The sequence below is a fragment of the Blastomyces gilchristii genome (assembly GCF_000003855.2).
Source record: "Blastomyces gilchristii SLH14081 genomic scaffold supercont1.5, whole genome shotgun sequence".
Lineage (NCBI taxonomy): Eukaryota > Fungi > Ascomycota > Eurotiomycetes > Onygenales > Ajellomycetaceae > Blastomyces > Blastomyces gilchristii.
In genome coordinates this window covers 2718349-2977633 of record NW_003101678.1, presented here as the reverse complement: position 1 = coordinate 2977633, position 259285 = coordinate 2718349, and the positions used below count along the sequence as shown (strand labels likewise).

Sequence of the window (259285 nt, the reverse complement as noted above, 5' to 3'; positions counted from 1 at the left end):
ATGACAGAGAAATTCTTGATAGAGATACTGAGTATTCAAATATGAACAGTTGTAGACAAAGAATATCATGAACTTAGATATGTTATTTATTAAATAATCAGTCATACATTTATAATCTTTATATTCAGATTCAGAGAAGTAAATTATCTAACAGTCTGATAGATAAATAAATAACATCTTAACAGATGAAAACTTCTGATGTATATGAAACACAAATATACATTATACAGTCTCAGTTAAGCTGATATAACATCTATGCAGTTGAATATTAATCTCATCATTGAAGTCAATGATATGAAGAGTAGTGTGATTCAGGCTCTTATAGATGTATTTATTGATATATTTAATAACTTCAATAGAGATACAGATCTCAACATTTATATAAGCTTTATATATACAGATAAGATAGAGATTGTATGAAATAACTCATCAGTTGTCAATTATAATCTCACTGTTATTAATAGTATGTTTAAAGAAGATGGATGAATTATACTACTGTCTATATAGAGAATAGTTATTCTCTTCAATAGCTGTAGCACTCTGAAAAGTTTTGAAGAAATATTTTATACATCTGTCATTCTTGTAACAGAGACTCATCTTATCAGTATTACATAAATTATGAATTATAAATTTACAGATTAATTCACTCAATCTGTCTGTATTCTCAGCAGTGCTTAACAGCTCTGCAGATATAATCTTATCAATTATCTCAGACTGTAAAAACTGCTCAGAGTTCTCTAGTCAGATTAATAGATGTATATGAGACAGTTCACATTTTTGATATTTAATTATTCATACTCTGATTAACATCAGCTCAAACAGCTGTTCAGATTTGAGAATATTAAGAAAATGAAAAATCTTCATTATAAAAACATATATAATCAAATCTAGACAGTTCACTGCAGTCTGATTAGAGAGTAACTTACAGATAACCTTCTTTTATTCAGAATTAACTGTGAATATAATGAAAAGAATTAAGTATCTATAGTTGAAAATAATCATCATAGAATTCTGAAATAGTTTATATATAAAATATTCACTGTCTATATAAGAAGCAGATAATATCATATAGTGATTAAGCTACTCATAGTCTGTATTATCTGTCTGTATAGTATCACACAGATTACTATATTAATCTGCATAGATTTCTGATTAATAAGTGCAGACTTAATTCAGCTGCTGTTCATTAATATTCATATAGATATCAATTAAATACTGCTGAAATAAACATTCAGCCTAGAAAAGAGAAGCATCAACATCATCTTATTGAAAAAGATTATATATATACTACATACACAGAGTCAGGCTATAGCTATCACACTTATCTTCATTCTCAACAGCATTATTAATATCATCATTATCAGAGCTGTTATAAGTAGATAAGAGATGTGTAAGTATGTTCATATTAATATATTAGCTGTGATCTCTCAAAGAAAAAAGTAGAATGTAATGTAGTGAAAGATATAATAAACTGCAAGAGTCAATACATATGAGACTTAAGTCAGTATCAGATTATCATAGTATCTGTAAGAGGCCTATACTGAATAGATTGATATGATATTGATAGATCTTATATAATAAAGAGAAAAATGTTAGAGAAGAAAAAGAAAGAGAAAGTGTGAGAATCAGCAATTGAAGTGAATATTTATATGTGTATGTGATAATGTATGCAGTGAAGCTTCAGAGCGGAAGAATCTATACATGTTCATAATAGTCAAGAATCAGCGATTGAGAATGACTGAGAATCAGAGCATACATGTTCAAGAATAAAGCAATTGAAATCTGTGAAGTGTAACAGAATAGTCTATATAATTGATCAGATGCAGCTTATCACATTAGTCTCTTCTTTTCAGAAGCAGTTCTCATCAGTCAAGAGCTGCTGTTTCAGATAATACAGAACTCAGAGTTCAGATTAGACAATCATACTTAATTCATTTCATGAGATATTGTCAGTCACAGCTGCAGAGTCTCTTATCAAGAATATTCTCAATCTCTCACTCAAGCTCATTATCTTCTTCTATGATGCCTGGTGACTGTCACTCAGAAGTCAGTTGAGAAGAGAATAGATCAGTGACAGTATAATAGAGCAAGCTTGTATAAAAGACATCATGAATCTCTGATAATATATTAAGACAGTAGTTATAACTATCTAGAACTTCTATCACTTTATACTTTGTATAATGATAATTCAGTATGTAAGATGAGTATATAATTCATATATTCTTAAGATTCAATTATATTAGATCTTCTATCTTATATTGTTCAGTGAGATCTCAGTGAATATTAATTCAATCTTCTTAATTCTGTTTAGTGCTTATTATAAAGACTTCTATCTAATCACAGATATCTCAGAGTTTTATTACTATATTATCAGTAATCTGAATTGAACTGCAGAGATTCAGTGTGAACTGTATAATCTCTAGAAGATTTAACACTTTCATGTAATAATCATATATAAGAAAGAATGAGCTTATATCTGTTAAAACAGCATCTCAATCATTGATAGCAATCTCTGTGTGTAGAAGAAGATCATATCAATTATCTTATAAGTAATTGCAGAACTTATAAAGATAATTCTTTACAGTCTGAATTATTCATTCTAATGTATTATCAATCTCAGAGTAATAGACAGTTAACAAACAGTATATAATCTTAAGAACTTGACAGATTCTTGTTCAGAGAGTGCTCATGAATTAACAGTCTTAATTCAATACTATAGATCTCAGTAATTCATGTATTTAATAGAATAAGCTTCTTAGAAAAGCTTCAGTGACTTGTTCAGTATTCATCTTATTACAGAGTTTCAATATTACACTCTTACTTAATCAGTTTATAATAATCAGAACATTTCTACAGTTCTTACTCTCAGAGAGATCAACAGTGAAGTCAATTATCACATCTTATCAGATTCTATCAGAGATATTAAGCAGTTTCAGCAGACCTTTTCTACAGTTCTTTCATAAGATGATAGAGAAACAACAGTTACAGTTTCTGATAAAATATCTAATACTGTTTAATATCTCAGATCAGTAGAACTTCTGAGAGATTATTTAATATAGTTATTTATAATCTGAATAACTAGTTATATATAAATCATGCATCTCTTGCATTATCTGAGTGTATAAGAGTTCAGAGTGAGAGACTTAACATTATTTATAAAACTATAGAGTATTATTGTCATTGATTGAGTATTCAGAGATGTTGATTCTTATATATAGTTCTGAGAGAAATCAGAGTGCTTCTTGACATACTGCTTCAGTGAGTACTTGAAGAAGTTCATCAGTTTAAGCTGTTATATGTCATAATTCATTCAGTGTAGATTTGAGAGAAGTCAAGATATCAGTGTCAGTATCAGTGTCAGTGTCAGTGTTAATAACAGTTCAGAGAGAGAGTGTTCTAATCAGAGAAGTATGTATAGTATTATGAGTTATTTCATCTTAATCAACTAATATCTTCAGATCTAGAAGTCAGTGTTCTCAGTTCATTCAACAGATGTCTGTTACATTGAAAGGCATATCTTACTCTCATCATGAGAGAGTATATATCATCAAGTTCTAACTGCTGAGATGATAGTGTATTGTAAAATGAAAGCAGCTTAAGAACTCAGATCATTATATCTGTCATTCAGTGAGTTTACAGATTGTTATAAAGTATTTAAAATTCTTATAATCTGTGATTATCTCAAATTCAGAGACACTTCAGAGTTCAGAGTCTCATTCTTCTAGACAGTGTACAATCACAAGAAGTTTCTTGTCATAGATCTCATAATTGCATTCAGTGAGACTCAGTTTCTTAGATATGAAAATACATGATCATAGAACATCTTCATCATTATATTACAATATCACTTCTTCTGTTATGTAGCTGGAGAAATCAGCTTCAATAACTATCATATAATCAGAGTTAAATATCATTAGCAGAGAGATATTGATGAACATCTTCTTCATCTATGTAAATGCAGCTTCAGTATTCACTGATCACTGAAATACTGAGTTCTTCTTGATAAGTTCTGTAAGTAATCTCATGATATCTGAGAAGTTTTATATAAATCACTGATAGAAGTTAGTAAATCTAATGAAGCTTCATACATCTTTCACAGTATGCAGAGCTTCTCATTCAAGAATGACAGAGACTTTCTCAGAATTCATTTAAATTCTCTTATCAGCTTGTATAATAAAACTCAGATATTTAATACTCTTGACTTTAAAATCATACTTATCAATATCTATTAATAGTTCTGCTTCTTATAGTCATTGTAATATCTTCTGTATATATTCTTAATATTTTTTTCTGAACTCATCAGTGAAGATGAGAATGTCATTAAGATATACAGATATAAATTTATCAAGAAAATCTCAGAGTGCTTAGTTAATATACTTCTGAAATATACTGAGAGTATTAGTCAGTCTGAAGAGAGTAACTATTTATTCAAAGAAATTATATTATGTTCAGAATACTGTAAGTTACTTATCTTCTTCAGTGATGTGAATCTTATGAAATATGATAATAATATCTAATTTTATAAATCATTGAGCTTGTTCAATGTAAGCTAGAGTTTCATTAATAAGAGATAACAGATAGTAATCTTTCTTTATTATTCTGTTCAGTTCTTAATAGTTCACACAGAATCAGAGTTCTTTATCTGATTTCTTTGCAAAGAGAATAGAAGCTGCAGTGAAAGAATTACTAATATATATAAATTCTTTATTCAATAGATCATTGAGTATCTTTTGAAGAAGAAGAAGTTCATCTCAGAACATGTTGTAAAGAGAATCTCATGATAATTTCAGAGTTCTAATTATTCTTCTTCTCTAACTTAATACTGTGATTCACTTCAGAACCTCATAAGAAGAGTATATTTATAATATTATCTTATCAGAAGATATCTAGATATTCATAATATTATTAAGAAAGTTTCATACAAGAATCTGTTATTATAATACAGAATAACTTTTCTAGAGCCTTTTTAATATTAGTCAGACTGACAGAATAGATTGTTATATAATTCTGCTATCAGTGACTTCTTTTTCAGAGTATTTTATACACATTGACAGAGATCTGTGTCAAATTCATGATCTTGTAAATGTCATCTTCATGAATTCTATTATTATTAGAGAATATCAAGCTTCTGTTTCAAGTGTTTAACAAGATGTCTTATTCAGATAGTCAGATAAGTTCTAACATAAGATTATAATCAAGATTATCAACTTCATATATATAGGTATCTTCACATTGATGTTCTCTTATATCTATAATCAACTTTATCATGTAACAGATACAAATGTCTTTTGAATCATCAAATTCTGCAAGAAGTTGAGGTTTTAATAAGAGAATACACTGAAGATTATAACATCTTATAACTGAAGATTTTATCATTATATAGTGACATAGACCACTGTCTGTCATGACTTTTATACTATATATATTATTAATCATAGTAGATATAAGAATCACATTCATTGTCATTTTCTCTTTAAATTATTATCATCTGACCTCTTCAAGCTTCTGTTTATGAATTTGAATAGAAGCTAATCTTTTCTCTATTTTATCAGAGTATTCTCATAGTTATCTTTTAAATCTTTCTTTAATGTAACATGATTGATATGAACAGATGCTGATTTATTCTTTGAATAAAAAGACATGTAGACTGATTAACAGTTGAAAGTAATATACTCTGATTGATTACAGTTAATACACACTTCTCATTGATATTAATCAGCAACTTCTTCAGAAGTAATTTCAGAGACTCAGAAGCCTGTTTGAACAGCAGAGACTCTTGCTTATGTATAGACATTCAAGTCTACTTAGTTCATAGCATCTGCATCATTGTTGTTATTTCTTAGTGCAGATGTATGAGTGACTGAGTTATTTCTCAACACAGATATATGAATGTAACATCTTCTATCACTGTTCTGTATACTCTTGAGCTTGATAAGACAGTTATTCAATGTTCAGAGCTGTGTGTAGAAATCTTCATAAGTCTGATCTTCATCTACACTTATAAGAATCTGTAAGAGTTCAAAAGTTAATATCTTCTTAAATATACTAATCTTTATTCAATTCTTTCAAGATTGATCACCTGCTTCTAGAATCTTGATATCAAAGTCAGAAATGAATATTGTAAGAGAAGTGTTTCTCTGTTAGATACTCTGTAATCAATCTAAAACTTTCTGTTGCATGGCAGTGTCTCAGAACAGAATATCAAGATATTTGATAATATTATTAGATATTTACAGCACTGATTCACATGCTTTTATTCATAAATGAAACTTCTGTTTTATGTGATTCTTTCAATTATTCATTAATATATTAATCTTGATTGATTAATGAACTGATGACATCTTCATCTACACTCAGTTTTATAAGCATTTTCATTCTTCATGATAAGTAGAGAGTGAGATTAAAGTATTAAATATATAAGAGTATCTAAGCATTCTTTCAGTACTTTTATATTCAATTCTGTAAATATTGAAATTGCATGAGTTTCTTGTTATAATAATCATTGAATCTCTTTATATTAACATTATTAAGTTGCATGCATATCAGCTATTTATTGTTATTGTAATTTCAACATTACTTAAAGCTACTGTGATATTACATCTATGCTTGCATTTGAGAGTTCTTTCATATTATCATTAAACATGGTTATATCATTTATCAGATGTGTGATATCTATGAAATCTGAAGAAGTGTAATTATATGAATATCTTATATATCTGAAATATCAGAACTCTCAGATCTTTCACTAATATTCTCTTATAAAATCTTACTCTCTTTGTAAGATCTTGTTACAGAGTCAGAGTAACTGATGAGCAAGCTTCTATTTAAGAACTCAGTGTCTGCTTAACTGTTTAACTGTTTCTCTATTTCTTACATATTGTTACACATTCAGATATCTTAATGAATAATCATTTCTAATAAGAAGACAATGAATGTTTTTCTAGTGTAAGAGGTCTATACTGAATAGATCAGTATGATATTGATAGGTCTTATATAACAAAGAGAAAAATGTTAGAGAAGAAAAAGAAAGAGAAAGTGTGAGAATCAGCAATTGAAGTGAATATTTATACATGTATATAATGATGTACACAGTGGAGCTTCGGGGTGGAAGAATCTATACGCGTTTGTGGTAGCCGAGGATCGGTGATTGAGAATGGCCGAGAATCGGAGCGTACGCGTTCGAGAATGAAGCGGTTGGAATCTGTGGAGTGTAACGGAATAGTCTATATGATTGATCGGGCGCAGCCCGCCACAGTATCAGAAGAATGGCACAGAGATGACAGATATCACTAGAAGTATTCTGTATAATAACTGCAATCTCTGAGATAGTAGACAGATTCTCACAGTAGCAGTTATTATCTGCCTTCAGCTATATAACAGAGTTTAAACTGATATATATAGCAGAGCTACTCTGTAGTATCTCTTATACAGACTGATAAAGCTGAATAAAAGAATTAATCTTAGAAATATTAGCAGTCAACAATATAATAGAAGAATATGAAAAAGCAAATGAATGAATAGTAAGCAATATAATACAGATATAATTAAATATACTAGAATATATAACAGAGTCTGTATTATTTATAATATCTGTATCAAACTGCAGATTGTGAATTTATATTTATATAAAACAGATATCATCATCTGACTCAGACTTTAATAATTCTTACAGATAATAGAGTTCTCTCTGTATTTAAAATAACACTGAGCTGTCAGTAGTCAGACAACTCAGATATGAATTCTGCTTATACTTAAGAGATATAAATGTCAGAGCAGAGTTATAGTTTTAAATATACTTACAGAAATACTTTATATCAGCTGTATTATTATTAAACAGCTCATGTAGCTCTGATAAGAGTTCTCTGACAGATGACAGTCTTACAGCATCTCTTACACAGCATGTGAAAAACACTGAGAGAGTCTTTGATAACTCATGTATATATTTATCAATTTAATGCTTAGCTCTGCAGATAGAGCAGCAGATATTTATTCAGTCAAAATTAAGTGATTAACAGTGATAGATGTAGAAGTAGAAGCTGCAGAGAACAGATTAGCAGTTATAAGTAATTGAAGAATTAACAGCTGATTCAGAGATAGTTAAGCTAGTTCAAGTATTAAGATTATTAAGAGTCAGCTGCTTCAGTGAATCTATATATATATAATTAGCAGACTCATCTGCTGCAGTAACTGCTACAGCAGCTGTCAAATAACAGCATTTGATATCACAGATATGTTTATGATTAAGAGTCTAACAGTCATTGCAGTTCTTGAAGACACAATTAATAGTATAGAACAGGTGAGATAAACAGTCTTCACAGTATATATTACAGTGTGACAGCTCAACTTACTGTGAGTTGAGTATAAAAGTGACTACATCTCTCAATGACAGATGAGAGATTTGAACTGAATATGACTAGCATGTGTGATGTTGAGCTTGACAGCATGTAGAGTATGTACAGAATAATGCATTGAATTGAAACTGTTCAAATACACTGAGAGAATGAGAATTCTCACATATCAAGCAGCAGCGCATGAAATGAGTATATTAATGAATGTATAGATTGAAATAAATGTAGAGAAGAGTATAAAGAATGTAAATACAGTAGAGAATATCTGTAAAGAAAAGAATGAAGATTAATATCAGAGCTGTACAGGCTGCAGAGCTGGCTGTTCAGATAAATTCATTTTGATGAGATGCATGTGATATCATGTGAGGTCATGTTACAGAGCATTTTACTCGGAAAAGTTGGTTTTTCTATAATATATAGAGAGATAATATAGTACAATACATACATAATACATAATGTTTGATTCTCTTGATAATAATGAACTATTTCTCTCAGCCCAGCCTACGCATGTATTAAAATAAATACCGCAACTCACTCAAACTATCAATAAACTACAAAGTTATGAATTGATTGGTGTATGTATATTTATTCCTTTTAAATAGTATTTTCAAAAAAAAAATTATATACATATATATATTTCATTTTTTTCATTTTATGTATTTTTTTTTTATCAAATCTCATTCATATACAATTTCATATCTTTCTGAGAAAAGAGGAAGAAGAAGAAGAAGATGATGAAGATGAAGATGAAGATGAGAAGAGAAGGGAAGAGAAATACCTGAGGAAAGAAATAAGGTGATAAAAAAAATGATTGTTGCCTTAGATAGAGTAAGTAGGGTAAGGTATACCTAGATAGTATGCAAGAAACAGCAGAACTTTGAGATGAGCTAGATAGATAGAGCCACGATAAGAGTAAATAACAAAATTAAAAGAAAAATTAAAGGAAATGGCAAGAGTAAATAAAAGACACCAGGTAGAAGTAGAAGATAAAAAAAAAAAAAAAAAAAAAAAAAAAAAAAAAAAAGGAACAATTAGCCCACATACCCGGGGGTCCCAGGTATGTACATTACAATGGCCTGCCGTGCTTTTTTTTCCCTCTCTTTTCGTCCAGTCCCCTCTCTCCCCATTCTCCCCATCTCTTCTCTCCAGATACAAGGCCTTCAAAATTGCAAATAATGTAGATAAGAAACAGAAATTTGCCAATTTGCGATTATCATTGTGACGTGTGTGGGAGAGGGTGTGCGCGTTTGCCGGGTATGATGTATACATATATATATATAGTGCGATGGAATATCCTCCACCACAAACGAGCGGGCGGGAGTAGGAGAGGCAAGGGGTTGGATAAGCAGGGGTAAAAAAAATAACACAGACCAACAAATAGGACAGGACACTAGGAAACTGATAACTGATAGGAACAGAGCAAAGAAAATAAAGGCAAGGGAGGAAGAAAGGGGGGGGGGGGGGAATATATGAACAGTTAAAACAGCGAGGGGAAGGGAAGAATACATGGCATGTGTGTGAAGAGAGAAAAAAAAAAATTGAACGAAGGAAACGGGGGGTGTTGGGGGAGGTGTGAAACACTGGAGTATATTTGAGATAAATAAAATGAAATAAAATGACAAGTAGATAAAAAGATAAAAGAAAGAGGAAGGAAGAAAGAAGGAAGGAGGTGGTATCTGACAGATTGGTTGTTAAGTTAAAAAATATAGAATGAAAAGCCGCGTAAGATGCAAAGATGCGAGATGGGTGTGGTAGAGGAGAGGGGAATAAAAGGCTAGCCGAGAGATCCGGATAGATTTGGGTTCGGATGGATTTGAGGGGGTTTGATCGATCTTGGGTTGATAAAGATACATATCATATCACCTTGGAAAGTTCAAAGGTGGCTTTTATAAATGATGTGGTGGTTGTTTCGAGTCGAGATAACGATTTCCGTCGGTAGTACCGGAGAAGGAAGCTGGAGAAGCGATTTCTGTGCCCATAATCGAACGACGTTTTGGGTCATTTCCCTCTCTTATTCATTCCCCATCCATAGAACCCCCTCCCTCAATAGAGCAAACTACCAACCCCCCCCCCCCTTTTTTTTTACTCAAGAAGAGGACACACCTCCGCCCGCCTAGGAACCAAATCCAAATCGCGCGGAATATTAACCTCCTTCCCCTTCGAATTCGCCGACGCGCGGTGCTTCCACACCGTCCGCCCATCCGCCCGCCGGTACATCATCACCTCGTCGTCAGACCCGCCAGATGTCTCGCTGAGTTCGCCGCTGCCCCTTTCGTCGCCGGACATGACAGGCCGCTGGCCGTTGCGCAGGGGCTGGTGGTCGTGCTCGGAGGTGTCGCGGGTGCGCTTTGCGGGGCCGGGCTTCTCGTCCAGGACCCAGCCGCGGCGGGTGCGCGTGGCGCTGAAGATTGTGTCGTCGGCTTCGGCGGCGGGGTCGATTTCGACGGAGAGGCAGGATGGGGTTGGTGGGAGGATTGTTGGTTTGGCGGGAGTTCGGTGCGGGGTGGTTTGTGCTACTGCTGCTGAGGATGGGGGTGGTTGATGTTGATGTTGATGTTGATGTTGTTGTTGTTGAGGAGGAGGAGGAGGAGGAGCGTGGTGGAGTTGAGATGGTGGGTTATAAAGTTTTGGATCTGCGAGGCGTTGGTCGTAGGACATTTGCTGGTAGGGGGGGTGATCCATTGATGGGTTCATGGGCATAGAAGGCTTCGATTGGTCGTATACATCCGAGTGAGGGCTGGTAGGTGGGTACTGGGAATACTTTTGCCCGAGGGGGTCGTACTCTGAACCGCCAGAGATTTGTCGGGTATGTACGTAACCAAGATGGGGAGAAGGATAGGCAGTGGATGGTGCAGCGGGGTGTGCGGCGGCGGCGTGTAGTGGCGGGGGAGGAACGTGATATTGTGCATGGGCGCCAAAGGATAGAAGTAAGTGCGGAGCTGCGGTAGGGACAGGAGAGGGTTGCTGATGAGATGGATGATGGTAGCCGTACTCGGGACTCGGTTGGACCTGTGGTGGTGCTGTGGGGTATCTGTAAGGGTCGTCGATGGAGGCGTTGCTCGTCGAGCGCGGACGTTCGATAGGAGTTCCCGGGTATGGATCTGGGGTGGCCCTATGCCTGTCGTCGTAGGCACCATAGTCCTTGTTGGGTTTCGGTTCGCGACGACGCATACGAACATCGCGGCGGATCCGGACACGGCAACCTTGCTCTGCCACGATGCGACTCAACGTGGTACTCTCGGCCAGGCCAGGGAACTTCTTCGCGCTGTAAACGGTGAACGGGACGGATTTGACAACCAAACGGAAGTGGAGGAACTGATGCGGTGAACGGGGTTTCGACGGCGTGGACGGCACCAGATGGTTCTGCGGGTGGTGTGGTACTAGTCCACCTTTATCGGCATGCTTGGGTTCCTTCATTTCCTCATACAAGTTGAAGTTTAACCGGTACAGGCCCTCGTGACGGACGGAAAGATCAGGGAAGATGAAGTATCCCGCCTGGGTTGGTCGATCCAGATATGCAATGCCCGCAACGGGCACGCCTGTCAGCACGGGACAGGAAGGGGTCTGCGTCTGGACTCTGCCATGGGCAATTGGTCGTGCCCACTCGAGGGTCGCAAACAGAAAGAAGTTGGCATTGTAGCTAAAAGTGACATCTGTTTTGTGCTGATCATTTAGGTCTGATTCGTACACGCGCAATTCGACCACTGGCGGCGGGTCAACAGGTCGGCGGTCCGCAGAGGCTGGTGGAGATAGTCAGCATCCAACCGTTAATATTTTCGCAACATCTTTGACGACTCACATTTCGCTCCAGCACCACATGCTCTGGCGCGCTCAGGCTGCTGAATGACCTTGAGGTGGTAGGTGAGTTTTTTGCCCTCCTGGGTGACGCGAGACATGGTATGCTCGGTCTCGTTTGGAGGGTGTAGGATAGACGCCTTTGTAGCCATGACGGGCAAAAAGGAGTCTGCTATATATCAAACGAAAATATCCTATATGACCTGATTAGTTCTCTGACTTCCACAGACGAATGGTATAGAAATGAAGAATTGAAAAATCAATAAATGGACTTTTTTTTTGACAAAATAATCATAATAATAATTGTCGATCCGATAATGAAGTATTCAAAGTGAAGATCGAGTACCAACCACTACCACATCCGCCAGAAAAGCAGCTGAACGATAAGTAGATTATCGATAGATGATAAAGACCGATTCAATGCGCTATCGGCTGTGAAGTGTTGTGCTATAATTGTCACAACGCCGACAGGGTCTGGATACAAGCAAGTAGAATTCAGGAGCGATGCAAACAGCGCATACGAAAGACGTTTGGGCGAGAACTTGAATGTGGTTGAATGTGGGGATGGCGGACAATAAGGAAATAGGGAGAACGAACGGATAACGGTCGGAATAGGATTTGGGATGTTTTATTTTATTTTTTTCTCCTTTTATTTTTCTTCTTTTCAATTATATTTTCCCGGCCCTTTTAATTCTCGAGCATGGTTTTTTTGTCGAGAGAGAGAGAGAGAGAGAGGGAGGGAGGGAGGTATAGAATCAGATGATCATTTGCATCAGCGCGCACAACAACAACTCGGGGTGGCTATGTTACGCTGTTGTTTGAATAGATTTCGTAGGAGTAGGAGTAGTTGTTAGTTGTAGTTTGTGTATTGTCGCTTGTGTTTTGGTCGTTGTTGTTGGATGTTCAAGAGACAGGATTGCCTGACATGGAGAAAAAGAAGGAGGTAGAAGAAAGTCTTCGGAACAAAAGAGAATGAATTGAAAAGAAGAAGAAGAAGAAGAAGAATCAGAAGAAGAATACGACGACGACGAAGAAGCGACGGCGGCCCTGTCCTGTAAGTTACTGGGTGTGTACTGTACCCGCCAGAATTGAGGGCGAACGAACAGGCCTACACAGTAGTCCGTGCAAGCCTCCTGCTAGCTAGGTTCTAACTAGCCCCGGTCTCCCCTAGTAATAAAGCGCCGGCGCCGTAATAAGTTTACGGGTTTACGCGTAAAGTGTCTAAAAAAGAGGAGAGAAGGAAGAGGAGAGAGGAGAGAGGAGGAGAGGAGAGAGGAGGAGGAGAGGAGAGGAGAGGAGAGGAGAGGCGAAAGAAAGGGTCCAAGAGGGCTGGGATTCGCCTCTCGAATGCAGCTAAATCATGTCCGGCTGGAATGGAATACACCTAGTATCAAGCACTTTTATATATAACTAAGTTTCATCTCAGCCTGTCTGGTCGATTCGATGCAAGGGGGAAACAGAAGAAGGAAGCGGAAGAGAGCTCGGCAGCTGCTGATATTTTCAGAATAATTAATTCCTCATCATTTTTGTTGTTATCTTCTTGTATAGCTTGTCCTGCCTGCCTGTACACAGTGACTACTCCATATGATGATAATATTCTGATTCTCCCATTTAATATCACTTTAATATCACGGGGTGATAATATTAATTAACATGATAAAAGATACTGTACTCCCTCCGTAGTTACCTGTATTAGAGTAGTAACAAAAAGAAGCGAACTAACAACATAAATTACAGGGACTTTATCCAAACCCAAATGTGAGACGTCGTCGCTTCCATCAATCAAACCACGTTTCTCATTTATTTAATATTATTCATATAGTTAACTACGGACTCCGTACACACTTATTTTTCATAGCGTAGTTACATCTCGGTAAAGTATTCACGGTTCGGTTCCAAGCAAGTGGAGCTGGGGCATTCCAGATTCCAGCAACCCTTGTTTTTTTTCCTGTTTTTCCTTTTTTCTTTTCTTTTTCCCTTTTTTCCTTTTTTTTTTTTTTTTTTTTTTTTGCTCCGTCCCAAGGCCCCGGGTCCAACTTGTGCCACCGGCCGGTGCAACCTGTCCGACCGCGAACCAAAATCAACCGAACCATTCGTCACAATCAAAATCAAAAATCAAAATCAGCTTATTATTAATTATTTAGACTTCTTGTCCCGATTGCGCATACCATACCATACCACCTCGCCTCGCCTGCAGGAAGCCCGGTCGGCGTTCCACTATGCCGTTTCTGTGCAACTACGCCGTAACTGGTCGCCGAATCGTCTATTTTATATTTCATTCGTTCGTTGTTTTTGATTTCGCTGTTGGACCATTATAATGATCACGGGGAAAAGAAGATGGGAAGACATTGGGATTTCTGTACATATATATTTAATATTATTATTGATATTATTTGATTAGACTGTACATATATATTTAATATTATTATTGATATTATTTGATTAGAGAAAGAGAATACACAGAATATCCTCATCTTCCTCCTCCTTCTCTCCTTAGCAGAGCGAGTATAACGGTAATAATAATGCTGATACGGTATATGGTATATGCATGGCCACCCCCCCCCCCCTCCCTCCCTAGCCCGGACTGGACTGGACTCCGGAACCCACCACCCGCCAACCCGTCCAACCCCCAACCCGTCCAACCCGTCCAACCCGTCCAGTCCGCATCCGCCTTTCTCCTGACAATTATTATTAAGTCTGTCACTGCTGGGGACTGGGCGCCGCCACACTGGGCCATACTGGACCACACGGGGACCACATCGGGCCACCACATCGGGCCACACCGGACATCTCTCCTTCCATGATTCGCCATGGTTCGCCATGTCAGGTTATTACAACTTACAGCCACCGACGACACACTAGTGGTAGTAGTAAGTAAGTACCTACTACTGCGTAACTACGGAGTACTAGCTAGCATGGCTAACCCGACCTTACTCCGCACACATTCCCCCCCGCCGTCACAAGGAATCAATTATATCAATATTAATAACTATCGGTCTAATCATGCGATTCTTTTCTCGCCCAACCCTGGCCTGGCGCTAACCAACCGCGCCCCGTGCGTCTGCCCACCACCCCGGGGGTAGGTAGGTATGGGGTAGGGATGGGTAGGTGGTATGGGGGAAAGCGGATGAAGTTGAACGTTGCTTTATCTGACAAACTATTTTCTCCACACCCCACCCACCTAAAGTAAGGCTCTATTTATTATTGGATTTCTCCAGTGGGCTCTTCATTTCGAGAAGATCTCATACATATCGTCATTTATTATTATTGGTGTTACACATCAAAGATCGGAGGGTAGGGAAAAAAAAAAAAAAAATTTCAACCACCCCAATACACGCAGGATACGATATCCCACGGATCTCCCATTTAATAAATTTTACTACGGAGTAGTTAGTTAACTACAGCAACTCCAAGATTATTATTCTTGCTCACTCACAATCACTTTGTTTCCAGCCCTGTCAGCATTACAAAGAAAGTACTATGTATTAATATTGTTATGTATTTATTACGCAGTACTGTATTCCCTAGCTTCCTGTTCTTTTGTGGTTTTCTTTGTTCCCTTCCCATCCCATCCCATCTTTTGCATTTTGCATTATCAGGGCTTGAATAAACTCTATCCTCTGCCGCTACAATTACGCTTGTATTAATATTTATTATTATTCCCCAGACACTACTGATAGGCAGAGAGCAACAATAATAAGATCCCATCACTCATTCATGCAGTGGCTTGTTTGATTCACCATGCTGCTGGGATGATGGGGGTTCATTGGGGGTAACTTAATCTTTTTCATTTTTTATTGTTTTATTTTCGGTGCTGTGCTTCTTATACCATACCATACCATACCATACCATACCTACGGAGTTATCTATCCTTCCACTCCACTCCCCGCCTTGTCGAACGGTAAGGCAAGGTTACTACTGTAAGTAGGAGATATTAATTATTCTTCTTCTTCTTTCCCCCTCCAGAGAAACATATATTTCTATTCTTCTCTTCTCTTCTCTTCTCTTCTCGTTTATCTGATTCGAAACCGTCCGTGTGGACTCTCTCTGTACCTACCTTACCTGCACTTACTTACCTAGCCTGTTTCGCTCATTGCAACTTGTGGGAACCTGGGGGGGGGGGGTATCATATGTTCTCCTTACCTAGGTATTGCATGCGCAATAATATTCTAATAATATTCTGTAGTTTATGTATGCACGTGTGCAGGGTGCCACATTCCTCACAAATGTTATGGAGGAGAAGCTGAGCCAGCCTTTATTCTTGAATCTTGAAGAAGGCCATATATATATATGTATTTACAGATACCGCCCCCTCCCCCCCCCCGCTTAGGGTTCCTTAACCGCGCGGGAAAAGTCGGTTGGAATGAGGATTTTTAAAAAAGGAAAAAAGGAAAAAAGAAGAATAGCAGAAGCAGGCAGGGAAGAGAGAGTATCTCTCTCTCTCTCTCTCTCTCTCTCTCTTTCTCTCTCTGTGTGTGTGTGTGTCCTTCCTCCCAACATGAAGTCAAAATTAGACAAATCTCCCACCTCTTCTCCTCCAACAAGGATCAAGGATCCGAAGCCAAGACGGCTCCACCTCACCTACGTTCTTGAAACTCCTCAGCACATAACTATGTAGTTTTCCATTATTATTATTATTATTATTCTTGTTTCTGATATGACATGGACCCCCCACCACCATCAAAAGCTGTACCGTACGTACCGTGCAATGGCCCTTCTTTCGCGTTCTAGACTTAGAGCTAGGTCTTGGAGAACGGGAGAAACTGGAGAATTCCTTTTGTCTTTCTTGGCTTTAATTCTCATGTCAAGCTTGATTTGATGATTGATTGATTGATATATGTTGCCTGTTTTCACCTGGGTCTTTTGAACAGTGGAACCTGTTAAGAAGAGAGTGCCAGAAGAGATTTTAGAGAGAAAAGAGAGAGAGAGATCAGAGCCATGAACAGTAACTAATCATTATCAGAATTTATTAGTTTATTCAGCACATGCAATATATACATATGCAGACAGATAATTCTATTTTCCAATTGATGTGATAAATCATCAGAGATATATCTTTATATTATGTTATTCTGAATCTGCTTCTGATGAGTGATTTATTTATTTTCTTTTCTCTTTTATCTCTAGATACTATCAGTAACAAGAGAACAAACAGGTGCTTGTCAATGTAAATTAATCTCGCACATTATATTACATTAATTCAAAATTCATGTCTTCTGTCATCTTTACTCATTTTCATGTTTTTATATCACTAGTTGAATTTTTGATCAGAGTCTTGTAAACTTCTATATGCTCTTCTCACTCATCATGCACCTCTCAGATTCAGTGCAGGAATTTACATCAAAAATTGTGTGTTCAGCAATCACTCTGAAGAAGTTGTCTGGATGATATGAGATATAGCTGAATCTGTGTAGATTGTGCTGCAAGCTGTGCATAACTATCATATATGTTAAAAAATAATCAGAGCATGATTCTGAGCAATCAATTTTGTCAAGTTACTGGTTTTCTCTGTATTGTTTGTTTCTTTCCTACATTGCACCATTGCTGAAATTGTCTGTGTGCTGCTGCCTGCTGCCTGCTGCAAAAACCCATTGAACCCCAAATTAGTGCTGAATTATAAGCTAGAGAAACTCCGCTCTGCTCTCCTGTTATTGTCGTCCATGTTATATCTATAATACTATGTGTATATGTATGCACATGTATGTACATGTAACATCATGTAACATGTTTGTCATAACCGCGATCCGCACCCCCACTGCTCTGTTTTTAGGTCCGCGCTCTATCCAAGCTGGCGGGTAAGTATGCAGCTTTGTGACGTCTGTTATTAGCACGGCTATGGAGTATACTCTGGCATAGGTGTGCTTTTATCTCGCGCAGAGAGAGAGAGAGAGAGAGAGAGAAAATGGAACAGGATATAGAGATGGGTTGGTAGAACCTTTTCATGTCAACCCAACCCGTACCTCGCACAAAGGAGGCAGATAGATAATCGGGCCATAGCGGGCCGCTTCCGTCCCGCTGGGGAACGATTTGATTTGGTGTCATCATTACCGATGGATGGCCAAGCAAATACTCCGTACATCCATGTAATTATTATGTATACACAGTATGTTGGCAACCGCCTGTCCGAGTTTGGTTTGGATTGAAACGCACAGTTTGAGCCTGAGTGTTGGGTCCTTTTTGTAGGTTGCAAATGATGTGGCACGTTGCGATGTAGCTTCTTTCCTGAGCAATGCCTACAGCATCCGAGAGTTGCTGCCATGAGCAATTGATTGTAGCGGAGAACAAAAGGTGTTTTGTTTCTAGCGCGGTGATCGAAGCCAATGCCACTGGATTGGGATCTTTATCATCCCGAGAAACGTTGTCTCGGGAAAGGGATCCTGGCAAGATAGAACAAAATTTCAAATAAAACCGGGCCCCCCCCCCCAGTAGTAGCCAGGACTGAACCAACCTCCTGGGATTTATTTTTTATTTCGCATAACACTAACCGCATCCACACCATATCTATATCGCCTTGATTCCGGCATTTATTCTGCTCAGTTAAAAGAGAGAAAGCAGAAGGAGGAACAGAAATGTACATCTTGCAGCAGCTCATGAATGCTTCATGAAGCCTCTCTATCCATGGGAATTTTCCTGCCTTGCGGGCGGGTGGAGTGGTTTTGGCCTCCGCTTCAACACAAAAGTTACCCAGCGAACTGGTGTTTTCTCACCTGCTTATTTTTCCTTTCTTTTCCTTTCTTTTCTTTTTTTTTGTCGCCTGGACACTCAAAAATGAGGCATGCATGCGCCGTATCACAGCCGAATATTTTAGCCACAGTGTGTGTGGCCTTGATGAGAGTGATTGGCTCAAGCAGACCAAGGCAGACAACAACATCAAAAATCCGTGCTTCAAGGAGAGACTTGGGCCAATTTTTCTCCTACAATGAATCAACATTATTACTACTGGACACTCTCCGCAAAATCGGCCGTGCCAAACAGGATCGCAGCAACAGGCTTGGGATGGATTGAGCTATGTATTGTCCCATTATCGGCTCTACACAATATATTGATATAACTACATGTTTCTATGAATTTAACAATTTTTCCCCGCTGATGTTTTGCCATACGACATGAGGAACCTTGCACGCCAACCTGGAAAATATGTAGACTACCTACTGCAGACTGTACTCCGTAGGCCGGCCTATGTCGTTCCCATGGAATGCTCCTACCCGCCCCCCGCCAAGCAGTCAAAAATCCGTTGAACTCAGCCTGTCGGAGGAAGAGATATCAAAATGGAGAGAAAATCGCCCTTGGCTGGCGGTTTATTTGGTGGGAATGCCATTGGCAAGCCGGCAGCGGTTGTGCCAGACCAGACCAGCCAGTGTGCTCTGTCTCATCTTATCTCTTTTCTCTCTGCCTACCAACACTTTTTTTTTTTTGGGTGGGGGGGGAAGGTGACCATGGAGACATCCCTTCAATTGGTGCTACATTGGATATTTATTGGAATATTTATTGCAAAAGAGTTCAGCACCTGTTGATATCAAGCAGTAAATCCACCCCCATTCATCAGAACCCGATGGTCCGAATCGAAATCTGTTGATGATGATCTCGTCCTACCCCATCCTTCAAAGTCTCACGGCCATTAGTCCAAACAACAATCTACACAGGAAAAGAGCAGAGCTCATAACAATGTTTTGGACATCTCTTGGATGAACCTTAAAAGTAGCAGGCGGATCCAATCGAGCTCCGTGTTGCGCCACAAGACATCGGAGAAACGCAGATCTAACGGCCTTTTGCTAAAGGACATATGTGTGGACGTTTCCCACAGATTTTCGTTTTCTTATTAAAATTAATGTGTCCATTCGTTAATGAGGCAAATTAATATATTTTTTTGTTGTCCTGCTCGCTGTGCTTTTTGAAAACTACATAATCCGTCCGGGGAAACCTCGGATATTGGAGAGCAAAATATCGCGGCCTCCTTATATTGATCTATCCGCGTTCCCAACCCCACAGGAACTGGATATTCCATGCAGATTAACCTCTACTACTGAGGCGATACCATTGAATTTAAATCCCCGGTTCAAAATAAGGCATCGAAGAAGCGACCACATCCCAAGGGCCGTTTCCGCAGTCCACGGAATCCACGGAGTCCGCGGTCGCCCGGGAACAGATAGGGGGAGACTGCAACTATCAGCCCAAAGGCGCATGAACAAATAAATACCCGCGAATCAGGATATATATTTATCTATCTAGTCGTTTTTGCAGTGTCGGCGCATTCTTTTCCTTTTGCTTCTGGCGCGCAATTTGAAGAGAAAAATTAAGAATGGCGGTTCAGGAGGCCAAGAGGTACGTACTGCACAACTACGCGTTTAGCAGTACCCCCGTAATTACTTACTCGCATCTATACCCATCTCCCCATCTACAGAACACTTTGCTTTCCAATAATTACGAGTTATCAAGTGTATGTATGCTAATGTTGAATTGGCAAAACTTAGTGAGCTTCACCAGGGCAAGAAGGAAACCAATGGCCTCCAGCCGGATAGCACGACAAAAGACGCAGGGACATGCGCGAGCAAACTCGATGATGAAGCCGAGTTTGAATTTGGAGGTGTGTTGGGTGCGTGCGTCATAATGATTGGATCCCCCTTGATCATGTACTACATGTACATCGGGGCAACGTTCTACGACGGCCAATTTCCCTCCCGCGCAGAAGGTCAGAGCTTCATGGAGTTCCTCGCACACCTCGTGGATCTCGTGTACACCCATGCGTTCCCGCATCGCAAAGCTTGGACGATATACTGGACATTGATGGTGCTGGAAGGCGCGGGTTATCTTCTGCTCCCTGGTGTGTATGGCAAGGGAAAGCGGCTGCCGCACTTGGGCGGCAAACAGCTTGACTATTACTGCTCAGCTATCTCGGCGTGGTACTTGACAATTGCAGTCGCTGTGGGTTTGCATGTATCAGGAACCTTCAAGCTGTATACTCTCATCGATGAATTCGGACCGATAATGAGCGTAGCGATCTGCTCTGGGATTCTGTTATCATTTGTTGCGTACTTCTCGGCCATCGCGAGAGGTGTGCAACATCGCATGACCGGATCTTTCTTTTACGATCTCTTCATGGGAGCAGAGCTCAATCCACGTTTGTTTGGACTGTTGGATATCAAAATGTTTCTCGAAGTCCGGATCCCGTGGTACTTCCTCTTCCTTTTTACCCTTGGGGCGGCTTTAAGGCAGTATGAACAGCTCGGATATGTGTCTGGAGAGGTCGGGTTCCTCCTCATGGCCCATTTCCTTTATGCAAATGCATGCGCAAAGGGTGAAGAACTCATCATCACCAGCTGGTATGTTCTCATCTGCGTTCCTTGACATTATTATGTCGCTTTATGTCAGCTAATGCATCTGGTTAGGGACATGTACCATGAGAAGCTTGGCTTCCTGCTGATCTTCTGGAATATGGCCGGCGTCCCAATGACGTACTGCCACTGCACAATATACCTCGCGCAAAACAATCCGTCAGACTACAACTGGGGGCCTTGGGCCTTGGCATTCCTCTATGCTTCGTATCTCTTTGTATATTGGGTGTGGGATACAGCTAATAGCCAGAAGAACGGATTCCGGGCGCGGGAACATGGTGTCGTGGTGAATCGCAAAACATTCCCGCAACTCCCATGGAAATTTGCCAAAAACCCACAATGTATCCGCACCAAGACAGGAGATTCTCTTTTATGCAGTGGATGGTGTAAGTGCCTTTTTCCTTCCCCCCCCCTTTTTTCCCCCCCAATCAGCTGCACATGCAATTTCAACTCACACGCGAATTTCTCAATAGTCGGACTGGCCCGCAAGTTGCATTACACCTGTGACTTCTATTTTGCTTTTTGCTGGGGCTTAATTACCGGGTTTAACTCGCCTTTCCCTTGGTTCTATCCGGTATTTTTCACCGTGATGATCATCCATCGGGCTCGAAGGAATATCCATCGCTGCCGCGCAAAATATGGCGCAGCTTGGGAGGAGTATGAACGCCGCGTTCCGTATCTATTTATTCCGGTAAGTAATCCAAAAACTCTGTTGGTGACATTAACTGAAGCTAATTTTTGGGCAAAGTATGTCATCTAAATGGCGGTATACACCCGGCTCAGAGCGAAGGTGAAGAATGGTATTCCATGGATGTTTTCAGCTGGCTTTACGTTGTTGTGGAAACCACGCGCAGGGAGGAGAACTGACAGCATTTGATGATTGTATCTTGCCTTCGCTTTGAGTTGTTCATTTCATGTACTGTATGGAGGAAATGTTAATTAAATAATTCTATTAAAAGCGGTACACATACCGTTGATGGTTTTGAAAATGTCTCGAGAAGGGAAAGGGAATTGTAAACTATAGTGATACATTGGAGGCGATTTATATATCGTTATACGCAGAAATTGAATCCAGGGTTTTTAGGCCATTGGCCCGACGTAAGAACTCGGTAGGTAGATTTGACATTCTGGTCCAATCCGGGGCACGCAGCAACACCTCATGGTTTGCCTGCAGCCATATCCCTTGAGCCCCCGGGGACCCCGGGGGGGGGGGGTAATGGAACTTTGAGACCGCTACGCGGTTACGTAAGGTTCAAGCTGAGCATATCTGTCCCGGGCCTGTTCGTACCAAGGAAATCATTCAAAAAGACAGAAATATCAGCACTGTCCATGTTAAAATCGTGCATATCTTCTGGCCAGGGGATATCCGGGAAAGTGATCTGGGTCTGGCCATCCGTCATAAAAGGTAGTACAAGCGAGCCGTCGTCTTGGTGTTCGAGGCCGTTCAGGGTTAGTTGAGAATCAATCAAGGACTGGGCAATGGTGAGGAATGCTTTGCATATCTCGTAGAGATGTTGGGAGCCGCGGGAAAGATCCTTAACCAGTTCGAGCGAGCCGACGGTTTCTTTGAGTAGGGAGAGCTCCTCTAAGTCTCCGGCGGCAATTGCGTGGGTGAAGACGATGACGAACGGGGTGAAGGAAGGGTAGAGAAGGATCCTAGTTACAGTTAATGGTCGTTTTTAGTACCTTGTATCTGGAAATTCAATTAAGGGCGGCTAACCAGGTTACGTATTCAGCCTGCTTGTGGCTTTTGCGTTCACTGAAGTAGGAAAAGCACTTTAGGTGACTCTGTAGACCGAGCTTGGCTGCCTCTAAACACTTGGAACTTATAGACATAGCATTCGGCGACATCTGGGCGCGGTATATGACGGTTAAAACTGAATAGGTGATGAATTCAGCGCAGGCCGCCATTCCCTGCAATGAATCCGCATAATAGCCACCACTGACGTCGATCTATAAATGTTATCAATAGGGAGCTACGGAGGACAGATGAGAGAGCGTAAGCTTGCATACCCTGAGGAGTTCATTTCGCACTTCAATCAGCTCGATAGACAACTGTTCCATCACCCGCATTTTTTCCTCCGGTGACGATTGCGATGCTGAAACAGAATATAGCCTGTCATACACTCGGCCCTGAATAGCTGAAAATTTAATGATCACATGAGCCATTAGATCCCAAGGGCTTTGATGGGGGTCAGTTGACGGTATGAATACTCCGCAATCGATATCATGGTCTTGAAAATGTGATGTGCGGCCAAGGTTAAGAGAGAGGTTTTTGTCGATCATGTACAATCTCCAGAAAACGTGTCGCTTCTCCTCCGCAACGGGGAAAGGATCGTTTTTCAATTCCGAATTGCTGTGATATCCCATGCTTTGACACATATCAAATGCGATTGACAGATATGTCCAGCAAAGCGGGTGATTTGATTCATCCTGACACTTAATAACCTGTTTTGACGAGCGAACAATTAGCCAGGGCCTGGCAGCAAGGGAGTGTGAATGGGAACTTACCCCAATGAGCAGAGCCTGGACCTTTTCAAGGGTCGGGCCGACAAACATTTCGTAAGATTTCAAACCCTGCACAAAGCTTTTCTCACAAATGTCTGCATATAGGGTGCAATCAGATTGAGACAGCGAACTGTCCCCACTGTGCATGTAGTCCCGAATGATGAAATAAAGCAAACCATGCATAAGGGTAATTGACCCTGCGGTGATCGGTTCAGAAGGAAAGTAAACTTTCTGACATAGTTTTTCGATCTGGAGGTAATCTCTCCAAGAGTTGTTCACAAGAAAGAACGGCGGTTGCTCTGGATGTCATATTAGCTGCTCAAATTTTCTCTCCGGCGAGGTTTTAGGCTTCGTTCAAACCTTTGACTCTCCTGATGAGAGAAATTACGAAGGCCACCGGAGGCAGATTTAGATTCGATGCGGCTGTGCTTGCAGTTTCCGTCGATTCAGAAGAACGCGGAGATGGATGGTGCTTATCTAGGTTACTTTTTAGCGAGAGGAGGGCTCTATAGACGTTCTCGTCGAGTTTGCTCCCGGGGACTCTTGCAACGGATATATCTGCAGCCTTCTTGGCTAGCAACGTTGCACTACCAAAGGACGATTGTCCTTCAAATGCAGCTGTCGTTATCTCCAACGACGACTGGGTGGATATGGAGGGTGAATGATGGTCTAACGAATTCACAGAACCGGGGGCAGAACGATGTGACAACTCTTGAATGCTCTTTTCGACCGCAGAAAGGCGGTCTTCTATCAGCTCCCAGTTTCTCTCGCTGGCTTGGTTAATGCCGGAAGCCCCTGAAGCGGCATTCTGATGGCTGGCATGCTGGTTGGTTGGAGGAGCGCGAGGCCGTTCTGTTAGCCTTGAAGATGCGGCCTGGCAGGGGATGCCGAGTGTGCCGCAGCTGGAACATGGAATGGCTTTGTCACATTTGATCTGAATGAAAATGTTAGACCGACTCCAATTAGAACTCACTCCATTAGCTCCTTTGAAGGGAAGTTGGGTTCCCTCAACCTCATACGACCCTTGCGGTAAGACGCGTACTGAAATTAGAAATATCGCACCTTTCTCAGCCGACAATTTTCGCACTAAAACACAGAAGTTAGCAAATGTACAGCAGCCTCAAACATGAGTAACCAAAGGCCAATATTACCGCGCGGGCACGAAAGGAGCGCGAAGCTGAATTGGCTCCGTGTGACATTTCCAAAGCTTAGTATTGCCAAGATCCGATCGAGGCGGAGGGCAAAAAGTGATCGCTCGAGAGCTCGAGTTCGATGCTCAGGACGGATCTGTCTAGACTTTTACAAGAATAAAACGCATATGGCTAAATTTGTTATGCATAGTAGATATATGTAGATAATTTAAGCATGCGCGATTGAAATGTTGAAATATCCCCGGTCAACGCTAGGGACGACGTTGGGGCTTACCTCACGTGAACATGGCCGTTAGGGCAGCCACAGCGCATCAACTCAAGCGGCTAAGGTTGGTTCAGGGCCGTTATATGTAAGTTACTGTACATGTACGGAGTACAAAGCCTGTAGCAAATATAATGAGCCTCCTGTTTACTGTAACAAAACCCCAAAATCAAGGGTACAGTACATCTCCTTAAACCCCTCTACGAAACATTGAATTTATCATGAAACAGGGCTAGAATGCTCCAATCCCCGGTCATTCAAAGATATATATAATCTGCATAAATACGCTATATATATATCCGCTCAAAACCACCCAGAATCTTCAGTTTCCTCTGCCTCCCTTCTTTTGAGACTTATCAACAATCTCTATCCACTGAGACTTCACCCCCCGATTAGCCAGCGCAGCTTCCACAAGTTTCCGATGATCGCCCTGAACCAACACACTCATCACCCCCTTCGCCGCTCCCACGGCCTGCGAAACGCTCGTGCTACTCGAGCACTTCTTCTGCAGCTCATCCGCCAACAGCTGCGGCGTGGCACCGAAAGGTTCTAAGCCGGTAATCTTGGTAACCACCTTTGAGCCCGTGCGCCGCTCGATGGTCACTGTGACTTTGGGGCCAGGGCCTGCCTTTGGCTTCACGTCGTGGAGCGTCTGGCCGGGCTTCAGCATGGCGTGATAAGGGGCGCAGAGCGAAGGGTCTTCGAGGAGGCGCCGGAGGATGGCATCACGTTGGACGGTGCCGCGTTTGAGAATTGCGAGATCATCGGCGGAGGAGGAGAGGATGGTGTTGCTGATGAATGGGTTGAGGGATATAATGCGTGGGTTCGTGGGGGAGATTATGGGAGGGTCTTGGGCTGTGAGATAATCGTTGAGTCGTTTTGAAACGTCAGCGGTCGTGTAGTAGTTATTCACATCGCTGTTCGACAACGGCGGGAATAAGACGGGGGTAAGTTTTCCGCTTGGTCGATATAGTGTTTTCACGGTGAATGACTGCCCCGTTGAAGAATCTTTGTCATTTCCTCCCAACGAAATAGATTTGGCAGCACTTTCTGAGCTATTCTTTTTGGGAAGTTTATATGGAACGAAATTGACAACTCGGGTGTCATCAAAATCCACATCCAAAATTATCGTCTCGCCGCCGCTGCGGTCTTTAGCTTTAACCAGCTTTTCCTTGTCAAGATGCTTGATGAATTTCTTCACATTCTTCCACGATGTCTTTTTAATATTATAAAATTGAGCTTGATGAGGTGAGAATATTGGTAGGAATGGCGTTATCAGGTTAGATATCAAGAAAGACGCTTGGATAGGTAATGCAATTCCATGGTGGGGTGTGGATGGGTTGTCAATTTTATGTTGGTAAAGGCAATAGAGGAATGCGTTGTGAAATACCGCCTCAATTTCTGCATAGCAGTTAGATTTCCATATCCGTATACCCGTGCAACAAAGCTGAGGGAAAAAAAAAAAAAAAAAAAAAAAAAAAAAAACCATACCTTTGGTAGTCGGTTCCTGCAATTGTTCCTCTGGGATCGCGTTGTTTTCCTCCGCTTTATCCCCACCCAGCGATACACCGCCTTCTTCCTCACCGTCGACATCAACATCACCTTTCTCATCTTCCAACCTCAATTCTTCGAAATCCTTTTCCACTCTGGTGCCATCATCCAGCCAACCATCAATATGCTCCGGCGACGGCTGACCGGGTCTTCCCAGAGTACCCCAACTCCACAGCTCATCCCCTTCCCACGTCACCCCTTTAACAGCATGTCCCTTCGCCCCCTGCACCTGGCCTAGCCCAGCCACGTCGATTTCGCACACACCCACGAACGTCGGCACACTAGGCTTCGCCAAGCTCGCGACCGCGACTATTTCCCCCTTGACTGCCCGCTCAGGAAACGGTGGCCCATTGGCTAAGCCTGGAGTCATCAGATCTGCGCCCCCGTATAGCTTATCCATCACTAGGCTTGGGGTATGCAATAAAGGGACGAGGTGCGGGTGGTGCCATAGTGTATAGACCGTAGGATATAGACGTCCATCAGTGCCTGCACCTTGCTCCGGGCGTACCCAGAGAATTCGCTCGTCGCCACCGTCAGCATGTGAACCGACATAGACCGTGCCCTGGACAGGAGTCAGATCGGGTCCTGCGGTAGTCACAAACCGCGCGGACATGGTATTCTCTGGGAGAAGGGATTTGCGGAGCGCCGTAAGGCTGGTTGCGGCATCATTTTGCGGGACCTCAGGGTGTTCCTCTTTCGAAGGGGCAGCGGGGGTGGTGGGTATTTCGATTTTGAATTGTTGGATAATCTGGTCTGCTATCTTCCGCCGGTCAGAAGAGCGGAGAGGGGAGAGTGGTTTGAACTGTAGTTTTTCTATGTTAGCAAGGAAGACGTTCGGTGGTGCGGGCCAGAGCGTGATAATGGATGACCATGAGGGGTAGGCTTGAACAACTTACAGTGGGTTTCTTCTTGAACATGGCGAAAGGAAGGCTTTGTGTTCCGTTTTCATGTGGTTTGGGAGAGATGAGGGGAAATGAGAACGTTCAAACCGCGTTATAATTTCCCAAGCTTGACTATGCAAGCTGGTGAATTGTACTTCCTAGCAGCTATGGGCAGGGTTCACAAACAAAAACATTGATGCTCTAGCGGGGGGGAAGGAAGCTTCCAAACAACAGAGTAGGGATGCTGACTCATGGGCGTCGTGGCTAGTAATGTAGCTGGCCGAAACTCCCCACTAGAAAGACTGAATCGAATGCAAAGAAATAACGGCAACGGGGAATTGATTGATTCTATTACTCAATGGAGCTGATTTGAAGAGATATATTCGAACAATAATTCTCGTTGTCGTATTCCCGTTATTACTCTAGCACCCGTTTCGATAACTACTACATCTACTTACAGATTACACGGGGATTAGGGTCTGGTTCCACACTCCACTATGATATAAGACGAAGTTGAGGGCTGAATCGGACCTGAATCAGACAGGGTAGCATAATGAAAATAGTTCTAGCTATATGCAGAAAGGCAAAACTCCAGCTAGTAAAAAGAATGGAAATCGTCGAAACACATTTAGATTCCGGCAAACACCTGTCAGCGACGACGGTTAAATTCGCGAGGATGAGGTCTTTGCAATCGTTTATTGTACCGCGCTGAACACCGTCCGGTGACTGTGGGTATGGCAGGCGCACTACTCGGGACGCTAGGAGTCGCATCGGGAGATAGTGTGACTATTGGCGTGATTGGCGTGACATCTGCCGTGGCAGTAGGGGAAGCTGACGGACTGGGAACTGGGGCTGAAGGCTCGCTTGGACCTGGGCCTTGATCATTTCCAGACTCTCCGCCATTGAACAGGGCTGGACCAGGGATTTCATAACCGTTCAACGGATTGTAGATATTAATTTTGATACCAGGGTCGGTCGATTTGTAGAGGGTGGTTGCACGTTTTCCCTGCGGGTTGGCGGTTCCACTACCTGTGATTTTCAGATTGAAACATTGGGGGTAATTTTGGGCGCCATTATCTTCGTGTGCAGAATGAAGGGCAATGATCTCATGTCGGAGAACGTAATTTCCCGGGGCGATGGTCGAGGGAATAGTGAGTCTCCAAGTGTTGTTGTTCGCAATTAGATCGTCGGATGCCCATTTACCCGGAGTTTTGCTTCCGTCGACTAGGCCAGCTTCTTGGATTTTAAAGAATTCCAGGGAGGTTTTGTCAACCTTTGAGCAGTCCCCGTTGCAGTTGGCCAAGTAGTCAAGAACGGGGCCATGGTGGCTTTCTGGCCACTCCGTCCATTGCAATTCAATAGTGCTCCCCGCAGATACTTCCGCAGTTGCAGCTCCTGGCTGGGCGTCACGGTGGCAAATGATATTAGGGCTAGTATATGAACTTCCATCCACGAATCCATTGTCGGTTGCGGTAGTGGACCAGCCGGCAACGGCCGGTGGGTTTGGTATGTAAGGGTACTTGCCAATTAGGTAGCCTCCAATGCTAGAGAGGGTTAATATTTTTCTTTGAAGAGGATAAATCCGAAATCACATACTAGTTGCCATCAGCAAGAATTCCTGTAACCGTTCCATGGGCGTCAACAAGAGCGAGGGACGCAAGAGCCCAAAGAAGGGCAGCAGGTTTGAAGATTGACATGATGTCAAGAGGGTGCTTGGGGCAGATGTAAAACGATTGACGTAAAACAAGTAAGAATCGAAAGATGGTGTGAGAGAGGAACTTAAAGCTTCAGTCAATGAGGCTTGTGAAGATCTAGATGCCAACCTGGGCGTGAAAAGAGTGTGGTAAAAAACGAAGAAAGTAAACACAGTTAATTGGAACGAAAAATTGAAACCTCTAAGATGAGCGGAAATAGGAGCTTTATATATCAGTAGATGGAGCAAACATCCGCCATCACGGGTTTTTGAATGGATCCGATACGGCATAAACCGTATCAAGAGTAAAAAAAAAGCCGAAGAAATGGCATTCACAAACGGCTATAGCGGGAGTCAGAACATCCAATTGGTGCACTGGGAGTTTTCAGAGACGTCGTTTGGGTAAGCCCTCGGAGGATTGTGGTCAAAAACCCTGGGATGGGGATTTCCCCCTCCAACCACGATGCCTGTTACTCCGTACATACATATCCCGAGCAGTTGGCGCCATCATTGACCGTTGGGAGAAAGTAAGAGGTCCCACATCAGCATGTTATGGGCCAGTGACAAGATACGGCCATCGATGTATCTGGACCACATCAAAAGAAACATAACATGAAACACTCGGAAACAGTTTACTCCGTACTAATGGGGTAGCTCATCCACATCGGACGGAGCTTCTTGAAACAGGGACCACGCTTTAAATCCCCATTGACTCGAAGAATAGGAGGAACGTGGGCGGCTTAGTGTTTCACGCCAACATGACTCGGCTTGCCCAGTGAAGAGGGAGAAGGAGGAATTAGCTGTTGCGCTTGCCGCTGGGCTGAGAAAATGGATCGTACTGGAGTTCCAGTCCTCCTTAACGATGTACGGAGTAAGTTACAGCACGTTGAAATTCAGGGGTGGAGTGGATGAAGGAGGCTGAAACCAGCTGGTGTTCGGCCCGACCAATGATCCGCACATCGGCAAAGGCAATCCAATCCGTTATCGACAATAGGATACTCTACTCTATACTCATACCATGAAAAAGCGCATAGCTGTTCTACATCAAAATAACTCAGCCGTTGAGCTGGTTTAATTACCGCCGGTACAGACAGCTAACTTACTGGATTCCTCCAACTGTTTAAGGACGTGCCGTGCGGGTTCTAGGCTTATTAACAGTTGAGCCAACACTTGAGCATGCTCGCTCAACTAATCAACCGGGTCTTTTCAGGTTCAGCGCTTGCTGACGACAAGTCAGTGTTGTGGGTTTATTTGGATGCCGCACAGTTTGAAGCTGAGTTGAAGTCAACAAGCACGGAGATATAGCCTTTATCACCTGGCGCCTACCGAAACACAACATCCTCAGAAACTGCTCTGGTGTTAGCTGATACTACTTCTATTCTTCTTCATTTCTTCATTTCTCGCTTCTTTCAATTCTCTAGATGCAATTTGGCTATGGCGTTCCATTGGAATTACCTTGAGCATCTCTGAGCGAGATGGCTCACATAGATAATAATATTTCTGTGTGAACAAGGCGGGCAAGCGTGACAGAGGTGCACTACTTCCAAACTGCTGCGGCCGCCGTGCCTATTCTGTTGTTATGTTGTTCTGAAGTGCGATGATGCTCTCATTACATATCATGAGAATCATATATCAATTGGACCGTTGGGCACACATCCTGTAGGCGACCCTCTGTTTGAAGCCTCCCGATTCAATCATTTGATATGAGGGTTCCACATATCAATAGTCTCTGATGGCTGACCGTTCCCTTACTATTTCTATGAGCATAAAATGCGTTTATTTCATTCAGTTACTCGATTCGTCTTTCACTTCATTATCATTACCTCTGTCACAGCCGTGCCTCTTTTCAAAGACAGCAGGAAGCTCTGCGGGGGACCTTCTAGCATTCCCAACCTAGATTCCGAAGAATTGATACAAATTGATTTAGACCATGTTGCGAGCTCTTCGTTTTGGAATACCGGCAATCACAAGCCAGATAGCACCCTAGATGCAGATTCTGGGGGCACGCCTGGATACAGTCCGATTCAGGCGCACCTGGGCGAAGCTTTTCCTCCTCCAATAATCCCCTGGACCGCAGAAAATGCTGATAGGCTTTCGAAAGCCAACTCTAACAATACGGGACTCTACTATCGCGACCAAGTTGTAAATCTCACGACCTATCCATGGAGCACGATCGGCCGGGTTTCCTTCCAGCGCTTCAAAACCGATACGGGAGGGTGGTGTACGGGTTCCCTCGTGGGGAGGAATCTCATACTCACTGCCAGCCACTGCTTTCCGTGGGGGTATGGTCGAGATCGATGGATGAGATTTTCACCAGGGTATGGCAATGGCTCTGAGCCATATGGAAGCTCCTACATATCGCGATGCCGCGGGGTGAAAAATACATTCAACGTCACCGGAATTGACTATATCGTCTGCCAGCTGTGTGAAGCGCTTGGGGACCGGGCTGGTTGGATGGGTACAAGGTGGTGGAAGGATGCGGATTTCTACATGGATCGGTCATGGAGGAGTTCCGGATACCCGGCTGATGCGTTTCAGGGGGATGAGCAGATGCTTTTGGCGGATATTAGGCTTCTCGACGTTGATTTCCATGGGCGTCTTGGGAAGGAATTGGAGGCTAGAACGTTTGCCTCACCCGGCTGGTCTGGTGGACCGATGTGGGAGTATATTGATGGGCAGCCGACAATTGTGGGTGTTTGCAGTGGGGGAGAGAAGGATTGTAGTGAGGAGGTTGGCAGTTGTAATGGTATGGAAGACTCAAGTTCTTACCATGATGTCTCTGCAGGAGGGAAGCTTATGACCGATCTTGTCGCCTATGGTTTGGCCCATTGGGATTCTGCAGGCTATATGGAATGATCTCCTGCCGTGACTTACATACACTGCCGGTCCGGGTTAATGGCATCGGTTATGTTTCATGACTCAGTATAGTCATTGTTACTTAGCAAGGGTCAACTGTACTTACATCCCCGGTTTCCTAATTGGAACGTTTGTCCCTAGATTCCTTCGGCTTCTAACAATGAATTCGATTTTATTCTTTTTTGCCTTTTGCCTCTTTCTTCTCTACGCAAAGCAACCAACCAGTTTATGTAGTTTGTTTGGGCGTAGACGTGCCGTAGAGGGAAAGCTTCAAATCATTTTGCAAATTAGGTGTTTCTCTATGGTTAATAGATAATTAAAGATAAGATTTTATCAAGCATTAATCCCCAAGGTAAAATGGGAACTGCTCATCAGAACCTCGCAATAGCAAAAACATCACCCTTGCAGTGCCTGCTTCCCACTATCCTTCCTTCCCACCCTCAACTCACGGATGAGGATGCTGGATAGCAATCCCAACGCACTGAGGACGGTGATAACAATCCACACAGTCCTTATGACGCGTTCATACACACCAGTAATCGCCCTCCTTTCATCAACCACAAGCTCCAAATTCTTTAGTGAAGGGATAAAATTCACCGCTGCACTCCCATCACTAAGCGAGGAAAGCGCCTCGGGCAGAGGTAAAAGCCTCGCAACATCAACCGAGAACGCGTTCGAAAACACGCGTGAACCGAGCGAAACGCCCACGACTGCTCCGAGCTGGCGGGCGAAAATAAAATTGCCCATCGTGGCTTCGGTTTGTTGTTCGCCATCTGTTCGTTCTTGTAACGGGATACCTAGGGCAGGGAGCAGGATACCTAAGCCCATGGCGCCAAGGACTTGCAGACCAAGCCGGCTGGCCGTATTGGTTTTGCCATCGAGGAGGATTAGGATGCCGATGCCCAGCGTAGTGAGGAACCAGCCGGTCCATATGAAATAGTCATAATGGTGATGCAAATGCCTACTTGCGAAGGTAGTGGCCAATGCCATTACGGGGACGAGAACGGAGAGAGGTAGCATGTTGGTAGCTGCAGCGACGGGATTAAGCTGGACGGTGGCTTGGAGGTAAATCGGGATGAAGAAACTAGTTGAATACAAGACTGCGCCGTGCATGAAGGCTCCGAATAGACTGACAAATCCGCTCCTAGTAGTGAGGAGCCAATAGGGGAATATAGGTGTGCGGGCATAGCCTTCTCGGATGATAAATATGACTAGGAACAGGATGCCGAGGGCTAGGAGGACGACAGTTGCGATCGAGTCCCATTGGTCCTGTGAGCCAGTCCAGGTCACCCCCACGGTGAGAAGGCTGAGAGATGGTATAAAGAGGGCTATCGCGGGCCAATCGATTTGGCCAAGCTGGGACCGGAGGGGACATTTGATCGGTTTGAGTATGCGAAATATGAGGACAAGCATGATAGGGATTGCTAGGAGTGGTATGTTGATCCAGGGAATCCAACGCCAATCTACATATTCTGCAAAGGTAGCCCCGATCAAGGGACCTGATGCGAAGCCCGCTGCCCAGATAAAGCCGAAGATAGTTAAGTAGCGGCAGTGTTCTTCTGGCGTTGTGAAGTCTCCCAGAATGACCTCAGACAGTGTTTCTAGACTACCCGCGCCAAACCCTTGCAAAGCTCGACCAACGATAAGGACATATATGCTTTTAGAGAAGCCGGCTATGACGGAGCCAATAGAGGAGTATAGGAGGCACAGGTAAAGAATCTCCTTCCTCCCAAAAATACCGGATAGTCCCGTGTGAATTGGTTGGGATAATACGACCGTGAGGAGAAAAGATATTCCTACCCAGAATGACTGGCTGGTGCTGGCATTAAATTCTCGCGCAATAGTCTGAAAGGAAGAAGAGAATTAGAATTTCATGCTGTTCCCAGAGCGTAGTTTGTATGAGTATTATTTTATACGTACTGGAAGAGCAATAGGTAGACTAGTCGCATCCAGCGCACCGACAAAAGCCACTATTGCCAGAGTAAAAAATAAAAGTATAGATTCCCACTCATTTTTGCCCAGCTGCTGAGTTTCATCTAACGTTGACGGAGGAACATTACTCGGTATCGATGACAGAGGCGCAGGCGGTGCTAACTGCTGAGTAGGGTCATGCAGAGCAGGAAGCGGCGGAGTGATATTCCAACTAATTAGCTCCTGCGAGCATAACGACTCTTGAGACCTATTTGGAAGGGGGAAATCCTCAGGTCGGATCAACTCGTCTGTGCTCTCGTCCATGTCTTGCCGTACATATGTCGATACTTTTCAAGTTCTTATGAGAACTGGCGAGCGACATTCGATAGGATATATAAAAGTACATGAAGGGTGAAAGTGGAGCATTAGAATGTTGTGTCAAGCTCTTATTCAAGCTTTTTCTTCAAAGAGAGCTTGTAGGTAATGAAGGGACTAAAAATAAATTGGCAAACAGCCGTTCATCATTTGACTCGTTTGGTATATCTCTTTCTGATGTCGTAGACACTGTCCTGTTCGGCGCCTGTCATAGCAATTCCCGGCTGTGACACCACACTGGGAGCGTTCTCACAATCCCAGGATCGACTGGTGGAAACGCTCTTATCATAGTGTAGCTCAAAGACAGGGGAGGTCTTCGCTTGGGAGAACTTAAAGCCTTCGATTCGATCCACCCGAGCCTGCGTAATGCGCGTATATATGCGATGCAGCCCGGGATAAGCTAAACAAGCATAGCTTCTTTCTCCTGCTGTACTTACTGCTGGTTGCCGAAATAACGGCCACCTAGTCGCCATTGCGTGTGAAATGAGATAATCTCGGAGCCGCTAGGTCTATATCCGCAGCTATGCATATGTTTCAAAACATTGTGGCTTGTTGTCTTCCTACCTTCGATTGATTTTGCACCTTTCCCGATAATGGATAGCAAGCTTCTGCGTGTGAAGGCCCTGCTCTTCTGAAGCCTGGAGAACCAGGCGCCTCAAGTTCCGTTGCTGCACGCGCCGTAGAATGCGCATCGCCTCGTGGCAGACGGCAGACGGCAGGGAAACACAAGACGCAAACTAGTTTTAGACATGTCGGAATTTTTTTTCTAGTATGTAGCTTAGCTTTTGGTTGTGAAGCTGGGCCCCGGTAACTAGCTGGAGATAGCAGTCCCTGAAAAGAAAGCCCTCTTTTGCCTTGCCCCCTACTCGTTGACACTCCTAGTAGCCAAGGCAGTAACATACTGAGGGCTGTTAATAGCCTGAGTATGCTAAGGGTTAATTGCTGTCAGGCTCCAGTTCGAAATTCCTAGAACTGGAAGTCTGATGTCAACATATCATGTTGAGCGATATAGAGGCAGGTTGAGCTGACCGACATTTTTTGAGCTAAATGACTAAAGCCCATCCTTCGAGAAACGGGAGAAAAACGTGGCAAGCTTGCAATTTGCAACCTCTTATCGCGCCTGAGTCAGAGTGTTCTATGTTGAAACGGCTCCTGGCTGCTATTAATTTCCTTGATGTTAAGGAACTGGGCGTCGATAGAGCTGGTTTCGAACTCACCATGGTTCCTTAAACTTAGGACCTCGGGTTCCTGGGTTTAGTTAACTGAACCGAGGCGAACATATTGGATCTACCTCGAAAAAAGGAAGAAAGAAAAGACTGGAAACGTCCTCCTTTCCAAGAGACAGCAGTTGGGAAATGTAAGGTATCCTCACATGTTTAACAGCAGATTAGTAGCTTCACTCCACTATGTGCCTCCATAAAGGTTTGTAGAGTACAGTATATCCTAGCCCACGTTGCAGGATTGAACACAGTTCTGGATACCCGCAAATCGATATCGAAGGAATCCACACCTGCCAGACATGAAAGAGATTCCGTGGCCAGGGCTATCAGGTTCAACATCATAGTTCAGAGCATGGCATTCGCGCGATCAGGGGGTTAATCGTGCCAACCTAGTTGGCTTTGGGTGTTGTGACGGGGGCCAGGTTTCGACTTTCTTTTCTGATACGGAGTACTTATATCCATATCACTCTATAGATTTCGGGAAAGGTTTTTTCTACGGCTAGCTCATGCTCACAATTTTGAACTGAATGTTGGGGTATTTTTCTGCTTCTGTATCCCGTACTGTACACACAACGTGCGCCGCACAACGATTAGTTGGAATCCCCTCAATAGCAATGGAGAAACCACCACTTCCACAGGTAATACGAACTGAATCCTGGCTCGAAACAACGTAGCAGATTATCTCCGGCACTGATTAATCTGTATGGGTTCATGAGATGAAAACACAACGAACTAGGTAGTTCGGTTCTTGCATCGTGGGATTGGGCCAGCGCTGCATGGTAGCTTCGAGATTTTGTTTTCTTTCTGGTTGGCTGGCCATCTGACAGGTCGCATTGGTTGGCTGCTGGTTGGTTCTTCAATCCCAGTGGTTGTGGGTTTATTTAATGGCGCTTGGGAGTTTGTTGGCGGCTGGTTGCCGTGGCATCGCTAGGGTTGCAGCGGTGGGGGAGAAGCCGAAGTGGTTTCTTGCGGATTTGCGATCGGTTTGAATCATGTTTCCTTCTTTTTTCTTTTTTTTTTTCGGTTAATTTACTCAAAATACCTTGAAGGATCCGGAATAGGTTAACGACGTTTGCTTGATAATAATAAATGAGATTGCTGTAGATCGGGTTGAATAAACAACATTTCAGCGGAGTCTGAGCCCATCTGGCGACAAACAACCGCTCTCTTGAGTAACTACTTGGTAACTATGCCCGCTCCTTGTCACTATGTCTAACTATGGATAATAATATCATCCATCATGAGGCATTGCATCGATCGCATCCATCTATTTCCTATCTCATCGATCCCTACCATGATTACATTGCCTTTCCAGGCGATCCTCAACAGAAGCATGTATACTCCGTATATGTTTACGAGCTGACAGAACGCAAAGTCATCCATGCGAAGCCGAAGCGTATATCACCACCACTTTATACCCCAATCGATATCCCATTCGTACCCGATATAATATAAATCAATCGCTCCATCCCCGCGGGGTCCTTACCCGCCGATTCACGACGAAGAAGCAATGCGACTACAAACCCTCTCACTCCTCCCGCTGCTGCTCCTGACCCCAGCCGGCGCCGATAATACCAATTCAGACACCTTTCCCTTCTATCAACCGCAATTCAACGATAATACTAATACTAATACTAATACTAATAATAATAATAATAATAATAACAATGCAAACCTCATCCTCCTCGATAGCCGCAGGGCGAAGGAGGCCGCAGCACTGGCAAAGCGACAGGGGACTTGTCCAGCTGGATTCAACAGCTGTGCCCTCCTCGGTGCGCCGGAGGCATGCTGTCATCCCAAGGCTGTCTGCTCGCGCGACGATGCGAATATCATCGCCTGCTGTCCTAGCGGGGCGGCGTGTACGGGCCGTTTGTCGGGTGCGTATATACATACCACCCCCCCCCCCCCAGGACCACCCCCCCCCCCCCCCAGCATCTCCACTCCCCTCCATTCTATACCTGACAATCCATATACAAACCACAACAGACTCCGCCCAAACCTCCTCCTCTGGCTTCATGTTCCCCCAACCCGGCACCTCAGCAACCACCACGCCCCCAACAGACCCCACCAGCACCCGCCCAGTAGTGCCCAACGCCCTCTTCCCCTTCCCCATCATCCCCACCACCTTCTCAAACCAGGACGCCTGCGTCTCCGCCTACACAGACTGCCAGGTGCAGTACTCCAGCTGCACGGCGTCGCTGGGCGGAGTGAATGGCGTGACGATTGGGGGTGAGGGCGGTATAACTGTACCAGGCGTGCAGCCGACGGCCGGGAATCCGGTATCCGTGTGCTCTAGTTTGAGCACGGAGGCGTGTCATGGGTTGCAGGTGGGGTATTGTACGGCGTTTAGGGATGGGGTGGGATCTGGGGGTGTTGCGGCGAGGGGCGGTGGTGGGTTGTTGTATGATATTGTGGTTGGGGTTGCGGTCGCGATTGCCGGGATGGTTGTTTAATATTTTTCTTTCTATATTTTGCTTTACATGACGATGGGTTTTGTTTATAGTTTTGTTCCTGATTATTTTAGCTTTTTTTTATTTTCAGTTTTTTTTCCCCAAGTCCGATTTGATCATATTAAAGCAAATGGCATTTCCTCTGTGTTCTGCTCTTTTACTCCTTCTTTTCATTATTGTCTCTTTCTCATCAGTGCTGAGAGCTAAGGATATATTACCATGGCTCCTGACGACAATTGTATATGTGAATATTTTATAGCTTCCAAGTGGAAATTCTTCAGTACTTACTGCCTTTGGCTACTTTCTATTTCCAACCTTTTGAATATCAGATAGTCCCAGTCCCAGTCAAATCATCCATATAAAATATATGTCCGGCTCTACCCAGTTCCTCCTGTTGTTTTGTATATGGACTCCGTATGTACATTACATATAACATTCATAGTTGGGCGCAGGAGGAGGTAACAAGGCCAGCCAGAAGATTCCTGCGTGCGGTAGGTTCCCTCTGCGGCCCGTGCTCCCGCGAAGTTTCCACAGCGCCCAGTCAGTCAGAGACTCAGAGTTTGCTGTTTACGCCAGGTTAGTTACATGTCAACCGTCAACCTTACCTTGGAACAAGACTTCTTGGAGGATAACGTTCTTATGTGATAGATTACACACAATATCCTCCAAGAATAATGTGGCACACGTGACTGCAGTTGCCGGAGCAATCATCAACAATGTCACCAACCTCACTTCATCAATATAGTTAGTAGCGTTGAAGTCAATGAAGGGAGGAGGGAGACATTCTCCTATATTCTATGTACTCTACTCCGTACAGCCCACTTGCTTGCTGTCTCTGCCCTGGCATGTTCCCAGTGGCCATCTTTTTAGCTCCGACTGTCTCCAGGCCCTGGCAGGGTCCTATCAAGTTGACAATGCAAGTTCGCTTTCCCCGCCCGCCAGATGGCGCACCAGCAATTGACACAACACACAACCTCCACCGCCGGCGCATAGAACGAACGGTTGCGTCCGCAATCATCTAATTTCCCCTGTCATTTATCGCTCTTTTATTTATTTTCATTATTATGATAATCTCACTCCACTAATTATATAGGTTACTGGGGTTGGCTGTTGGTTTGAAAAAATCCGGGTGGTTGGGTTGGGTTAGCTACCACTACGCAGTAACTAAGCTTGGACGATGTGAAGGAAGAAATGGTGGCTGGGAGCGGACGAAAAGAAAAGGGCTGGGTCTTAGACAGGACAAGACAAGACAAGACAACTGATATCGCCCATCACTTTTTTATTTTTTTGTCTTCTGTATTGTTCCTTGATCTTGTTTTCTCTCTGTCTCTTTTTCTTTTCTTGTTTATATTTTCCTGGCTTCTATTGTTCGTTCTATTTGAACTGGTGTGTCCAGACTCAACCAAAGCGCATTGACAGCGAGAACTGAGGGAAACTGGATATCGATAAAACACCCCACCTCACCAATTATTTACCTTCACGATCTTCCTATAGCAGTTTGCCGCAGGAATTCTGTTCAGAAAGGCCCAGTTGGGTTGCTGGTTCTCTAAACCCAAGCTGTACTTGTACAGTGCTTGGTGAGAGAGACGACCATCATCTCATACTTTTTGCGCTTGCCTATACTTCTCGCAGATCCGGCCGCCAGCAGCAATGCGCCGCCTCAGGATATCTTCAGCGGCCTTAGCTATACTATCAATCCTCTCGCAATCACCTTCATTAACGACACACGCATTCCCATTCCCCCTACATTTCAACACCGGCCTAGCCAGTCGCGATTGCAAGCCCTGCGGCTTCTACGGCCAAGAGTGCTGCACCACTTCGCAAATCTGCACCACAAACGCCAACAACCAAGCCATCTGCATCGACTTCACCTCTGTCGGAAAACCCCGCGCTACGGAGGGTCAATGGGAAACATTCACAACCACATTCGTCCGCACAGACCTAGTCACCGTGACATCGGTGGGCAGCAGATTCATTGCCGCCCCGACCTCCAGCAGCCAGATCCAATGCCAACTCGAACTTGGTGAATCCGCCTGCGGCACCATCTGCTGCACGGCCGCTCAGGCATGCAAATCTGAAGGCCAATGCGTCGAGGCAGGAAGCTCCCCCTTCGATCCCACCGTAGGGCCTTCCCCCACCCCTCCCTCCAGACCAACCAGCTCGGGCGACGCAACCATCACCACCATGCCGACCGCAACCGTCCCCTTCCTCCCTCCAGTTGGCACAGACGGCAACCCGCTGCCACCGCCAGCAGCCTCGACGGGCGGCGGGGGACTCAGCGGTGGCGCCATCGCAGGCATCGTCATCGGTGTCATTTTCGGCGTCCTCCTCTTATTTCTCATCTGCTTGTCCGCGTGCGCCAAAGGCGCCATCGCGGCGATTCTGGCACTGCTGGGGCTGGGCAAGAAGAAAAGAGAGAGCGGCTCCAGTACGACACATTCGTTCTCCGATGGCGACGGGCGACCTGGCCGTACCTGGTTTGGGTACCGCCCATCCCGCCCGCCTCCAGCGCGGTACTCGAACTCGTACTCGTCTTACACTGAGAAGTCGAAGAAGTCCGGCCTGTTTGGTCTGGGGAAGTGGACGAGTATAGGGCTTGTTCTGGGCGCTCTGGCAATTTGTCTGGGGCTGCGGAGTAAGAAGAAGCAACAATCGCCCAGTTCAGGTTATTCCGATTCGTACTATTACTATGATTATAGTAGCAGCAGCAGCAGTAAGTGCCAATCTCTCACACTTGTTTAATCTGTTTATGTGTTTTATAGAGTTCCCCTTGATCCATGTGCTCACTGCTGTTGGTCTCCCTTTTTTTAGGTAGCTCACCACCGCCCAGATCAAAGCGGTCGAAGGTTCCTTCTTCAAGATCGAGGTCGAGGTCAACGAGGCATTGATGTTGCTCTCTCTCGCCACCTCTTTTCTACTCTCCCCCTTTCTCCGATTCTGAAGCTTTGCCCTGGATGAGAAACCTGTCCACCCCACCGCTGATCAAGTCGAGGTCCCTATAAATCTTCCCAAATAACCTCATGTGGAGATCCTTTGTCCCCTATTTCGTCTGTCTTTTTTCCTTCTCTTTCTATCTATTTCTTATGTTTGCCAAGGGAACGGAGTTTAGGCTTTCTTTGTTCCTCAATGATACAATGGGAGACGAATCACTATTAAATGTTATTTTTTATGAAACGACCTGTTCCGAATTTGATGTATATAATGTTGGGAACCCTCTTCTCTTGTTTCGTACTTTTTCTGCTGTTATGGAGGAGATCCTTTAAGGAGATAATGGATTATAGATATACGCCAGTTAATGGATTTGACGGTTTTATGGATCTATGGGATATGGGATGCTTGAGGATATGGGAAATAGGATTATGTATGTAACTATGGAGCTGGGATGGAGTAAATATATACGAGGTGTGAAATGATGCTGTATTGAAATCCTCCTAGTATACGGAGTATAATAATCGCATATAGCTCTGAAACCCCTAGCTAGGCGAAGGTTCAGGCGCTACTCGGATCATTAGTCATCCCGAGCCGAGTCAGCGCCGAGCTAGCCGCCGTGAGCCTCCCTGACCGTCACCGTCACCGTCACCGTCACCGTCAGCATACGCTTCTTCACACCCAGCTTGCTGCTTCCCTAGCTTACACACCTCCAACCGACACCTATATATCCTTCGTCTACTTGCCATCCCAATCATCTCCCTTCCTCCCTTCACCCCCTGTCACCCCTAGGAGCGTCTCCTAAAAGCTACTCACTCGGGGACAAGCTCCCCAGGGTGGTGATATTTTCCCCCCTGCCCCGTTTTCGCAATGCTACAGGCTCAGTCCCAGCACGTCTTCTCGCACCAGCACGGACAGTATCCCCACACCGCCGCCGCCGCCGTCGCCACGGACGCTTCGTGGATCCAGCAACAACAGCAGCAGCAGCAGGCCTCCCACTATCAGCAACAGCAGCAACAGCAACAGCAACAACAGGCGCAGTCCCAGCAGCCCCATCCCCAATCATCCCTTGCTGCGCAGCAGCATGCTCAAGCGCAGGCCGCAGTTGCCGCTGCCGCTGTCGCCCAACACCAACATTACAGTCGTATAGCTCTAAATAATAGCAACAACAACAACGGCAGTAGCAGTAGTAGCAATAACCCTGCCGCTGGTGCAAATAATAGCCAGGTTACGCCGTCGTCAGGTGCGGATAGTGCAAGTGCTGCCGCCGGGGGTGCTGCAGGAAACATGGATGGCGGTATCAGCGAAGAGAACCGGAGGGTGCTCGTGTGGGTGGCAGAGCTTATGGATCCGGCTCGACGGGAGACGGCCCTGATGGAGTTGAGCAAGAAGCGGGAACAGGTGCCTGAGTTGGCGTTGATAATATGGCATTCGTTTGGTATGTATTTTTTTAAAATATATTCATGGATGGCGATTGATATTGTTTTGCTGCCTGTCTGGCTCGTTTGGTTATGTCTAATTCTATTTGGTTGAAAGTATACTGATTCGGGCTTTTCTTTTTTTCCGGCGTGTTTGGAACAGGTGTCATGACGTCTCTGCTACAGGAGATCATATCCGTCTACCCGCTATTAAATCCATCGCAGTTGACTGCTGCGGCTTCGAATAGGGTCTGCAATGCCCTTGCTCTCCTACAATGTGTGGCGTCGCACAATGAGACACGCACGCTTTTCTTGAATGGTACCAAATATCTTTCTTCTTCCCCTTTCCCACTCAAATAAAGACATCGTGAGAACCGCTTGCTGACTGGGCATATTCGAAATAGCCCATATCCCTCTCTTCCTCTATCCATTCCTCAACACGACCTCGAAATCCCGCCCCTTCGAATATCTCCGTCTAACCTCCCTTGGCGTGATTGGCGCCCTCGTGAAAAATGATTCGTCAGATGTTATAAACTTCCTCCTCACCACCGAAATCATCCCCCTCTGTCTCCGTATCATGGAGACAGGTTCGGAACTCAGCAAAACCGTTGCCATTTTCATTGTACAAAAGATCTTACTAGATGATATCGGCCTTGCATATATTTGTGCCACTTATGAACGTTTTTACGCTGTCGGGACTGTCCTCAGTAATATGGTCACCCAACTTGTCGAGCAGCAGACCGTTCGGTTACTCAAGCATGTTGTTCGTTGTTTTCTTCGGTATGTCGTTACCACCATCCTTTTTGTCATTTCCCCCCCGTTTCACCCGCGCTTCTTGCACCCAATAATGGTTTTGCCGGTCTAACTCTAATATCCACTAGTCTGAGCGATAATAACCGCGCCCGCGAGGCCCTCCGCCAATGTCTTCCAGAACCACTTCGTGACGCAACTTTCTCATCAGTCCTTCGGGACGACGCAGCCACCAAACGTTGTCTAGCGCAACTTCTGATTAACCTATCTGATAATGTTGTCGACGGCGGCGCAACCGGGGCTACCATGTAAAATATCAAATATCAATATCTAAGGGAAAGCGAAAAAAGAAAGAACAGGACAAAAATTAATAAGAAAGGGTTTTTTTTTTTTCTATTCTTTCTCGATGTTTTTATATTCTTTTCTTTTTATATTCTAACTTTTTTTTTGTGCCGTTTCATTTCCGCCGCTGATGGTAGTGAACGATACATAACTCCTGATCTGATAATACTTACCTGCGGAACGAGAAAGACAGACGAAGGGGGCCAAAAACGGAAAAGATTGGAGAGGGATTCGAAGTGGTAATTAGGTAGCCCACAACAGACACCTAAAGAAAAACCGAGAGTGAGAGGGAGTTGATTCATTTACATCTCGGCGTAGATTATGCATAACAGGGCCAAGGCGGATGGGATATAAACAACAACAGCAGCAACAGGGCGAAACAGTGAGGGAAGCAAAACACACAAGGAGCAAAATGAGAGAGCGGTGGGGAAAAAGTAACATTGTTTTTACAAGGGAAAACTGCAGAAGCATGCTATTCTATTTTCTTTTATTTTTCTTTTCTTTCTGATTTTATTTTGATTTTTATTTAAGTGAGATTTTTTATTAGTTTTCGATGAGAGATGAGACATTTTTGTAAATAGATATAAATAAGTGAATGCAATATATTTTAACTGAGTTGAAAAAAAGAATAATCTGATTTAACTTAATAATAAAATTTATTAACTACTTTAATCATGCTTTAAAATCATTTATAAACAAATTGTGTTTCACTGTTTTTAATATTGAAAAATTTTCAAACTATCTCTCTATTTATTAACTATAGAAAAACCAACTTTTCCCATGCAAAAAACGCTGTAATAAGACATCACATGCACCTCATCAAAAATATTTGAATGTTGCTCTCCAGCTCATACAGCTCAGATCAATCTTCAAATCTTCATTCTTTTTTTCATTCTGCTCTTTTCATACATTCTCAGTATTTACATTCCTTATACTCTTCTCTATGTTCATTTTTGATCTCTGTGTTCATGGCATGTACTGCTACACTGTGTAAATGCTCTGTAACATCTCATGTGATGTCATGTGCATCTCTTTGAATTCATGGATGGGATTGAACAGCCGGCTCTGCAGCCTGTACAGCTCTGATTAATCTGATAATGGCGATAGAGGTGATACAGGGTGGAAGAGGGTGGTAGGGGTGATAGAGGGAGTGAGGGGTGGAAGGGGTGGTAGGGGTGGTAAGGGGGGGGTCGGGGGGGAGGGTGGAAGTGGTAGGGGGGGCTGCGCAAGCAGCAAAGCGAGCGTAAGCGAGCGTTTGATGCTTGTTGATGTGATTTAAAAATATATAAATTAATTCCACAGCGGATAACTAGTTAACTACATGCTGCTGACCTCAGATATGACTAAGCATGCCCCAGACGCCTCTCGACATCAAAAAAATACGAAAAAAGCTCCGAGGCCGCATCTCGCCTATCCCCATCCCAACTTTTGGGTCTTTCCGTGTTTCTTGTATTTCCCATAGCTTCTATTATACATAGTCTTCTCTTCCATACAATTCCTTAACCAACATTTCTACGGTCCATAGACAAAAAACAGAGCTGGCAAAGGAAGGCAAAAAGTTGCTTGTGTTTCATCTTTCTTTTGTCCCTTTGCTTTATTTAGTTGATCCATTAGCTACCCTGCCCGCCGCGCCAGTTATCGACCACTATATACTCCCTCCCCCTAGCCTATCGATCCGCGCCGTCCTCTCTTCCCCCCCCATATAAGGACGAAACAAGATCGGCATTTCGCGTCAAACCATCTCATCAGTCGTTTGCCACTGCAAATTCCTGCAATGGTCTCGCGAAAACGTGCCAGGGAGGAGGCGGAGGAGCAGCAAAGTACCCGCGTTGACGCTAAAAGGAGCGAGCGGCTGCCGTCTTCGTCGTTGCAAGATGGGCAGGAACCTGGCCTGCTTCACCAACTGCGCAACATGTGGGAGTTCTCGAATCTCATGCAGTATATTTACACCTTTGGGAGGGTGGTGAAGATTACGGATGACATTGATATAGATGTGCGTGACTACATTCTCTCTACTTCGTTTTCAACTATCGATAATTACGGTCCTTTTAGATTCCTTATTTCTACCTCGCGCTCTATAATCCCTAGGTTGTTATTGGCAAGGAGGACACTTTTGCTGACATGTTTTATCTTCTTATATCGCTTTAGGGACTGGAAAACGAGTGTCTCAAGCCTGGGCCTTCAGCGAAACTTCTCGATATCGGCCTAGCTCTGCTGAAATTTGTCTCGTCCCATCGCGGACTCACGTATGGAATTCTCGCCCCTCCCCTCTCCGCTTCGCACAGACCGAAACTAACTAACTTTTCTTTGCTATTCCCGGGACTACAGATTGGAAAACTTCGAAGAGTATACGAGGAGGCAGTACCTAGCGAAAGCACCCTCCCGGAACCCGTTCGGTGACGCGGAACAGCCGATAAAGTTTAATGATCTAGATATTTTCCAGCGGATACGTATCTTGCAGCAATTATCGGTATGGACCTTTTGGAATCCAGATCGCATGCGCGAACGGATGCCGGAGCAGAAGGAAATGGAGCAGGTTCAATGGGTATGTACAAAGATCCTGGTTCCCCCACTCCCTCGCCCGTGAAACAGGCTGCAGGTTCTGAGTGAAGACTGATTGGGTTTTGAAAATAACAGCGCGTGGATGAAATTGGATATGATCGCGACGAGCGACTTTACTACGTGCTGGACGACAATAGACTATATCGTCGAACCGACCCTCCTATTCCCGCAGCGCGAGCCGCGAAACCAAAGGCCAACAGCAAAAGAGGGAGGGCACTAGCACGTGCTGCAAGGAAACGAAAGCTTTCAGGGCTGCAGGATGAGGAAGACGAAGAATCCAAAAATGAAACAAGTGGTGTCGCCAGGCAGGATTCCTCGTCGGGTGGCTATAAATGGGAATGCGTTGCGATCACTCTTGCTCAGTATAACGCCTTCCTGGATACGATTAGAAAGTCGAAAGATCCCAATGAAGAATTCCTTCGTGAACAGCTTATGGAGAATGTCATCCCCGTCATTGAGAAAGTGGAGGAAGCTCACCGGAGGAAAATTGAGCGAAGAGAGAAGGAACTCCTTAACATGCAGCTTATGGCCAATGCTAAGCGCTCTAGCCGAATTGCAGGCAAGCAAGAAAGGGAGCGTCAGGAAATGGAGGCAGCCGAGGCAGCACGCAAACGAGAAGCTGAGCGGATCGCGGAGCTTAAGGAGATAGAGAAACAGAAGAAGATTGAGAAGGAGCGTTTGTATCGAATGATGACGCGTGAACAGCGTCTTAAGGACCGCGAGGAGAAACGGAGACAGCACGAGGAGGAGCTGGCTAAGATAGGCGAGGAAGCGCAGAAGATTGAGAGTGGCGAGTCGAGGATGTCTGAGAGGCAATTGAAAGCTGAGATGGAAAAGCGCAAGAAGGACCTCGAGGCTTTGCAAAATGAGGAGCAGTGGATTTTTGATTGTTCAGGCTGTGGCGTGCATGGGGAGAATCTTGTTAGTTATTCTACTCTGCTGCTTTCATGATGTTTGTCGTTTCTAACATGTGATATACAGGATGATGGCTCCCATATTGTCGCTTGCGAGAAATGCAATGTTTGGCAACATATCAAATGCCTGGGAATCGCGCAGGATGAAGCTGAAAAAGCCGATTTCCATTTCGTATGCCGTGACTGCAAGCGACGCATCGCGGAGGCGAATCTCCCTAAAATCCCACCGCTAAAGTTTCGCGTTGGTGTATCGTCCTCTCCGCCGTCTAGTAGTAAGCCAAAGGCCAATGGCGAGAAACGTAAGAGACAGGATACCTCTACCTCACCTTCAGCCAAGAAAACCAAACGCCCATCTACCTCTCCTGGACAGCTGCCTGCGACTCTGCCTCGGACTCGGATGGATCCCTTAACGAACGGCTATCCTTCCTCTCTCAACCAGGGACCGCTTCTACCACCCCCTCAAGCCAACACTCTACAGCCCGGCCAGCAAGCGTTACCGCCATCCCCACAACGTCCACCTCCGCAATCCATACAGAATGGTTTCTACCGTCTACCGCCTGTTCCTCAGCCGGTTTCAAATCATCTACCTCAATCAAACTCAACATTGGCTCCATCCCCTTTCCCTCCATCTAATATACCGTCAAGTGGCCTACCGCGACACCAACAAGCTCCTGGCCCTGCTCCGCAATTTCTTCATTACCAACCCCCTGGGCAGCATACCGTCTCAAAAACAAGCCCCTTCTCCTCTCAGCATCCCTCATCAACTTCGACCCAGGGAGGCACCGGTCGCTTCATCTCCCCCATCCAGAACCCCCCCACCATATCCCCAACCCAAGGAAACAGAGACGTTGGCCCTCTAGCCGGCTTCCCACCTTCCTCCACGATTCCAAACATCGGCCCTCCACTCCCCGTCGCCGCCTCGCCACATGTGAATAATAACGATTTTCAATCCCACACGCACACTACCTCCACCTCTCCCTACTCCACAACACAACCTGCATCTCGCCCCTCCCACTCCACAGCCACAACCACAAACGCCATCGTCACGCCATCCCGAGACACCTTCACCCATACCTCTCCCCCTCCCCAACACCAATATCACTCCCAAACCGCCCCTCCCACTTCAGGCTTAAGTCCCACAAAACAGCCCCCAGCACATCCGCAACCACCGCTCCCAACCACGACCACGACCACCTCCTCCCCCTTCTCCTCCTTCCGTACCTCCATAAGTACCACCGCTGCCACACCTACACAACCGCCCATCCTACCACCCGTTCAAAGACTCGAACCCAGTCCCAAGCTGATGGGCAGAGCATCGCCCGACGCCCCCATCCGTGCCCCTGTCAAGAGCATGACGCCTGAACAGGAGGATCGGAGGCGGAGGGAGGATGAACTGGCGGCAGCGGCGGTAAGGAACAGTCAGAGTGCTGGGAGTAGTCTGGGGCAGGCCCTGGCTCAGAGAGAGGGAGAGAACCACGTGCCTTCTTCTGAGGTAAAGAGTGAGGCTACAGGCCCTGGGATCCACCCGCAGGGTAGCTTTCTTGGTCCGCAATCTTAGCCCCAACGGGAAAGGTAGGAGGAGCAGCAAGGAGCTGGTTCTGCGGCGATGCAGGCGCAGTCGACGGAAACGGCGGGGGATAATCAGTGAGGTGGGTGGACGGCTGCGTCTGGTAGATATGGATATAAATATATTGATTGATACTGCACTGCACAGAATTCTAGGATAAGATTGGATAGAGGGAATACCGTCTTCTCCCTGTTTTTGTGCGCGAAACACTTTCCCGTTGTTTCCTGCATTTCTGTTGCATCATGTTGTTTCTTTTCCTCTCCCTCCTCCTCTTCCTTGCTATTTACTTTGTCTTGAAGATGGCGCCATCAGTGTGAATTTGAGGCGCTTTTAGTAGAAAAAGGACCCTCCGAGGGGAAATAATTAGTTGATCTTGACTCTTGACCTGAGGGGAATGCGGATTTCTATTTTATTTTGGATTTCTTTTATCTTGCTTTTTCATTTGGTGTCGCATGTCGCGATGGAAGAAACCTTATTTTATTTTATATTTTGGACTAAAAGTTCAATGTAAATCAACCTTTCCCCCACCCTTTTACATTTTCATTCACATGCTGCAGGGCAGAAAAGTGAAAAGTGAAAGCAGCATGCTAGATATGAATACATCCCGATACAGAGAATCTGCCCATCTCTCTTTCGCCGGCTATCTACCCATCGTTCACCCCCCTTTTTGTTGCCGTGAGCGGGGGAGAAACATCGCTCTCAGGGCCATTTATTCACTCACTTCGTGTCTTGATATGATCATCTCATGCAATCGTCTCGTCTCCCTTCCTGCGATTTTTTCCTCCCCATATTCTCTCACTGTTTCCGGGTCCCATTTTTTTTTAAAAAAAATAATTTGGTTTGTTTGGAAATAATATATATCTACTCTCGACATTTCTGGAATGGTTCGGGCCCCTTAATTACCAGCAAAAAAAGGCTGGGAGTGATTGAGCTCTTTTGCCCCAGTGTCCTACATATAAAATGTATACATTACACACACCTCATGTAACGTACAATCAGTCCATTTTTCTAGTAATGTTTATAAAGTGGGATGCAACGAAAAGGAGAGATATTAACTGAAGGGGCGCTTTCATTCTTCGGTCCGTGATATTAACTGTTTGTTTTACCACTCTGTCTAATCTATTAGTTAACTATAAGTTTGCAAAAGGGCGATCCTTTTGAGATATCTATTGACTGCCAAAGGGGGAGTCGCTCTCTTTGCACGCTTCGTAGGTGACGGCTGGGTATCTCACCCACACACTGGGTTTATTTTTTGATACTCTTTGATTCCTTTTTCTTCATATTCATTTTAGCCTCACTCCCTCATCTGTATTTGTCAATATATGATTACTTAGTTTTAGCGGACTTCGCAAGCTAGTTTGTTCATTCTCATTTACTATTCCCACTCAGCTTTCACAAGCAATATAGGACTAGACTCTAGACTAGGTATGTATCGCCTCTTCCGTATTTGTTTGCTACTGAGAAACAGGCGGTGAAAAATGTAATGAAGACAAGGTGGTATAGGCGACAAGAAGGGCCAGGAGCACACATGCCAATGCATGCACATGAAGTTCGAGAGACGAGGCACGAGGAGGAGGTAGGTCTACGCGGAATACATTTTGGGACTATCTTCTCGCTTCATTTTCAGGGATAATATACATCGGCGACGGCATTCGCCGCTTAATGTGAGGCGAGGGGCTTTTCTTCGGCGTGTCCTCTGCGCTCCATTCTCAATTAATTCCCTCTCACCTCCCCCCATCCAACCCCTTCTCCCTACGTCTCGGTCTCCCCGAGCAAAGCTGATGTCCTCTGCTGTCCCTGTCCAAAATGGAAAAGCCCTCAAAAGCAAGATAAAGAGTGGTATGAACTATATATAAAAATCTTGGTTCATGTGAAAAAAAGGAAAACAAGCGCCAACTCCAAAAAGGAAGACGATGCGGACGGTTGGAAACACAGGCACACCATGCAGGTAACACAAGACTCGCTCGGCAAGCAACCGAGGGTTGGGCCTCTTCCCTGACAAATGGGATTGGGTCCGGGGATTTTATATCTGCCGACATCATGGCCGGCCATTAGGTGAAAATTCTATCGACGGCTGTACCACCAACGCGTGCAGGCCGGAAGTCCGAACGAAGCACGAAAGTGGGGAGCGCTCTGCTCTGTTGAGCTGGGCGAGCGGGGTGGCTCTCGGACAGGGAAAAGAGAAAAAAAATAATGTATAGGATAAAACTAGGGAACAGATAAATTTTGCAGCAGGATGAAGGGGAAAGATGAGGCAGAGCGCGAAGGAAAACTAATGCAGGCAACGGGAAAAAGATGCGCCTCGCAGAGCAGGGACAGGGGAACCTACCCAAATCCACAGGGAGGGAGGGGAAAGAAAAGCGTAGATATCGGGTATTTTTATTCTGGGCCTGTGTTACGTGCAGGATTTTGCATCATTCTTTTACCTTTCCCAATTGCCTCGAGAGCAATCGTGCTTCAAAATATGGTCACTTCCCGGGTATGTATTTATGGTTGCCTCGCATTTCCGTTTCTCCTTTTGAGTCACCTCAGAGCTGGGCCCCCTGTTGCGCCATCCACAAGGGGCTCCAACCCTTCTATCAGAGGTAAATGGATTAAAATATAGGAAGGCACCTCAGAGCTAGTTACGCGCGGTACCACCATAGCCAACGAGGTTGAAACACTGGCCATAGCGTGTGTGGGGCGGGGGCAAATATGTTTACCTTCTGTTGGCAGGAGATAACAGGGTGTTTGATAACTGTATAATATGTCTGGCGTCGTAAAATCGACAAGTTGGCTGTTGGTATCTCGGGCCCCAACCTTTGCGAAATAAGCCCAACAAATCCCATCGTTAGCTCGTGCTTTAACATACTCAAAAATATGAGAATAGGTAAATGGGGGGAGCTGAGGAGAGGGACTCTACCTATGTAGGTAAACACTGTGCCTCACTAGGCTCATTATTCCCCCGCAAATCGGTGTGCTACCGTTATAGAAAGCGCTCCCATAGCTCTTGAAAAATAGGCTTAGTTTCGGGCATTCCGCTCCTGAGTGGGTCTCTGTGTAGTTGTTTTTCGTGTTAGGATCTTCAAAATGGTAGTAAAAATCGATACGCAAGGTTGGGAGGGGTGGGGGGTAACAATTGGAAACCCAGAGCGCATCACTGTTTACGAGATTGAAAAGAGAAGGTCACTTTGAGCCCTGTGCTGCGGGGTTCACAAACCGTCAATGACATCAAGAGGAGGACTTCCCCTGTAAGATATAGCTCGCGTCAAGCTATTTTGGCATTATCCCTGGGGGGATAAAAAGAAGGGGACTCGTTGGATATATCCCAACAGCTTCTCAGATCTCCCCTGCTGCGTATCATTTGTCGCCATCAAATGGTCATATGGTATCAATCGCTTTGCCTCAATCAGGTGCCCACACTGCTAGCACTCTATTAGGGTCCGGAGAGTAGTGAGATGGGTTATAATCCATCATAGCTGCGCTGTGATATGGTGTGGACCCTGTCAGCATTGTTGCTCGGGCGCCTCAGCGGGCAAGGCTCAACAAGCCCCGAGATTTAACCGCGGACTCGAAAAATAGATTCGCGACGCTGCCGCACCCAGGTCCGTGATAACCCTGTCACCCAGCTGGACACTAACCACAAGAGGAGACATTTCCTACCCGAAACGCGACTGTGAAGCCCAGGAGCACGCCAATCGGATGGGGCTTCTAGCGACTCGGAGCCAACTCGGGCAGAACTAGGATGTCGAAAAGCCCAGGGCGCGTACACACCTGGTGACTAAACGGACCCTTGAACCTAGTTGAAATGATACCCAACAGTGTTTCTCGACGCAGAGACCGTCGTCTAGTCTGTCTAGTCTGATATGATATTTGAGGAAGGGCCGTTTGGTGTTACTTCTCCCCAGCGCTCCACAGACGCTTGCCGAAGCCTCACCCTGGCTGGATATGTTGTGAACAGTGCTCGCTCACAACTTTCTATTGTGAACGAACACCCACGCGCCCTGGCTGAGGAGGTTGGGGCACAAATCAATCATTTCTTTCATAACGTATCCCTGACTATTGAAGGTTGATATTAGGTAGCTAACGATGCTCTGCTTTCTCTTTGCAGGGGTCTGATATTCCTGGATGATATATTAGCCCTTGCTCTCCATAGTGAGTGATCTGAAATAAAATGCTACCCAGGCCATGCTTATTAGGGCATCCTTGGGCGAGTAAAGCAAGTAAACCTGGAGCAGTTCGATTTCCCAAGGGGAAGGGCGCTTCTCGTCAGCTCAATTGCCTTGGACAAACAGAAAGAGAAAGGGTACAATACAAGTAGCTGACGATATTCTCCCTTCCCTCCGAGTCTCACAATGTAACGACCATCTGGCCTAACTAGTTACTGCGTCACCACAAGTGCGCCCCTCTAAACTGGTGGTACGACATGTCCATATTATTATTATTAATAATGCTTCACCGTCGTTGAGGGATCACTCAAACCAATCAAGTTTTCTCCATTCATCTTCCGCTCTCTCACCGCTTAGAAGGCACCTTTGGAAGGAAAGGCGTCTCTCTCCCCTCCCAGCATGAATCGCCACGTCTATCTATCTGTCCAAATGCATTGACTTGCAATCTTGCCTGCCTACTACATACATTCCAAAAAGCGTAAAGCGTTCAAGGGACGACTCTAGTCCGTCCTCGATCACTTGCATTTTGCCTAACCGTTACACAATCCAGTCGTTTGAGCATTCTCGAATGGAAAGAAAAGAAACGAAAACGAAGCCATAGCCATCGCGGGGATATTCCCGGGGGAGCGTCTTTTGGAATACCACGGAACTGATACATTAATTATTAGTAGTTGGGTTTGGGACTAGCAGCAAATAAAATAATTAGGTCCCGACTGTCTGGCGCAATTCAGGAAAAAAAAAAAAAAAAGGGTTCGCTATTGTCGAGTCCAGGTTGCTGCTATTGTGATGTCGGGGTCGGGGACTCAGAAGGCGGGATGGAAAATCAAACGACGAGTAAATAACGCAGCTAGTTATTTCGCCCCCACCGAACCAGAAGAAACGCATTTTTCTTTCGTCAGAAGGCAGAAGAGAACATGCAAACTTTTTTTTTTTCTGGTCTTAGTTTCGAGTTATCATTATAATCCGATTGTTGAATCAGCGGCACTTTATTGTGACAGAGCCTCGGGATCCCTCTCAAAAATTGAGGGAAAAATATCAAAATAAAAAAAATAAAAAGTAAAAACTCGGCTGTCCCAGTGATGCAGGAGTAGTTAACTACTGGTAAAATGACAGCTTGCGTTTCGATCTGTTATTGCTTCTATAAACAAAGTCTATCAGCAAAAAACGCTGTCTGCTAAGCTTTGTCTCTTACCAAGGATGTACTTTATTTAACTATTCTCCGTGCTCTGGCAAAAGGTGTGACATAATAAAACCAGTGAGTGGTTGCTAAGGTAAAAACTACGAGATTGTAGAATCAAATTAACTATGTACAGTATGTCGCGTCTTCCAGGGACGCGAAAATAGGAAGCAGTTTAAGTATAAGTTGTGCAAGAAGAAATCATTTTTAGTACGGAGCACATGAGGGCGTAATCACGGAGCTTCTTCTTTGCAATGCTATAGTTACTTGTTCTATAATTATTCCTTGACCCTAGATGTGGATATATGAAAAAAAGGAAGAAGCAAACGGCTTATTATTAGCAGAACTTTTGAAGCGCAGTTATATCCCGTCAAGAATCAATAAGCAACGTAGATTCTCATGCCACCACCGCCGGATCTCGAAATCATTTTAGCCCATATTAAAATAAGGGGGAAAATATGCCGACGCCGACAAGGGGGACGATGCCCCTAGCAACCCCGTTGTACCCTAACTACCCCCGTGGAAGGGAGGAAGCCTGCAGTCCGTTTTAAAATCCCCAACCCCGGCTAATTCTTTCTCACATATCCCTACAGACCGTAAAGAGTAACTTACCTCTGTACACTTCTCGCAAATGTCATCTACTCCCAAGTATCATATTTGGAATCTTTCAGGCGACTAATTTTCTCTAGAGTGAAATGTGCAATGTTTTGTATGTGCCGAGTGGGCGGCGAAGAGAGCATCTTGCGCTCTTCAGTGGAGAACAACTTTGGAGGGCCATGGAAAAATAAGCCACGTATAACTAGTGCAGTAGTTACATACATATGGTACTCGACGGGTAGCATGTGCAATGTCTATAAAAAAGAAAACATGTACGGAGTACGCGCGGTTCAGATCCGGGGTTAGAGTGAAAACCAAAGAATTGACCACCTTTCTGTACTTGTTCTTCACCTCATTACGGAGTAGTATCTCCTAAAATTGGATATTTAGGTAGAATTGAGGGAAATCACACAATTTTGATAGGTGCCTACAGATAGATCAAGGATCAAAAATACAAATTTCATTCCTCCGCTGCCAATGAAATGAGAGGAAGTTTTGAGTTCACAAGACTGCGTCGCTTGGCTCGCTACTCAACGCGGTCGGCAATGAAGGAACTTAATAATAAATGAAGAAGGAAAGAAATGAAAAAAAAGAAAGAAAAAAACCGAATCGATCAACAGATAACTACTATGAAAATGATCTATCATCTTTTTCTTCAAATCGCACACCGGTGTCGTTTCCTTTAAAATCCGATATCGGGGTATGTATTCCCGACACCAGAGCCCGCCCCCTCCCTCCCGTTTTCTCCTCAAGTCAATTCGCCAGGGCGATCTGTACGTAGCCGTGACACTCTCATTTAATAATATCTGGAAAAGCAAATAGCGGAGATAGTTACAACCTGGACTCAAGGCCGCGATGTAGGTGGGAACCACAGAAGGCTCGATTAGAGTTGGCCACGCTAACTTAACATGGTAAAGCGCGGCGGGAGCGAGTCCCCGCTGATCCACGAAATCTCATTCGATCGATATTGGGGCGATCGTTTGATGCTTAGCAATGTTTAAATTTGATTTTTAATCTCTCTGTTGGAGGCTTATTAGAGCGCGGGGTGGTGTTGTGTAACATCTATCAGGGTTGTTGTGGTTGTGGTTGTGGTTGTTGTTGTTGTTGTTTTTGTCCCCTCCTACCCTACCTTCTTCTCTTGCAGCGATAACTCTCGCGAAGGGGGTTGAAGTGGTTGGGAAAAGGAAAAGGGAGCCAATGGGGACCAAGCTTTGGTGGCCTAAACATGAGTCAACCGTTGCTGCTGTGTAATTAGAACGAAGAAGTTAGGTGAGTAATTGCAGGAATGCGGAAGGATAAGAGGGCGAATCAGGCTCTGGGTGATGCTGTGTGGATCGGTCTCACAGGGCAGAAGCTAACAGGCCTATTCAAAATACTGTCAATGCGACTGACGTGCATGACACAAGCACACGACTATCCTTAGAATAGTGAGAATAGTGAGGAGCGGCAGGCCGTGGGTCTCCGCTGTGGTCTGCCTGGCAGGGTGCAGACGTCATCTAAGTCGATCTTTGCAGGATGGGAGATTGTTGGATATGGGAGAAACTCGGTAAATCGGAGATCTTGCTGTCAACCAAGGCTGACATTATATTCGGGGTTGGAAGAGGTTGCTAATTTCACGATTGCACCGAGGTTGTTAGGGTGTTAGGGATGTAGTAGTAGAAGGGCATGGATTTTGCAGGCATCTCTATTCAGGTAACCCCAGTGAGTATAGGGAGAGATAATGACATATTCCACGCAATAAGTGCAGGGGCAAGCTTTCGTAGCTTGTTACTCGATACACCATAATAAATCCCTGCATCTGGAAGGGTATCAAGCCGCTTGAGAGCAGTTATACACTAACAGATTTCTTTACTTTTAGTTTGAATTCCGGCGTAGCTGTGATAAGCCCATTGGCTTAGATCAATAGCAAACTGAAAAAGTAGTCACTGAAAATACTAGACCTGTTAACCTTGGTCTAGTAAAGGGGCAAACAATGTAAAGGCGGAATGGTGGAAACAAAAACTAATCCTGTAGAGCGGCGTAGAGCAGCGTTGTCGGAACCCAGAGGCGAATTGGTCAGCCTACATACAGAATGTCATTGCCATGGGGTCACAAGCTTCTTTTCTTGCAATGCATCATGTTTTGTACTTAAATTGCAAGCCAGTGACTGTTCCAGGAAGCCAACGGATGGATGGGATATCCAACACATTGAAACTCTTGTGAAATCATACAAAGTTTGATATTGCACTATTGAGATGAACCAAAGCGTTTCCGATGTGATTCTGCTGTAGTGAAGATGGCGAAAGGATAATATGCTCATCTGTCAAGTATAAAAGTTGCTGCTGTTAAAGTGCATCTCTTTATCGGAGAAGTGCATTGGCTGCCGCCTTGATGCTCCAGCCAAAACTGCGGCGCAGATCAAGGAGCGACGAAGTTCCCACAGGGCGTCTGAGAGAATGGCAAGTGACCAAAGGCGAATCAAACTTCAAGGCAAAAAAAAGCAAAGGAACCCCCCAAGTATAAGCATAAACCGCCACAGCAGGTGGTGGGTTGGTGTGGGTTTGGATCCTCTTGTTAGAGAATCTTAGAGTAGCAGGGCCCGTGGTGTAGATTTCTTTTCTTTTTTCTGCGGGGTGATCTGTGTCAGAACTGAGAGATTTTCGGGAGGCTTAACTACTCTGTAACTTTAGGTACCGATATCCTCCTCCGTACGGAGTACATCCAGCCTGTGTCTCTATTTCTTTGATATTCCAACATCAACGTTCGTGTCTCAACTTGAAACACCCGCAAAATCCTTGTCAAGCTCACGTCTGTGGGACTACTGAGAGGCAACGTAAAACATCTAGAATACAACATGCCCTAGGTTCCGCCCTGATGCGCCTAGCAGAGCATATTCAAATCCCGGATGCTGAGCCGGTAGTTACTGACATAACTACACGTGTTGCTGGGTTCATGGATGTTATTTACTTTAGTTTGCCTGCCCCCCACCGCAGCCGTAAGAACAAGCAAGGATCAGGGGGGGAAATCTGGGATCTCCAACTAACTTCGGCGCGCGTCCAAAAGCCAACACCACCCATGAAGCCATGGGCGATGACGAATTTCTTAGACCCGGAAGAGCTTCTTCACTTTACAAAACCGAAAGGAGAAGTCTGTCTCCCTCCGTGAAAACCCCCGCATTCCTGATGTCTGAACCAGTTCCTCGATTGTTGCTTTTGGTAACTGATGTCCGAGACCTGCACGCTGGGAATCAAATCTTTCCTTGCAGCTGGAGCTATGGCGCCCTGTGTCTACCAGGGGGGGGTTAGGCTAAGAATCTGACAGTTCTATGAAGATAGGAACAACGATGCAGGGTTCCTCGGGCTCACAGCCCTAGTGGCGGATGTGTAGTGGGTAGGCAAATTCTCAACTTCCTGTATGTGCCAGGGATATATATTCATGAAGGGCCGAGAGGAAAGAAGGTTATCATGGTGAAGTTTTTTGAAGCTGCAGATATTCGATGTGCCCCATGCGAACTCACCCTGCCTAGTCGCGAGTCTGCCAACAAAAGTCGTGAGCCGTAAAAACTTATGTCCAAAGATATTGGCTCGGATAAAATAATGGATGATGTTGCAAAGCAGCTGCCGTATACAGTACAGGACATCCATTCTTCCGTTCAGATTTCTAGATATATCATATTACGCCTCCAGCAGCCGCGCGGCCTGTTGGCCTATTCAATACTAAAATAAGAGATAGCCAGTTTCCTAGCTTCTATTTTCCTCTGCGGCGGGACCAATAAATAATCACCAGCTGCTCTGTTGCTCTGTTAGCTGTATGGTTGATCACACCAGTTCCTGTAAGTTACTGGATGGAACTGCATGAGGGAGTTCATACTTGAAGATAAATAACCTTCGATTTTGGATGGAACACTTTCCATGCTTAATTATACTCTTTTTCTTTCCCCTTTCGGTGATATATTACTCACATCCCATTATTTCCTCGAGGGGGAGGAGGCGCCCGTTGGGGTTCTCAGAAAGTCTACTGATTAACAGCTACGAAGTATGTAGAGTGCGTAAATAAGCTATCTAGGTGCCTATATTAACAGGCTAGATGGGAAGTTATCGACAACCGAGCAGGACAAGCTTTAAAGTCAAGGTGTCCCTGCAGGCAGTGCTAAGTATTGGCCGCCACGCTTGAACAGCTGGGGTACTGTAGTGCAACGGCCTTATTGATGTCCTAGTAGGTCATTGGAATCTAGGGAATAAAGTGCTGGAGGCGCTCGAGAAACGTTGGGGAAGCCTGTTCGTGGCTTTATTTATTCTCCCACCTGCTTTAGTTGTACAGTACTATAACCATGTAACATATAGATATATAATCCTCATATAGAACATAGTTCAACGTTATCCATATAAAAAGCAGAATAGTTCGCATACCTCTACCGCGAAGATCATTATCCAGTAGAACTTCTTCATGCTCCCCTGCCTCCTCTATTGATCTGCGGCTATAAATAAATAATACAGCCATTGTCAGGAAATGCAGGGACTGTACATATATTCTAATAATGGCTGTGGATATGATAGGGATGGATAATCATGTAAATCACAATAGTTCATAGTTTTAAAAGAACATATGGCCGTTTCAATTAACTTCAATTAAGACATGGACCCAGATTCTATGGTAGGGATGTTCAATATCTGCAGCAGCAACCGAACTGTCCTTCTTAAAAGCACGGTACTGTACCTGACAACCTTCCACAACATCCGCATCCATACATATAGCTACGTATACATATTTGTGACTATATATGTCTCAGAATGCACTGGGTGTAGTCAAGTGTATGTATGTACGTAATGTACGTACGTAATGTACGTACGTAATGTACGTACGTACATACTTCTCTAACACTTCTTCTATGGGAGAAAGTATTCTCTAAAGTCACATATAGTTACTTGACCACCATATCTGTCTCTTAAAATAGATTTATTTTGTCTCCTGTGCCAGACGTACACAGGTTTTTTAGAATCCAGGGTTCACAAGATAGATAAGGCACCAAGTATTCCATGTGTGCGTGAACTCCTGGTTGTCGCCCACACAGCAATGCATGGACGATACTTTTGGTACCATTATGTATACATGTATACATACAGGCACAGGCATTGATGGGCGAGTATCCATGGATATGCGGCATGGATCATGTGGCCCGGATGTATGTACAGTACACTAATCCGCAGTACGCTGTAGCTACAGATTTTACATTTTGCTAATCTCACAATACACGCTGGCGCTTCCCGGCACTTGCTGAAATGTTGTACGTACATACATACATATACGTGCCACAGCTTTCTGGTATTTCTAACGACGACCCTGACTTTATTATAGCTCTGGCCACAAACTGTAATAATACTTTAGCATAATTAGCATAATGAAGAGTATCATAAAACTCAGAATGGAGCAAACAAGGAAGCGAACTGCAACGTGTACAATGAGTATTCACTATTGTCAGCTTCAGTTGCTGCTACGCCTGTGTTGATTTCTCGAGGACTGCGCAAATATATATCGAAAAAGCAAGGAAGAAAGAAAGAAATTACAGGGAGCTTTTGGGTTCAAGCCGCACAACTGAGAATACCGTAGCGTGGATGCGGGATAATTTCTGGCTTTCCCCTCCCCCTCCCTCCCCCTCTCCCCCTCCCCCGGAAATAGACGCCGGTATCCCTCCTACCTCCCTCAGGTACCTAGCAACAAGCTGACCAGAGGTTGGCTTATCGCCCAGGTCAAGCAGCCGGAATAGATCAAGTCTGAGGTGTTTTCCGAATCAGAGTGTCTCAGATGGCCCATCCGGTGGGTTTCAGTATATCCCGCCGTGGGGATGCAAGGAAGGGGGCGCCTGTAATGTACATGTACATACGTTACATGTACATATTTTCCGCGCAATAGGATAGTAGAATCGGGAGCCAAATGCGGCGGGGGTCCCAGCCAACCTCCTCTGTTACCATGCCGTCTTAGGAGAAGAGAGAGCGAAAAAGTTCGCACAACCCCTAGCCACCTACAAGGGTGCTTAGAAGATATCCATCCATGTGTAGCTCTTCCGCAGAGGCAACCATGGCAAGTGACGTGAATCCGATGTAACCAGCTTGGCGCTGTGGGTAGGGTAGATGGGATGTCGAGTGGGGATATAGGGATGAATACTCCGTACTGAATGACGAAATACTCTCCTCAGTCTTACTTGCATAGCTGAACGCATGTTTGTGGAGTATGCGATTAAACAAATCAAACCCCACCAGCATCAGCGCAAAGATTAACATGACCTGGAGGTTACGATGTGACAGGAGCGTGACTTCTCTTCACAACCTTGCTCCTAGGATGAACTGTACCCTTGTCCAGAGCCCTGTCAAGCAGGGGCTGATTAGGTAGCTCAGACCAAAATTAACTGTTACTTGCTCCGCAGTCATGCGCGCGAATCGCCGCAAGCTCCTTCAGCCGGAAGAGGGAAACCATATAACGAACTAACAGAATGTTCAGTCAAGGATTGTATACGCACAGTACATAACATGGTCGGGGAGGAGCCGGTTCCGGGGGACCTAATTGAGGAGTGCATATTGTTCCGGCCAACGCGCGCTCCCATCTTGATGATGTGATGTCTTCGTTTCAAACGAGGGGAGGTAGTTAGTGTCTGTCCATCGACAATCGCTAACCTTCTAACAAATATCACCAAAAATGCCGACAGGAAAATGACACGGCGCAAGCAAGGAGCCTGTAATCCACGTACCGGGTAACTATCGTCCGTGAGCCACTCCGCCAAGAGGAAGGATGAGGGGTCTTCGTTTGGGAGTTTAGACTCATAAAAACAGCTTTTCGGTGTTTCTTTTGCAGCCAATGGTGGGGATTCATACTGTCCTGTCCGCATTTGTCAAGGGTCCAATAACAAGGGTTTGGGGGCCGCACAGATGAACACATTCTCTATATTTTTCCCGACAACTTCTCACTAAAAAAGAAGGGGAAAAAGGGCGAAAAGAGATAAAATTCGCGCCCAGCCATCATCCCATTAGACTTTGGGCAACTGGTGGGGAATGGCAGCTCACAGGGGTAAAAAATCGCGATGAGGGGTCGATTTTTTCGAGATGGAACCCTCAAAACGGAAAATTAAATAGAGAGGGTTAATCTAGATGAGCCCTGCAGTACATATCCCAGCGAACGGGTAATTGTGTATGTACATGTATGTATATACGTACAATGGCTCCTGAATTTTCATTGCCTATCTAGACAGGACGTTGACCTCGCTTGTCTTGAGTAATGATAGGAGGAAGTACGTTGGCAGTTTGCCTTCACCTCTCCTTTCCTCATCCCCACCCCCCGATACCCCGAAGGAAGAATACAATAGATCCCCTCCCATTTTTAGGATTTTTTTTTTTTTTTTTTTTTTTTTTTTTTTTTTTTTTTTTTTTTTTTTTTCCTTTTTTTTATAACTATAGTTAGTTATATATTTGGTCCGGGAATATAAATTTCTTTCCCATGCACGCCGCAATTAATTTGCAGGAAACTTCGGCGAAGGCGCTCGGAAAATTTTCGCGGTCAGTGGATCTCTTTTCTTCGCCGACATTGAACTAGTCGCACACTTGCTGAGTTGTCAAGAAGACATACTATGCGTAGAAATAACAACAATACATATAAAAGGGCCCAAGAAGGATTAGGGGAAAGCTGTAGGAACTGCGGATTAGCCCGAGTAGGTACTTATGATGGTTAGATGATATATCCAGAGTCTTTGCACCGCCCCCAGCCCCCCTCCCCCAGAATACCTGGATGAGAAGCGGTATAAAAAAATAACAAATCTTGGCAGAGAGCAAAATACACGGTGATAGACGGAGCGTAGCGAAGGCGAGACAATTGGATTATTATTGGGTGTAACCGGACTAGACGACGTGGTGTGTGAAGCAGCTCAAGATACGACGCAGAGCTAATGTAGGCACGGTTCTCGAATTGTCGGCGACCAGGCCTGCCAAGCAACCACAGTCGCCGACATAACAAACAATTTTTAGGACGATGCAGGTGAAATTGGGGACATGGAACAGAAGGACAGGAAGCACAGATTTACGCTGAATTTCCGGGAGGCAGGCCGAGTTATCTGCAGGTCCATGTCCTGAATCCTGATAATCTTTCTCTTTTTTTTTCACCCACGAACGCGATCTATCTTGTAGTTTGAAGAGCTCTCTGATTTATGAATGACTAAGCTGCCAAGTTCTCTGGCGGGGCGGAAGGTTGGACCGTCATTACGCTGCTAGACTCAATGCAGTTTAGCGGGGTGATTGACATTGTCAGCCAATCACATGGCGCGGTTTGACCCGACAGTCTGGTCCAGCGCTCCCACGCCAAAACCGCGCCAAGATGACGAGCCGCAGACGTCACGTCGAGCCAAAAAAAGGCCATTTCGTACGACCAACCACAACGCAACCGCCTCCCACCCAAATACCGGACGAATACACCCCAATACGGGGCCCAGTTATCGACGGGACGGGGCTTTCAAATTAGGGCCAGTTGGAGGTTGCGGGCTTGGGTTGGTTTTTGCAGTCGGCGCCTCTTCGTCACCTGGGCCAATCAGACCCTGTCGTGTGAAGTAAGGTGTCTCCAGTGTGCTTTTATTCGCCAGACGCTGTTCTTCAACATCAGTGCGGGGGCGGCGGTGCGGGACTACAGACTTCTCTTCAGATGCCAGCCAGAGCACGGACGACCGCGGGAGGCGAATGTTTTTTCCCGGCGACTGTTGTTGGGGGTGGCCGGGCTGGTCCTTCAGCTGCTTTGGATCCTGCCTATCCAATTCTTACAGAGGCTACATGTATGTATATGTTGTGTGCACATCTACACCTCCTGCTAAGGATGGTGCAGGGAGGGAGGAACTTCTGCACATATATCTCGATAAGGAACCCCTTCTACAGCAATCGATGAAGCACCGACTACTCCGTACCGCAGTTGTGCGTTTCGAGTCAATAACTCACTAGATGCGCCTTTCGCCTATTCAGTAGTACATCTCCAGCTAACTTGGATATCTACTAAGGAGTCCAGACTTTTTGCACTGGAGCTACCATGTCTTGGCGATGTTCGATGTTCATCAATAGTGTATGATCTGCTACGTCTAGATCCCTTCCAAAAAGCAGGTTTTGTTACTCTGGACACGTTTAAAGTTCTCAACGCTCTGCGACTCCTCATTCGGAACCACTTTTCATTCGAGATAAGCGGCCCAGTTTGAGTCAATCCGCCACGATTCGTATCAGATCATCTCAGTTCCCTTTTCCCAGTGTGAATTTGGCCCGTTGGAAAGCGTGTCAATGGCATATATGTGTATGCCGCTTGGAATAGTTCTCTAATATATGAACCAATGCGCTGCTGGATCCGCTGGTCCGCTTCATTCAGTGCTTCGTCGATTTCTTTGGTGCAATCGATCACATTATGTGAAATTGGTGCTGCAGGGTCAAATGAAGAAAAGGAGCACTTGTCATGACAGGTTGACAGGTTCGGCTATTATTACAGGGGTTCTACACTTCCCGATGTATGCCGGGAGGGAAATAGAAAAAGGAATCAATAAGCAAAGAGCAACCTTCGCAAATTGCTATGACCTAATTCTATTTAACTTTTATCTTCAGTGAAGAGACAATCCATGGACGTTTATAGAGTCGACATCATTAACTATTCCTACCTTACATGATACAACGACCGTGCCGTGCCAAATGTTTGTCGAGTATCTGAGTTGATGCTATCCTTAGATCTCTGGTGCATATCATAAACCTTGCACGAAACCCTGACCCTCGACCAGCTAGCGACCAATAATGGCTCAGCAAGCCCAACAAGTAAGTCTGGTGACTTGGTTTCGCACAACTACGCCACATCGTGATGAAATCCGTGGTGCATTCAACCCCCCAAGAAAACTCCCAGGTACGGGCATCTCTTCTCCAGTCCATGAACGAATGGCTCCTTCCAACTTACCCTAGGGTTGCTAACGCTATTATTATTTCAGGCCTCTGGATGCGGCACAGATCATAATTTGAACCCCGCAAAAATTAAGTTCAATTCGGGCTGGGCTTGTGGTCGCCGTGGATGATCTGATATCCGGTTTGATTTGAGTTCCTAACGGAGAATTCTTCCTTGAATCCCACACTGTCATTGGTGGTGTATTTTCTCCCTCTTGACATTTTCTCTGCTTTTCAGGCGGGCCCTTTTCCCCGTCTTCATGATCAACAAGCCGAAAAAAAAAAAAAAAAAAAAAAAAAAAAAAAAAAAGGAATGTCTCATATCCACCTGCCACCTTCCGTACTGCTTAGTGTAGTTCCCGAGACCCTCTCAGATATATCGCCGTCCAGAATCCCGTTCTAATAAGGTCTAAAATGACAGATGATCGCTCTGCTCCTACCTTCCCTTATTAGGTAGCTAGACACGACCAATTTTCAGATCTCCAGGTTGCAGAACAAGATACGAGAATCGAAGCCCACCCATTCCGCATCACAAAACCACCAGATGGGCAGGGGGGCGGAAACCACTTATACAGCGTAACGCATTTCACGAGGGAGAAACGGCTGATTTATTGAAAACTAAGCTGATAAATATTAATTACCGGACAGCCTGAGATACTAACCCTTACAGCAATGATACACGCTTACATTTGAGATAACCACCTGGCTATCCTGGTTCTATTGGCTTCGTTGGGCTCTCATTTCGCCAGAAAGCACATGACATGCCCAATATTCCTAGAGCTCCTCATGCCGATTCCACGGGCGCACAATGTTATATAGTGATGTACGCGAGTATATACGTGTATGCTTCTATCGCTAAGGATTATCCCTGTGAGAGAAAGCAGAAAACGATCCACGCTGCGAAGACGGAGAAAAATATGACGCGAAAGACGACCAAAACTCGAAAACTACATCGCCGTTGGCAGCTGGGATGTGAGATTGACTCTTCCTCGGGTAGAGTTTACGCTAGGCAAGCCACAAGGCGATCGCCCCAATACAGAACCGGTAAACTAAAAGTGCCCAGGCGCTCTTTTATTTATTTTATTTTCTATTTTACTTTCTGCGTCTCTTCCTTCTGGCTGTTTGCGACTTTGCTGCGAACCTGGCTAGTAAGGACTCTAAGGAGGGGGACAAGGGGAAATCATGGGCCGCCATCATTTGTGAACCATAGTTGAGCTTCCCTCAGCATCTCTGCCGCCGCCGCGGCCAATGCCTGTTGGTTTTAAGCCCCCCGTAAAAAGTTTAGGGGCGTGGCTTTTTGCGGCAAACAATATTCCTGGACCAACAGGAGAGGAGGCCGCTGCGGTTGGAGCAATAATTGTCTCTCCCTGCCTGCCGCTACTGATGCTGCTGCCAGTTGCCCTCCCACTCCTCGCCCACATCTGGGACCTTTCCCATCATCTCCCCACTACCCACAGAAATAAGAAAAATAAAAAATAAGGTCTGATGGAGTTATGGTTCGCCTTATGCTGCATCTGCTGGCCCTGCGTCTGCGGTTAGCATGGGTCAAACTCTGTCGTTAGTATATGGCAGAGCAGAGGGCAGGCGTAAAACTGAAATAAGTACTCTGTATGGGACCCCCCCGGTTGGCTCAACTCGTCTGCTGCTGCACTGTAATGCGAATCAGTGTGGGTGTAAAACCAAGCAGCTCTTGTCGATCTATCTTTCCCATATCAAAACCACTGTGCACCACTTCTTCGCTCCTGATTAATAGCCAAGTACCACCATTCGATAGCCACACACACAACACACGTATGCCTTATATATTCTTAATATATTGCTTCTAGAACTCCAATCTCAAAATACTAATAACACTAAAAGGGTTGCCTCTCCCTTCATATATCCACCCACCCCCCCAACGTCGACGTTTTACCCAACATTTCCCCTCACAAGCTATACTCCCTCTACATCTACCCAAACTTCCCACCAACTGAGTAACAGATCCTATGTGAAACGGCAAGAAACAACAGAGTCATAAAACAAAACCGAAACGAACAGATAATCACAAAGGAGCTATTTCAGTATTCCTCACCTTTCTTGTCTTCAACAACAGAAACCATTTTGCTGCTTCCGTATGGTTAGTACAAAGATGCTTCTTCCTCAGCCCCCTCGATTCTTCCCCCCGCCCCTTCAAAACAAAGAATTGACGGAGGAAACATTTCCTTTCCTAAACCCCCACCAATCCATGCACGCTAGTAGTACCTGCGCTGTTTCCTCTCGCTTTAAATGACAAGGTTCTGATTGCTAAACTTGTTTAAGTCAGCTCCCTAGCCTGTTGCGTGACTCTGAACCATTGCTCTTCCAGAATCTGTCAGATATTGATCTGAGCTGTTCCATACAAGAGCGGGTGACTGCAACAGCTTCATCTATAAGCGGTCTGAAGCTAGCAAGCTCCAATTTCTGTTCAGTATCTCTTCTTGTTCGACATTTGCCCTTTGCATCACTGTGCAAGGAAGGGCATAAAAAGTGGGCTAGAACGAGAGAACATCACAAAAATAACATTATCGCCAACTTTCTTTACCCCAATATAATCCACCTTTTCTAAAACAGCAACAACAAAAAAGACCTCCAGAAAAGCGCCAAAGCTACCGTTCTGGAGAACCGCTACCATACTCTCCTCCGCTTTAACCAACCCCCTACTTGGCTATCCGCATCCGGAAGGATTTTCTGTCGGAGATAGTTGCAGAATTCGTCGCCTCCCTTCTCGCCAATCAGTCCTCCTTGCCCCTCCGTACCAAAAATAATCAGCTCCACGCCACTTCAGGGACCAGGTTTCAGTAAACCGGGACGGCTCGTTCTCTAATTAAGACGGAGCCATAGTCTCGATTCCACTAGAGAGAAAAGGTTGTGTAACGGTTCATCTTTTAAAACCTCAGAGAGCTTGAGTTCTGGGGAATGCAATAACACCGCACGGCTCCACCCCACCAGAATACATAAAACTCCACATACCGGCTGAAAGCTGTTTAGTTAGGAATCTCGTCTCCCAACTTTCGTACCCATCCTACCACAAGCCTTTTGGTTCCTAGCTCTGCACTCTACCTTCAGCACCATTAGCTTGTGCAGTTGCTCATTTTAGCAGGATAGATTGGCCTGCAACGTCGTCGATATAGTTGCCCTGGAAAGCGAAACTGGAACTTCCACTCCATTCAACAGGCAAAGGTATTTCGAGCAAGAAATGTCAAATACCCATCCGCCGTCGCCTCCGCTGTCAATAGACGGAGAATTATCCCGCACCATCGGTGTCTGTTCAATCCAGCAAGCTGGGTTGCCATTCCTCCAAAACAGATTGCAAGTTGACAGCCTATACACGCAAATGACGCCATCTCCAACTTTGCAGTATACCCGTATTGAGGTTGACCCTCATCGAGAACCAATAATTGCTGTAAGTAACTCAATTGCCTCACTTTGGCCAGCAATCTGAAGTACTGCGCGTGTCTAACGATTCTCTAGGGTGATTATGGAGTTCTAGGCCCGTATAGAAACGGAGATGAGGTTGTTTATCCCCAAACGGTAAGCTCTGAGCAGCGGCGCTGAATTTGATTTTGCTTAATGCTAACCAACATGCCATAGGCACCTTTGCGCACACCGGAATCACCCTTGGTTCGCCGAACCGAACTGTTTCGCGTCCTGCCTCTGGCCGCACTAACAAGACGCGCGTGCGGAGGATCGTAAGGATGCGAAAACGAAATGTTGCCAAGCGGGGTGGCCCTGACGAAATTCTTGTGCCGCGGCCGTTAAGTGAATTGACAAAGGGGATGCGAATCCCGGTGCGAAATATGGAGCTCCATGTGATGCGATCCACAGAACAACGCCAAAAGGAGGTGGAGAAGAAAAATGGCAAGATCGCACGGCCGATGAATTCATTTATGTTGTATCGCTCAGCATATGCGGAAGCAACAAAGGAATGGTGTGCTCAGAACAATCATCAGGTAGTCTCGCGAGTAGCTGGTTTGAGTTGGCCGAAGGAGCCCAAGGAAGTAAGAGACTACTACGAGCGACTGGCCAACATTGAACGAGACAACCATGATAAAGCCCACCCGAATTACAAGTTCGCTCCAAACAAAAGTGCGAACACCCCCAAGAAGAAAAAGGCATTGACCATGAAGGAAGAAGAGCATAGCGATGTCAGTGACCATGGTATCACAATGGCTCCATCGTATCAAAATCCAGTGAGACATGTGTCTGGCGCTTCATTCCAAGATGGCAGCTTCCGAAGCCGCACTCCCACTCCCATTGATCGCGACAGCTCATACGACAGCCGTCAGGGAACGCCATTCGAACAAATTGGGGATGTGTATCTGAACGGTGACATGAACCGATCATCATGGCAAATGTCGAACCCTGGCAGGCCGCATCCTGGCATGTTCTCTCCTCCCGAACAACAACATTATTATCAACCATCCATCCACCAAAGCACCCTAGGCCCTAATATCGAAGACGTGACCTTCAAAAAGATGGGCGTTCCAGGCATGCAGTATGACGGACCAGTAGCTTTAGCCGGTCTTCCAGGCAACGCACACCCAGACTTGCTCCAACAGCAGCCGCTCCCACAATCAAGGACACCAGTCTCGCTCAACGTGTTACAAGTCGATCCCCAACTTTTCGAATTCGATGGTCAACCTAATCTGTCCTCCAGCGATGGAACCAGCTACGAGGGTCCGATCGACATGTGGCAAATGCCTAACGTAGAGCAACAATTTGCCCGGAGTGGCCTTCCTAGCCAGGAAGACGAACGATATATTTCACAATCCGGTTTCCATCCCGGTCTACAACAACCCATGGATAGGCGAGAGGTGTGGAATGAAAACCAAGTTGATGCTGGCGGACAATTTGAAGACTGGATCAGTACTGGTCCTCCATTTGAGTACGGTAACAGCCAGCAAAAGCATCTTTGAAAATTGTTTCTCCCTTTTCCGTGCTTTCCCCATATTATATTTTATGGGGTGGCCATGGTAGATGCGGGCAATGTTAATAGATCTCGTGTTTTTCTTCATCCTCGAATCCCCACCTTCCATTCTGCCGATGTACTTGTTTACTGCATTTTTATTCTCCCATCTTTTTTTTCACTTAAGTTTCTCATCAATTCTCGAGGCGCCAATATGGGTCTGGCTTCTCTTCAAGTTCTTGAATATTATGTGGAACCTTCTGGCGTTGAAGAGGTCGTGTCGGCTATTTGATTGATTCCTCCCCTCTTTCTTTCTTTGTCTTCCAACTTCAATTTTGACGCACGTTATGTTCACTGACTGGGCGGATTGACTGTTTGATATTTTATTTTTATTTCGCGGTCTTTATTTCTTCGATGCCGATTTTATTACTTACTGCTTGGGTCCATTTTTCTTAATTACAGGCGGTTGGGCGAGAAACAATTTGGACAGGTCATTATTGGGATCTCAATATCATGCGTAAAAGGCATGTACTGTACTGTAGCTTATTATTAATTAGTGCTAATGCGGTTAATCGAGTATCATAATTCCAAACGTCTAAGCCTGGTAGCACCGCGTCTTTTCTTTCAATGGCAACGCAGTCTTGAGATCTCCTAGTTTTGATAATAGGGGGAACTGGTGCGTGCAACGGACGTTCCTTTTTCCCTTTCCCTGCGATTACACTTCATCAGCCGGCACATTTCAGCAGACATAATATATTTCCCAATAATAGCACACGCTAGAATGAAGGGTTTACCTTTCCTCCTGCTACGTAGCAAGTCAGGGGAAGGACATTTGCCTGCAGTGGGCAGTCGTCATTCAGATAAAGAAGTGTTTGAAACCTGCAACAGGCTACATATGCCATGTTGCAGAAGTGAAGTCAAAATAGAAACATAGAACAAAAGAATGGCAAAGACATGCTAAAAATGATGAATGTAGATAATGATAATAAAATGGGGATAAAGAACGCCCGACTCGACTGACTGGAAACGCAAAGAAGTTGCTTCCATTGTGATTCTTGAATGTGGAGTAGTTACGGAGTAAATAAGTGCGGCTCCCGACTGCTGGCTTTTGGCTGGAGAGGAGGGTCTTGGCACCAGAACCAGGGAATCAACCACCACCGCATCGCAAAACTATGCAGCCCCGAAAAACCCCAGACCACAACCCCAGGATGTCCGTAAGAGCTACGTGAGATATCCCAACAACCTATATACAGCTCCTATTGTTCTACACACTAGAATATAGAAGCATTCCCCTGCAGAAAGCAGGTCGATAGCTGCATAAGTTGCCCGTAGCGGTTCAGGACCCCGAACCATTTTTGGAACCCAAACCCCGAAATACCGAATTTGAGCACAATGTACGGAGACCTGGGTAACAAACTGGTAAGAAAGCCATTCTATGTGCGAAAAGTCATGTAATTTCCCACTATCTGCATATCCAGAGAGAAAGCAGCCCCGCGCTGTATGCTAATTCGATCAAATTCTGAGACTATCAGGTCCAACATGCCAAGCGCATGCAATCCCTCTCCCACCTACCACCATACCAGACAGAAATGGTACGCTCGGTGGCGCGCGAGGTCCGCGAATTGGATAAAGATGTAGCGCGTATCTTGGAGCCCTTCGAAGGCACATTCAACCCGTCCGAGAACCACGCGACCGCCTGCGCTCTGCTCGTGCATCATTTGTCGATGCGACGGAATAAAAGATGCCTGCTTGCCTACCACCGCGCACGTGCGGAGAAACTGGAAGAGTTCTGCTGGCAGGGTCGTGATGTGCTAGATGAGCAGATGCAGCAAGGTGGTACGGGTGCTCAGAGTAGTGGTGGCCATGCAAATTCCCTGAGTCCCGAGGAAATGGAGTACTTTCGCCACTACAGTGATATGCTTGCGGCGTATAAGGGACAATGGATTGATATTGACTTGACGGGTAGCCTGGAGCCGCCAAAGGATCTGTTCATTGACGTGCGCGTGCTTAAGGATGCGGGTGAGATTCAGACTGAGTATGGGTAAGTGCAGCGTCCTTATCATTCCGTACTACTCTGGAGCATGATAATTGCCTCGAGAGAAATTGAATTTTGGGAAGGAGCCCGAGCTGAGGCCTTCGCATTATGCTCTTTTTCCGTTTACTAAAATTTTGGCCTTTGGCAACAGTGCTATTACGTTGACGAAAAACAGCCAGTTCTATGTCCGGCTGGGCGACGTTGAACGGCTCATTGCACAGGGATATCTTCAACGATTGAGTTAACATGTAGGACTGCAAGCTATGCATTCCCGAGGACGCATTATTTTACCTGTCCTTACTACCCTAGAGGTGGATACAAGAACATTCACAAACCTCGCTCGGAGACAAGGCTTACCCCTGGGCACTTATCTGATTTCCCCGGGAAGATCTAACATCCCATTCGGTTCCTGTAGTTCGATTCACGCGCAACTACCTTACGAAGTGGCATTCCGGTGCTGCCGCCCTAGCTACTCCCGCGTCTGTTTAAGGCGGCAGATTTAGAAATGGCATGGGAAGGCATATTTGCAGATTCCTACCAAGCTCTACTACCGAAGCATTCTGCCAATTTTTGAATCATATCATTCTATTAGGAATAAACGTGAAATAAGCAGCGAACCTTTTTGTCGACACAAGAACCAACATTGCTTGCAGGGAAGGCTATGTCAAAGCATGCGGAAAGGAGGTTTAGCCGATTGGGTTCAATCGCATTGAGTTGCGCATGGTTCTAATAACGTTAAAGTGATTCATCTAGTATAGTATACGATTTGATATTAATTTACCCCAAATTGGCCAAAAACCTTATTCCTTCTCTTCACTTCAAAAATTGATTTTGCTCCTGGTAGGTACACGACTCAAACATTTTCGACGGAAATCAGACTAGGCTCTATGAAGTGAAGTAAAGGGTTAGTTCATTCCATACATTATACATATCTCCGCAACGCACGCAATGGAATCGCTTCCCTTCAGGACCCTTGCCTACAACATCTTGCATTTACCAGATATACCTCCTCCCCTTCAGTTCACAGAGCCAAGGTTCGCGAAAATTTCCCGCTCAAGACTTAAGGGAACTAAACAGGCAACAACTTTCCTACACAGGGTTTCTCGCCACCAAAACGGAGAGTGAGGTTAGGTAAAAAAGAAAAGTAAACAAAATGGGGAGCCTCAATGCTGCACAGCTGCGCTCCGGTATACAAAGCTCTGACCACATGGGGGTTTTAAGCTTTTGTGGTTAGTTACAACAATTTAAGCTTAAAAAGTTTATTTAGCTAGGGCCTGCTGTCAGAGATAGATTCACGGAGTATCGCCGTATAACTTAAGTGTTTTAACATTCTCCTCTGAATCAATGATAATGTTTGTCAATTTTTTATCTGAATCCACTTGCTTTCAATGTGATTTGCCTCTCATTTGCAAGACAGGGGTTACTCGCAGTTATGACATCATAGATATGTGAAAACATCACAACCCCATGAACTCATTATGTAGAAACAAAGAACAGGAACTGCTAAAAATTAATGGAGACAGTACTAAATAACTGTCTATCTAAAATTTGCCTTCTCTCAGTATGTAATTAAAGTGGTTCAGTTCATGTTAATCAGAACCTCAAACATTGACTGGCATGTATACATTTACCAAGCGGTTTTGATCTCAAATTCTGTCATAGACATGAGAACATTGAGACATTGGTCTTAGGTAGTTAACAGGGGGTCAAAATTAAGTATTCGCATGCAATGCCATTGCCACGGGATTAGGAAACGCTGAAATAAACTATTTTAGGCCGCGACACATCGGTTCATCACCCCACATTCACCTGTTTTCTTTATTGTTTAAGAAAAAGCAGAAAGGAAAGTAAAGCTTCCCCGTCCCTCAACTAGATTACTTCAAAACACCAAAATAAGGAGACAAAGGCTCTTTCAATATGGGTAGTTAAAACTGAACTATTCTCACGAAGTATTCTGTAAATTCAAACATATTGAAGTGTGAAAAATATGTCAACTTTTAGCTTGCTCGTCTTCTCTGACAGCGGAGAAATAGCCCCTGTCGCATGGCACCCTGCAGCTGCAGGGAGCTAGCTGCCAGGTTTGCCTCTCCAAGATGCACTAGGGCAAAGCAGCTTCTATTTGTAAATAAAGTACTTCATCTGCTGGAGAAAAGCTTATCACAACACGCTGCCTTTTCTGCTGGCCCACATCCGTGGGAATTTTAGAAGGTAGAAGCCATGTAGCAATGACTAAATTTCTACAATAAAGTTCTTTAAAGTATCTGATCTTTTACCAGAAATTTCAAGCAGCAACGGAATGGTTATTTTTTTTGCATTAGCTTTTTCTTTTTTAGTTTGGCGGCGGGGCAAAACCGAGGTGGAGCGGACAGATTCCAGACCAAGATTTACAGCTTTTGCTTTTCGATGACTGACAACACCAATAACAGCAAGATTCTACCTTTCCCACGTCGCGAATTTGTTCGACTCCTTCCAGTTGGCGCAGCCTTGACGACAATCTCCCGTCGGTCGAGCCCCTTGACGACCTCTAAATCTCTAGGAAACTTGTTACGGGTTAACTTTACTACTCCTCCGTGCTCCTACGACACATGTTCCGTCGTTTCTTCCAATCGCACTCGAGGGAAGTAGACTGGTTTCCCAGCCTCACGGATGTATTCGGAGCAAAGTTAAAATAGTGATCAGGTTTTGTGCAATTTATTGTCCGGTTCCTGGATGCCGGAAACGCGCCTGGCGGGGTGAGACCGCAATATGACGTCTGACATTGCGGGAATGCGGCGACGAGCTTCGCAGTCTTCAACCCAACCACATCCACGAGAAGTACAGGAGGGTTTGATGCGTACACAAATAGACGAAAGAAGCGACAATATCCCTGTCTCCACGAATAATCCCCCTAATGGCTCTCAATCAAACCATGGGGAGGAGGGCAACTCTCTTCCCCCGATGTCGTACTCCACATCTTGCAACGAGAGAACACCTCTCCGGTCGTTTTATCACCGATCCTTTCGAGGGTCTTTAGGTGAGCTTCACTCTTTTCTTTACTAACAATCGCTTGTCTCAGATATCGTACTAAACTATTTGGTTTTATGTTGCAGATGCCGGTCAATATTCATCTCATGGCGTTCGAGAAAAAACGGCGGAATTGGCGTCACTGGCGTTATCTCACGGGGAGCGAAATCGTACCAACTCCCCTTACCTAGAGCCACAAATGAGCATGCCAAATAATTTTGACATGTTTGTTGATGGTCAGCGTGATAACAATAGGTCGCCCAGGAACCTATGTCAACCGGGGCGGATCGAAGAAGTCTCTGAACCACAGTCTCCAACAGGGGCTTCTCATCCGTCTCCAAAATATAACACTTCCGCCCTTACTACGATGATCCGTGATGCTCTACCGAGTAGAAGTGATCATGGTGTGAGTGAAGAGCTCATCCCGGAAGATTTCTCGCACTCGGCTCTCACGTTATCGCGCGATTCAACAGTGCCAGATGCAGAACGAACTGCGCTTCTCCTTAATGCATCTCGAACTAAGAGTCGGGATTACGGCACAGCCCCAGCTGATGTTGAAGGCCAAATCACGACACATAAGCCTTTTGATAGATTCCGTGTCATATGCAGAAGGGGAGGTGCCTGGTGCCGTGGTCTGAACCCAAAAGCCTGGGACAGGGAAATAATATGGCAGAAAGCAATAGTTCACCCTACCACGTTTCTCCCGGCCGTATTTCTAGGCCTTCTACTCAATATTCTGGATGCCCTCTCTTACGGAATGATTCTTTTCCCTCTTGGTGAGCCGCTATTCGCTCACCTCGCCCCGGATGGCATTTCTATGTTCTACGTCAGTACGATTGTTTCTCAGCTTGTATACTCATGTGGCGGTTCGATTTTCAAAGGAGGCGTTGGCTCTGAAATGATTGAGGTGGTTCCCTTTTTTCATAAAATGGCGTTTATCATACTCAATAGGGTTGGCAAGGAGAATGAGAAAGCAGTGCTGGCGACGACCATCCTATCCTACGCCATCAGCTCTGTGCTAACAGGATCTATCTTCTTCCTTATGGGAGCATTCAAACTCGGATCATTAATTGGGTTCTTTCCCCGTCATATTTTAATCGGATGCATCGGTGGAGTTGGGTGGTTTCTTGTCGCTACAGGGGTTGAGGTATCTGCACGTCTATCCGGCAGCCTCGAATATAACCTCGACACATTAGGAAGGCTTTTCCAGCTTGATACGATTTTTCTTTGGACACTACCTCTTGTCGGCGCTATTGGTTTGCTTGTGATAAAGCGATTCGTCAAGTCTAATTTTCTTGTCGGTGGTTATTTCGTATCTATCGGTGTTATCTTTTATTTTGCCAAGTTTAGTTTCAACATCCCGTTAGAGACCTTGCGGGACCGTGGCTGGGTTTTCGACGCTCCATCCTCGTCCGAACCGTGGTACCATTTCTATACCCTATATGGTGAGGATAACTACTATTCACCCTCTCGAAGCTCGAAGTCTACCTAGATGATGACGTAGCTAACAATCGTTAAGACTTTTCTGTTGTCAATTGGCCAGCGCTTGCTGAAACTATTCCGGCTATGTTGGCATTGACATTTTTCGGCGTTCTACATGTACCCATCAACGTCCCCGCTCTAGGTATCTCGACTGGCGAAGACAACTTGAACGTTGATAGAGAGCTTGTCGCACACGGTATATCTAACGCAGTGTCAGGCTTCTTTGGCAGCATTCAGGTAAGTGAAGGTGGTGGGCGTGGTCTGGTATACCCCATCGAAGCTTTACTAATTCCATATAGAATTACCTCGTGTATACAAATAGTTTACTCTTTATCGGCAGTGGCGGTAATAGTCGTCTGGCGGGCGTGATGTTGGCCGTCGCCACATTTGGCATCATGCTTGTGGGGCCGGGAATAATTGGATATATCCCGATAGTGGTCGTCGGTGCACTTATCTACATGCTTGGAATAGAACTAATGGAAGAGGCACTGGTGGGGACTTGGGGAAAGCTACACACACTGGAATACATTACTGTAAGTCTGTTTTTCTAGCAATGCTTTTCTACACAGTACGATTCTATGTCGCGTTCGCGTCTATTTACTGATTGGCGTGCGATAGGTGATAATAATAGTTGTTACTATGGGAGCATGGGACTTTGTGATTGGAATAGTCATCGGTATAATCCTCGCCTGTGTAAATTTCGTCCTCCAAACGTCCCAGAAGTCCGCGATAACAGCAACGTATTCCGGCCAGGTAGCCATATCTACTGTGAGGCGGCATCCTTTACATGTCAGGTTCCTCAAGGACGCTGGTAAACAGACTTTTGTTATTAAGCTTGCAGGCTTTCTATTTTTCGGCACAATTGTGAGCGTGGAGAACCGTGTCCGGGGCTTGATCGAGGAGAAGACGTTCAGGGACCAACCTATACGCTTTCTTATTCTTGATCTTAAACGTGTCAATGGATTGGATTTTTCCGCCGCCGAGGCTTTCACGCGATTAAACAGGATCCTCTGGAAACGGAGGGTGCATATGATTATCTGTGGTATTGACGTGGAAGGCGAGGTTGGGAAAAGCTTGCAGAATGTCGGTCTCTTTGGAAAGGAGAACGAGGTGGAGATATTCGAAACCCTAAACTCTGCATTGGAGTATTGTGAAAATGAACTGCTGAAGGTCCTATATCAACGCAACGTCAGTATGACAGGGACTGACGACCGCACTCCTCCTCGATTTTGGGGTAAGTTCATGGAAACTCAAAGGCATAGCTTTAATAGAAAAAATCTATATCTAACATGAACGAAAACCAGAGGTATCCCAGCCTCAACCTCATATACCCCCAGATACACTATTCAACTCTCCCCGAGGCCACTATCTCCACGAAGTAGCAACAACAACCCTCCGCGAAGAAGAAGCCAACCCCCTCTCCGGCCGCACCACCTCCCAAAACTGGTCCTCCTTCCAACAACCCCTCCCCCTCCTCCTCCAAACATTCCACGGCCTAACCCAAAAAAACGAAGACTTCTGGTTCCCCGCCTGCACCTACTTCACACGCGAAGTCTTCCCTGCCGACTCGGTCCTCTACCGCGAAGGCGAGGCAGCAACAAACTTCTACCTCCTTGAATCGGGCATGCTGCGGGCTGAATACGAGACGCCGCAGGGTAACTATTTCGAGCTCATCGTTGCTGGACGGCCGTGTGGCGAGTTACCGTTTTTCGGCGAGACGCGGCGCACGGCTACGGTCAGGGCGGAGAGGGATTGTGCCGTGTGGCGCCTTGGTAGTGAGGGGTGGAGGGTGTTGAGACGGGAGGAGCCGATGTTGGCGCTGGAGTTGATGAAGGTGTGCTTTAAGCTAACGTCGGAGAGGATGGAGAGTATCACTGCGTGAGTCCATTTCTCTCTTTTTTTTTTTTAATTCTGTGGTGTTTTTCGCTTCTACAGCGTGTGTGATTTTTCAGGTTAACGAAGCTAATTGTCCAACCATAGATACGTCCTCACGACTGCCTAGTCAGCCAGCGTCATCCAGGTGTATTTATTTATCGTTTGTATTTTATATGCATAGAGAGGGTAGGTTGCGTCGTGTACCACTCATTGATTTTCTTTTGCTTTCACGGACGTGCTACATGGAAACCCTGCCGGGGCATGTAACTTAATGTATGTACGGAGTACGGATTATGTATTTACAAATTACGAACTGTACACATCTTTAGCAAGTGTATTCTTACCAATGGAATGTGTTTAAATGGAAGGGGGAAGGAAGGTGAGGGAATATCTCTATACCCCCAATGGTAATAGTATCTATAAATCAAATCGGTTAAAGCCCTATTAGATAACCAATGAGTAGTGGTAGGAAGACGGTGAAGCAGAACCAAACGAAAATGATGCCACTGAGTTCTTGATGTTACGTTTATACAGAGAGGCAGGCTTCAGCGATCTTCACACGAATACTTAGTAGTTGTAATCTCTAGAATCATTTAGCAATAAGCAAATAATAAAGGGATCTTGATTTTTCGCTCTTCTCTTAGTTTGCTCTTCTTCGTTTTCGTCTTGATCTCATTTTTCAAATTTATTAAAAAACAAAAAAAAAGGTAATAATAATAATAGATACAATTTAAAAAAAGCATACAGGGAGAAGGGTAAGAAGAGAGAGATAGGGGGAAAGAACAAACTGAAGAAGATAAAAAACCTAAAACCTCCTGTCTGATGCACGCGTGAGATACAAGATGTTTAAGACAGCAACAACCATACCCCCTGGCTTGTGAAGAATTGCAGTACTGAAAAAACAGTGAAATAAGGAACAAGAAAAAGAAGAAAAAACCGTCCAAAGTATCCGATCAAGGGCGCCTGCAAGTGTTATGTTTTGTGTGTCTTTGATTCGTGGATAGCTTTTATAGTAACATTATCATCCCTATGGGGTCGTCGTGAGAATTCCAGCAATCGCACGGGGCTGGGGTAAATAGATGGATATGACAGCATAAGTGAAGCCGAAGAGCAAGAGGGAAAAGGAGGGGTGCAAAAACTCAGATTAAAAAGCATCTCAAAGAGCAGAAAGGATGTTTGACTGTCTGTTCGTCCCAAAGGGCATGGCAACAACGCGTAGCAAGGAGCTGATAATTTTCAGCTTCAAGGGATCTACTCTTCCTCACTTTCTTCCGAGTCATCTTCGTCGTCGCTGGTCTCAGGCATTTCGACGGATTGTACTGTTGAAAAGGATATTGTTAGTAATTAATATTTCTGATGAAAGCGAATAGGAGGATATTAAAGGTAACATACTAGGTTGTGAGTAACCTCCTCTACCGCCACCGCCACCACCCTGGAAGCGGGAGATGGTGCCCTCAATACTATTGATCCGTGCTTCCTGCTCATACTTGCTCATAGGCTTATTCTTCTTGGGCTTCGGTGGAGCCACAACGGGAACAGGTTCGGGTTCCGGCTCATCAATTTCCATAGCCGCTGGTGCATGTTTCTTCACGAATCTTAGAAGCACAAGGAGAACCTCGTTGGGTAGCTCGTCGATATCAAGTTCAATTTCCGCTTCTTTGGTATCCTGAGCATCATCCTCAAAGTCAGTTTATGTTGTAAAGAGCAATTCGAAATGTCAAATAAAGTGCGTACCTTTAATCCAGGGACATTTGACTGAATAATTTTAAGCGCCTCGGTCATTCTCTTTTCAGGCAAGCTGCTAATACCGTGAGAAATAATTTGCTTTTCGCGATACGTAACCCAATGCTGCTTCTCAGGCTTGCTGGATTTCGAAGCGCTCTTCTTATCCCTCTTCCCAGACGAGCCTCCCGTTGTGCCAGAACCCTTCTTACTGTCCTTCTTGCCAGATTTGGATTTGCCCGATTTCTTCGAGCTACTGGGTGGGGTCTTTTTCTTCTTTTGAGTAATTGCCTCTACTTGCTTAGACATCTCCGCAATTTGTTTCTGAAGTTGATTTAATTTCTCCTGGTCATTGTCCTCCTCACTATCCTCACCCTCTGATTCACTACCGTTTTCTGACGTGCCAGCGCTTTGGTGGCCAGAGGATGGTTCATGAGCTTCGATCCATCGACGCTTCTGGCTCCATTTGTTATCGAAGACCTCCTCCAAACTCTTCCCAGCATTGTAGGTCGGATCGCCAGGGATGTTGAACTTGTAGCAATTTTTGAATATTAAACGGATGTCAGCCTCCATCTCCTTGGCATTCTCGTACTGGCCGGTTTGCAGCCTGGTTTGGACAGTTTGTAAATCCATGGGTTTCTTAATTATACTGTGGTATGTCGGAATATTCAAGGCCACTGGGTCAACGGGGTAATAGAACGGAAGGGCGATGGGTTCATGTTTCTTTTTATGGAGCTCGTCTAGTACCTCCTGACAGAACTTCAGTTCCCACTGATATTTCTTCTTCTTGGGCTTTGCGCTGTAGGGTAGATCGCGATTTTTTGGAGGGTGGATAGAACGTTTTGGCCGCCCATCCGCGGTGGTGGAATCGCGGCGGATGAGAGGCAAACCCTCGGGTCCAAGCGCAAACGTTGTTGTGGGTGACGCCGCATTTGTCGGTCGCGCATTGTTTCCAACCGCTCTTGAGTCACGTCGAGCAGGTTGAGTTTTTGTGGGCGCAGTAGCCACTTTCTTGGCCTTCTTTTGAGCAGGGCTTGTTTCCACTTCATCTGGGCCAGGCAGTTTGGCCAAATGGCGCTCGAAGTTCTGCTTGAGTCTCAGGCCTTCCACGCTAACCATATGCTCCGGTCCATTGAAGGTAACGGAGTTGTCAATCATCAAGTCGAAATCAGAAATAACTGCAGCGAGCGAAGCATAGGACCCTGATTTCAATTTCTCTTCAATGGTTCGCAAATCCATGGGCTGTTTAATAATAAGCGGGTAGTTTGGGATATTCAGCTTAACAGGGTCTACCGGTTCACGGAAAAATCGGGAATCATGTACACGCTTCAAACCCTGAATGCATCGGACCAAGAATTTCAACTGTTTTGTGGTGAGAGGGGCTTCTGACCGCAACGAATCACTGCCTGCACCCGCTGGTACCGGTGGCAATTCGGGAACTTTAAACTCTGGCACAGCAGGTGCAGCATCACCTGCAGTATCATCCTTCTTACTTCGCTTTGGGGCCGGTTCCTCATCCATATCCTCATCCCTCTCCCGCGTTACCTTAGTGGGAGACACAGGAGGGGCATCTACCATCTCCTGGTCTGGTTGCAGTTGTGCTGCGACCGGTGCTGGCATGACAGGCTCAGGTTTTGGCTCTTCTGATTTTGGTGCTTGTGATTCAATGGAGCCGGTGGTTGCAGGAGGAGATAGTTGTGAAGTTTGGGAAAGAGATGGCATGTTAGTTTGGGTAGGGGCTGTTTGAGAAGGGATAGTTGCAGTTTCGGGAACAGGGGGAGGGGGAGGGGTGGGAACATCTGAGGAAGCGGGTGCTTCTTCCCTTTGAGCTGGCAGTGACGGTTGCTGTTCATTCGTAGAAGACGGGAGAGATTCATTCGTTGACCCAGCAGCTTCTTTCGACGTTGCGTCTACGGGGAAAGGCTCAGTTTCTACTTGTGATTCTTTCGGTTGGGCACTCGTGGTTGAAGACGCTTGCGCGCTGGCAAGCTCAGAAGAAGCTTGAGGAAGTTCATCCAAATCCATGGATTCCTTCGCAGCAACAGGGGTCGTTTCTGGTTTCAAGGCAGCTGCCTCTTTCTCCGGTTGTGTGGCTGGCAAATCTAAATCTACCTCTGGCGTAGTCTGTGACCCAGGATTTGTCGACACTTGAACGTCTGCTGGTGGAGCTGTAGCTATTTCTTGACTTAGTGGTGATTTGGGGCGGGATGCTTCGAGTGGAGAAAGGGGAGAAGCAGTATCGGCAGCCTCAACTTTAGTGGTGCCCACCACCCCATTACCGTTTACTACCGGCGAAAGAGGTTTGTTTTCATCTGTAGCAGCAGGCTCCTTGACTACCTGGGCTTCAGAAGACATGGTTTCAGAAAGCCTCACGGCAACTGTTTTCGTTTCTAGAGTCGGGTTACCACTATTGTTTTGGTAGGTTACGGCAGTTAGCCTGAATGATCCCGCCACGTCTCTAAAGCATTCATGGCAGCAGTACAAAGAGGTATATACGGGATATATAATAGAATAGATAGATACAAAGCAAAATATAGAAACAGATATAGGTAGAGAGAGAGGGAGAGTACTCACCCAAATAAGTTCGCATCAAGAGAAACCTGATCAACAACGGGAGGTTGCTGGGGCTTGCTCTCCGCGACAGCAGTGTCTGGGGGAGGAGTTGCCATGACCATCAGCGACGATCACGTGAGGCAACACAGGGGGTGATAGATGAAGGGTAAACACGCGCGCGCCCTGGCCCGCCGGGAAATCCGAGCACCAGAGAAAGGAGAGGGCGGGATAGAGTCCGTCTTGGATGAAGAGGATAGACAGGACGTATTAACGCGTCACGGAGCAAATAGAGTAGACCAATTGAGAGAATGCGCGACTCTGGTAAGCTTGGCTGGCTGGGCGGGAAATCTGATATTAATCCCGACTTTTGATCTTGTTGTTTTGTTTTTGGGCCACAAAGCTATGGGTCGATGTCCCCTATCTCTAATCTAAGTCAGAATATTATATTAGACTAGACACGACAGAGTTATGGTCAGAGCCATGCGTGGATAAAAGAGATGTTGTATGTATGAGAAAGCAGCCGGCAGCAGCAAAAGAAAATCAAGTAATATCCACTAGATATTAGTAAACACAGGGTACAATGATTGAGAAAAGAATAATTTCCCACAACAATGTCTGCTTTTCTGTTGCGTGATTTGTTGTTGACAGTGGTTTCAATAGGGGGTGGTTGGCGAGACAGTAGTGCCAAAGAGGGGGGGAAGCAGAAAAGGAAGAAGAAGAAGCAGAGCGAAGGATGCGCAATTTATATTGCCAAGAAAGTTGACGGGAAAGCTTGTGGCCACGTGGAAAGATGACTAAGCAACAGGCAGCGGAACAGAGCAGAGCTGCTGGAGAGCGAGGTAAAAGAGTGCAGGTGATTGGCTAGGAATGAAGGAGGGAAGAGAGGAACACTCCGTGCACTGACAAAAAGCCAGCGGAAAAAAAAGGTGATGCGGAGAATCCCGCTGCTAACCAGAAAAGGACAAGGCAGGAGCGGAAAAAGCTACCTAGGTAACTGGTAGGGGATGTACTGTACATGTACGGAGTACATATCAGATGACAAAGAGACTGGAGAGTACAGGAGGCTAGGAATCATATGGGACGTGCATGTAAGTGTGTGTATGAAGTGTCCAAGTTATACAAAAATTATTATGCCCTAGAATTATTCACGGGGCAGCACTTAGAGGAATACAGTCTCACAACAAGGCAAGTCAGGGTCGGCCTTGCAGCTGGGCAAATAAAAAAATACAGGCCAACTAGGAAGTGGCAATAAGCGGTAGAAGACAAGGGGCAATAATACGAACCGAATTGATAAATCTGACAGTGCAGAAAGGCCGTGCGCGTAAGGATACAAGCCGCGTTTCTAGGGTTGGGCTGGGTTGGTGAGCAGACGAAAGCGTGGCGATAAGGGAGATAAAGTGCGTGACGGGAAGACGCGAGGCGAGGAGGCGAGCAAAAAGAGAGACTGAGGAAACAGAGGGGATGCTAGAATCCTTAAGTACGGGCAGTCCTCTCGCTGCCAGTCCGTGCCAGGGAACCAGAGCAGTCTGTCCCGCTAGCCTCGGATGACGCTACTAAAGGCGGCGATCCTTGTTGATGCCATTCTGCCCGCGTTGATTGGCTGCCACGCGTCATCCTGGTCTTGGCGTATGTTCTCATTGGCTATAGTGCCCTCCCCTTTCCGAATCACACGCCCCACCATCCCTGTTCATATTGTAATTTTGCTCTGCTTTTCGGTATTTTGGTTACATTCTGTTTGCTGCTTCTGGCCTGCTTTCAAGGCTTCAATGCCGAAACCAAACCGCTGATACAAACACAGAACAAAAGTTACCGCCTTGCCACAGCCACAAAATAGATGACTGTATCACTGACTGTTCTCTGTATTGACGTAATAAACATGTCCTGCAAACCCCCCAGTCCAGTCCATGACATGCATCCTTGATACACACATAATATTGTTTTTTTAGGCAGCGCAAAATTGATCAATTTAAGATGTGATACATACACAATATTTAACATTCCATGCATGTTTCTTGTCAGAAATAAACCACAAGGAGGCGACAGGATTGTGCAATCCAGGAAAACCTGGAATTACCTAGGTATTCCCCCCATGCGGAATAATAATAATAGAACAGTCTGCAATTAGGGCTTAGCCGGTACCTTTTTTCCTGCTTTTGATTTCCTAGGGTTTAACCCCGACACTTCTCCGTTTTTGACTACTCCGTATAGAAATAATAATAATGCCGTTGCGGGCAGGTCGCCAAATTCGTATGCCAAGATTTTTGGGGGAAAATCAAGTGCCTGGCCAACCAATGAAATTCGTCCACTGGCTGTTCGCAAACTTCTATGCTTACTTAATACGCGAACTAACAGGAGGCTACCCGCCTTGGAAGCGCGTCCTTCTTCCGCTCTATATCCGCCCGCTGTGCCTGTTGCTTCATCCTTTATTCATCCTCCTCTTGGAGCAAGGCAGACCTTTAACCTGTCCCAGCCTGAAACACTGCTGCAGAAACTGCGTATCATTGGGAGTGGAGAGGCTGATTTATACAGAATATATCAAATCATTCCCGAAATTGTTATCAGAACCTGGGAGGTCAATGAGCAGTACTCAATCCACAACATCTATATATTCAGCGCTCAGATACCGGTGGAACTTGATTTCCAACACTTAAAAATCATTTCACTCTATATGTGAATGAGTAATTTTTGTTCACCTCTCTTCATTTCTCTTTTCTTTCAGAAACAGGCAACCCCTTGCAGATACTCTAGGGTAGTTACACTTGCACTTACACATATACCCAACCTTCACCCACACTTGCCCACACATTCAGTCATGTCACAGTTGATCAACCTGAAAGCCAAAAAAAAAAAAAAGAGAAAAATCCAGCAACAGCATCAATCATGCATCCTGCAATGTCTCCATCCCATCATGGCTGCCACGCTGCAATCTAAATATAGATAACTAGGGATTGATTACATCACCAAATGCAGGTGGTCTGGCCCACTTACCTAGGCACCTAGGTACCCCCAACGGAGCTTTTTGAGCGATGTGTGTGTCTGCGCAGAGAAATCTTTATCCTATGAGGATATCCTTGGAACCTCTGCGTTTGTGTGCGTGTGAGGCCACCTCCTCCTCCCCGCCCCAGCGTCAGGTTTCATGGGCCGTGGGATGCTGATGATAGTTTCAATTTCCCCGAAACTTCCTCTTATATTCTCTTGTCCTGGCAAAAAAAGGATAAATTTATCCTTGGACTGTTTTACCTTGCTCCCCGTGATTAATATACGCTGGAGGTTTACTGGCCCGTCCTTCTAGGTCTGTAAACTTTGTCAACCATTGGCTTTTCAGGGAGTGATTTCGCAGTGTCATTTCACTCGGAGCATGAAATTTGAATGGGTGGTTGATGTTCTTTTTGTTCTTCCTTTCATTCCTTTGTTCAATGAATCCTGAATGAACAAAATTTTACAATTCATATGATACATTATCATCTGTCTTGAAACTAATGGCTTCTGAACATTCACAATCATATCAGATGGGGCGTTTTTCCCCTCTATTCATTTGATTCCTTAGTGAGGATGGAATGAAGGCAACTTGCTGTTGAGCGACAGGAAGGCCAAAGATATTCAGCTTTTTGGAAACATTTTGTTAGGATATCAGGAGATTGATAAGAATTAACAGGATGTCTGTGGCAGGTAATATGAGCGAGAACTGGTTGCTGCACGGATAGGGTGGCCGCCTGAAACAGCGAAAGGTGAGGACGTCGCAGGAGCTAGCATTTACCTGCCCACCTGGCATAACCACAGGAAACAGGAAATGACTAGTATTTAACTCCTGCTTGGCTTCTACTCGCTTATCCTTCTCTCCTTTCCATTCGCGAGGCAAAAGAAGCTTCCACAAAGGCAACAATATCATCAATGCCTTCCGGCTCCCTTATCCGGTGTCCTTCATTATCCGCTCCAGAGTGTTCGACCCAATCCACATGCAGCCCGATTTTGGTTTAAGTTTCGACATGCCTGTCGACCTAGTTCAACATCAATCCACGCATCGTCTGTTCCGTGCAATAATAGAATAGGCGTAGACAACATTCTTTCAACGCTGGGCTGTGTTGATCGCTTGAGTTCCCTCGCATGCAATGATATCAAGAAGGAATTTTGGGACCATACAACCAACTTTCATTCCTCGCTGAGGCAATGGTCGCATCCAGAGGAATTTTCGAAGATAAGTGAACATTAAAGTCATTCGTAGAAGGATAACCTATCATTCAATCACTAATCAGCTTGAGTCAAGACTCCACTTTCTCTCTTGCCATACCAGACACATTCGGCCGGAGAGGAAAAGCTTAGGGTTGGGTACATTGCATAGACATTCGGTCATGAGCACGTATTAAATAGCAGCGACCAACAAGCTTGGTATCATCTAATCAAAGGCACAGTCCAACTTTCCCAGTCATTGATGAGAGCAATGTTGCTAAGGCAAATGTAATGTAGTGTACTTGGTAATTAATCTCTATGAAGGGGTCGGCCTCGGAATAACCTTTCTGTCCCTGGCGGCATTCTGACTAATCTGGTCTATTACTTGGCGCTAACCTCGATCCGGCCAGGCGCGATATTTTTCAGCATCAACTTTTTTTCACACAAGCAAAACATCCAAACGCGGGAAGTACATGTGTTGAGAGAGAGGAATATAAAGAGAGAGAAAGAAAAGAGAGTTTTGCCAGGCGGCCGGATTCAAACATCCCATCCACTCCACCGTATAACCCCGGTACAGCTCCCGACAAATTTGCGGATCTGCACATTCCGCTACTCTCCTCCCCCTCTCCGCCTCCTTCAATCCCTTACCGCATCTCCCCCTCGACATATCTAATATAAAAACCATGGGGACCAAGAAGGGCTCAAGAGGCCCCGTGTCGAAAATCTCCTCGGCCGCAGCTCCATCAGCATCCCCCTCACCTCTCTCTGCAAATAAATCTTCCATCCTCCGCTCCGCATTCTCCCCATCCGAGTATCAACTGGCGCTTTTTGCATCTGTCATCCAGGGCCTTGACTCGCAGCATCTCCGCGTGCATGAGATAGGTTCGGGCCGTCTACATTGCGAGCATGCAGTGAATCCAAGAGAAGCCATCACTTCGCTGGATTGGGGGTACTATGGTGATTCTCATCAGGGCAGAGATCGCGATCAACATACGAAGAAGAAACGCAAGCGCAGCTCATCTGGGGTAAATGGCATTGTCAATGCTGATGGCGATAATGCGAGCAATGTGGCTATTGCCTTTGGTACAAGTTCGTCTGATATTCGAATGTACTCGCCCGCTGAAGATAGGATCGTTGGGACTCTTTCGGGCGGACATGAAAAGGGTATTAGGGATTTTAAGTTCACGGTGAACAATCCGGGGGCTGAAGGGTGGAGTATTGGTGGCGACGGGAAGCTTGTGCAGTGGGATCTAAAAGCTGGCCGGAGTATACGGTATGCTATGACTTCTTTCAATTTCAATTTCCGTTGTTCGTCTCCTGCTGGCAACTGAAAAAATTGCTTTCTCTAACAACGTATGTTTCTTTAGAGTCATTTCTCTGCCGTCAGCTTCTGTCTCTGCGCTTGCGCGGCCCGTTCCATCCAATCCTCCTATCCTATGTGCTTCACAAACGCCGTATCTAATAGGCCTTGAAGGCACTGATGGTGTGGTCTCGTTCAGTGCCATGAAAAACTCCATCCATACACTAATACCGTCTTCCACTGATCTTGGAAATCTCTCAGAGCAATTCCTTGCTTCTGATTCTGACCGTTACATCAACATCTTTGATATCCAGAAAAAGAAAATCGCAAATACTCTAGTGGCTGAGAGCGACATAGATCAATTGGCGTTCTATTCGGCCCCTCAGAAGGGCGGCCAGGGTAAGGATAGTAAGGAATCTACAAGATCAGATCAATTGCAAAGACAGTTTCTTGCTGTAGTTACGCAGAATGGTGTCATCGAATTGTTTTCTAAACCCTTTCACCAACTCCAGTCTGCCGGTTCCGCGCACAGTCTGAAGCCGCGAGGAAAAGCAATGACACGCCGTGCGGAAGCTGTAATTAAGATTGTCAGACCTGATAAATCTCGAACAGTGGTACCTGTCGCTTCGGTTAGCTTCCAGGGACCTGATTTGGTCGTTGCATGGGCTGAAGGCGGTGTTAACCTGGTGTTTGAAAGGATACGTTGGCAAGACGAGGATACAGAAGAACTCGTGTTCCAGGGAGAGAAGGAAATTATGCGCGGCAAGTCCGCATCCATGCTTGGATCCGGAATGATGAATGGAGTCAAGAATGTTGGTAGGACTCAAGTGGATGAGTCCCATGCAGTTGTGGAACAAGGCGGGGTTGCAGAAGGAATCCCCATGGAAGAGGAGGGCGAGAAACAGAGAACCCACATTCCAGTCCCCAGTGATGATGAGGAAGAAGCCTCTGATGAAGAGGATGAAGATGAGGACATGGAGGAAGAAAAAGAAGACCCCGCACAACCCAAACACGCGTCAGAGCCCGCAAAAACACAAGAGCAACAGGAAGATATCGACATGGTGGACGCCGACGCAGAAGAAGGTGGCGAGCCCTCCTTCGGCGAACTTGTCCGCGCCCACGCCGCCGAACCCATCGACGTCGAAGCAGAGCTCGACGACGCAAACGCAGATATAGACGCCCACACCCGCGCCCTTACCTCTACAGCCAACAAGTCCAACACCGCTCTCCAGCTCCCCACCGGCCTCTCTCTCTCCACCGTCCTCTCCCAAGCTCTCACGACGAACGACAACTCCCTTCTGGAATCCTGCTTCCACACCACAGACATGAACATCGTCCGCGCCACGATCCAGCGCATGAATTCGTCGCTCGCTGCCACCCTGCTCCAGAAGCTCGCTGAGCGCCTCTCCAGCCGCCCTGGCCGCTACGGCCACCTGCTCGTCTGGGTGCAGTGGACATGCATTGCGCATGGCGGCTCGATTGCGGGGAGGCCGGAGGTGCTGCGCAAGATTACCGCGCTGTTTAAGGTGATGGATCAGCGGTCGGCGAGTTTGCCGTCTCTTCTGTTGTTGAAGGGGAAGTTGGATATGCTTGATGCGCAGCTGGGTCTTAGGCAGAATCTGCAGCGAGCTGCTGGTCCTGGTGGTCGTGGCCGTGGCGCCGGCACGGTGGGTTCTGAGGAAGATGATGAAGATGATGTTATTTATGTTGAAGGCGAGGAGGATTTGGTGGATAGTGAGGATGAAGATGGAGATGGACTCAGACGCATTAAGGGCACTGCTGCCGCTGGTGGTGTGGCTGCGAAACGAGGCGTGCTCGGTGCGGGTCTCGGCGATGGAGAGGAAGAGGATGATGAGGACATGCCCTTAGCTATTAACGGAGTGGCATCCGATGAGGAGGAGGAGGATGGTGAAGAGGAGGAGAGCGAGGACGAGGAGGTAGAGTTATTTGATGATGAGGCAGAGGAATCTGAGGATGGAGAAGGTGCCGGTGGGGAAGATGATGAGGAAGACGATGAAGACGACGAGGATGAAGGGAGTAGCATGGCGGACTTTATTGCGGGTTCTGAGGAGGATGAGTCTATTGATCTTGCTCCTACTTCGTCGAAAAAAGGGAAGTTAAAACATGGAAAATCGCGAAGATAGATGCATAGAGATTATTTTTTGTACTTTGTTTCTTCCCTGTTGTTACCTCACCCATTTGTTTTCTATTCATCCTGTTTCAGGTATTTTTTTTATTTCTTTGGGCTTTTTATAAACACGGTCCATTAAAATTTGGTTCTTCGTTCAAGTTTTGCTGGCAGTTAACTAGCTCCCACTCTGCATGTACGTAACTGGTCTTTGGCTCCTTAGTATCCTATCGTGCCTCTCTAGGTATGAGATTTTACTTATATAATTTCGAAATAAATATAAACCTAACTCTGATAAATAGTCTGTTTCCAACTCCTTCACAGCGTTTAAAAGTAGGTGGTTCAGTCTAACCCGGAAAATTTGAAGATATATTTATTTTAACCCACACTCTAATTCTCACCCGGTGCTAACTACAAGACAAAAAGAGGGAGAATGAAAACGACCCGAAAATTGATAAGAATAACATTGATTCCATAACCATCTATACCGGAGCCATTAGCCATAGAGAATCTAAGCTAAGAATGCAGAAAATAATAAGTCCACCCAAGAACGCTGAATCTAGGAATGACTAAGGATTAGTCGGCAGGATAGAGAAGGCCCCAACCTAACAAGACACGTTCAAATCCTAGGGCTTCAAAGAAGAAAAAGTGAGCGGAAAAAACAGGGTATGACTTCACAGCGACCCCGCCGTCTAGGGGAACAAACAAAACGCGATATGGGGTATTTATCTAATAACCTCGCTTCCTTCCCGGTCAATCCCCTCCAAACTCTCCAGTATAGGACTCCCGCCCAACTGACCAGTGGCCCCAGCCGTACTCTTCTGTGACCCACTCCAGACCTCATGGAACTTGACGCACTCGTCGCTAGAGGCCACTATGATGCATCCTTCTTCTGCAGTGCGGGACCACCACGTACCGCCTTCCCGATACGCGACACGTGGTCTTGTTATCGGGCTGCTAGCGACTATTGTAGAAGTAGTATTTACGGAAGAGCCAGTAGAATTAGATCGGTTAGAACCATCTCCCGTCGCGGGGTTGTGGGGTGCTGCTATGACTGTAGAGCTCGACGATGAGGTCGAAGGTACACGTTCATCCGCACCAGTGTGGGTCATATCATTGGGACCTCCGGGATAGCTGATCGCCCACAAGGCACGACCACAATCATGCGAGTTGTCAAGGTCCGTGCTACCAGCTCCACCATCAGGAGCTGGGCTCCAGGGGATAGCTACCACTTCCTGACAACTGGGCCATGCGAAAACAGCTACACGGAACGGGTGTTCCGGTTGCGCATATCCAAACGTGGCTGCGATCTCCCGCCGTGTCTTGCTCCAAATGAGGCTTGTCACCTGAGCATGGACGTTGATCGTGGCGAGGCAGGCTCCTGATCCTGTATGGAAGAAATGGATGCAACGATCATTTGACCCACCCCCTGTGGCCAAAAGTGATGGCTGCCAAGGCGCAAAAGCGATTGCCTTCACCGCGGCAGAGTGGTGAAATTTGTATTTCTGTCGGTTGGCTGGTATAAAAATAGTCTGATGCTGCCTAGATCCTAAAAATCCAGCTTGTCTTGGGGCGGAGTCCTGTGCAACTCCAGAGGAAGGCGCACTACTGAGTGCATGGGGTATGGAAAACTGATTGAGCCGGCCCCAGTCGAAGATACGATTTAAATTCGAATGATAAGGGAAACGGGAAAGACTGCCGCGAGCTTGGGGCGATGCTGGTGGATTTGTCGTCTCTACGGAGGAGCTGGGTTGTCCATTTCTGTCACTCTTGCCTAGAATATCCGGAATATCAAACAAGAGGCAAGCGTTATCATTGCCTCCGGTTGCAAGATATTTACCATCAGGGGACCACACCATGCCGCATATTTGCTGGGTGTGCGCAGAGATCTTTGCAATCAACGTTGTCGCTCCGTTCCACCCATGGCGATCTCTTGTTTTCGAATCTGGCCATTCTACAGAATAATACCACACGTTACCTGCATCGTCTCCAACAACCAAATCCTCGGTATCAACAACCAATCCTTGAAACCTGGTTGACTGTCTTTTGGTTGTGACTTGTTTAAATGAGACGCAGGAAACAGCAGTCCGTTGGTAAAATTCAAATCGAACATCAGTATCGAAAGTGCTCCAAAGCGAAACTTGACCACCGTGTCGACCAATAGCCAAAATGCTTTTACCCCCTTGAGGTGAAGAAAAGGAAAGAGAAGTCACATAGTTTGAAGCAAGATGAGGCGCCAATGGTGGGTATTGCACGCCGAGAATCTCTGACCAGAGGTACACACGGCTACTCAGTCCAACGGCCAGCAGGCGAGCAGTATACGAATACGCGAGGGTAGAACAGTAGAAATCGTCACGCAGAAGAGGGGCATCGAGAACCCGGAAAGGCGTCGATGGAACTGCAGATCGTGCTGGTTTGGACGTACTTTTGTGCACTACTATTTTTGTCGAGTTAATGAGAGTCAATTAGAATGCGCCTGTCTCCTCGGATACAATCTTATATTCTTCCATAAATATTTTCGGGAAAATGTGAGATGCGAGATATCAAAAGGGAATGGGATGATGCGACAGGTCCTCCAGGAGACGTATAATATCCGTAAATATGATGCATGTAAGTCGAGCTGTTAAGAGAAAAAAAAAAAAAAAAAAAAAAAAAAAAAAAAGAGGAAATAAAATCAAAAGAATTGGGGATGCCGGTAAGATATTGTGGAAACAGAGGCACACAATACTCACATGTATTGCTATTTGCTCGTATCCAGCTACTATGCTTCCACACGTAAGGAGAGTACTTCTCAAGTTGAGCGGCTTCTGCGAGATATCCCGGATCCATAAACAGGGAAGGGTCCCCAAAATTCAGGACTTTATTTGCCTGGTCGATATCTAAAGCGGTTGCAAGGCGAGATTCGTGACGTTTGAGGTGCTGAATATGCGTGTCCTTGTCCAGAAAGTTTGCAATGTACATCGGGGCATTCGTCCCGGTTGAAATAAGCCCTCCGCGGCCATTGTCGACACCCACGGGTGCACGTCCGGTTGCAGCGGCTGTGCCTCCCACATTCCAAACCGCCCCGGCGCTGATCTGGCGCTGGTTTCCGCGGCCAGCTGGCCTGTCATTCCTTGCGTAAACTGACGTGTCGCTAACATGTCGCGGTAAGTGATGAGGAGTATCTCTACGGTCCGACGATCGACTTGACCTAGAGAGACCAGCACGTCTCCTTGGCTGGTATGGAGCAAACGGGTCTGCTCTAGGGTCTCGTCGCCGTAGCAGTTTCTCTCCTGGAGAAAGCAAACGCGGATTTTTGCTTAAGCGGAATGCAGGTACATCTGTAGCATAAGGCTCACGAGCTGGGATAAAGCGGTCTGGAGACAAGAACCTCTTGCGAGCAACTGGTGATGGACTTCTGATTAAGCTCCGCCTTCTCTCAAGTGTGTTGAGTAAGCCGGAGCGAACTGGGCTGTGATCTACCTCGACACCGTCTGGTTTCTTCCCTTGGCTGAAGTAGCTATCACTTAAAGGGCTAGTGATATTGCGGCTGGATCCAGGACTGGTAATTGATTCTAGAGTGGGCGAAGGAGAGGAGTCTACATTAACCTGAGACGAAGTGGGAGAAGACGAACCCAACGATTGGGCTTCTGGGGAAGACGCTGTGGAGGCTGGCCCAGATATTGTTTGTTCAACAGGAGAATCAGGGACGAGAGTTAAGGAGAGACTGTCGCCATTCCTGCTAGAGCTTAACTCTTCTAGTGACTGGCATCTCGAGAGCATTGCTGCCGCCCAGGCAGAGGGGCGCCGGCTGGCTCCACCATCAAATCACTACGTGAAATGCGATGTGATTGATAATAAAAGCAGCGATGGCGACAAAGAAAGACAATATGTACAGCATTAAAGATGGTGTGATAGTTTCCTGTAGCTAACAATGCTAGTTAGTAGTATGTCTGTGGAATTTGTTGACCTGTGCAGCGTAAAGCGGGAGTAGTTATGGGAGGATATGAGGTGGATCGAGCTGCCAACCGGGCAATGCCCCTTCTGCCATCCGTCTTCTGACAATAGCTTCTTGCGCTTCGTCCTCCATTGTAGCTGCTTGTTACTGCACGGTATTTGCCTTGTTCCTGGTTAGTTCCTGGAATATTTTATGTTGTGTGTTGTTTGTTTGAGGTTGAGATGAGGCTGAAGTTGGACGGCGATGATGAGGGAAGTCGTCGCGGAGGACAGTCACGTGCTGATAGCGAGTTGCGGCTGGCCGATAAGGGAGAGTCAACTGCTGGCAATTTCCTCCTGCTTGTTCCCATCCACTGGATCTATATCTATATAGTATGTCAGGGTTAATATATACAGAATATACCGGATATTAAATTATATATTTATCATGGCAAGTGTAGGTTTTCCCTAATTTTCCTCACCTCGCGTCTTCCAGCTAACCTCGAAATGGTTTTTGACTAGCATGGAGTCCCACGTTATGACACTTCCAGACAAAGGACGGAGGGAGCGCGGCAGAAAGAGCTCCAGAAGATACGGGCATATAATGAACTTGTCCGGATCGTGAATTCACAGGTAAACGCTCACTTGATTGTAGATACGGAAGACAATGCATAACCAAACATACTGACACTGTCAACTAGAGAGCAGAGCGCAATTTCAGTACAGAGGCCTTGAACAAAACTTCAGAACTGCTCACTACCAATCCAGAATATTATACGATATGGAATACGCGGCGCCTAATACTGCAGCATCAGTTTTCTATGGCTACGTCTTCTACAGATGGAGGAAATAGCGATGACCAAATCAGGAACATTATCAAATCCGATCTTCAATTTCTGTTCCCCCTTCTTCGGGGGTATCCCAAGTGCTACTGGATCTGGAATCACCGCCTCTGGGATCTAGAGCAAACCACGCTCCTGCTTCCGGCTTCTGTCTCCCGTAGTTTCTGGCAGGAGGAACTTGCGCTCGTGGGCAAAATGCTCAGCCTGGATAGTAGGAACTTCCACGGTTGGGGATACCGTCGACAAGTCATATCGGCACTCGAAGAGTTGGCTTCCAACGATGATGCAAAAGAAGGTAAAAATGACAGCGCACCGGCACCGAAAAGCATGGTAAAGGCTGAACTCGACTACACAACCAAGATGATTGGTACTAATCTATCCAATTTCTCCGCCTGGCATAATCGAACGCAACTTATTTTACGGCTGCTGGATGAACAGGCAGCTAGCAGTGAGGAACGGCAGAGGATGTTGGATAATGGTAAGCCAATCTACTCATCGAACGAACTGGGTTTATACAATTCATTAGATTGCGTTGATTATTAACACGGGACACCACTCAACCCTTCTTGTGGGACACTTAGAGCTGAAATTGATCCATCGGGCTTTAATCGATCCATATGACCAGTCGCTGTGGTTCTACCACCAGAATCTGATGTGCACTTTTGACCCACCGCTGGCTTCGGGAACGATGGCACCAAATCTTACGGATGCTGAGCGGTTAAAATATCTTGAGAACGAGGTTGAGGCTATTACTGAGATGTTGGACGGAGAGGAAGACTGCAAGTGGATTTATCAGGCTCTCATTAACTGTGGCGCGATTATTTCTCGCGTCGAAGGGGGGATGTCGACGGAAATGAAACAGCGAATTTCTAGATGGGTATGTGAGCTAAAAAGGCTTGACCCACTGAGGCAAGGGAGGTGGCTGGATCTGGAGGCCTCATTGAGCCTGTAAAAGCGGCGATGTTTCATGATACACCAAAACACACAAGGTAACTACTGTACATACATTCCACTGCATCTCCGCTGGATGGAATGCGTGGTATTGGATTTATTTATTTATTTTTTTTTTTAAAAAAAAAGTTTTAGACGTGTGTTTCATGGGCCGAATAAATTGATAATCTGCATCTAGGTGCAATGTATGTCCAGTGTTGAAGATTTAAGTTTCCGGGCCGCCGGATCCAATCAAAACCAAACCAATAGTTAACCAACAGCTTTGGGACACCTCTAGATTGTTGTTATGTGTGCGCATTTGTATACATTCTCCTATTATCCAGACTGGACAATTGTTCGACCTTTGGGGACAAAGAGAGCGGCAACAAGGCCAAACAGATGTACTCGATCTCCAACTGTTGGTAGTGGTTAAGTAAACTCACTCACTCACTCACTCACTCACACAAATACACACACACATGCAGTTGTTTCAATATAATAATAAAATAGGTTAGCCAACATTATCTTGCCGGTTGAGGCTCCGAGGAATCTGATGCATGTTCCCGATCGAGTAAATTGCAGCGTGGGCGCCTTGTGAAAGATACATATATATATATATATATATATACCCGCCCCTGGATAACTACCAGTTTAGAGGTACACACACTTGGGCAATCTGATTTTCGAAAAAACAGACGAAGTAAACGTACAGCATGGGTATATTTTGACAGAGACACAGTTTCAAAACAATAATATATCGCGAGGCGACCAGGACTTCGGCTTCAACAGGTGGCCAATATCGTAAGACCAAGCCTCTCTCAGACTAGGCCATTGTTCCTTAATTGCAGATGTTTCAAGATGCCTCCGTCCCTCGTCGTCACTCTCCCGCCATACGATACGCTGAAGACACAGTAGTAGTAAGTTAGCTAGTAGAACAATGGATGGTTTGACTGCTGCTCTGTCGTAAGTCAAGTCGAGTTGGAGAAAACGCCGCCGCCGCCGCCGCCGCCGCTGCTGCTGCTGCTGCTGCAATGTTCCAACACCCAACATCAACAACTCCTCACCACCACCACCACACAACAGTCTATCTAAATAGTCTAATAACCACGTCGTTCCATTTCAAGCACCGTGCCTGGCGATCTTCGCTTCTTCTGCTGCTTTTCTTTTTTGTGCTCATCCCATTTCTTCTTCTTCTTCTTCTTCTTCTTCTTCTTCTTCTTCTTCTTCTTCTTCTTCTTCTTCTTCTTCTTCTTCTTCTTCTTCTTCTTCTTCTTCTTCCTTTCTGTGTTCACTTCCCTCTTGACTGATCTGATTGATTGATTATTGCTGAAACGCAATTTCTCGAAAGCACCGCCCGCCTTGTGCAGTATTTAAAATAAATAGTACCCGAAGGCTATTTTTTGGGTTGTTCTCATACGCAAACCAACCATTCCATTCCTCCTTAATATACCTGTCCATGTGGAGTTAATTTTAGTTCATCTTTCTTACCCCATCCCATCCGCTGTGCTAAGAATTTAATTTATCCAATCTGGTCGAAACAAAACTGTCTATGGACTCCGCCTTCTCTACTTCTTAGCAAGGCTTAAATATTGTGAACGACCGACATCTGCTACACTACATGCACACGACCAGCCATGGTATCCAGCAGCGCGGAGAATACGGACTATGAAGCTGTGGGCTACAATTCCCCCTCTCTCTCCCTCCCAATTGCCCGTTTATCCGTTTATGCTCCTGTTAAACAACTAAAATAGAATAGAATAATTGCTCATTATAATATTCGTCTGTAGGATGCCTTCGAAGACGCACAAGATACTGCTGCACAACGTCCCGAATCCCCTATTCCCCAAAGCGCTACCCGCTCTCTAACCGACCGTCGACCTTCCAATGGATCTCTGACCACCCCGCGCGCCACCACCCACCCTCCCTTGCCCATACCAGAGATGAAACCGAGTGGCCAGGATGATACGCTCTCACCAGTATCTCCTGTGGGAGGTGACGAGACCCCGAAGAAACAGAAACCTGCAAAATCACCCCTATTAACTGCTCACCGCCTCTCCACAACGTCTCTCGATGAAATCAATTTAGCTGCGCCAAAGGAAGGGGACGAGGACGAGAAAACGCAACAGCCATCCTCAGACTCGTCAACTGGCCCTCCCCCCCTTCCCTCGAGAGACTCCCAGAAGCAAACTGGCCGCCTACAAGGTTTCTCCGCTTCCCTCCCGTCCGTACCGTGGGGACCCCCGCCATCAACCAAACATCAACCACCCACAACCCAATTAGCGAATCCACCCCAACCCTCCCGGAAACTTACTAGTCCGTTTTCCTGGCTTTCGCGGGCTAGTACGGGCGGTAAAGATGTAAAACCCTCCTCCGGATCTGTGGATAGCCGGAGAAACACAGCGGCTTCGATATCGACAGTGGGTAGCAATCCTGAGTTGCTGGCCCGGTTACAGGAAGGCAGTGATGGGGATTCCGCGAGCCTGGATTCGAGGAGGCAATTGCGGAACAGCTTGAGAGACCAATTCAAGCAGCTAAGGATGCGGAACGAGGGTGTTTCTGATGAAGCAGCTAGTGTCACCTCTGGCCAGGATGATGGCCGAACCAGCGTCATTGGGAGTCCAGCAAGCGGATCGGATAGGGGTGAAACTGGGCTTGCTGCTCCATCTGCTTCATCCCCTGTGGCAACATCCCCAGGTCTACCTCCAACCGTCAATCCGAACCTAGCTCCTGGCACCGTCTCTGGTATATCCTCCTCCGCAACCGATGCCTCGGCTCCTGTTGATTGGGAGCTATGGCAACATATCGTCAACCTGGGGCCGGAGGCCCTTAAAGGATCCAATGCCGAAGAGTTGAATGCTGCTATCAAGAGAGGTATTCCGCAAACGATCCGTGGAGTTATTTGGCAAGTTCTTGCGGACAGTAGAAATCCCGAATTGGAGGATGTGTATAGAGAACTCCTAGCACGGGGCACGGAAAAGGATCGAGATCGCTACTGGAGCATCAGCTCTGCCATAACTCTTAACGGCCAAGGGAATGGAGTGTCCAAGGATAAAGAGAAGGAATCACTCGCCTCTTCCCGGTCCTCAGTTGATTCCGGCCGTTCGAGTCCCACAGCTAACTCAACCAATGGCGTCGTCTCTCCCCTTTCAATACCGGAAAAGGATTCGGAAACGGTATTAAAAGCACAGGCAAGTCTCGAAGCCGCTCGGAAGAAAAAATCAAAGGAGGATGCCATCGCTCTTCAGAAACTGGAGAAGGCTATCAGGCGGGACCTGGGGTCGAGGACAAGTTACTCGAAATACTTCTTATCACAGCGCAACCAGGATGGTTTGTTTGGACTCTGCAAAGCCTATGCACTATACGATGAAGGGGTGGGCTATGCTCAAGGGATGAACTTCATTGTTATGCCTTTATTATTTAATGTAAGTGCTCATTGGTTTTCATTCCGGCGAGGTATGATTTGTGACGTATTATCATTCTAACATGGGATAATAACAAAACTAGATGGATGAGGGTGAAGCATTTACTCTTTTGGTTAAGTTAATGAACAAGTACCGCTTACGAGATATGTTCATCCAAGACATGCCAGGGCTTCACATGCGCCTGTACCAGTTCGAGCGCTTACTAGAGGATCTGGAACCTGCCCTGGCTTGTCATCTACGTCGACGTGGAGTTACTCCCCAGCTCTATGCGACGCAGTGGTTTCTGACATTGTTTGCATACCGATTCCCGCTACAACTTGTCCTCCGCATCTATGATTTGATCTTCGAAGAAGGGCTAGAGCCCACAATCCTCAGATTCGCTGTCGCGATCATGCAGCGGAATACCGAGGCATTGCTGGAGATGAACGATATGACTTCGCTGACTAATTTCCTAAAAGAAAAATTATTCGACGTCTATATCGACCAACAACCTTCTGCAAGTTCGATTCTCGAGTCCGGTTTCTTCGGCAGCTCTGGTTCCTCGGACAAAGAGGTCTATCGTGCTGATCTTATGGTCCAAGATGCATGCGCTGTCAAGCTTTCGAATGACATGATCAAAACGTATACTGCAGAGTGGGAAGAGAAGGTCCGCGTGGAAAAGGAACAGGCTGCTGAGCTTGAAGGGTTAAGACACACTGTCGCAACACAGGCTGCTCGCATCCGCTTGCTTGAAGAGCGCGCGGAGAAGTCGGACACAGAACATGTGCAGCTTGCGTCCGAACTAGTTCGCCTCAAGGTGGAGAATGAGGAGCTCAGGGATGCCAATGAAAGTTACAAGGTTGAGGTTCAGGAGCTGAAGATTGTTATTGACCGACAACCTGCCGAGTTGGAAGAAACGCTGAGGACCGAGATGGATCGGATTATGAAGCGGAATATTGAGGTGCAGAACGAGAATAGGGCGATGGAGGAGCAAATGGCTGAGATGGAGAAGGATCTGGTTGATACGAAACTGAAGTGGGCGGAGGTAAGAAATCCCTCTTTTTCCCCCGCCTTTCATTCAATTTTTTTTTCTTTCATTCTTTTACTTTAGTTTCTTGTTCTTCTTTCCTACTAACCAGCTATACACATTTATTGTTGTAGATGTCCGAAGAACATGAAAGCCTCAAGCAAAAGTGGGTTGACCTACGAAAGGCCCTTGGTTAATAACGGGGAAACCGAAAGTCAAATATCTAGTCCCCCTACCCTACCCCTTCCCTCCCTCCTTAGCGATACCACTTGCATTGTACCCAAACTTTCTCATTTTATTACCCTTTGCACATCCACCACGGCTTCATAATTTTGCATCCTATCAACCGTCAACACAAATACATACGTTCATAGATAACAGTAACAAATACCTGCTTCCATCTGCAACACCACCGCGTCACACCAACCACAACAACCATGAGCTACGCAGAATCGCTGACCATTGCACGGTACCGGTACGAATTATTCCAACATGTGTGCATTTCTTCAGAATATTTTTTGAACAATCAATTGTTAAGACTTCCCAGTCTTCTCCGGGTTTTGCTCCTCATTCCTCCTTCTTTCCCATACCATGTTAACACTTTTTTAATGATGTCTTGCAATGCGATCCTTATGCTCTTCCTTCTTGGTTCTTTTATGTTTAAAGCCGAGTCTGGATTTTTTCCTGTCTGCCTTTTGCCGTCTCCAAATAATTACGGAAGTAGCGGGGCCCGTTGGATGCGTTGGATCGATCTACTTACGCACTCGGTACATTACCTTCTCAACTGAACACCCACCACACCCTTACAGGTAGCCCATCAGCGATTTTTATTTTCTTCACTGCCATGTAGTTTTGTATGCTTGTATGTTATTCTACGTTCGTCTATGTCATGTCATCCATCCATCCATCCTGTTTCTACTTCTTCAAGTGCTTTCCTTCTTTCAATTCGACTCTCCTTTTTTTTTTTTTTTTTTTTTTTTTTTTTTGTTATCTACAGTGTCTTGCTTATATCTCCCTACATTCGTTCTCCTCTATGATATTAGTAACTTGCTATTTGAAAGATTTTTGAGACGGAGTATTCATGCCGTATGTTCCTCTTTTATTTTCCTCTTTGTATTTCTCTGTACAGGCGCTTCTCTGCGCTTCTCTGCGCTTGTCCTACGACTTACTGCATGCACTATTCGGCAGCCACGTTCGGTCATGCACACCGTCGTGCATAAGCGGGGATATGGGGCCAGTGTTGCCCTCAATGACACCACCTAGATGCAGATGGAAGAATTGAGAAAAGGGGATTCGAAGAGAGGAGGTTAAATAAACACTTATCGGAGTTGGAAATACAGTACCATGATGCTCTTGCTCTTGTCTCTAGATTTCCAAGACAGCTCGTACATTTATTCCCTACCGATCGTTCCTTCGCAAACCACTCGCTGTTTCTACGGAACCCACAACCAACAAGGACACACACGTGAAAAGCTGAAAATCGAAAATTGACCCTACTCAAAGGTTCCCTCTAGCCGCCTGCTCCCTCTCAAATGCCTCAAACAAGCTCTTAAAATTCCCCGCACCAAACCCATCAAAATTATTCCGCTGAATCACCTCCAAAAACACCGTCGGCCGATCCACCACATGCTTCGTGAATATCTGCAGTAGGTACCCTTGCTCGTCGAAATCTATCAAGATGTTCAGCGCCTGCAGTGAATCTATGCTTTCTTTGATGACTAGGCTTCCCCCTTTATTGCCGTCCGTGTTCCCGGCACCGATGGCAGCGAGGCGAGTGCGCATCGCATCATAATATGTTGTGGGCACGGATAGAAACTCTACGCCCCTTTTGCGCAAATTGGTTACAGTGCTGATGATGTCGTGGGTGCGGAAGGCGATATGTTGCACCCCTGAGCCGTTGTAGTAGTCGACGAATCTGTGGATATTAATATATTGATACTCATTTTTGCCTATGGATGAAATGGATATTGGATATTATTGGGCATGATTTTTTCTTACTCTTCAATTTGTGATTTCTTCTTGCCCACTGCTGGCTCGTTCAGGGGCATTTTGATGACTTCGTTAGGTGATGCGACGACGATGGAGCGCATGGCGGAATAGTCGGAGCACATGGTTTTATCGTCGACGGTCCAGTACCGGTGGAAGTCAAGACAGTCTTCGTAGCTAATATATCCGGTTAGCTGCCGCGTTCTGTCCTTTTCGCTCTCCTCAAAACTAAACTGATATATATTGGGATTTCATCGTACAATTTCACTGCCTTGTCCAGCCCATTCCACGGCTGATTCCCAACACAGTGGTCAATTTCAATAAACTCAACAGCAGGCAAGAGCTCGTTGATCGCGTCCCCCTTTTCCACTTGCACATATCCAGGCATGAAGCATCCCCTATAGCGGTCCCTGTTAACCAGGGTATGTGTCGTGTCCCCATACGATTTGATCGTAGCCAGCTCTATCTTCCCACTCCCGGGCTCCTCGCCCCGGATGATCGTAGGTCTCAGCACAGAAACCGCGCCATGAGCCACAGCCCTCTCCCACTTGGACCTAACGTTCGCATTGACCTGAAAAGCAACATCCTTTACCCCGTCCCCATGCTTTTCCAAATGAGCATGGATTTCATCAAGCAAGACTTTCTCCTCGTCGGAGATCCCAAAGCTGCTTGTTTCATCCTCTGCCAATTTCCCGCAGACGGGAGAGGTCATGACAAAAGTAGCACTGCCATTCGAGATGACATATGAGGCCACGGTGCGCGATCCTGTCTCCGGGCCGCGATATGCGATTTGGTTAAAGCCCAGGCGAGTGATGAAATATGACGCTGCCTGTTTCGCATTCCCCACGTACCAAGTGATATGGTCGAAACCGTAGTACTCCGGACCCAATATGGAGGGAAAAATTTCACCATTTTCGGTGCCTGTGGTATCGAAACTCAGGGAGCGGGTCATTTTTGGGAGAGAATTGTATTTTCAAAAAAGGGTATTTTTATTTTATTTTATTCTTTTTTCTTGATAGAGGTATCTATTGCGGCACAATTGGGAAGATCAATGTCACTAGAACTTCGACCGGATGTGTTCGGGAACACCCCTCGTTTTATGGACGGATTAAAGCGGGCTTTTGGGATGGTAGGTATGATGGCGGGATTGGTGTCAATAGGAACTGCGAAGAACACGAGGCATATCTAGGAATTTTCATTTGAGAAAATGCAGGGGAGGAAACCATGCACATGCCTAATATAGACAGAACATTCATTGAATGTAGGCGCAAGTTTTCTTTTTGGATATTTCGCGAAGCTCAAGCCAGCAAAGCTGCTAAATGAAATGCCGGGGCTGTTGTGAAGACGCTGAGAGAAGGATGCCCGGATCTCTCCTTCAACAAACCTCGTACATGCATATCCAGCCCTGCAAGTTTGAAAATGTTCAGTATATAGTGGTATAGCGATTCCTTCTGTCCTACACTCGCAAACTTTGTTCAAAGGAAGCGAGGTTGACGATTGAGAAAGTCAAAACCTTCGCGCTTACAAACATTCCAGCCAGCTCGGGTGGGCGTTTGTTGCAGCCATCCACGACACATATCAACCAAACAGCCCTGTTTTATGTATGAATAGACCCTCTTGCAAATCTTTTCTTCACCCACTGCAGGACTAGGTTATTCTTCCTGGCCTGAAAGAGCGGTGAGCGGTGAGAATTAGATTGTCGCAAATGAGATTGCATTGCATTCTGGTCCGGACATGAATCTGTTGGGCAGGTTTTATTGGAAAGGAAACAGGTTGAATTGAGGGATTCGGAGAAAAGAACTATATTTGTATATACATACAGGTTGTAGCACACTTAAAAAAAAAAACGAATCGTCATGCATATAAGTAACACTGCACATAAAGATTGCCGCCTGGGGACCGCTATGAATGTAACCTGAGCATCGTAATCATAATCATCACCATCATCTACCCTGAACAAACCCGTCCGCTACCGTAGCCTACTCATCTGAAGAAACCGGCTCCGGCCTTGACGAGAATATGATCTTGTGCCTGATCACATCGACAATCTCCAATTCATCACAGCTATCACATTCCTCATCATCTGAACACTCAGCATCCAATATCCCCTCCGCCCGCAATCTTGCCTTCGTCCTCCTCCCCTTCATGCCGCCTGCCGTGCTCTCCTGACTCGTCTCCTCAACCCGTTGGATAGCCGCCAAGGGCCTCGGAAGTTTCTTGACCTCCCCTGTAAGCCGCTGGTGCCGGCCGACGTATAGATAGACACGCTTCATCCAGGAGCTATCATTTGGATCATTGTCTGCGGCGTCATTGTAGTCCGGGAATATCAGGCGGCCAATGGGTGTCCTATACTGCTTTGGCGAATCGGCGAGTCCGCTGGACTCAAGATCCATGTTGAGGGTATCTGAGTCATTGGCCGCACATGGGTCTGGTAGGTTTATTGTGCCCTGCATCTCTAGTATTGCGAGTCCAGAAGGTGTTTGGAGGAGTTGTGGGAGCGGGTTGTTGGGCTTCTCTGACTTCGCGCCTCGTTCAGATGGCGGATGAAGGCGAACTGTTGGCATGGTGTGTAATTGATATGAGGATATATTGATATGAGGATATACGACACGAAGCCCCGGTTTTATGGAGAAAGAAGTAGAGTAGCTTATTCTGCTGCTGGTATCCTTAGGGATCTTATCTCTCGATATATGACGACGCAGTGTTTTTCTTCTTCCTGTGCTCGAAATGAACAAGATATCTCGGGACTTTTTCGTAGTTTAGATCTATGACGTCGACTTGTGCCAAACTGAAAAGTTTCGGAGATCTGCCAAGACTAACCAACTAACTACCGAGGTAAGATATTCAAGACCGACCTGGGTCGCTTGGAAGGATTATGGAGTACTTATTGCAGAATACACAATTAATTGATATACTTTGAATATACGGAAGTACAATTGCAATAATGGATAGGTAAAGGATCTGATCATACCCTTTGTATTAAAAAATAGTGGACATGTATAAATAAGACAGGCAGTCACAATGAATCTGCCCCGGGAAGCATTGGAAGATTCGCACCTTGAATTGGAGGGACAGGAGTAACTAAAACACCCCAAATCCACTAAGATCATCAAAGCATCTCATAGATAATGTTCTTTAGTTTTAGAAAGACAGCAACCTAAATATAACCTAGCTGCCACAGGAATGAAGAACACCCTCACAGAGAAATCCAGTCAGACAAGTTAACACCCCTTGGTCTGGAGGCGAGAGGTTTTGTAGTCAAGAGAGAGAATATGGATATAGCTCCTTGAACAAAATGCTGCTTACTGAAAATGAATTATGGGTCTATATCACAGAATATTTTTCTTCACTTCAGGTTCCCAGGTCTTTTGTGTCAAAAAAACAGTTGTTCGCCTTTCAAATATCAACAAATGAAAGTCATTCAAATTTAATTCAGTAGTACCCTTCTCTTTCGCTAGACTTTCGTTTTTGGAATTGGAGCCTCCCAGCCCTTGTTTCTTGAGAAGCGGCGGGTCGGTCAGAAAGGGCGAATACAATCTTCAGTGATTAAGCAAGGGTTAGATCAGAAAAACAGCAAACATGGCCCTCCAACCTCTACTACTCTTTAACAGCCGCCTTATGAGCCATCGAAAGGCAGAGCTATCCAAAGAATTCGACTCTGTAAATTTCCTGAACCTTCTTCTATCACGGGCGAGATATGGGCCTTAGGCATCCATTAATAGAACCAGAAGGAAACATCCAGATACAACGCGGCGTTCTTGGATTGAATATCAGACATTGCCTATAAAGTAGGCAAGGCTTTCCTCCCACCTCCCCAATTTTCAAGCTCTGAGCCACGGCTCTTGTGTGCTCGGGAACAGTCAAGTTTAAGGTACGGGGACAGGTCCCATGGGCATTATATCAGGTTGCAGAAGCTAACGGCGAATATTGATATGCAGTTTCCCATAGCCCAGAATTAAATGGGCAGCGTTCGAACCCAACTTAACAACCTCAACACCAACCCTTCGACCGCTGTAAATCGCTCCCATCATCGCCGGACTGAAGACGCCAACGCGGCAATCATGAGCCATACGGCATCTCAAACATGGTTGTCAACCGAAACAAGAGAATTCGAAGCCTGGGTGAGGGTCCGGAATACGATGATGTACGTCGCGCCAAAATCCCCCTTTACGCCAAGGACCTTTGGGGCATGGATTTCCCATAGGCTCGCGTGGATGGAGGAGAAGCATAGTCGTCTTTTATGCCAAGCTCTCAGAAGAGCGATTGAAAGGGGACGGTGCGAGCCGGTCCAAGTGGGTCCGGTCCTTGGAGGAAAGAAGTTACCAGACGGGCTGGCCTTGGTTCTCGCCAGAGAGACCATTTGGGTGCCTCGGAGGGCCTATCCCAGTATTCGTGACTTGGCACCTTGGCCCAGCTACGAGGAGTTCAAGCACGAGGGCGATGACCGGAGCAAATCTGGCTATTGTCGATTTCCTCCATTGCCCCGTGGCCATGGGAACGAGACCGTCAACTGGAAACAGCGCATGCCAGTAAAGCAGCATCGATTCGACGAAGTCGGCCGACCGGCCTTAGGCGCAGGGAGTGTCCGCCTTCAGTATCTTGAAGGTGAGATCCTGAGGCTTGTTGGTAACCCGTTATTGGCCGAACTGGGCTGGTTGAAACGGTCATATTACTACATGGAGGAGATTGACAGTGGAGGGTTCGAATGTTTGTAGGAATGGAGGCAGAAACAGAGAACTTTTCTCAGAGCACAGAATATCTTCCTAACCTGAAGAATATCTCTCACCGCCACTCCAATATTCTGTCCGCGGAATAATAAGGAGTTGCCCTGGAATAGAACGAAAAAGACCGTAAATATCCTGTGCATTTGTTCGTTCGGATGGTGGTTTCACAGTTTGAACCTTAAGGGCCTTTTTTTCAAAACATTTTGTGAGAAGCGTTGGGAAGTTTCGACGATTTCATCTCCATTTTCTCAGCAGGGACGTCGGAAGTTTAGCAGTGTCCAGCCAGGTTTTTTGGTGAAATTTATCATGTTTACTTGCAGTAAATCAACTTATTCCGTGTTACTCCATAGCCTTCCTGGTCAGAGTGGCCTTTCCAAATAGTGTTGAAGCGCTCGACAAAGGGAACCCCATCTCAATACATCCATACCACCTCAATGATTCCACACATCTCGAAACCAAGAAAAGTACAGTGCTGTGGTCGCTGGACTCGTTAATCCTGGCCTGAGCTTCGGTTTGACATGTTCCCTAGAGGGGTCTTGTTCCATATTAATGTGCAATCCAGCCAGCTTTTTGCACGACCCGGGTGAGCCGCACCATAACAAAAATGGCTTTTGGACAAGGGCGTCTCCATTTGAAGGTATCCAAAGGATCAAAAATTCGGAAAGGGTTAATCAACCCTTCCTAGAGGGATTGCAGGCATTCTCAAGTTCCTTCAAGCCTCGAATACCATCGTCAACAGCGTTGGTGGCAACATCAGCAGGCTTGTTGAATTTCCCATAGCGTAGTTCACTTAATTCCCCCACGGTAGAACTAAGTTCTGCGAATATACGCGCAGCTTCGGCATCTGCAGCTTCAATTTCCTGTTCCATCGATGAGCAAGCTTTTCCCATCTCTGGCAGAATGGACGCCAATGTGTGCAAATCTTCGGGGGAAATTGCAGGCTCTCTTTGACCGAAAAGCTGGATATCCATCTCCATTTCTAGTTTATCGGTTTTGTCCATCCCACTTACACCGGTAAGTTGCTTTGCATTTCTCAGTTCTTCTCTTTGTCTCTCGCCTCTCTGAATTTCTCTGTCGATATTTTCCCTGACGAGATCAAGATCCTGAGAGCGGATATGTTGTAATTCTCGATATAGGACCCTTATCTGCGGGTGGGACCGGAGATGCCTGGGGAATAACTCTGTGAATTTGCTCAAAGAGATGAGGGTGGGTAGAGGAGATGGGGAGAGAAGGAAATTTGACAATATTGACACTTCGGAAGGGGCCATGATGGGTGAATGGCGAGGATAATAGTGAAATCCCAGGCAGTTCCCGAACACAACTCCAACGGGGCCGAATTTACTTCCAACTTTTATCCCAACATAAATTGTGCAGTTCAGTTCTTGATAACCAGCAATAGAACAATCCAAACGGGCATAGATCTGAAGCCCAGAAAAGAACAGATAACACCAGTTAGTATTTTATCTTAGGAAAACGTAAGAAAGCCAGTTAAATGCCTTCCTTTGAACAGTGCATTGCGTTGTTGTCTCTCCTCTCTCCTTCGCGCTCTTAGGAAGAACTTGGGGGGGGGTTGTTGGTTTGACGTTTGCTGCGGACGCTGACATAATATCCGAGTCATCAACGCGGTTTAGGGCAAAGTTACAGGGTCGTAACGCCCGATACAGGGTAGGTAACTAATACCGGCGCGCGTTGGCTACGAAAAGATTCTCAAGGGGAGCAGCAAAAGGTGAAAGAAAGGTGTACGGAGTAACTTACTCCGTAGTTATATATAATAATAATAAAGGGTCCGTCTTGTCCGTCTTGTCCTCGTTCGGTTGAATATCCAAATATCCAGACATTTCTCTCTCTGAGCCACCGCAGCAAGAAAGAAGCCACACCTCCGCTGTTGGTTTGATTCTTCCTCTGCCGGCCATCGTTCTCTCACAACAGAACTGTCAATACGAACATTTTGGAATCCTTCTTTTTGGGGTTGCCCTGCTACGTGGTGGTTGCTCCTCTTCCCGTGCTGACGTTTTCCACCCTGTTTCGTAGCTGCTTGTCTATCTGATTGAGGCATTAGTAGCGTTAACTGATCCTGTTTCTGAATTTGCAACAGTGTTTATTATTGCCTTTCATTTGTCCTTTGTCGCAGTGGTTTATTTTTTTGCTTTCGCGAGTGTGGCCAAATACCCCAGCTTGCTACGTACCCCAGTCCTTTCATCCGTTCTCGGGCTGCAGGACCCAGTATAGAAGAGGCTGTTGAGAACTGCAAAACTAGCCACTGAAGCGGGTATACTTTTGTTGCTGTACTACCTACTGTCATGGCGCCAGCAAATCACCCGATTTATCATAAAGATGAGAAGGTTTTCTGCTTCCATCATGAGATTCTCTACGAGGCGAAGATCCTTGAGGTCAGATTGACCGATCCAGATGACAGGAAAAGCCCTTACGAGTATCGGGTCCACTACAAGGGCTGGAAGAATACGTATGCACCCCTGTCTATCTTGTTTTTTTGAGATGAAGGCAGTTTTTTTGTGCCGTCTTGTCTTTCTGGATGCATAGCTAACACGAATGTGACAGGTGGGATGATTGGGTTTTACAAGACCGCTTACGCAAAGCAACTGAAGAGAACAGGGAACTTGCTGCTACGCTCCGTCGTGATGTGGAAGCTTCGATGCGGCAGCGGACTAAACAGTCGTCCGCGAAAAGGCGCCGTGGCTCTGACATGAGCTCGAATCGAAATAGCGAAGAAAGGCATTCATCCACCCCTGCCAGAGGCACCAAGCGATCAAGAGATGCGGAAATTGAAAAGGTATGTAGCCCATCTTTACCTTTCATGCTACTTAAGAGATACTGTTTCGATTTCGCTGTGAAAGTCACCCATATCATATTTTCGGTATTGCCTGGAATCAGCCAAACCAACAATTTATGTGACGTGTTGACTGATGATTTGCCACAGGAGGAACATTTTAATGCGCGCCCATCAATAAGGATAGTGATGCCTGATACTCTGAAGGCACTTCTCGTGGATGATTGGGAAAACATCACGAAGAACATGCAGCTGGTACCGCTTCCTGCAAAAGTCCCAGTGAACAAAATTCTGGATACATATTTTGAAGAGGAAAAAGTCAAGAGAACTTCACAGGCACAAGTGGATGTGCTGGAAGAAGTGTTATCTGGCGTGAGAGAATACTTCGATAAATGCCTTGGCCGACTATTGCTATACAGTTTTGAAAGAGAGCAATATCACATCCTGCAGAAGAAATGGGAATCTGCGGCCGAAGGTTTCGTGGACAAGGGACCTTGCGATGTATATGGAGCGGAACATCTAGCCAGATTATTCGGTAAGACTTTCTGTTCATTTTATCAACTAAGCTAACCCTGCGCCGCTACCAAAATATTCCAATGCTGTTTTCCAGTCTACCTATATATGCAAACTAGAACTGACACGTATTTCATTTCTTTTCACAGCCTCGTTACCTGAGCTTCTCGCGCAGACAAACCTAGGCCAAGAGTCCACAAACCGTCTGCGTGAAGAATTATCCAAGCTCGCGATATGGCTAAGTAGGAACTCTGAAAAAATGTTTGCGACCAAATATAAGAGCCCCGGCAACGAATATATCGACAAAGCAAAGGGCATTTCAAACCCGGATGCTCCCGGAACTGCGACGTCCCGCCTCTTTTAATCCTGTTCCTTATTTTATATATATATTTTTTCATACAATTTGGAATTTGCACGCTATCGCTGCGTTTTTACGGAGAGGGAACTTGCAAGTCGATGCCTCCCTAACAATGGAAGAATGACCCCTAGCATTACTCTCAATATCCTGCGTTCAAATTCCGATATGTTAGCAGGCTTTATGATCGTTTTACTGGGATGGCGAGATATGAAAACCCTAATATGTTGCATCTTGGATGTTTTGCCATTTTGTTTCGAAAGAATCCAAGCAAAGCGCGGGGAATTGTGAAAAGATGGCAGTTCGCCCAGGCACGTGTGATCAAAAGGGCACCGTGAGGCACAATTTCTATCCTTTCTTTCAACGCCCTTTTCCTAGTTTTTCAATCAGGCTTTGCTATTCACTCGATATTTTTATTTAATCCTTTACTTTCCCTTTGCTTTCCCTTCGCGTTCGCTTTGCCTTCGTATTTTTCCCCCGTGGTTTTTATTGGCGTTTTTAGGTTTATATATTATATATTCGATGCAAGATCGAGTTGTGGAAACTTCAGGGTGGCTCATTTTTTCTTTGACAACTCACGGAAGAAAACTCTCCCTCCCCTCCTTCCTTGATTTTATGTTTTTCTGTGCGAATGGACGATTTTCATTACAACAACTTTAAGTTAAATGAACATTGATCTATATTGGTATGATTGGGGCTTCAACACAATCACCCTACACAAACCAAGCGCGTAAGACAGAATTGTAAACCACAAAATAAACCCTGAGTATAACAACCGGCTTCTCATCGCAAACTTGCACATACGAGAAGACAAAATCTTAAAACCGCGAAACACGGAAAATGTAGCACTCAGTGCCAAACATGGATTGGGTGCGCACGAACGTCCCCGGACACAACGACGCAAGTCTTACTTGACTTGCTTACCACCACCACCTCCCCCTCCTCCACCGCCTACACTCGTATCCACAAGGACCGGCGTCTGCTCCGCCTTCGACACAACCACAATTCTCGCATCCTCAACCGCGCAGCGCGCAATCCGCTTCAACTCCGCTTTCCAATCCGCCTCCCTCCACTTCTCCCACAGGTTCAGCCCTTCCTGCGACCGGATGCTCAGCGTATCATACCCTTGCTTGATGATCTGGTGGACTTCGCGCGGACTGAGATTTTTCTTCTTGCCGGTGGCGAGGATTTCGGTGCTGGTGGTTGGGGAGGTGGGTGTTTGTGTTGCTGTTTTTGTGTCCTTGGGTTTATCGGCGAGGAAGAGGAGGGAGTGGAAGTGGGAGGCGACGCTGATGAGGGTGTCTATTGAGGGTGTGGCGGAGTCAGTGGAGGCTGAGAGGGCTGCTGGTGAGGAGGAGGAAAGGGAGCGTTCGTATGTATCTTTGAAGCGGGCGAGGATGGGTCCTGTCTCGACGACCTTGTAAAATAGGTCGTCATAGGACGCCGGGTCTGGGAGGAAGGTGTCGCCAGCGGATATGCAAAAGGCGATTAGATCAATCAGGGAGGTGGCGAGGTTGTGGATTTGAGGGTTTGAGGTGAGGTCCTTGGCGTAAGTCGTCATGAAACGGGTGAGGGTGAGCAGGGTCCGCCAGAGCTCGGACCAGTGATATGCGAGACGTGTTTGGTTTGAGGAGACATAAGTAAGGAGACGGAGAAGGATGGAGATTGTGTGACTGTTCAAGTCAATGAGTTAGTATATAACTGTGTTGTGGCTAAATATCCGAGGCTGGTTGGGATACGCACCAATATAAGGCGACGTCGAGTTCCCTGCGGAGGTTATGGTTAATAGTATCTATCATGATGTCGAAGATGACGGTTGCGAGGATCCTTTCTCCCTGTATCAAGGGAAGGTAAGGTGCTCGTTGGCGACAAAGCCGTATAGGGCGCTTCATCTCCTCGCTACAGATCTGTTTACATAGAAACGGCTCTTCCACGAGTATGCGAAGTGAAAACAAGGTAGTCTCCGCATAAAGAGTAACTCTTGGCGATCGATATGCATGTTGGAGGAGATACGAGGTAAGTGAGAGGAAACTTGAAAACGGTGATTCTTCAGAGCGCTTTTCTGGCATGAATGAGACAAAACTGAAAGCAAACAGCTTATTCGCATTGATGAAATCGTATATCGCAAGTAATATAGTCGCTTCGGGGCAGGGACTTTAGGTTTGTCAGAAAACCCCTGTCCTCGGTAGTACGTGTTGTAGGAGAACCAAAAAAGAATATACTTACAGAACTCCAAAGCGTGCTTTAGCCTCTTCCGGAGTCAACGGCGTCTTAGCTCTGCGACTAGGCGCCAGAACCCCAAGGCCAAAGAAGGCCAAGGTTGAACTCAAGTTCCAACCCTCAGGAAGATCATCCTGGACGGCAACGTACCCGTTCCGCAAGGCAGTGCATGTCGCACCAGCTCCATTGACTATTTTCTGAATGGTTGATTCATTTACAAAGTCATCAAGTCGTAGCTGGTACGGGTTCTGGAATTCAAACTTGTTGTAGTTTGATAGAAGCCCTAGAAGCACAAATGGTTCAAAGATTTGAGTGCGGGTATCTGAATCATGCACAAACTATAAGTAATCTGCAGTCAGCATATATGGATTAGAAGATTTGGAGCCTATATATATAAGAAGCCTTTGTCGAACCTTCATCAGGGCTGGAAAAATATCCCTATGCATAAAATAGGATATAAGACTTGTTTTATACCCGCCGCTGGTCATTGATATCGCGGCTTCAACAGCCTTAATACGGATCTCGGCTATTTCAACGTGAGGTAATCAGCCGGGTTCTTATTATATGATAAAGCATAATGATTGAGTTTTTCGCATGTAATATCATACAGGTGGCTCCATTACGTATGATCCCGTCCAGGGCAGCGACAAAGTCAGCGATAACATGGTCGACTTCGTCAATGCCAGCGAGAACAGTGATGATATCAGAACTCGGGTTGGTGTACTTCTTAGTTAAGACGCCACCTAAGAGAGTTGTCAAGGTCTGTTTTGTGAAGCTCTCAGTAAGTCTTTTTAGGCGGGTCATTCAGAATGCAGCCAGGCTAACCTCTAGAGCCTGTAGATTTGATGGAGATTTTCCAGAAGCTGCCTCCTTTACGGCCCTGGAGAACAGCTGTTGAGTGTGAAACTAGGGGTTATGTTAGTCAAGTCCTCAACGACTATGTACGTGAATATGCAAATAGGCACATACGTGGATTTGCAAGATTTCATCAGGACTGATACCGTCCAGTATCTGGCTCAGGCGGACCCTCTCCGGTGGGAGAAGAAAGAACTCTCTCCAGAAACCTTCTGACGGTTCCGCATATTCAGGATTCTGTAAATCATTTGTCAGCAGATTCGGCTACAGTGGCTATGAATAATAACAGCTGGAACATACAAGAAATAGAGTTTCGTATAGCTTGACGATCTTTGGCTGGAAGGTGTCCGGTCTGGATTGCTGCGTCAGAGGAGAAGCTTCCATGATTTTTGGGGAAGAGGATGCCCGACGGTTGTGTATTGTCAACGTCTATTAATGGTGAACGAATAAGATCCAGGGAATCGAATGGCGTTCATTATCCCCAGGAGCAGAGAATACGGGTAGTCAACGATTTTCCACACATGGATCCCGCTCAACCGCGGAGTTGGTGGTAACAAGCCTCGAAATACCCGCTTTGTCAGCATTAGCCGCGCGATAACCAACTGGCGTCATTTGTGCCACACCACCTCGCCACACACATGCCCCAGCCACCAACCAGAATGCGTTGAAACCCAACCATGCTGATTGGTGGATTTGGGCTGAAGATCATTAGTCACCCGCCCCCGGACCGTCTTATGCCGAGTCCTTCCATGCACTTTTTGTCTGATGCTGCATTTATAAGTTGAACCTAAAACCCCCTTCACTTCCCATCCCAACAAGCTGACCTCCAAGGACACATTTCTACCACAAACCAGGTCTCGTTTTCCATACTCGCTCACTCCCTTGTACCAACATCCCTTTTGGGACTGTATATACCTTATAGACTACTGCCAATTCGTCTTCTACTGCAACCATGTCGTTCTGTTCGAGTCTTCACCCTCCAGTGACATCATCTGGCCTGCTCAGATCAGTCACCACCAAGTTGGCTCGACGACGAGCATGTCTTCTTAGCCTCCGATCGTTCTCCTCGCACGGCTCATCTAATTATTCCTCGAAACGAAAATTACAGACCGCAACCGCCTATCAACCCTACTCTCTTCCAGACTCTTTTCCCCCGCCCGCCCGGAATTCGGGTAGCGCCTCTGAATCCTCAATCACTGTCAAGAATCCTGTGCTCAGCAAATGGCAATCAAAATCAAATAGTCAACCACAGCCACAACAACCTAAGAGCGATGAATCCGTCAAAGAGACGAGTGCAACCAGTTCCTCTGAAACCGAGGCCCAAAAGTCAAAACCAACATCTCCCTCATCACCATCAACCTCCGCCTCCGCCTCCGCAACTGCAACCGCCACTCCTGCAGCGCCTGCGCAATCTGAAACACCCAAAAAACCGCGCCGCGTGAGCAGACTGAAAGCCCGCAAAATCGCCATGCACATCACTCCCGAAGCTATTGTACATTTACGACGTCTAACCGACCAGCCGGATCCGAAGCTAGTTCGAGTTGGCGTAAAGAATAGAGGATGCTCAGGCTTATCTTACCATCTGGAATACGTGGATAAAGCCGCGCCATTTGATGAGGTGGTGGAGCAAGACGGAGTTAGGATCTTGATTGACAGCAAAGCTTTGTTCAGCATAATTGGTAGCGAGATGGACTGGCAGGAGGACAGCCTGGCTAGCCGGTTTGTGTTTAGGAATCCTAATATCAGTAAGTATTCTTGCTCCTCTTTCGTCTCAAGTTTCGATACAAACATGTATGTATATAGAGCCATTTTACTGACAGGTGTTGTTGCGACAGAGGACGAATGCGGCTGCGGTGAATCATTCATGGTGTAAACGCTAGTTGCAACCAAAGATTTCTCTTCTCTTACGTATTGGGATTTTGTTTTACAGGTGCATGCACGGGCGTTATATATATCTCCCGAGTGGATTAATATCCGGAAATTGGATTTGAGATCTTTTCTTTGCTGTTTTAAGTCTTATGATAGCCTTTGATATTTTTGTTTATACATATATGCACTTTTTGAATATACCCGTCTCCACTACCTGCACATCTCGTTCTAGAGAAATTCTTCCGCTCTCCCCCTTCTTATTTCTTTTCTTTATTTATTAATTGAAAGCCAAACTAACATGGTTGAGGTTCGCGACATATATATATATATATATATACGGCTAATGTGGAACAATTCTGTGGGATGGATGGTTAATCTCTTGATATTGGGAGGAGCTAGCTACGCTACTATTAGCGCAATATCATTAGTGTAGTTAACAACTAAAGCTCTTAGCTAAATTCTATATAATTTGATTTGTTGATACAGATTTACTACATATAGGATCTTGGTTATAGCACTTGATCGACTCCAGAAGTGCAACCCCATTCAAACATATCAACCGTTTCTCACTTACGGAAAAAGCTCCCAATTAGGAGGAGGGTGATACACTGCCTAATCGGTTATCTTGGCTCATCTACCTCCTCAACACCCATTGTAAGGTGGAGGAGAAGAAGAACAAGGACTAGTAGAAGAAGCCGGCTGCCACTACTCCCACTAAGGCATTGGACCATCGCCCGCGTCCGGAGAAGGATGACGATGATGGCAAAGAGGACAGGAAGTCATCTAGCACCAAATGATAGGCAATTTGATGACGTTGCACCGTCTTGAGCGCTCTGACCCAGAAGAGGCCAAGAAAGTGTATTTCTTTCAATTCATATTCCTTTACCAGCTTAACAAAGGGCTATCAGACTGTGTCAAGATGGACACTGGGTGTGTGGATATTTTCAGTTACAACTACATTGTTGTTCCGATTAATGAAAATATTCATTGGTATATGGCGATCATATGCAATTTGCCAAATTCAACCGATGAGACAACCTCCCCTGTTGATGTTTCAAGCACCAAGGAAAATGGTTCTCAGTAGGCTGACATCATCATTTTTGATTCCCTGGGAAGCCGGCGAAGTGAAACTATAAGAATTCTTCAGGAATATGTTATAGAGGAAGGCAAGTCGAAACGATCACTTATCATCAACAGCAAAAACATAGAAGGTATGGCTGCGAAAGGCATACCACAGCAGTCTAATACATTCAACTGTGGCCTTTACCTTTTGGCATATCTTGAGAAATCCATTCAAAACCCAGGTGATTTTGTTACCAAGCTCCTTCATAACAGAACGAATGAGGATGTTGACCGGTCAATGTTGAGATCTGATCTATTTCGCCAGCGCCTCCAAGTTGTCTTACCGGCTTTATACAAGGAGCAAGATGGCGAAGATGGCATGGATGCTGAGCGACTGTTGATTGTTGATACCGAGCCACTGAATATCCTGCTGTGTGGATGAACTGGCACCGCGCCATGGGACGATGCTTCCACTTTGAGTGGCTTTAAAAGACTGAGGGCCTCAAGGCGTGTTGCAGGCTTCTTCCTCCAAACTTGGCTAGGATTCCCACAGTTATACAATGACGGCGCGCCGCTATACCGTGACATGACAAATGCAGACCGCTGCATGTCCTAGATAGTTTCTCCAATCCACCTAAAAGCCTTAATTTGCGATTGAATCGCAATGGTCAGGACCGCACTCGGCGATGGCATTAGTGGAGATTACAGGTGCGAACAGTAAAAAACCATTCCGGACATTTGTCATTATTTACCAGCAATATCATCCTACCGCAAAGGACTTCTCGCCGCCATCCCTGAAAACACCTATGACCAATCTCCTGCAACAACATATTTAACAATTGAGTTGTCTTTTACAGGTTGGGATCAACTCATTTTCTTGGTTTTATCATGGTCCTAGGAGCTGAAACACGAAACCCAGTCATGATATGTGCGCCACATCCGCTTGCGTCAATGAAGGGTGGAAATTTTTTTTGGGCTGTACAACGTCGAGGTTTGTTGTCGCTATTCTTGACTTGTTTTTTCGAGGAACTACCCCTGCCATGGTTATTACTCGGCCATGTGGGGAAACAGAGGCATGGGAAAAAGCGGAGGAGCCTGGCTCACTCCTGGTCTGTCCTGAACCACCACTTCCTCACTACCATCGGCCGGTAGGGGTCGAGCATTTATACCCGCTCTGGAACTTCCAGGGTATCCTTTCCTGGTCAGCCCGATCAAATTGGACATATCCCTTGCGAGAGAGGTCTGGCCTGGTGGGGGTGGTGGGCACGGGAGAGGAGTGATGCTAGGCCGGCGGTGGGGGTGGCAGGAGCCGCGAGAGCCCCGGACCGTCATTCCTAAAGTAGAAACCATCAAACCCCTCCCCCCCCCCCGTTAGAGGAGGCGGGGAGGCGTGATGGAGCAAGGACTCAGGAGAGAGGGAGGGGGGGCTGGCGGGGGCGATGAGAGGGACGCAGACGCGGACAAGGGGGGGGGAGGGGCTAATACATGTCAGTCTCCAATTATTAATTAATATCTTATGTTAGACTTACGGCGAACCAAGAGGCAAGCAAGCAGCAGCTGCAAGGACATGAGCTTCGCTGCTGGGAAAGCAGGGGGTTCCAACGAACAAACGCATCCATGCCGGACATCAGCGCTCGCCTCCAACACGTCCACCATTGCCGCCATCATGTCTTTGGCTTCGAAGTCTGTGGATTTGGCCCTACGGGTCAATGATCTCTGCCTGGTTTGCATTTTCTCTTTGCAGTGGGTGCCTCCAGTGCCCCTGCACCTCTACCTTCCCTTGCCCTCTGGCATCGCGCCACGGCCTCGAACGATTCTATCTGCCGATAGGGTCCATATCTTCATGATATACCAAGTGCGAATGTGGTAGCTGACAGAGTTTCTAGGTGCCCTCTTGTTTCTCAGATCCTCTTGTCGCCATCCTGGTCGACGTTCGCTCTTTTTGGACTGCGCAATCTGGGAATACTGCGCTGTACCGCGAGATCATGGGTCTTTGAGTCGTCGAGTTAATGGGATCTTTCGAGAACTACCTGGAGAAGGAGGGTTTCTTTGCCACGTTGGCCGACGAGGAATGCGGATATGCTGGCCCTAGTTTCTGGAAGTTTTGTTACCGCTTCCGCGAATACGCCTGCCCCTGCCCCTCACTCTGTGCTCTCGGTGTTTGTGTGTCTCGTCCTGACGCAATCTCAACTCCCCTCGCGCCCGCATACGCGCTTCTGCCTGGCTTCGTCCCGTTACCTGCAAACTCGAAGTACAGACCAGACCCCCCTGCCCCAGCTATGCCGTCGGCGGAGGTGATCGAGCTAGGCATCGCGATGCAGGCGGCGGGCCCACCTCCGCAGTTCCTTTATGAGATGGAACCCCACGAGTTTTGTTACCGCTGTGTCTGGAAGATGGAGAAGTACCCTCCCACTGAACCCTGCGTGTTGGGCGGCCAGCGCTATAAGCGTGCTCATTGCAGCAAGGCTTGCCAACCAAGGGGACCATTTTCTTCCTATGCTCGGTTTTTAGGGTGTGGTTTAGATCCCCACCTCCACTCACTCCGCCGTCAAGGCCGTGTTTGTTGCTTGGGTTCACGAGGGGTTGGTGTAGCGGGCGCTTTTGGCTGGCCAGAAATTTGAAGGGAAGATTCCGTTCGGTGGTGATGTGGCGGCCCGCGAGGCTCGCAGTGCTGTTTGGGGGAAGGAGAGGAAGGAAAAGAGGAATGTGACTTGTCACTCTGCTCGGGGTGCGGCCAAAATCGCGAAGGCCGCTATCAAGGCAGAGGGGGGAGGAGTAAATAGCTTGGGAGTATTTAGCTTGGGAGTAAATATTTATATAAATAAATAGCTTGGGACCGGCGGTTATTTTACCGTGCCTCGAATTCCTGTAGATCTTCTTGAGCACCTTCAAGATCCTCCTCAATCTTTTGCCAGGAATCCCTCGCTTGGACTCCAGCCTTTCCATAGTACGAGATATTGAACCTTTTCATAGTATTTTGTGTGTTTATCCAGGATCTTCTCAACTTCCTATTGGGGCAACGCCACCGAGGCGGCCACTGCTACAAGGTCAATTTGATTTCTCCGCAGTAGAGGGAGGGCAATAGGCTGCGTAGATAAACAATACGTGCTTTCAATTATCCATGGACACGTCACTAGAAACTCAACAAATATTAATTTCAGTAACTTGCTTCGTATAAGGCATCTCATCTGGCCGAGTTATTTGCCACCCACGGAGTAGAGATAAATATATTGTCACGTGATTATATACACGCTCAGCCAGTGCGCGCTTCATCGGCATGAACCGATCTACAACTTTATAGGATACTAAATGACGAATCGTCATGGTTGAGAGTGAAGAAAAAAAAAAATATCCAACAAGAAAAGAATATGACTCCACCAACGCAAATGCATCAGAAACTACCACCCAAGTAAAAACAATTAAACAACGCCTCCGACGAAACGAAACAAACAATGACAGACCACTTCTCCCTCCTGAGTCTCACAATCCGCTTCTCCTCCTCAATCCCAGACGTTCTCCTCGAAATCCCCGACCCAGCCCACCTGACAGCCGCAGGCCTCAAACAGCTCATACGCCAACGACTCCCGCATGATCTCTCCACACACCGCCTCCGCCTCATATATGCCGGCAAAGCTCTCGACGATGCCTCCTCGCTCGCCTCCTCGCTAAACATCGCCGCTACCCTACCTAGGATTAGGGATGAGATCACCTCGTTCCCGGTACCGGATTCCTTCTCTCGCGCAGGAGATGGAAGGGGTGGTGGTGGTAATGGGAGTGGGAAAGACAAGGGCAAAGCACCCGTGCGGGACCCCCCCGCGCCACGACTACGGACCTACATTCACTGCTCGATTGGTGATATTATCCTCTCCCCAAAGGAGTTAGAGGCTGAGGCGCAGCTGGCGCGTGTAGCGGAGGAAAATGATAGTGCAAAATGGGAAGGCAAGGGGTCGGACGGGTCATCCACTCGGCTAAAACCTTCGTCTGCCGCTTCATCCTCCGCCTCCGCCTCCGCCTCTGCCTCCGCCTCCAACATCCTACCCCCACCACGATCGTCGACATCGGGCAGTTTTGCAACTTCTACTTCCGCAACCGCACCACGTGGTACCACCTCGCTCTCGCTTTCGCCCTCCTCCGCTACTGATCACGTCCAATCTTCATTAACCGCCAGCCGCCCACCACCCAACGCGCCCGGTCCCAGGGGCTTCGACCGCCTGCTAGATGCAGGCTTCACAGCGGCAGAAGTCTCCGCGCTGCGCTCGCAGTTTCTCGCCCTCCAGTCACTCTCGCATACGCCGGATACGATGCCGTCCGGCGCAGAGCTACGACGGCTAGAAGATATATGGATGGACGAGGGAGGTTCTGCGGGCTCTGTGGAAGGAGAAGGTGGCGGCGGCGCGGGGGCGGTTGGGGGCGGTGGTAGTGCGGGGATTGCCAATTATGGAGTCGGCTCAACGTCGGGGGCGGCGGGGCCACTGGATGATATGTTGTGGGGATCTGTGATGGGGTTCTTTTGGCCTGTGGGGTGTGGGCTGTGGTTGTTGAGGGAGCAAGGGGTTTGGAGTTGGAGGAAAGGGTTGGCGGTTTTTGTGGGGATTGTGGTTAATTTCGGCTTTGGGGTTGTGAGGTTTTTGAATTGAGGGTCGTTGAATTGCATTATGTTTATCCGTAAATGTTTTTTGGTTTTGTGTTTTATAGCGCTTTTGTTTAATCCCTTTGGTTTTGGCTGGAGCCATGACTGGATATGTACTCCGTAGATGATAGATGATAAAGCATTAGATACCCACGCATCTAGCATAGTTTTAGCTCATAATGAATTCATAACATTAATATATCGTGTGGCGGGTTGTCTCCATCAGAATCCGCTCATCTGGTACGTAAAAGGGAAAACCAACAGGGCTATAGTAGGAGTAGGGAATACCCGTATCATACAAAATCGCAAATGAATCAGTAGTGATATATAAAATGACTGGGACAAGTGGGAAAGCAGCAAAACAAGGAGACAGTTCGCCCAAAACACCGCAACAAAACACGTGCAACCATGTATCCCAAAGGAGAACGCTCAGTGGAACTTGCTATATACAACCGCAATGATAAGAAGGACTAATACGGTTATTATGGCGATGGTTATCACCCGATTCGTAGCCATCCTATTCACACAAAAATCAGTTACGCCTACGGCCAACATGTATTTAATTGTGCTCAAAATTGAGGGTGTACTACCTACGGGCCATCCCCCTCAGCGTCTTTACACTGCGATCCACGTAGCCTTCGCTCTCCAGTAAACCAGCTCTGGTGTGTTCGATGGTCTGCCGCTGGACGTATAGATCGGCTAGGGTGTTCCGTCCAATATCTTCTGTCTCCTGCGCTACTCTCTGGCTATCTCTCAGGCGAGCAGAGCTCCGCTCTAGCCGTTCTGTACCAGATAGTAACTGCTGTCTTTGCTCCAGGTGGTGGTCATTTATCCCGTTAGGTTCATCTGTGTATCGGTCGCCAAAGAGCGCTCTGCGGTCATCAGAGAGGGACTTAAGTTGGCGCTTGACGTCGTCGATATCTGTAACGAAGTTGCGGAAACGGGCGTTCACTTTCGAACGGGTTGCGGAGGGGATATTCTCTTTCTCTATCCGCATTTGATCTATCTATACGTTTTGAGGGGGCTCGTGTGTGAGTAAATTTGTTTGTCATCCGGAGATCCGGGACAGACAGCGACTGATGATTAGGTCACGAAGTCACAGGACGGGGGCTAAGGGAGTAGGTATGAAATAAATTTACCAGTTCAGTGGCCTCCTCTAACGCCCTCTCTGCTTGTTTGATGGCCAATTTCCTTTCCTCTCCTTGCGATTCAGCGATCTGATCGAGTTTCTGATTCAGGTCTGCCTGGACGAGCTTAAGCTCAGCTTCATAGCTACTGAACAGCTCTGAGCCGGAATCTGTCTCGAGGGGCCTGGCCATTGCTTATATATCTCGAATGCGAAACGGAATATCTCGTAGGAAGTGCTGGTAGACGCGGCTATGACGGATGCCAGACAGATGGGGGGATTGGTTTGTTCCTTCCTTGTTGTTGTATAGGCGAAGTTTAGGATGGCTAGGAGATGTTGAAGCGTTTGGAGCTTAATTACTGTCGATTCCAGATCCCCCAGGCTCCTAGATTAATGACTGGCTTCTGCGGGATTGTATATAGATGTGGTGGTATACTTGTTGAGTTGGAGACTTGAGTGGGAGATGAACCAACCCCAGCCACGCCAAGAAGGGTAACTAAATAAATAGGCGACGACATAAATACATAAAACTACTTCTGCAAACGACTAAAAATTGGTTGACTCTCCTGTATTTAAAAGTACCTCTGAATCTAGCCGCACGTGATCCTACTTCCCATCCATTCCATCTGCCCGGCCTGGAACCTTTGCAACATCCAGACATGACAGCTAGAACGGTGTTTGGAACGTGCTAGTTTCTCTCTCTCCTAAGGCCGGAAGATGCAATCTCTTGCTACAATATCCTGTAACTACTTACGGAGTACAGAAGTAGAGAGAGAGATCAGTGTATTTCGGTCTATTACTAATTAGAGTAATATATAGTTATACTATTCCTCCACCTTCCCCTTCACGAGACGTTGCGCGCCGGAGCATCTTTACCACAAGTCGTCGAGACATACCAATGCCTTTCCATATGATAGAACTTATCTGCACTTTAGCCTGGCGATATTGCGCGATTGCAGTGTTTGTATTCGTCGCATAGATTGTCCTTGGTTCGCCAATACGGAGAGCGTCAAATTTTGCTGAATCCGGCACGAATCTTGTCCAATGGCCAACCAGTCAGCCATATTATATTGCTGGCAACACTAATGATATTTCTGGATGTGATCTTTCGTTTATTCCGATACCTGCCGAGCACATCACAATGACTTCCAAGAAAGTTGCCATTGTTGGCGGGGGTTGTTCCGGTCTTGCTGCCTTCTGGGCCTTGAAAGACTCAGGGCATGAAGTCCATATTTTCGAATCCGGGAGCAGATTTGGAGGTCCTACGCATTTAGTACAGTACGAGCAGAGAGGAAAGACTATTGGGATTGATACAGGACTTGTTTATTTCAAGCCTTCCACTTCACGTTAGTTTGCTTCCGTACCTTGAGCCTTCCTTGTCTTAGGAGCTTACTTGGGAGGCCAGCAAATCTATATGCATTGCTGCAGGAGCTACAGATACCTTGCCACGACATAGAATTCTCAATCGCTTCGACCCAGCTCGGGGATTTATTTGAATGGAGAACAGCATCCCCCTTCGCAATTCTTTCCCGAAACCTGTTCCGGTTGGATATGTGGAGGATGTTGATTGATGTTGTGAGATTCAATCATTTTGCCCTGGATTCATTAAGGGGTGAACAACCTGTCAAAAGACAAAGGTCGCGAAAATGGAAAAATATCCAGCAACCTTACCAACATGAGCAATCCCAGAAGAGCATCGGCGCATATCTGGCCACCGAGGGATATTCGAATTCTTTCCGCGATAATTACATAATTCCACTTATTGCAGTTTTATGGAACGTCCATAATGCAAGGGATGCACTGGAGCTTCCAATAGCGCTACTTCTACGTTTCATGGCGAACTGTGATATTCTCCGGAGCTCACTATGGTGGTCAGAGTGGATGATTGTAGCAGGAGGCAAAGCTGATTTCGCGGCAGCAATCACCAATATCTCAGCTACTGAGAGAGTCCATTTCAATACGACAATCAAATCAGTTAAAACAAGTGATAGACTCGGTTGGTTGGCAGTGCAAGGGGAGCAAGGCCGAACGGAATATTTCAATCATGTCATCATTGCGACGTCTGCCCATAACGCTTTAAACCTGATATCCGCGGATGCGACTGATGAAGAGGTCCGGGCGTTGAGCGGATTCCAAACAGCGAGTTCTATCGCAATCCTACATTCCGACACGGCGGTAAGTTCCAACTCTTCCCCCTTTTGCGTCCACATGTCCGAGCTTGGACCGTGCCAATCGACATTTTGCTCCGAAACGAGTTTATCTTTCATTCCACACATTTAGCTAAAGATGCTATTCGCCATCGATAGTTGATGCCGAAGCGAAAACGTGTGTGGGCCGCCTTTAACCTCATTACAAAATCCTCCCAGCGCAACCCCCCCGACACCAGTCAATTCTGCACCTCCTTTCACATAAATCGGCTGCAAGGACTCTCGGAAGAAATCTTCGGCCCCGTCCTCATAACTCACAATCCCATATCTCCTCCCCACCCACTCCGCGTTCAGGGGATATGGGAATACTCGCGTTTTACGTTCAATAACCGAGCGTTGAGATCACACAAGTTGCTCCAACGGATCCAAAATACGCGCGGGATTAGTTACTGTGGTCCGTGGACTGGATACGGGCGGTACGAGGATGCGGTCCGCAGTGCGTTTCAAGTAGCTGTGGACCACTTGGGAGCTGAATTGCCGTTCGGGGTCTTGGGTGATGACCCCTTTCTTCCTTCTTACCCAGACGCTATGGAATGGTCGCAGGTCGAGGCTTTGGCCAAACGGGAAAGGCTAGCTAGGTTTCTTGTTAGGTTTCTGTTGGTAATTTACTGGTTTTTGGGGATTGTGAGGCGGGTGGTGCTTTATTTTCATCGGGCTTGGGAGAGGGGGGACAAGACGAGAAGAGAATAAAAGGCGCGGCAGTGGAAGATACCCAACGTGAGAGTATATCGGGCCCTGGCTGTCACTTGTCTCAACTGCAACAGGGCCGTATAGAGAGATTTCCGAAGTAATTTCCTTGAGAAGGCTTGGTCTTCGTGTATTAGATTTATTATGTTTTATTTTGACCATCTAGAATCCCTTCTTTTACTTTCCCACCACCCTCGCATAATTATGGAATAAAATATATAAAAGAACTTATTATGGGACAAAGAAAGGGGAGAAAATTCTCAGCCTTGTCCAAGTTAAAAAGAATTGTAGGCTAAAACAAACTTGTCGGTACAACATCGAAAAGCAAATAAGATATCACATCACATCATATTAGTATAAAAAATAAAATCGAAAAATCACGAAATAAACCCAGCAGCACCCCCACCCGAAACAATCCCCGCACTTCTCCTCGCATCAATAAACAGATCCTCACACTCCGCAATATCCGCTTCCTCAATCCCGCTAGCCCTCCCACTTACCCGCGCCAGGATGCTCGCCGGCGTCAGCAGCTGCAAAGCATAACGCAAACTCACCTTACTTCCGTGCGCCGCGACTCTTTCCAGCGCCGGCTCACTAATGGTCAAGCCCTCTGTCTTGGCCCGCAGGCGCACGATGGTTTTTATTTCTTCGGGGTTATAGGCGTGGGTGGGGATTATGAGGAGGCGGGCGAGGAGGTCTGGTGGGATTCCGTGGGCGGCGACAATGTCGCCTGTGCCGCGTACGACGGTGTTGCCGCGGTTCGAGGCTAGGATTACAATGGGTGAGATGGAGGATTCGAGGGCGCGGTTCAGGTAGGTGAAGCATTCTATGTCAAGCATGTGGACCTGCGGAAGGGAATGATTGTTAGTCTGGATGGTTTCTTTTCTTTTCTTTTCTTTTCTTTTCTTTTCTTTTTTTTTTTTTTTCTTTTCTTTTCTTTTCTTTTCTTTTCTTTTCTTTTCTTTTCTTTTCTTTTCTTTTCTTTTCTTTTCTTTTCTTTTTTTTTTTTTTTTACTCGTTTTGGGTATTTCATTGGGGCGGAAAGGTAAAACTTACTTCATCGATGAATAAAACGCCAGGAACCAATTCGGCAACCCCTTGGTCAATATATCGGTTTACAACCTTGTTGATTTCCTGACGCAGTTTGTCTGTGATTTCCGTCTTCTTGGGTTTCATGAGCTGACCCATCATGCTCATCACATCTTGCCCACCTTGGGGTCTGGCATTGGCAATATCCAAGTCATGGAGCGTGACGTCTTGTACGATCTCCTTCTTCTTGTGGACGTCGCCCTTCGGGACAGGCACGTATTCCTCAGCCTCTAGATCAAACTCGGTGGCATAGGCGTCAGATCGTCCAACACGCTTGCACGCGCCAGTGTTAGCTTCGATGTATATGACGTCGCCAACCGCTACTCTTTCTTTCTGGATCGCTTCGTAGATGCTAGGGTCGAGTCGCAGCTTTTTCGTCCCTCTGTAAGATTTGAGTCCGATTATTAGATGGCTTATCGTCCTTCCGTAGCCTCCCAATGGGTTTTCTGCTTCCTCTGGAGTAAGTTCTGTTACTTCTCCTTCGTATACCTCCTTTGTCTCGCGTACCCGTAGTCCTACGCAGAGAAAAGTTAGCTCAAAAACCAAAAAGTAATTTATCATGGAAATTATGCAAAAGTTATTACCGATTGCCCTTCGAAAGTTCTCCATGAGAGCTTCGGTCTTCTTGACCTCCGCTGAGAAAACTTCACTTCCCACGATGGGACAAAAAGGTACTTTGGTGCCCAATTCTTGCGACACAGCCAGCGCCAGGGCGGTTTTACCGGTTCCCGGCCCGCCCGCAAGCAGGACTGCTCGCCCTGCTATTTTCTTCGCTCTTATCATATCGACCACTACACCACAAGCCTGGGAGAAATACCGCAGTGTTACGGCTGGCAAAACAAAAAAAGTTCGACACGGAAATGGTCAAAGAAGATTCCAAACTCACCTCTCTCGCGGCAGCCTGTCCAACAAAACCAGCACTAGTAGGTTCAGCAGTGCCATCGGGCCGTAATCCTAAGCCTTTTATATGGGTGTGCGCTGCCGTTCTGTTCTCGCGCGAATTTCCTTTGACCTCACTGATCTGAACCATGGTGGTAGAGGTCTCTGCTGAGCGCAGATGAGCTGATGGTTAGGAGCAATCACAAGGTTGAGAATAATTGGCAATCACAAAATTAAAAGGGTCGTGGATAGTCCGTGGTCAGAGTTGCAAATAAAGACGACAGTTATTTGAAGCTTCCTCGCGCTATTTGCTTCTGGATGGTTTTGCGGCCTGGAGCAATCGATTAACTAAGTTAGTCTGGCTTAGCTAAACAAAACTGTAGAATGACGCTAGTCCGAATGAACCCTAGCGCCGAAAGTTGCAAAAGTCGCTCCAAAGCAACCATCATTCAGTCCTGAATATTCAATGCCGACAGACCGTTGTCAATCGATCTCACCCATAGCAATACTCTTTGCCTACAGCCGTTGACCTCCTAGACCTTATCCGGTTCGTGGGAGTGTAGCCGCACATCCAGTCAGTTCTCCCACTCCACTGCCATGCTTGGGCTTTAGCACAGCATGGTCGCGACAATGTCTCTCCACACGACCAAACCATTCGCTCTCTCCGCCTCCCGCCCTTCATCCTTCCTCCAAGCATTCCGCAATCTCTTCTGGACACCAACTCGCTCCCTATATGTTGCTACAAACCCACCCAAGTCAATTCCAGAATATCCCTACGGCCCCGCCCGATTCTACAAACAATCAAACACAGGTCTCTACGGCGGCTCTAGAATCCAATTCGGAAACAAAATCTCCAAGGGCCGAAATAAGGGAAAGACAAGACGGACATGGAAACCCAACATTCGCCACGAAGAACTCTATAGCGAAGCCCTAGGGAAGACTTTAAAGCTCAAAGTCCAGCATCGCGTGCTGAGAACAATTAAGAAGGTGGGGGGCTTGGACCAGTACCTCTTAGGCGATAAACCGGCTAGGATAAAGGAATTGGGTGTTTTCGGGTGGAATCTGCGGTGGAAAGTGATGCGGTCAAAGGCAATGAAGGAGAAATTTGAGCAGGAACAAAGGGAACTAGAATTGAAGGCTGCTGCAGAATTGGAATCCGCCGGACAGGAAAAGATAGCTGTGCCGCGGAGCTCAGAGTAGTCGAGCGGAAATTTTCAATTTGGGATGGGAATGGATGTGTGCCTTTGAGTTGATTGATGTGTCGGGAGGGTATCTGAGTCTAGGTTTATCTTATCTGTTCAACTGGTGTAAATCGTCAGCCTTGCGCTCTGGTGGTGGCAGGATGGGGCGGTAGATGGCTGGAAGATATCTCGCACTGATTGTTCACACACTTACCCCTGCTTACAATGGGATGTATATTAGACTATGTATTTTTTGATGTCGTGGTAATCAATTAATTTCTTTCTTCTCCAAAATGTGAGCGTCCAATCCTGGATGACTACCGCATCTGCGCCCCTTGGGTGGCACGCAAATTTCACATATGTGCTAGTACTTTACAAAATTAACTTTACAATACCAGAAAGCGTAGTCTCGCGTATTCGTGGTGCAGTCCATCCTCGGTTTCAAGACTGGGATCCTGGAATGCTGCATGGCTAGCTGGAGATGATGTTCTTCGAATGTCTCAGATATTCGGATAATATTTGACAATATATATAACCCTGACTAGATGCCATAAAACTGCTTGCCCTCTCGTGGCGCACAACTCAGGTAAAGCAAATTGAAATCAATAAACATATTAATAACTAGAAAACCTCTGAACACACCACATCAATTATTATACAGCTCCAGTGACTAGTCCAAAACATTCTGCTGGATAGAGAGCGGAGAATCTTGTTGTTCCGCCCCGAGGCCCGTCTTCATCTCGCATCCTCAAATTATTATGCAAGCGCGAAGCTCTTAACACGGCCCAGAGACCAGGGGAAAAAAAAAAGAACCACATGTCAAAGTCTTCCAAGAGGAGGGTTTGATTACTGTTGTCTCCCAGCATCCCCGTAGCTGGGGGAAGGAGTTTGAATTTCAGGAATTTTAAAATATACAGAAGATGCAGTTCGCCCTACCCCCGCGCAAGCCTTCGCATAATGTCTCGTACACGCGCCTCTCACACACCTCCACTCGCCGCAAGTTGAAAGTAGCTGCTGTATTGGCAGTTGTTGCTTTCTCGTTCTTTTTCTTGCTCTCTCGCCTTTTCTCCTCTTCTTCGTCTCTTGCGTCTTCGGGAGAGGTCATACCAACCGGGGAGACGAATATAGTAATTGTCACGGTTTTGGATGAGGAGAAATTCAGTGACAAGTATATTCAACGCATTAAGCATAATCGGGAAGATTATGCTAAGCGTCATGGTAAGAATAATGCAAGAAGCTCTTTGGCAGTGAATTACAACGTGCTAATAAGGAGATAAACAAACAGGCTACACAAACTTTTTCGCCAGTACAAGAGAATACCTTCCCTACCTAGACGGCGCTCCTCGCAGCTGGGCCTTAGTCCCTGCCCTCCGCCATGCCTACACTTTGTATCCGAAGGCATCCCATTTCTTCCATATTTCGCCGCATGCCGTCATCATGAACCCTTCCCTCTCCCTGACTTCCCATATCCTCGATTACAAGCGGCTGGAATTCCTTATGATCAAAGATAAACCCGTAGTGCCGCCGAGTAGCGTCATCAAGACATTTAGTCACCTAAAAGCAAAAGACGTGGACTTCATCATCAGCCAAGATGCGGAAAATCTGTGCCCTGGTAGCATGATCCTGCGGCGAACAGACTGGACTCGCTACTTTCTGGATGCGTGGTTTGACCCCTTATACCGCAGTTATAACTTTGCAAAAGCGGAAACCCATGCTCTGGTGAGTGTTCATATTGCCATGTATCTGTGAAATCCAACCCGCAAACGCTTCCGCAACCATAACTACTCTTTTACTAACCCTCTTTTCTTTCCCATCATAGGATCATATCATCCAATGGCACCCCACCCTCCTCGCAAAATTAGCGCTGATCCCACAACGTATTCTCAATTCTTATACGACGGATTCTCCTTCCTTAATGCCAGACAGCCTGTTCAACGACGGAGACTTTATCGTTCGGTTTTTGGGTTGCGATGCCCCTGAACCCAAAAAGACTTGCGAGCAGCAGATGGAGATCTTTTGGACGAAATGGGCCCGGGAGACAAGTAACGCGAATAGATGAGTGTAAAATTTTCTCACTCCTCTTCTCTTTCTATTTCCTTGCTTTGAAGAATGTACTCTGTATGTCCATGAAAAATGCTGGCTTTTTCCTATTATCTAAATAATGTCTGTCGTCCATTGGGCATCTTTTTCCCTTTCCCTTTTTTCCCTTTTCTTTTTTTTTTTTTCTTCTTTTTCTTTTCTGTTCGTTTCATTTCATTTACATATTTGAGTTTTCATGATTGGTTTAGAATTTTACATAAAGATGGAAGGAGCTCAGGATTCAGATCTAGAACTGCTGAATGGCTGTATCCTGGAAATTTTTTGCTCTTATGTATTTCTAAGGTAGTTTGCTACTCTTTTATTCTGTCTACTCTTTTAGACTACTATATTCTACAAGAACCTAAGCCACCGCCGTGGTTAACTAGTAACGCTAGATATCCTCTATATACCTACCGTCCATCCGGTTAGCTGGCACTACCCTATCCTATAGTGATCAAACATCATAAGGCATACTGTACGGCCCAACCTTACTGTATACGTGTGAACGCTTGCTATAAGATAGCGCCTGGTACCATCCACCTTTGTGACTAGGTGGCTTACATCTAACCCCCCTTCAGGTTTGGAACCAGCAACTGGCGCATCGCACGATGTATAATACCTACCTAGAAGGCCAAGGCATTGGACACGAGGTTAGTATTTCAAATTTCTAGAGTAGAACCAGATACTCGCACCACGAATTAGCCCGGTTCCAGGCCTCTTATCCCCTGGCGCCTCTCTCTCGCCCCTTCTCTTATGTCCTGTTTTTTTCCTTTTTACCCTCTCTCCACACTCCTTTCTTCTCTTTTCATTTACTTTCTTTACCCCAGATATCTCGCTGTCCTGGGCCTGACAACCCCCCACAGGGTCTAACACCCTGCAGCAATCTATGCCCACCTGTAATGGCACCACAAGCAAAACCTCCAGGAAGGAGGATAATTTGTACATATAATGTAGATAGGCATAGGCAACTAGACTCCGTCTGGCGGTAGACTAGCTACCGTGCTGGCGCGCCTGATACCCCTAGGGAGGTTTTGTGACCGCGGCGGACTGATTAGTCAGCCCCTGACGGTTAACTACTTATAGTTACCTTATCTTTCTCTCTCTTGCACTTTCTTTATAACCTCACGCTGTGATGGGATTTTCGTTACTACCGCGCTGCTTTATACCGGATTTTACCTGGGCAAATAATATCTCACCTACAGTGACCAGCAAAATACCAGAAACACCTCGCGCGACCCACCCTAAAGTACGCCGATTATGGGGCATTATCCACAAATATCTGAGATTGTTCTCTGAGTCTTATTGTCGCTGGGTCGGGGCTACTTTTGATAATCAGATTGCTCAGCTTCCATTTGGGCTGATTCTGAAGTGGTCTGATGGTACTCGGTTAGAAGAAGTCTTGACAATGTAGGTCGCCAGAAGAGCAGGTCTCCCAGTTCCGAAGGTGATCTGCTATGGAGACCATCCAGATACTCCGCATGCTCCAGTATCAATTCTGATGACTCGTATCCCCGGCGATGAACTTGGTCGAGTTTACAAAATCCCAAGTGACACTGAGCGAGATTCGATCCAATTGCAATTAAAGGGTTATTTAGAAGCAATCCGGAGATGGAAAAGTCCATGGGGGGAGAACAGAATTTGCTCTTTGATGAACACAGCTATTAGGAGCGTTCGCGTACCTAATCATCTCATTGGCCCTTTTGAGTCAGAACAAAAGTTCAATGAATACATGAATACCTCCGGAGCACTGCTTGGTCAGGGGGATTCCCATCAGAAACAGAATACAACAACGCACTTGATTGTGCTAGAAAAGTAGATTCAATGCCTCATCGTATCGTTTTCACGCACGGCGACCTCAAGCACCATAACATCGCTGTACAAAATGGACAAATTACAGGCTTTTTGGACTGGGAGTCAGCAGGCTGGTGTCCTGAATATCGGGACTTTACCACAGCCCTCAGGTTGATTCCGAAAGGTTACTGGTGGTACAACTTTGTGATAGGGCTTGGGGGCAGCTCATACATGGCAGAACTGGATTGTGAACAGGCGTTGACTTCTCTAACAGTTGATTCATATTCCGGTGACATAGAATTGAGAAGGGCAACAGGGTGCATATCACCAAAAGCCAACTTGTCGAAGAAATTCTGGCTTATCTAGCGGCCATGGAAGTGACGGGTTGCAGGTTCGAAGCACGACCAGCTTGATAAAACTTGGTGGCCGTAGATGTGAGAGCAGCTGCCTTTTGAATGAGTCTGCCTGCTGGCTCTCTGAATATCTATGAATGTCAGAGAGTTTGAAGGCACCCAAGGAAAGGGATCTGTAACATCCGCAAATGTTCTTCGCAGTAAAAAAACCCAAACCAAGTCAAATATTTTGAACACATTCATTTTTTCTGATAGAGTTGCCTAGGGTGAGTTTATCCAAATTTCCAAAACCCATTCAAATGTCTTGCATCATTCCTGTGGTGTCCGGCATACTGAGACCCGCCACAGGCATAGAATTTCGATTGCAAGCCACTAAGCAGATAATGATTGAGAAAATCGCTGTATCTACCTGGCACCAAAGGGTTTCACAGACATTCCAGGATGCTATTTACGGCAGCCTATCATTATCTACTACAAACAATATCTAGCCGTTCTACACCATCTACTTCCCGACCTCGAAGGATAGGTAAATAGTAAAAAATGTCCGGTTTGCCCCCAATAATCTATCCACGGATGATACAATGTTCTATCTATATCACACAACCCAACGGTTTTGCATAAAATGGATGAAAGCGAATAAACTATGTTTCACGAATGAAACGAATGAGAGATAAATTTAAAAACATTACTTCAACTAGTTATAGTACATCTGTTCGCAAATTGATCTTCCCCGGCTAATAAAACAGGATTGTTTCACGTTGCATAATATACACCGACGCCGAACACATATTTTTTTTATGGATTAAGAAAGGTTGTTACCCGAAGACAAAGGACAGGCCTCCTGCTGACCAATGTCACAATCCGAGCCTGCATTAAACTCAATCATGGCCACCTCGTCCTGTCCCACCGACAAACACCACGCCGTCCAACCCCTTGCTGCTATCCCCAGACAATGGTCGACTGATTTGATCCCGCGTCTAGGTAGCCAGTCGACAGCGTTAGTACCACCACCCACAAGCGGAAAGCACCAAGCTCAGACAATGCCCGGCAGCATGGCGAACCGCTTCTTCTTATACTTGTCACCAAACTCTTTGCGATACGAGCGCTCCTTCTGTTTCGCCCAGGTAATCATGGGCGCACACGCAACAATGATAAAGAGCACCACGCTCCAACTCAACCCGCTGACCAGATACATACCGACCCATGCAATTACCTCGAATAGGTAATTGGGGCACGTCACCCAGTTAAACCCGAAGCCACGCGGGATGCCCCGTTCGCTCGTGCCGGGCCGTCGGAGGTTTCGGAGCACTATATGTGCATTTAGATTTGCTAGTTGGCCGAAGGCGAATAAAGCTAGGCCAGTGTAGAGTAGGAATGGGTTTGCAGATTCAATCGTTGTAGATGCGGCATTGGAGGTTGGTGCGTAGACCCAGTAGGCGACGTTAAGACCTGAGAGGACCCAGTAGTGCGCGCTATTGCGGATGACGAAGACTGCGGGCATGGTTGCGCGGCCGAAGCGGTGGAGGAAGGCTGTTTCTAGTTCGCGTTTCACAAAGTGGAGGAGAATGAGGGCGCAGAACAGAAGTTGGTAATTGGTAACTTGGGGAGGATTAGGGGTGCGATAGATTTTGGAGCGCATGGACTGCATGAGGAATATTGGGTGGATGAGGAGTGGGCCGAAATATTCAATCAGGTAGACGGTTCGCCAGCCGAGTTGGACTCCTGGATATGATGTCAGAGAGATGATTCTCGCGGGGAATATGTATACGTATTGAGCATCCTAAGATGGTAGAGTGAGAATGCAAGAGGGAACAAGGGAACTGAGGTAATGCGGACCTAGATCTTTTATGTAGATGGTGCTCTGATTTCGGAGGCCGGTGGAGTGTACAGTGGCATCGCTGTTGTTGCGGATGACACTCCCATCGCTGGCCTTGGTGACCCTAATGCGGTGTATGGAAAGCCCGCATCGCGACGCGATGGTGTTATATAGCTCTGACCCAGTTGCGTTGGGATCGATTGACAGCTCTTGAGGAAGTTTGGCGATTGGATTGCCTGTCGAGAAGGTGATTGATTATATTGTTAGCTTTTGATACGCTTCTATAACTTTTGGATATATGGGCGTGTAAGGATATATCAAACTTCGGGGTACCCTCTAAGTTTGAACACACCTCGCGGCTTGATGCTGAGAGTGATATTTGAAGCCATTGGAATACAGTCTCCTTCAAGTGATCAATGAATCAACCAGAAATCGTACTCTCTTGGCCTGACAGTGCTTGCCTGAGACTGGGAACATCAACGAGTTGGAAGGTTACTCGGTTCCCGAGTTCAAGTTGGCCCCAGCCAGTAACCTTAAGGGAAAGAGTTCACGTGATGGACCCAGTTCTGCTTGGCGGCTCTCGAGGCATCCTAATCCGGTTACGGCAGTCCTGGAGCTCATTGCCAGTTTTATACGGATAGCGCAACATATTATGAGGTTCTCTAAAGCTTTTGAGTCTAACAAGTGGAGGAGGTAATTCAGTGTTAGATTCATGCACCCAGTGGTGATCTCATTGTCATCTCCTTTGTCATCCAATCTGTTGGCAGGGATAGATAGAGCTGTGGCATGACATGGAGGGGATGGGCCTGGATAGGATATTTCCTTGATTCGTTATTGGGTGAAGGCAATGATAGCTTCATCGTTATCCAGCAAACCAGGACGATATCTGGTGACTGCAAGGGAGCCCAGTTGCCGAACAGTATGCCTGGTGAGCGGCATTAGCAACTAGAAGTGGAGTGCATAACTATATCTTCCCTTCACACCTTACATCTTGCTTCTTGAAGCAAAGCACGGAACATTGCTGATTCAAATACTGTGACATCCGAAAAACGTATGGCACACAGCGTCAGGTTAACGATCTCAAGGGCAAGAGGTTTTGTACCGACACAAGCGGGGTTGTGCCCGACGTTGGTAGGCAACCGCTCAGCTCAGACTTGTTCTACTTATTTATAGACTAACTTCCATGGATTGTTGACATTACAGCTCGAAGGAGCGTACCAATGAATTGCCCACATTGCTTCCCAGCCAGCCATAGAAGATGACCAAACAATCGCTCACTGATTAATCTGATGAGCTGAGTTCGCCCAGCAAACGGATAGCGCTCTAAGTGAGGTTAAACTGGCATTTAACGACTTCAATACCCGAAACACCTGGGCAGGGGACAGTTGCCCCCAATTTAGCGGCTGAAAGAAGGGACCACCACAGCCTTGGATCCTTGGTTGCATCTTATTAAACCCTGAACATGATTTTGCGCCTTCGTTGTCCTCGTATTTAATAGCCTCCTTTTCTTTTCTTTTCTTTCTTTTTTTTTCTTCCTGTTTTGGGATATCTTTTAGCCTCTTTCATTCAGCCTGGTGGGTGAGACGAACCTCGTGCCGTCGCTGACAGCCGCAACTGATGGACTCTGTGCCCATGACGCAGGCGGGGAAATCGCAAATCTGGCCCAGATATGCTTGTACGCAAAACTCCAACCAACTTAGCACCTAGTAGCTCAAGGGATTGTGCATATCCCAGGCCTGCATTCCTTCCGCCAATCCCGGATTCAAACTGGCGATGACAAACGGGATCTGCGTGCGTCTGGAACCGCCAGCCCTGGATCGCCCGATGGTGGATCTATCTAGTAGACCCGCTGTCTCGTTCGAACTATGGGCGATGTTCCTTTGGGCGGATGTCTGCTCAGCCTCGCCATCAAGGAAACAGGATTCACTCGTTCTGGAGTGCGAATGTCAAATTTCCACTGTATAAATGGATCAACGAGTTCCATATCGTTGATTCGTGTGTGTTCTTTGATTTCCTTAGACGAATAGCTCTGCTTCCCTGTCTCTGTGCTCCCGCGGTATTTGGTGACTGAGATCAGGACCTTTTGTGTTGCTTTCTGAAATCGGATCACGTCCCTATTTGCCCGTCTGATCCAGTGGTTGCTCATATTTCGGTAAGTCATGCAATGTCTAACCATTATCTTCGCTGCCGTGCTATTGCCGCTCATTTGCTGCGGTTCATGTCTTCAGAAGCATCATCATGAGCCCCTATGTGTGGGGAGTGCATTGTAATACCATGTCTCAATGCCCTGATAAAACCTTTATCTCTGGCTTCATGTGCTAGGGTGACCATATGACACATGTCGCTTGGAAGAAACTTAGAAGCCCTCATATACCTGCTCTTGTTAGGCGTTCAGATAGCTTCCATCACCACCATCACCATGACTCTAGGATTGAAGCAGTGGGTAGCTAACATCTGCATCAGAACTCTAATCTTCCCTATCGTTGCCGCTGTGAAGATAACGTCGAGAATGACGGGATCTTCTGGGAACGGTTCTCTCCGCGAAGAGATAGAAGATGGCGTGTCAAAACTTAGTCAACTCATCCGCGCTTCGTTGCGGCCGCTGCCTACCCGAACTGGGGATGGAAGTTATATTGACGAAACGCCGCCTGAACCGACTTTAATCGATGACCTGAAGAAAGTCGGCATTAAAGATCTCGATACGCTGGTTGATGTTGTTCGAAATGCTGCGACGGGAGAACCAGTCAATGATAAGGATTATATCATGGAGAGGGTCATCCAGGTAAGGCACAGCCGCCAAACGAATAGTTGCCTCCAGAGATTCATTCTGGATATTTAGCTCGCTTCCTCGTTGCCCTCCAGATCACGAAATGCAGATAGGTTGAGCAACTCTCTTCTCTCTTTGCTTTGGAACGATCTAAAGCATCCGCCGTTGTCGTAGGTATCTATTCGAAACCTTTCCAGAGGATTTTTTTTTTCTTTTTTTGACGGATTATATGTAGTTATCTCGGCGAAAAGTATGTTTATCGACAGGCAGATGGTTCACACAATGTAATTTGGTATCCATTACCTGAACATTTCGGCATTCGAAGCTAAATGAGATACAGAACATCCTTTGGCCACAAATCGGAGTTGCAGGTTCTTCATATGCGAGGACTGTGCCATCGAAGTCCGTTCAACCAGCAGTGCTCCCAGACCCGGGGACCCTTTTCGATAGTCTGTTGGTTCGGAAACAGTTCAAAGCTCATCCTAATAAAATATCGAGCATGCTATTTTACCTGGCCTCTATTATTATTCATGGTAAGTTATTATTATCTGTGTCAATGATTTTTAGGGTGCTTACATAGCAGCAGACCTATTCCGCACTGACCGTGGTGACTATACACGTTCCCTTACTTCCTCTTATCTTGACCTTGCTCCGCTCTACGGGAGCAACTAGGAAGAATAGAATATAGTCCGATCCTTCAAGGATGGGAAGTTGAAGCCGGACTGCTTTTCCGAGACGAGAATTTTAGGGTTTCCACCCGGTGTTGGCGTGCTTCTCATAATGTTCAACCGTTTCCATAACCATGTGGTTGAAAATCTGGCTTTAATCAACCAAGACGATCGCTTCTCGAAGCCAGCTGAGTCGAGTGGGAAAGCATACGCCAAGTACGATAACGACCTTTTCCAAACTGGCCGTTTGATTACATGTGGGCTGTACATAAATATTATCCTGAAAGATTATGTGCGCACGATTCTAAATATCAACCGGACGGACAGTGATTGGAGCCTCGACCCTCGTTCTGAATCTATGAGAGGCCTTTTCGGTACTGAGATCGATGAAGCAGGTGGGAACCAAGTTTCCGCAGAATTTAATTTGGTATATCGGTGGCACTCCTGCGTTTCGGAACGTGATGACAAATGGACTCAAGACGCCTATAGAGAGCTATTCGGCGATGATACGGACCCGAACAAAGTAAGCCTATCTGATTTCCTAAGGGTTCTCGGCAAATGGGAAGCTGGAATTCCGAACGATCCTCTAAAGCGACCATTTGCCAAACTCACCCGTGGATCAAACGGTTTATTCGACGATGACGACTTAACCAAAATTCTCACGGAGAGCATTGAGGATTGTGCAGGGCCGTTTGGCGCTTCACAAATTCCCGCTGTCTTCAGAGCGGTTGAAATTCTTGGGATTAAGCAAGCACGCTCTTGGAGACTTTCAAGCCTCAACGAGTTCCGCAAATATTTCAATCTCAAACCTCACGAAACTTTCGAGGATATCAACTCTGACCCATATATCGCTGACCAACTCAAGCATTTGTACGACCATCCCGACAATGTCGAACTCTACCCTGGGCTCATTGTCGAAGAAGCTAAAGAAGCCTTGTTACCGGGAAGTGGCCTATGTGCTAGTTTTACTATATCTCGGGCAATTCTTTCCGACGCTGTTGCTCTGGTACGAGGTGACCGCTTCTATACTGTGGATTATACTCCAAAGAATTTAACAAACTGGGGCTTTAATGAAGCAAATTTTGACAACACCGTTGACCAAGGGCACGTATTCTATAAATTGTTCCTCCGGACATTCCCCAGTCACTTCAAGCCGAATTCAATTTACGCCCACTTTCCCTTAGTGGTGCCTGATGAAAACAGAGAAATCCTTACAACGCTGGATTTTGCCAGCAAATACTCATGGGACAAACCGGCGAGGATTCCCCATCCAACCATGATCGAATCGTATGCTGCATGCGACGCGATCCTTAAAAACCAAAAAGATTTCAAGGTTACATGGGGCGAGGCAATTGAGTTTCTGATGCACAAGGAGCGCAATTCGTTTGGTAGAGACTTCATGCTTTCTGGAGATGAGCCACCCAATGCGGCCTCCAGGCAGATGATGGGGAAAGCCTTATATCATGGCGAATGGGAGGCGGAGGTTAAAAAGTTCTATGAACATATTACGCTCAAACTACTACTCGAAAAATCGTACAAGATTGCTGGAGTCAATCAAGTGGACATTGTGCGAGACGTCGCCAACATCGCCCAGGTACATTTTGCCGCGAGCGTCTTTTCACTTCCACTCAAGACAGCAGATAACTCACGCGGTATATACACCGAAGCCGAACTTTATATGATCATGGCGCTTGTGTTCACTTGCATCTTCTTCGACGCGGACCCTGCAAAGAGTTTCCCTCTTCGCCAGGGAGCTCGGAACGTTACGCAACAGCTTGGAGATATTGTCATGTTAAATGTGCAGCTGATCAAGCAAACTGGATTCCTCACGAGTGTTGCTGAACGATTGTATGGAAACGATATCCTGATGGAGTATGGGGTCCATATGATTCGCCGCTTACTCGATACCGGCCTACCTCCTGAGGAGATCGTTTGGACACATATGCTTCCAACAGCAGGTGGTATGGTAGCAAATCAGGCGCAATTATTTTCTCAATGTCTCGATTACTTTTTATCAGAGGAAGGGTCTGTCCACTTGCCAGAGATCCATCGATTGTCCAAGTTGGATACCGCTGAGGCTGATGACCTTCTTTTGAAATAGTAAGTTATCTTCCCATCAAGGTCGCCGTGTTTTGTTGCGCCTAGCTGTGTATTAATTAGGTTATAGTTTCCTCGAGGGAACTAGGCTTCGATCAACGGTGGGCCTGTATAGAGAGGTTGTCACCAAGTCAACTATCAAGGACGGCCTAAAAGTGTTGAACTTGGAACCTGGAGATCGTGTTGCGTGTAACCTGGTAAGACAAAAGCAACCTGAGATCCATTGAAATTATGATGCTCATCGTTTTGATTTAGGTCAAGGCATCTATGGATCCGAAGAAGTTCCCTGAACCCAATAAAGTTGACTTGACGCGGGATATTGACTCGTATATCCATTTCGGACAGGGCCCTCATAAGTGCTTGGGGTTTAATATCTGCATCACCGGACTAACGGCGATGCTAAAAACGGTAGGCAAGCTGGAGAACCTGCGACGAGTACCAGGTCCCCAAGGGGAGCTCAGGAGGATCCCAGGGCCTGGTGGCATTAGCAAGTATTTAGTGCCGGATTATACTGGCTACTTTCCCTTCCCAACAACCATGAAGGTACAGTGGGATGAGGAACTACCACCATGTGTGGGTTAAGATCTCGTCAAATCATGTTTGGCCATTTTACGTTCCGGGCGCTTTGCAGCTTTATTCTTCTCGGGTATTTGTATGTATCTTTTAGCTCTTGAATAATGAAGGGCTTAAGTTATCAGCAAACTTTATCATCTGCTCATTCTGGGATGGACGTAATCGCATAACTGTTCACCATGCCGTGTGCTGGCACAAAAATACGACCGCAACACTGGTGGAGTTCAGAAGCAAGAGGGTGGTTAGTAATGCCGTTTTGCCTAGGAAAGTTGGTTTGGGGGCGATGAAGTCATCCCACTTGGTGTAATAATGGGTGATTGGACCATCTTCATTCTGAGCTTCGTAGAAGTTCGAAGTCCCATATCGATTCGCGGGCAAAGATGCGATATGAACAAGGGTCTTGAGTATATATCAACAACAACACAGCATCCAGCGTCTCACAGATGATGTGTCAGGCAAACCGAGATGAGGTGCGTGGAAGTTTACTGGGTAGGTAAGAGCGTAATTGCGGAGTAAAAAAGAGCAAATGGTACAGCAAGTTTACCGCCGAGAAGCTCCGTTCTGTGTATTTACCCGCGTAATTTTACGCGGTGACAAACAAGGCAATAATAATTTTGGCAAACCAACATCCAACCGACGACTCCTGACAACGCCCAACAAACATCTCTTCTTCACTCCATCGCCACGATCCCCTCTACCATCAAGCCTAGGCTCAGAGTCAGTGACTTCGTAATTAGGATAAAGTGCTCAAGCTTCTGGGAATACGACCTGCACTCGTTCTCCCCCTGCTCACAATTTGGGCTTGTCTTTACCCGTCACGTTTAGCCCATACCTGACTGAACCTGATCGATTCTGTCACCTTTGCTCTCTAACCGACCCGATCGACCTGAGCTATCTACTCAACGCATCAGATTCTTGCTTCTTAAGTCAGTATCTTATCCAGAGACCACTAACAGCAGGTCCGCAAATCAAGGATACAAGCCCCTAAATAGACCCCCCTCCTCAGTCAACCTTGTGGCGACGCAAGGCCGGTCAAGCAACACTTCTAGCGGAGCTTCTCGACCTCTACCACCACCAGGCTCCTGGTAGTGCGCAACCTCCCATGGTGGACTACAGAGCTATATTCTAATATGGGGAGAATAAAGAAGGTGGCGGGCCTTAAACATGAGGCTACAATCGTAAGTTGTATTCGCCTTGTCGTTTTTATATCATTTTCCTTCTTACCTCAGGTTCCCCACCATATCAATTTTATACCCGGCGGGTACGGGTATTGGAAATCTTGATTTGAGTAGGGGCACTTCTTTTTTATACTAATATCTTTTTCATTCTCTATAGTCTCCCGCCTTAGCTACCTTCGTTCAACAAACCACTAGCGTTGACATTCCGGAACTTCCTTCACATCTCTTGACCTTCCCTCGCCGATGGCCGTTCCCCCGAGGCGATCTCTATCATTGGATTGTAGTGCTGAACCGGTTTGATGCGATCCTTCAACAAGTGGTGGAAAAGTATGACCTCCATTTAGGCCCACAGACGAAGCCTTTTGGCCGCTTGGTTCTTCACGATGCATGCGTCTCCGCCGGTATTGCAGCAACGACCCAAGAGTCTGAAGCACATCTGGACAAGCTTGGCTTTGGGCCTGAAGGAGATCGAGAGTTAGTCGAGGCTCTCCTATCGTTCTCAAGACTGCTGCTGGAGAAATGCGGCAATCGGAGCCTATACAGCAGCAGCGATCGCTTGAATGACTTCTTGAATACCACGTCACTTTCCCTTCTTCAGAGTACGCTCCGTCTTGGTGTCAGCTTGGCCCAGCGATACTTTTCCAGACAACGACAATCGAATAGTACTCATTTCCATCAGAGCTTACTTGCCACACACTACAATATTGAATTGGAGCGTGTTCAGAAGCTTGCTGCGCCGTTTCCCAAACCTGCCCCTGCTAAGCCAACTGATAGTTCATCTATTATTAGCCTTAAGGGAAAAGAAAAGGCCACCCAGGTGCAGGTTGGCCGTCGGAGTTCCGTCACCAAATGCAATGCGAATGATCTAATTGCCCTTACTAAGGAGCCGTCTGATGCCTCGGAGCCCAATGGGATCCCTGCTCTGGCCTGGGAGGAATGGGCTAGTATTAGCATGTCGTATTACACGCCCTTTTCGGACACTGCTGAAGTTACCACTTTGGCAGGAGCCGGGAGCACCCCGAATCCCCAGCATGCCCCCGCGACCCCGACTCCTTTGCGTAGAGCTTCTACTCACCCCAGCTCAAGATTGAGTAGAAGTTCAGCAACGGATGATTCACCAACCGCTCCACTAACCAGCTCTCCAATCTATAAATACGAGGAAACAAATAGAGGAATTAAAAATCTAGAGATCCCAAGCTCGACGATAGTAACCACGAGTATTGAGGAAGTTTTGCAAACGCATCTGGAGGAACTTCCAAACGACGCCTCGAAGTATGAGTTGCTACAACGACTTCGTGTTGCATATGCTCTTGCAACTTCCGCAGAGACCAGGCGTCAGATTCTTGCCATTAGAGTCCTTGCAGTCACAAACTTGGCATACATTTATCCGGAAACTCTCTTCCAGCAAAAGGTCCTTAATCATGATTCTGATATTCCGAAGCGGCTGCAACTTGCCTATCAGCTTGCCGAGTTTGTGCACCTCGGTGTCGCAGGTGATATTACCGCTTCAACGCTTAATCAGACCTTCGCGCTCAACTGTCTCGACGCTCTGGCAAAACATAAATCCCGTTCTGCGGATGTTTGCGCGGCCCTTAGCGTGAATGTTAACCACGGAATTCTCATGTTTCTCACGCGCAAGGCTGTTGCAGACCTGGCCATCGAGGAGAACGCGGACGACCCACCTGAAGCTGACGACTGGAGAGAGACTCTGTTTGCACTCCTTCGAACTCTTCCAAATGCTGGCACGCGAACTCCGGAGACTCTCGTGGCGGCCGGATTGATTCCTCTGTTTGTCGACATCTTGAACCTCCGGACGGATAAAGCAAGAAAAATATATCCCCGAGTGATGGAATTCTTGGATACTTTTGTTCATTCTGTTCGAGATGCGTTGGCAACATTGGCTGGAGCCAAGGGTTTCCATGCGATTTCAGATCTAATCTCTTTCGAGACAAAAACGTCGTTCGATTCGGTGGCTAAGGATGCGGGAATTCCGGCACATTTTAAGACGCCCTCCATCGATTACCAGATTCCCTACTTCCAGCAGCAATCCCTGAGGTGGTTATTCAAGTTTGTCAACCATGTAATGCAACATAATAGTGGTGGATTTGAGCGTCTACTTCGGAATCTCATCGATTCGCCTCCACTTCTAACGGCTCTTCGTTTGGTCCTGGAAAACGCCCGTGTCTACGGGTCCCATGTATGGAGTGGCGCAGTGAACATTATGAGCCATTTCATACATAACGAGCCAACCAGCTACGCTGTTATTGCCGAAGCTGGGTTGAGCAAGAGCCTCCTCGAAGCAGTGACTGGCCGGCCCGTGCCGAGCGATACAACAGATGTCAACACTGCCGCTAGTGATATTGAGAACAGTGATCATGCCCCAGCCGAAACCCGACCCCTGTTTATTCCAGCCCGTGCAGAAGCCGGCGATCATGAGACTCTCAAGTCTAAGATTGTCAGGGCTCCGGATCGCAAGCTTGCTGAAGCAATTTTGCCTTCAACCGAAGCTATCGTATGTATCCCCCAAGCATTCGGGGCTATCTGTCTGAACCAAGGAGGTCTAGAGTTATTCCGAAAGTCAGATGCCCTTGAAAGCTTCTTTGATATATTCGAAAGTCCAGAGCACGTGAAATGCATGAAGAATGATTCGAATCTTGTTCGTGTTTTGGGTGGCTCATTCGACGAACTCGTTCGACATCACCCCCCTTTGAAGTCTGCGGTTATGAGTGCTGTTCTGCTCATGGTTGCTCGCGTAGCCCAACATTGCAAATCCAAAGCATCTGAACCTGGACTTGGTGCGAAGCTCTGGACTGAAGGAGAAGATGGAAAGCTTTCCATAGCTGGGGGAGCTTCTTCATTGCTTGGTGATATTGGCTCTGCTTTCACTTATACTCTTGGTAATCAGCAACCCCCTTCAGAGGCAGAGCCAGCGGGGCCAACAGAACCAGCAGATTCTGAGATGAGGAGTGTCACAACGACTCCCGGGGATGGAAACGCGTTGACACCTGCGAAGAAGCCGGAAAATGGCGATTTCAAGGACCTTGATGCGCATGGGCTTTCTGTTCCCAACTACATGTTCCCTGTTGTGAAATTCCTAAATGCTTTTTTCGAGAACCACACTATCTGCGCCAGTTTTATCGAGGCAGGAGGGGTGGAGTATGTCCTTGATTTTGCCACCCTTCAGAGCCTGCCATTCGATTTCCATAACACGGAAGCGAGTCAGCAGCTAGCACAAGTAATCCACTATATGGTTGAGGTGAAGCCTCACCTTGTGCTTCCTTCGCTTCTGAAACGGACCCAGGATGCAGTTGATCGTTTAGCTCCGTTTTGGCGACAGTCTAGTCAAACAGGATTTTTTGCTCCTTTGACAAACCCATCGAAGCAAACCGAGGATACTGCCGAAACTCCAGGATCCGAAGATGTGAAGGCTAAGGGGGCCTATTACACAAAACATCTCGTCGCAGTCCATACTCTTACAGATATCCTCCGCGAAGCATATACACCGCCGATCTACCCAACCCGTCCTAGCCAGCAGACATCTCCGTTTGTCCAGGTAAATTTAGCTGATAAATATGTTGCTCTTGTCAAGCGACTTGGGTCCTTGCATTCGGCTTGTGTCTGGGAAGAAATCTTGCTGCAGAAGGATATGCCAGAATCTTGGAATGAAGCCACTAGAGTTCCTGGATATGGGTTTGATGGAGAGGAAGAAATTGAACCGCTAAGTACTTTACCCGTAGATGATGTATCAGAGCCTGGGGATGTGGCCACTGAAGATGCAACTGGAACAACTGTTGCTGGAACGGACCCTGCCCATGGACTTCCCAACGGCGAGACCACACGTCGAAGCGCGGTTACTCAAACCTCTGTTAGCTCAGAGAGGGGTGCGACATTTAGGAATGTGAAAACTCTCCGTTACCTGCTCAGTTCTCTACCATCCTCTATAACTGGTTTCTTCCAACTTTTGGGTCATGGTCTCATCAGCAAACGGCGAATGGATAACTATCAACGGCAAAAGGCCGGCAACGTTGCTGATGCGATTGCTTCGATGATTCTGGAGCAATTGAACCTTGACGCGCCTAAGAAAACAACCTGTGTAAAAGACCGGTTTTCGTATCTCATAGTCATATTGTCGTCGTTCTCTCAGTTACTATTTGATAGTACGCTTTTCCCCCGTCCAACATCCTTTCTTTTTATTTTTTCTATTCGTGAAAAATGCAACTAACTTACTTGTAGCTACCGCTGAGCGTCCACATTCTCATTGCCTGACGATCATTCTATCGGCTTTCAAGAAGCTAAATGGGATCCAGACAATGAAAGGTTTGTGTGGTTTATTCCTGAATGAGATTAAGAACCTTGGCCCTCAAGCTGGGCAGGATAGTACTTCAAAAGATGTTCCTGCACGTCTGGCATCTGCTTATGGAGGGATTAAGATTATTCTTAATTTCTTTTCCGAGATGACATCTGCTCAATATATTATCGACTCTACCCAGACTCAGGCAATGGCCAGCACCGGCGGGGACCGTGACCGTCCTGACTATTTTCTTCCAGCGCAATTCTTGGTTGAACTTCGAATGGAGGTCATACCAATGGTGCAAGAAATGTGGAGTTCCGGGTTTGTGGAAGAAGCGTCGAGCTCTATTCTGAAATCTCTGATTGACATTCTCCGCTCTGTCCTTGAAGGAGAATATGAAACGGGAGCCTTCCGTCGTGGTGAAAGCCTTCCTGCCGTTTCAGCGGCGACTCCAAGAACCTTCACGTGCCATAGGGAGCGTCTGTCCACACTAAAAGAAAATGGTCATGACGAAAATCTTGCCCGAGAGGCCCTCTACCGCTGTAATAACAGCGCGCCCGCTGCCGAAGAGTACTGTGCCAGCCAGAAGGGTCTCCGCCCACCACCTAGGAGCCCAGTCCCTTCTCATGAACTAGAGCAAGCGACAAGTAGTAGTCCCTCGCTCCGTGACAGCATCTTTACCAACCTTAGCACCTCGCAACCGCCATCGGACGGCACTCAGATTTTGTCTGCAACCCCATTCGATATCGCCTCATTGTTTCCCCACCTTACCCAACCAAGTCCAAACGTCGAGGAACGTGGAACAAACCAAGCAGAGAGTGCAGCAACTCAAGCTGCCCAGAGTGAGGATACAACGAGTACTGGTGGGCTGCTCGCAATGAGCATTGATAATATTCTTAACGATCAGGGAGGATCCCCGGCTGAAGAGAGGAGCATGTCTGCTCAGCGCGCGGAGACCGCTCCTCAACCTCCACCAACTAGCCAACCGGCTCCTTCTCCAAAGCGGCGGGAGGTAGTAACTGTTGAAGACCTGGACAGTGAACGTGATAACGTCCGAACCAACCTCATTGAACGATGTCTCGATGTATTGAATGGTCATCACGACATAACTTTTGAGCTCGCCGATCTTATTGGGTCTGCAACCGCCAGGCTCCCTGACCCGGTCAATTTTCGTCGGGAGGTTGGTGAAACGTTGATGCATTTCCTGATATCTCTCCAGATGGAAGAAAATTTCCAATCATCAGGAAAGAAAATAGCGGCGTACGCTGGCTTGTTAGCCTTGGTACTGCAAGATAAGGATGTGTATGAAGCCACTCTTGAAGAGTTGAAGGAAAATTTCTCGAACCTGCTTGGCTTTATCCAAATCCCATCCTCTTCCGCTGAAAAGCCTACTGATGAATCATGTCCGTGGATTCCGCAAGTTTTGCTCATTCTTGAAAGAGTCCTTTCCGATGACGTAACGCCACCTTTAATTCGGTGGAACCCACCAAGTCCCGATGGGTCTGCCGGACCAGAAGAGCTAGCACAGCTTGAGGAACCAGTTATTCCGTTTTCTGACAAGATGGAGCTTTTCGAAACAATGGTTGATATTCTCCCTCGAATTGGCAAGGACGAAACACTCGCGCTGTCTGTTTCTCGCATGCTCGTCATCTTGACCCGTGAAAGGGATATTGCCGTACGGCTAGGAGAAAAGCGCAACCTTCAACGCCTGTTTGTCATGATCAAGCAATTAGCTAGTGGTTCAGATGACAGACTTCAGAATACATTTATGCTGATCTTGAGACATATAATTGAAGATAACGATACCGTTCGTCAAATAATGAGAAGTGAAATTGTTGCTGGTTTCGAAAGTCGATCACCACGTCAGACGGACACCACAGGATATGTGCGCCAATTCGCCCATCTTATATTGAGGAACCCGATACTATTTGTGGAGGTTACGAATGAGAAATTAAAACTACAGCGGTACGACTCACACCAACGACCACAACTCCTGGTCCTGAAATCCGAAGCAAATGATGCGGCTTCTCGGCGAGATCAGGGCCATTCTAGCCAGGAGGACAATGAAGGTTCTAAGAAGCCAGAGTCTGCCGGACCTCATACTGAACCTCAAGATGGGCAGCCAGCTGAAGGCAAGGAAGATAGGGAGGACAAGGAGGGTAAGGAAGGTAAAGATGGCAAGGAGAAGTGTAAATCAACTGAGCTCAAGGCGCCCGTTGTTGAAAATCCTGATGGGGTGATCCACTACCTGCTCTCCGAATTACTCTCTTATCGCGATGTCGACGACAAGGAACCACCCGCAGAATCTACAGAGAAATCACTACCCCGCACAGAGTCTCAAAGCGATGTAGAAATGGCAAGTGGACCAGCGTCGCCAACTTCATCTACTTCGGGGACACAGACTAGCAAGACTCCCAAGAAGACTGAAAAGCCTCAATTTAAGGCAGACGAGCATCCAATCTACATTTACCGCTGTTTCCTATTACAGTGTCTAACTGAGCTTTTGTCCTCATATAACCGAACAAAAGTGGAGTTCATCAATTTTTCGCGCAAAGCTGACCCCTTCGCCACGACCCCTTCGAAGCCACGCTCCGGTGTTTTGAACTATTTACTGAACTCGCTAGTTCCTATCGGGACACTGGATCATGGAGAATCTATCCCGTTCAAAAAGCGGGTCAATACGTCTAATTGGGCGATGCGGGTGATAGTTGCCCTCTGCACCAAGACGGGAGAGTTTGGCGGGCCATCCAGACGTCGCACTGTTGTAAATGACGACAACGAACCTGAGCTCCTATTTGTCCGCAAGTTTGTCCTCGAGCATGCCCTGAAATCCTACAAAGATGCCAATGCTTCGACTGAACCTCTTGATGCGAAATATGCCCGACTTCTTAGTTTAGCCGATCTATTTGATAAGATGCTCTCAGGGGGCACAAGTGGAGATGGCACCACGCATTTTCCTTCGTCTACTCGGCAGGTTGCGAAAACTATGTTTGAAAAGAATTTCATTTCAGCCTTTACAGCGTCTATATCCGATATAGATTTGAATTTCCCTCCAGCAAAGAGGGCTGTTAAATACATTCTTCGACCGCTGAACAAACTAACACAAACTGCAGTCTTGTTGAGTGAAACATCAAGCATTCCAACCATGCCAGGGCAAACCGATGAAGATGATGATATATCCTCGGCGACCTCTGTATCGGATATGGAAGATGAGCGGGAAGAAACCCCCGATCTTTTCCGACATTCTACGCTTGGCATGTTCGAACCAAACCATGAGGAGGGTACTACTAGCGAAGAGGACTCGGAGGACGATGAAGAGATGTACGATGACGAGTATGATGAAGAAATGGATTATGAAGAGGATATGCCGGAAAACGATGGAGAGGTCGTTAGTGACGAAGATGAAGAGGATATGGACGAGCGAGGGCCTATTGAAGGTTTGCCTGGGGATTCCGGTATGGATATTGAAGTCCTCATCGAAGGAGATGACGATGACGACGACGATGATGACGATGACGATGATGACGACGACGATGAGGACGATGAAGATGACGACGAGGACGAAGAAGGTTCGTCGGCCATGGACGATGACTTGATCGCGGGTGAAATCACTGGAGACAATGACAACGACAGCCTCCAGGATGGAGACGAAGGTGAATGGGAAAGTGAAGATATCTCGGACAATGATGAGGAGGAAGACGGTATGAATCAACTAGAGAACGAACTGGGTGATTTTGCTCAAGGAGACCACGGGTCTAACTTGCAAAATGTGTTACGGATTCTAGGGGAGCAAAATAGAAACCGCCTTGATATTCACCGTCTTGAATTAGATATAGGAATGGGAGAAGAACTTCATGACGACCTGATGGACGACGAAATGCAGGATGACCAAGGTAAGATTCTCATTCTTCCCACTCCTAACTGTTTGCGATGTCCTCTTACGATTTCCATAGACGAGGATGACGAAATTGATGAGCTGGAAGGGTTGGACGAAGTGGACGACGATGAAGACCTGATCCAGACCTTCGGTATGATATTATTTTTCTCATGTTATTTGTGTTATTTTTTGCCTTTTATGTTTACTTTTGAAAGGGAGTTCTTGCTGATAATATATGATACAGATTTCGATCACGCAGGCCAATTTATGTTGCATGACACTGATGCATCAATGGATCACCGCCACGCGCCTCATGGTCGATTCCGTGGAATCCCTCCCCCTCCATGGAGCATGTTTTCTGGAGGCCTGGGAAATCGTCACGGTATCGTACCTATCCAGGGTTATAGAACCCATCGGAATCAAATTCCCTCACGTGGAAATGACGATGGGAGCAATCCACTGCTACGTCGTAACGACCGCCCTACGGACGTTGCGCCTGGAGCTAGAGGTCCTCCCGAAGCTTTGAGTGATTGGGTCCATGCAATTGATCCTAACCACCAAGGGCGTCTTCTCTCGATGGATAGCCCGGTTACATTCATGAACGCAATTATGCAAGCTCTCGGTCAAGGTGGCGGTGGTTTTGGTGTGGTTAGCCGACCAGAAGGAGTCCGTGTTCGTCTTGACCAGCGTCCTATTTTCACCAGTCGTATCCAGGATTTGTTTGGCGTTAGTCGACCCCAAGCGACCACTAGACGTCCTCGTGACGATCCTTATCAAGCGGTCACATTTGTCCTATCGACAACCTCGACTCGTTGGCAAGAAGAAGCACGACTCTTGTTTAATAATTCGTACTTGGAGAAAGCCCAGCGGGTTGTAAATTCCCTCCTTAAAGTTCTTGTTCCCCCGGCTATTGAAGAAGAAAAAGTTAGACAAAAGCAATTGGAGGAAGAGCTTAAGCGACGAGAGGAGGAGAGAATCGAGCGAGAGCGTCAAGAACAACTCGCGAAGGATGAAGCTGAGCGGGAGAGAAAACGGAAGGAGGAGGAAGAGGAAGCGTTAAGGCGTCAAGAAGAAGCTGAGAGAGCCGAGAGAGCCGCTGAAGAAAGTGCACAGCAAGCCGCTGAACATCCTGAAGGAGAGCCTATGGACGGTGTGCAGCCTACTGAACCAACACAAGAACAAGCCGCTGCTCCAGGCGAGGGCGAGGCTGCGGCGGCCGGCCCTTCCGAACCTGCGCCCCGGGTTCACACCACAATCCGCGGTCGCCAACTTGACATTACTGGAATGGATATTGACCCAGAATATTTAGAAGCACTTCCTGAAGACATCCGTGAAGAGGTCATAATGCAGCAACTCACTGAGCAAAGATCACAGGCTGCTGCATCCGGCGAAGAGCCAAGCGAGATAAACCCGGAGTTTTTGGAAGCGTTACCCCCTGATATCCGTGATGAAATTCTGCAACAGGAGGTCGCTGATCGTCGACGACGTGAGCGAGAGGCTGCCCGTCGAAATGCAGCTGCAAGTGGTGGCGCAGCTGCTCCGGATGATATGGATCCTGCCAGCTTCATTGCTACGTTGGATCCTTCCCTAAGACAAACCGTACTCGCTGATCAACCCGAAGAAATTCTTGCATCTCTTGGTCCTGAATTTGTCTCGGAAGCGCGCGCTCTCACGGGGCGAAGACTTGCTCAGTTTGCCGATATAGGCAGGCTAGACCAGCGATCGCGACCTGACGCTGCTCAACGTGACCATGGAGCCAAAAAACCTCAACGCCGTCAAATTGTCCAGATGCTCGACAAGGCTGGCGTAGCTACCCTCCTCCGTCTCATGTTCATGCCTCTGCAGGGAAATGCACGGCATCATATCAATGACATCCTTCATAACGTCTGCCAAAACCGCCAAAATCGTTCTGAGGTGCTAAGTCTCCTGCTTCTGATTCTCCAAGATGGAAGCGCGGACGTTTCTGCTGTCGAGCGCAGTTTTGCTCATTTGTCGCTGCGTGCTAAGACCCCAACAGCGGCGCAGCGGACCCCACAGTTGAAGCGAACGTTGTCATTGCCAGTTCCTGGTGCCAATAATGACGTCACGCCTTTGGTTGTGATTCAACAGTGCTTGGGAGCCCTATCTTTCCTCACGCAATACAATCCCCATATCGCATGGTTTTTCCTCACGGAGCACGACACAGCGGCGTCCCTCAAAATGAAAGCGCTGAGGAAAGGAAAAGGCAAAGAAAATAGAGCCTCTAAGTTCGCGCTCAACTCACTCCTGTCCCTGCTTGATCGCAAGTCGATCATGGATAGCCCAAGTTGCATGGAACAGCTCTCAAGCCTTCTCAGTAGCATCACTCAGCCATTAACGCTCCTCCTACGAAAAGACAAGGAACGGCATGAGAAAGAAACCAAGGAGAAAGAGGCCAAGGAGAAAGAGGCCAAGGAGAAAGAAGCGGAACGCACCGAAGCCACTGCTGAAAGTACACAATCTGCGCAACCCACCGAGGCTCCTCCCCAGGAAACTGAGGGCACTCGTACTGCCGATGAGACTGCTCCGCATAGTGATACAACGATGGCTGATGCTGGACCCACAGAGCAAGGTCAAGATCGTGCTGAAGGTCAAGAAGAAGCGAGTGGGTCATCTATTGAAGAAAAGGCAGAACCTTCAAAACTGGCTGAGGAAGAGAAGCAGAAGAAGCCTCGTATCCCTGAGCCTCCTGTGGTACCAGAACACAATCTTCAATTAGTTGTCCGCATCCTTGCTGCCCGAGAATGTAATGGCAAAACTTTCCGAGAGACCCTTTCGACCATCAACAATCTCTCCGCTATCCCTGGAGCCAAGGAAGTGTTTGGTAAAGAATTGATTGCCCAGACACAAGCTCTAAGTAATTCAATACTGGGTGATCTTGGCGAACTTCTTCCCCATATTAACCAAGCGGAGACTGGTATCGAGGTGCAGGGCATGGCGCTTTCCAAATTCTCTCCTGCTAGTTCGGATCAAGCCAAATTACTCCGGGCCTTGACTGCCCTTGATTATCTATTTGACCCAAATAGGCTTGACAAGGAGAAGTACAGCGAGCCCGAGTCGTCTAATAATGAGGATGTTTTGAAGATACTCTATGAAGGTACCACATTCGGACCTCTGTGGGCGAAGTTAAGTGAGTGTTTGCATTCTATTCGACAGAAAGAAAGCATGCTCAATGTGGCCACGATACTTCTGCCACTCATCGAATCACTTATGGTTGTATGCAAGAACACCACGTTGAAAGATGCTCCTCTCTCAAGACATGGACGGGAATATTCCGTTTCTAGTCCCCCACCCGAGTCTGGAATGGAAGCCTTATTCTTCAACTTTACGGAAGAGCACCGCAAGATTCTCAATGAGCTTGTCCGTCAGAATCCTAAGCTCATGAGCGGCACGTTCTCTCTTCTCGTCAAGAACCCTAAGGTATTGGAGTTTGATAATAAGCGCAACTACTTCACACGTCGGATACATTCGCGTGGCAGTGAAATCAGACATCCCCATCCTCCTTTGCAACTCTCTGTTCGCCGAGACCAAGTTTTCCTGGATTCCTTCAAATCTCTCTACTTCAAGACTGCCAACGAAATGAAATACGGCAAATTGAATATTAGGTTCCATGGCGAAGAAGGTGTTGATGCCGGCGGGGTCACTCGTGAATGGTTTCAGGTTCTAGCACGTGGCATGTTCAACCCCAACTATGCCCTATTCATCCCTGTGGCTTCTGATCGCACAACATTCCATCCAAATCGCCTCAGTGGAGTGAATCAGGAACATTTGATGTTCTTCAAATTCATCGGAAGAATCATCGGCAAAGCTCTATACGAAGGACGTGTGCTTGATTGCCATTTTAGTCGAGCCGTCTACAAGCGTATCCTCGGCAAGTCTGTTTCTATCAAAGATATGGAAACACTCGACCTCGATTATTACAAGTCTTTGCTGTGGATGTTGGAGAATGACATTACTGACATTCTTACTGAAAACTTCTCCGTCGAGTCTGATGATTTTGGCGAGAAGCAGACAATTGATTTGGTTGAGAATGGTCGCAATATCCCAGTCACACAGGAGAATAAGGAAGAATATGTACAACGCGTGGTTGAATATCGCCTTGTTGGCTCTGTCAAGGACCAGCTGGACAACTTCTTGAAAGGTGAGAAACTATCGTCATACAACAAGTGCAGTTTTGGGTGTATTTGAACAGACGACTAATGTCTATTTTTTTTACAGGATTCCACGACATTATCCCTGCCGATCTTATTGCTATATTCAACGAACAAGAACTAGAGCTCTTGATTTCCGGGCTTCCCGAAATTGACGTAGATGACTGGAAGAATAATTCTGAATATCATAATTACTCCGCATCCTCACCTCAGATCCAATGGTTCTGGCGTGCAGTACGATCATTTGACAAGGAAGAACGTGCGAAACTTCTTCAATTCGTCACTGGTACTAGTAAAGTCCCGCTCAATGGCTTCAAAGAGCTTGAGGGTATGAATGGCTTCAGCAAATTCAACATTCACCGAGACTATGGGAATAAGGACAGGCTGCCTAGTTCCCATACATGCTTTAACCGTAAGTGTAATTCCATTGTTCTCACAAGTTTGGTATGAACATCTATCAGCTAACTTTGGATGCAACAGAGCTCGACTTGCCTGAGTATGACAGCTATGAAACCCTACGGCAGCGGCTTTACACAGCAATGACTGCAGGCAGTGAATATTTTGGTTTCGCGTAGAGGGAGCAAAATTGTGTACTTTTCGTGAATTTTTGTGTTTTCTGTTGTTATTTATTTCCCTTCTGATTTTTTTTTTTTTTTTTTCCCAGCCTCTTTCTTTCCAAAATCCCCTAACCACAGATATATCTTTGTCATTTCCATTTTATGACCTATGCACTATGCATTTGTTTATTCAAAGCATCTGGCGGCGCGCTCACCTTGATATTTTGTTTTGTCACTTTTGTTTTGTTCACTTTCTGTGTTTTTTTACCCTGATTCCAAACTGTACACTCGAACGGCACGGGTATTCGATTTGTTCTATATCGGAGGGGAATGGACGGGATAGGGGAGACTGTACTTCCAGTTTTTCTTTTCTTTATACTCCAGGTAACGGGGACCACGTTTCACTTTTCTCTGTCAAGATTGAGCAGGGATGCAGTCTAGCAACGGAGGAGAGGAGGTCGCCAGCCGGAGTGCAGGCCAGCTGCCGTGTCTACTTTCGCTCATTGCTGTTGATAGCCACCGCTCAATCTATCCCCTTGACACCCATGTATCTAGCTTAGCACTCTTAGAATTAAAAGTAGAGATCTCTTCCATGTTTTGCCTATTGAATTTGACATTCAAGAGATGTCGGCTAAGTTACCGAATCGGGCGCTTGCTAGTCGGTATCACGCCAAGACCCGGCAGCAGCAGAAATAGAGTTTTCCCGTGAACTCGGCGGGAAAAAAAAGATAGGCGGCATCAAACGGCCTTCAACCACCACAAACCTAGCTATATATGTTTCGACCTCTCCCTGGAACTCTTCTCTCTCGTGCAGAGGCCCTCTGGTTCTGATATCACACATAGGGGCAAAGGCCATACTTGTTCCTTGAACTTTTTTTTCAGATTTCCCTTTCAAGTCTGCGGCAAAGTGTGAGAGACCGAGCCTACTTACTATAGCTACTCACAAAATGGCGACGAATTCTATAAAGCTCTTGACGGGCAATAGCCATCCTGAGCTTGCTCAGCTCGTTGCGGATAGGTATGTCTGTTCATTTTCGCTATCCATCTGTGTACTTTCTTTTCTTTTTTCGTTTTAGTGAAGTATCGGAGAATATAACCCCCCGCCGCTGCCTCTGATATTTTATTTCTATCGCATTTGTTTTATACTCACTTAAAATTTCTTGAGGCTTATGTTTTATTGATTGATCGCCTTTCTTTTTTCTTGCTTATATGTTGCCCCTGCGTGAAGCGAACTTGGTGACAGTATGTGTATATGGACTAGGACGTTCTATCCCTTACTCCCAGTCCGTCGGAGCTGCGCTGAGAGATGCCCAGTCACTGATCTTACTTTTGGTATTTAAGTTTGCGGAATGGTCTATTTTTTGCTTTAACTCCTCTTGCAGATGGAATATCTTTTACTGACTGATTATTCGATGCGGCTCTGTGAGGGGCTTGCTACCCTCATATCCGCTGCTTGAGTGCCTGCCGGCAGACTTGGTATTGAATTGACCAGGGTTATGGTCCTACAATATTCCAATCAGGAGACTAGCGTGACGATTGGGGAGAGTGTGAGAGATGAAGACGGTATTTATCCCTTTTCCAGACTTCGGGGGGTGTACCTTTCCCACTCCGTTGGAAGACGTACTTCCCAGAATAGTGCCTCTCATGAGACGCAATACTATCCGCCCATTTTGCGGGTTATTTGCAATGCCATGGAAAGCAAATAGCTAGTGAACTAGTAGATACTGACCTTATGATAGTGTTCATTCTACAATCCACCCGTCCAAATGATATCAATGACGGACTCATGGAACTCCTCATCATGATTAATGCCTGCAAAACTGCCTCTGCGAGACGAATCACAGCCGTAATCCCCAATTTCCCCTACGCCCGCCAGGATAAGAAAGACAAGAGCCGTGCACCAATCACTGCAAAGCTTATGGCAAACATGCTACAGACAGCAGGCTGCAACCACGTCATCACCATGGACCTCCACGCAAGTCAGATTCAAGGTTTTTTCAACGTGCCTGTAGACAACCTCTATGCAGAGCCAAGTATGCTACGATGGATCCGACAGAATCTCAACGTTGCCAACTGCGTAATCGTCTCTCCTGATGCCGGCGGTGCAAAGCGCGCCACTGCCATCGCTGACCGTCTCGATCTCCAATTCGCGCTCATCCACAAGGAGCGCGCAAGGCCCAACGAGGTCTCACGCATGGTCCTAGTCGGCAACGTCAAGGATAAAATCGCCATCATCGTCGATGACATGGCTGATACCTGCGGCACGCTTGTGAAAGCAGCCAGCACGATAATGGAGCATGGTGCCAAGGAAGTCGTTGCAATTGTCACACACGGCATCCTAAGCGGCAAGGCGATCGAGACCCTCAATAACAGCCAACTGACGCGTATTGTGGTTACTAACACTGTTCCGCATCAGGAGAAGAAGGAACAGTGCGATCGCTTGGAGACCATCGATATTAGCCCGACGCTTGCTGAGGCATGCCGGAGAACGCACAACGGCGAGTCTGTTAGCTTTTTGTTTTCGCATGCAGTGTCATAGCACCCCTTTCCCATGGCTTTTGGTTGGTTTGGTTGGTCATTCTTTTTGAGGGTTTACTTTTGTCATGTTGGTGTTATCTATTGCTTCTTTTATTTATTTTTCCAGTAATACTTCCCACTGTTAATATATGCCCACCTGAGTTATGTTGATAATTACGGCATCAGCCACAACAGCAGCCAGATCAGCGCTCACAGAACAACATAAGTAGGCGTTTTTTATGTTATACGCACTTTTCTTGTTTTTGTTTCTTCATTTCCCGCTGGGCCTACGAGTGGTGGCGGACATCCTGTCTTTCTGTTCCATATTTCAGCCGTCCACCCCTTCCCACCCAACAACCACGAATACCCACAGCATCTCATGAAGTCCATTGGTTCCCCTTTGATGCCTCAAGGACGCCCGTACGATATATCATAGCAATTATACTGCCCCACAAAAAAGGACATGACCACAATATCTCAATTAAAATGGACTATGGGAAAAGGAATGAATACGAATAACTCAAGTCACGAAGTAGCGAACCGGCGCCTTTTGAGCTCTGAGGCTTTTCCGAAAGATGCAAGCTTACGGAACCTATTGAATCAGCGGAAAAGCCGTTTACAGACCATGGTAACGGATTAGTTGGGCCATAATATGATTTATATATTACTAGAATGAGTTGCGCGGGCAACCTAGATCATAGAGATCAGAAAGCAAGAGCTTGATGAAGAACAAGCTTCATCTATCAACAACCTCTTCACAACCGGATAGCAAATCATCCCTCCACACAACATTGATATATTTTAATGATTTCATCAAAAAAATGCTTCCGACACTGATTTTCGTCATATATTGACTTCATTTCTCTCTATTTCTACTCCTACATCTAACTTGTCTTTGTTGCCAAGTTCGAAACTCCTACTCATGATACCACACCCGGATGTCTTGCACTAGCCAGGGCCAGAATGCCTAGGTATCTCCCAGCCAGAATATGAGCGTTCCCAGAAAGTTCACGAGTCTCTGACACTGGATTCCTGCTACCCACTCTATCGAGATTTGACATCTGGTAAAATCGCGAAAAGGCGGACGCCTTAAAAAAGTACATTGGCAATGATGGCCGTATAGTGTAGTTTTATGTAGTAACAGTGATCTCCTTTTCTTTCGCTTCCAATAGTTGAAATTTCCGGATTGATTTTGGCTCTGTAAGCTCTGCCTCGCGTTGGTAGGAAAGGGAGCTGTAAACAGTGTAACACCGTGCAATTCGGTTAGATGTGTTCAAGCGTGCCACAACGAAGATGCGGTAATGTATATGTGGAACGGGCGCTTTCCAGGATGCCGACGTACGAATCGAAGTATCTAGTTGTCAATAGAAGGATTTGGCGGAAACCTAAAAAGAAGTTTTGGATTTTTTGTGACGTCCCTTTTGCACCAATGGGGACCAGAGGAAAGGAAGAAAAAGTGAAAATACTATAACATGCTTTCCTTAGTAGAAGAAAAAAGAGAAAAAGGAGAAAAAAAAAAACAGAACAATTCCCATTTGTGTATTGATTGATTTGCCCAATCCCACCACGCCATCTCATCATCAAGCATCATCCCTCGAGTACTTGGTTTTCGTCTATCGAGTTCAAACACATGGAAAAACGACTCCCACGCCCACTTCAACCTCCCCTGTCTCCGCTTGGAAGACCCGTCAAGACACCTTCTCTCCTTGACCCCCGAGCTACCATTACTTCCGCATCGACGACGCTCTTCGCTTTCGGAGTTCCACACGCTTGGCCTTCTCCTCCTGAACACGGGCAGCCAGAAGCTTGGCGTAGTCGTTACTAGATTACCAGGAAAATATAATATATTAGTATATTTTCACACGAGAGTTCATTTTCATCACCTCCATCTAGCCGCGGTGCGCTAGAAACCAGAGTGCAGGATAGGGTGTCCAGCTTACGCTTGTTCCTTGGCAGCCTCAGCCCGGCGGCGCTTGAGGGCGATCCGCTGGCGCTTGCGTTGGAGGCGCTGAGGGGTGACGAGACGTTGAATCTTGGGGGCCTTGGTGTATTCCTTTCCGTTCTTGCCGGTAACGGTGCGGCGGATGACGAATTTTCTTACATCATCCTTCTTGTCGAGACCGAAGAAGCTGCGGATCTTGGTGGCACGCTTGGGGCCAAGTCGTTTGGGGTTGACGACATCTGTGAGGCCGGGCAGTTCGCCTTCGCCCTGCTTGACGATGCTGAGGGCCAGAACACTGAGGTCGAAATTGGTAATGGCTGGAAGTCGTGCATTTGACGCGTTAGATTTTTATTTTCGTTGTTCTCACAGGGAGCAGGGAATGGATAATTATATACCTCCGCGAACACTCTTGCGTTTTCTCTCTCCCGTTCGGCGGGGGCGGTAGCAGCTGTTTATTCAGATTAGTATACTGAAGCTCCTTGAAATCTCAAATATGGCTTGGGAATATTACCTGTGTCCATCGCTGAGGAGCAGTCTAACACGGGTTGGGACCAAAACTGCAGCGAAAAATATGTTATCAGTTTCCAACTTTTCATCCCCTAGGCTCCAGTTATCCCGTTCTAGGTCGAATCAAAACGTACCACCCTGCTTCATGGGGAAACCTATTCAGCTCAACACAAGTTAGCAAACCAATTCCGATATATATATATATATAAATTCCAAAATCTTCTTCCCCCCAGAGTGTATTTCGTTTCCGCCCGTACCTTGCTTGTCATTTCCACCAGTGATTCTGAACAAATATCCTTTGAATTCATCCCCCAGAGAATCGCCGGGAATCTATAAAACACCATCACAAAAAGAATCAGCACAAGAGCCCAATTCAAAATAAAATCCCCCCAACCCCCGGATGACATTCCGCCTGTAGGAACGCCGTAAGGGAAGAGGATGCGGAGGTAGAGGGAATTGCTGACTTCGGCTCCCATGCGCTTCTCCATGAACGGCCGGAGTTTGCGTTCATCGTCAATCTCGATCAGTTTCTGGGACCCATTGGCTGGGTAGGATATGTTGAGCTTCATCTTGACGAAGGTTCCGCGGTCAAGACGGGAGGCGCAAATTTGTCGGTCGGTCGGAAGGTTGAGGTCGTCGTCGTCGAGCGTTCTGGATACCAAATCTTTTGTGGTGGGTTTTGCTGGTTGTAGCGAATTTGCTGACTGTGGGAGGTTGACTAAGCGACGCTTAACCGCAATGGGATGGTCAAATTATATAAGCAGCCCTATCCGCCAAGATTAGTCGTTTTGGGCTACTAAGCGCATGATATCAACCGAGCCTCTAGAAAACTGTATAGCATAGCTCTCCTTAATTTAGTCGCGACGCGAGCTATTATTGAGACAATAAAATATATAAATATCTACTTTCTCTCTAAGACAAGTGCAACTCGTTTCTGTACTAATTTTACAGGACATCTCTAAGAGACCATGAAGGACATTGCTTTTTTCCTCTAGTCTTGCCAGAGACCGGCGATTACTTTTATCCCTCCTTTCAATTATACCATAATATAGGCATCCCACCTGATCACATTCTGGTATCAGTCTCAATTGACCTGTTGAGTTCTAGCAGTAGTAACTAGTGTACTCCGTACATAGGTAAATAAACCAGCAGCAAAAGCACACGACTTTTCAGGGATGCGGAGCGAGCGGTTGATAGAGATTTGGAGAACCTTAAAAGATTGGAGTTAACTAACATCTTAGGCTACTCCAGGCCCTATTTTAGGGTGAGTGGCTGTCGTTCTTGGCATCTCACTTAGCTGGCTTTAACTAACTACCTCCAACTAACTAACAACATGTATGTACAGCGGTGTTCAAGAAGTCATCAGTGCACCAGGGGCTCAGCGCTAAGAGTCTCACTTCTTCTCTTCTTGATTCTTCCATCATTCAACACAAGCATCAAACGCTCGCTTACGCTCGCTTTGCTGCTTGCGCAGCCCCCTCTACCACTTCCACCCTCTACCTCTACCCCCCCCTTACCACCCCTATCACCATCATCAGATTAATCAGAGCTGTACAGGCCGCAGAGCCGGCTGTTCAATCCCATGAATTCAAAGGGGTGCATGTGACATCATGTGAGGTCATGTTACAGGGCATTTAGCAGCACATGCCATGAACACAGAGATCAAAAATGAACATAGAGAAGAGTATAAGGAATGTAAATACTGTAGAGAATGTATGAAAAGAGCAGAATGAAAAAAAGAATGAAGAATTGAAGATTGATCTGAGCTGTATCATGTATGAGCCAGAGAGCAGAGCTAAGCATTCAAATTTTGTGAGATGGTTAATCTTCTATTCATTATCAGAGGAGCTAGCTACATTATTTTACATATGAGAGATCATGTGTAGGCGGAGCAATTGCTAGGACAATGCCACTGAGCAAAATTGATAGATAGAACAGATGATTTGATTTATATAAAACTCTTATTTGAATTCTATAGAGAATCTCTGAGCTATTATAAGATTAATTACACAGAGATTGAAGACTGTGATCAAGACTAAGAATGAATTAATTAAATATTAAAGAAGAAGATGTATGTAGATATTTTCTATTAATTCTAGCTATCTAAATCATATATACTCCGTACGCTGTATAAAGATATAATGGGTGAGTACTCTGTAGAATAGATATTATTGATGCCGAGCCCCTAAGTTAGTAGTTAACTAAGTTACAGTACAGTACAAGTAGTTACACAGATATTCTGAACACTACTAAGTTATAAGTTAGTTACTGTAGTTAACTAGTTACATCCTAGCCAAAAAGAACATCAACTGCAGAATTCTTCTGGAACCTCTCTTTAGATCAAGACTGAGTGACAACCATCCATGTTGCATGATGTTTGAATGCTCTTAGCAAGCTACAAAATAGAAGCCATTCATCTTGAGCTTCTACAAAAAATCTGGCCCAATCAAGACTTTTTTAACTTTCAAAGTGATCATCTCTCATTCACAGAGCAGTTCTCAACAATCATTTTGTTTCCTGCTTCATTTATTCCATCCGGTGGGAATAATTTTTTTTCCTCATGATTTAATTCATAATTGCTCATGGTCTACAAACTCTCTTGCTGTTCATTGGGCCAAATTCAAATCCCCAACTGGTCATCAAAAGCTGTCTCAAACCTCTTCCCCACTCCCGCGGCTAGGATTATGGGACATGACATGCACTTGCTAAGAGTAGCATCAGTTCCTTTCTTTTATCTGTCAGGCTCCGTAATTCCTTTTAGACATGCGTTTTCAAACAGCTCTCATACGCTGGGCCAACAAGCAGGATACACTATGCAGCATGCTCTACCCTTTGTGGCTGGTGCATTTTTCCAGGACCAGCCCTTCTCCTCCCGGAAGACCCAGTTCGAACCGATTCGCTTAGAGGTTGGCTGTTTCTGGTGGTTCATGGGGTGATAATAGTAATGAGAAGATACGACAAGATTTGCGCTACGGAAGAGTGTACCAAATGGCTTTCTTGCGAGGTACGAATTCGACTTCTTGATCGTTGCGCATCATTATTTATCATTGTTACTCCGGATGCGTTAGTCACGGGCTAAATTTAGGTTGCTTTCCTTTAGATCTTTGGTCTCCACGGGAATATGGCGGAGCATCATCTTACTCCGGTGCTGGAACTGACATTGACGAACATCAAAGGGTGTCAAACACTAGCTGGGCTAGATCGCTGGTTGCAGACCTGATCCAACCCGCCGTTGGATGATGGAGGAGAAAGTAAATTACATATTACATTGAAATTACCAGGCTATCGAAAGAAGACACGGCAGGAGTTCACTATCCTCGCCATATCGGTTACCATCCAGGATACTTGGGCGATTATTCGGGCAAGCGTACAACTTGCGAAAGAGTTCGTTCGACCGAGCGTAAGTTCCATATTCAACTAACTCTCAGTCAGGGGAGGTAAATAAATCACAAATGACATGAAGTTGATCCTTTTGTCAGCGGCAAATGCGGCATATATTTCTGCATTCACAGGAGCGGAAACGTTGGTCGATATACCTTATTGAAACCAACTCTGGCATCCCTAACCTGGCATGCCAGTGACATCAGTGGGCTAATTGACCGAGATCGAATCTTATGGTAAAAAGGGCATGGTTTGGGCCAAGCTTATACAGGCATGCGAACCTCGCAGGGAATTATTATTCCGGGGCCAGGAAAATTCTTTCTCGGTAGTTATGGAAAACAATCCTCTTTAGGTAATTATGAGACTAAGCCCTTGAGATTAACTACCTGCGAGCCGAGGTTATTGGACGCACTCAGAGATTTATGCTAAATATTTATCCATAGCAATGAGATGCATCTTGGGCTAACAGCACGAAGGCTGTTAGTCGGGATTATTTGACGCTGTTAATACCCTGTAGCTCTACCAAGAAGACCCCTCGGACTCATGAGCCCTTGTCCCAACCGCATCCTAGGATAAGTTGCCAACCGCCTAAGGAAAACCCTTTGCAGAATCCGCAAACGACGCAAAAGCGGGCCCATCTCATTCAAGAACCCCTTCCCGCTCAGCGTAGGAAATCATCCGGGATCCATCGCTGCATGTCTTATTACGTGATGTGATCGCGGCCGGTTTGGGATACCTGGATAATCGTTTTTGTTCTCAATCAGCTCGCCTAATTTCATTGTCGCCAGAGCAGACATTTTAAGATCGAAGTTGGACACTTGGAGAATGAAATGAGAAGTGATGAATCGGCAAAGACAATTTCATAAACATAACAAATCCTCCTACCACCTCTATGTTTTCAAGAGCTTCCGGAGCTCCATGCTCTTTGTTGATAAAGTCGACGAAAAATGACGCGCATCTGCTCCATTATTTGTACCACTCTCCCCTAATATCACTCTCACTTCCTGTTGTCCTGCGCTCTCCACTAGTCAAATGCGGTCTATCCAATGACCCTTTGTAAATTCTCTTCGTTGGAATCAGCAATTCTTCATCGCATTGTTGCAGCTCCGGCTTGGTTGGATGTCTCAGCTCAAATCACCTCTGCAGTTTTCCGCTTTCATCAGTGAACCTGGGGACAAAGGAACCAAAACAATAGCTTAAGTTTATGGAGAGTACGGACAACCACGCTGCCTGTTCTTTGCAGACTACAGCCCAACGACTGCGATTGTTTGCAACTGTTGGGTTGCGCAAACTAGAAACAAAGAAGAGCGACTCTTAGAATAAACCAAACGTCCGTTTTGCTAACAACAAAGGATTTGACGCTCGTGAAGCGTCCCTATTCGCCACGTTCAAGCTTAATTTCTTACAGAAAACAATTCGTCCATTCGGAGTACAAGAGCTCAAGCTATGTGCTTTCATTCTCTCTCGTTCATCGTGTCTTCTCCGTACCGCTTCGATAATATCTTGATATCTATTTTTCTTCTTCCTTCGCTATCTTCTTTTTCACCCTTTCCTTTCCTTTCCTTTCGTTTCTTTCTACGTTTTCTTTTCTCTCGTTTATTTTCCCTTGCTTAACGCTCATTCATGTCTTGGGATCGAGTTCTTCCAAAACCCCCCGCTCTATACTATGATCCCATCGGACGTGATTTTCCGACGCGGACCAGCACCCCAGTGGACCATCAAATTATGATAGACAAATTCTCCAAAATTGCGGATGAAGAGAGTTGTCACCAATCGGTCGGTCTGGAGAGCAGAGCCCTGGGAGCTTCTCTCTTAAGAGCCACAATCCCAAGTCCCGAAACTTCCGTATTGCCTGAGGTCCCACCCCTAATATCACCAATTGCCCGAAAGAGACCTTGTTCCTTAATCACATCCGAGGCTGCAAGACAGGAGCGATCCGCATCTTCAAGCTCCTCAAAATCCACATCATCGAAAGAATCATCCAGCCTGCAGTTTTGCCTCTGTCAGCCCGATCCCAAAATCCCTCGCCCGAGAAATGGTCTGTTGGTTTTGATTTCTTTGTCATAAATTACGTTTCTTTTGGCATAAGAAGGGGCGGAACATGTATTCCGCATTATCTTCCACTTTGATTCGATATGTTGGTTTAACTGTGTTAATATGTTAATTCCCCGTTCATTAGCTTTCATTCTTTTCCGCCAACATTTCCAAGCCTCTGTCGTTGCCCAAAATCCTGGCCTTGCAAACCCCGACATATCGAAGATCATAGGTGAAAAGTGGAGGACTCTTCCTGTAGAGTCGAAGCAAGATTGGAAGAATCTGGCTGAGGTGAGAAATTCGAAATTCTTATTTTCGTTGATAGTTTCCCAATTATAAAGTAAAATGCAAAGGCAAAGGGACAGGTTCTGATAGTGGACTAGGAAGAAAAAGCTCGGCATCAGCAGCAGTACCCGGATTATCGATACCAACCTCGCCGCTACGGCAGAAATGGTAGCAATAATGCCGGGAATAGCTCAGGGATTAGCAACAACCCAACCGGTGCTTCTGTATGCAACAGATGTGGCGGGCGTGTCATGAATCCTCCATCTACTCCGAACACACCATTTACCTCGTCCGGCCCAAGTCCGGTATCTTCCACCTCGTCCTCGAGTCAGCCAATTCAGTCTGCGCAACGAAATTTTCAGGAGCGACGGTCTAGGGATGATATTGGGCTCCCAAGCCCTATCCAAGTAACAAGAAGTATGGATCGCCGAGTGGCTGTCCGTAGCCAACTACGTGAAGAGCTTATACCACTGTCACCTGACTTCAAACGACGTCGTTTCAATGGGAATGGTATATATGTTCCCGTTGTGCGTGATATGAGTCCCGAGTACCCTTATTCACCTCGAAGAACATCCCTTCCACGGCCCGATAGTTTGTATCCCAGAGCTCCTTATTCATCAGGAGTTACTCCACCTGGTCGACCTTACCGGCATGGTTCAACTCAGCAACCACCTCTCGACCATAGTCTGACGTTGCCACCGCTTCAGACAATGTCTCTTTCGCAGCAAAACCAAACCAATGTTGAGGCCAAGGTGATGAACATATCGTATCTCAGCAAGATCAAGGTTCTCGCACGAATTTCTCCTCCGGTGAGGTCGTGCGTTTCCAAGGGCAGCTCGATCAGACGGGGAGCTTTAGTGGCAGTCGAAGGACAAGCGCAAGAATCTGTCCAGCAGATGATCCAGCATCTGGAAACTACCTTATTGAAGGATGGCAAGAACGTTGCCCGAATTTTTAAAGGGCCAGAAGCAACCACGCAACAATTCAACAGTGACAAGTCAGGAGATTCCCGGGATCCAACAGTCCAATATCTCGAAACAATATCCGCCTGGCACACAATATCCAAGGAAATTGTGTCTTTTATCAACGGGACGCCAGAGTCTTCGTCAATGCCGACTGGGCTGGATGAGCCAGCCTCTGGCATATCCCCTCAATCCATCGTCCCAAAAACAGCCCAACTCCGCATTGGCTCTCCAGATGGATTTTCCCCTCCCTCTGCGCCAACACCGGCGCCCACACCCACATCCGTGTCCGTACCGGCAACCGCGATGCCTGCAGAATCGGAATCACCGTTCCACATTGCCCTTGTACCCGGCTACCAGCTAACGACGGCTGATCTTCACGCATGTTCCACGCCCATCAACGACTTTTACACTCCCACCGACCATTGGCAATGGATGGCCTCGCTTTGGCGCGGGTGCGCTGGTCCTGATGTCACCGTATTAATACGAGACTGCGATAAAGAAGAGCTAGACAAAATCGGCAGCAACTCGGTTGAAAATTTTGAGGAAGCTCGAACTCTAGTTGTACGGCGGTTAGCTAATTCGGCGCAGGGGATTGAAGGGAGAGTGTTGAGGGAGGTGGGATTTGAGGTTGAGAAATTTTTGAGGAAGTAATGTGTTTTTTATTTTAATATACTATTTTATTGACAACACTAGGCATTATTGATTCTACCTGGGTGACTTATTAATCACGCAGACAGCCGAGATCTAATTGCCTCTTTTTCCCTGCCCATCGGTTATCTCGATTTCTTTCTCCCACCCGGCGCCTTCATTTATCAGTGTTTCCAAAAATCCCAAGACTGCTTTCTGCATGCAAATGTGCATCGTTTTCTCCAATGTTTTCTCAATGGTTTTCGCTATGCAGTAATTACTTTTTTCTCCCCTTTGTTCCCCTGTAAACAGAACGGCATAATTTGCTAGGTGTGGGGGCCTGGATTTGCATTTTTCTTACCTCCATCCATCAGATCAGTTCTCTCATTTATCTCCTGAGCATTGCGACCCTTGATGGCTAATTCGTTAGAATCTCTTGGTTCGACCGCTTTTCCTCATCTCCTTTTCCTCCTTGTATTTGTAGGCTACTAACTACTGGGGCAAAAGAGCTCAGTCACCACCAGCGCACTGCTGGTAGAAGGGCCGATCAACCCGGGACCCCCAACAGTATAGTATTGTGGCCTGACTCCTGTGATGTTCTTGTGGTTGGTGTTATATACTGCGTAACTCTGCAATTATTACTATTAACTAGTAGTAAAATACAGAGAATCTAAAAGTTAAAACAATTCCTTACACACTGTACAAAAATCTACACGAGGTCTAGACTCTTTTATTCTGCCCAAGGCGGTGAAGTCGGCATTCACTCTTGCAGGCAGCCCTAACTGCTGTCAGCAACAGCTCGCTGACAAGCCGCAGTTGACATGACTAACAGAACAACACATCCGCTCCCTGCTAGGTGATGTTAATTGAAGACAAGGGCACAGTATGTTGGACGTTTCTCTTTTCTCTCAACTTATCCGATTGGAGCGTCCATAACATGGCTCCGTTCCGTTGACTCAGGACCCCTTCTCAAACTCCTCGCAAGGCCGCTGATGAGCCCATAATCGACGAAGATTTTCAAACTGTGTCTGGCTTCTCTTCTGTCATACTGACCAGAAATGAACTTCTCTGGCATTGATCCAGTTTTGCCAACAAATGGCTTGCCACAGGTAGGTGTATCCAATAGCTACTGAGCCTTAGAAAAAATTCATATTGATGTTTATCAAATGAACAGGATTCTCCGCTTGCACAACAGCTCCAATCTGCGATTGCAGATATCCTACCTGATGAGCTGGCTGCGCCATCATCGTCTTCATCTACTCAATCGAGGGCCACATCCCCTTCCGCACCCTCCGTTACTTCGTCATTCGGATCATCCCCGCCTACACCACACCACCCTGTCACTAATTTGACCCTAGAAAAGGAGAATTTACTGGGTGACTTGAACCACTTTATTCCCGTGGGGATTTTACAAAGATGCGATGAGCTAGACAATAATCACGAACCCAGAGTTATAGACCAAGAATCGGTATCTCCCTACCCCAGCGCTGCGCTCTCGCAGCTGGAGCAAAATAATTGGATTCGAACTTCTATTTGCCGCAATAAGAAATTTCCTGGGTGGAGTGCTATACGTATTTATGTTCTTCCCGATGACATTGGTAGGAAACACATCCACCGATCCAGCGGGGTGTTAAGGGGATGTTTGAAAGTAGTGATGTCAAAGGTGGATACATCGGCGACGGCATGGGAAGGTAATTTCGATCCCTATGCACAACCAGCGCCGAGATCCGCGGAGGTAGAGTCATTGTTTTATATCTTTAATACTCTCGAATCACCAACCCCTGATATTGACAAAGTTTCCGACCCTCATGCAAGAGCTGCGATCGAAGAGGTTCTTTGGAAAGAAGGGGACTACGTTGGCGGATCTGATGAAGATACTGGTGTTATTGGCCTGAAAACTCCCTTGTATGCTTATCAGCGCCGTTCAGCAGCGTATATGATTCAAAGAGAGTCCGAGCCAGCACAAATGCTGGACCCTCGTTTACAAGCACTGCATGGCCCAACTGGACAACCTTATTATTATGATAAAGAAGAAGGAAACATTCTTCATGAGAAACGGCTCTACTCGGAGGCGTGTGGCGGTAAGGCCCTGGTTCGCAGTTTCCTTTTTTTTTTTTTTTTTTTTTTTTTTTTTTTTTTTTTTTTTGGGGTGAAGGCCTACTCACTCATAGAACGTACAGGAATTTTGGCGGAAACGATGGGCTACGGCAAAACTCTGATATGTTTGGCCGTTATACTTGCAACGAGGGGCCATTTCCCTCGCATTCCAATTCACTGTATGGAAGGCCTTCACCCCGTTCGTGAGAAAACAGCATCATTACTTGAAATGGCTGCAGCAACCGCAGGGCGTTTCTCCCTCCCGTGGAAGTCGTACTTTGAGCGGTTGGGGGCTTCGGGAATGCATTTTGAAAAATGCATATCAGCCTGTGAATCCAATCGTGGGAGCTACGCAATACTTAGGCCACCTCAGAGGTATAAAAGCCGAGAAGTTGCACTGAAAGTGACACCTACCAAATTACGGCTGTGTTCTGGAACCCTTATCGTCGTACCGCCAAACTTGGTTGACCACTGGTTAAGTGAAATTGACAAGCATACGCAGGGTCTGAAGGTACTTGTTCTCCGGGACAGTCGCCGTGCGACTCCTCCTCCAGAGAAATTGCTTGAATATGATATTCTTCTATTTTCAAAGTCACGTTTCGAAAAGGAAGCTGGTGGTGGTGGACGTTCTTCAGGTTTTGCACCAGAACCGCGGAAAGATTCCCCATTGAAACGTCTACATTGGCTTCGCATCATAGTCGATGAAGGTCATAATTTTGCTGCCAAAGGTGCACGAACCACGGCCGTCCATGCACTTAGTCAACTGCACGTTGAGCGACGTTGGGTTGTTTCAGGTACCCCTTCACGTGGCCTATATGGCATTGAAGTTGCCCTAGCCTCACAGGAGAGTGTGGAAGGAGGATGTGAGAAACAAGGAGATGCCTCATCCATTTTGCAGGCTCGAAAAATGTCAACCAATGTCATGGAAGAAGAGCTAAAGAACATAGATAAACTCCGGTCAATTGTTGTTGACTTTCTTGCCTTGAAGCCTTGGTCAAACTCAAGAGCAGAAGACCCAGCCAGCTGGGCAAAGTATATCAAACCTGTTGGGCTGGATGGGAATCGCAGAACTTCTCCGTCCCTCCGATCTACGCTTCAATCACTTGTGGTCCGGCATCGAGCCGAGGACGTAAACAGGGATCTAACGTTGCCTAAGCTGCATAACAAGGTGACTTACTTGGAGCCAACTTTCTATGACAAAATGTCTTTGAACCTTTTCATATTCACACTTACGGTCAATGCAATCACCTCTGAGCGGACAGGTGAAGATTACATGTTCCATCCCAAGAATCGCAAACATTTAGCTGTCCTCATTAGCAATCTGAGACAAGCTGGTTTCTGGGCCGGTTTCGAGAAAAAAGAGGTACAAAAGTCGGTAGATTTTGCCCGGGAGTATCTCGGGAAGAACACTCACAGGATTGATGCAGGCGATAAAAGGCGACTGAGTGAGGCAATTATCGTCACCGAAAAGGCAATAAACTGCAAGTCTTGGGATGCTCTTAGTAAGTTTACTGAGTTGGGGATTTTTCTGGATGAGTTCCCAGATCATGCACGCGCCGAATGGGCAATTGATGCCAGCAATGGACATTCTGAGCCCTTACTCCTTGGGATCTCACAAGCCAGACATGCACAAAGGTTTGTCGCTTCACACCTTTGTGCTTTTGACCCTTCTGAAGGTATCGCTGGCGCCGGAATCCGGGCGCGAAGTCAAATGAAGGAGCGAGGGAATGTGCCTGATAAAAAGCCCAATGATAACCTTGTTCACCGGCCAAAACCTGAAGGAATTGAAATTTCGCTGTCGAAGAAATCATTCTCTCTGGGCCGCGTCAAGAGACTTTCTCCCGAATCACCCCTCAATAAAACTAAGCTAGTTGCTACTGCGTCAGCCAAACTCACGTATTTACTAGATAAGGTGCTTGAATTTCAGGAACAGGAGAAAATCATTATTTTCTATGAAGGGAATAACACGGGCTTCTACATTGCAGAAGGACTTGAAATTCTCGGTGTCGAATTCCGAATTTATGCAAATACTTTGAAAACGCAGACCCGATCGGAGTATCTCTCACTGTTTAACGAAACGGAAACCGTACGGGTCCTACTTATGGACCTTCGTCAAGCCTCCCACGGTCTTCATATCGCGTGCGCCTCCCGAGTTTTCATCGTAAATCCAATTTGGGATCCAAACATTGAAAGCCAAGCAATCAAACGAGCTCACCGCATCTCGCAGACCAAGCCTGTTTATGTGGAGACCCTTGTTCTTAAAGGTACGCTCGAAGACAGGATGCTTCGGCGACGGAAACAGATGTCAACTGCCGAATTGCGGCATGCGGAGAAAGATCCCCTAGATGACCAGACGATGAGCAGCATTATTCAAAATGAAGAGGTCATCCCTATCCCCGAAACCGATGCTTCTGAAAGACCTGCATACCTGAAAATACCCGTCGGTTTTTTTGATCGACATACCTTACCCATTCCTGACGATTACCAGGAGGTTGAGCATGTATCGCCAGTCTCGTTGCCACATTCCCCATCAGCACCGGCGCCTGTTAAAGTAGCGACTCCCACTAAGAAAAGCAAACCTTCCAACGATTTCCCTTGGCTAGAATCAGATGTCCAGTCGTCATCGAATTCTAGTCCAAACATACGTAAAAAGAGACGTTTGAACGGGCATTTGGAGACTATGAATGGTATCATTATGGAGGCTCCTCGGACCAGAACACCACCCTCCCGCCGCGATCCAGTCCCGCAAGTTGTGCTTCATACTAATTAAGGCGCATCTCCGGCTGATAACACTCACGCTTTTCCTGTATTGTATGATGGCCCAAGTGATACAGTTGAGGATCTGCCTCGTTCTGAGGAGGATCCTGAGTCACACCTTTTCGAAAATTTATTACCTCTTGGCGCTGGCTTCTTTATTAACTCAGAGCTCTTTCTTAAACTAGCGTGTCGGTTCTTGTTTCACTATTACGTTTTTTTTCTTTTGTTTTAAACTCTGCCTGGGGTGCGGCAGCTGGACGACTCGTCCTGGCGTTAGGTGGTGTTCTGGATGTGGATATGGATATGGATATGGGTATGTATGGGTATAGGTAGGGTATGGTTATGGACATGGATCTGAATCCGAATATGGAATCTGAGTTCTAGGACTTTGAAGCCAATCATGGTGGCAGCGCAAAGTGGGGGGCTGATATTTCTCAAGTTTAAATACTGCCATATATTTCCCATTATTGTACCGCACTACGGCAGCCTATATATAATATAGTGACATTTGGGTCAAATGGGTATTTTTTGAGTATTATTTTATACTAGTGTTACCATCGCACATTGGTTCTAATCAATGCATGTAACGATAGTTATCTATGTGTATCTTGACCTTCCTTACAATGCTTTATTAAACGCGTGGATACAGGAGAAATCCCCTAAATAGTAATTGTATTAGCTGTGGCTTCCGCAACAAGATTAACCGACAACATCCAAATCTTAACATGGACTCCAGTATGGTCGGGAAGACATAACTACCTGCTACTCCTGCTACTCCTCATATTCAGTCAGAAGCAAAGTATGCTAATTTCCAAGCTCTCATCAGTCAAAAGATTCCCATATTGGTCTATTGCTTAACCTTGAAATCTCTAGCGACATGCTATAGCCCATATATGTAGTTACCCCGCCGACATCCAACGTCAAGCAAAACATGACCTCCTCAGAACACACTGGAAACGAAGCTGCACCAGGCCAACCCGCTCACAGACAAACAATTGTCGTAGGGATATCTGGACCATCGTCGAGCGGGAAAACGACCCTTGCCCGCCTACTTCGGACTGTGTTCACACCAGATTCAAAACTTGGAGGCGGCGCTGGGAATGCAGTTTCGGGAGCAATTGAGAACAAGGAGGCGGAGAGAGCGGACAGGGACAGGGTTAAGGATAAAGAAGCCCTGATGGTGTTTATCGTCCATGAAGATGATTTTTATAAACCAGATGATCAGTATGTGCTGTTTCACCCGTACCCCCTCCCGACTTGCATCAACATGGGAAATTGGGACCTAGATTTACCCTCACATACGCATGTACTGTACAATGGACTAACAATAGTTGAATGCACTGTACATCTCGGCATACAGAATACCAATGACAACCACCTCATCGGGAAAACGTGTGCAGGACTGGGATACCATCGACGCACTTGACATTCGACAACTGGTGTCTGTACTCTCCTACGTACGCTCCCATGGCATTCTACCACCCCGGTTAAAAAGCAAAGAGGACCTCAATGAAGTTACAGATTCGGATGTTGGAGAGGACACGATTCGTCGCATTCAAGATGACGTTGCGCGGAGGATGGAATGCATACTCTCAACAAAATCTGGGAACAATTCATTGCCCTTATCACTCGCGTTTCTAGAAGGATTTCTGCTCTACGCGCCACCGGATGATGAGGAACATCCCCTTCGGGCCGTGCATGATAATATACATGTGCCCTTGTTTCTGCCTGCTACGTACTCTTTACTGAAGGAGCGGCGGGAGAGTAGAACGGGATATGTTACTATTGGCCCTGCACCTACGCCGAAGTCGGATGAAGATAGTAATAATAAAGATGGATCTACAAAGTCAAGTCCAGATGTCATTAGAGATATTGAAAACGATGAGCCCATGCCACACCAGAATTTCTGGACGGATCCACCCGGGTACGTTGATGATATCGTTTGGCCGCGGTATATAGCCGACCATCGGTGGCTCTTGCTTCGTGACCCGGGTGTGGAGAGGAGTGAGAATGAATTGAAAAAGGCTGTAGGAGAAGGCGAGTATATCAAGGAGGATGCTGGAGTTTTGGTGGCGCCAGGAAAAGGAGGGGCTGATATGACGGAGTTGTTGGAGTGGGCCGTGAGAGAGGTGTTGAGTGTGGTTGAGCGGGAGGTGAGGGCACGTTAAATGACTATATACTTGTTGGAAATTCAAATAGACGGAGAGTAAGTTACGGATTATATTATATTGTTCTGAATATGGTTAGAGAATTTGTTGAGGGTGTTCTAGGAGTGTTTTTACGAGCGTTGATGGCAGTTGGAACGGCCGCAGTGAGGCTGATTTGGAGCCTCGAGCAGAAGTCCCCGACATTGCCGATGTTGCGATCGCCGATCTACGGTCTCTAGAGGCTTGGGCTTTGAACCTGTTTCTGGAGGTTTTTGATCGAATCCAAACCCAGAACCCCAGAGGATGCCCACCAGCCCACTGTCTGCAAAACATATCAACATTTTGCTAAAGCTAGAGGATTCACGATCAGCTCCCGTCACCAAACGTTAGAGAGCCAAATACTTCCTGAAGGGAACGCAGAGCTCGAGAAGGAGATGGAAAAAAAAAAAAAAAAAAAAAAAAAAAAAAAAAAAAAAACTGCTAGCGCTAAGCTCAAGCTAAATATTTAAGGAAAAGGGGCAACGTCGACAAGTTGAACCAACGAAAATCTTCATCAGCTCGTATTGAGAAGACCAGAATCGGAGGTGATGACCAACGACAACCGCGTTTCTCAATTTTCCAAGGCTGTTCATTTTTTTTATTTTATATTTTGCAAAGTTTCCATTTCTCTCCATCATTATGTTTCCGATTCCTGCTTCAGCCCTAGCGCGTGGGAATTTTATATTCCCTACAGATAATCAGCATTCAAAATGGGTACACCGCGAAATCTCTCACTACAAACAGCCGCAACACTGATTCTACTACTTTTCAGCAATCAGATCCACGCTCAGCAGGAAGATAGGCGCCCTCTCTCCTCCCCTGATGTAGGATGGCGAATCACGACCGTATCTGGGAGCAAGTCTGCTAGTATGCTCAATCTAACCCGACCTTTATATCGAGGGGTATATATGACTCGAAACAACTAACACGGTGATAGTGCGCGTGGTCTGTGATCATGGAGACACCTTCACGAAGTCGGGTAGCTATTACACTTGCTGCCCAGCATCTGCGACGACTCCCTGTTTGCTCCCGACAACTTGTTCTGGCAACACCCTTCTATTCCCAGGGGCCAAGACGCGGGACTGGTATGTACAATATCCATTCCCATGTCTAAACAACGGCAGTTCCCTAGAAATCGTATAGCCGGTATTTCGTTCTGATTTTGTATCTGGCAACAGTAAGAACAATATATGCGCATCGCTTCTTATATACGAAAGCGCACCATCTCAAAATCTGCTCGGAACGCAGCTGGTCTGCAGGTATGATCAGCTCGGGGATAACACTCCGTGGAGTGTGTATAGGAATTTTCCAGACACTACTACATCTGGTACGTAGATACTAGTATTTTTTGTTCCTAAAATACTAGATCCGAACTGGACTGTGAGAATTGACATTTTCTTGTTACGGTCCAAGCTACCCAATCCACAAAGACGAACGCATCACCCGCTCCCACAGCCAGACCACCAATCATGACAGACCCAGGCAACCCCCCCGAAACCCCATCCACCAGTAGCAGCAATAAGATCTGGATAGCTGGCGTGGTCGTTGGGGTAATAGCCCTTGGCTGCCTTATTGGGTTGCTGGGCTTCTGCATTGCCCGTCGCAGATTACAAAAACGGCCGACATTATCCAAAGACGATGACATGGTTCCTGTTAACACGCCCTCTGTTGATGATAAGGATTATATGTATAAAGCTTACCAGGGAGCGGAGCTACATAACCGCGATCGAGCGGAACTTCATTTTGACCAGAGACCGGTGGAACTAAGTCATTACGGGAGTAATGTGGTCGAAATGCCGACACAGCATGATCGGCACTTTGTGGCGGAATTAGACGGGGCGCCGGTACGGCGGTGATATCATCTATATTTACTTTCTGCCACCTTTGTGTCCCTACTTCTATGATATTCACATGAGAGGAGTTTTTGGAATATAGATCGAGATGGAACGGTGGTTATAAATGAGTTAGATTGTCTGCAAAGGTAGACTCAAAGATGGACAAAATGTATTGGATTAAAAGCAATAGAGCTAATATATGTAAAGCTGTGCCTTTCTCGCACTCCTGGATGTCCTTAGCACAGCGGAAATCAAGGCCTGGAATTCAGGTATACTCCGTGCAATGTATGTATGTACTCTGTTCTGGGATTGGAAACTAGCTCAAACCGCGTAAACCTAACCGACCTGACCCTCGATTAGGTAATATCTCGCCTTGGCATTGACCAACAGCAAAAAGTTCAATCTTCGTGAATAGTGCTGACAAAGTAAAATACTCCGCGAGCCGAAGTCAATAGGAAATAGAAAAGAAAAAGTGAAAATGAGAAGAAGAGCGTGAGCGGAGCTGATTGGTTGCGGGCTTCTTCTTCCTCTCATGCGATCAACGGGCTGCCTGAAGTTCGTTGGCTGATAGTTCCTGCGCACTCATGCGGCTGACAGGTCGCCGATCGATCAACATCTCGACCCGTTGCATTCCTCTCGTGATTTAGGTTGAATTGCTAACAGTCTGTGTTCGTTTGACGATGCTCTCTCATAAGGGGACGAGGCTTTTTGGCGTGGTCGCCTTCTTTGCCATCTTCCTTTTGATCCTGTCCAGCACGCCCTCAACCCAGCTGCGGGAAGTAAAGGAGAAGGCGGGCGCCTACGTCGAGAAAGTCCCAAGACCAAGCCTCCCAAATATACCGAAATTCCCGAAGCTTCCAAGTCTTCCAGACCTTCCAGACCTCAATAACCTCCGTTTATCCTTCAGTCCTCCTACCCACAAGCCTCCAGAACAGACGAACAGCACCAGCGGGGAGTCGAAGTGGTTCAGTGACTGGAAATGGCTGAATCCATTTTCATCTCTCGTAACTTTGGACGAAAACCGCTCTGTCCTCCCGCCATTGACCTCTAGGCGGCCAGTATTCACTTACTACAATACCAAGAGCAGGAAGCAGAAAGGTGAAGCTGAGGCGGATAGACAGCTACTTCTGACCTGGCGCCGCGCGTGGTGGGCGAAAGGATTTCATCCTATCGTGCTGGGACCGTCGGAGGCAATGAACAACCCTAGATATCAAGCGGTCAAGGCGAAGGAGTTGGGTCCGGAACTTGAGGAAGATTTTATGAAATGGCTCGCATGGGGGAGTATTGATACCGGTATTCTTGTGGATTGGAGATGTTTCCCCATGGCCGAATACGATGACAGCTTATTTGCCTCTCTTCGAAGAGGAACTGCTCCGGAGTACATTACTCGATTAGAGAATTTGGGCACGTGCCTATTTTCAGGCGAACGGGGTCGTGTAAACGATGCTATAGAAGCTGCGCTGGAAAGGAAAAATTTGAAGGATGCGACTGATATGATTGATGTGGTGCCGGATACGCTCTTCAGGGTCGAGAAGTCGACCAGCCTTGCTTACTATGAGCCTGGCCTTGTTGCCCGTCGGTACTCCCCCATTTCGGAGAAGATCAATGAGAACCCGGCGGTTGGCAAACTTGCTTTGGTCGATCTAATCAACCTACACCTACAAACCACATTCCAAAATACATTCGACTCGGGAATCTCAGTCATGAAGCCGTTTCCTGAAATAACATCGGTTCTCGTGAACCCGGCTGTCAAGCTGGCCGGCTTGCTTACTCAGTGCGCACCCTCCATAATCCAAGTGACTTGTCCACCCAATAATCTGGCGTGTACCCCTTGCGCAAAAAATGCATTAAAAATATTGCAACCTAGCGGCTACATTAACAACTCCGCAGTCTATACCATCGGCGTCCTCCCTCATCCCTATACATTGCTAAGTCTACATAGGGGCTCCGATAATATCACTGTCTCTTACATCCGTCGCGAGACTGACCGTGACACGTGGCTCATAGAGGCTACGAAAATGCTTCTTGGTACAAGCGTTGACGGCTACTCCCGTGTGGTTCCGTTCAAAAGCATCGTTGCAGGGCGTCATGGAATTTCCCGAAGCCTGTGGTTTACTGTGGAGTCATTCCCCGCCAACTCCAAGGAAAGCACGCTACCATCAGAAACCATTGATGATCTAGACTGGCATTTCGGCTTTCGTATCCCGCGGGAGACACCGCGTGAAAAAGACAGCCCGCAGAAAACTCTCATGGAGGATTTCCCCGGGGGTGATGAGATAAAGATCAAGACGGAGTTTGATTTGATTGGGAAAGCAAGACGGGTTTTGAAGAGCTCTAAGAAAGAGGACAAAATGATTAGGAGTGTTTCGGAGGCGTGGAACCTGGCGGACACGGAGGTTTGGCGGTTTGTCCGCGCTTTTAGGTATGTATTGTATTGACTCCGCCATCTTCACCCCCTATGTTCAGCCCTAGGTTTCATATATATATATATATATTTGTTCATCTTCTCTGCATACTTATTAATTTTCGTTTACAGAGCTAGAAGCGTCGTCGAGAGGAAAAAGTGGGAGGAGGAAGAGAAGTGGTTTGCGGGATCATAGCCGAAAGAAATATCTACGTATGCGACACATTTACCAACGATCTACTTCCTATTATATATATTCCTCTTTCGACAATAATGTGTATTTGTTTTGACTTTATATTTATCTCTTGTATTTATATATGCTTGGTTTCTTCGTCTTGGGCCTTGGGCCCCCTTCCCGACGATGTATATTCAAATTTTTTGTACTTAATATAGAATTTTGGATAGAATTCAAGCCTATGCGATGAGCGCGAGCTTGTGGCTCCAGGAATGGCAAGCAGGTTTATGTCTATTTCCCTTTCGTTTATATTAGCTGGCGGTCTGCCGCCGGCCGGCCGGCTTTCGGCTCTTTGAGACGCTTTTCCGCTAGCTACCCGATCCTCTTTGCTTTTTCTTTCTTCTTTTCCTCATCTTTCCATTGCTAGCTTGATTGCAGGCTGTTGGCTGACACCATTCTCTGCTTTGGTTAACCCTGATCAGTTGGGGGAAGGTTGGGTTCGTAATTTTTTACCCGCCGCTAACATCGAAAGAGCAAAGGTAAATTCTTTTCTCTCCTCCCACTCCCCCTGCAATGTTGACGTGACGTCATTTTAGTCTTTCCATCTGCGGGTAATCACGTGGCCCGGAGCCGGCCTTCAGCAGCCGCTATGTTCATTTCCCCGGACTGTGGCGATCCCCGCCTGGGTAAGTTAAGTTACCTGGCGCAGGTTAGTCGGCTGGCGGCTTGTCTTATTAAGAGCAGCACTGCACTGTAATTATCGAGTCCCACTTACGCGGGGTAACTTCTGCGGGGGAATGTAGAAGAATTTTCAAACACAATATGTAGAATATTTGCAAAAATACTGCTTACTTGTTTTTCTGAATAACTACTGAAATGAAGTAGTCTGTGAGGGTTTTATTTGCATTGTTCATTTTTCATTTTTCATGATTCTGAATACATTGCAGCATCTGATTCATAATATTGATCAGTCTGCTCATTTCTAAAAGTGCATGAGTATGAGTCTAACTGAGTATCTAATCTGTAAACAAACATAAACACTATTGAATTTTCTGAGACATCTACAAAGAGTTCAATTACAGTCACTGTCTCTCAGCTAGAGTCTTATAAAAAAAATTTAACTACTTACTATATTGCTAACAAACACTCAAATTGAGCATTATATCCTCATGTGTGGCGGGCTGCGCCCGATCAATCATATAGACTATTCCGTTACACTCCACAGATTTCAATCACTTCATTCTCAAATGCATACACTCCGATTCTCAGCCATTCTTGATCGCCGATCCTCGGCCGCTATGAACGCGCATATATTCTCCCGCCCTGAAGCTCCACTGCATACACCATCACATACGCGTATAAATATCCATCTCAATCACTGATTCTCACACTTTCTCTTTCTTTTCTTCTCTAATGTTTTTATCTTTGTTATATAAGATCTATCAATATTATACTGATCTATTCAGTGTAGGCCTCTTACACTATAAAAACATTCATCATCTTCTTATTAGAAAATAATTATTCATGCATTATCTTCTTATCAGAAACAATTATTCATCAAGAGATATCTGAACATATAATAATATGTAAGAAATAGAGAAACAGTTAAGTAGACACTGAGTTCTCAGATAGAAGCTGCTTATCAATTATTCTGACCTCATAATAAGATTCTATAAAGAGAATATCAGTGAAAGACTTAAGAGTTCTGATACTCAGATATATGAGATATTCATATAATTATACTTCTTTAAATTTCACAGATATTACATATTTAATAAACAATATAATCATGTCTAACAATAATATAGAAGAACTCTTAAACATAAGTATAGACACAGTACTACAGTGACTCTAAGTAATGTTAAAACTACAATAATAATAAATAGCTGATATATATGTAACTCAATAACATCAATATAAAGAGATTCAATGACTAACTCATATAATTTTAATATCTACAGAATCAAATACAAAAGTACTGAAAGAATACTTAGATACTCTTATATATTTCAATACTTTCAATCTCACTCTCTACTCATTATAAAGAATGAAAATGCTTATGAAACTGAGTATAGATAAAGATATCATCAGTTTATTAATCAATTAAGATTAATATATTAATGAATGATTAAAAGATCATATGAAACAGAAGTTCTATTCATGAATAAAAGTATATAAATCAGTGTTATGAATATCTGATAATATTATGAAATATCTTGATATTCTGTTCTAAGACACTGTTATATAATAGAAAGTATTAAATTAATTATAGAGTATCTGACAGAGAAACATTTCTCTTATAACATTTATCTCTGACTTCAATATCAAGATTCTAGAAGTAGATAATCAATCTTGAAAGAATTAAATGAAGATTAGTATACTTAAGAAGATATTAACTTTCAAACTCTTATAAGTTCTTATAAGTATAGATAAAGATCAGACTTATAAAGACTTCTACACATAGCTCTGAACAATGAATAACTGTCTTACTAAGCTTAAGAATATATAGAACAGTAATAGAAGATGTTATATCTCAGTAACTTATACACTCATACTGAGAAATAATAATGATACAGATGCTATGAATTAAGTAGACTTAAATATCTATATATAAGCAAGAATCTCTGCTATCTGAACAGACTTCTGAGTCTCTGAAATCACTTCTGAAGAAGTCACTAATTAATATCAATATAAAGTGTACATCAACTGTAACTGATCAGAATACATTACTTTCAACTATTAATCAATCTATATATCTTCATACTTAAGAGAAAGATCAGCATCTTCTCATTTAAAGAATAAATCAGCATCTGTTCATATTAATCACATTATATTAGAGAAAGATTTAGAAGATAACTATGAAAATATCTCAGTGAAATAGAAAAAAGATTAGCTTCTATTCAAATTTATAAACAGAAGCTTGAAGAGATCAGATAATAATAATTTAAAAAGAAAATAATAATGAATGTGATTCTTATATCTACTATGATTGATAATATATATAATATAAAAACTATGATAGACAGCAGTCTATATTACTATATAATAATAAAATCTTCAGTTGTAAGATATTATAATCTTCAGTGTATTTCTTTATTAAAATCTCAACTTCTCACAGAATTTAATAATTCAAAAGATATTTATACTCATTATATAATGAAGCTGACTATAGATGTGAGAGAATATCAATATAAAGATATCTATGTATATAAAGTTAATAATCTTAATTATAATCTTATATTAGAACTTATCTGACTATCTGAACAAGACATCTTATTAAATACTTAAAACAGAAGCTTGATATTCTCTAATAATAATAGAATTCATGAAGATAACATTTATAAAACTATTAATCTGATACAGATCTCTATTAATATCTATAAAATACTTAGAAAAAGAAGTTGCTGAAAGAATCACTGATAGTAAAACTATATATCAATCTATTTCATTAGTCTGACTGATATTAAAAAGACTCTAGAAAAATTATCTTATATTATAATAATAGATTCTTATATGAAACTCTCTTAATAATATCATAAATATCTAGATATCTTTTAATAAAATAATATTATAAACATATCTCTCTTATAAGATTTCAGAGTGAATCACAGTATCAAGTTAGAGAAAAAGAATAATAAGAATTTCAAACTGTTATAAGACTCTCTTTATAATATATTCTGAGATGAACTTCTTCTTCTTTGAAAGACACTCAATAATTTATTGAATAAAGAATTTATATATATTAGCAACTCTTCTGTTGCAGCCTCTATTCTCTTTATAAAGAAATCAGATAAAGAACTCTGATTCTGTGTAAACTATCAAGATTTGAACAGATTGATAAAGAAAGATCAATATCTCTTATCTCTTATCAATGAAATTCTAGCACAGATCAGATGAGCTCAATGATTTATAAAACTAGATATTATTACTATATTTTATAAGATTTGTATCACTGAAGAAGATAAATGACTTACAGTATTTTAAACATATTATAGTCTCTTTAAATAAATAGTCACACTTTTTAAACTGACTAACACTCTCAGTATATTTCAGAAGTATATTAACTGAGTACTCTGAGATTTTCTTAATAAGTTTATATCTGCTTATTTAGATAATATTCTCATCTTCACTAATGAATTCAGAAAAGAATATCAAGAGTATGTATAAAAGATATTACAACAGCTATAAGAAGCAGAACTACTGATAGATATTAATAAGTATAATTTTAAAGTTAAGAGTATTAAGTATCTGAGTTTTATTATAGAAGCTGATAAGAGAATTTGAATAAATTCTGAGAAAGTCTCTATTATTCTTGAATAAGAAGCTTTATATACTGTGAAAAATATATAAAGCTTCATCAGATTTGCTAACTTCTATTAATAATTTATATAAAACTTCTCAGATATTATGAGATCACTTATAAATCTCACTAAGAAAGACTTAGTATTTTAATAATCAGTGAATGCTGAAGCTGTATTTATATAGATAAAGAAGATATTCATTAATACTTCTCTACTGATAATATTTAATTCTGATTGTAAGATAGTTATTAAAGCTGATTTCTCTGACTATATAATAGAAGAAGTAATATTATAATATAATAATAAAAGTGTTCTATAATTATATATCTTTATATCTAAGAAACTGAGTCTTACTGAATACAATTATAAGATCTATAATAAGAAACTTCTTATAATTATACACTGTTTAGAAGAATAAGACTCTGAACTTTAAAGTATCTCTGAATTTAAGATAGTCATAGATTATAAGAATCTCAAATACTTTATAACTATTTATAAACTCACTGAATAATAAATATAATAATCTGAGTTCTTAAGTTACTTTTATTTTATAATATACTATTATTCTGATAGTCAGAACTCAATGATAGATACTCTCTTATAATAAGAGCAAGATATATTATCTGATATAACAGATACTCACTGAATGAACTGAGAGTATCAGCTCTTAAATCTGAAGATACTAGTTAATTAAGATAAAACAGTTTATAACACTATACATACTTCTTTAGTTAAAACTATCATTGATATCTTCACTTTCTTTATACTAAATAAACTGTGATATACAGCAGCTCAGATGAATGAACTTCTTCAGACTTTTATTAAAACAGTATATTAAAAAGTACTCTGATTTCTCTCAGAACTATATATAAGAACTGATATCTCAGAATATTTAATTAATAATAATAATACTCTATAATTCTGTGAATAATACTGAGTCTCTCACTCTGAATTCTTACACACTCAGATAATGCAAGAGATGTATAATTTGTATATAGCTAATTATTCAGGCTGTGAATAACTGTATAGAATAATCTCTCAAGAGTTCTACTAATCTAAGATATTAAACAGTATCAGATACTTTATCTGAAACTACAATCACTGTTCTTCTATTATCTTATAAAAGAACTGTAGAAAAGATTTATTATGTAAGAGGCCTACACTGAATAGATCAGTATAATATTAATAGATCTTATATAGACTGACCGTGTGACCGTGTCTGAGACCAGGACCAGATTTTTTGATAGTCTCATTATCAATTTGACTGATCTCATTACACGGTTTTAACATTAGATAGTAGTCTCATACTATCTCAGTGAGACTTACTGTCTACTCTTGTCACATTTTTCAAATGAGACCATGATTTCCACTTCTCAATTTAAATTATTTTTATTGCTTTAAATGACTTTAAATCTCATTTGAGCATTACCAAAAAGTGTTACTTTTTAAAAAATTAAAAATAGTCTAAAAAAAACCTTAAAATGTCTAAAAATAGTAACTTTATGCCAAGAATGAGACTAAATGAGACCAAATGAGACCACTTTCTCATTTTTTTCAAGTCATGATTCCATTTTAAGATCTGATATATAGTCACTTTACATGTTTTTTTAATAGCCAGTCCCAGCGGGATTCACGCCAAGAAATGTATGGAACCAGACCAAATGAGATCAAATGTGAAATTCATAGTCCCGGCGGCCAGTCTAGTCTTATATAACAAAGATAAAAACATTAGAGAAGAAAGAAAAGAGAAAGTGCAAGAATCAGTGATCAAGGTGAATATTTATACATGTATATGATAGTGTACGTGGTGAAGCTTCAGAGTGGGAGAATATACACGCATTTGTAGCAGCTGAGAATCAGTGATTGAGAATGACTGAGAATCAGAGTGTATGTGTTTGAGAATGAAGTGATTGAAATCTGTGAAGTGTAACAGAATAGTCTATATAATTAATTAGATGCAGCCTGTCATATTAGTCTTCTCTTTCAGAAGCAGTTCTCATTGATTAAGAGCTGCTGTTTCTAAACTGACCGTGTGACCGTGTCTGAGACCAGGATCAAACTTTACAGTTGTCATGTTGTCTAAAAGCATTACTTCTGATCATGATTTGTATTCATTACATTGATCTCAAATCACATTATTTTAAATATTAAAGATTTCAGATTCACTTTTCAAATAAAAATCTAGTCTCAGATAAAGAATATGTTTGAATTCTTAGTCACATTTTCATTCTGATCTCATTATTGAGAATGATATTAAATGAAATTATGAAATCATTTCTCACTTACATAATATCATAACATAGTACTCATTTGTTGAAAATTTAACAGAGAGTGTTATTAAATATTATTACTTTTCTAAACACAGATCATAATTTATATAATTTTAATTATGAAAAAAACATAAAATACAAAAAAAAATAAAAAACAAAAAACAAAATAAACACAAGAAAAAATCACAATAAAAAAAAAAAAATAAAAGAAAAAGAAAAAAATAAAAAATAAAAATAAAAAAAAATCAAGATCATAGAGCTGCAGTATCTCTAAAATACTCACTTCTCAGAGTCTTTACAATGTTCATTATTAACTGTGTATTTCTCATAGTGAGAGTAACATGACTGTGATGAGTTATTGTCTTAATATTATCTAACAAATAATCAGTATATATCTGTATAAATGTGAATAATTAGAAAACATACACTTAAAAAGTGTGATCAGGGTGAACTCTGCTGTCACTTGAATAACATTAAGAACAGAATGCTGAAATTGATGATTTCTTTCATCAATTTCACAGATAAGGTATGTGAAGATAATCTTGAGAAATATAAGATTCTCTGACTTCTGATAAAAACAGATCTCATGAAGAGACTCTATTTTCATGATATCAGAGACTGAGTGTTATTAAAAAGTATTACTTTCATGCAATGCATATGCACTTACTGCAGTGATTCACTCTCTGCACATGTGACTGAGAGTTGCAGCTTTCTCACACTACACAGCTCTCTCTGAGATGCTGTCATCAGTTTATAACTCATGTAGTCTCTCAGTTCAGCATACACTGCATATATACAGTCCTGCATACTGAGGCTGTGTTGATCATTATAGCCTGGCATGATACTCACTTTTCACAAGCCATGTTTTGTTTAAGAGAGGGGGAGAAAGACACAACTGTTGTTTTATTAAGAGAGAAATGAATAATTAGTATTATTGAATATAATTTAGTTCATCTGTATTTAAAATTTGATTAGTCTATACTCTTTAATTTGAGAGTTTCTATGAGTGTTTTAATAGTTTTCATACCAGCTTGAACTTAGTGATGAATTGAAGAAAAAGAGAAAAGAGAGAAGAAAGAAATGAGAATAACTTATCTTTATAATATGAAAATAGAGAATCACTGTAATCATTCTTTCTAGTAATAAAGATCTGTTTTCTGCATGTATCTCTGATATAGATTATATGATAAATGTATACAAAGAATATCAATAGTGTATGCATTAAATGAAGATAATGTTACTATGTAACACTGTAGCTGTTTCTGTACATCTCTGAAAGCTGTTAATAGTTTCTTTGTCTCTTTATATTTGATAAGTCAATAATATATTCTGATGCACTTCTCATTTTATCATCATCATTATTATTATTATTATTATCATCATTACTATCATCATCATTATCATTATTATTATCATTATTATTATCATCATTATCATTATTATCATTATTATTATTATCATTATATTATTACCTGTCTTCACTCTCTTCTCAACACTTATTAAAATCAATCATGTCATTCTTCTTCAAATATTCTGCGGTTCTGCAGATCATCAAGGCGCGTGAGTACTGTCACAGATTGAAGAGAGAGAAGAAGAAGATGTTCAAGCACAGAGAGACAGATTGCAAGGCATGTTATAATGCCTTGAAGAGACTTCATAAGAAAGTAGAATAATAATGATTTTAAGTAATACTTCTGATAGATTTAGACTGAACTAAGTATAGAAATAATATGAATAGCACTGCCTGTAAGAGATTGAAAAAGAAGACAGTGAAGAGTCTCATGCAGTAGTGATAAGATCAGAAGAAGTTCTGAGAATGATTTAAGACCAAGATGAAGAGAGAGAGAGAGAAGAAGAGTGTTACTGTAAATAAGTGATGATAGAAGAAGATTAAGAAGATATTGAAGTAGAAGACAAAGAAGTTAAAACTGATAAGTTTTTTATTAAGAGATAATAATTTTTGATAACACTTCTGTTCTCTAATTGATTAGTAGAAGCTGACAGAGAAGAGAATTGAGACCTTGTTCAGATCTTGAATGCACTTCATGATTCAGAATATTGAGAAGACAGCTCTGCTCTCTGAGCATGTCAATCTGCTTACTGCTGAGGTGGAACCTGAGACAGCAGATCAGAAAATGCAGGATTTTGAGGCACAGATTGACCTGGCTGAGAGGAAGCAGTGAGAACTCTTCTCTGAGAAGGCAGCAGAGAGAGATTTTGAGATGATTATCATCTCAGATGAGAAGAAGAAGAAGGAGAATAAGAATAAGAAGTGAATTATGAAGAATGATGAGAAGAATGAGAAAGAGAAGAAAGATAATAAGTAGAAAAAGTTTTTTTCTTTTTATATTAGTTAGTTATAAGTTTGTAACTATTAGTTAATAATTGAAATTAATTTTAAGTTTTTAAAAATTATTGTACAAGTTGTAATCAATTATCAATGTCAGGAATAATATATATATATATATTCAACTATCATGTCACTATAATGTATAAGTATCAATATTTTTTCAACATTGATATTCATAATATTAATATATTTTTAATGATATCATCTGATAATGTAATTTGATAACACTCTCTTTCATAATATTAATATATTTCAAGAAATATGACAGAGATTAATCAAGATTGTTTATTTACTTTTATACATTGATGATATTCAATCTGAGTTAGTACTAAAATTATAACTAAGCTAAGAAAGAAGATTATTTTCTCTTATATTAATTCTTCTTACACACATCAGTGATCAGTTATTGAAAATAAATTATTATCTTTCTTAAATTATTATCATGTCTTCTGAATTTACTTCTTTCACTTCTTTTACTTCTATTGAAGATTCATAAACTCTTTAAGAAATCACTGTGAATTACAAAGTCTATGTTATTTACAATTCAACACAGAATGCTCTCTTTCAATTATAATGAATAATTACTTCATTCTTCACATCTGATTCCAGGCTATGAAATTTATGAAAAACTCAACACAAATACTGAGATGAACTATAAAATAATTATCAACAGATTGTATTGCAGATTACTGAAGAGTTATCTCTCTACTACAATTACTGCAACTTTATTCAGAAATATTTATCATAAACTAATTATAGTTCTGAAGAAATTTTCTGACATCTGAAGTCATCAGAATGCAGACAATAAAAGAAAAATAATTAGAAAATTACTACTGAGCTGATAAGTTACTCTATCAGATAACAATTTTTGATAATACTAACTTTCTAATTTGAAGAAAATCATGTGAAAATGATTATATATCAGTACTCTGATTTCATAACTCTTATCTGATAACTTCTGTGAATAATTACTTCACATGTGTATATCTCTGAATCTTTCTCTTCAATCAGTTGAAAACTCTGAATTTCAAACACTTCTTCAAATGCTTAATTCAAATCTTTATATTTCATATCAATTCTGTCTTCAGTTCAATCTCAAGATATACTACAAAGTCAATATACAACATCTAGAATCAGAGTTGAAGAATCATTGAAGAGTATCTCTCACAATGAATACATGAACTAGTACAAACAATCTTACATTTATAAGAGTTATATGTTATTACATTGATGAGAACTGAACTTATTAAGAGACATTAATTGAATTTGAATCATTGATTAGTAGTCATACTGAAGATTATATAACAGAGATATTAATGACTGTGATTAAAAATGACTATTGAGATATTAGTCTCAGTCTTCTTACAATTACAACTGATAATGCTGTGAATAACTACACTATAATGAACAGCTTAAAGCAAAAATTGACTTTGCATTTCTGAAATGATAAACAAGGTCATATTCCCTGCATTGCTCATGTGGTTCAACTTGTGATATAAACACTGATAAAGAATCTTAACATTGAGATGAAGAATAATGAGATGACTGATTCTTGAGATGAGAATGAGATGAAAGTGATTACTCAAGTAACTTTTGTATTCACTTTGTAAAAGATAATGTTTTTTAACAACACTTTTTAATATTGCTTTTTAATAATGCTTTTTGATAATGCTACTGTTAATTTTGAATAGATTGACTAATAATTTAAATATCACAGATTCAAAACATTGCTAATATGATTTGTATCTCCTCTAAACAACAACAATGATTTCATGATATTCAATAAATAAATAAATCAGTCACATCACTGAATATGATACAGAATGTTAGAACACAGTGAAGTTCAACATATAAGATAACTGTTCAGACTCTTCAATTGTGTCAGATGATTGATCATTGAGTGTAACACTCTGATTGAGAAAAGATTCAGACATTGAAACTTTCTGATATGAAGTGAACTCAGTTGAAATATGTGATTGATTTACTGTTTCAGTTTTATAAGATAACAAAGACAGTCTCAATCACTTGTACATTAATGCTGCAGTCAGTCTGATGAGTGTATAATAGTTTATTTACTCATCTTGAGAAGCAGTTGAATCACTTAAAAAGAAATTCAGTCTGAGATGATGCTATAACACAGGCTATTATTGCTGTAAGAAATAAACTGGCATATTACTACAGTAAAACTGAACAATCTTTTACAGAGTACTATACTGTAGCAGCTCTACTAGATTTCTCTCATTGAGTTAATATCTACACTTCTCAAGATTGAATAGAGAAGAAATGAGACTCATATGTCAAATTAGTCTGAGACTACTATAATGTTAACTATCAGAGATTTGAATGAGCAGATGTTTGAGATGTGAAGACAGTGAAATACAATTCTCTAGTAAGTAACAATCTTTGATAATACTTCATATTTCATAGAACTATAATACTAACTTTGAAACAGAACTTACATACATTGATTACAACTGAAAATCAGGCAAAACTACATGCTTATAAAACTGAATTTGACTGCTATCTTCAAGATGATCTGATGAATTTACACACTAAATCAATTCTAGAGTTATGAAAAATTGTTGAGAGTATATATTCAACTGTTGCACTGATAGCATGTGATATTCTGATAATTTCATTGACAGAGGTGAGAATGAAGTGAAAGTTCAACTCAAGTTGAGATATTTATCACTATCATTGAGAACAATTACAAGAAGAAATAATCAAGAAACTCATGATTATAAAATATGAAATTATCAGACAGTTTAATACCTCTGATCACAGTATATCAGAGAAGTATAGTTTTCATGAGAAAGTGAAGAATAAACTTACACAAGAATGTATTTAGTTGTTTCATGAGCATTATCAATAATTGTTATCAAATTCTGATTATATAAGTAATCACTGAATGAACTGAATGAGACTGATTTTAATCTTCAGTCTCAGTCTCATTCTGATTTTGAAAGAATGATCATCTTTCATAGTTTATTCTGAGAAATTACTTTCATTTCACTGTTCTTGAATTAAATCTGGTCATTTTTCACATCATTTCTCTCAGAAATGATTCATTTTCAGATTTTTTTGAGACTTGATTCTGGTGAAACTCACACCAAGAAATGTATGAGACTAGATCAAATGAGATCAAATGTGAAATTCATGGTCTCACCGGCCAGTCTAGCTGTTTCAGATAATATGAAACTCAGAGTTCAGATCAGTTAATTATAGTCAACTCATTTCACAAGATATTATCAGCTGCAGCTACAGAGTCTTTCATTGAGAATATTCTCAATCTCTCACTCAAGCTCATTATCTTCTTCTATGATGTCTGATGACTGTCAGTCAGAAGTCAGTTGAGAAGAAAACAGATTGATGATAGTATAGTGAAGCAAGCTTGTGTGAAATATATTATAAATTTCTGATAATATGTTAAGATAATAGTTATAGCTATCTAGAACTTCTATTACTTTATACTTAATATAACAGTAATTTAGTGTATAAGATGAATGTGTGATTTGTATATTCTTAAGATTCAATTATATCAGATCTTCTATCTTATATTATTCAGTGAGATCTCAGTGAACATTGATTTGATTCTCTTAATCTTGTTTCATAGTTATCATGAAGGTCTCTGCTCTGTGGTTCGGAAGAACGTATGACTGTCGGATAATAACGCGGCCGCTTCCGAACTACTAGCGTACGAATGTAAAGAGGGGCCTAGCGGCCACTAATTAATTTAGCGTACGAGATTCAATATATAAGAAGCCGGTGTACGCCTGTAATCATACACTGGCTTAAGCAACCTTTGAATCACATCTGATAGCATGTCTAAAAACTGGTGAGAAGTGCAGACTCCTTCAGAGTGTGATAATTCTGTCTACAAAGCAATTCATAGTTATCATGCCAGTGTGGTTCTAGAACATCTCAAAAGATAGTATATAAAGAGCAGTGAGTGAAAGAGCATCTGATTGATACTGCTTTGCTTGTTAAGGAAAAACTCCACATTCAGGCAAATGCCACATATGCGAACAGATGAGATGTGAGAAAGAGAATGAAAGCAGTGAATCAGATTCAAAGAAGTTCACTTCCTACTCAAAAGAAGAATAAAAAGAAGAAAGTGATCATCATCAGAGTCATACAATGATAACAGAAATCATATAACAATAGTGATATAATGATACAGTGATATAATAATAGACATTGTATAATCAATGAGAAATCACTGAAATGAATACCTTCTCTAGCTAATATGAATAACATTCTTCTCTGCTACCTGAACTGGAAGATATACAGAACCTCTCAGAGAGTTTACTTAAAGCAGTAAGAAAAGCAGCTGAGACTGCTGAACTGAAATTAAAGCTCTGTACATGTACAAGAATTCTAAATAAGATTGAGATCTTGTATACACAGTGACAGGCTGAGACAAAAGTTAAATAACAATTGACATTCACTGCAGATCAAGTATTCACTATGAAGAGCTTTGCTGATGTAATTATCATTATTAATAAGAATAGAGAAAATCAGATCTTAGACCTGCAGCAGAAGATTGAATGTTTACACAGACAGATAACTATATCAAACCTGAAGATCTTACTATAATCATTTATAATCTCTTTAAAAGTGTACACATTATCAGAGATCACTGCACAGAATGAGAATTCAAGTATGAAATATATCAAGCTGAGAGATCTACTGAAGTTACTAAGCTTTAATAGCAACTGAAAAAATAATGCTGTAATCAGCTGACTAAGTCAGATGTGATCATATTATTGAATTGAATATGAACTCACAGACAGACAGTTAACAGAATTTTAATAAGTCTTAAAATCTGTCATATTTCTATGTGAAAAAGTGAAGTCATTATAAATAACTGATGAAAAGATGAACCTCATAGATCTGAAGTAATATTCATTTCTATGAATATGAAATGAGTTTTCCAAATGAATCTTGCACAACTTTGAGAAAGTGAATATATGAGACAAGTGTTATAAACACTTCACTGAGTGTAGATAAGTGAATAATCTTATATTATACTTTACACACTTCAGCTTATACTATCTTGTATTGAATAAAGAGCTTTTAACATCTTTCTGTTTACAGATCTTCATTCATGATCTTACATCTGAGTTGAGAGCAGAATGAAAATGCTTAACCTCACAGTCAGATACAGTGAAGAAGATATATAACATTCTTATTATATGAAAACAAGTGAGTCAATTATAATAGAAAATACTGCAATCAAGTATATCTTAGTGAAGAATGAGTAATCAGACTTCTATAACACAAGTTATACATCTGAACATGATAAATCTAGATCTGAATATCATTGCTAAAGCACTGAATTCTCTGAAAAAGAAATTCTCTGAGTGAAAATCTTGATATTATGAGTATTAAGCTTGCTTCAACTGCAGATGTCAAAATCATGATATAAAAGATTACACTCAGTATATACAGTTAAGAGAAGCAAGAGAGTCAAAAAACTAGCAGAATCAGTGAGCTCAGAGACACTCACTGATATTCTATGAAAAGTCTTCAAAGTGAAAGAGATGTCTGCATTAGATAACTCTCTGAATTCTATAAATACAAAGAAGAAGCAGGCTTCTGAATAAGATATGAGTAAGAATGAAGTGAACACTCATCTCAATGCCTTGAGACCTGAAATATTAATGTATAAGAGATACTTGAGTAAGAATCAAGAGATGACTGCAAAAGTATTAGCAGATATAGAAGCTTCTATATAATATATTAATGATTATATAATCTGAAGATTGAAAGAGGTTCACTGAGTGAAGAATCTCTGATATATAAGATTATCTAATAACTAATATTTGATATTATCTGTAAAAGTAAGAGTTTCCTTGCACTTTGAAGAATGATCTTACTATATTTAGACATGAGAGCTGCAGAACATGAAATATAACCTTATTCTCAGACTTAATTGATTTCAAAGGTTCAATCTGCAGATTCAATGATGTACATATCATATACAGTTGACTGATAGAAAGAAAATGATTCATACAATTCTATTAACTAATATAAGAAGAACATTTCATGTCTCTGATATAGAAGAGTTAAATCTGCTTATGCATTAATAAGTAAAGAGAATGATTCACAAGATCTCATCTGAAAGTATTCTGTATGTCATACAGAACTCAGAAGTGAAGAAAACTAAGATAAAGAATATGTGAGAGAACAAGTGTATGAAGAAGCTTCTGAAGAAGTATGAGAAGATCTTCTGAACAGATCTTTCACTGAAATTGCTGCTGAAAAGAGAATTCATACATGAGATTGATACAGAGAACACAAAATCAGTCAATCAGAATGTGTACTCTCTGTCACAAACACATCTTGAAGAACAGAAGCATCAGATCATCAACCTTCTAGAATATGATCTCATATAACTCTCATCAAGCATGTGAGGCTTTTCAGTTCTATTTGTGAAAAAGACAGATGAGAAGTGATGAATGTGTATCAATTATCAAGCACTTAACAAGCTTACAATCAAGAATAAATATTCACTGTTATGAATTCAACAACAGTTGAATACAGTCAGAAATGTCTGATATCTATCAAAGATTAATCTTCTCTCAGAATACTGGCAGATCTGTGTAGATAAACTATCAGTCTCACAAACTATGTTTAATATACAATGAGAGAAGTTTGAATTTCTGACAATGTTATTCAGTCTGATAAATGTACTCATCATCTTTTAAACAATGATGAATACAATTCTTTATAAACAGAATGAAATCTCATGTCTCATATATCTCAATAACATTCTAGTCTTTTCAAACTCATACAATGAATATCTGAAGCATCTCAATGAAGTGCTTATAACTCTGACAGAGTATAAGCTCTACATCAAATCAATCAAGTGTGTGTTTGAAATAAAAGAGTTGAAGTTCATAGAATATATAGTGAGTGATGACTGTATACACTCTATTCTGAAGAAATTGAATGTTATAGTAAATTGACTGCAGCTGAGAAATATACATCATGTACAACAGTTTCTTGAATTGATCTCATACTATCACAGATTTATTAAGGATTTCACATGAATATCTGTATCACTCTCAGATCTCTTAAGAGAAATGAATGTAAATCTGTGAAAGAAGAAGTTTTATTCAATCATCTGAAATGCTGTGTACAAAGAGGCTTTTCTCACACTGAGAAAATGTGTAATAACATTCTCAGTGCTTATTCAATCAGATTGTAATAAACCTTTCTATATTGAGACAGATACATTCAAATGAGCTATTGAAGATGCTCTTCTACAGATGAGTAAGAATGACAAGCTGCACTCAGTGATATATGATAGTAGAAAACTATCAGACACTGAGCTCAATTACTCAGTGTATAAAAAGAAATTACTAGTAATTAAGCACACACTGATATTATAAGATAGATATATCAATAACAGGTATATAATAACAGTGATCACAGATTATGAAAGTCTCATCTATCTATAATTAATAATAAAACCTTTCAAACACTTAGTATATTGAATCTCAGAGTTTCAAGTGTACAATCTTCATATCAAATATTAAAAGAGATCAGACACAGTGATGTCTGATACAATCAGTCACAGATCTGATTTCATGAGTGAGAGTTCTGTGAATCAGGCATAAGAGACATTTGTGTTAAATGTGCTGAGAGAATGCAAGAAATCAGAATGAGTGAACATCATGATCTCTCACTTAAAGAATGACAAGATGTTGAATAATAAGCATTTTGTGAAAGTAGTAGAAGAGATGCTTCTGAACTTCAAGCTGAGAAAGTTGAAAAATGACATTATGCTTTATCATGATCTAGAATATGCAGAAGCTCTCTATCTAGAACCTTCATTTAGACACAACTTGATAACTCATATGCATAAGGAATTCAGTCACTTAGAAAGCCCTGAACTCATGAGTGTACTCAAATCAAGAATATACTAGCCAAGCATGACTGAGAACATTCAGGCATACACTCATGAGTGTCTGAATTGTCAGGTCATGAAAGAATCTAAGAAAGAGTTAGAATGTGAGAAAGTACAATATCAGATAAAGTGTACTTTATTATTATTATTATTCTTCAATTATAGATGTATACAGTCAGAGACTATGACATCTACCTGAGAACTTTTAGTTCTCAGGGTTTTTCCTATATCTGTAAAGTTAACTATTATACATTCATCAATTTCAGATATGCAAAATCAGAAAATTCCAGCTCAGAATACAAAAACTGTTTACAAATTGCAGTGTTTTAACATCATCTCATACTTTGAAACCATTTGACAATATCATGACAAAGGAAAAGAGAACACAGTCTTAAAGATAGACACATTAAATAGATAGACAGAAAGAAATTAAAAGGAAAAGATAAAATAAAGAAAGACTGTAACAAAACAAATTATTAAAAGATAGTATATAGCTGTTTTAACAGACTATATCTGGTTGATTTCCTCCTCTTCATATTCAGATAATTCTGAATTTAGCCATTTTCTTGTAGCTGCTTGAGTTTCTGATAGAAAGTCTATTAAGTATTTAATTCCTGTCTCAGTTGAGAATAAGAATCTCATATTTAATTGATTTAGATCATACTTCTCTTTCAATCTGGCTCTGAGACTATTGTATAATGCACAGTGCATTACAATATGCTCAGGATTCTCATTTGTATTGCAGAATGAGCATTCTATTGAGTCAAATCTATCATCAAATCTTTGTATATAAGATTTGAAATAGCCATGTCCTAGTTTCAGCTGTATTATAGATGAGAATATTTTCTTTTTACATTTAATTGAACAAGATTTCCACTTGGGTTTTGTTTCAAATCTTGAATAATGTATACTCTTCTTTTGTTTCTGCCAGCTTTCATTCCACTTGTTTAAACAAGATTCTTTTATTTTTCTCTTTATAAAAGACCAGGACACAATTTTTTGAATAGATCTGCTTAATTCTGCACTCTTTTTTGCAGCTGAATCAGCCAATTCATTGCCATGAATATTCATATGAGCAGGAACTCAGTGCAGATGAATTATCAGCTTTGATGTTCTTCTCTTTTGAATTTTCAAAATAGAGTTTAAGATCAGTTCAAGATTCATTTGACCATTATGAATCTGACTATTTCTAAGTCTCTTTAAAGCAGCTTGACTATCAGAGAATATTCATGCCTCTTTCAAACAATTTCCTCTTTTATGATAGATAAAGTGTACAATACAACTATTCAAACAATGAGATGTGAACCTCATAGACATATTACTGTGAACATCAAATGGAAATTGATGAATAATCACTGCTATTGATTACACTACTAACTGGCCAGTCATGAAAGCAGTTTCAGAGGTAATAGAGAAGATGATAGCAAAGTTTCTACATGATGAGATCTATGTCAACTATGAAATGCTGTGTGAGATTCTAACTGATAACAGTGTGAACCTCATGAGAGAAGCAGTGAGGTATTTCATGAGTCAGTTACAGACAAGATATCATAGAACAATGTCATATCATCTGCAGATGAACAGAAAGATGAAACACTTGAATAGAATCTTGAGCAACATGCTGATGAAATATCTAGTGAGCAAGTCTACAAGACTATGAGATGAATATCTCAGACAGGCACTATTAGCCACGCGAATTTAACAGCATGCAGTCTTCAAGTGTTCATCATTCTACCTGTTGTATGAATTGCATCCGCGCATCCCGGAGAATGCTTTAGAAAAGGTGAGGAAGAGAACAGCAGTTACAGACACAATAGTTGCAGATGCAGCAGAAACAGCAGTTACAGATACAGCAGTAGCAGTTACAGATGCAACAGTCACAGACACAGAATCAAGATTGAAAGAGATCAGCCACATACATGCAAAAGCTAATAAGTTACTCCTGAACTGAGCAATTCAATTGAAAAGAATACAAGACTCACTTATTAAGAAATTGAGTCTCAAGATGAAAATGTAAGTTCTTGTACATAATAAGAGTTCTGAGAAGTTTCAATCTAGATGATTTGAGTCATATAAGATACTCAAATCACATTCTCTGAGAATGTACACATTGAAAGAATCAGAGAGACAGATCTTATACAACTTAATCAATAATTCATAACTTATAAAAGTAAAGATGCAAGATCTGAGTGAATTATAATTATTCACAGCACTATCATCAGTATTGAAAAAGAAGAAACTTATAATTGAAAAGTCTCACAAGATAAGAGAAATCATAGATACTTACAAATCAGATAATCTCACTTATTCTGATCTTTTCATAATTACAAGAAAAGAATAAGAAGTAATGAAGAAATCAGATGAATGTCACACTTCAATAAGTGATGAGACTGTAGTCAGTCATATAATAACACACTGCAGACAGTGAGTGCAATGCAGTAAAAAGCAGTCTCAAAGCAGCAGACTTGTACATGAGTCAGATTGCAGAAGAAAAAGAAATTCAGAGTTGAATTCAACTGTTTATATCAGTTCAATCACAGAGATCACAGAGAATGAACTATCTGAAACATCTGCAGATGTATGAAACTAAGTCATCTCAATTTCTGAAGATGCTCAGAGATCAGATGAGATTAGTTTTAATAAACTGTTTACTATAGTGATCTGAGTGAGTGAAGAGAGACAGTATAATACACAAGACAGAATCACAAAAGATGAAAGCTGCTGAACCTAGTCACTGAATACTGTATTATATAGAGGTCATGTAAGAGTAGTGACTAGCAGATAAAGAAAAAGTGTAAGAAAAGAGATAATGAATTAATCATCAACTGTAAGAGTCAGCTGTAAAAAGACAAATATTATCATATACATCTTATTCATTTTCATACACTACATATTTAATCTATTTTCAATGCCACATTATCTGAAAAACATCAAAAACAAAGAAAATCTTAAAACTTGAGATCTGTAAGAAATTTGAGAGCTGCAAGCTGCTCTTACAACAATGCTGTGCACATCTCTGATTTCTCTACTACTCTGTGTATGACATTAATGTCATTTATCACAAGATTGGCTGAAATGCCAATATAGAAATATGTACATGTATATGTAGAGAAATTGAAGAAGAGTGCAGGACCTGCAGAATCAGAAGCCAGAGCAGAAGAGATGAAGACAGAAGAAATGAAAGAAGAAGATGCAGAATCAGACAAATGATGAGAGTCATTCAGAATCAAACACTTACAACTCAGTGTGTACACAATCTTTCTCACAGAGAAGGAAGAGAAAGTGACAGAAGAAGCTTGAAAGTGAAAGAGAGTAATCTCAGCAGTGTTATCATCTTCAATTAAAATAGCCTCTGGCACTGAAGCAACTAAGAACTATTGTTAGTATATGAAATTGTAAAAGCAGGGATAACAATTACTGAACAAACACCTGCTGGCCTTAGAATTGTATGTGTAATTACAACATATACAAGACTTCTCAGAAAGAGAGAGAAAGACACAGAGAAATACAGAAAGCAGAATGCAGCATGTGAACAGCTCATTCTCATAACAACATCTCAGACAAGACATATGAGCCTCACACCTGCGGGTGTAAAAGAGTACAACATTCATGTTCTTGTTTCTGAAAACACAGATATCTTTCACCTGTATCATGAAGCCAGACAACAGATATCAGAGAATAGGCTGATATGAATCTATCATTCTGAAGGAATTCATTAGAGCAGATGTTCTCATGATATTGAACTTTATAATTGTGAAAAGCTTCTTGATATCTGTGAATATCATGACTTTGTACACAGTAAAACTCATAATGATTTCCTCTAAGAACAGAAAAATCAGTGTCAGAAAGAAAAGATGAAAAAGAAAAAGACTTACAATCTTGACACTGTTGAGAGAGAGAGTGATTCTCTGATATAAATAAATGATTGTCTCATCATGAATATTTAAAATGAATATAATAATCAGTATCTGCAACTGAGCTTCAGATAGTCATATCATATACAGTCTTTATACAATAAATTATTCTGAGAGTTGGCAAGAAGAGCAGAAGTGTATATACTGAGAGAGATGATTCATTAAGTCTATACAACATCTTCTTGAAACAGGAAGAGCTGATAATAAAAGCAGAGACAGTAAAACCAGAAGTAGCAGAAGTGAGAGTCACAGAAACAGAGGTAGCAGGAGAGAAACCAGGCACAGAGACAGGTGTAGAAGATTGAAGAGAAGCAGCAGAGAAAGAAACAGAGAGAGTAGAAGAAGATATAAGAGACTCAGTTACACATGACACAGACAATTTCTTCATTATCATATTTTTCAAGTTCTCAATCAATGATTCAACATTGAGTTCACTATTATCAGTGAATGCAGATCTGTCAATATATAAGAATTCTATATAAATAAAAACAATATATCAGCATCTGTATCTCTGTAAAATTGTATCAGAAAACACAATCAGAAACTCACTGAGAAGAGAAATGATTAAGAGTGTATAAGAAGATGAAGAAGATATGCTATTCATAGTAGTACATTCTGATAATTGTTAGAAGATAAACAAGTTCTGGTCACATTTCACAATACATTACACTTACTGCTAATAAACTGCCTGGTATGAGCACTATGAGAACACTTGTTATGAGAATGAGAGATTATTATCAGAAACACATACAATGTGATAGATAAACAGATGAAAAGAGTTGAATAGAAGAAGAAGTAGAAATCTTGAATGAGATGATGATATTCAATGATGACAATGATGAAGATGATGATTGAAGAATGAGAAAAGTTAGTGAATAAGTGATGTAATATAGTGAAAGTTTCTTTGTGAGAGTGTACACAGAATGCTAGCTGAATCAGAGATAGATCACATGATTGTGAAACGCTAGTGATGAGCTAATCCACATGAAGCTAGGGCGTACAACATGGTCACGTGGGCGTGACTGAATCTGATGAGGGAGGATGTGGTTCGGAAGAATGTACGACCGTCGGATAATAACGCGGCCGCTTCCGAACTACTAGCGTACGAATGTAAAGGGGGGCCTAGCGGCCACTAATTAATTTAGCGTACGAGATTCAATATATAAGAAGCCGGCGTACGCCTGTAATTGTACGCTGGCTTAAGCAACCTTTGAATCACAGCTCAATCACAGACATCTCAGAGTTTTATTACTATATTATTGATAATCTGAATCAAACTATGAGAGTCTGATATAAACTGTGTGATCTCTAGAAGATTCAACACTTTCATGTAATATTCATATGTAAGAAAGAACAGGCTTATATCTGTTAAAATAGCATCTCAACTGTTAATAGTAATCTCTGCATGTAGAAGAAGATTATGTCAATTGTCTTATAAGTAGTTACAGAACTTTCAGAGATAATTCTTCACAGTCTGAATTGTCTGTTCTGACACATCATCAGTCTCAGAGTGATAGGCAGTTGATAGACAGCATGTAATCTTGAGAACTTGACAGATTCTTGTTCAGAGAGTGCTCACAAATTAACAGTCTTAATTCAATACTATAGATCTCAGCAATTCATGTATCTGATAGAATAGACTCTGTAGAAAAGCTTCAGCAACTTGTTCAGTATTTATCTTATTACAAGGTTTCAATATTATATCTTTGCTCAGTCAATTTATAATGATCAGAATGTTTCTACAACTCTTACTCTTAGATAGATTAACAGTGAAGTCAATTGCTACATCTCATCAGATTCTATCAGAGATATCAAGTGATTTCAATAGATCTTTTCTACAGTTCTTTTATGAGATAACAGAAGAACAGTAATTGCAGTTTCAGATAAAGTGTCTGATACTGTTTAATATCTCAGATCAGTAGAACTCTCAGAAGATTATTCTATACAGTTGTTCATAGTCTGAATAGTCAGTTATATATAAATCATACATCTCTTGTATTATCTGAGTGTGTAAGAATTCAAAGTAAGAGACTCAGTGTCATTCACAGAATTATAGAGTGTTATTGTCATTAATTGAACATTCTAAGATATCAGTTCTTATACATAGTTCTGAGGAAAATCAGAGTACTTCTTAACATACTGCTTCAGTGAGAGTCTGAAGAAGTTCATTCATCTGAGCTGCTGTATATCACAGTTCATTCAGTGTAGAGAAAGTGAAGATATCAATGATAGTTCTAACTGAGAAAGCACATATAGTGTCATAAACTGTTTCATCTTGATTAACTAGTATCTTCAGATTCAAGAGCCAGTGCTCTCAGTTCATTCAGCAAGTATCTGTTACATCAGATGATATATCTTACTCTCATTGTAAGAGAGCATCTGTCATCAAGTTCTGACTATCAGAACAGTAGTGTATTGTAAAATGAAAGCAGCTTAAGAACTCAGATCATCACATCTATTATTCAGTGAGTTTACAGATAGTTGTAAAGTATTTGAGATTCTTATAATCTGTGACTATCTCAAATTCAGAGATACTTTGAAGTTCAGAGTCTCATTCTTCTAAACAGTGTATAATTATAAGAAGTTTCTTATCATAGATCTCATAATTGCATTCAGCAGAACTCAGTTTCTTAGATATAAAGATATATAATTGTAGAACTTCTTCATCATCATATTACAATATCACTTCTTCTATTACATAGTCAGAGAAATCAGCTTCAATAACTATCTTATAATCAGAATTAAATATTATCAGTAGAGAAGTATTAATAAACATCTTCTTCATCTGTGTAAATGCAGCTTCAGTATTCACTGATTATTGAAATACTGAGTCTTTCTTAGTGAGATCTGTAAGTGATCTCATAATATCTGAGAAGTTTTATATAAATCACTGATAGAAGTTAGCAAATCTGATGAAGCTTTATACATCTTTCACAGTACACAGAGCTTTTCATTCAAGAATAGCAGAGACTTTCTCAGAATTCATTTGAATTTCCTTATCAGCTTCTATAATAAAACTCAGATACTTAATACTCTTGACTTTAAAATCACACTTATCAATATCTATCAGTAGTTCTGCTTCTTATAGCTGTTATAATATCTTTCACACATACTCTTGATATTCTTTTCTGAATTCATCAGTGAAGATGAGAATATCATCTAGATAAGCAGATATAAACTCATTAAGAAAATCTCAGAGTACTCAGTTGATATACTTCTGAAATATACTGAAGATATTAGTCAGTTCAAAGAGTGTGACTATTCATTCAAAGAGATCATAATATGTTCAGAATGCTGTAAGTCATTCATCTTCTTCAGTGATATAAATCTTATGAAACACAGTGATAATATCTAGTTTTATAAACTATTAAGCTCATCTGATCTGTGCTAGAGTTTCATTGATAAGAGATAAAAGATATCAATCTTTCTTTGTCAATCTGTTCAGATCTCAGTAGTTCACACAGAATCAAAGTTCTTCACCTGGTTTCTTTGTAAAGAGAATAGAGGCTGTGATGAAAGAGTTGCTAATGTATATGAATTCTTTATTTAACAGATTATTGAGTATCTTTTGAAGAAGAAGAAGTTCATCTTGAGACATGTTATAAAGAGAGTCTCATAATAATTCAGAATTCTTATTATTCTTTTTCTCTAACTTGATACTGTGATTCACTCTGAGATCTTATAAGAGAAGTATGTTGATAATATTATCTTATCAGAAGATATCTAGATATTTATAATATTATTAAGAGAGTTTTGTATAAGAATCTGTTATTATAATATAAGATAATTTTTCTAGAGTCTTTTTGATATTGATCAGACTGATGAAATAGATTGATATATAATTCTACTGTCAGTGATTCTTTCAGTGACTTCTTTTTCTGAGTATTTCATAGATATTGACAGAGATCTGTGTCAGATTAATAGTCTTATGAATATCATCTTCATGAATTCTATCATTGTTAGAGAATATCAAGCTTCTGTTTTAAGTGTTTAATAAGATATCTTGTTTAGATAGTCAGACAAGTTCTAGTATAAGATTGTAATCAAGATTATTAACTTCATATATATAGACATCTTTATGTTGATGTTCTTTCACATCTATAATCAGCTTTATCATGTAATGAGTACAAATGTCTTTTAAATCATCAAATTCTGCAAGGAGTTGAGATTTTAATAAAGAGATATACTGAAGATTATAATATCTTACAACTGAAGATTTTATTATTGTATAGTAATATAGACTGCTGTCTATCATGACTTTCATATTATATATATTATCAATCACAGTAGATACAAGAATTGTATTCATTATTATCTTCTCTTTAAATTATTGTTATCTGACCTCTTTAAGCTTCTGTTTATGAATTTGAACAGAAGCTAATCTTTTCTCTGTTTCACTGAGATATTCTTATAGTTATCTTCTGAATCTTTCTCTAATGTAACATGATTGACACAGACAGACACTGATTTATTCTTCAAATGAGAAGACACTGATCTTTCTCTCAAGTATGAAGATACATAGATTAATCAGCAGTTGAAAGTAATGTATTCTGATCAGTTACAGTTAATACATACTTTATATTAACATTAATCAGCAACTTCTTCAGAAGTGATCTCAGAGACTTAAAAGCCTGTCTGAACAGCAGAGATTCTTACTTATATATAGATATTTAAGTCTACTCAATTCATAGCATCTGCATTATTGTTATTTCTCAGCATGAGTGTATAAGTTACTGAGATATAATATCTTCTGTCACTGTTCTATATATTCTTGAGCTTAGTAAGACAGTCATTCATTATTCAGAGCTGTGTACAGAAGCCTTTATAAGTCTGATCTTTATCTATACTTATAAGAGCTTGTAAGAGTTTGAAAGTTAATATCTTCTTAAGCATACTAATCTTTATTCAATTCTCTCAAGATTGACTACCTGCTTCTAGAATCTTGATGTTGAAGTCAGAGATGAATATTGTAAGAGAAATGTTTCTCTGTTAAGTACTCTGTAGTCAATCTAATACTTTCTGTTGTATAACAGTGTCTTGAAACAGAATATCAAGATATTTCATGATGTTATCAGATGTTCATAACACTGATTCATATACTTTTATTCATGAATAAAACTTCTGTTTCATGCAATCTTTCAATCATTCATTGATATATTAATCTTGATTAATTAATAAATCAATGACATCTTCATCTACACTCAGTTTCACAAGCATTTTCATTCTTCATAATGAGTAGAGAGTGAGATCAGAAGTATTAAAATATACAGAAGTATTTAAGTATTCTTTCAATACTTTTGTATTTGATTCTGTAGATGTTAAAATTATGTGAATTAGTTATTAAATCTCTTCATATTAGCATTGTTAAGTTGCATGTATATCAGCTATTTATTGTTGTTGTAGTTTTAACATTACTCAGAGTCACTGTGGCACTGCATCTATACTCATGTTTAAGAGTTTCATATTATCATTAGACATGATTATATCAATTGTCAGATGTGTAATTGTATTCTTATATATCTAAGTGTCAGAACTCTCAGGTCTTTCACTGATATTCTCTTATAAGATCTTATTCTCTTCATAAGATCTTGTTATAAGATCAGAGTGACTGATAAGCAAGCTTCTATCTGAGAACTATCTGAGAACTCAGTATCTGCTTAACTGTTTAACTGTTTCTTCATTTCTTACATGTTGTTATGTGTTCAGATATCTCTTGATAAATAATTATTTCTGATGAGAAGACAATGAATGTTTTTATAGTGTAAGAGGCCTACGCTGAATAGATCAGTATAATATTGATAGGTTTTATATAACAAAGATAAAAACATTAGAGAAGAAAGAAAAGAGAAAGTGTGAGAATCAGTGATCAAGATGAATATTTATACATGTATATGATAATGTACACAGTGGAGCTTCAGAGTGAGAGAATATACACGCGTTTGTAGCAGCTGAGAATCAGTGATTGAGAATAGCTGAGAATTGAAGTGTATATGTTTGAGAATGAAGTGATTGAAATCTGTGAAGTGTAACAGAATAGTCTATATAATTGATCAGACACAGCTCATCACATATTAAAATTATTTAATATTTTCAATAGAATTTGATAAGATGTAGTAATTAACTTTATTATTAATCTATTTAAGAGTAAGAGTTATAGAAATATTCTAATTATTGTAAATTAACTGAGTAAAGATATAATATTGAAATCTTATAATAAGATAAATACTGAACAAGTCACTGAAGCTTTTTTATAGAGTCTATTCTATCAGATATATAGATTACTGAGATCTATAGTATTAAATTAAAATTATTAATTTATAAGCACTCTCTGAATAAGAATCTATTAAGTTCTTAAAATTATACACTGTCTATTAACTATCTATCACTCTGAGACTGATAATGTATCAGAATAGATAATTTAAACTATGAAGAATTATCTTTATAAGTTCTATAATTACTTATAAGATAATTAATATAATCTTCTTCTATACACAGAGATCACTATTAACAGTTGAGATGTTATTTTAATAGATATAAGCTCATTCTTTCTTACACATGAATATCATATAAAAGTGTTAAATCTTTTAAAGATTACACAGTTCACACTGAATCTCTGCAGTCTGATTCAGATCACTGATAATATAGTAATAAAACTCTAAGATATCTGTGATTGAGCAGAGATCTTTATAATAACTGTAAAACAAGATTAAGAGAATTAAATTAATATTCACTGAGATCTCACTAAATAATATAAGATAGAAGATCTGATATAATTGAATCTTAAGAATATACAAACTATATATTCATCTCATACACTAGATTACTGTTATATTAAGTATAAAGTGATAGAAGTTCTAGATAGTCATAACTATCATCTTAACACATTATCAGAAATTTATAATATATTTCATATAAGCTTGTTTTACTGCACTGTCACTGATCTGTTCTCTTCTCAACTGACTTCTGACTGACAGTTATCAGATATCATAGAAGAAGATAATGAGCTTGAGTGAGAGATTGAGAATATTCTTGATAAGAGATTCTGTGACTGTGACTGATAATATCTTATGAAATGAGTTGACTACAATCAACTGACCTGAACTTTGAGTTCTATATTATCTGAAACAGCAGCTCTTGACTGATGAGAACTGCTTCTGAAAGAGAGGACTAATATAGCAGGCTGCGCCTGATCAATCATATAGACTATTTCATTACACTTCACAGATTTCAATCACTTCATTCTTGAACATGTACACTTTGATTCTCAGTCATTCTCAATCACTGATCCTCAGCCACTATGAACATGTGTATATTCTCCCGCCCCAAAGCTCCACCGCGTACGCCACCACATACGCGTATAAATATCCACCTTGATTGCTGATTCTCACACTTTCTCTTTCTTTCCTTCTCTAACGTTTTTATCTTTGTTATATAAGACCTATCAATATTATACCGATCTATTCGGCGTAGGCCCCTTACATCATGGGAGGCATCACAAGAGAACAAAATAGAAGAAAAGAAAAGAGAAGAGAAGAAAACAGGGGTAGTTTAGCTATTCAAGCTCAAAAATCCTCCTGTGTCCTCCTTGACATCCTTTTTGTATGTTCACAGTTGTTGTAAGATAGACCATTTCACCATCTCTTCTCTTCCCGGATTCAGCTCGATTCTCTACCACCGAACTGTCCGGAGTAAGAAAGAAAGAACCTGGCTATGGAAGAACATGGCGGATATCGCTCCGGGCAACTCAGTTACCACGATTTCTGTAAAGTGCGTATTTTTTTTTTTTTTTTTTTTTTTTTTTTTGGCGTCGAAATATAGCTGTGGTCGCTGCTCGCCAGGTCGCAGGATTCAGTAGCCGTAACTAGAGGTTGACATGGAGCAAGTTTGCAATAGCGGCTTGGTAGCCTGGACATGCAGTCCAATCTGAAGTCGAAGGATGATATCAGATTCAGTGGTTTTTGAGCTGGGCAGTTCGGAGCCTGAGCTCCTCGCTCAGTACATCAAGAACTGGCTCGGGTGCGGTTTTATAAACAGGGTGACGAACACTGGCGACGACACCGCACTCCTTCATGGAGTTTGACTTTTGACAGCTAGGTTAGCAATGCTCAGAGCTCGCACACAAGGGCCAGAAATTGGAAACATTGTACTGTATATGTAGCTGACTCTCTCAATCATAACTAGAACTGTTCGATTCCAACGGCAACGGTAAGCTTGACGATGGCTGGAGATATACATATATATATATCAAATATGATTGCCCCTATCGTTCAGATGTAAAGGCATTGAGTGAGCTAGAGGAAGCTAAGAGGAAGCTTAAAGTTACGCTGTACATACAATTGCCTTGGAAATGCTGCTGCTCCAGAGTAAGGGATTCAGCCCCTTAAATTTATTATCAAAATAAAATTAATATTTACCCTGTAATTTATATATTAGAAGTTATTTACTATAGACATTTAATTTCTATATAAATATTCTAGGTGTTGTGAGGTATTAAATGTGTTGATGAGTGATGAGTATCACCAGTTCTGCAGTCACGGTGGATAACTAGTTACAGTATTTACATCGTACTCCTAGATATTCAAATAGATTTTTTGCAATACTTAATCCATAGTTATGACGTAACTTTATTATTATTAGAGTAGTTAGTTAAATCTTGCATATAATATTCAAATAATAATACTACAAATTTGTACCGAGTAGGTACAATATTTATTTAGTGGTTAGAATAACGATTCCATCCATCCACATAGAGCTAAATATGCTAAAAGCAGCGGCAAACCCCACCCCATCTTCTCCCAAGGAGCAAAATGAATAAGTACAGCACGTCGCCTCCTCACTCTTGGACGGTTCCAATATCACTCCTTGATGGCTGGCGCGTTCCTTAACTTACCTGCATATTTCGATATCTACTTTGCTTTGCACTCTTACGAAGCTTCCAGACATCGCGCACAAAGCTATGACCTAGCTGGTCTTACACTCTCCCGACGCGATGACCATATATATACCCTACGACGTAAACGTGTACACATCATCTACGCACATAAACAAATACTACGACCATCCTTTTGTTCAGGATCGAATGAAGCTTCCCCTTATTTACAGTCAGGAAAAGCAAGAAACATGGCTCCTGCTATCCTCCAGCTCCCCGACTCCTCCAGAGTCCTAAAGCAGACCCCTACACTAGCCGCCGTAACAGAGAAATATGACAGTTCTCTCCGATTTTATCTCAACGGATCAAAGGTTGTGCTGGAAAATGCCGATCCTGAGGTCACCTTGTTGGAATATCTTAGGGGCGTCGGGCTGACGGGGACCAAACTGGGATGCGCAGAGGGCGGGTGCGGTGCTTGTACAGTGGTATGTATAGGTGATGTTTATATGATATCTCCTCTTGGATGGTATATGTTGATGTTAACGGGCTGTGCCTTTCCAGGTTATCTCGCAACTGAACCCCACGACCAAGCAAATATACCATGCATCCGTCAACGCCTGCCTATCACCGCTTGTCAGTGTGGATGGGAAACATGTCATCACAGTGGAGGGGATTGGAGATGTGAAAAGCCCGCATGCCGTTCAACAAAGAATCGCTGTGGCGAATGGTAGCCAGTGTGGGTTTTGTACGCCGGGTATTGTCATGGTAAGATGTTATAACTCCCCTTTTTTGGTTGATAAAAAGGGTTACGCATGCCTTCTACTGCGCTCTACGTGCTGTGGCTTTTAATCGCATTCACTAAATAATTCATATCTTGGATAACTAGAGTTTATATGCTCTGCTACGTAATGACCCCGCTCCGTCGGAACATGCAATCGAAGAAGCATTCGATGGCAATCTTTGTCGGTGTACTGGATACCGCTCCATCCTCGACGCCGCCCAGTCATTTTCTTGTAGGAAAGCAAGTGCCAACGGCGGGCCAGGTTGTTGCATGGAAAAGAAACAATCGGGAGGTTGTTGTATGGATAAGGATAAGGCGTCAACAAATGGTGAGATCAGTAATGACGACAGTGTCGCAATCGAGAAGTCCTTCGATGCGCCGGATTTCATCCCCTATAAACCCGATACTGAGTTGATTTTCCCTCCGTCGTTACAAAAGTATGAGTTTAAACCGTTGGCCTTTGGAAACAAGAAAAAACGCTGGTACCGTCCTGTCACCGTGCAGCAGTTATTGGAGATCAAGGACGCTTGTCCATCTGCCAAGATTATTGGGGGCAGCACGGAGACACAGATTGAGGTCAAGTTCAAGGCCATGCAATATGTCGACTCGGTATATGTTGGCGATATTCCAGAGTTGAAACAGTACGTTTTCAAGGACGATTGCTTGGAATTGGGTGCGAATGTCACCTTGACGGATTTGGAGGCTATTTGCGATGAAGCGGTTAAGAGATATGGACAAAATAAGGGCCAGGTGTTTGCTGCAATCAAGAAACAAATCAAGTACTTTGCTGGAAGGCAGATTCGCAATGTTGCCTCGCCAGCAGGAAATATCACAACCGCTTCACCGATATCCGACCTAAATCCAGTTTTCGTTGCAACTGACACGGTCCTAGTTGCAAAATCTCTAGAGGGAGATACGGAGATTCCGATGGGAGAATTTTTCAAGGGATATCGAGCTACGGCTTTGGCAGCCAACTCTATCGTTGCATCGTTGCGGATCCCCGTAGGCCAGGAATCTCGGGAATATCTCCGGGCGTACAAGCAGGCAAAAAGAAAGGATGATGATATCGCCATTGTCAATGCTGCTTCGCGGGTCTCGCTCTCGGATTCAAATATCGTGACAAGTGCGAACCTAGTATACGGCGGCATGGCCCCAACCACCGTCTCTGCTAGGCAAGCACAAACTTTCCTTGTCGGAAAGGACTGGGCTGATCCCGCCACACTTGAAGGTGTAATGAATGCTTTGGAAATGGATTTTGATCTTCCATCCTCAGTTCCGGGTGGGATGCCAACATACAGGAAAACTCTTGCGCTGGGGTTCTTCTATCGGTTTTACCACGATGTGCTCTCCAGTATCCAGGGGAACACCACCACGGTCGACAACGAAGCGGTCCCAGAAATCGAACGAGAAATATCCTCTGGTCAGAAAGATCATGCAGCTACCAAGTCATATGAAAAGCGCATTTTGGGAAAGGAGGTACCCCATGTCGCTGCTCTGAAGCAGACTACAGGTCAAGCCCAATACACAGATGACATCCCCCCTCAGCACAACGAACTCTACGGGTGCCTTGTCCTTTCCACAAAGCCTCGGGCAAAATTATTAAGCGTCGATTTCAGCCCTGCTTTGGATATCTCAGGTGTAATCGACTACGTCGATCACACCAGCCTGCCGAACCCAGAAGCAAATTGGTGGGGCCATCCAAGAGCTGATGAGGTATTTTTTGCCGTCGATGAGGTTTTCACAGCTGGTCAGCCCATTGGGATGGTTCTTGCTACGTCCGCACGATTGGCCGAAGCGGGTTCACGAGCTGTCAAGGTTGAGTATGAAGAGTTACCTGCCATTCTGACCATTGAGCAAGCGATTGAAGCAAACTCGTTTTATGACCATCATAATCCTTATATTAAGCGTGGTGACACAGAGGCTGCCTTCGCCACAGCGGATCATGTTTTCACTGGCGTCTCAAGAATGGGCGGGCAGGAGCATTTCTATCTTGAGACCCAGGCGTGCGTGGCTATTCCCAAGCCAGAGGATGGGGAGATGGAGATTTGGAGTAGTACGCAAAACCCTAACGAAACGTGAGTTCGTCTTCTTTTCTTGTAATTTCTAGGAGATATTTTAGAATGAACTTATTAACAATTTGCATAGGCAAGAGTATGTGGCCCAGGTCACTGGGGTTGCATCTAACAAGGTTGTATCGAGAGTCAAACGACTTGGCGGTGGGTTCGGAGGGAAAGAATCTAGATCGGTTCAGCTGGCTGGTATCTGCGCAGTGGCTGCCTCCAAATCTAAGCGCCCCGTTCGTTGCATGTTGAATCGTGATGAGGATATTCTGACATCCGGTCAACGACATCCGTTTCTCTGCCACTGGAAAGTCGGTGTTTCAAAAGAAGGAAAGCTATTGGCGCTGGATGCCGATGTTTATGCTAACGCGGGCCATACCCAAGACCTGTCTGCTGCGGTGGTTGATCGATGTTTATCGCACATTGATGGTGTCTATAACATTCCTAACGTTCATGTACGTGGGCATGTCTGCCGTACAAATACGGTGTCCAACACTGCATTCCGCGGCTTCGGTGGACCCCAAGGCCTATTTTTCGCTGAGACATACATGTCAGAGATCGCGGATCATCTGAACATCCCCGTGGAAAAGCTTCAGGAGATAAACATGTACAGTCGAGGGGACAAGACGCATTTCAATCAGGTTCTCAATGCCGATTGGTACGTGCCTCTCATGTACCAGCAGGTTCTGGACGAGTCGGATTATGCTTCCCGTCGCGCAGCGGTTACGGAATATAACCGAACTCACAAATGGTCCAAAAGAGGCCTTGCTATTGTTCCAACAAAATTCGGTATATCGTACACTGCCCTATTCTTGAACCAGGCTGGTGCGTTGGTGCATTTGTATAATGATGGTAGTGTCCTTGTTGCTCACGGCGGCACCGAAATGGGCCAAGGCCTGCATACCAAAATGGTCATGATCGCAGCAGAGGCACTTGGTGTTCCTCAGTCCGACGTCTTCATCTCTGAAACGGCTACCAACACCGTGGCTAATGCATCTCCCACGGCAGCCTCCGCAAGCTCTGACCTCAACGGCTATGCAGTCTTTAATGCCTGCGAACAGCTCAACCAGCGCCTCCAACCATACAGGGAAAAAATGCCCGACGCGACGATGAAACAGCTAGTCAAAGCAGCGTATCTTGACAGAGTAAATCTCACTGCAAACGGTTTCTACAAGACGCCCGACATAGGCTATACGTGGGGCGAGAACAAGGGCCTGATGTTCTACTACTTCACCCAAGGAGTTACGGCAGCTGAAGTCCAGATCGATACGTTAACAGGCGACTGGACGCCGCTGCGCGCAGATATAAAAATGGACGTGGGACGGAGTATAAACCCAGCTATCGACTACGGACAGATCGAAGGTGCCTTCATCCAAGGCCAGGGCCTCTTCACGACAGAAGAGAGCCTCTGGCACCGGGCCTCGGGCCAGATTTTCACCCGTGGACCGGGCACGTATAAAATCCCCGGCTTCAGAGACATACCGCAGGTGTTCAATGTGAGTTTGCTCAAGGATGTGCAATGGGAGAATCTCCGGACCATCCAGCGATCCAGGGGGGTTGGCGAACCGCCGCTTTTCATGGGTAGTGCTGTCTTCTTCGCGATACGGGATGCGCTGAAGGCGGCACGGAAACAATGGGGGGTTGACGAGGTGCTTAGCTTGAAGAGTCCGGCGACGCCGGAGAGGATTCGGATTAGTTGTTGCGATCCGATTGTGGAAAGGAGTCGGGTGAAGGATCAGGGTGATGGATTTTTTGTTTCCATTTGAACCACGGTTGAAGAATATTTATATATATATAACGCTGATTACGCAGGGGATTTTAACTCCGTGATAGGGGATTTTTCATAATTTTTTTCCTTCTCTTCTTTCTGTCAATAATGAAATGAAACTGTAGGAGGATCAATGTTGTGTTTATTATAATCTACCTAGTGAGGTTCTCTATATAGAATGTGAGACATGGGAGTGCAGTAGCTGGAGCAAACTATCAACAGAAATTATCTATGATATAATGACCTAGGGAATGATAAGATGCCTAGTTCTGATGATCATAATCGAATAACTTGTCCCGCCACAACCCATTTGCCTAAATTGGTTAGTTAGGGCAGGCGGAGTTTACTCTTTTGACTTTCGACAGACAGCCACATCTATGTACGGACTGGACGGACTATGTACTACTAACTTACACAATTCAAGCCCTGTACGGAGTACATCTGTACAGAGATTCGAGGGTTGAAAGGCGTACGTACTACGGATCTGGTATGCCTCTAGTTCCTTTCCAGAGGGCAGACCCTTTAAAACCTTTGTCCCCTTTGCGAGTTAGGGCATTCGCATAGTATGATATCAACTTATTTTAGTGCAGTATCCATACCATAGTCGTCCATACTACTCCGTACGGGTTTGCACTCTGCAACCAAGCCCGCCCGGTCTTTATCGCTAGGGGGTGTTTAGACCGCAAACCTGGGGAGACAAGCAGCTGGATACACCAACTCCGCCAGACTTTTACACTTCTACCAACCCACCCTGCATCGAATTGGCGGGGGTGGCTCAAGCTTCTCTCTCTGTTTCTCTGTCTTTATCTCTGGGAAAACTGCTGCTCTCTTCTGGCATACACGAGTGTGCTTGCTGTCCATAGAGATTTTGCCGTGGGCAAAATCTTCGACTCCCAATGTCTACATATCCCAACTGACGATGTCGTTCTGGTTTTTGTTGCCTTCCATGTATTAGTACTGCATTATTCTGGATTTTAAGCACTCTCTCCCCTCTGGGATTCGAGCAACTTCGCCACGGCCGCCTTATCGAGATTCGAAGTCGCCACGATTTCATAGGGGGAAGCGCGCTCTCGCGTTCTCTTCTCGTGACTTGACAGGCTGTTTATTGGAAGAACATGGCTCCAGAAAGCCATGTGCAAGCTTTGGTGGTAATCACGGTCTTTTCAGCCATAAGCCTTGCCCTGTTCGCATTGCGCATTTTCTCCAGGTATTTGTTGAAGAATTGGGGATGGGGTGAGTGCGCCCAAATACAAAGCAAACCCATTCATTCTCTCTATATAGTTGGCCCTCAGTCGCTATTATGCATATTTCTGACAAACTAATACTTATGTGATATTGCCGATAGATGATGTGTTTGTGATAATTGCAGTGGTATGGATGGAAACCTTTCCCATCCCAAGAAAGAATGACTTTTCACCATCTAACTGAAGAAAATCTAGGTTCTAGCGATAGGGATGTGTGCGACCAGTTGGGGTGTAAGTCATGCTTTGCCTATGGCTCTCCTCTGCTGCTTCTCTCTCCTCCTTTTCTTTTTTTCCGTTTACAGGCCCCAGATCAGATTCTATCGTCCCTCTAACTTGCAGGTATAGATACGATTCACACCAAGCAGGGGTATCCACCTGAATATTTTCCACCAGGGCGCGTCCCATACACCATTAAGGGCAAGCAGTACAACCTTGCAAATCAGCTCCTCTATTTTCCTATTCTCACCTGCGTGAGGGCATCTATCTTTGCTTTCATCCTCAGTCTGAGAGGCCTTCTCAAGTACGTCGTACTAACGCTTCGTATCTTGTTCGTTGTCAACCTTTGCGCGGGGATCGCTATCTTCCTTGCCAATATATTCCAGTGCAGACCTGTACAGTATGCTTGGGATTCGGAGGAAATGGATCGTAATGCTCAGCAAGCTGCTGGGGCTGATGAAAATGGGATGAAAGATGGAAAGCTGGTCAAGGGGGGAACTTGTCTCCCGCAGAGAGGCTTTTTTCTAACAATGGCACTGATTACAATAATCCTGGATGCCTGGCTTTTGTCTATTCCATCAGCTATCGTATGGGGGATAAACATGACAAGGAGGCAGAAATTTATGGTTGTGATTGTATTTGAGCATTGGAGCTGTGTATGTTATCCTTCTTACCCGACTGACCCCAACTGCTGAATCATTTTGCCTCAGTGACAAATTCCCACAGTGGTCCCTTTCTTAAACCACTATGCAATTCCAGAAATCAAAATCAGCTAACTCGTTACCTCTTCTTACCTTTCTTCCGCTAGTGTGACAGCCTTTTCAATCGTACGCGCTGTAATAGTCGTTGAGAACTTTTCCAAAACCCCCAGGGAACAAATATACGATACCAAATACACATACGCCAACATAGAAACAAACTGTGCAATCTGGGCCGCAGCAACCCCAGCATTAAAATCGCTTATTGCACGACTATTTCCCCGATGGTGGGAAACACGGAGGACACCATATCCCACGTCCTCTAACCAGCTACCACACGCCTCAAGTCTTCAAACCTCAACCACCCCGCTCGCAGGCAGCTGGAAAGGATCTCAAGTTGCATCCAGCAATGATCCCCAGTCCCACCCACTGGACTCCCTACCTCCATTAAGGCGCAGCGACGACAGCGAGGCAGAGCTGCGGCGCTTCGAGTACGACACGAAGGTTTCGACCTTGTTCCGCACGGGACAAAACTATATATATTCCTGAGGACCAGTCGTCGAACGGGGCGATGGCGATACATTCTAGTTCCTCTAACAGGCGTCTCCCCACTCGAAGCTGGCGCCGCCGTCGCCGACGAATAGGAGCCATTTTGGCTCAATCTCAACGCAGGGTGATGGGGGAAAGGAAGAGGGGTGGCCGCTATCCCCTTCGCCTACTCCAACGCCAGTCGTGCAGGGAGCGGTATCGTCTTCCTTACAATCTCGGGGGTGGGAAGGGGGGTAGGTGCCCGCCGGGGCGGGATGGGTAGATTTGGACTCTGTATATGTTGTGATTTATTAGCAAGGGGGCTGGTTTTACGGCTTTGGAATGTTCTGTACATGTAAACGCAGTGTCAAATGTTTTTATTTTAGCCTATATATATTCCCCAAATTATAAATTAATTATATGACCATGGATGGCACAACAAGAGCAAACCCCTTCAAGACCTAAAATCGAAAAATAAATACAACGAAGGACAAAAAAGAGATGTAGACTACATTTTTCATTTTTCATTTTTTATATATTTTTTTTCTTCTATGTAGCTAGCTCCTACAAGATAACAACAAAACCCATCCTGGCCCATCAAATATAGGAGTCCTCTCCTGTGCGGCCGCGATAAAACCCTTTCAGTATAGAGAGTTGAGAAAACCAAAAATAAACATATCGGGCAATGGTGTTCATCCTGAGGAGGTGAAAGGATGTTTTCTGTTGAAGTGCAGAAGTGTAGAAGTGTAGGAAGAAGAGGCGTAGTAAGAAGGGAGGCTGGAAAAGCCTTTGGATGGACAGTTATGTAGCGGGCTCCCAGTCTCCCACCATTGTCAATGCATAGTGCATCATAACAAGATCATGGGGTACCCAAATGATTTCAAAAAAAAAAAAAAAAGAGAGAGAGAGAGAGAGAGAGAAGGGGAGAGAGAAGGGGTGTGTGCGCGTGCGAAAAGCAAAGAAGAAAAACTTCGCTGGAGGATGCCGCCTATCGCTTCAAATAGTAATAAGTAAAGGGGGAAGGGGACATCGAGGGTAGATTTGTTCGATATTTAGATGATTACTTCGTAGAAGTCAGGGAGAATGAGGAAGAGCGGGTAGAATAATGCTTTACAAAAAGAGAGAGACGCCGATATCTACATATGCAAGTTTACATGCTCTTAAAAATATTTCAAAAAGAAAAGAACCAACCACACGGAAAAGAAAAAGAAAATAAATAAATCTGAAAATACGGAGATGGCTTCATCTCTTGACATCATTCACATACTCAACCTCCCCATAGCTGCTCTCACGCGAATGGCCTCCACCATCCCTTCTCAACTCCCGCTGGCCCGCAAACCCCAGCTTCTGCTCCTGATAATAATCCTCTGCATCATGAGCCCGATTGAAGCCTTGTCCAGGAGAGTCGTGCCTTGTGCTGCATACCGGTGCAGATCTATCTACCATTCCAGGATGAACATGGGTTGGAGTTGCAAGAGGAATGTCACTGAAACCCGCCGCGTCTCTGGGCAAGGTGTCAGGGTGGGGGAATTCAGAGTCACCATTTCCGTCGCCGCGGGTCTTGTCAGGGCCGAACCAGAGCGTAAGTGCTCGAATGATCGCCATCAGAAGAACGGCAAACCATATGGATATGATGACACCGGATATGATGGCTTCGGTTCGGATGCCAGATTCTACAGAGTCTGTGACGCGCTGGACCACCTCTCCGATCTTGTCGGCAGTCTTATCGCCCGGGTTCGCGATGAAACTGTCTGCGGTTGAATCATTGTCCCCGGCGAGCTTCTCGATGGCACCTAGGGAAAAAGTGTCCTTGGGCATGTTGGGGAAATCCACGTGGGCATGTTCAGATACCCAAGTCAGACCCTTCTGAATTCCCTCGATCTTCAGGCCAATGAGGCAGTGCAGGACGTCCTTGATTGGTTCGTAGAGGATCGTGCCACCAAAGGTTCTATTGAGGAGGTTGCTGGTTTCGTCGACGAAGATGTTGAGGGTATTGTTAACTGACCCTGTGGTTTGGTTTACCCAACCAAAGACCTTTTGGTTAATATCGTTGTTCGTATCGTCGATGACGCGGTTGGTGCCGATAGCCCACTGTTCGGAGGCATTATTAAGGGCAAAAACGACTTTCTCAGCAAACTTGCTGACGTGGTCTGTGAGGCCGGGAACTTCATTTTTCACGGCCCTCAGGAGAATGGCTTGGCAGGCGCATGAGAAGAGTCCGGCAACACCTAGGGAGAGTAGGAAAAGTGCTGGTGGAGAGGTTACGTAGGCAACGATCCATCGCACAAGCACCTGCCTACGGGGTGCACTGAACCGGCTTGCGGCTTTTAGGCCAGCTGTTGAGGCGAAGGGTCGCGAAACGATGTAGACGACATCCATAGGGTCATGAGCATCTCTTCGCACCAAGGATGATCGTTCTTTCATACCGTGCCAGGCTCGTATTTCACGATACGCCATTGGGACGCAGACCAGTATCGCGCCGACCACTAATACGCCAATGAATATTTTCTTGGCCGTTCCTATAAATGACGCCAATTTGTTGAAGAATGAATGGATACCATCGTCGTCATTGCAAAAGCTGAGCTGCTCCTTCGGGGGTACTGGGAATACGGAGCGGTCAAATTTATATTCGTCGATTTCGTCTCTGATGAGTTTTTTCACAAGTTCGAATGGCGTGCGGAGGGCATTGTTTGTAAAATTGTTGACCTCCTCAAAATTCGGGATTTTTTCTTTCAACTTATCTAGGTCATCAGTCAAAGAGTCTGGTAGTGACAAATCTTCTAGCTCCTTGATGGGCCCACTGAGGTCGACTTTAGGAATATCGGCGCCCAAAAGGTTGATGGTATTCCGAAAGCCGTTAAGTGCATTCTCTACGAAATCGACTCCATCGCTGATTCCCTCTCCGATCTTACCAACTATATCATCAAGGAACTCAGTTGCCTTTTTCAGAACCTCGATGGCAGCATTCATCATTCCAGCAACAACCAGCGTGATAAGGCAGACGTATGTTGAGGTCATGACGTTGACGAAGAAAACAAATATTTCTTCAACTCCGGTAATAGTAAGTTCTAGCATCGACATAAGTCCGTTAACCGCTTTCTCAACGCCTGACGCGGTCAGTTCATTTACACCCCTTGACATATAATGAGGCATTGAGGCCATAGCGCTGCCCACGGATTCCACGCTTGAGCAAGCAGATAAGGCTTCTCTCTTTGCGGAGGTCAGGTTCCCATCCAGTGAGCCGATGGCAATGAGTACCCGAGCGAGAATAAGCAACAACAGTATGGTCCATCGGTTGAACCAAATTTGTGATAACCGAGATCGTAGTCCAAGATAAGGAGTAATGGCGCCTGGGGGTGGTGATGGCCGGTAGCCATTTTCGAATGTATTAGGATCCTGCTCGCCGTACGGAGGTAGACCAGGGGTTCGTGACCGTGGAATGAATCGTGAGAATTTCATGATAGTTAGGTTAAACGGCCTCAAATCGTAGGCAGGTTACGACCAGCGCTGTGTATATTGGTTGAGAAGTAAGCGGTTCCAAAGAGAGGTGGTTGGAGGTACTCTGTTTAAGAGATATGAGGAAACTTCAAGATAGAAGAAAGACAATATTAAAGAAAGAAAAATTAAAAGAAGAAGGATCCCATTACGGAGGGAAAAAAAGAAGGGAGATACACAAGAAGTGAAGGAACAGTAGAATATAGTGGAAGTCTATCAGAAGATTATTCCCGAAGCGATTCGAGATGGGTATTGTTGTCTATTCAGGTTTATTGAATGGGCCAGCCAAAAATTAAAACAAAAGAAATCCGTTAAAGGAAGAAAAACAGTGCAACCCTCAAAGACAATGAGGAAAGGAAGAGAATGCTTTTGTTAAAAATTTGTTGTGAATACCAACACAGAGGGGCAGTCAACAAACCATATATTGGAAGACTGCCAAACAAAACTGTGGTGGAGCACTGTAGGCACCGTTACAAGCCGTAGGTGACTCCCCACAGAGCTCCTGGCAAGGGCAAGAAAGCAAGCTCAGTGGTGACAAGCATTCTTTATTTCGCCGTAGGCACCCTGCGAGCAAATCAGTAGCCACCATATTGTTTTGAAACACATTTGAAGTGTCTGAAGAATCGAACGTTCTCAAGCATGCGCCGGCTGCTAGTGGCCAGTTCTGGCTGCAAGGCGGCGGTCCCAAAAATACCAGAGACTTGTTGGCGCCCATGCTAGAGCGGGCGCAAAATATTCCCACCAGACCAATCGTAAGTTGGGGATCTGACATGCTTGGGCATATCTGCGACCAGAGGTTTCTGTCTCCATTTCATAGCCAGGCGCCAAAAGTTGATACCCGATTCTATTTTGCCCTGAAACGCACACAGCGCGTACAGCGACAGCAACACAATAAGCCTTGAAATATATGGGATTTCCCATGATAGAAAGCGGAGTTTCAGGATATTTCCAGTTTCCGACGGGATTTCTAGTCCTTTGTCACTGGCCCAGGTGAATAGCCGCTCAATGGCTATTCTTATTCTCTGGTCGTGGGGGTCGTTGTCGTTGTTTGTTCATGTATGAATCGTTTCAGGAAATTCACGGCGTCCAATGAAGCGGGAAGTGCCAAGTGATTATATAATCACGGCGGCTCAAAATTAAACTCAGCCGATGATGTCATGGGGTGTGGGTACCAAAACGCCATTGGCTATGTATATAATTGATATCATTCTTCCATCAACAGTATATAGTAGCTACATGTACACAGCACAGTTGAAATACAAAAGAAAAGCAGAAAATGGGGGAAGATGTGGGAAAAGTACAAGGATAGAATTAACTCCAGCAGTCATAAAAAATAAGTTACTATATTAAAACCCATATCCGCCAAGTTGAGCTATCCGTTGAAAATCCTCATTTTTGTTTTTGGCCCAAATAGGAAAGAAAACGTGATAAGACGAAAGGAATACAGTAAAACTGGAAGTGAACAAATTGACGTAAAGGAATATGAAGGGACATTTGCGGAAATTTAGATCGACGACAGCATGCTTCACGCGTGCTCCACGATTTTGCGGATGCCGGGAATCAGATGTTAATGGGGGGTAGGGGGTATCGCAACGGAGGTAAAAGTGCTTAGGCACATTTTACCCACTTATAGAACGAGGAACCTTGCCTGGCAATGAGCCTATGAGACCCCAGGAGGGCCAGGCGGCTCAGACTGACCAGGTGGAGCTTGCGTGCCTTGTTGCTGTGCCTGTTGTTGCATGGCAGCGTACCACCAAGCAACATAGTTTTGATAACCTCCCCACTGAGCATAAGGGTCCTCCCCTCCGCTAGATTGAGAGGGGGGTTGCTGAGCGGGAGGTTGTGTGGCTTGTCTGTTCTGATCCTGGAAGTCCTGGTAATGCGGCTGCGTCTGGCGCTGCTGTGGTCTGGCATATCGGTCGCCATACGAGTCATCTCGCCGTTGAGGTTGTTGAGAACGAGATTTGTATTCCTGAGCAAGGAGTTAAGTCAACACCGTTCACTGAAATTATATGGGATTCCGGATGGGTTTGTTTTCTCTTCTTCTCTGTTGCTACTTACTGCACTGTCGATTTTCTCCATGATCATTCTCTTTGCCTCTTCGATGGCGCCCCGGCTCCCAACCAAAGTCACTTCCCGATCAGCATCACGGCCTACCGGGGACTGAATATTGATTCTGCAACCAGAAATGGCCTGCATTTCTTTAATTGTATCTCCGCCTGTATTGGATTTGTTAACAACAGAAACAACTGGGGAGACTAAAACAAGGCTGTAACAATACCTTTTCCAATAATCATTCCAACTGCATCTGGCGGAATAAACATCATATCGTTGATCTTCTCCCCGCCGGGCCCACCTCCAGATGGATCTCCACCAAATGGTGGACGTGTTTCGCGCTGTGTCGGGTTCGCAAGCTGTCGAGTATCACTCTCGACGATTTCGAGAATCATATTCTTTGCTCGCTCCGTAGCCTCAGGAGACCCTATCAAATTGACCGGGCGAAGCCCGTTAATGCTTTTATTCTCATTTACGATATTCACATGGCACCCGCTTCGCTCTTGGAGGTCTCTAATAGTCTCGCCTCCTCGGCCGATAATAAGCCCAACCGTCCGGTCAGGAACCATGATCCGTACGGCATCCTCGTCGTCCTGGGAAGGCTGACTCGCAGCTTTAGGTGGCATGTGGCCTGGGCGGTCTGCCCTAGCACCGGATCGCGACGCACTACTCTCACTGATAATGCGCGTGATTTCCGCTTTCGCATCACCTCTGGCGGCCCTGCTTCCTGTGATTTTGCAAGGCCTGACTGTACTGCTGGGGTCAGCATTATCCAAAAACTGTATCCTCGTTCCAGTTTCCGATTCGATTCTCCGCAAACTCTCGCCCTGGCGCCCGATGATTAGGCCAACCAAGCTAGACTCAACGCTAATGGTTTCGATATTTTCGTCCATACTGCCCGGTCTGCGACCTTGTGGAGGAGCCCGGTCATTTGCTCCCCAATATTGTCTCGACGATGGTTGTGGGGAGTACGATTCCTGTCCCCGCCCGCCTGGGCGGGGCGAGAACGAACGCTCCCGTGTATAACCACGCTCACTCGTACTAGCGCGCCTATCAGCGCGACGCTCATCGCGATACGGATTGTAATTATCACGGAACGTATCACGCGTAATTCGCGGAGGGCTTCTTTGTGGAGATTGCGAACGATGATAGGATCGTGGGTCGCGTCGTGAATCTACTTCCCGAGGAGCCCCGGACAGGGTCCTGGGTCAGCAAAAAGGGACACAACTGGCTCACAGAACAAGGGGGAATGCAACTACAACAACAGAAGACCGGAACCTATATGCGCAATATCATACCTCTGTTTGGGTCGTGTACAATGCCTTTCTCGGCAGCAATCCCTCGCGCTTTGGCAATTGCGTCTGCGATGCTAACTGAGCCGGTGTTAACAGGTTTGGCGCCGCTGATATCTAAACTCCCGGTATTATCAGGGGGTGGTAAAGAGTAATTGGCTACGTTTGCTGATGTCGCTGAGTGGTGGTAGCTTCCTGGGTATGTGTTTAAGGGCATTTGCCCTGGTTGAGGAGAGGATGTATTTCCAGCGGCGCTCGTAGACTGGTGGGCAGCTAGCACGAAAAGTAAGGCAAAGGTAAGCAGATTGTCCGAGTCAAAAAAGCAAAAGCAAAAAAGAACGAGGATAAGACTATCACTCCGACGAAGATGACACTGGAATACCTAAGGCTGCCAGAATCTGGGAAATATTCTGCTGGTCACCCATGATCGCATGCCGTTCGAAAACTGGTGATGCAGGGGCGGCGGATGGCGAAGAGGTGGAAATATTTTGCAGGAATGTAGTATCAATTTGGGCCACCAATCGCGCATGCAAATGTAGACTGCTAGTCAAATTAATACTCGAAACAAGCGACCGGATCGGTGACTCTTCCGCAGATTCGGTGTAACTGGTCTCTCTGTCGTCTGTCGTCTGTCCCTATCATGTTTTTTTCTCCGTCTCTCGAGGGGAGAAAGACGACTGGTCGATGCCAAACTCAAAGGAGCTTAGCGCGCAGTACAAGCTCGGCACAAAGAAAGCATCAGGGAGAAGAAATAGGGTCGAAGAGGCAAGAATTTGAAGTAAGAGAGCCACAGGTAATCAGGTTAAAAATGCTAAGGTATCTTCTGTAAGAAGTCACCTGTCTAGACAAATATTCTATATAACTAGCTATTTAAAAATATACCGAGATGTTGTTAGAATCGCTTGTAGATTTAAGTTTCTCAAAATTCTCAAGTCCCACGACTACATAGATCCCGAAAATAATTTCTATCCGAAATCATGAACGGATGATGTACTTCTTAAGTCCACGTAAACGCTCCTTTGCAGTCTCCAAAACGTCATCATTTTTGCACACAGCAAATCTCAGATAATCCTCAGCGATATGGGCGTTGGTGTCTGTATAGAATTCTGTCGGTGGGATAGCCGCAACCCCAACCTCTTGAATAAGGAACCAGGACAGTTTGAAATCGCGGGGGCGGTTTGCAACATGTGGAGGAAACGGGTAATTTTCCGGAAGCTTGACGGCAGCCATGTTTACAAGGACAAAATAGCCCCCCTCCGGGTCAGAATACTAATGCGGGGAAATATTAGTATCAAGGAGCTGCTGAGCTGTTGAATCCCAATGTATATCACAACGGACGAATCCCAAACTTACAGGAATACCAAGCTCATCAAACACTTCGCAGAACTTGTCCATTTTTGCTCTCATTTCTGCTCTACTTTTGTCCCAGAATCCAACTTCGTCTGCTTTCTCAAAACCAACGGCTGCGGCTGCTTGCAATGGTGCAACACTACTATAACAAATCCTAGTATGTGCTGCTGAAACATATTTTATAAGGTGCTCGGGACCAATTAAGTAGCCTACTCTCCAGCCGGTTGCGTAGAAATTCTTTCCTGCCGACCCGACTGTCAGCGTGAGCGCGGCGACCTCGGGAGACAAGGTGGCCATGCGCGTAAATGGGACGTAGTAAAGGCGATCATAAACTTCATCAGAGAGTATTATGATGTTGTGCTTAACACAGAGCGCAGCTACTTTTTCAAGCTCCGCGCGCGAAAAGACTTTACCGACTGGGTTATGGCTGTATATGGTATTAAAAAGGATTCTCATATATGTCCGGCGGAAATACATTGACATACGGAGTGTTAAGAACCTAGTTAGAAGGGTCAGAAATGAAAGGAATAAAAACCTGGAAAATCATCGGCAGGGGCGATGGGCAATATCACAAACGTACAATCATTCTCGTTTTGGAGTTGATAGTTCTTTCGAGCTCATCGAAATCTATTGTCCATTCCGCAGCCGAAGAAGTCCTCGATGCTCCATCTTTGGGAGGGTGTAGAGGAACATATCTTATTGTCCCTCCGGGCATCTCAATATTGCTTATATATCTATTAAAGAGTCAGTGTCCAGGAGCGGTGTCAATGTGGGGATGGGGCTGGGGAGGAAGAGCGCACTGATCGAAGAACGGCTCAAAAATAATCACTTCATCTCCTTCTTCAATAAACCCCATGAAGGCGCTCAACATGCCTATATATTTACCTATTAGCTTGTCTTTTACTTCAATTTCAGACAAGAGTTAGTGAAGTCTAACCCTCATTGGCGCCGGTAGTGATTGTCACTTCTGTGTCAGGGTTGAGTTCTCGACCAAAGAAAGGAGAATATGCAGCAGCAATGGCTTTCCTGAGCCGTGGAACACCCTATTTAAGTATTAATTTGGACATTCCAAAGCACAGAAAACCTAAAATTAATGAATTTGGAAAGGACCTTTGTGGGCGCATATTGATTGCATTCGACCTTGTCCAGGGCATCTTTTGCTGCATCGATGACAAACTTGGGGGGATTATAACCACTGGAGCGAGGATTTTTGAAGCCTCCATAAGTTTCAATTCAAAATTACGGGTGATCCCCAGTACAGCCCCAAGCGCATACTCACAAAAACCCTTGACCCATATTTACAATGGGTTGAACTGGTGACGCAGCCGCAGCTTCATTGACAATTGACCTAGGAATGACAATGAGTAGAAAATTCCCCAGAGACATCCAGCCGATCAGGTGTACAATACCAGACATCTTGTCTCTGTCCTGCAACCCGGTTCGCTGGGCGAAAAGGATCCTGCCGTGCTTCGGCTGAAGACATCCCTCGAATTGCTGCTCTGGAGATTGGGGAGGACTGTGAGCAACCTATGTTTTGGAGTGAATGTATGGAGTGGCGTGCAGGTGCAGAGAACATTGCCCACCAAGGGGTTAAACATTCGAACACAGGCCCTTACGAAAGCAAGCAACTAGCAAGCCTACACACAATATCAACAAGGACAAAAGGTATCAAGCTCAAATATATCATTATTTGAGCTGACGCTTGGAAGTTGGATAGCATGCGGGAAGCCTGGGCAGAGGGCGCCGGGATTATGATAGTCCGGAAGATTAGTCATCAACCTTTCAACGTCAACGCGTTCCACGCCGAGCATCTCTTTCACTCCAAGCGTCCCGATACAGACGGATCTTTGATCAACTCTCCTGCATGTTTGATAGTCACAACAAGCTGGCATACCTGTGAATTACCCCGGCAGGGCTGTAGGGCATTTTCAATTATGGTCAAATGTCCAATTTGCGAAAAGTTCGTGAAAGAAACCAAGATCAACTCCCACCTTGACTCCGATTGCCAAAGCTTCGTTGACGTCGACTCAGGCCAAACAACTGATGGCTCTTCTCAAGGAGCTCAAACAACTCTTCCTGTCTCGTCATTTTTCCAGAACTCCGTAAGAAAGGCGGCTCCTCTACCAATATCGAAAATAGACGGCCTGGCAACATCTCCTACACCGACCCAAAGTCTCAAGAGGAAGCGATCGTTCGCGGATCACGGTGGTCCGCAGCAAGATCTAGGCCGACCTAGAAATGCTAAGCCGGATTTTTTGGAGGACGGTGGCTGCACGACTAAGCGGAACCGGACGTCTAATGCACTTAAAAATGCAGCTCCGCTAGCGGAACGTATGCGTCCACAGACATTAGACGACGTTTGCGGACAGGAGCTTGTTGGGCCATCAGGGGTGCTTCGTGGGCTCATTGAACAGGACCGGGTACCAAGCATGATACTTTGGGGTGGTGCTGGAACAGGGAAGACGACTATTGCGCGCGTCATTGCAAAGATGGTCGGCAGCAGATTTGTGGAAATCAACAGCACCAACTCTGGAATCGCAGAATGGAAGAAGCTATTTGCTGAAGCAAAGAATGAGCTCAGTTTGTCTGGGAAGAAAACCATCCTTTTTTGTGACGAGATCCACCGATTTTCCAAATCGCAGCAGGATGTTTTCCTTGGCCCTGTTGAGAGTGGTCAAATAACGTTCATTGGCGCTACCACCGAGAATCCTTCGTCCAGGATCCAAAATGCTCTGTTGTCGCGATGCCGCACGTTTACTCTCGCGAAACTCACAGTCGAGAATATCGTTTCGATACTTAATCGCGCGCTGGAAGTCGAAGGCTCCAATTATTCTCCCTCTCCTCTAGTAGACGACGAGCTAATTAAGTATCTCGCCGCCTTTGCTGATGGGGATGCTCGAACATCCCTCAACTTATTGGAGCTCACAATGGACCTGTCGCGCCGTGAAGGAATGACTAAGGAGGATCTTAAAAAGTCTTTAACAAAAACACTCGTCTACGATCGGGTCGGTGACCAACATTATGACACTATATCCGCATTCCACAAGTCCATTCGGGGCAACGACCCTGATGCCGCTCTCTATTATCTGGCGCGAATGATTCAATCCGGGGAAGACCCACTTTACATCGCTCGACGGCTAATCGTAGTTGCTTCTGAGGATATTGGACTGGCCGATAATACGATGCTGACGCTTGCAACCTCTGCGTATACCGCAGTGGAGAAAATTGGCATGCCTGAAGCTCGCATTAACCTCGCTCAAGCGACGGTCGCCTTGGCTTTATCTAAGAAGAGCACAAGGGCCTATCGGGGCCTTGGCAACGCGCTAGCAGTGTTAGAAGAACCCGGGATGGCTGGCTTGCCAATTCCCATCCATTTAAGAAATGCCCCGACAAAGTTGATGAAAGAAATGGGGTATGGGAAGGAATACAAATATAATCCGAACTATGTTGATGGAAAAGTGGCCCAAGTCTATCTTCCTGAAAAGTTGCTTGGCAAGAAATTTTTAGAAGATCACGATCTTGGACTTCAGGTAGATACAGACCTCTCTGATAGCTTTGAATACTAATATATGGTCATAGCCAGGGCATGAGAGTAAATGATGGATAGAAGTGTTTGCGATCTACATTTAACCCAGGCACTAACATTGGCAAACCATATGAGGTCATCTTCATAATCTTTGTCATGCTTTCATCCCAGCTCCACGAAATTGTTGCCAAAACAAAGAACTACGGTCTGTATTCTGCTAGACGGGGCCGATGAGCAACCTACTGTAGGTTGATGCTGTTTGCTTTAGATATTTCAATAATCCCTACGACCGCCGTGGTTCGCGCAAGGGCAAACGTCGTACCCACCGACGGTGCTAGAAGTCGACATGGCTTCTCCTTCCCAGCAATATACTCACCGCCGCATGCTTTAACCTGAGTTTCTATTAATACCATTGTTTGTCGTATACTTAGTCTTCAAATTGTTCCTTTTATTTTATCCTTTTTTCAGTTTGAACGTTGTTTAGATCAAAGAACGACAAGATGATCAGGTTCAACAATGAGTTTCATCGTCAGCCGTACCACCAAGCCAATTTGGCCCCCAACTCTCCTTAACCGTCGCTGAGGCCCAGAATCATTTACCCTTCCGCCAGCAGTAGCAGGTGAGTAATTGGGGGCATTATTGCCATTTTATCTCGTTTGAATTTGTTCAGCGCTTTAGCGATCCGTGATCTCATCCACCTACGTCCAGGTTACACTAACATGCCCCGCCACGGTACAAGATTGCTAGTTCGCAATCTCCACCTACTCCTGAAGTGGATGAATCTATATCGTACCAAGCCTCATTGGAGGGCCATAGATTTTTCTAGGATACACCCAGGCGGGTAGAAAATCGGGAATCCTGGTCCGGTCCAGGCCAGTCGAAATACATGCGGATGCAACTGTAGTGGTTCCCGCCCGTACAGTGTAGTGGTAGACCTCCTGGTGAGATCATAACAATCCATCCCAACTGAGAACACGTTGCTATTTCCCGAGGGAAATATAATACTTTCGTGAGAGCTAACAAACAATTGAAAGAGTCCAGGACCTGGTTGACAAGTTCCAACTTTGTGGTACAGAACCCGTCGGCACAGGTCATTTTATATATTCGACGTCACCAACCGGATCCGTCTGGTTTGGTGCTACTGGATCCAATACATTCGGATTTGCCACAGAGCCATTTTCACCTCCCGAGGGCAGAGAAAGGTCGATTGCTCACCAGCATAGGTCGGGCGATTCCTTTTCCACCGCTGCACCATGCTGACCGTCGCAGCGAGCATTATGACATTTTTCTGATGGCAACGAACATTTTCCCCTCTGTTTCATTCCTTATTAGCATTACATGTACCGGGCTCCATATATTATCTACATACTATGATGTAGTAAAAACTACATCCGTGGATCTACTAGTTTCTCTCGCCAAACTCATCTCCCAACTTACCGATGATTTCAGTTCAAACTTATGCACCACACTGCGACCGTCAAGATCAAAGCCGATTCCTCAGAATATCAATATTGCCGTTAACGTATACCATCAGACCCTAGTTTCTTTGCAGCACTTTCAGCCAGGTGGCGTGATTCAAGAGATATTTTCGGGTATATTAGCCCCAAGTACCGTCTAGCCTTTCGTTGATAGAACGCCTTTTATCTGCGGGCCACTTTTTCAATCGTCGTACGGCAATACCTCCTTTTGGTTCCTAATTCCTTTAACGTAGCAATTTATCTTCTCAGTGGAGACAAGGAGTCGGTTTCAAAAGTGATTGAGTGCGGTTGCTTCGTCTGGCATCCAAGATCCAAAATTTACTCTCTCACAATTGCTCACTTGCCATGATCAGGAGAACCCTCTGTTGAAGGTTCCTGTCATGTGCCCTTCGCATGTACAAATAATGACCCTTCGTCATCCCCGTGATAAGGCTTGCGATCCCCTTCCGATGTCGATGTCGAACCTCCAGGCATCGAACCTGCGACTAGCGGGAGCTCTCGACAACAGATTCTAGGAGCGATGGACTCCTCATCGTGCACTTGTGTGGATGATGATCGCCCAGACTCCTTTAGCTTCGAACAAGAGCTCTCCGTAGAAATATATTTCAAAACAGACGAATTTATTCGATACCTTGAGGCGGGCTAAAGGGGGGCTATCAGTTGATTCTGGTAGCTTAGGCAAGGCCAGTCCTCGCCTTCAAACTACCGGAGACGTCTGACAACGTCGCTTGAACAAGTCAAAATATCTACGAAAACATTTCAATGTTTATTTAGACTTCATTCCCTTTCGTTACATACCCAGGCATCAGCCGTGGCTGGACCACAGGCCATGCCGACATACCTCGAATACGCACATAGACTATTTGCATTCCCATTTATCTACTTGATCCTGATGAGTGGGCTCTCTTCCCTTTATTATCATGTTTTCTTACGTCCCACTTACAGAGCTTGCATCTCCGCGATATGCCATGCAGTCTTCCCTCCTTTTCTCGTTGATCTCATCGCATTTCTATCCTTTGTCTCTCTCTTACTTGCTGCGCTTTTTGAGCCCTGTCCGCAGAGGTTTACGGTACAATAACGGTTTACGGGATGCTATTATGGTAAAATATCGGTAAATCGGGTATATACATGGAGCAGCATGGGTATCGGGGAGACTTTACCTTTGTATATTACGTATACTTTCGTCAGGGTGTTTTCTTTTTGTTTTTACCACATATCGCATTGCATACCAGCTTCATAGCACTTGGGACAAGTTCCCGCACATAATAGATGGAGAGAATAGTTTACTTTTCTTTACTTATTACTATCCGACTAAAAATATATGTCTACCCAAGATGCCTTTTTTTATTCTACTTCTTCGGAGTTGAGCATAACATCACGTGCACTCGCGTCGACCGCGGCTGCATCTCAAAATGCGCAAAAAAAGTAACCACCAAAGCCTCATATAGTTCCATGTCTTACACAAACAAGACATAGAATCTCCATTCCCACATCGACAAACCTCCATCAACCAATAAATCGTCATTATACCTCAAACGCTCACTTTTTCATGGTGTCCATTGCGTTTTTCAACCGCTCCAAATCCTCACCGCCATCAGCCAAAAAGAGTAAACAATAAATACCATTAGATGGCCTCCTCTTCCGCACATCCTTCGTTCCCGCCGCGATCATCCTACGTCGGCGGGAAACTCCCCGACAGATCTTTGGGCAATAACCACCTCCCATTTGGTGCTTCAGTTCTCTCGCGACGGGATCGGGGAGACTTTACGGGCGGGGATGGCAGCCTTTCAAAATCAGCGCCGGCCCCGCCAGCACATGCACAACAAAACCTACATCAACAGCATGCACAAACCAATAACAACCCACTCAATGAGTTGACGGAGGAACAGAGGGAGGAAATCAACGAAGCTGTAAGCAAAAATGACTAGCCACGAAACCACCCACCTCGATCCCTCCACCCGCTAATGAGTAATCATCAAATTCAGTTTACCCTCTTCGACCTCGACCGCGACCGCCATCTCGACTACCACGAGCTCCGCGTCGCCCTTCGCGCACTAGGCTTCACCCTCTCCAAACCCGACCTCATCTCCCTCCTAACAACCTACGGCGTCCCACGCAATTCACAACAATCATCACAACCACCCTCGGCACAACAGCAACGGGTAGCGGGCCAGCGGGGTGGCCCCAACCCGGAGCAGCCCCCACATCCATCCAGCCTCCTCATGCCCCTCTCCGCCTTCCAGACGCTCACTGCGCGCAAGATACTAGAGCGGGACCCTCGCGAAGAGATTCTTAGGGCCTTCGAGCTGTTTGATGAAGGCGGGAAGGGGTTTATTGATCTGGAGGACTTGAGGCGGGTGGCGAGGGAGTTGGGGGAGACGGGGTTAGAGGAGGAGGAGTTGAGGGCTATGATTGAGGAGTTTGATTTGGAAGGTGTGGGAGGGGTGACGAGGGAGGGATTTGTGGGTATTTGTTTACAGTGAACATTATTTCTTTTATTTTTTGGGGGGTGTTGCGGTTGGATTTTTATGTTTCTGTTGTTGGGGCTGTGTGCTTCTTCGTCTTTTGACTTGCTTGCTATGTATGTAGGGTTTTGGATGCGGAGTTTCTCTTGCCTGTTTCATTTTAATATTACTTCTTTCCTTGTTGTATATGGTCCTCCTTGCCTTGGGCGACATCCCACGTCTCGCCTCTGATGCGTTCTCTACACTTCCTATTATTGTATGGCTATTATTGTATGGCTGGTGAAAGCCTGCTGCACCGGTGCATTCATCGATAGTCGCGGCCCGCGGGTCTAGGCCGGCATTTCCAGGGTGATCATCGATCATCCCCATCACCTCAAGGATGGGGAGCCTACGACCTACAGCTGATGTGAGATCAAACTGGAACACAAGATGCAAGTGCAGAGCCATGCAAGGATGGTCCACCAGGTGGATACATAGGCCGCAAAGGAGGGAGGATCGGTGGGCGGTTGAATCGGCTTGATTTGATCACACATACACATACATATACAATATACAATCATTGGGAGCAATCACGAGCTTGGTGCACTAGCAGGCTGGCACCATTGTTAACGAAAATCACCTGGGCCCCAAGAGATACAATACACCAAATTCATGGCCAATGGGACTCATTCAGCAGGAGAATGCCGTAAGAATACAATCAACCTTGGGTATACGTGAATTTCGGCCGTTGAGCACGGAAGGGAAATGCCCCAGAGAATGGGTGGGCAGATAGGGGTCAGGGGTCAGGGAACCCTTTCGAGGAACCTGAGTAGCACGGATGCATGATATCATGTATATCAGGGTCTCTCAACCACCACCTCTCTAATTGCGTTCCAAAGCGTCTAGGTCGGATATTAAATGGAGAAGAAGGGAAGGAGGAAGGAAAGGAGGAAGGAAAGATTCAATTGCAAATGTCAATTCTTCGGGAGCGAGTGCCCCGGGGGTATCAAACTATTGGAAGGTTGCAGGATTAACATGAAATTTCATGGATATCCTAGGGGATATAAACCATAAGATCTGTGAGACTTTCGAAACGGGGCCCTTCGGACTATTATCTCTAAGAGCGAAATATCAGTCTGATATATTTTATGTGCTGAGAATATACGGATTAGTAGATAGAGTAATTCTCAGTGCTAGGCTCCCCCACCACCAGCCCACTCTGATACTCTGGTGGTAGAGGGGCCGAACACACCTAGAGGCCCGACGCTCATAGTATAAAAGTGTGTATAGTGATTAGTACTATTAAGAGTGTTAGATCATCTTTCTGTATATTGTTCTAAATCTGACCACTGGATTCACAATACTCCGTACAAAAACCCCAACAATGGGTATTGGTCCCAAAATCAAAGCCAATGATTTCCAGAAAAGAAAAGAAAAGAAAAAGAAAAAAAAAAGAAAAAGAAAAAAAGAAGAAAAAAAGAAGACTGAGGACCTGGAAAACAAACAAAAATAGCAACGAAAAAAAAAAAAAAAAAAAAAAAAAAAACTGGAATCATTCAATGTATAACTCTGAATCAATATATGTGTACATTACAATGATATATATGTGAGACTGAATCAATATTCATACCAACCGCCCGTGGGAACATAAAACGGGGTTTGGCAAAAGAAAGGGGCAAAAAGATGGAAACCATATGCAAGTCAGGGATGTGGGTGTGTATGTACCTATATGAGTGGTGAAATAGCAGACAGGACGTAAATGGTAAGTTGCAGCAGCCGCCAGAAAGGACAAACTAACAAAATTACAAAAATGTGAGAAAAGCAAAAATATGCATTTGCCGGATTGTGAGAAAAGGAAAAAAAAAGAAAAAAAAAATTGAACATGATAAGAACATCAGGAAATGCAAGGGCGACACCGGTACAAATGAACAAGTGGGGAAAACGCCATACACCCCGCAAAGAAATTAGGCTAATACAGAAATTTAAACAAAAATCTAGTGGCCGTTATGCATATCGAACTGACGGCATCCTTCCACGGGCCGCTGCTGTGCTTCCGTATGCTGGTGGTGGAAACGGTGGTTCGATAGGGGGAACACCTGGACCCCCCGGGCCCGGGCCTCTTTGTGGGGGGTATGGCATGAAAGGATCTACCGGTTTGGGCTGCCTGAATCCTGGGATCCCTCGTGGCGGCGGAGAAAACACAGCGCCCTGGGTCATCGGGGCCATAGCCTTCCGGTGTCGAGGTCGTCGACATCGTCCTATTATGCAGCTGAATATGGAGAGGAGGATCAGGCCGCCAAGGCCGGCTGCAAGACCGATAACGAGGGGCCTATTGTTATCGATCCAAGACCTGAACGTAGAACCCTCGCAGACACCCTAGTTGGAAGGAATACGTTAGTATGTATGGAAAATCGTTGGACGAGCGAGTGTTAGATGATAGTACTTACGTTTTTACACCGTCCACCAGAGGCACAGGGCGTTCCGTCAAGGAAGTTCTGCCTGAGTGATGAGCAGGTGTTACGGGGAAGTGATGGAGAAGAACACGCTAAGATACATGTCTGGTCGTCGCAGGCAAATGTGTCGTTCCCGTCGAGAAGACTACCCATCAAGGTTCGGCATTGATGATCTCTGCTCGTGCATTGTCCGCTAGCACAGGCAAGACCATTCCCACAATCCTTGCCATTAGGCGCGCTTTCATCTGCAGGGCAATTCCCCGAATTGCCGGTACACTTTTCCTCCGGATCACAAGGGCCAGTGCTAGGCCGGCAAACAGTGTCACTGGATTGGAACTGGCAATTATTGCAACAGTCCTCGTTTGAATCGTCACAGACCGCATTGCCTTTGAATTTGCATGTTTGGGCATCACAGCAAGGGTTGTCTTTGCATGAAGCTTCTCCACCGCAATCACAGTCCTCACCTTCTTCCACGATCCCATTGCCGCACTGGCTTCCCGAGATTGTCACCACGCCACGGTTATTCACGAGACAATCTGACCGCACGCTATTTCGCCCCATGCTCGAGCAAATATTTCCGACGGTACAAGATGAGAATTGCGTGATACCCCGGCGGGAGGTGGGATTCATGATGAATCTTTCATTTGCGTCACAGGAATTTCGGGACAAAGGGCAGCATTGAGAAGTAAGTGATTGCGACTGCGCGCATAGAGACGCATCGCAATCATGGACAGCTCCAAAAGTGTGTCCAACTTCATGACTTTAGAACAAAAAATAGTTAGCTATGCATCTCAGATTGCAAACTGAAATGGATAGGAAGCACTTACGCGAATACTTGCCACTCGTTTGTTGTGCGGGCGACCACATTAGCTCCTGTTACAACTTGCGACGAGCTGTTACCCGGATCCGGATTACCACGGACTTCATTGTTGCACAACTGCCCGAGCCAAGCAAGCCCAACTTCGGCGCTAGTCCTACAGTTGGTCATAAGGGTCCAAAAGGCAAGGTCGTCGTGTTGCCGCCCACGCCAAGCCGAGAACAGGTTGAGCCGTTGACTAAGGGTATGACCATTGCTGCCATCACCGCAGGCGGCATTCCATGCGGATGTAGCTGGAGGAGTGGCAGGACACTCTGCTGGGACAACAGTCAGATTTTTCAGGCCGAGGGAGATGTTGAAGGTGTCCTCATAGAGTTGGGATGCAGAATTGACGACAGTTATAATGTTTTCTCTCGCTTCCTGGTTCTGTGAATCGAAGGACTGAATGTAAGAACAATCAGCCGCCACCCCAATCAAAGCAACCTTCCTTGTGGATGGACAGCCTGCAGTGCTTCCAATACTTGATACCAAATTCACCCCGCCAGCATTCCCACCTTCTCCTGGCACGTCGAATTGTCGTCGATTCAAGCCGAAGATATAGTCCAATGACATGGGACTCCAGGGGCTGGTGTCCTGCTCGGCAGCTCCGCGGAAAATGGGGTGCTCAGGGTTCGAGTTAAACGGTAGATCATCAGCTTGACAGGAACGAACTTCGACCGAAGATCGTTTAGTAACATCATCATCTTCCATTAGATGGCCCATATCAGAGTCCCGGAAGACTATCATATATTCCGCGGTAGTGTCGTCCACATTCTTGTCGAGCACGTGTTTTGATTGGGTATAACTTGATCTCAGTAGAATATTATGGTGGTCGTGATTGACCGTAAACGCCCCTTCAAAAAGAGGGTTGGGTCCATCTTGTTTGATAGTCACACGGGCCCAACCCACCCGCTCCCAGTTTCCATCTCCAACTTGAATCCAGGACCAGCCTCTGAATACCTTGTGATCTCGTCGCTTTATGAATTCTGATCTCTCAACATTTCCAGCTTGGTCAACGAAATGCACCTGTGCGCCGTCGGGAAGTATATCATGATTAGGTTCCAAGCTAAGCTTTAACCGCTGTTGTCTCTTATGGAGTTCGAAAGTAATATCAAAATGTGACAGTGCATTTACTCGATGGGATGGGGTATGGATAACAGGTTGTTCGACTAAGGAAATATAGGCGATGTGATCTCGTTTTTCGGAGCGTGCTGGACGGCAGAGGAGAGGCATTGTTAGCATCGTACAGTATTTCAAAACGAACACCCAGCGGGATTGAATATGGGATGGAGCGTACCATCAACATTAGAAACAAGAATTGCTAGGACACTGGTTAACAATGGAACCAGTCCACCGAAAAATCGCATATCGAGAGGAATCGGGCGCTACGACTCAAAGGCCGTGCCAAAGATGGTCAGAACGACTTGTCGATCAATAAAAGCGTTCCTCTCAGCACCCTTTGGATCGAGAACAGCAAAGAAAATACGAGATAAATATGGCAAAGCCCGCCAAGAGGACAAAAACTGAAGCCCCGAAAAAAGGTGAAATGAAAATGATAACGGGATGTGAATATTTGTTTTCCCAGGGCTGAACAAGTTCGATGTCAACAGGAGAAAAGAGGCGGAATACAGATATTCAAGAGATGCGGTCAGAGGGGCCAAGGAGAGCAGCCACAGGCGCCGCCTGCCCAGTGGGGCAGCCACGAAAATCGCAGAAAGTAGCGCTGTAGAGAAAAGCCAAAAGTGCTGAGGTGGGACCAATGATGACTGGTGGTTTAACGGGGTGTAACGTTATCCTTGCAAACGCGCAGGCTGAGGAGGGAGTACCGAATCCAAGGCCTTGACTAGATCGATTTATTCTTGTCTCAAAGCGAGCTTATGGATGTAATAATATTATTTCTATGTTGTCATAAAAAATCCAGCATCCGGGAGTCCCGCGCGACTGTGTAAAAATGTCTATAATGTGTGATTATGAGTTCTATGTTCCCAGAACAAAACTGTGTCGTGCAAGTTGCTTGCCCTTGTTATCGATTCTTATTGTATTTTTGTTCCCTTCTACAGAGTAAATAAAAAAGAGGGAAAAGGACTTCGCGTCCGACAGGTCTCGGCGAACCCGGGAGCAGGATCGATCGGTCTCTTTCTGTCAAGGTGCGGAATCACATGGGGCTTGTTCCGGGTTTTCAATTTTGCCGCAAAAACTTGCTGATCAAGATCCGATGAGTGGCTCGCCTGGAAACTAGAGAGCTTGCGTTGAAAGTCTCTGGTTGCCCGAGTGTGGCGCAGCCCGTGGAGCGTGTCTTGTAGGAGGGCTACGTAATGTAGTTAATGGATGGATGCCTTGGCGGAAGCGGCGATAATGGAGAAAAGAAGAGGCGGGGCAATTGTGTTTGGAATCCTGGAAGAGAGGGAGACTTTTGGCATTCAGAGAGAACGAGCGAGGATGGAGAAATAGGACGCAGTCCTCAGGTAGAGAGAACAGAACGAGAGGAGGAAGATGGAGAGAAAAAGAGAGCGACGGACGTTGGGCCTGTTGAAAATTGAAAACCAAACCGGTGAGGTGAGGCTGAAACGCGGAGGCCCAGACTTGCGGTCCACTTTCGATCACGTGCTAAATAAAATTAGATACGCTAGTCACAATTCGCGGGGCTATCCTGGCCCAGCAAACATTAGTAATATATGTTCTAGATATAGTGACAGGTACATTTTAAATGGGGTAACTACTGTATTGTTGGAGTTTGACTTATTATTCCAAATACAGAGTTATTACTGCGTAGACAGAATAATATTAATTAATTAAATCTCTACTCCGTACTCGCTGCATTATCTGCTCCATACAATCTCTTTGATGCACAGCTCTGGAATTGAACATAGGTATGGAAACAATTAATTAATTAATTGGAACCTCATAACTAATTATTACCATGACAAAGCATTCCAGAGTTATAACACCATCCTATACCTATTTCATCAACATACTTCACAATAGAAAGTTTCATGTATCCGATAAGCTCATCCTGACCGAAGAAGAATCCACGGATGTAACTTGCTGGCTAGGTAATCTGGGAAGATGCAATACTGGCCACCCAGTGTACAACCGCCTAACTACGGGCTAGGTTACCTTAGATAGGGTAACGGTTAAAGGCATGGATTGGCGGTGACATTCAACGGCCCTGGGCATGAACCATGGGTAATGTACTTACTCTACCTACTGCAGAGTATTTGAAAGCGATTGATTAATTAGTTAATGAACCAAGATCCAAACAAAAGAAAAGAGTGGTTTGTGGTTCAAAAGGAGGGGAATCTCTGCAGAATCCCTGAGACGCAGATTATCGTCCCAAGCTCTCATCAATATATGAAACTTTTTTCTTCCCTGGAATCTTTTCATTTTTCCTCTCTTTTTATTTGGGTATTCGTATTCTCTCCTCTGCTAAGTACTATGCTACTCAAGCCCTTATTAATATTCTTTGTGTGAGAGCCACATCTGTAATGCCCACATTTCCCATGTCCTTCGCCCTATTTATTGTCCAGGGGCTATTTATATTTCAGTAAGTGTATTGGATCAGAAGTGTCCATAACGAAATATCTAAGGGGGGACTTGTTTTTCTGTAAGCGCTTGCTTCTGTTCCAGGACCAGAAAGGGGATTGGATTCAATATTGGACTGGACAGTGAAGAAATATCTTTGGGTAATTTGTAAATAACTGGATAATTTCTGAATATATACATATTCTTAACATCAGAGCAGTATAATAATAACCAATCATACTTGCTAAAAGGAGATGTAAATGTAAATGTAAATGTAAAATATAAATATAAAATAAAAATAAAAATAAGAAGATTACACGAGTATGTTCTGATACTTTCAAGAGATGTGTAATTCCTGCAACTAACATAAGTACCGTACAACTGACACAAATGATGTTTTGCAACTTCTCCATCTCTCATCACTTTTTATAGAACATCACCACTCAAGAATCACCTGCTCTGAGCTCTGCAACTTGCTTCTGCTTGAAAAAGATTTGGAGCATAAATTTAAGGGTGGTGTTCATGTCTACAAAATATACTGATAGAAGTGTTTTCAAAAAAAAAAAGAAAAAAGGGGGGGGGGGCTAACATACAGAGTTGGAAATCAAATAAGTTGGAAAAAAAAACTCAGGTAGTCCGGTCTTTTATTTTAGTGATCAATTAGGGACAAACAGAATGATACACCTCATGTGCCCGGAGGGCGAAATGAGGCATCAGCGCTCCGCAGATGGCACATTCGGTCATCATGGCATCGCCGTTACCTAGTATATCTATATCTCCTTCGTCTCCTTCGCTATCCCACATGTCATCAGGATCAGCAGCATCACCACCGCCATCATCATCATCTTCATCATCGTCGTTGTTGCCAATGGTAGTAGACTCAACCGTTTCCCCTCCTAGTAACCCGCCATCATCCCCATCCCCATCCCCATCTTCACCCCTCCACTCCCTCAACACCCTCTTCTGACTCCGAAACATCCTCCCAATATCCCTCCCGGCACCACCCTTCCCACCCACCCCCGCAACCATAACCATATTCGTCACCGCAATGTTCATAACGCATATCTTCCCCGCGCCCGATTTCTCAGGGTGCAATCTACGAAAGAGCGGCAGGATGGTTTCGTTCACGAGGCGCATGGCTAGAGGGTCTATCGTTGGTACTACCATGGCTTCGTGAACTCCAGCACGGGGTTTGTCATCGTTGTCGTTGTCGTTGGTTTCGAGATGAGTATGATTACGATTATTGTTAGTAGTAGCAGGAGTAATAGTAGTTGTAGTAGTAGTAGTAGTAGTAGTAGTCGTAGTAGTAGTTGCAGTATTAAGCAGCGAAGAGAATATATATGTCGGCATAGGACAGGACCTAGACACCCGTCCCGCGCTGAAATCGCGTGCCCCGTCCGGGAGCGGGGGCAGGCGGATGCGTGTAGATAGCCGTAATGTGCGCGGGTGCGCAAGCCAGCGTCTCTTTGTCGATTTCCCTCTTCTACTCTTCTCCGTCCGCTCTGGCTCTGACTGTACACAGTCACCATCACAATCATCCCCATCCTCTTCTCCCTCAACCTCCTCGGTCAAGTCCACAACCATCCGTCTAAGAAGGCTCCTCGCCAGCGCCACCAGCTCCCCCCTGACCACATCCAACCCTTCCAACTGCCCATCCCCATACGAATCCTCAATGCTAATCTGCGTAGGGACAGCCCTGGCCCCTGCAACGGGGCTAGGGTCGATGCCATGGAGCAAGCCCCAGATCTTCATTCCGATATCCTTGGGCAATGCCCCGCTACCGACGCCCCCACCGCTACCACTACTAGTGCTAGAAGAAAGTAATAATAATTCATTCAGCGTCAGCGGGCCCATGTTCGGATGTAAGCGGACATCTTTCACGGTGACGTAGTCAGCTTTTGACAGCTGTTCATATATACCTGATGAAAGCTCGCGGCCAAGAACATGTCTACGGATCTTCTGGGCGATTTTGAAGCCGATGCCAGGTATAGCGCTGATATCATGGGCGTCGAGGAAGCGGATGATGTTGCTCTGTTGTTGGGCATGTTTTTCATCATAATCATCATCGTCGCCGTCGTCATGGTCAAAGTAAGCATCATCGTCATCATTGGTGGAATTATAGGGGGGTAGGAGAGTTGTCTGGTTCCGCGGCTTGTGGACATTTCCTGCAAGCTTTGCGAGGAGCTTGGAGGTAGAGATGCCCACCGTGGCTGTGTAGCTTTTGTGTTCCTCGAGTTGGTGACGGATGTAGCTGGCTAGATGTGAGCCCAGGATTAGGCGTTGGAGTAGTTGTAAGTTGGCATTGGCATTGGCATTGTTGCTATTGGGTGAGAACGGGTGTGTCTGAGAGTCTGATGTGGCAGATGGGGCTGAGCCATTGAGAGAAGTATGAGGGGTTTGGCCGGAAGGGGGATATGAAGGCCCCGACACTGTCCGCGCATCGTATGCAAAGCCCTGGGTTGGGTCTGTCTTGTCAAGATGGAAAAAGGAGCTGGATAGGTCATTGTGGTTGAGAAGGTCGATGTTGTAGTCTACCAGGGAGGTGACATCCAAAAATACCTGCGTAGACCACCCATCAATAATCCTTTCTCATCAGAAACGTATGTATCCTCAATGGAACAAGCCAAAAGAAAAAAAAGCGCATAAAACAATGTGGACACCAATCAAATTCCACTTTCCAGTAAACATCCGTATTAAGCAAAACAACTATCCAGGATGATGGATGGATATAAAACTCACCTCATCAAACCCCAACCTCTCCACCCTCCCACCCCAACCCGAAACAAACCCCCTTAAAAACGAATAGATCTCCTTACTTGCATCACGGAATTTGGTCAAATCCTCGCCCGGCACGATGACCACATCCGGACACACCTTCTTAGCTTCCTTGATCAGTTGCAACTTGCGTAAGCCGCGACGGCGAGCCTCATAGTTGCAGGTAACGACAATCTGCTTCTGCTGGACGGCCAGCGGCAGTGATTTCAGGGCGGGATTTTCCGCTTCGAAAACGGAGGCGTAGAAACAATCATAATCCTAGTGTGTTTTTGGAGAAAGAGTTTCGTAAGAAAATGTACTTGGTTAAATTGGATTTTTTTCCCTTCTTTTTCTGATTTGGGTAAATCAATACATGCACACATGTCAGTTCGCATTGCCCGGAACTGCGTGATAAATGGCAATGAGGTACAAGTTTCTGATTAACTTATTCTCGGCTTTTTAACGAGCCGTGTTGAAACATATAGACAGAGGTAGGGGAGGGGAATTTTAAGCTTGTCTCTTCTGCACAAGAGAGAAGCTAAAATCCGAAGCAGCTCAAAAGAGAGGAAGAGGGGAATCAAGGAAAGGAAAATAAAATAAAACCTAACGCACGAAAGACATGTATATTAAATTTTTCCAATAGCGAAGAAGAGAAATGAAACGAAAACTGCAGGGACCTACTAACAAAGTGCAAGATAATCCTACTATCATCTCTGCGCAGCGAGACGGCATTCTGTTTTTTTCGGAAGAGGTTTGCCATGACTGGAATTTTCTCTCCTGTTCTTCTTTATTTTTCCTTTCTTTTTCTTTTTCTTTTTCTTTTTCTTTTTCTTTTTCTTTTTCTTTTTCTCTTTCTTTTTTTTGTCTACCCTCGGATATAGACCAGGATAGCAAAAGAAAGAGAGGGCAAAAACCAACCAGCCCCGGCCCAATAAAATTGCGAGACGGAAAAAAGGAGGCAGCACTTCCTACCTAGACAAGATGGCTCCTGTCCATCTGCATATGGATAAATAGCCGAAAAAACAGCCTCGGGATGGGGTGGGATATTTTCTCATTGGCTGTGACTGCGTTGAAAGAGAAAACGTGGGGTGGCAATTGAGTAAGCAAGGGTTAGGGGGGAAGTTCAAGTTTGTTAATCATGCAAGTATCTACGGAGTACTATGTACACCGCCGTTGGGATGGAATGCAGGGTTACCTGGAGACAAAGGGAGTCTCGGCAAACACCCGCAGATGGATGTCTGATGATGGGCAGAGGAGGATGATGAAGATGAAGAAGATTAGGGTTTAGAAGAGAAGGACTTGGGATGTTCTGCGAGGCAAAGGATAGCGGAAAGGGTTTGTTTCACGCTAATAATAGCGCGGGCGCTTGGAGAGAGAGACAGATAGAGATACTATGCGTAGAGAGCGAGCGGAGGATCAGGAGGACAAGGTAGCGGAGCGGACGATGCACGCCGCGGAGGAAAAGTCTAGATGGGGAAGATTCTCACTCCAGGCTTCTCTGCAGCCTGTACAGTATACAGAGTAGAGTAGTATGTACAGTAAAGCCAAAAAGAGGATGACTCTGCCGACGGTTGGGAGATCACAGGCAGGGGAGGGGGTTTGAGGGAAGAGCAGTAGTGTACAGCGTAAGTGGCTGCAGTAGAGTAGTTAGGTAGCAGGGATAACTACGCTCGCTGTACGACGCTTATAGTTAAAAAACTGCTCTACCAACTTTCACATACTCCACTGGATTTGATTTCCCGTGAGATGCAAGAGAGGACGGAGTAATGTTAGCGGTATCTTGAGATGTTGGTCTTACAGACGATATGATATGATATGATATGATATGATATGATATGATGTTTGGTGGTGGCTTAGGGCAAAATTCCTAGGTAGGCAATCCACTTTCCCGATCAGGGATGGACAGCAGTGCCACACTGTGGCTGACGACAAGTGGCTGAATGCAAATCGCCACGTGACCCTGAGCGAAAAAATAGTTAAAATTATACACAGCAATAATGAAGTCAAGGGGTTCCATTTATTCTTCGCGACTAGTAATCTAGTAATAATACATTAGTAGATGGCAATTCCTAATGTTTTGCTGGGCTGGCGATGGCAAGATGTATATTTCTGTGTGTGAAGTTGGGCCGGCCTGGTGGGAGCTACGCCGAGATACTTTTAGAAGGCGGAGTTTGCTGGGGGCTACGCTGCTAGTGCTGAGAAGCAGATGTACCACGATGTACCGTACCGGATCGTCGCGGCCAAGATGGTTCAGTTGTATTTTTAGCGTGGAACGAGAGACACAATACTAAGAAAGAAAGAAAATACAATAATGACACAATTATTAATGGACGGGAAATTGGTTGAGCTCAAGATAATAAATAATAATAGAGATTATTCGACAGTTTGGAAAAGAAGTGGCCGCATAATCAAGTCAGGTCTGTCTATCTGTCCAGCAGAAGTTTGTATGTAGTATGTATTTTTATATATTTTTAACTATATTGACTTTTTCTTGGATATTTATAGCAGCGCCCATCGCAACGTTTGTTTCTATTCGGAGAGCGATCTGCCTTGAACAAAATATCCTCCAGCAAGCCGCCAGGCCTTGGATGTTCCAGGTTCCGGATGATGCTCCACTTGCTGCGCTAACAGCCACAGTAACTTATAATAATAATAGTAAGAAGTACGGGGAGTACGGGGAGTCGCCTGTACTCCGTACTGTACGCAGCGTAGTTCCTCTGTACGGAGGGATGGTTATGCGAATATTGTAGTATGTAGTTATTAGTGGTTGAAACTCAATCAAAGTGCGAAGAAGAGAGACAAGACCGCGGGCGATAAATAGTTAATATTATTCTGAAACAATAGAATCACCATGCCGAATAGCGAATAGACAGGTAGAGAGAGAGAGAGAGAGAGAGAGACACCAGAACAAACAGTGGATATGTATCTTAAATTGCCTGTTCTCCCTTCCAAGCCATAATAATAATTAATATAATAATGTAAAGTAGTTACTACTGTAACTAACTTAATTATTATTATTGCTGAACAGATAGATGTTTCTGTTCTGTTGCTGTTGCTGCTGCTGCTGCAAGCCCTCCCTCGTTCCATCACATCCGATCACGAACTAAGAGCCAACACTGATACGATACGGACGGTTAAATAAAAACCTCTGCCAGAGACCCCTCCTTGTCTATTCATTCCTCTTCTGCTATCTTCTCTCTCCTCTTCTCTCTTCTCTTCTCAAACTTGTCCTTCTATCTATCTATCTATCCGTATATCCTCGTGAAGCCGTACGTATCGTATCATCGACTCTCCTCCGCCCTCCTCTCCCCGCTCAGCCTCCCAGCATCTATCCATATCCATCTAAATCTCGGGTTTTATCTTCCCCCACCCTACAGACCTCGGGGTTTGGGATTAAGAATAGGCCACTTATTAACACCCAAGGGAGTAGTCTAGGACTAGTCGGTCCCTCTCCCACAAAGCGCCATCGCGGCCGTCGTGGTCTTCATCAAAATATCGCCATACAGCCATACAACCATCAAACAAAACTCCTCCATCACTCCCGAAACGGCCATAGCAGCTGACGAACCTTTTCTCTTCGCACATACATACAGACGGTCTCTGTTATTTTTATCCTCGCGCCTCTGTCGTCACCCGCTTATTGCTATTATTATTATTGTTGTTGTTGTTGTTGTTGTTGCCATTTGTTAACTTATTCTCCTGCCTGCTACTGGTCTGCCGTCCGCCTTATTTACCTTCTAATATGGCCCCAGCTTACGACAGACCTTAGTCGCAAAACAAGGGGAACAAAAACTGAAAAAGAATTATACAGATAAAAAAGAAGAAAGAAGAGAAAAGAAAAGAGAAAGAAAAGAAAAAGAAAAGGAAAGGAAAAGAGAGAGAAAAGGGAAAGAAGCTGCAGATCCCCTGCTATACATTCATACGACCTGAACTGCCATCATGGCGCAATAGAAACAGCTCCCCTCTCGCAACAAAAGACACCATGCTTATTCCTAGCCCAATTGCTATCTCTCCCCTTGTACACTTCCTCCATGCCTCCGTCGGTGTGGACAGCTTCTCTTGAGCCTGAACAGGGTGTCCTCGCCTCGCTCTCCCACTGGATATCCTCCCTCTTCAAAATGCTCGCCATTTCTCTTAACCCAAAGCCGCCTCATATCCAATCCCCAGACTCGGATGATTCTCCGCCAGTCGATGCTTCGACCCGCTCTGAGTCTATAAACTCTTTCACTCCCGCTCCTCCCCCGCCTCCCCCGCCTCCTGCCGCCTCGACTTCCGTCTCATCTTCTCCTTTGCCGCCGCCGCAGCAGGAATCGCAAACACCTCCCGATACGCTTGTGAAGCCACCCGTCCCCCCTCCGATATCTACCAGCACAAGCCATGCCTCCTCCAACGGTAGCAGACGGCCAAAGCTATCACTCCAGACCTCGTCACTTCCAATGACCTTTGGCAAATCTACAACGGCGCTTTCTCTAGCCCTTTCAGCAGGCTGTTCACAGTCCCCCACAGTACGGAATACATTTAGCAATGCTTACGACGGATTTAGACGCCCGCCATCCTCATCAACAACTGGCGCCTCGTCCCCAAAATGCTCCTCCCGCGCTGGAAAACGAACTTCGTCTTACCTGTGCAGCTACCAAGGAGTGGATGACGAAATCCCTTACAAACTTCCACTAGGGCTACGAAGTATTCTGCGCAACTCCCCGCTTCTTACGTCCGCATCGCTACGACGGGCCCCGCTCGCTGCGCAAGGTAGTAATGGCTCTGTCAATGGACATAGCGGACGCAGGGTGTTCTTCCCTGCGAAAAGACAGGTCAAATATCGCTGTCCGCTCGACGAGGAAATTAAGACCACCCGCTATACTGCCAAGCACTCAGATCTCCTATCCCTAGATTCTCCATCTGGACCCTCAGATGTCTACACGTCATCAGACGAGAGTGAAGAGTCAGACTCATCTCCATCGCAACCCCGTTCTTCCAGCTTTTCAGATGACGACGAACCCATTGCGCCGCCTCCCGCGGAAGAAAATACGAGGAACAATATTATCGACCGCAACGCTAGTGAAGACGGTGGCGGTGCTGTTAAAAATAACAACCCATCCCCGGCCGCCGTCGAGCGCCCACGGACCGCTAAGCGGAAACATTCCACAAGCGAGCGACAAATCAGAGCAGTAGCGCTTCGAGACGATCTAGCCAGTTCCGGCAGCAGCGCATATGGCTACCGCGATGACACTCCCAAAACTTCCCTCCTCCACCAGCGACGGAAGCGTCAGCGCAAATGGAGATGGACCCTGGGGCCGATTGAAAACGGAACCGCGCAGCAAGTTAATGATATTAATACCAACTCCAGTAACAGCCCGGATCCCGACGTGGCAGCGACGGTGACGGCGCCGGACCTGGCAACTTCCGTGACTGCATCGAATTCTGCGCCTGAACCAAAATTAATGGCCGTTCCCACGTTGAGATGCCCGTCACCAAAGCGGCGGCCAAGCCCGCTGGTAAACACTACTACTCACCCATGCATAGACCCACTCGCGCCGCCACAGGATGGTTTTCCCCAGGGTCCCATGTGTGACATTCTGCATGAAGCTTCCTCCCTGCCCCTACCTGAGAGTCTGGGATCAAGCCCTTTTCCTTGACCGAAACACCAGCTGGAAAAAACAAAGAGGGAAATTGCCGCACGGTGGGATTCCCCCTATACTACCGACCTATGCAAAATTGCATATCTTGGCATTACACATACACACCGACATTACCTATGCACCTATATACTAACATTACAAGCGCCTGCATTGCATTTTGCATTACTCTACCAACGAAAGCTTTCTATATACCCCATCTACTCTATTTCCGCCTTCATTCCCCATCGTTTATTTTAGCGTTGATTTACGGCAACGTTCTATTTTTGGGATAGGGGACCGGGATTCTGAACGAGCCTGGACAACACGAGCCAACGAAGCAAACGAAAACCGAGAACGAAACGGATGAATTGTTTAAAATAAAAAAAGGAATATACCACTATACACTATCGAGCGCGGGGTGTTCTTTTCTTCTCTTGTTTTCTACTTTTACTTTACTTTTACTTTTTATTTTTTCCTTTTCCTGAGAAAGAACCTTACTTCTGTACCTTATTTCGTCCACCTTCGTCCAACGAGGCGCCGGATACACGAATGGATATACGAACTAGGATGAGGTACTCCGCTACATGCTATGCGCTATCGTCATATCAAGGCCAGGGCGCGCTGGCACTGAGCGATACAGAACACCAAAATTTCCGTCTACAGATGCAGCAGGTCTAGGGGCTTGGTGGGCTGCGGGCTGATTTCGCGATGGCAACGGAGGGGAGGATGGGTATAGCGGGGAAGACGAATCTGAATACACAACCATATCCCTATCCCTATCCCTACCATCATCATCTAACCTCCGTCCATCTACTTCTCGCTGCGCTGGTTCGAATGAAGAAGGAAAGAAGGGAAGCACCAGTTGACCGGCCGGTTGCATGAAACAAACCAAAAAAAAAACCCACCTATCTTCCTCCAGCCGCCAGCTCTCTACAAACCACCCAATCATCCAATATCCAAACAAAGCCCGTTGGTAATAATAGTTTTCATGGCTTCTAACATTGGGTATCACTCTCCGCGAATCCACACGATTTGATTCTCCACTTTTTTCTTCTTTTCTTTTTTTTTTTCTTTGCCCTGTGCTGTGCGTCGAGCTCCAGCCTCCAGCTGGAGAAAAAGGAAAACTTGGCCCACGGTTGTCAGTTTCTATATTTAGTCGCGCAACTTCCTCTACTCAATACACTTACTAGCTTCCCCACCCCAACCTTTACAAGGACTGAACCGCCCGACTCGTTTATCGTCCCCGTTTCTCTTCTCTTTTATTTATTTTAATTTATATATACACAATTTTATTTTTAGGCTTTTTATGCTATCTATTTTGCTATTTCGATTTACTATTTTATATATCTTCTTCTTCCCTTCTTATATTAAAACCCCTGTTTTTAAACCCGCTTTCTTCTTTTCTACATACATTTCTTCTCTTCTCTTCTCTTCTTATTTACTTGTTTACTTTTTCCATATGACTTCCCACGTATTTACGGAGCTACTGAGCGAACGTTTTTTTCTTCCTCTCTTCGCCTTTTAGCGTTGATGCATGGACTTTTATTTTTTGGGATATACACCTATGAGCGGGCAATGTACGCATTATGCGCAAGCAGTATGATGGACGGGACAGGGGTTCATAGTAAAAACCATCATATCATAAGTTAGTTATATACTATTATTACCCTTTTGATATACGGAGTTTATATATATATATCTTTCTTTTCTTTTCTTTTCTCCTTCAGCCCTCTTCTCAATTCGAGGTGGATTGATCATCATTAGTGTTTCCGGCAACAGCAACTCTGTTTTTCAATAAAGTTCTATGACCCCAGAGTGTTCCATTTAAAGCTCTCGCACAACCCAACCCTCTAGTTAGTTAGTGTATTAAGTATCACAGTGTAGTTGTGATACCCCTATGGCCCCCACACCTACGGAGTACTCTATAGAAGCTATTGAAATTGGCATGCATCTTGTAGTCGTTAGCTAGTTAAATACTAGCTTGCTTGTTGGGTTTCGGAGGAGGGGGGGGGGGGGGGGGGGGGGTTCAAAACTGTCATCGCCCCCCCTCTCTCCCCTCCTTTTTTTTTTTTTTTTTTTTTTTTTTTTTTTTTTTTTTTTTTCACCCCCTTTTCCCCTCCAATAATAAAGGCTTTTCTTTTTAAAACAATTTTTTACTTTTTATTTCCCGCTCTACCCCCCAAAACTTTATATTAATGGCCCTTTTTTTTCCCCCCCTCCCCCATGGATAGGCTCAAAAATTTGCGGCCCCACCTTTCCCCTTCCCCAAGGGGGGGTGGGGGGGGGAACAAAAAAAATCCCCCCGGGGGGGGGAAAGCGCCTTAATTTTGGGGGGAGGGGGGGGGTTTTCATATTTAATCCCCCTTTCCCACCTATACTTTTGGGGGGAAAAAAAAAAAAAAAAAACCCACAGGGGCCCCGGGGGGGGGGGGGGGGAGGTTCCTCTGTGTAGGCCACTGACTGGGCAGAAGAGCTCCATCACCACCAACCAGGCTTAAAACTGGTAGTTAAGGGGGCCGAACCATTTGTATCAACATCCTTCTGATTTCAGTCAGCTGCCTATTCAGGAAGGCGGGGGCGGATTACCATTCGATTCACTCTAGCCCGAGCGCCGGATAGATATTATCTCCCCAGTTGCTAAGGGGGTCGGGGGAGCTACGTGCTGTACATAGCTAGCGGGCTGGAAGGATCACACAGGGCATAGCATAGGAAGGTAGCTTGGGGGGCCAAAGTGTGGAGAAGATGGGGAAAATTCATAGAGAATATATTTCCCGTGTGTGGTGGGCGGATGAGCCCTCGGTAAATTTAGTATTTGACAAATTGATAGATATTATTGGAAATCGTAACGTGATAGAAGGATTAAAATAGGTACAGTACATATGGAAGGGGATAAAAAAAGAAAGGGGAAAAATAAAATAAAATCATTGCATGAAATGCAAGAGTTCAAGGAGGATAAACGAATATTTCCCATTCGCAAAACTGCAGTAGTTAACTGTAACCGTAATCCTCCCATTAACCGCCTACCTCTGTCTCGACACCAGGTTCCCTCCCCGTCAGCCCGCCCGTAAACTTCTTTTTAACCTTCTTCAGGGCGAAAGAAGCCTCATCCTTCGCAAACGCCGCGTTACGCGCTGGCTTCCACTGCATAATTCCCCTCTGCTTGCGATGCTCAGTCCGTTTATTTGCCTTGTTCCCGATGCGTTGCGCACGCTGCTCGTTGGTCTCTAACGATCTTCGATTGGTATCCGTGGTGGTGAACGAATCGGCCTCGTCCGCGTCAGTTCCGGATTGGTGATGATGCTCACTGTGGTCGTCGACGGCGTTTTCATTGATATCATCGCGTGCATGTTCAGGAAGATTTTGCTCCCGGCTGTTTGTTGCATAACCTGAATCCTGTCTCAAAGACCCTGAGTGGGAAGCCTCCGCGCCCTTCCGTTCCTCGCCTTGCATAGACGACACTGAAAACCGCACATGGTCCTCGACGCCTATGTCAACGAGGTTACGTCGTTGGTGATCGGCAAGCTCATGGGGATCAGTGCCGAATGCCTCGTTCCAATCGACCCCGTCGGCAGTAATCCAGCGTTTTTGCTCGTCCGCACTTGCTGCTCGGAGGATATCACGCTCTTGGAGGAGAGACTTGTCATGCAACTCTTTGATGGAGTCTGGTAATTCTCTTGAAACAGTTTGACTCCGTACTCCTTCGGATATGCATGCTTCCCACGTCTCAAATGTTTCACGGGAGTCGTTATCCTGAACAAAACGGCGGTGGCTTTCATCAATACCCGGGGTGAATTTGGCTTTGAACCGAAGACGCCCTATGATGGTAAGGTCTTCCAGGCCTGGAACTTGTTTCTGTTGCCAGTTTTCTTCAGTGATATAGTTCTGCGTCAGGCGCGCTTCGTTCTTTGTGTTCCAGATCGGGATATCGACGTCCGTGTCTTCGTTATCAATGCATTGATGAAGCCAGAAGACGGCGCAGCCCGGCTTATCCCCTTTGTGCAGCTCGAAAATGATTCCAGACCTATGTCTATGTTTGACTGGTAGGTGGATCCGATCTTTCAGCTCTTGAGAGCTGGTGTCGAAGTACATGCCCTTGCCGCCCTCAAGAGTACCGCACGCTCGTCGGGGTAGCGTACCAATACTCCCACTTGTTCGTACCCTTAGTTTGGCATGACGATGATAATCCAGGGCGGTAATGCGATCTGATGTAATCTGGAAAGACCCGACGTTCCAACCGAGAAGAGGAGGCGGCAACCTTGTTTCGACACTTCTGAACAAAAGAGAAATTCGAATACGTCCGAAGCCAATGCCTCCATCCAATGGATACCAACGGGTTACTTGGGAACTGGTTTGTAAAATAGCAGACAGTTTAAGGGGCACAACACCTAGAATTGGATCATGTTCCCGGTGTCTTTGGTCCCGGACCGTAATGGTAACAATCGCGGATCTCCAATCTCGCACAAACTTTTCTGTTCCTGTATTGAATATGGGTTTGCTGCTTACAGCTTTTGCTCTGGTGCGGTAAATCTGGATCCCAAACGGTTAGAATACGAAGAGATCAAAGTTAAGCACAGCAAGGAAGGCGACGACATACAAGCTCATCGTTCAAAAGGATTGTACAGTAACTAGTTGGAAGTTGCTTTCCTTCTTCATCTGTACTTTCTCCATATGGTTTTGCGGGTTCGTACTCCCTATTACTGCTTCGGCCGTTCGCAAAACTCCCTTTAATGTTTGCTAGGTCCAAATTAACGATTTGGTGAATGACAACACTGCAAATACCACTTGGCCAAAGCGGATCTGGAGGTGTATGGGTGACAGCATAAGCTTCATCAGTGTCAATAGTACCCTTCTCATCTTGCAGTGCTGCATCATCCTTCATTGTCGCAGGTAGATTTGGATCCCTCCCATCGGTCCGAAGAGCCGGTCGGAATTGCGGTTTCCCGAAGTATCCTACCTCCCAAACAAGCTCCCCAGGCATCTCAGAGCCAATATCCATCCCTTGAAGCTTGGAAGTTAGCTGGTACATCTTTCCCGGGTGCTTCAACATCTTCTGTATGGAAATTTCGACTTTTCCAACAATATCATCAGCAGTATTGCGATCAGAATCCCATAGCTCGACACTGAGCTGTTCGTCGGCCTTAATGAGCTCTGGTGTCACTAGAAGGGCGGCTGACTCTTCCCATACTGGATTGAGATCATCGGTGATGACTCTGGTACAATACATCGGCTTTCCGTATTTTGAAAAAGATAGATTGATGTAAGGGTCGCTACCTCCACCGTCGGTGCCTCGTTTATCCTGTTTGCTAAGGCCTGTGGCTCTGTGTATCCTGACCCACATAATTCCTAGTGCCAGAGTATCCTTTTGTATGGTATCTCCTTGTAGTAGCATGCGTAGATCCATACATATCGATTTTGGCGCAACATACATGCTCGCAGCAGTTTTGATGGCGTAGTTCACAAAATTGGAGATCAGCGGCAAATTGAGGATATTTACTCCTCTCTTTACCATTGGGACGCAACCGGCCCGGACATGAGGGACTCCCATCAAGCTGAATGTCAAGGTTTTAGCGAAGGGCGGGTCAGGAGTCATCTGTAATCGAAGCCTCACAGTGCCAATGAGCTGGATTAATTCGGTGAAAACTGGCAGTGGAACCCCGAAAAGTCCCTTGATACCCAGGTAAAATACCAAAAGCATATGCATATTGGCAGCCTTCGAGGAAGAGCTTGTACCGCTTGGTTTAGCGTGGTAAGCAAACGAGCATTCGAGGTTGTAATGGGAGCCTCCTTCCTCATCAGCAGCAGCTTCTTGAGCAGATTTTGTCTCCTTGTTGTATTCATGCGCTGCGTTTTTGAGGTCCTCCACTTGGCTATCTGGGAGTGCTCGCAAGCTGAGGATCCGAAATGGGTTCGATCCTTGGTCGATCTCAGCCACACGGACATTCTCGATTATTCCCGGTACGGAAGCCTGCATAATATCCTCGATAGTATCTGCTACGCTTGCGAACATGTCTGGATTTAGGAGACCCCAGACTATTGACAGAAACGTATTCATCCATTCAACTGACTCTGGAATTAAATTCACTGTGGCCTTGAATAAGATCAGTAATAACTCAATATACCATACCTGACTAGAATTACATACCGTTTCCCCGCGACGTTGTTCGCTGCTCCATTCCATATCTCGTCCTTTGCGGATGATATCCTGCATCCACAGCCATACTCCAGAGGTAATACAGATAGCGAGAGGAATAAGCCCTTTGAGTGAGCCACCGATCAATTTACCCGGAATCACAATACCACAAAAAATACACAGAGAAAGCACCGTCCCACGTCTTTCCAAAGCCTGGTACATTGGCTCATAGCTGACTGATGGAGTAGGATGAAACAAGATGTTGGTTTTCTCTCCATGGATTGGCACATCAGATGTAGTGCCTTCGGCAATAGGATCTGGCGGTGAGACGAGGTCTTGAATTCGTTTGTATTCTCGCAAATCTTGGGTGGGCTCTGTTTTAATAGGCTAAACTTCACAATAAGTTACTGAACCCGGGATCAATGAATTTGGTGTTGAACATACCGTCTCCTTCCCCAGATTTGCATTGGGTACGGAAAGCTTTTAAAGAGAGTCGTTAGTTGTGGCCTGGCAGAAAGTGGAAGATAGAAAATACCTGTGGCTCTTTAACTGTGGCCATGAATTCATCTCCAACGTCATCAATCTCAACTTCTCTTCCAGTTGTCGGGTCTATTACTTTGCGCCCACGTTTCCTCGGCTGCAAAGGGGTATGGGCTGTCACTTCCGTATCCTCATCTTGTTCGCCATTTTGCTTCTGCTTATCCTGTCCCCTTTTTTGCTTGAGCTTCGCCGCTTCATCAATTTGCCTATCCCTCTCCTCCTTTTCCTGGTCCAAGTTACGGAGGAATTTTTGGACTGTGGGAATCGGATTGTTTGCGCCCCAATGCCCACCAGGGTACCTTTGAGTTTCACTTGTCATATTGACTGGCAAAGCTAATTGATAGAATGCAGAACAGAAACGCGTGATCGGCTGCTGGACGAGAAGTGGTTATCAGGACTCGTCCTCGACCTCATCAGAGAAGAAGGTCAAATAATCCAGCTAACATCATATAAGGAAGAGGCTAGCCCAAAATATAGTCTTGATAAATAATATCGAATTGGCGCCATTGAAGCTTTTCTGGTAGCAGAGACGTCATCGTGGCGATTTTAGAATAGCCTTGTGGGATCCAAGGTTTACTACCGCCATCAATTGGTACAGCCCTTTTAATTAGTATAGGGACCAGTAAGGTATCAATCTGCCGCACCAATTCAAAACAATAGCCAGGATTCCTTGCATCCAACCCAAGTGACGACGTTCATGGCGATCAAATCCGGGGACGGGTTTCTGGTTAGGGTTCTTGACCCACGTGACAAAATGTCCACTTCAGCGTCATCGGCTGAATCCCAATCTGAGCCTGATATTGAATAGTTACATTACCTGCGCACAAGTTTATATCGATGGATATAGGACAGGTATTGCACCCACCTATAGGAAGCAAACAGATTCTAGAGAGCAGAAGATCCACTTCCAATTCTCCCTCCCTGATGCAGAAGGGAAAACCGGTACCAGCCAAACGCTTCCCTGGCAAAGACTTCTTCCCTGTCTGGTTTGGTCGTCAGGCGGACATTATGTGATTATCACGCCATTAGCGTGGATGCCAAACCGTTCTGGAATTTCAAGCATTGGGGTAATATCTAAAGCTGAATGAAAAAGTTCAGAAAGGTTTCTTAGGAATCGATTCAATTCCTTTAAGAATAATGGAGGTCTTGACACATGGAGGAGCCTATCCCTGTTCTTGCAATGAGAAAGATATATCAGATTGCATAACTTAGGTAGACCTACAGAACATCGCATTGCTGTCAACAGCACGGACTAGAGTATGAGTAAATATTCAAGCGTGTAGTTTGAACTTGTCCAGAGGTTGGTTATGTAGAAAGAGCTTGGAGTTGATCGCTCTTGGCAGCGTCCACGGGTATAATTAACTTATCATGTGACCTCAGTAGCATGATGCCAAGTATCGACGAACATCTCACCAAAATTCGTAAGACATCGAAAGACGAGCTGACTTTTAAATAATATCCGGACCTATATACCCTACTTACCAACCACAATGTCAGCAACAGAGGAATCGCCAGCCCAGCGGGCAGCTCGCCTCCGGCGTGAACGCCGCGAAGCTAAAATTAGAGCAGATGGTTCTGCGAGGCTCGACAAGATCACCAGTCTCAGTGGACGGACACCTGCAAACAGTAAGATATATATCATCTCGCGCCTGAAAGTGTCAGTTCGTGGGTTTTAACTTCTAACTCAATTGAATAGCATTGAGGGAGGATTCTCCCGCCTCACTTTCCGATTCTACCCCAACCCCCGAACACCGCCCACATGCACCGCCGAAATCCATTTCCCCTCTACCTCCATCGCCCAATGTCGAAGATCAGACTCCCGAAGGTCTCAAAGCACAGGAAGAGTATCTGCGGGCTCTTTTACGCTCACAACAGCCTTTGGACCAACAGACTCCTGAGCAAAACCCAACGGCTTTGCTAAGCAGCTTATTAGCTGGAGGACCAGCTGGCAGCGATACCTTCCCTGGCGGCGGAGAAGGCCCAGCGTTTAATCTAGCCGATATTGCTTCCGGCTTTGGTGTTCCACCATACCTAGCCAAATTCTTCTTTGGCGGGAATTCGCAACCTGCTTCGCCGGCGGAGCAACGGATTACATCCATTTGGAAACTCGTACATGTGGTGTTCTCTCTAGCAATGGGCATATATTTACTCAGTCTGTTCCGGTCCTCTGTTTTGACCTTCGGACCGAATCCTCCGCCTCCTGCAACTGCCCAAAATCCGTTTGTACTGTTCTTGACTGGGGAGGTTGTGTTGTGTGGAACGAGAGTTTTGACACGAGCTAGAGACGGCGAACTCAAGAATGCACGGGCTTGGATACAGATTCTGAGAGAGCTCGTGAGGGATGGGAGAATTGCAGTGTTTGTCCTTGGTGCTGGGATGTGGTTGTTTGGTGAAGAGAAGTCTGAAGATAAGTCATGATGTTTATACGGCCATAATGCGAAATGTCTAAATATTTTTACGAACCAAATGCTAGCCTCTGGGCGATTTTAACAGGAATATGGATGAATATCCAGCCCCCTGTTTACGGAGTAGTTTTATCCACTTCCTAAGCAGAAGAAAAATCTCCCGCGTCATTTCACTCGATCTAGCACACCCTGGATTCTGGTGCTTTTATCCTATTTTTAGATCCGGAGAGGGCGAATTCTCGGGAGCTCTGGGAATACATCAGTCACATGTTGCAAAATAATGTAGGCCGTGCACCCCAGAAAATTATTAGAAAATGAGTTCCTTGTGAGCGTTCTTTGCACACATGTAAATTCCAAATCAGGTTAGTGACATCTCATTGTGACTCTCATAGGCGACAAGCTAGATAACTATGCACCCTCCACTTATCTCAGCAGGCTCAGACGGTCAGACCTCTATTCTGCTCAGTTGCAGATATTACCTGAGTAATTCAGCATGACAGTATATCTGGGGAAAAATTATATATTTTCAGAGAATATTGATATTATATAACTTTGAATTTCAATTTCTATCATTTCTGTATTTAAAAAAATATAAATTAACTTTGAAATAATACTTCATATATAAGAAATAAAAATATGAAAATAAAAAATTAATATTATTAAAAATATTGATTTCTCTAGATTTTAAAATAATACAGAAATAATGAATAGATAAAGTTAAATTACTACTCTCACTCTGAGTCACTCATAATTAAGATATAGAGTAAATTATTTCTATATTTCTGATAAACTGAAACTGTTCTTTCTCAGGTGCTGTGTGTAGTAGTTTTGTATTTTTGATCTATTTGAGTTTAGCTTATTGTCTATTTAGGTTTAGTTTCAAATAGTGACGTGACTAATCATCAATTAAAACAGCAATGAGCTGCACAGTGGCTGAGCTTGCTGATCATTACAGAGCAAGTTACCAAGAATATCTAGAGATTATCCAATTTATAAACACCAAGATCTGACTTTACAAGCTCTTTGGATAGTGCAATTTAAATAATTACATGGTGGTTATTAAAACCCAGCTTGTACGTGGCAACTTAGCAGTTAAGGATTTTATGTGCGCCAATGTGCGCGCAGCTCTTGCAAAAATCCCTCTAATGGTCTCGCCTGTCCAGTGTCATCATCATGCCTAGCCTCAAGGTCTACCCTAAGGCACACGTCAATGATACGGGGACCTTCGTTTCCCATATCGACGGAACGGGCTAAGTCATAACCCTTCGCTTACCCCTTCTCTTACCCCATCGTGGGGTAAGCGAAGGCACGTGTATAACTTTTCCTGCTGAGTATTAATTGAAGTTTAACGGTACCCTACCCGCACCTTCACAACTTGGGTTGATTTTGAGAACATTCCTGGGCAGCAGATGAATGACGTCGGGCGTGGTCCTTAGATCGCAATATAAGTGGTCCACGGACCCAGGATCTGGAATCAACTTGTCTATCCCATGTAGTCCAACTGAGACTTCTGGAATGATAACGGAATGCCCAGGCACGATGCTCAACTGACCCTCTCCGCCCCGATGCTTTTGTCGGACGGCTACCCCAGGCAGATCGGATCAGAACTAGCGGACCTATCATACAAATCATATAGATCTGGGAGAGCATTCATTAACTACGGTAGCTAGAGGGGTCTTGGGCCAACACGGTCGTGAAAATATGTAGCTCACTGGTCCATATCAAGATTACTCACAACTCTTCAGAGAGGATGGGCTTCTATTGGGCAATGTAACCGCTTGTTTCGCCCCAGAGGTTTGATCTAAATAGCCTAAATAGCTTCACAGGTACAGCACGTTGAAATATCCCTCTTGAAATCGATTGGCTCCAATGGCCACTCAAAGCATTCGCGAGGAGCTGGAAGAGAGGAGATTGGTGCAGATACCAACCAGGCACTCCCTTCTGGGAGTTTGTAGAAAACCCGGATGATATAGCTTTTTGAAATCATATATTTGCATTGTGTCAATGTTCACAGAGTGCTATTTTTAGGAGTCATTGAGGCTCCGTAGCTAGCGTGTGTTGGGTGCGGTGCTTCTATGGATTTGATGCTTGGCGCAATGAAATCATCAAACCTCTGAAGTGCAACTAATCATGATGGAGGCAAAACTATAGCACCCACGAGTCAAGCAAACTCCTTTTCTGTGGGTGCTGCCTACTAATACCTCGTCAGCTTTGTCTTACTTCGCTTGATGCTAGCTAGGGTCTGACACATGATGGAATTCAATATCTGCCTGCTTTCCTGGTTGCTCACTGTCCAGCAGCAGCACAGATCCACTCAGGACACCAGGGAAACTCTCTCTGAAAAGTTCCAGCCACAAATCACTCGGGATATTACAAAAAATACCTTTTACACAGTGAATATTGTAGGAGGATCAATGTTATTGTCTTATAATCTAGCTAGCGATTAATTACAAGATTCAGACTCTAGTTTCCTGATTAGGAGGAATAGGCGCCTGTACAGCAGTAATTGTAAAATTCAATGCACAGCACACGAATGTTCCCCCCATCTCTGTATTTCCATTACAACAACCCTGAACTCTGAAATCATTTGCTCCAACTTAGGAGCTTCCCCCCATTCTATATAGAGAATGTAGAATAGCAATGAACTTGACAATAGTAGTATTACCTCAACTAGGGGCTTCAAACAACAGGTATTCTCAACTCGAGAATCCGAATTTGACAATTTTTCTTGCTCCAACTAGGAGCTTCAGGTAATGATCACCTCAGCTAGAGAGTGTGATGACAATGAACTTTGACAATGATATTTATTACCCCAGCTAGTGATTCTGAACAGCAGTTATCTCAATTAGAGACTCTGAACAATGAGTATCCCCAACTAGAGAATTCAGACAATGATTTTTCTTGACTCTTTTGATCTAGCCATCGTGGCTGATTTCCCTTGGTCATGGGAATCAGGTGTCTCTGTTAGAGGACTTCCAATTGCCTCATCTTTGAGGACTTTCAATGCCTCACGTTCAAGGTCTTTCTGGTGCCTCTGCTGCGGACTTTCCACTATTGTAGGACTCACAGAACCAACCTCTAGGCTTGAGGAAGAGCAGAATAGCGTGTTTGGCAATGCTTTAGAATGGATAGCAACAAGGGTCTCATAACCTGGAGGAGGATCAACATTATTGTATAGAATGTGGGACACGTGACTGCAGCAAGTTAGCCGGAGCAACTACCAACAGATAGTTATTTCAAGACTTGGCTTACGATATCAACCCGGTCTAACAGATGCCATGATTCGATGGTTGTGCTAGATCCCGCAGAAACTGCGGGGAGTGTGGAGTAACGCTCCCAGACGAGGGGATAGGGTGGCGCGCTACTAAAACGCTCTAGCGTCTTTTCTCCTTCTCGAATGCTTCCATAAGGTTAGGCGCGCCGACAGGAGAACATGGAGGACAATCATGGGCAACTACGCAGGTTGCACTTAGATGGCTCATCAAGAAGCTGGAGCTTGGTCGGGTGTATCATCAAGCTTCATCCCGTCCCTCTTGGGAGTCTTGGACCACAGCACAGTGTCTAAACCCTGACTTGGACGTTTGTTTAGGACGCAAGTCCGTGGTATGATCAAGGTTGCCCGGGATATACTATGAAACGGAGAGGGAAATACGGCTCTTCTAGTTTCCCCCGGCTGAGATTTCATGTGCATGTCTACATCTCAATTTTCTGAATGAAAGCGACTACAGGAACCCATGCACATGAGTATAACCTGACAGCCTCCCACAAGAACCCCACAATGCTGCCAGCCGGGTATCATCCATCTGTCCGTAGAAGACAATTGAGCTAACCGAACGTAAACAGGTTGTATCGAATACAGTCTTATGAAATGGTTTGTAACGGTTCTCGTCCTGTACCCTAGTGGCCGACAATGAGCAACAACCGCCCAAGCCACACCTTGGGACGGCCTTTGTCCAAATTTAATAGTGCAGGAAACCCACCAACTTTGCATCTGTAAGAGGTAATGCCGCGAGTATGGGTTGGATCAGGTCGGCTGGGATTTCTTGGAATGAAATTAAACAACGAATAGCCGCGTGTCTTCCACTTCCCCCAGCCCTCCCTGCAAGCGCTATGTTTCAACCTGCCTCGGCCTCCCCTTTCCCTTAAAAATGTGGCAAGCAGCCTCACTTGCAAGGTTCATTCCCCATCTTCTCCGCTAGTCACTGTAGCCAGCTTGGTTTGAGCAGTGCGAGCCCCTCCAAAGCTTATGCCACAGCGCGCTAAAAACGGCATCGGGGAGAAATAAGCATTTTGGAATATCAGGCCGAGAAAATCGGACCGCGAGGAGGCTTTTGGATGGTTGTTATTTATTGTGAATTGTTGCCCACCGCTTGAGGTATGTAACTCTCGTACATGTACGGGTA

The 259285-nt window shown here is 44.7% G+C and overlaps 60 protein-coding genes across 76 annotated transcripts; 35 read left to right on the top strand and 25 right to left on the bottom strand.

Moving 5' to 3' along the window:
- Positions 1–10360: 10360 nt before the first annotated feature.
- Positions 10361–13744, bottom strand: BDBG_03555. Of its 2 annotated transcripts, none has more exons than XM_031721301.1 (3): positions 12494–13744; positions 12148–12337; positions 10361–12088 (listed from the first exon to the last, which is right to left on the bottom strand). In XM_031721301.1, the coding sequence occupies exons 2-3, from the start codon at positions 12293–12295 to the stop codon at positions 10431–10433; spliced, it is 1806 nt and encodes a 601-aa protein (XP_031577806.1). In that variant the 5' UTR covers positions 12296–12337; positions 12494–13744; the 3' UTR covers positions 10361–10430. The 2 variants fall into 2 exon arrangements, with proteins under 2 accessions (XP_031577806.1, XP_002626391.2); XM_002626345.2 differs by having other exon boundaries at positions 10369–12088; positions 12741–13708.
- A 5822-nt stretch (positions 13745–19566) lies between these two features.
- On the top strand, positions 19567–22843 carry BDBG_03553 (delta24(24(1))-sterol reductase). Its single transcript, XM_002626343.2, has 5 exons — positions 19567–20465; positions 20615–21463; positions 21530–21861; positions 21949–22166; positions 22224–22843. The coding sequence occupies exons 1-5, from the start codon at positions 20443–20445 to the stop codon at positions 22233–22235; spliced, it is 1434 nt and encodes a 477-aa protein (XP_002626389.1). The 5' UTR covers positions 19567–20442; the 3' UTR covers positions 22236–22843.
- Positions 22717–25182, bottom strand: BDBG_03552 (C6 transcription factor; the record flags this gene model as incomplete). Its single annotated transcript, XM_031721300.1, has 7 exons — positions 22717–23131; positions 23196–23428; positions 23489–23923; positions 23987–24282; positions 24344–24917; positions 25046–25069; positions 25135–25182. The coding sequence occupies 7 exons, from the start codon at positions 25180–25182 to the stop codon at positions 22717–22719; spliced, it is 2025 nt and encodes a 674-aa protein (XP_031577805.1).
- Positions 25183–25718: 536 nt separating this feature from the next.
- Positions 25719–27864, bottom strand: BDBG_03551 (translation initiation factor SUI1; the record flags this gene model as incomplete). Its single annotated transcript, XM_002626341.2, has 3 exons — positions 25719–26797; positions 26888–27749; positions 27844–27864. The coding sequence occupies 3 exons, from the start codon at positions 27862–27864 to the stop codon at positions 25719–25721; spliced, it is 1962 nt and encodes a 653-aa protein (XP_002626387.1).
- Positions 27865–28074: 210 nt separating this feature from the next.
- On the bottom strand, positions 28075–30411 carry BDBG_03550 (murein transglycosylase). Its single transcript, XM_002626340.2, has 2 exons — positions 29425–30411; positions 28075–29372 (listed from the first exon to the last, which is right to left on the bottom strand). The coding sequence occupies exons 1-2, from the start codon at positions 29523–29525 to the stop codon at positions 28478–28480; spliced, it is 996 nt and encodes a 331-aa protein (XP_002626386.1). The 5' UTR covers positions 29526–30411; the 3' UTR covers positions 28075–28477.
- BDBG_03549 (uncharacterized protein) lies at positions 30409–32752 on the top strand. The gene has a single exon (XM_002626339.2). The coding sequence runs from the start codon at positions 31292–31294 to the stop codon at positions 32375–32377; it is 1086 nt and encodes a 361-aa protein (XP_002626385.1). The 5' UTR covers positions 30409–31291; the 3' UTR covers positions 32378–32752.
- Positions 32668–34677, bottom strand: BDBG_03548 (MFS transporter). Its single transcript, XM_002626338.2, has 2 exons — positions 34298–34677; positions 32668–34222 (listed from the first exon to the last, which is right to left on the bottom strand). Exons 1-2 carry the CDS (start codon positions 34610–34612, stop codon positions 32774–32776), a joined length of 1764 nt encoding a protein of 587 aa, XP_002626384.1. The 5' UTR covers positions 34613–34677; the 3' UTR covers positions 32668–32773.
- Positions 34678–34809: 132 nt separating this feature from the next.
- Positions 34810–35136, bottom strand: BDBG_16841 (uncharacterized protein; the record flags this gene model as incomplete). The annotated part of the gene is made up of 2 exons (XM_031724713.1): positions 34810–35022; positions 35101–35136. 2 exons carry the CDS (start codon positions 35134–35136, stop codon positions 34810–34812), a joined length of 249 nt encoding a protein of 82 aa, XP_031577804.1.
- Positions 35137–36276: 1140 nt separating this feature from the next.
- Positions 36277–38725, top strand: BDBG_03546. 2 transcript variants are annotated; one of them, XM_002626336.2, is made up of 3 exons: positions 36277–37066; positions 37259–37760; positions 37870–38725. In XM_002626336.2, exons 2-3 carry the CDS (start codon positions 37394–37396, stop codon positions 38334–38336), a joined length of 834 nt encoding a protein of 277 aa, XP_002626382.1. In that variant the 5' UTR covers positions 36277–37066; positions 37259–37393; the 3' UTR covers positions 38337–38725. The 2 variants fall into 2 exon arrangements, with proteins under 2 accessions (XP_002626382.1, XP_031577803.1); XM_031721299.1 differs by having other exon boundaries at positions 36376–37066; positions 37129–37760.
- Positions 38726–39026: 301 nt separating this feature from the next.
- Positions 39027–41630, top strand: BDBG_03544 (uncharacterized protein). The gene is made up of 2 exons (XM_002626334.2): positions 39027–41046; positions 41145–41630. Exons 1-2 carry the CDS (start codon positions 39984–39986, stop codon positions 41219–41221), a joined length of 1140 nt encoding a protein of 379 aa, XP_002626380.2. The 5' UTR covers positions 39027–39983; the 3' UTR covers positions 41222–41630.
- Positions 41631–41813: 183 nt separating this feature from the next.
- Positions 41814–44403, top strand: BDBG_03543. 2 transcript variants are annotated; one of them, XM_031721298.1, is made up of 5 exons: positions 41814–42699; positions 42843–42998; positions 43084–43459; positions 43561–43809; positions 43909–44403. In XM_031721298.1, the coding sequence occupies exons 1-4, from the start codon at positions 42132–42134 to the stop codon at positions 43739–43741; spliced, it is 1281 nt and encodes a 426-aa protein (XP_031577802.1). In that variant the 5' UTR covers positions 41814–42131; the 3' UTR covers positions 43742–43809; positions 43909–44403. The 2 variants fall into 2 exon arrangements, with proteins under 2 accessions (XP_031577802.1, XP_002626379.1); XM_002626333.2 differs by having other exon boundaries at positions 43561–44403.
- Positions 44404–45084: 681 nt separating this feature from the next.
- Positions 45085–50214, top strand: BDBG_03542 (DNA-directed RNA polymerase). The gene is made up of 5 exons (XM_002626332.2): positions 45085–45764; positions 45920–46017; positions 46100–46316; positions 46409–47254; positions 47315–50214. Exons 1-5 carry the CDS (start codon positions 45546–45548, stop codon positions 48803–48805), a joined length of 2871 nt encoding a protein of 956 aa, XP_002626378.1. The 5' UTR covers positions 45085–45545; the 3' UTR covers positions 48806–50214.
- Positions 50215–59329: 9115 nt separating this feature from the next.
- BDBG_03539 (uncharacterized protein) lies at positions 59330–61038 on the bottom strand (the record flags this gene model as incomplete). Its single annotated transcript, XM_031721297.1, has 5 exons — positions 60739–61038; positions 60597–60674; positions 60016–60083; positions 59837–59932; positions 59330–59489 (listed from the first exon to the last, which is right to left on the bottom strand). The coding sequence occupies exons 1-5, from the start codon at positions 60991–60993 to the stop codon at positions 59330–59332; spliced, it is 657 nt and encodes a 218-aa protein (XP_031577801.1). The 5' UTR covers positions 60994–61038.
- Positions 61039–63012: 1974 nt separating this feature from the next.
- On the top strand, positions 63013–63929 carry BDBG_03538 (uncharacterized protein; the record flags this gene model as incomplete). The annotated part of the gene is made up of 2 exons (XM_031721296.1): positions 63013–63299; positions 63746–63929. 2 exons carry the CDS (start codon positions 63013–63015, stop codon positions 63927–63929), a joined length of 471 nt encoding a protein of 156 aa, XP_031577800.1.
- Positions 63930–67861: 3932 nt separating this feature from the next.
- BDBG_03536 (HMG box protein) lies at positions 67862–69581 on the top strand (the record flags this gene model as incomplete). Its single annotated transcript, XM_031721295.1, has 4 exons — positions 67862–68068; positions 68137–68196; positions 68257–68354; positions 68426–69581. The coding sequence occupies 4 exons, from the start codon at positions 67862–67864 to the stop codon at positions 69579–69581; spliced, it is 1521 nt and encodes a 506-aa protein (XP_031577799.1).
- Positions 69582–70728: 1147 nt separating this feature from the next.
- BDBG_03535 (DNA replication complex GINS protein PSF1) lies at positions 70729–72957 on the top strand. Of its 3 annotated transcripts, none has more exons than XM_031721293.1 (4): positions 70732–70990; positions 71104–71612; positions 71758–71854; positions 72022–72941. In XM_031721293.1, exons 1-3 carry the CDS (start codon positions 70964–70966, stop codon positions 71849–71851), a joined length of 630 nt encoding a protein of 209 aa, XP_031577797.1. In that variant the 5' UTR covers positions 70732–70963; the 3' UTR covers positions 71852–71854; positions 72022–72941. The 3 variants fall into 3 exon arrangements, with proteins under 3 accessions (XP_002626371.1, XP_031577797.1, XP_031577798.1); XM_031721294.1 differs by having other exon boundaries at positions 71758–72510; positions 72704–72941; XM_002626325.2 differs by having other exon boundaries at positions 70729–70990; positions 71758–72957.
- Positions 72958–73800: 843 nt separating this feature from the next.
- On the top strand, positions 73801–78598 carry BDBG_03534 (sulfate transporter). Its single transcript, XM_002626324.2, has 7 exons — positions 73801–74619; positions 74696–76054; positions 76129–76328; positions 76391–76624; positions 76710–77325; positions 77396–77969; positions 78072–78598. The coding sequence occupies exons 1-7, from the start codon at positions 74352–74354 to the stop codon at positions 78091–78093; spliced, it is 3273 nt and encodes a 1090-aa protein (XP_002626370.1). The 5' UTR covers positions 73801–74351; the 3' UTR covers positions 78094–78598.
- BDBG_03533 lies at positions 78337–83723 on the bottom strand. 2 transcript variants are annotated; one of them, XM_031721292.1, is made up of 5 exons: positions 83525–83682; positions 82263–82664; positions 79701–82095; positions 79359–79632; positions 78417–79285 (listed from the first exon to the last, which is right to left on the bottom strand). In XM_031721292.1, exons 2-5 carry the CDS (start codon positions 82361–82363, stop codon positions 79218–79220), a joined length of 2838 nt encoding a protein of 945 aa, XP_031577796.1. In that variant the 5' UTR covers positions 82364–82664; positions 83525–83682; the 3' UTR covers positions 78417–79217. The 2 variants fall into 2 exon arrangements, with proteins under 2 accessions (XP_031577795.1, XP_031577796.1); XM_031721291.1 differs by having other exon boundaries at positions 78337–79285; positions 82263–83723.
- Positions 83724–86441: 2718 nt separating this feature from the next.
- On the top strand, positions 86442–90184 carry BDBG_03531 (U3 small nucleolar RNA-associated protein 5). The gene is made up of 3 exons (XM_031721290.1): positions 86442–86644; positions 86706–87681; positions 87776–90184. The coding sequence occupies exons 2-3, from the start codon at positions 87092–87094 to the stop codon at positions 89850–89852; spliced, it is 2667 nt and encodes an 888-aa protein (XP_031577794.1). The 5' UTR covers positions 86442–86644; positions 86706–87091; the 3' UTR covers positions 89853–90184.
- Positions 90078–94006, bottom strand: BDBG_03530. 2 transcript variants are annotated; one of them, XM_002626320.2, is made up of 2 exons: positions 92569–94006; positions 90078–92273 (listed from the first exon to the last, which is right to left on the bottom strand). In XM_002626320.2, the coding sequence occupies exons 1-2, from the start codon at positions 93596–93598 to the stop codon at positions 90562–90564; spliced, it is 2742 nt and encodes a 913-aa protein (XP_002626366.1). In that variant the 5' UTR covers positions 93599–94006; the 3' UTR covers positions 90078–90561. The 2 variants fall into 2 exon arrangements, with proteins under 2 accessions (XP_002626366.1, XP_031577793.1); XM_031721289.1 differs by having other exon boundaries at positions 90078–92270.
- Positions 94007–94111: 105 nt separating this feature from the next.
- Positions 94112–96040, top strand: BDBG_03529 (geranylgeranyl transferase type-2 subunit beta). Its single transcript, XM_031721288.1, has 4 exons — positions 94112–94208; positions 94274–94384; positions 94453–95071; positions 95175–96040. Exons 1-4 carry the CDS (start codon positions 94200–94202, stop codon positions 95543–95545), a joined length of 1110 nt encoding a protein of 369 aa, XP_031577792.1. The 5' UTR covers positions 94112–94199; the 3' UTR covers positions 95546–96040.
- A 1117-nt stretch (positions 96041–97157) lies between these two features.
- BDBG_03528 (GTPase activating protein) lies at positions 97158–100148 on the top strand (the record flags this gene model as incomplete). The annotated part of the gene is made up of 4 exons (XM_002626318.1): positions 97158–97196; positions 97311–98945; positions 99028–99969; positions 100086–100148. 4 exons carry the CDS (start codon positions 97158–97160, stop codon positions 100146–100148), a joined length of 2679 nt encoding a protein of 892 aa, XP_002626364.1.
- A 428-nt stretch (positions 100149–100576) lies between these two features.
- Positions 100577–103671, bottom strand: BDBG_03527. Of its 2 annotated transcripts, XM_031721287.1 has the most exons (4): positions 103168–103671; positions 102198–103055; positions 101950–102114; positions 100933–101866 (listed from the first exon to the last, which is right to left on the bottom strand). In XM_031721287.1, the coding sequence occupies exons 2-4, from the start codon at positions 102887–102889 to the stop codon at positions 101449–101451; spliced, it is 1275 nt and encodes a 424-aa protein (XP_031577791.1). In that variant the 5' UTR covers positions 102890–103055; positions 103168–103671; the 3' UTR covers positions 100933–101448. The 2 variants fall into 2 exon arrangements, with proteins under 2 accessions (XP_002626363.1, XP_031577791.1); XM_002626317.2 differs by having other exon boundaries at positions 100577–101866; positions 102198–103671.
- Positions 103672–103691: 20 nt separating this feature from the next.
- Positions 103692–104700, bottom strand: BDBG_03526 (sister chromatid cohesion protein Ctf8). The gene has a single exon (XM_002626316.2). The coding sequence runs from the start codon at positions 104499–104501 to the stop codon at positions 103917–103919; it is 585 nt and encodes a 194-aa protein (XP_002626362.1). The 5' UTR covers positions 104502–104700; the 3' UTR covers positions 103692–103916.
- Positions 104701–104813: 113 nt separating this feature from the next.
- On the bottom strand, positions 104814–108296 carry BDBG_03524 (uncharacterized protein). The gene has a single exon (XM_031721286.1). It carries the CDS (start codon positions 107927–107929, stop codon positions 107333–107335), a length of 597 nt encoding a protein of 198 aa, XP_031577790.1. The 5' UTR covers positions 107930–108296; the 3' UTR covers positions 104814–107332.
- BDBG_03525 (uncharacterized protein) lies at positions 105791–107078 on the top strand. Its single transcript, XM_002626315.2, has 2 exons — positions 105791–105808; positions 105876–107078. The coding sequence occupies exon 2, from the start codon at positions 105897–105899 to the stop codon at positions 106650–106652; it is 756 nt and encodes a 251-aa protein (XP_002626361.1). The 5' UTR covers positions 105791–105808; positions 105876–105896; the 3' UTR covers positions 106653–107078.
- BDBG_03523 lies at positions 108284–112138 on the top strand. Of its 2 annotated transcripts, none has more exons than XM_002626313.2 (4): positions 108284–109125; positions 109221–109452; positions 109600–109984; positions 110112–112138. In XM_002626313.2, the coding sequence occupies exons 1-4, from the start codon at positions 108962–108964 to the stop codon at positions 110324–110326; spliced, it is 996 nt and encodes a 331-aa protein (XP_002626359.1). In that variant the 5' UTR covers positions 108284–108961; the 3' UTR covers positions 110327–112138. The 2 variants fall into 2 exon arrangements, with proteins under 2 accessions (XP_002626359.1, XP_031577789.1); XM_031721285.1 differs by having other exon boundaries at positions 109221–109536.
- On the bottom strand, positions 109761–113934 carry BDBG_03522 (uncharacterized protein). Its single transcript, XM_031721284.1, has 8 exons — positions 113693–113934; positions 113507–113629; positions 113363–113443; positions 113146–113299; positions 112951–113063; positions 112544–112875; positions 112061–112471; positions 109761–111990 (listed from the first exon to the last, which is right to left on the bottom strand). The coding sequence occupies exons 1-8, from the start codon at positions 113774–113776 to the stop codon at positions 111225–111227; spliced, it is 2064 nt and encodes a 687-aa protein (XP_031577788.1). The 5' UTR covers positions 113777–113934; the 3' UTR covers positions 109761–111224.
- On the top strand, positions 113166–115748 carry BDBG_03521 (iron-binding protein iscA). Its single transcript, XM_002626311.2, has 4 exons — positions 113166–113318; positions 113378–113478; positions 113626–115137; positions 115228–115748. The coding sequence occupies exons 3-4, from the start codon at positions 114345–114347 to the stop codon at positions 115263–115265; spliced, it is 831 nt and encodes a 276-aa protein (XP_002626357.1). The 5' UTR covers positions 113166–113318; positions 113378–113478; positions 113626–114344; the 3' UTR covers positions 115266–115748.
- Positions 115749–116474: 726 nt separating this feature from the next.
- Positions 116475–116995, top strand: BDBG_03520 (ubiquitin-like-specific protease 2; the record flags this gene model as incomplete). Its single annotated transcript, XM_031721283.1, has 1 exon — positions 116475–116995. The coding sequence occupies one exon, from the start codon at positions 116475–116477 to the stop codon at positions 116763–116765; it is 291 nt and encodes a 96-aa protein (XP_031577787.1). The 3' UTR covers positions 116766–116995.
- Positions 116996–118561: 1566 nt separating this feature from the next.
- BDBG_03518 (uncharacterized protein) lies at positions 118562–119269 on the bottom strand (the record flags this gene model as incomplete). The annotated part of the gene is made up of 1 exon (XM_031721282.1): positions 118562–119269. One exon carries the CDS (start codon positions 119267–119269, stop codon positions 118601–118603), a length of 669 nt encoding a protein of 222 aa, XP_031577786.1. The 3' UTR covers positions 118562–118600.
- A 490-nt stretch (positions 119270–119759) lies between these two features.
- Positions 119760–121117, top strand: BDBG_03517 (uncharacterized protein). The gene has a single exon (XM_002626307.2). The coding sequence runs from the start codon at positions 119776–119778 to the stop codon at positions 120958–120960; it is 1185 nt and encodes a 394-aa protein (XP_002626353.1). The 5' UTR covers positions 119760–119775; the 3' UTR covers positions 120961–121117.
- BDBG_03516 lies at positions 120636–122608 on the bottom strand. Of its 2 annotated transcripts, none has more exons than XM_031721281.1 (3): positions 122093–122608; positions 121544–121959; positions 120636–121470 (listed from the first exon to the last, which is right to left on the bottom strand). In XM_031721281.1, exons 1-3 carry the CDS (start codon positions 122270–122272, stop codon positions 121383–121385), a joined length of 684 nt encoding a protein of 227 aa, XP_031577785.1. In that variant the 5' UTR covers positions 122273–122608; the 3' UTR covers positions 120636–121382. The 2 variants fall into 2 exon arrangements, with proteins under 2 accessions (XP_031577785.1, XP_002626352.1); XM_002626306.2 differs by having other exon boundaries at positions 121548–121959.
- Positions 122609–122700: 92 nt separating this feature from the next.
- BDBG_03515 lies at positions 122701–125362 on the top strand (the record flags this gene model as incomplete). Of its 2 annotated transcripts, XM_002626305.2 has the most annotated exons (3): positions 123221–123425; positions 123485–124254; positions 124386–124976. In XM_002626305.2, 3 exons carry the CDS (start codon positions 123221–123223, stop codon positions 124974–124976), a joined length of 1566 nt encoding a protein of 521 aa, XP_002626351.1. The 2 variants fall into 2 exon arrangements, with proteins under 2 accessions (XP_031577784.1, XP_002626351.1); XM_031721280.1 differs by having other exon boundaries at positions 122701–124254; positions 124386–125362.
- On the bottom strand, positions 125067–128544 carry BDBG_03514 (RuvB-like helicase 1). Its single transcript, XM_002626304.2, has 5 exons — positions 128337–128544; positions 126949–128243; positions 126647–126866; positions 126030–126577; positions 125067–125818 (listed from the first exon to the last, which is right to left on the bottom strand). Exons 2-5 carry the CDS (start codon positions 127090–127092, stop codon positions 125351–125353), a joined length of 1380 nt encoding a protein of 459 aa, XP_002626350.1. The 5' UTR covers positions 127093–128243; positions 128337–128544; the 3' UTR covers positions 125067–125350.
- On the top strand, positions 127338–128519 carry BDBG_03513 (mitochondrial 54S ribosomal protein YmL24/YmL14). The gene has a single exon (XM_002626303.2). It carries the CDS (start codon positions 127560–127562, stop codon positions 128139–128141), a length of 582 nt encoding a protein of 193 aa, XP_002626349.1. The 5' UTR covers positions 127338–127559; the 3' UTR covers positions 128142–128519.
- A 57-nt stretch (positions 128545–128601) lies between the features above and the next one.
- BDBG_03512 (mannan polymerase II complex MNN11 subunit) lies at positions 128602–131299 on the top strand. Its single transcript, XM_002626302.2, has 3 exons — positions 128602–129340; positions 129408–129841; positions 129942–131299. The coding sequence occupies exons 1-3, from the start codon at positions 129043–129045 to the stop codon at positions 130179–130181; spliced, it is 972 nt and encodes a 323-aa protein (XP_002626348.1). The 5' UTR covers positions 128602–129042; the 3' UTR covers positions 130182–131299.
- A 36-nt stretch (positions 131300–131335) lies between these two features.
- BDBG_03511 (uncharacterized protein) lies at positions 131336–132713 on the top strand. Its single transcript, XM_031721279.1, has 2 exons — positions 131336–132611; positions 132694–132713. Exon 1 carries the CDS (start codon positions 132023–132025, stop codon positions 132356–132358), a length of 336 nt encoding a protein of 111 aa, XP_031577783.1. The 5' UTR covers positions 131336–132022; the 3' UTR covers positions 132359–132611; positions 132694–132713.
- On the bottom strand, positions 132606–138152 carry BDBG_03510 (enoyl reductase). Its single transcript, XM_002626300.2, has 4 exons — positions 137505–138152; positions 134514–137446; positions 134182–134397; positions 132606–134067 (listed from the first exon to the last, which is right to left on the bottom strand). Exons 2-4 carry the CDS (start codon positions 134548–134550, stop codon positions 133379–133381), a joined length of 942 nt encoding a protein of 313 aa, XP_002626346.1. The 5' UTR covers positions 134551–137446; positions 137505–138152; the 3' UTR covers positions 132606–133378.
- Positions 134797–154933, top strand: BDBG_16840 (the record flags this gene model as incomplete). Of its 2 annotated transcripts, XM_031724712.1 has the most annotated exons (16): positions 134797–135292; positions 135365–136313; positions 136625–136943; positions 137001–137102; positions 137164–137212; positions 137269–137461; positions 137515–139696; positions 139764–139890; positions 139949–141444; positions 141602–145601; positions 145678–149436; positions 149521–149628; positions 149689–149763; positions 149857–153771; positions 153849–154193; positions 154262–154933. In XM_031724712.1, 8 exons carry the CDS (start codon positions 141397–141399, stop codon positions 154354–154356), a joined length of 12345 nt encoding a protein of 4114 aa, XP_031577782.1. The 2 variants fall into 2 exon arrangements, with proteins under 2 accessions (XP_031577782.1, XP_031577781.1); XM_031724711.1 differs by lacking the exons at positions 134797–135292; positions 135365–136313 and having other exon boundaries at positions 136581–136943; positions 137001–137098; positions 137617–139696; ... (3 more) ...; positions 145678–149628; positions 154262–154356.
- Positions 154934–155000: 67 nt separating this feature from the next.
- On the top strand, positions 155001–158191 carry BDBG_03507 (ribose-phosphate pyrophosphokinase 3). Its single transcript, XM_002626297.2, has 3 exons — positions 155001–155356; positions 155810–155901; positions 156078–158191. Exons 1-3 carry the CDS (start codon positions 155286–155288, stop codon positions 156875–156877), a joined length of 963 nt encoding a protein of 320 aa, XP_002626343.1. The 5' UTR covers positions 155001–155285; the 3' UTR covers positions 156878–158191.
- On the bottom strand, positions 157459–160725 carry BDBG_03506 (40S ribosomal protein S6; the record flags this gene model as incomplete). Its single annotated transcript, XM_002626296.2, has 8 exons — positions 157459–158676; positions 158796–159114; positions 159193–159245; positions 159309–159354; positions 159439–159459; positions 159562–159634; positions 159769–160008; positions 160648–160725. 8 exons carry the CDS (start codon positions 160723–160725, stop codon positions 158580–158582), a joined length of 927 nt encoding a protein of 308 aa, XP_002626342.2. The 3' UTR covers positions 157459–158579.
- Positions 160726–161618: 893 nt separating this feature from the next.
- Positions 161619–167327, top strand: BDBG_03504 (HMG box transcriptional regulator). Its single transcript, XM_002626294.2, has 6 exons — positions 161619–162308; positions 162405–162704; positions 162784–163037; positions 163129–164723; positions 164865–165010; positions 165103–167327. Exons 4-6 carry the CDS (start codon positions 164309–164311, stop codon positions 166618–166620), a joined length of 2079 nt encoding a protein of 692 aa, XP_002626340.1. The 5' UTR covers positions 161619–162308; positions 162405–162704; positions 162784–163037; positions 163129–164308; the 3' UTR covers positions 166621–167327.
- Positions 167328–167350: 23 nt separating this feature from the next.
- BDBG_03503 (SNF2 family helicase) lies at positions 167351–171980 on the top strand. The gene is made up of 3 exons (XM_002626293.2): positions 167351–167705; positions 167771–168677; positions 168777–171980. The coding sequence occupies exons 1-3, from the start codon at positions 167655–167657 to the stop codon at positions 171461–171463; spliced, it is 3645 nt and encodes a 1214-aa protein (XP_002626339.1). The 5' UTR covers positions 167351–167654; the 3' UTR covers positions 171464–171980.
- A 401-nt stretch (positions 171981–172381) lies between these two features.
- BDBG_16839 (uncharacterized protein) lies at positions 172382–175492 on the top strand (the record flags this gene model as incomplete). Its single annotated transcript, XM_031724710.1, has 7 exons — positions 172382–172674; positions 172811–173613; positions 174095–174277; positions 174339–174503; positions 174574–174721; positions 174815–174963; positions 175050–175492. 7 exons carry the CDS (start codon positions 172382–172384, stop codon positions 175490–175492), a joined length of 2184 nt encoding a protein of 727 aa, XP_031577780.1.
- A 320-nt stretch (positions 175493–175812) lies between these two features.
- Positions 175813–179228, top strand: BDBG_03500 (uncharacterized protein). Its single transcript, XM_002626290.2, has 3 exons — positions 175813–177893; positions 178008–178589; positions 178647–179228. The coding sequence occupies exons 1-2, from the start codon at positions 176152–176154 to the stop codon at positions 178069–178071; spliced, it is 1806 nt and encodes a 601-aa protein (XP_002626336.1). The 5' UTR covers positions 175813–176151; the 3' UTR covers positions 178072–178589; positions 178647–179228.
- Positions 179229–207529: 28301 nt separating this feature from the next.
- On the top strand, positions 207530–212587 carry BDBG_03499. Of its 2 annotated transcripts, none has more exons than XM_031721277.1 (4): positions 207530–208154; positions 208231–208434; positions 208556–210525; positions 210596–212587. In XM_031721277.1, the coding sequence occupies exons 1-4, from the start codon at positions 207666–207668 to the stop codon at positions 212274–212276; spliced, it is 4344 nt and encodes a 1447-aa protein (XP_031577778.1). In that variant the 5' UTR covers positions 207530–207665; the 3' UTR covers positions 212277–212587. The 2 variants fall into 2 exon arrangements, with proteins under 2 accessions (XP_031577778.1, XP_031577779.1); XM_031721278.1 differs by having other exon boundaries at positions 208231–208474.
- An 806-nt stretch (positions 212588–213393) lies between these two features.
- BDBG_03498 (uncharacterized protein) lies at positions 213394–214985 on the top strand (the record flags this gene model as incomplete). The annotated part of the gene is made up of 5 exons (XM_031721276.1): positions 213394–213511; positions 213624–213649; positions 213718–213757; positions 213868–214042; positions 214547–214985. 5 exons carry the CDS (start codon positions 213394–213396, stop codon positions 214983–214985), a joined length of 798 nt encoding a protein of 265 aa, XP_031577777.1.
- Positions 214986–215508: 523 nt separating this feature from the next.
- BDBG_03497 (plasma membrane fusion protein PRM1) lies at positions 215509–219513 on the bottom strand. Its single transcript, XM_002626287.2, has one exon. It carries the CDS (start codon positions 218421–218423, stop codon positions 216207–216209), a length of 2217 nt encoding a protein of 738 aa, XP_002626333.1. The 5' UTR covers positions 218424–219513; the 3' UTR covers positions 215509–216206.
- Positions 219514–219641: 128 nt separating this feature from the next.
- Positions 219642–222486, bottom strand: BDBG_03496 (uncharacterized protein). Its single transcript, XM_031721275.1, has 5 exons — positions 222189–222486; positions 221813–222079; positions 220741–221688; positions 220521–220678; positions 219642–220431 (listed from the first exon to the last, which is right to left on the bottom strand). The coding sequence occupies exons 1-5, from the start codon at positions 222229–222231 to the stop codon at positions 220120–220122; spliced, it is 1728 nt and encodes a 575-aa protein (XP_031577776.1). The 5' UTR covers positions 222232–222486; the 3' UTR covers positions 219642–220119.
- Positions 222487–222534: 48 nt separating this feature from the next.
- BDBG_03495 (kynurenine aminotransferase) lies at positions 222535–225269 on the bottom strand. Its single transcript, XM_031721274.1, has 10 exons — positions 225051–225269; positions 224566–224885; positions 224436–224504; positions 224267–224351; positions 224094–224199; positions 223957–224029; positions 223737–223890; positions 223642–223655; positions 223160–223583; positions 222535–223075 (listed from the first exon to the last, which is right to left on the bottom strand). Exons 2-10 carry the CDS (start codon positions 224730–224732, stop codon positions 222782–222784), a joined length of 1386 nt encoding a protein of 461 aa, XP_031577775.1. The 5' UTR covers positions 224733–224885; positions 225051–225269; the 3' UTR covers positions 222535–222781.
- Positions 225091–226722, top strand: BDBG_03494 (ATPase; the record flags this gene model as incomplete). Its single annotated transcript, XM_002626284.1, has 1 exon — positions 225091–226722. The coding sequence occupies one exon, from the start codon at positions 225091–225093 to the stop codon at positions 226720–226722; it is 1632 nt and encodes a 543-aa protein (XP_002626330.1).
- A 3066-nt stretch (positions 226723–229788) lies between these two features.
- Positions 229789–230643, top strand: BDBG_03492 (cell division control protein Cdc31; the record flags this gene model as incomplete). The annotated part of the gene is made up of 2 exons (XM_002626282.1): positions 229789–230070; positions 230146–230643. The coding sequence occupies 2 exons, from the start codon at positions 229789–229791 to the stop codon at positions 230641–230643; spliced, it is 780 nt and encodes a 259-aa protein (XP_002626328.1).
- An 821-nt stretch (positions 230644–231464) lies between these two features.
- BDBG_03491 (ADAM protease ADM-B) lies at positions 231465–236531 on the bottom strand. Its single transcript, XM_002626281.2, has 4 exons — positions 235211–236531; positions 233885–235124; positions 233052–233817; positions 231465–232980 (listed from the first exon to the last, which is right to left on the bottom strand). Exons 1-4 carry the CDS (start codon positions 235278–235280, stop codon positions 232609–232611), a joined length of 2448 nt encoding a protein of 815 aa, XP_002626327.2. The 5' UTR covers positions 235281–236531; the 3' UTR covers positions 231465–232608.
- A 714-nt stretch (positions 236532–237245) lies between these two features.
- Positions 237246–242058, bottom strand: BDBG_03489. 2 transcript variants are annotated; one of them, XM_031721273.1, is made up of 3 exons: positions 240871–242058; positions 240175–240468; positions 237246–239994 (listed from the first exon to the last, which is right to left on the bottom strand). In XM_031721273.1, the coding sequence occupies exons 1-3, from the start codon at positions 240919–240921 to the stop codon at positions 238096–238098; spliced, it is 2244 nt and encodes a 747-aa protein (XP_031577774.1). In that variant the 5' UTR covers positions 240922–242058; the 3' UTR covers positions 237246–238095. The 2 variants fall into 2 exon arrangements, with proteins under 2 accessions (XP_031577774.1, XP_031577773.1); XM_031721272.1 differs by having other exon boundaries at positions 240875–242058.
- Positions 242059–242211: 153 nt separating this feature from the next.
- Positions 242212–243147, top strand: BDBG_03488 (uncharacterized protein). Its single transcript, XM_031721271.1, has 2 exons — positions 242212–242633; positions 242695–243147. The coding sequence occupies exons 1-2, from the start codon at positions 242501–242503 to the stop codon at positions 242937–242939; spliced, it is 378 nt and encodes a 125-aa protein (XP_031577772.1). The 5' UTR covers positions 242212–242500; the 3' UTR covers positions 242940–243147.
- Positions 243148–243192: 45 nt separating this feature from the next.
- Positions 243193–247490, top strand: BDBG_03487. 2 transcript variants are annotated; one of them, XM_031721270.1, is made up of 2 exons: positions 243193–243458; positions 243620–247490. In XM_031721270.1, exon 2 carries the CDS (start codon positions 244221–244223, stop codon positions 245823–245825), a length of 1605 nt encoding a protein of 534 aa, XP_031577771.1. In that variant the 5' UTR covers positions 243193–243458; positions 243620–244220; the 3' UTR covers positions 245826–247490. The 2 variants fall into 2 exon arrangements, with proteins under 2 accessions (XP_031577771.1, XP_002626323.1); XM_002626277.2 differs by having other exon boundaries at positions 243193–247490.
- A 733-nt stretch (positions 247491–248223) lies between these two features.
- BDBG_03486 lies at positions 248224–255082 on the bottom strand. Of its 2 annotated transcripts, XM_031721269.1 has the most exons (7): positions 254201–255082; positions 253343–254126; positions 252473–253271; positions 252382–252417; positions 251950–252324; positions 250402–251895; positions 248234–250334 (listed from the first exon to the last, which is right to left on the bottom strand). In XM_031721269.1, the coding sequence occupies exons 3-7, from the start codon at positions 252794–252796 to the stop codon at positions 248820–248822; spliced, it is 3744 nt and encodes a 1247-aa protein (XP_031577770.1). In that variant the 5' UTR covers positions 252797–253271; positions 253343–254126; positions 254201–255082; the 3' UTR covers positions 248234–248819. The 2 variants fall into 2 exon arrangements, with proteins under 2 accessions (XP_002626322.1, XP_031577770.1); XM_002626276.2 differs by having other exon boundaries at positions 248224–250334; positions 252473–254126.
- On the top strand, positions 253880–255446 carry BDBG_03485 (uncharacterized protein). Its single transcript, XM_002626275.2, has 2 exons — positions 253880–254103; positions 254174–255446. Exons 1-2 carry the CDS (start codon positions 253968–253970, stop codon positions 254893–254895), a joined length of 858 nt encoding a protein of 285 aa, XP_002626321.1. The 5' UTR covers positions 253880–253967; the 3' UTR covers positions 254896–255446.
- A 1763-nt stretch (positions 255447–257209) lies between these two features.
- On the bottom strand, positions 257210–258162 carry BDBG_16838 (uncharacterized protein; the record flags this gene model as incomplete). Its single annotated transcript, XM_031724709.1, has 2 exons — positions 257210–258032; positions 258144–258162. 2 exons carry the CDS (start codon positions 258160–258162, stop codon positions 257767–257769), a joined length of 285 nt encoding a protein of 94 aa, XP_031577769.1. The 3' UTR covers positions 257210–257766.
- Positions 258163–259285: the final 1123 nt, after the last annotated feature.

Excerpts from the sequence above, each read along its gene's own strand:
- BDBG_03546 (XM_002626336.2), top strand. The coding sequence starts at position 37,394 with ATGCGACTACAAACCCTCTCACTCCTCCCGCTGCTGCTCCTGACCCCA. Across the intron at positions 37,761-37,869 it reads GTGTACGGGCCGTTTGTCGG|ACTCCGCCCAAACCTCCTCC; the intron begins GTGCGTATATAC and ends AAACCACAACAG.
- BDBG_03531 (XM_031721290.1), top strand. The coding sequence starts at position 87,092 with ATGGGGACCAAGAAGGGCTCAAGAGGCCCCGTGTCGAAAATCTCCTCG. Across the intron at positions 87,682-87,775 it reads AAAGCTGGCCGGAGTATACG|AGTCATTTCTCTGCCGTCAG; the intron begins GTATGCTATGAC and ends ATGTTTCTTTAG.
- BDBG_03548 (XM_002626338.2), bottom strand. The coding sequence starts at position 34,612 with ATGGACGAGAGCACAGACGAGTTGATCCGACCTGAGGATTTCCCCCTT. Across the intron at positions 34,223-34,297 it reads GTCTACCTATTGCTCTTCCA|ACTATTGCGCGAGAATTTAA; the intron begins GTACGTATAAAA and ends TCTTCCTTTCAG.
- BDBG_03522 (XM_031721284.1), bottom strand. The coding sequence starts at position 113,776 with ATGGAAGCTTCTCCTCTGACGCAGCAATCCAGACCGGACACCTTCCAG. Across the intron at positions 113,300-113,362 it reads CAAATCTACAGGCTCTAGAG|ACCTTGACAACTCTCTTAGG; the intron begins GTTAGCCTGGCT and ends TTCACAAAACAG. Across the intron at positions 112,876-112,950 it reads TTTTTCCAGCCCTGATGAAG|TTTGTGCATGATTCAGATAC; the intron begins GTTCGACAAAGG and ends GATTACTTATAG.
- BDBG_03491 (XM_002626281.2), bottom strand. The coding sequence starts at position 235,280 with ATGCGATTTTTCGGTGGACTGGTTCCATTGTTAACCAGTGTCCTAGCA. Across the intron at positions 235,125-235,210 it reads TCTTGTTTCTAATGTTGATG|CACGCTCCGAAAAACGAGAT; the intron begins GTACGCTCCATC and ends TCTGCCGTCCAG. Across the intron at positions 232,981-233,051 it reads CTGGTGGACGGTGTAAAAAC|GGTGTCTGCGAGGGTTCTAC; the intron begins GTAAGTACTATC and ends CCTTCCAACTAG.
- BDBG_03517 (XM_002626307.2), top strand. The coding sequence starts at position 119,776 with ATGACAGACCACTTCTCCCTCCTGAGTCTCACAATCCGCTTCTCCTCC.
- BDBG_03533 (XM_031721291.1), bottom strand. The coding sequence starts at position 82,363 with ATGGTCATGGCAACTCCTCCCCCAGACACTGCTGTCGCGGAGAGCAAG. Across the intron at positions 79,633-79,700 it reads CAAATGTCCCTGGATTAAAG|GATACCAAAGAAGCGGAAAT; the intron begins GTACGCACTTTA and ends GATGATGCTCAG. Across the intron at positions 79,286-79,358 it reads AGGAGGTTACTCACAACCTA|TACAATCCGTCGAAATGCCT; the intron begins GTATGTTACCTT and ends CCTTTTCAACAG.
- BDBG_03485 (XM_002626275.2), top strand. The coding sequence starts at position 253,968 with ATGTCAGCAACAGAGGAATCGCCAGCCCAGCGGGCAGCTCGCCTCCGG. Across the intron at positions 254,104-254,173 it reads TGGACGGACACCTGCAAACA|CATTGAGGGAGGATTCTCCC; the intron begins GTAAGATATATA and ends TCAATTGAATAG.
- BDBG_03555 (XM_031721301.1), bottom strand. The coding sequence starts at position 12,295 with ATGGCTACAAAGGCGTCTATCCTACACCCTCCAAACGAGACCGAGCAT. Across the intron at positions 12,089-12,147 it reads ATGTGGTGCTGGAGCGAAAT|CCTCTGCGGACCGCCGACCT; the intron begins GTGAGTCGTCAA and ends TATCTCCACCAG.
- BDBG_03527 (XM_002626317.2), bottom strand. The coding sequence starts at position 102,889 with ATGACCCGCTCCCTGAGTTTCGATACCACAGGCACCGAAAATGGTGAA. Across the intron at positions 102,115-102,197 it reads CTGGACAAGGCAGTGAAATT|CTACGAAGACTGTCTTGACT; the intron begins GTACGATGAAAT and ends CGGATATATTAG. Across the intron at positions 101,867-101,949 it reads AAGAAATCACAAATTGAAGA|ATTCGTCGACTACTACAACG; the intron begins GTAAGAAAAAAT and ends TAATATCCACAG.
- BDBG_03496 (XM_031721275.1), bottom strand. The coding sequence starts at position 222,231 with ATGGGTGACCAGCAGAATATTTCCCAGATTCTGGCAGCCTTAG. Across the intron at positions 221,689-221,812 it reads TGTACACGACCCAAACAGAG|ATTCACGACGCGACCCACGA; the intron begins GTATGATATTGC and ends CTCGGGAAGTAG. Across the intron at positions 220,679-220,740 it reads TGGAATGATTATTGGAAAAG|GCGGAGATACAATTAAAGAA; the intron begins GTATTGTTACAG and ends AATCCAATACAG.
- BDBG_03529 (XM_031721288.1), top strand. Across the intron at positions 94,385-94,452 it reads TCCGGATCGTGAATTCACAG|AGAGCAGAGCGCAATTTCAG; the intron begins GTAAACGCTCAC and ends ACTGTCAACTAG. Across the intron at positions 95,072-95,174 it reads GCAGAGGATGTTGGATAATG|AGCTGAAATTGATCCATCGG; the intron begins GTAAGCCAATCT and ends TGGGACACTTAG.
- BDBG_03486 (XM_002626276.2), bottom strand. The coding sequence starts at position 252,796 with ATGACAAGTGAAACTCAAAGGTACCCTGGTGGGCATTGGGGCGCAAAC. Across the intron at positions 252,418-252,472 it reads CCACAGTTAAAGAGCCACAG|CTTTCCGTACCCAATGCAAA; the intron begins GTATTTTCTATC and ends TCTCTTTAAAAG. Across the intron at positions 251,896-251,949 it reads AACAACGTCGCGGGGAAACG|GCCACAGTGAATTTAATTCC; the intron begins GTATGTAATTCT and ends ATCTTATTCAAG.
- BDBG_03550 (XM_002626340.2), bottom strand. The coding sequence starts at position 29,525 with ATGTCAATCTTCAAACCTGCTGCCCTTCTTTGGGCTCTTGCGTCCCTC. Across the intron at positions 29,373-29,424 it reads ATTCTTGCTGATGGCAACTA|CATTGGAGGCTACCTAATTG; the intron begins GTATGTGATTTC and ends AACCCTCTCTAG.
- BDBG_03524 (XM_031721286.1), bottom strand. The coding sequence starts at position 107,929 with ATGGCCCCTTCCGAAGTGTCAATATTGTCAAATTTCCTTCTCTCCCCA.
- BDBG_03553 (XM_002626343.2), top strand. The coding sequence starts at position 20,443 with ATGGCGGTTCAGGAGGCCAAGAG. Across the intron at positions 20,466-20,614 it reads GCGGTTCAGGAGGCCAAGAG|TGAGCTTCACCAGGGCAAGA; the intron begins GTACGTACTGCA and ends GGCAAAACTTAG. Across the intron at positions 21,464-21,529 it reads GAACTCATCATCACCAGCTG|GGACATGTACCATGAGAAGC; the intron begins GTATGTTCTCAT and ends GCATCTGGTTAG.
- BDBG_03512 (XM_002626302.2), top strand. The coding sequence starts at position 129,043 with ATGCAGTTCGCCCTACCCCCGCGCAAGCCTTCGCATAATGTCTCGTAC. Across the intron at positions 129,341-129,407 it reads AGATTATGCTAAGCGTCATG|GCTACACAAACTTTTTCGCC; the intron begins GTAAGAATAATG and ends ATAAACAAACAG. Across the intron at positions 129,842-129,941 it reads AAGCGGAAACCCATGCTCTG|GATCATATCATCCAATGGCA; the intron begins GTGAGTGTTCAT and ends TTCCCATCATAG.
- BDBG_03503 (XM_002626293.2), top strand. The coding sequence starts at position 167,655 with ATGAACTTCTCTGGCATTGATCCAGTTTTGCCAACAAATGGCTTGCCA. Across the intron at positions 167,706-167,770 it reads CAACAAATGGCTTGCCACAG|GATTCTCCGCTTGCACAACA; the intron begins GTAGGTGTATCC and ends TCAAATGAACAG. Across the intron at positions 168,678-168,776 it reads CTACTCGGAGGCGTGTGGCG|GAATTTTGGCGGAAACGATG; the intron begins GTAAGGCCCTGG and ends TAGAACGTACAG.
- BDBG_03535 (XM_002626325.2), top strand. The coding sequence starts at position 70,964 with ATGTACGGAGACCTGGGTAACAAACTG. Across the intron at positions 70,991-71,103 it reads GAGACCTGGGTAACAAACTG|GTCCAACATGCCAAGCGCAT; the intron begins GTAAGAAAGCCA and ends TGAGACTATCAG. Across the intron at positions 71,613-71,757 it reads GAGATTCAGACTGAGTATGG|TGCTATTACGTTGACGAAAA; the intron begins GTAAGTGCAGCG and ends CTTTGGCAACAG.
- BDBG_03514 (XM_002626304.2), bottom strand. The coding sequence starts at position 127,092 with ATGGTTCAGATCAGTGAGGTCAAAGGAAATTCGCGCGAGAACAGAACG. Across the intron at positions 126,867-126,948 it reads GACAGGCTGCCGCGAGAGAG|GCTTGTGGTGTAGTGGTCGA; the intron begins GTGAGTTTGGAA and ends TATTTCTCCCAG. Across the intron at positions 126,578-126,646 it reads GAACTTTCGAAGGGCAATCG|GACTACGGGTACGCGAGACA; the intron begins GTAATAACTTTT and ends TTCTCTGCGTAG.
- BDBG_03521 (XM_002626311.2), top strand. The coding sequence starts at position 114,345 with ATGTCGTTCTGTTCGAGTCTTCACCCTCCAGTGACATCATCTGGCCTG. Across the intron at positions 115,138-115,227 it reads GTTTAGGAATCCTAATATCA|AGGACGAATGCGGCTGCGGT; the intron begins GTAAGTATTCTT and ends TTGTTGCGACAG.
- BDBG_03507 (XM_002626297.2), top strand. The coding sequence starts at position 155,286 with ATGGCGACGAATTCTATAAAGCTCTTGACGGGCAATAGCCATCCTGAG. Across the intron at positions 155,357-155,809 it reads GCTCAGCTCGTTGCGGATAG|ACTTGGTATTGAATTGACCA; the intron begins GTATGTCTGTTC and ends GCCTGCCGGCAG. Across the intron at positions 155,902-156,077 it reads GAGTGTGAGAGATGAAGACG|TGTTCATTCTACAATCCACC; the intron begins GTATTTATCCCT and ends ACCTTATGATAG.
- BDBG_03543 (XM_031721298.1), top strand. The coding sequence starts at position 42,132 with ATGCTACAGGCTCAGTCCCAGCACGTCTTCTCGCACCAGCACGGACAG. Across the intron at positions 42,999-43,083 it reads ACGCACGCTTTTCTTGAATG|CCCATATCCCTCTCTTCCTC; the intron begins GTACCAAATATC and ends TATTCGAAATAG. Across the intron at positions 43,460-43,560 it reads GTTGTTCGTTGTTTTCTTCG|TCTGAGCGATAATAACCGCG; the intron begins GTATGTCGTTAC and ends AATATCCACTAG.
- BDBG_03534 (XM_002626324.2), top strand. The coding sequence starts at position 74,352 with ATGACGTCTGACATTGCGGGAATGCGGCGACGAGCTTCGCAGTCTTCA. Across the intron at positions 74,620-74,695 it reads ATCCTTTCGAGGGTCTTTAG|ATGCCGGTCAATATTCATCT; the intron begins GTGAGCTTCACT and ends TTTATGTTGCAG. Across the intron at positions 77,326-77,395 it reads CACTCCTCCTCGATTTTGGG|AGGTATCCCAGCCTCAACCT; the intron begins GTAAGTTCATGG and ends AACGAAAACCAG.
- BDBG_03487 (XM_031721270.1), top strand. The coding sequence starts at position 244,221 with ATGCCTCCGTCGGTGTGGACAGCTTCTCTTGAGCCTGAACAGGGTGTC.
- BDBG_03495 (XM_031721274.1), bottom strand. The coding sequence starts at position 224,732 with ATGTTCTCTGCACCTGCACGCCACTCCATACATTCACTCCAAAACATA. Across the intron at positions 224,352-224,435 it reads AATATGGGTCAAGGGTTTTT|TGGTTATAATCCCCCCAAGT; the intron begins GTGAGTATGCGC and ends TCCTCGCTCCAG. Across the intron at positions 223,076-223,159 it reads TTGATGAGCTTGGTATTCCT|TATTCTGACCCGGAGGGGGG; the intron begins GTAAGTTTGGGA and ends TCCCCGCATTAG.
- BDBG_03488 (XM_031721271.1), top strand. The coding sequence starts at position 242,501 with ATGACACAATTATTAATGGACGGGAAATTGGTTGAGCTCAAGATAATA. Across the intron at positions 242,634-242,694 it reads TATCTGTCCAGCAGAAGTTT|CAGCGCCCATCGCAACGTTT; the intron begins GTATGTAGTATG and ends GGATATTTATAG.
- BDBG_03497 (XM_002626287.2), bottom strand. The coding sequence starts at position 218,423 with ATGAAATTCTCACGATTCATTCCACGGTCACGAACCCCTGGTCTACCT.
- BDBG_03513 (XM_002626303.2), top strand. The coding sequence starts at position 127,560 with ATGGTCGCGACAATGTCTCTCCACACGACCAAACCATTCGCTCTCTCC.
- BDBG_03504 (XM_002626294.2), top strand. The coding sequence starts at position 164,309 with ATGTCTTGGGATCGAGTTCTTCCAAAACCCCCCGCTCTATACTATGAT. Across the intron at positions 164,724-164,864 it reads AATCCCTCGCCCGAGAAATG|CTTTCATTCTTTTCCGCCAA; the intron begins GTCTGTTGGTTT and ends CCCGTTCATTAG. Across the intron at positions 165,011-165,102 it reads ATTGGAAGAATCTGGCTGAG|GAAGAAAAAGCTCGGCATCA; the intron begins GTGAGAAATTCG and ends ATAGTGGACTAG.
- BDBG_03525 (XM_002626315.2), top strand. The coding sequence starts at position 105,897 with ATGGGCAGCGTTCGAACCCAACTTAACAACCTCAACACCAACCCTTCG.
- BDBG_03511 (XM_031721279.1), top strand. The coding sequence starts at position 132,023 with ATGCCTCATCGTATCGTTTTCACGCACGGCGACCTCAAGCACCATAAC.
- BDBG_03544 (XM_002626334.2), top strand. The coding sequence starts at position 39,984 with ATGCGCCGCCTCAGGATATCTTCAGCGGCCTTAGCTATACTATCAATC. Across the intron at positions 41,047-41,144 it reads TTATAGTAGCAGCAGCAGCA|GTAGCTCACCACCGCCCAGA; the intron begins GTAAGTGCCAAT and ends CCCTTTTTTTAG.
- BDBG_03500 (XM_002626290.2), top strand. The coding sequence starts at position 176,152 with ATGCTCTCTCATAAGGGGACGAGGCTTTTTGGCGTGGTCGCCTTCTTT. Across the intron at positions 177,894-178,007 it reads CGGTTTGTCCGCGCTTTTAG|AGCTAGAAGCGTCGTCGAGA; the intron begins GTATGTATTGTA and ends TTTCGTTTACAG.
- BDBG_03489 (XM_031721272.1), bottom strand. The coding sequence starts at position 240,949 with ATGGCAAACCTCTTCCGAAAAAAACAGAATGCCGTCTCGCTGCGCAGA. Across the intron at positions 240,469-240,874 it reads GTAGGATTATCTTGCACTTT|GATTATGATTGTTTCTACGC; the intron begins GTTAGTAGGTCC and ends AAAACACACTAG. Across the intron at positions 239,995-240,174 it reads AGAGGTTGGGGTTTGATGAG|GTATTTTTGGATGTCACCTC; the intron begins GTGAGTTTTATA and ends TGGTCTACGCAG.
- BDBG_03499 (XM_031721277.1), top strand. The coding sequence starts at position 207,666 with ATGGCTGGCGCGTTCCTTAACTTACCTGCATATTTCGATATCTACTTT. Across the intron at positions 208,155-208,230 it reads GGTGCGGTGCTTGTACAGTG|GTTATCTCGCAACTGAACCC; the intron begins GTATGTATAGGT and ends GTGCCTTTCCAG. Across the intron at positions 208,435-208,555 it reads GTACGCCGGGTATTGTCATG|AGTTTATATGCTCTGCTACG; the intron begins GTAAGATGTTAT and ends TTGGATAACTAG.
- BDBG_03549 (XM_002626339.2), top strand. The coding sequence starts at position 31,292 with ATGCGTTTATTTCATTCAGTTACTCGATTCGTCTTTCACTTCATTATC.
- BDBG_03542 (XM_002626332.2), top strand. The coding sequence starts at position 45,546 with ATGGTCTCGCGAAAACGTGCCAGGGAGGAGGCGGAGGAGCAGCAAAGT. Across the intron at positions 45,765-45,919 it reads CGGATGACATTGATATAGAT|GGACTGGAAAACGAGTGTCT; the intron begins GTGCGTGACTAC and ends ATATCGCTTTAG. Across the intron at positions 47,255-47,314 it reads GCGTGCATGGGGAGAATCTT|GATGATGGCTCCCATATTGT; the intron begins GTTAGTTATTCT and ends TGTGATATACAG.
- BDBG_03523 (XM_031721285.1), top strand. The coding sequence starts at position 108,962 with ATGGCGCCAGCAAATCACCCGATTTATCATAAAGATGAGAAGGTTTTC. Across the intron at positions 109,126-109,220 it reads TACAAGGGCTGGAAGAATAC|GTGGGATGATTGGGTTTTAC; the intron begins GTATGCACCCCT and ends CGAATGTGACAG. Across the intron at positions 109,537-109,599 it reads TCACCCATATCATATTTTCG|GAGGAACATTTTAATGCGCG; the intron begins GTATTGCCTGGA and ends GATTTGCCACAG.
- BDBG_03530 (XM_002626320.2), bottom strand. The coding sequence starts at position 93,598 with ATGCTCTCGAGATGCCAGTCACTAGAAGAGTTAAGCTCTAGCAGGAAT. Across the intron at positions 92,274-92,568 it reads ACGAGCAAATAGCAATACAT|TAGTGCACAAAAGTACGTCC; the intron begins GTGAGTATTGTG and ends CGACAAAAATAG.
- BDBG_03526 (XM_002626316.2), bottom strand. The coding sequence starts at position 104,501 with ATGCCAACAGTTCGCCTTCATCCGCCATCTGAACGAGGCGCGAAGTCA.
- BDBG_03510 (XM_002626300.2), bottom strand. The coding sequence starts at position 134,550 with ATGGCTTCAAATATCACTCTCAGCATCAAGCCGCGAG. Across the intron at positions 134,398-134,513 it reads TCTCAGCATCAAGCCGCGAG|GCAATCCAATCGCCAAACTT; the intron begins GTGTGTTCAAAC and ends CCTTCTCGACAG. Across the intron at positions 134,068-134,181 it reads CATCTACATAAAAGATCTAG|GAGTCCAACTCGGCTGGCGA; the intron begins GTCCGCATTACC and ends CATCATATCCAG.
- BDBG_03516 (XM_031721281.1), bottom strand. The coding sequence starts at position 122,272 with ATGGCCAGGCCCCTCGAGACAGATTCCGGCTCAGAGCTGTTCAGTAGC. Across the intron at positions 121,960-122,092 it reads TAGAGGAGGCCACTGAACTG|ATAGATCAAATGCGGATAGA; the intron begins GTAAATTTATTT and ends CAAAACGTATAG. Across the intron at positions 121,471-121,543 it reads CTGAGGGGGATGGCCCGTAG|GATGGCTACGAATCGGGTGA; the intron begins GTAGTACACCCT and ends TTGTGTGAATAG.